We start from the raw sequence: 243793 nt of genomic DNA on the forward strand, positions 1-243793 counted from the left end.
TTAAACAGTCAACCACAAGAAGCTTTCCGAAAGAGTCATCATACCTGAATACTAAAGAATTGCGGGAGTGAATGGGCAGGGAAGACAAGCAGAGTCTAACTGAGGCTGGATATTAGACAATTCCAGAAATTGGAACCATATTATCAATCAGGTGGTCTCCACAGGGACTTGCTTAAAACCTGCAACAGATAAAATTTTGGCAACTTTTATTGTGTGGATTTCCATTGATGATCTGCACACATTGTTTTGTTCTTATTCATATTTTAAGAGTTTTATGGTAAGTAATAATATTCCAAGTGTAAAACTCATTAACAGTATATGGAAGAAACCCATCAAATAGGACCTTTTGAATTTACTTGCTAACCTCACCTTCCAAGAGATAATGCTGAATTGTCCTCATTGTATATGTCTGAAGACTGTTTGAATGAACACAAAGAATAAATATTCAAAAGGGAACACCTCCTGCTTGGGCAGTTTGGTGTTTCGTCTTGGACTGTTTTTTGTTGGTGGTGGTTGGTTGGTTGGTTCAGTTTGGTTTGGTTTTAAGAGCAGAGAAAAAAATTGTGAAGGTCATCTAACCTGTTGTAGAGACCTATATCACATCCATGGGACAGGTTTGTCAGGGACTGTCCCATAGCTGAACGTTACCGTGGTCTAATTGCCTGGAGGGATTGGCTAATAGATTGCTGCAGGATGCCACAATTGCCTGGCAAATGCACCTATGAATTCCTATGCACAACAGAGCAGAAGTCATCCAAGTTCATTTCTGAATTTTCTTTTACCAGAACCAAGAGGATAGTGAGAGAAAAATATATATATATGAATAAGGAAGAAAATTTTGCTATTTAGTTTGGTACTTTAGGAAGCACTACTATTGGCATTTACATAAATGTTTCTTTGAAGTAACATTGCTTTTATTATTGCAGTTTACTTCCTCAGTTATTATTTTGTGGGGAAGTTTGAACAATTCTACTGCTCACTACATTTAAATTCTCAAGTTAGTATTTCTCTTTGCAATTGTGAATGGATCTTAAAGGAAATTAACTTATATATGCCGCATTTTAGTATTGGAAAAGCAGGTTATTCTCTTCCAGTCTGAATCACTGGGAGAAGGAGACAACTTAATGTCACAAATTAATTAAACTCAGACAGCCAGGAACTTCATTAGTGGTACCTGTAATTCTCTCTGTTGATTCAAAGCCAGGTCTTGAGATCCTTCTGTGGCTCTCATTAAGACAAAAATTCACTCAGGTAACTAGGAATTTTCTTTGTTCAGGACCTATAGTCTTTAAATTTGCCTTATTGTGGTTTCAGTCCTTCAGCCAAACCCATAGAGTCTGAAAAGGCAATGAATCTTGAGACCATCCTGTTATTTCCAGACTAGTCTGATTTGAAAAGAGAGGTGGTATGAAATCTGAACTAAAACATAAAGAGCAATGTATAATATATAGTGGCTGAGAAATCTCTTTGTTCATACATATTCCACCACAAAGATATTTTAAATTCTTTATCCTTCTGGAATCAAAGTGTTCAGTAAACTAAGAGTAGCTTACTCATGGAAAATGTTAAATGAACAACTATAAACAACTATGACCCAACAGAGAAAAAAAAATAGAGAAACGGATGATGGCTATTAACTCTGGTAAGCCTGTCTTAAGCTAATATGAAAAGACACAGCCATTAACTTCAGTTATACAGTCTTGGAATCTTGTTGGATGCTTCAGGGGACTCAGTGGCTGAAACAAGCCAGATATTCACTGCCAGGTAAGATAGAGAAGTAAATGACCCAAGACCCAGTCTCACCATCTTGGGTTTCTTTGCATCCCATAAACTACTGTGTCCCTTGTTTGTCTTTTCTCAGCGGCCCAGCCCTACAGTAGATAACTGAAAAGGAGAGATAACATTTATCTCTCCTTTTCATTTTACAGAATATCTACCTCTACTACTCAGCAGTTACCACTTAAAGGGGGGGAGAAAGGGGAGGAGGGGTGGCAGGATTAGGGACACAATTTGAAGGACTAAAAAAGAATCACATAGATTTTTAACATCTGTATCATCCTAAAATACATTGTCTATTCTTTTGCTCCTAGATTCCCTTGGGAGCTCTAGTTCCACTCAACCTTTATAAAATGAATCAGATTAACAGTTGTATAAGTGAACTTTTAAAGTGCATTGTACACTATAATTTATACTTACAGTTAAGCAACAGCCCTTGTTTCGTTGACCTCTAACCATTTGCAATTTAATATTATATGACTGCAGTGCACTGTGATTAGAAAAATATGCATATAGTATGCACACACACAGCAGACTCATCATAAGTAACCATGAGAAAAAAAGTATTGCAACATGCTGTCTCATCCAAAATTTTTAGAAACTCAGAGTAACTGTATTTTTTTTTCCTTTTTTGCTTTGTTTTCAACTACTATTTTCTGCTGGCTTAAAAAAAAAAAAAAAAAAAAAAAAAACTTTCTGAAAACCAATTCTCTTCTCTGCATATACCTGGTTGTTTAGGTATCAGATCAGATCATCTCCACAATGTAATTAACTTTATAAGATTTAAGTATAAGTATTTGTTGTTTTAAAAAGTCACAGTCACCGTGCTCCTGTGTTATTTAAAATGCTTTCATGTAAATTTGACAGCTTTTTTACCCTCCAATTTAATGGATATGTTTGGTTTTTGTTTTTGTTTTTTCATATTTAAAATACTGAGCTTCTACCAGTCTGTATTCTTAACTTTGAATTTTAATGTACTTCTGTTGTTTTCAAAATTGCTTTCAAAGTACAGTGAAGATGTCAAAGAAAATACAACCCTAAGCATACATTAAAAAACAAGTATCTGCCAAAGTTACACAACTCTGAGTCAAATTTTGTTTCTATCAAGCCCAAGAGATGATGCTTTACAAACAGGTGAGGTGGAGATCAGATGCAGAGAGCTTAGAGAATGTTGAAAAAATAAGATGTTGAGGCTTTAGAACATGAGCACCACTGTAGGATTTTTTCTGCAGCCCATCTATGTTGAAGTACTTGTAAGTGAGAAAAAGAATAATGGACTATATAGGAAAGAAAGGTTATGATAAATTGAAAGTGAGGAAGGGAATGAAGATAAGAACAGTGGGTTAAGAGCATTACATTAAAGCTGTAAATTAGGACCTCATAACTTATCTAGAGAAAGAGAAGAGAAAACTGGAATGGCTTTGCAGAATAATTTCATGAGAACAGGAACCCCAATGGAAGAGCTCCAGAAGGTGGACCCCTCTACCAGGGCTGGCTGCAATCCCAAGTGCTCAGCCAGCTTTAACCCCCTGTACCGTGGGGATTTTGTGTTTAACCCCCTGTACAGTGGGGATCCTGTGCCTCCCACAAGTTTCTTCTATGGCCATATCTTGTTTGGCATGCTGGTCATAAAGATAGTATCTTTGTTTAAACTGACAGGGGTCATGATGGTGTAGTTTGCACAGTGGCAGGTACAACACAGATGTAAGGAAGAAGTCATTGGAGCATGGGGAATGGTACCATGTGCCTTGAGAACTAGCTTCAGTGGAGAGTGACGAAAACCCATTTACTCTCATGTATGTATATGTCATATATAAATATGACACATACATATGTGATCACACATATATTATATATATATATCAATATATAGATGCGTAAAATTATTACTAGCAAAAAAACACTCAGGAAGAAAATGTTGCTTGAAGTGGCTACTTCATGCTCTTCTATGATTCCTCTTTGCCTGATAATAAATCCTTTCTAGAGCTAATGTCCCTAAGTAAGGCTCAAAGCTGATTGCTAATTAGCTATCTTTACACAGCCTTTGCCTTCAAATTTCAACATATCTCTTACAGACTCTATTGATAATGAGTCAGTTGTGAATTATGCTCTATACAGGAACTGCCAATATCCAAATGTACTGCTTTCACTTCAAGAAGTGTGGTCTGTGCAGTCTCCTCAACAAAACGCTTTTCCATACTGACTGCCTTTATTCCTACAATAAAGTAAATAAATAAAGGGAAAAATAAATTTTCCTTTATTTCAACCATTAAAAGAGTTAAAAATAATGGGCCTAAATATGGAGGTGAAGGACATTTTGCTTCAGGAGTGCCAACTCACTGAATCAATTTGAATGAGCTCCAAGGCCCTGACTCAGTTGCCATCACTTAGTTAGTCTGGTGCAATATCAGATGCAATGATGTATCCCACTTGGCTTCCATCTGCCTCTCCAGAAGGCTGCAGCCCTCCTTGTGTGTTGTATCTACCACCTACAGCAGATGTCTTAGACACTTTAGGGTCTAAATACCCATGTTTACACAAAATACTCAATCTCTAAATGTTTGATTGCATTCACCTAACAGAGCAATCCAGCTCCAAGACAGAAAATACACACAGTTAATTTTGTGCTATGGCTATGCAGAAACCTCAGTGTCCAAAATCTCATTAGAGTCAATGACAGTATACTCAGTATAGAAGGTTAAACACACTCTCTAATCTAGGCACCTAGATAAGGTCTGCTGTAGAACAGCAACTGCAGGAACATAAATTTAGATATTTTAATCTCAATACTAATACCATGTTGCATATCCAAAGAAAAAGATAATAGAAGCTAATGTACAGGAACCCTAGTCAAGAAACATGTTTCTAAACACTAAACTTAGTTCTAAAAAACACTAAACTTTGTTCTAAAACTAAGAATTCAGAGCACAGAATAGAAATAGAGCATGTCCAAAAGCAGTTGAATCAGAATGCATAACCTGATATGGATCAAGTTCTCACCATATTTCTCAACCTTTTCCAGCCTGTAATCTTCAATAGTTTTGCACCTGTAAGCCTACAATCTGCTTTGGTGTGCCTATAGATTGATTCATAGAGTAACTATACAGGATATGTAACAATATCATTTCCTAATCATGGCACAACATGAACCATTTTGTTAACAAGGATTAATCTGACTACCAAATAATGCTCACACCTATTTAGACAGAAACCTAAAACCTTAATGAGGTGGAATACTTTAAGCATTAAAAATGCAGATCTAAAGGGCTGTGAAGATTTTAAATTAGCAAGTGAGCATCACAGTGGTGTAGGCAACACAATGAATCATTGTGAATCACTTGGCAGAAACTGCAACTCAACTTCAAAGCAAAAATTAGTGGCTTGGACCTCTGGGTGGAGGGAGCCATAAAATACTAGCATCAGCTTTTATATGTAGCAAGCTTACTATGCAAAGCTAACCCTACCCAGTATCTTCTTTATTAATCTAGGGACTCTTCTTGCAACTCATCTTCTTTTCCTATGTTCTCTTTCAATGTAAATGTCAATATAAATACAATAGATAATACCACTAAAGTATGTGAACAGAGTTCCTCTCTCTGCAACAGTTGTTACCCTGTTCCCCTTTGCAGCAACTTCCTGAAAATTCCTATTTTCAAGCGTACCACTGCCAGAGCAGGTTCCTAAATGCATTCTCAGATAATTTGGCCAACCTTTTGTAGGATGTTTCTCTCCACCTTGCTCTGTTCAGTCTTCCCACCACCCTGTCAGCCTTTTAGCAGAAATCAGAAACTGTTCTCTTTACTTTAAATTGTGAGCCACTGGACTGAGTTTAGTACATTCCCTGAGTTTCTTCTCACACATGAGAAGTGGTTATTTGATAGAAAGCTGCAGGATCTGTCCACCCTTCCTGCAACCTGCTCTTCTATTCACTCTGTAAAACAAGATTTTTTTTCTCCTATGTCTTTTTGGAGACCTAGTACTGAAACCAGGATGGAAATACAACAAGCCACCCAGAAGCAACACAAATGATTTCAAAATTATTCTTCAAGTATCAGAGAACCAAAATTTTGTCTATGACCAGACTTTTTCCAGAACTCTGGCATGTGAAGGGTGAATGCTAAGAATGGTTTTAAACACTTTATGTTGTCAGAGCAATGTTTTCAAGCCTTTACTATAGATGAGAATCAGACTATGGTGCCTGAGTCTTATACAACTCAGCTGTAGGTATGTCTCCTTTTACTAAGACTTAAACAAAAGTGAAATTGGGCTGAGAAGATGGCTCCCTACTTAAAAAGAACTAATTAAAAAATGGAATTCAAAATAAATCAGCTAACTCATCTTAAAAGGCAGAGAAGCACAGCCCACGCAGGAGGAGAAGCCAAACTGCTGCCATCCTCCCTCCAGGGGATAAAAGAGGACATCTGTGAAAAGTCCTCCCTTCAGTTTCTTCAGAGTAGCAAGCACAGGAGTTGAGAAGACATTAATCACATTCCACCCTTTGTATCTGAGGAAAGAAACTCTGCAGGAGGAATATGACTGAGAAAAAAACACCTACCTTTGGGATCTGATTTTGTGATGAAATATAACCACCTCTTTGTTGGAAAAGGGTTCTGAATCCCTACATCTGTGCAAGTGGGAAGTTAGCTGTGTGTATCTATTTCACAGAGGGAAAGATCCCCATCAAACCTCTCTGTTTCAGGATACCTTCCAGCAATGGAGGGTAAAATACATAAAGACTTCTTGCAGCTTGTGTATACTGTTAAGCTCTTCTTTCAGACACCAAGTAAATTCATAGCTTTGATGGTCAGCCCTGGTGCCACCACACAATTAGTGTCTGTGTTATTAGGACTCTCAGATGCGTGGGTGTTTTGTAATAATTTCATTTGAATATGATTAATGTTCTTTACATTCTAGTTCAAGCTGTTTTCTTGTGTTGCTTCACACAGTCAAAAAGTCGACAACCCAGTGGCAGCTAACTTCACATGTAGGTGAAATGATTCATGTATATATATTATGTCTCTAAAAACACTTTGGGTTCCAACAGGATAAAAGACACATTTAGAAATGCAAGTCATCATTATCATCAGTAAATTGGATGTTGGAAACACAAAAGCCCAATTCAGAAGCATGAACGTTTTTTGAGTTTCATTTGTATCTAAAAATATGGGAGATAGACACCAAAGTGCTCAAGAAATTCTTCAAGCTGATTTTAATAATAGTCATTATGTTAAAAAATGAAACTTCTCCTTGTGTCAGAGATGAACTGGGAAGAAATAAAGAAAGAGAAGAAACTCCTGCAGCACCTCTGTGCCCTTCTAGAATTGCTGTTCATCATTCTTTCTTTCAGCAGTTCACTTGCTCCTTTTGTGCAAAAGGTACCACCATCTAATGAAACAATTAAGGCCTGACAGTTTAAATACGCTATTCTGTTCTTTTCAAGCATAAGTGCCAGCCATCAAGACAAACTATACCCACTGCTTCACTATCAGCAGAGTCATTGTTATCCCAGATAGAGTGCCCTAAAAATAAAAGCCATTCTGTATGTGCAGCTTCATCAAGTCAGGTCATGTCAGCCCCGCAGGGTAGACTGCACTGTACTAATTTTATTATTCTATTTTTAAGCATGGCCTCCTTAGATCTTTTAGTGTGTCCTACATAACAATGCAGAATTGACATATTGTATGCAAGTTCCTACTCCCAACCACCCCCAGTTTCTGAATATCCCACCCAGTCAATATGTTTGCTGTCCAAAATAATGATAAGTGGTCATATTTGCCTTAATGTCACCTGTTGTGCATTGCTTAGCAGTTTAGGGGTCATGAGATCAAATCAAAATTAGTGTCCACAAGATTGAGCAGTGTTAACAATTCAGTGCCCTGAGCACCATATTTCATATAGGGCACCACCTCCAAAAGCTGAACTGAATATTTTAAACCCAGGAACATATTTGCGGTGGGAGGGTTTAATCCTGAATTACTTCAGATATACTAAGGCAAGAAGTCACCCTGAGTATGATCATCTTTCAGAGAGAATAAAAATTATTGTGTCATTTTGGTACATGTGAGGAATTTAGTCCTTAACTGCTGCCCTCCCATAGCACTAAGGTCACCCAAGCTATTTAAGAGTTATAATGCCAGTACAAAACTAGAAAAAATTGCCTATATTTTTCAAGGCAGATTGAGGGAACTCCATTGGCACACAGATTTACACCAGGATGTGGCTCATGGATTACCTTTCATATTTGAATTTTTTACACTAGTCAGCACTAGAAAGGTACATACATTTTAGGGTGATTTTGAAAACTATCAGCTGAACAAGAAAGTCCTTTTCTGTAATTGCACCTACTCCTTACAACAACAACAAAAATAAATAAATAAATAAATAAATAAATAAATAAATAAATAAATAAATAAATAGAGAAATAAATAAATAAATAAATAAATAAATGCAAAAGCTGATTTCAAAAAGAGATCTCCTGGAAGGATGGGGCCTGGAACATCTTCCATATGAAAAAAGGCTGAGAGACCTGGGTCTGTTCAGCCTTGAGAAAAGAAGATTCAGAGGGGATCTTATCAATGTTTACAAATATCTGCAGTGTGGGAGACAGAGGTATTTGGCCAACCTCTTTTCAGTGGTTGGGGACAGGACAAGGGGCTGTGGCCACAAAATGGATCACAGGAAGTTCTGCACCAACATGCAAAAGAACTTCTTCATGATAAGGGTGATGGAGAACTGAAACAGGCTGCCCAGGGAGGTTGTGGAGTCTCCTTCTCTGGAGATATTCAAGGCCTGTCTGGACACCTACCTGGTCAACCTGCTCTAGGGAACCTGTTTTGGCAGGGGGGTTAGACCCAATGATCTCTTGAGCTCCCTTCCAACCCCTACAATTCGGACATTTTGTGATGCACCAAACCCCAAGCTGCTAAAAATCCAACCTTTACCCACAGTTTGAAAATTAGCACCTAGGCCAGTTTTAACTAGAAACCGGAACCAATGTCAAACCAAAGGACAGCTATTGTGCTTAGTAACACGGTGGTGGTTTTAGAGCATAATAAGAATCCATTCAGTGTTTAGTATGTGCACAATAAAAAATTACACCATAATATGCAAGAGGAAGGGAAAGTAGAGAAGCAAGGTTGTTTTTAGCAGTTTGGCTGAGTATGTTCCTTAGATGTTCAAATTGTCCTTTTTGTCATATGTAATGTCATATTCCCAGTGATCAGACAGGAGGGTGTCTTAGGAGCTTTAGGCTGAATCTGTGGACAACAAACAGCTCTCAAGACCTTATGTCCTGAAGTAAGCACCATACATTTCCATTGCAATATTAACTACTAATAATCACAGAATCACAGAATTTCTAGGTTGGAAGAGGCCTCAAGACCATCAAGTCCAACCTCTGACCTAACACTAACAGTCCCCAAATCATCATCCTGATGAAGTTTTTTGCAAGAGGTTGAGATCAGCAGGGACACCAAGTTCTTAGAAATGTCTGGTGCCTGTTGCACTGGTTAATCCCCGGCTGAGCTTCTTCAGATTGACAGGGTGCTTCATAGTTTTTTTGTTGTTGTTGCTGGTTTGTTTTGGTGTTTTTGTTTGTTTGTTTTTGACCAATAATTTGTTGGTATGGAAGGGTCTGTAGCTTCTTTTGTTCTGTTTATGCTATTTGTTTGGGTTTCAGCCAAGAAGGAAGGAAGAACATTGGCACAATATTTGAATTGCACATTGAAAATATTAGTTAATGTCTCTCCCCACATACCTCATTAGCTAAGGAAACAGAACTGAAACAGGTCTTGGAGATGGGTATCATCTCCTCCTCTGCTTGACTACTTCCACAAAAATGTACATACCTTAGTATATGTAAATGATCGCCTCACACAGTAGAATGATGACCTGCAGGCAACTTTGTTCATCTGGTTTCCACGGACTTTTCTCCAAGAAAAAAAAAAAAAAAAAAATTAACTGAATTCCAAGAGCAGTGAACTGCAAGGAACAAAGAGCATGCCTTCACAGGAATACAGTAAAATGCATAAATGTCCAAAGAAACAGAGACCAGGACAGTCTTAGATACTAGTATTAGCACAGCAGCCTCTCTGACTTGGCTCCTGAGACACCCAGAAAGTTTGCTCAGGTGAATTTTTTAGCTACCCTAGTGTAGCTATGCCCTTGTCATAATCCCAGTCAGCCAGATGGCACAAAGCCCAGTATCATACCACATAAATATATTCAAAGGACCAGTGTTAATTGGTTAGATACTGAAATTCAGACCTGACAAAATATTATCATCCTATTTATCTTAGTTTGTTTTTCTGCCTGCTTTTACGTCATATTGTATTTCTGCATCTTGAGTGAACAGTGGCTGAAGGAGTCAAGGTCTGTGTTTATCAGATACAGTCTGAAAGACTCACCTCTTCCTGAATGTTTCTTTCTGTTGAAAGCAACCCTGATGCATACACTTGCCATTGGGCAGATCAACCTTCCAGCTTGTGTCATTAACGTTTTCTCAACTTCACCAGAAAATATGAAGAAAGGATATACCAAGTATTTCTTGAAAATTTTTGAACAGCTTCTTCTGTTGACCTTCTCTAATGAACACATTATACAGGCAGAAGAATGTTGAATAACTGCTGAAAAACTGCAAGCCACGAGGATACTAGTAAATACGTTTGTCTGAAACGCGTATGAAAAGCTAGGCTTATGCTGATCACACAGAAAAGTGAAAGTTTCACTCAAATCAAACCAATCATTTTTTTTTTTAATCTGTCTCATCAAAACATGCTTATGCTTCATGTCCTGACAGGCTGAGATGTCTCCCTGATACAGCTTTTGGAGCCGGAAACCTCCACACACAGCCTCTGAGAATTTTCTGGCAAATCCTGTCCAGCAATCTTTGCTGATATGAGCTTCAAAACTGTTGCTAAGTGGCAATTCTACTGGAAAGCAAAGACGTATCTTTGCTGTTAAGCTTAAATCCCCCTAAATACAACATGCAATTAAATGACCTTTTCTTCTGTTTGTTCTATTGCAGCAGTGTGTTTGTGTAGTTATTTTCAGGCCCTGTAGCTGACTATTTCTGCAGGACATTGGCATTCAGTGCCTTCTTTGTTTCTTGATGAATATGTAAAAACAAAAGTGTCATGTTGTTTGAACAGATTTCTGGCCAGTCTTAATTTAGAACTGGAGTGTGTGCACATAGTTGGCTATTTCAAACTATCAGCCACTGCAAAAGGTTTACTTTGCTTAGTTAAGAAGCAAAAAAACAGAGTTGGAGGCTAATTCTTGGAGGCTGGAATTATCATATCAAACAGCACTCTAAACTTGTGACAACCCAATGCCTCTTCATCTGGCTTGTGCTTTTGGAACAAACAGTGCATGACTTTCACTCAGTTTTCATACACTTCATAAACCCCAGCCAAAGGGAAAAATAAAAAGAAAACACTAGATTGTTATAACATGGCTATAAATACAGACAGTGTATTATAACAGTAAAATATGTTATGCAAATTACAGCTAATTTTAAAATAGCCTAATCTGACTGCCTACAGTGTGAGTGAAGAATTATATTGCGTTGTTCGAACTCCTAGCTCATTTTTTACCCCTTCAAACCATTCCTATTACTCCAAGTTTTCAGTTTTAACAGCCATTGAAAAAGGATTTATATTGACACATAAAAAATAGCAGTGGGCAGATCTGTAAAACACTCTGAGTTACAGAATTTTTCTAATTAGCATTTCTTATTTGTTTCAGATGGGTAGCTAGTGATTGCTTCTCCTTGTGCACACAGAGCTTCTGGTTTCTGCTCCTTTTCTATGACGTTAGAGAGATTTATAAAGATGCCATTTGGCAGAATATTTTAGAGATTTGTTTTAAGATGAGTGTTTCTTGAGTGTGAGGCATCACAAGTGGTTTTAGCCTCCCAGCTGTGTTTCTCAGCAGATGGGCCTGGCAAAAGCTGCATGTGATGTGACAGCACAGAATTAAGTTTGAAACAACACTTAAGGAAAAGGTTTGAAGAAGAAAACAAGGTCTCTATCCATCTGATGGAAATCACACTGGGTAAACATATTTAGTGAGAGGTCAATGAATTCTAGTTAAGAAAAAAAAAAAAAAAAAACACAACAACAACAACAACAACAAAATCTTTGGGCTGGCAAGAGAGTAGAAGCTATTTAAAAGAGATCACACTACTTGTCACTGACCTTTTCTAGCTGTGTCTGTCCTCTACTCTGTGTAACATGTGTCTTACAAAAAGAGCTTCCTGGCTTCCTAGATTGGGAATACCCACTTGTCCAATAAAGGGCTTCATCCCTGCCGTTCATCCTCACGAAAGTCTGGTCAAGGCAGAGTTAATTACTGTATTAGAATTTCAAAGAGGCAGGGCTGGGTGTCTGAGAGAAAAGAGCAGGAAAAAAAAAAAAAAAGTATATTTAAAAACTTACTGGGAAGCAGCCAGGGAGCAATGCCAACCCAATATTAAAGCTAAAATATGTTTGTTTTAGGGGGCTTTCCTATCTCCATCTTTCAGTGTGGAGGCCCAGATGAGGTTCGTAGGGGAAAATCTCAGGAAGGGATGACCAGGAAACTTCGCAGCCCCTGAAGTGCCTTCTGCCTTTATCTTCACCCTGCTAGGGACCCATGGTCCGTGAGAGTTTAGGCTTTGGGGAAAAACGGAGCTCCATTCCCTATGTTTGTTAGCCAGGCTCAGCACAGTCCGACAATCTGTTTATGGTATTCCTTAGCACCCAGGGCACTCTTACCCATGAATATGTAGTTTGTCATAGTCATGGTCACATTTCTCTCATTAAAAAGAACGTATCATATGAGCTTTTGCCAGTGCAGAAGCTTTTCAACCATATAGGTGTTTCCACACCTAGTACTCTGCCCAAACAAGTTTGTTACAGTGTTTCTCCTGGCCACCTATCCTATCTACAGTGCTTGGCAATGAAGGGAATGCTTTCAAGTTTTATTGCTAAAAATGACAGCGTGCTGGGTTTGGGCAAAAGGGAGAGCACACTGGCTCACAATGAAGGCCAATGTATTTCCTTGATACTACAGTAGTTTTGTATTCATTCTTGCTCCCAGTTCATTCAACAGCCATGTTTCAAAAGATTTATCTTCTGCCCCTAGGTTTTCATTTTAATTCCTAAAGGCAGTGTAAATGATTCCCTGAGCATACATAGACACAGCTGAATACATGCAGCACAGTAGTGTGTGAGAGTATTTTCTTGGTGGTTGGAGTAGAAGGCTTGTCTACAGGACACACTGTGTGATAAGGCAGTGTTTAAATTCTGCTCTTTCTGCCCTGCCAGACAGTATAACTATTAGATATCCTGCCTTCTCTTCTAATTTAGTTGGAGACAGATCAGAAATTAAAAACCAGGGATCACAGCACAGCACCAGGTGCCCAGTTCATAAAGTTCCTCTGTTTATTGCTAGATTTCAAGGACTCACATTGTTTCTCCTTTGTCCATTCTAACTCATACTCTGAGCTTAGACAAGACAAGATGGTTTCCAGGCGTAATATCACTCACTCTGTATGTGCAATAAGCAGTGCACTGTGTTGATGTAAACAGCTCCTGAATCTGGTGTGCTAATATTTCTTGCCTAATTTTTCCAAATGGAAACTGCTTGCCCAGTGAGTCACTGTGTGTTTTCTCTCTCCTTAAGAAAATTCTCCTCAGGAGTCTCCACACCCTGCTGCTCTACCACAAGAATGGCTTTCCTTTTTTCATTTCTCCATAGGGTGCCCAATTAGAATATTCTTATGCTTTGTTTTTCTCAATAAAATAAAATAAAAAATCTGTGCAAGACTGCATGTATTTTCTTTTTTCCATTTCTGAGTATATGATCTTTTCCATTTCCTCAAGCCCTGTTTTAGTGTTGGGGCTACATATTCTGAGAACTGAGCCCAGATTACATCTATTAATGCTTCTGCACTTGCTACAGGCACTACACATGGCATAGGTGTGTGTGTGCTCTTTGTGGTGTCTTCAGCAGCAACTTCTTCAGACTTCCTGATTTACTCAGCAGAAAAAGAGGGAAATGCAGGGTTCCTGTCACCAGCCTCCTAAAGCCCAGGCAGCCAGCACACTGCATTACATCACAAAAGAGTGTTACTACTCTGCAGTGTATTAAACCAGACATTTAAAACATTTATCTGTTGCCAGAGAGAGATGAAACTAGGGCAGTGGAAGTGTCCTTTAATTTCCTTCTTTGTGATTTTTTTTTTTTTTGAAACAATGTAAGTAGATTTCATGGTGGCTTCTGGGACAAGTACTCACTGAAAGCATACAAACGGAGCAAATATTTGAAAATAGCTGTGACAAGACACCCAGATAATACCATCAGAGATAAGTTACTTCATGATGATTGTTGTAGTGTTTTGTGTGCCAACACAAACAGGGAAGGATCTACTTGTTTCATAGTGAGTTTGTTTGCCCATTAATGAAAGTTTAAAAACTAGCTTAAATAGTTGTTTAAGCTCTGAAAGGATTTTTCTTCTCTTCTCTTTAACAGGGTTAGATATAACACTAAATAACCTTCCATATGGAGAAGATGGCAAGAAAGTAATGTAAGATCTATGTTGATTTATTTTAGTCTGCACTGAAGATCAAAAGTCTTTCTTCTTTTATTTCCCTGGCTGACCATAAATGCAAATAAAATAAATCTTTTTAAAAGTGCTCAGCTGTGACTTCTTTCAAAACACTATTTTATTTTAAACCTTTTCTTTTTCTTTTTCTCTTTCTTTTTCTCTTTCTCTTTCTCTTTCTTTTTCTTTTTCTTTTTCTTTTTCTTTTTCTTTTTCTTTTTCTTTTTCTTTTTCTTTTTCTTTTTCTTTTTCTTTTTCTTTTTCTTTTTCTTTTTCTTTTTCTTTTTCTGTTCTTCTTCCTTCCTTCCTTCCTTCCTTCCTTCCTTCCTTCCTTCCTTCCTTCCTTCCTTCCTTCCTTCCTTCCTTCCTTCCTTCCTTCCTTCCTTCCTTCCTTCCTTCCTTCCTTCCTTCCTTCCTTTCTCTCTTCCTTTCTCTCTTTCTCTCTTCCTTTCTCTCTTTCTCTCTCTCTTTCTCTCTTTATTTCTCCCTTTATCTTTCTCTCTTTCTCTCTCTCTCTTTCTTTCTTTCTCTGTTTCTCTCTTTCTTTCTCTTTCTCTCTTTTTTTTTTCTTTCTCTCTTTCTCTCTCTCTCTCTCTCTCTCTCTCCTTCTCTCTCTCTCTTTCTTCCTTTCAAGAAAAACAACTTTATTATAATAAATCCTTCCAATGTCCTCTACTGTGTGACATAGACACAAGCACCCAACTAGGCAGCTTTTCCAGCTCAACTCTTACCTGAAGCATCTTCTAGCTGCTGCTTTGAGAGCAAGTGGATCAGTTTGAGGCCTGATCTGCACCACACAGGTACTGGACTGTGACAGGCAGTGGGGCACAGCCCTGATTATTTGCCTGGGAGGAAGTTTGACCAAAGGTTAAAATACAGGCAAACGTTTTTTGATATCTCCAGGTGGAAAAATTATGGAACGGATGGCAGTTATACACAAGATCCAAATAAAGCATTGAATTGAGGGGTTTTAGTAGAAGAGTGGCAGCAGGGATGGCAGTGAAGCAGTCTGACTCTAACAACAGGATAGGGCAGGGAGGAGCTGGCAAAGATAGAAAGTGCAAACAAACAGGTCTTTTAAATGGGTATTGGTTGGTTGACATCACTTATCTACCTGCACATTGCCTGACACCTGCTCCCACAGGTCCAGCACTCCCAGGTACAGTAAACATATAATAAACCCTTGCTATAAAATGTATAAGAAGGTAAAATGTTCATTTTTATTTTCAAGCATGCCATTACCACAGCCTTACAGACCTCAGTTTGACCGTAAAGAGGTCAGGCTTTAGCACCTGTGACTACAGCCAAGTGCTGGGAGGGCTGCAGTCCCCAGGACTTTGCAGTCTTCCCTGTACTTCAATGAAGACATGGCCTAACAGTGATTTCCCTTCAGTGCCATCTGGCTGAAGCGGGGAGGAAAGATCACCCTTCCCTGCCTCAGACCATGTTGCTTTGATTTAGGGATCCCAATCCTCGTGGGGTTCATAAGTCTCTTGTAAACACTTGTTGATTAGTTGCTCCTAAAGAGTCAAAGCAAAGTGGCAGTTTCAGACTCAGATGCAAACTGCTGGAGAGAATCTGAAATAAAGTATTATGTTCAAAATTTGAAGGTCCATTTTTATTCAAAAATCTTGAGCTTCTTCAAACTAAGCATGTAGGAGGTGGCTATGGCAAAAAGCATACATAAAATGCCTGCTTTCTGCAAACCTATCTGGGAGATCTGCATGTCCCACCAGACTAATTTTGGTGCTAGAGAAAGAGCAAGGGGAAAGGGGAGGGAGGTACATACTGCCTGCTGTTGTCAATGGAGTCCCTGCACCAAGAGGTTGCTGTATTAACCACTCCACTGTTTTGTACAATCTCGTTATCTGTTCTTGTTAAAATCTTTATTATTCATGGATGCAAAAATCCCATCATTAAAACATCATAAATATTCATACTGTGTGCATTTCATTTAGCCACTTGGCAAAACTTCTCTGGAGTACAAGAGTTTTGAGGAAATCTGGCTAATGAGACCAGAGCACAGGAAGCGTGTGCAGTTTTTTTTTTTCTTTCTTTTACCTGCAAATAAATGTAGAATAATTAAATAAGCAACAACAAAAGGGGCACTTATTCACCAGCAAAGATGATATGCGCACTTGTTTTGGCTTCTGTGTCAAGGGGAACACAAGGCCTTTTGTAATGCAAGTATGTGCAAGAGCCAGGATATTGTAAAAGCAATGTAGAAAGCCTGATAAGCATCACTACAAGGGTTCATTGGGCTTTGCTTTACATTTGATGTCTAACTATTAACATCATGCATGATCCATGTTTTTGTTCTTTCATTATTAAGGACAAAGAGCCTTCCTTCTCTTTGCAGTGTTCCTAAATCAAACTGTGGCTGTATCCTGTCTCCTGAAAGTCATTTTATACTCTGCAGCCCAGATTCAGCTTCAGGATCTTTTTGACAGAAAAGATAAAACTAAGAAAAAACTACTCCCCAAACCAAGTTTTAAAATGTCCATTAAAGCATTCACCACACAGCATGCTCAGTAGCTGGGGAAGACCTCACACAAGGGTATGGTACTTCAAAATCCAGAGCTGCCAGCTGCTCCAGATGTACCAGCTCGAGGTGCAGCCAAGAGGAGCCTTGGAGAATGCAAGACTTCAAGCCTTTCCTGTTTAGGAATGGTTAGGTGAACTCAATGTTTTTAAATGTTAGTGGCTTTTCAAAATCAATTGGCCCAATTGAGAGGTAAATCTTTCCCCAAAAACAGTGCTTGACCAGAGGACTGCTTCTAGAGAACACAGCCTGGTACCTCGCAAGCTTTCTGTTTAATGTTTTTATTAATTCAACAAACAAGTATGACTTTTACTCATGAACAGTTTACACCACTAGCCATTTTCTTCAGCTTAAAGTCTGCTGTCTACTTTCTGCAGTGGACGGTGCATAGCTCTCTGAGACTGGATGAGCTCTGTCTTTCTTCCCCACCTACCTGTTCTCCATGCCTGTCACAGCAAAGAGAAGCAATGGGGTACGCACACCTAGCCAAGGGCCTGATTCTTCTGACCCTCCTCAGACAATGACTGGCATTGCAGGACACAGCTAGCTACATCCAGTAAATAGCCCTCCATTTAGGGAATGGGCTAAAGTTGCAGGGGTGGTTTAGGTTGGATTAGGAAGAACTTCATGACTGAAAGGGTTGTTAGGCATTGTCTGCCCAGGGATGTGGTTGAGTCAACATCCCTGGAGGTCCTTAAAAGACATTTAGATGTAGAGCTTAGTGATATGGTTTAGTGGAGGACTTGTTAGTGTTAGATCAGAGGTTGGACTAGGTAATCCTGGAGGTTTCTTCCAACCCAGATGATTCTGTGATTCTGTCGTTCCCACTATCCAAAAAGGAGCAGAACATAAATATTGCATCAGAGATGCTTCTTTAGGAAGATGCTTTGCTTTTGATGCATTCAGTTTCTAGACTTCTTAATCATTTTGGTAAAGGTTAAAAAAAAATAATTAAAAATAATAATAATAATTAAATAAATCCCTCCTAAACTTCTTGGGCTGGGTAGTCAGTGTTTAGGTGAACCTTTAGTGAAGATACAGAAAGTTATAATCCGGGAGAACATAAGATAAAATTGGTTCTCGGCAGTAGAAGGAACAGAGGGATACTTATATCTACAGTACCCTATTGATTTACTTGACCTCTCCTTTTACAAATACCATCCAAACAAAAACTTCAATTTTGCCAACAGCATTTTTATCTGTGGATAAAAAAAAATGTTTAAATGTTAAAATTAGTACCAGAAAATAAATACAGCTAAGTGGGCAACTGTGTCCCACAAAATAGCACTTAGAGCATGCTTTGAACATGAGAACTGCAGGGTAACTGGAAGAAGAATGCACTTAAGAATGTATATACAGGAGAACCCTTCCATCCCTCACTTCAGAGCTGTATTACAAGGTGAATAAGCCTACAGAAATCACTCTGTAAGCCTGATCTCAAATACAGTGTACACTTGGTTAAAGTTCTAGGCAAAAGAGAAAATGCTTCTTTTCCTCAAAGTAGATATCTAGCTTGCCTCCCTGCAATTTTTTCTTGTATTTATAATCATCCTTGTGTAAGCAGATGACAGGAGAATTTGCTTGAAGAACCATCACAGGAAAAATGAGTGTTTGAAGATGTGTGGGTGGCTGCAGGAGTTACTCTGTTTTGAATTCTTCTGTATTAAATATGACTGACATCACTCACCTAACAGTTTTATCTGAGGGGGACAAAAGCAAAAGCTGCTTAGGTTTTCTACATTTCTGCAACTGCTATCACACTTCTACTTTGATTTTTCTTTAAAGGATATTTTTGCATCTAAGAAATCTAAGAAATCTAATAAAAAGAAAAAAAAAAAAAAAGCTTTAAAATTCTTCTATCTGGTCTAGGATAAATTTTCAAGTAAAAAAATAAATAACTTGGCACAACTTCAGCTTGCATTCACCTGTAGCATCAAATGAAAGTGATGCTAAAAACAAACATGAATAACTGGCTTATACAAGAGTAGTCTGTATCACAGCCTTTACAATGAATGAGTCTTGATCTGGGCTGTTAGGCACACACCTGTAATACAAAGTGTTTTAAACTAAACTTTCTTCTAAGGGGAAATACTAAAAGGACACACTTTTCAATCTTTCACTTTTAAAGCTCGTAAAATTTTAACCATCCCAGTTGGTTATCACATCTCTAGCCTATATAAATCAGAGCATTGTTTTCAGTGAGTAAAAACACCTTGGCACACAACCGTATTGTAGTGGTATGATGCATGCCGAAATATTCCTAAGAATGTCCTTAGAGGTACTCTGTGACCAGAATTATTCTGTAGAAGGAAAGATGAGGGAGCACAAAGGCCCATTGTGCACACTAATGCAGAAAAATGAAATCATATACCATTCTCAGCAAAAGCAGAGTGTCTTCTGAGCGAAGGCTATTAAGCGTGTCAGGCTGCAGGATATTTTCTGGACATGGCTATTATGTTAAGACATACTGAACACATGTCACTTATAACCCTGCCCTGGTTGTAACATCACAGCTCCAGAGGAAAAAGTCTGGTGCATCAATTCTTTGTATCAAATACTTACACACACTTCTACTCTCACCAAGCTGTCACTTCTCATTTGTAAAGAAGGCTAGAGTAAGTTATAATTAGTACTTACTGCCCTGTCAACTAATTAAATGTAATAAAAAGCTTTCAGTGAGTTTAATGCTAACGTGGTAATTACAGACGAGTTCTGAATGCAGGGTACATGTATTATAGGTTTCGGTATGTGTCCCCGCCTTCCATGACCTAAATTCTCCTGCTACACCACTGTACCTATTATGTGATTAGACAACAAGCACTGCCAAATACACCTTACATACAAGTCATGCCTGATCCAGTCCTCTGCATTTTTTGAGGCACTGCATCAGCCACAGGGGGCACAGATGCAGAAGAAAGAGTTGGCACAGTTGCTTGCTTCCATTCCTCTTCTTCCTTGCAGGAGGTACCATTGCTCATATTCTCCCATCCATGAAACTCCCACCACCCTCAGCCCTTTTCCACACTTTTGTGACTAAAATGACGGCTGAGATTTCAAACCACTTCCAACCCCATCTCTTTGTCAGTCAGAGGAGCACCCGGGGTAGATGGGTGTGCAGCTGCCCTGCTCGCATACCTGTGGGGCTGTCTCTATTCCTCAGAGAGCAAGAGCAATGCCACACAAATATGTGCTACCCAGAGGAGTAAGGAATACTGCTCTGGAGGCCCAGAGCAGGTCAAAAGAGATGATGGAAACCATGTAATGCTCCAGCACTTTTTTGGCATAGTTCCTTCTTCTCCTAAGTATTTGGAAGAACTATGAACACATAAATAATAATAATAATAATAAATAATAATAATTTTAAACAAAAAGAAAAAAGTGAAGAGCAGAGCAGCCAGAGTTTAGATCAGCCAGGATGTAGGTCATTACAGCTCTAGGTAGTCAGTCATTGTGCCCACTGCATTCTTCACACTTTCCCACTCATACTCCACATGGCTTTACATTGCCCACAAATATGGAAGGTAGGTACAAATAGCCCCTAAAATAAAGACGTAATTAAATGAACAAAAATATAGCCTAAGAGAACCAATTAAAATGATGAAAATCTTTAATTTTATTTAAGTATAATTGTACGGACACGTGTATATACAAATACAGATCTTATGGGGCAGGGGGTTTTTTTGTTCATTTGTTTTTTGTTGTTGTGTTTTTTTTTGTTTGTTTTTTTTACATTTTCTTTTAAGTTCATATAATGTAAGCATTTCAAAAACAGCACTCAATGAATAAGTGCAAAGAAACTGCAAAGCAGGGCAGTACAAGCACAGGACCACACTGAGCTGGACTTTCATACCCAGATGCATACACAATGAGTGGCTTCAATGGGGGTGTCAAGAGTAAGCATGGAAAGCGGATTTCGCAGACTCATGGGTAACCTCCAACATGCCAGCATCTATTAAACTGTACAGACAATGGCAGCAAGCCTATTGTAGGGAGATTTGTCTCACATCCGAGAAGCTCGAGGGCGAATGCATGGGAAAAACTCAGTGATGCCAGGCCAGAAACAGATCTGCCCTTTCACAGCTCCAAATTAAAAAAAGGACAGGGGTGGGAGAGGAGGAAGGGCAGGAAAAGGGGAGAGAAGTGTGGAGGGTTGTACAGTAAAACTGGTGATTACAAAATCCAAGTGTAATGAAAGGAGGGGAAGAGTTAACACACTTTTCTAAGTCTCTGAAAGTGACTGAACCATTGCTCTCACTAGGCAATGGATTAAGTTCAGTTTTGACAACTAGGGGTGGGAATCAACAGGTACAAATACAACCATTTTCCTTCCACAATTATATAGGAAAGGAAACAATCTACTCGTCTACTCTCTATACCTCCCAAATTTGTTTCTAGTTGTTTTGGAACCAAGTACATACGTATAGCGCACATGACACTGGCAAGATCCTTTCTGGAAAAAAAATAAAAAAAATAAAAAAATAAAAGACTATTAATGGAAACAAAATCAGAGGGAAAACAAGAGGAAAAAAAAAAAGACTTAGAAAAAAAAAGAAAAAAAAAAGAGAAAAAGAGTTGTTATATCCCCAAAGTGTTTTTAGAAACAAACATGATACAAAAGAACAAAAACTAACACAGAAACCACAGGGCTCCAATATCAGACCTTTAAACACTGAAGACAAAACATTGATCATCAAAAGTCATGTTGTTCCAGGTCTTGACAATGTGAAGTCTTGCAATAGATGAACAATTTCCAAAGATGAGTCCTGTATGCTGCAGTGTCATGGCCACTTGTCTCTCAGTTCTCAGCCATGATCACACTTGATGCTTCAAAGCTCTGTCTTGTAATCAACGTGTGATTTTAATATCCTGAAATTCTATTGTTCTCACTTACAAAAGACATAAGAATCAAATTAATACTTTATTATCAAACACTATATACAACAGAGGTTGCTAATAATACAGAATTTAAAGAACATAGCTTTAAGATTTACTTGTCTTTCCTTCGCCATCCAAGTAAGTACAGTACAAAACAATATTCTAAACTAACACGAAATGTTACCTTGTCTATTAAAGGATACACGGTATCCACTAAACCCACTGATCCCTATTTTCCCTGCTTTGCATTGCAGTGGCCTTGGCAGCCAGGAGTGCAAGCCATGGGGGTAAGCAAGCCACCGAGGCTGAGGGAGAATCAGTTCCTCAAGCCTGAGAAGGGGCAGGCAGAGTGGAGGGGAGCAGAAATCTCCTTGTAGTTGGTGTCAACATCTGCACTCAGAGCATCAGAGATTTGCTTTGCAACACAAAACCCATCAGTACTTCTATGACTGGGATTGCCTGATGCCATCAAGTACTGAAATGGCAGTGTCTTGTAGTCTTCTGGCCACCCCGGGCAGCACAGAGACCTGCCTTGCAGCTGCACCACTCGTGTTGTCCCTCACCTACCCATCAAGGCTCTGTAATAAACTGAAGGGCTGAACTGTACCTGAAGCAACACCGCTGAAAAGTGTCTGCTGTGGATAAGTGTACATCCCAAACTCTGACGTCACTTAGAGACAAAGGATGGAAAATGAAGCCACCACTTCCACATGAAATTGACACTGCTGGTACAACTGTTTGTAATTGTTATGAATCATTTAATAGGGTTACCTATCATGCAATATTATCAGTTAATAATCCATTTGTTGAGGTTCATTTTGACTAAACTCACTTCATCCACAGCTCTTTAATTCCTACTTGAATGAAGTATTAGCATGTGTACCAAGCACATTCATGCTAAAGAGTGGGAAGTACCAGCTAGATTGTAATGGGATGCTGGCTGACTTCCCTCACTGTTTAGACTACATATCTTTTTTGTGTGCACTTCACACTAGAGGAAATTTCCTACATTCCTGCTGTAAGCACAGGCCCTGCAACAAGAACCTTGTTGTATGGTATCAGGCAAGCTCAGATTGTGGTTTAGCATGCATAAAGCCTCCCTGTATATCTTAAATTGATTTCCCCTTTTCCTCCTTTATTGAATAGTGAGCTGCTTACAACTTTAGGAAAGCTTTTCCTCTTTAAAAAGAAAAAAAGAAAAGAAAAAAACAACAACAACAACAAAAAAAACAGCCAACCAAGTGCTGTCTGCTGTTGGTATCACTCAATTTTGTTATGCCAGAGTTTTTCTTCAGAAGTAATATAGAAAACCCTTGTTTTGTTTGAATGCGCTCCATGTTTTGTTTCGCATTTAACAATTATCACAGTTTTTGTTTAGAAAAGCTTTGTTTCAGTCTTGGTTTGATATTTCCCTGATTACGCTTAGCAGTTCGAATTTCATGGCAGCCTAGACGAAAAATACCCCAAGGCTTGCACTTCCTGGCAAATGACTTTTTCAAGCTCTACCATAGCCAAGGCTCAGATTCCCTAAACAGGGTCACTCCCAATTCCATCAAACAAGACAGTCCCATTTCCTACTTGCATCAAGGCGTACCACTTTTCTCACATGTTTAAATAGGACAAGCATATATACTCACTCTCAGCATAAAGTATATCTAAATAATGTATTTTCTATTCTAGTGGATTTTTAAAAAAATATTTTGTTAAGTCTTTGGGAGCCCATCTAGTTTATCTCTGGCTGATAAACACGTTTCCTCTACTCTTCAAGCTGTGCTGGAAGGGGAAAAGATAAAAAAATCAACACTTGAATTCATATTCCACACTTCTTTTCTTTCCCCCCACCAAACAATGCTACTAAACTGTTCTGGCTTCTTTTACTTGTGGTTTATTCCCATGACTGAGGAACTTGCAGGAGAGACAAATCGAGCACACTGGAGATCCTGTGTCCCAAACATGATTCCTCTGGCCACTGATGTCCTCTCATAGCATGTATTAACACCCAGAGCAGCATCCAAGGCTATCAGCTACTAAGTCAGCGCTGGGGAAGGTCACTTTATTCTGAAAGGTGCCTCTGCATTTCAAGAAAAAAATTGTAGCACCACGGTGATTTCTTTTAAAATAAAATAATCCGGTGTGCATTATCCCCTTAAAACGAAATAACAGAGGCACTCACACCCCCAGTGAAGTTTCCTAAATCTGACCTTGCCTGCTGTGTGCTAACATTTTTAAATACTAACCCCTTTCTCTCACCAAAGACAGCGTTTCTACTTGTGAGCATGAATTTTACTGTCAAAGATGTTTCAGGACAGTTTGTAAGAAACAATATCTTCCCCTTTCAGAAGCCTGTTCATTTAGAAACTCCTGGAGGAAATGGTGTTATATTATATCTGTTCTTAATATTTCCCCTCCAGTCCTGACATCGTGACACGATGCCTTGCATGATCATCTTACAGTGCTGAACTAGAAGGCATAAATATTGTATTGGAGAGAAAACTCTCCCAGGCTTTCACTCAGTTTCTTTATCCTTCACTGACTGCATCTGCCACTACTCTTCCTTGTCTACACACGGATGACACAGTGAACTAACAGAGGTGACTTCTTAAAGGAGAATGCAGAGGAAAATAAGAATCACTAGTGTCACTATTATAGTTTGGCATTTTCATTTGGAGTCCTTTTATTTGTATGGAGGGGTTAAGAAAGTCACAGGGTAGGTAGGGACAGGTGCTGAAGCTAGTTATCCCCTTCAAATTTTTGCTGAGTTCAGGCTAAAAGGGAGAAGAACAGGGAAAAGGGAAAAATAACAATTTGACATCTGCAAAAACAATAAAGTCCCTTTCTTGGGATGAGCAGTTAGGTGGATCTTTGATGTTCCAAGACCCTGATATTTTCTGCGACAGGTTGCTGGAGCATACTGTGCTATAATATCAAAAGCATTGCCAGGAGGAACAATAGAGTTGCCAAAAGCCGGCTGGGTATCCTCGGTGTCTGTGCCGCATTCTCACCACGGGATGGCTCGGCTGACTCATGTACGGTATCATCTGTTCAAACAGAAAGCATACATTCCAATGAGATTTTGCATCCTTAATAAACTCTCACTGAGCTGACAACTGCAAGTAGATTTCAGTGCCTTTATGAAATAGGGCAATGAACCTTGTGCTGTCATTGACTTTCACAACCATGTAATACCTCATTATGTAGCCAACTTGGGGCCAAGTCCTGCATTTCTTACTGGCAAAACTCCCACTGAAGACCAGAGGAGCAGAAAGTTAAGTCTGACTGCAGCAGACTAAGGAATGAAAGATTCCTACTCTAAGAAAATACTGTAGCTCCAGATTTGGATGGTTTATTAGAAAGCAATGTCAATAGTGAGGCAGCTAAATAAAAACACCTGATTTTCAAAAGGGCTTGAGGAAGAGTTTCATGTGCTTAGAATTAATTTCAAAGTTAATCCCATTCCTGAGTTACAGATTTTGGCTCCTGAATTACAAAGAATAGCCCATAAGTGCAAGCATTTATTCCACTTCTACACACCGAATTTCCACTAAAGTACACTTCATTTTGGGATGTGCAGGGGATATAAGACTAGTCTTCCTTTCTCAAAACAGAATTTTGAAGGCTAAGACAGTCTCTGATTGTATACAATACAGGCACAATCCCAAAATCTCATACATAGCAGACTACTTTTTATGGTACACAAAATACAGATTTACATATGTACTGATAAAACTAATGAAAAAATAACTACCTGGGTTGTGAAAACATGCTTATGTATAGGCACCAGAGGAGAATACAGTCAAAAACACTCTGATAATTTTATTACACTGAATAAAGATCTGTTTATTTATTTTTTTTTTTTAAATTAAAAATCAGCCTTAGAGCTAAAACTTGTAAAAAAAAAAAATATATATATATATATAGGTAAATTCAGATTCAACTTTAGTGTTGTTATAAGTATGGTGTTTTTCTTTGCAAAATCCCCTATATCCACAGCTATCTAGTTTAACTAATTTAAGAGCAATCTGAGGCTTGCCATAAAAAGTCAGCTCTGTGTTTGAATTTTCTTAGTATTAAACGAACAAAATGAGCTAAACCTTTTAAGGAAGTGTGAAGTGGCCTCAGAATGAATTCATAAGCTATTTTAGGATGCCTAAGTTTCCAGGAAAATTAACAGTATCTCACAACTTAGTGTAATAAGCTTCCCCATTTTAATAGAGTTGTTTAAATACCTGTGATATATTTGTTTCAGAGCTCCCATCTCAACAAATTGCGCTTCCAGGATTACAGTGGATGAGAACTGTGTGATCACAATTAAAGACACTATGGGAAGTGGAAGGTACAGCACCAGGATCACCAGGCAACACTGGTGTGGAGCCTTCCACATTACTTAGCTTCAGTTAGATCAAAAGATCCCCTTCACACCCTTGACACCTAGCACAGAAGCAGGTAGAGCACTTAGCATTATTTGGGTTAACAGGTTCTTTGACTCCAGTCCAGTTTCACTGGGAGATGCACAGTAAACTGGATTAGCAACGTCACATTTTGTTCAGCACTGATGCTGCAGTTGTGTCAGGTCTATCAGCATGTCCTTGGTGCTATTCAAAGCAAAAGTGTGAAAACCAAGCACTGATCAGTTGTGAACATGTTCACATTTGCAAGAAAGGGACAATTAAAGGGCTGGAAAGGGCTATTTAAAGCTGCTAGTTCTGATGGTTTTCAGAACCAAGAGCTGTTCCGTATTTCACTTGTAAGTTACTTACACTATTGTGCTTCAGTGACACTGCAATGAGAATACAGTACTTCACAGGAGCAACTTCCCCATTAAATCATACCCTAGGAAGGTGTGGGGAAAAGATATCCCTGTCCTACCTGTCAGCTCTATCTCCTTTGATATACATAGAGTTGGCTCTGCCCAATTTGGAGACGTACTCACCACTGATGAACTAAAAGTACAGGGGAGAATGATGTGAACTATCATCATTCCTCTTGCATCAACAGAATTGCAAGTAAGTCCTAATTTGCAGACTGAATGTTAACATTTTTTACTAATTATATCCATGAGTCAGGACTAAAACACAATAGGGCAGAACTAGTGTGAAGCAGCAATAAATCCTAATTCTCTATGACTCTCAGCTCTCACGACTGGAACACTGAGTACTGCTAACAAATCTCAACCAAAAAGGTCCTAAACTAAAAAGATTAATTCTTAAATTAAAAACGTGGAAATCTTCTATGATGCCATAAAAAAAAAAAAAAAAAAAATAAAACTCTTCACAGGGGAATTCATTTAAGGGTCTCCTTACAAGAAATCATCAGAGCTTTCTGTCAATGCAGTCCCAAGGTGTCTGTGCTCATATATTACAGCACACATTTCATCTGCAGTTCTCAAAATCACTTTACAAATACGATTTTCCTTAGAGGTGCAGGGTTATAAAATCTTTAATGCTTAGGCTGAAGGTTTGAGTTTGTTTTAGACAATGAAGGCAAGTGACAAATATGACAAAATTCATTAATAAGATCTGGAAGGTCACTGCTAAGGACTGGGAATACTAGCGGTAATTAGAAAAAATTATTTTGACAACCATGAATTTTCCAGATCACATAGCTTTACATTATATGCATCAGGTGTAATTATTCCACAGATGCAATTTTTGTTTTAGGGACAGAAGGGGTGGACAAGAATAGGGATGATTACTTCAATAAATTCTGAAAGAAGAGTGATCTCTACAAATCAGTTTCCTGCAACTTTCTGAGCAAAACAAGTGAAATCATAAAGCTTCAAAAATCACTTTTTTTTTTTTTTTTTTTCAGAAGAGCGGTCACAGTAAGTAATCTGCTGAATGTGATCTTCCTGCCTCCTCGTTCTCCTGTGTACTGCAGGAGAAGATGGTGGCAGGCATGGGAGAGCACACAAGCAGAATATGAGCGCAAGAGGCAGGTAGGTGAGTACATATTACAGATTACATACAAGATCCACTGGGGCAGCAGCAAGCCTAACAACCTCATAACGGGAAAGCATGATAGCAGTTAGTAGATCTCAGAATGACTGATTATCTGATGGTGACTGGTCCAAATAATGATGCAAATAAACACTGATCTTGGGAGTGTCAACATTTTGATACCTGAAAGGTTCAGAATGAAAACCTTCTCTTTAAGGGTATTATCTCCCCCTGGTAACAAAAACAGCATTTCATCTCAGACTGCAGGATACTCTTTGTATGATTTGGGTTCTCTGTTTCACCTGCTGCTTTCTAACAACATGCTTTTGTGACGGTGCTAGCTAGGTATAGCCATTCAATGGGAAGCGAGCAGTACTGCTGAAAAGAATATACAGTGAGGTCACTACTATCAAATGCTTATTACTCACGTGATCTTTTTTTGCAAATGAGTACCAGGAGGAATACACTTCAATTAGCCCATGCACCAATTCAAAAAGTGTAAAAGAGTGCACTGAGTTTCTAGATTCATAGGTTACCTAGAGATGGGAAATGATCATCCTAATGCCTCCTGGAGAAGGTGAATAATATTAATGAAAGTGCAAATGCATCTCTGCTGTAAATGCACTCATCTTGCATATATATTTGCTTAGAGAACATCCCTGATTCTCAAAATCAAAATTTTTAGGTGAGTTCTGAAAACCCTCTCAAAGAAAAATATAAAATTATACTGTGTATTTATCGGTAGATCATTCAAACTGTGGAAATCTTATTAATACTTCTGCCTAAATAATGGCTTTTAGTTAAAGAATCAGAAAATAACAAAACAATAAATAAATAAGTAAATAAATAAATAAAAGGCAACAATAAACAAAACCAAGGGAACAGTCTCTTTCAAATAACATAATAACATAAGACAAAAAAAAAAAAAAGATCTTGGTAATCTGTTCTTCAGGGTAAATACTAAATTTTAAACACTTGTAATGTTTATGGTATCATTTGTTTATTTAACTGTGCTTTTTAATTATTGAGGTTTGAACATAGCAATGTGTGAACAGCGTGTTACAAATAAAACAAACAGATAAATACTATTGCTCATACTTGCCCTACATACCCACCTAATTTTAATGTCATGAGACATCCCATTGAGGTGGATGGGATTACTCACACCCCTAGAGTTAAACATGCTCCTATCTGTCATAGACCTGAGTCATACAAACATACACATGCGCTTCCCACACAGACCCACACAGCTTGATGGTGGAGGATAATACAACTTTTCCCTGTGTAGATAAGGATTTCTTTCTTGTATAAAAGAAAGTATTATTCTTATTTTTAAAGGCAGCATTTTGGGGAACAAATGAAAAAATGACAAACCAAACTATTAAAATAAATTTAAAAAAAAAAAAAAAAGTTAAACCAAACAAAAAAAGTCAACCACGGATTAAAAATATATATATATATATCTTAAGTTTTCTAGAACAGGATATAAATTCACATTTATCGGTGTGTGTGTTTCTTTGCACATGTAAAAACAATACTTTGTCTAACAAAATATGCATATATGTATGTTATTCTAAAGGACTAATTTCTTACTTAAACACTAACTCTATCAGCTGCATGCCTGTGTCATGCGCTAGCATTAAACAAGCAGTGGTTCTATTTCTTTCAAAGTCTTTTGACATCACAAAACACATGAAGTGTGCCCATTGACTTACTTTCTAAGACTTCGGTCCCAGTCAAAAACTAGAATGGTCTGTAAACATGCTGAATGTTTGGCTTGGATGGACCAGCAAGTTCATGACACCAATCAAATTTTATGCTGGCACACACCATATTTTATTAAACTGCATAAATGAAAAAGCAACGTTTTTCCTCCCCTGCATTAAGTAAGGAGACAGGAAATATATCACAAGTGATATTAGCACTGCTAGAAACGAGCAAAAGCAGAGCAGTTATACCATGCAAAGCATGCAGAGAGAAGAGGAAAAAAGTACTCAAGCACCAGAGGGATACACGCATTTTTTAAAAGAGATTCTCTAAGCATACTAACCTGCTGGTTCTAATGAATTTTCTACTTTGTCGTTAACATCGAAAACACGATCATGAACACCTATAGTTTTCATACAGCTGTCTATAACAAAAATAGAGATAACAGCCAAATATGTTAGTGAGACACCCTTAAACTCCCCACTTTCTGTTTTCTTTTTCTCTCTTTTTTTCTCTCTATTGACTGTATATAATTAAGCATATTTATATTTTAAAGTCTGTGGCACATATCCATACGCCAGTGTAGTCTTCCATTGGTACAACAGTTTAAGAAACAACAAGTTAGCAATTGCCATGTAATTAAAATAAAGCCTTATGAAAAATGATAAGAAAATATGATGAAAACCATAACACAAATGTTGCTGTACAGAACAGATACACAAGATTTAACAGTAAAAAAAGAATTGAAAAAAAAAAATTACTGCTGTTAACTAGACCACACAGTAAAGCATGCGCTACAAAGCCACCCTCAAAAGCTTAATCTAAAGAACTTACTTGCTGGTCGCACAAAGACTTTAAGCTTTAGACAGGATCTCCTTCCATTATCTGGAATCGCAGAAGCTGTAAATGGAGAAGAATAAGAGAGAAGTGAAAGAGTAAGAGAGAGAAAATGCATATGATCCTTTGTCCTAAAATCAAACACCCTTTATCTTCCCTTCATCTGAAAGGTTGGACACATTTCAGCCTCTGCATCTAAGGACTTCAAGTGTGCAAAGTGGGTTGATAATGCAAAAGCAGGGAAGCAACTGCAGATTTTACTATAATCTCTTTTTTGATTTTTTTTTTCATAGGAGAAGTGAAGCACATGATATTCATAATGTTTCATTATCTCCTCTCACCTTTCCACATGTTTTTCTCAAGGGAGAGCTTAATAAGGTTTCTGCTGTAGTGCATGTGTCTACCTTGAAAAATTACACTTTATAATAATTAAGATTATTTATAGGAAAGCTTGTCTTGAAATGGTAGGCCATAGGCTTCAGTGACCCATAAAGGAATGAAAAAAAAAAAAAAAAGACAAAATGACACTGAAGGTGACAATGCTAAAAATATAAATACACACTTACCTCCATGAAAGTAAAAATACACCCTGTTAAATACATGCACTACATTCTACTGCAAAATCAGCCTCTGTATTCTCTGCTTTGTTGAGAAAATTCTTATTTAGCTTTAGTCAAAATATGATTCCCTATGTTACATAACAAACAACCAGCTTATTCCTTCTTTCTGCCCTCCTCCATCATTTGCCATTCAAACTATTTCTTTGGAAGAGTATGAGGAGACAAAAAAGAGTAAACGATGTCTGGCACTGTACAAAAGATCATACATATAAGTCTAGCATCAGCATGTACTTATTTCTGAAAAACAACTGCTGCTTTGAAAACTTCCTTTTGGGAACTATGCTTGTCTCAAAATACACGATCACAGGCAAACATGCCAAGCTACCTGACTTGGGCATGCAAATATTCACGTGTGGAAGACCATTTGCACACACATTTTTTTTGCCCTTGTAAAAACCCTCAAATGCCTGAAATACTGCCTGAAGCACCTAAAATCATTTTTATTTCATTGCATAGCCTTCTCTGTCATCCAAAAAGCTATGCACTAGGGCAGAACAAGTTGACTTTTGCAGAAAACTATTGAAAACTGTCTGGATTTACAAAAGATGATTGGACTGGCAATCCAAAAATTAATTTGTCCTGATTACCACAGTTTCATCCATGTTTTTCCATTATGTTCCTGTTCATGACAAATAGCTAAAAATATTTACATACATATGTATGTTACAGACGTATCAACACACACTCTTTGTCTATGTGCCAAGCTCACACTTGAAGAGCTCCTCAGCTAACTTGAAATTAATTCTGGTAGCCTTTGATGATACATTTCCAAAGCACGCATCAGCTTTTTCCTACAAGGAAGAACTAGCAGATTTAGTAGGAACACAAAAAAGAAGCAAAGTGAAAGTCAAACAGAACTAAAGCTGTGGTTCTGCACCTGTTGGGAAGTGCTTGAAAAATCATTTCCCTCTTTTAATCACAAAACAAAAGTGTGTAGAAATGATGCTCCCCCCTTCACACTGACAAGCAGTTAAGAAGTGCTAACAGCTGGCTTTGCTGTAGGCTCTTACTAAATCAAAGTCAGAAAAACTCCCTCTACCGACATTTACAGTAACTGGTGTGTTATTTAGGGCACAATATTTGCACTCTGTGGTTATATTCAGGAAATTGTGTCCTTTCTGTGGCCCTCTCTGAGTATATGCAAACAGCTTTGCTCAGACTAAACAGGCAGTTGTGGATTTCTCAAAAGATAAGAATTCTATTATTACCGTATTGCTAACATAAAGGTGGAAATGACATTTCCAATATTATCCAAAATAGAGAACATACAGTAGTTATATCACCAACAGATTTTTTCCTGCTCAGAAATTATTTCAGAAGTACATCATGATACACATTTATTCAAAGGCACATTTTATCTTTGACATTTACATGCTGCTGTTTATGTCCACAAAACAAGCATGTTTGGGCTCATTGGTGTTTATTAGCACACCCTTTTAGCACTAGCACTGACTAACTACAATAGCTAGGATCAAATAATATTCCATCTGGAAAATCAGAAAATGAATGTTCTGTACATATAAAGTTTATATGTGCATATAATATTTGCACACTCTTAAGAGCAAACAACAGCTAGTGATTAGCAATGTTCTCTGGGAGAAAATTTTGAAATCTGCCCTCTGCTTAAATCTTCTTCTGTCACCATTCCTTACATAGGGTTGCATATAATGTGCTGTATCATGAGCTGCAGTCCTTTTGCAATCATAGCGGTTACATTTAATTCATCATCCTTGAAACTAATACGGTTTTAGCGATAAGTATGAAAAAGTGCTTTTTCCTTCTCCAAGGAAATTATGTACCCTCAATGCTTGCAGTAGAACTAGGAAGACTCCTTTTTAACCACAGTGTTTTACTCCTTCAGAGGGAATAATAATAATTAGGAAAAAATAATCAAGTGACATTTTGTTCTGCTCTCACATGTGTCTCAATGACTAAGAACAAGGTGACGAAGTGATACAGTGCAACCTCTTTGGCCTTCCTGAGAAATTAAGAGCTGTTTGTCAAGCTGGGTGGCTGCAATCTATTTTCCTCCCTTCTTCTCCTTTTCATCTTAAAACAAAAACATTGACAATTTGTAGTATTTCCCGTATGTCCAGATGTATCACTCACAGGGCAGAGTCAGGTTGGCTAATGTCATCCATCCTGCTCTCATACATTATTGCAGTTTGTCAGTATTGTTCTGTTCCCTTCTATTCCCTGTCTTCTTTATTCTGCAATATTTTCAGCACTATATTATGAAAACCCTGACTCTTGGATTATGATGCCAACAGCTAGGAATTATTTTTACTTTTTCAGCAACAAGCTCAGGATCTTTTATCGCTAAATTTTAGGCACATCATACTTGTTGTCCACTAAGGAAAGCCAGGGGTGTTCAATATTTTTTTTTTTCTTAAGTTAATACCTTGAAGCTTTAACTCAAGTTGAAGTCTGAAGTCCTATTCTTCCACATGAAAGTAGCTTTAATGACAAACTTTTGCTAAAGAACACAGAACTCCCAACCATGGTGACCTACCAGCCAATGTTTTGAGTAACAACTACAAAGGAACACCAAATGACCAAAACAAAACAAAGGACAGGATAAGCTGCACATATTAGCATATTACTAAGAATAGATGCTAAATACCCTAAATACTTTTTCTTTTTTTTTTTTTTTTTTCTTTTTCTGAAGCAGAAGTGGCTAGGATTTATCCTGTGGCTAGGATTTAACAAAATCTGATGCTTAAATGAAAAATTCTGGGATCAGTTCAAACTAAGCATTTCCTACCAAACTGACTGCAACTAGTGTCTTGACTTCAGGATCTAAGGTTAGGAAAGGACACTGGTTTCAAGGTGTTTTACTTTCCAAGAAAGGTGGGTTTCCAATGCAGTAGTTTTTCTTACAGATTCCCTGAGACTCCTGCATGCTTGCAAGAGAGCAACACTGCTGAACTCTGGAAAGGAGAAAAAGAACTGCTCTCTGCCAGCTGGGGTCTGTTAAATTTCCCTTCCCAGCTAAACTTATTTCTGCTGTTGTTATATTCTACCGGCATTAGCTATACTATAAGAAAAGATGTCCTTTCTTGGCCTGTACAAAGAGAAATTTCATTCTCCTGTCTGCACAAAACCACGTTAGCCTCTAAGGCTTTGGTATAAGGCTTTTCTATTTGCCCCCTTTAAAGGTGATATTAGCTACAAAATAGAGGCCAGTTCTGAGAGCAGGAAGACTCTGAAGCTAATGGAAACTGTCCCATGCAACAGTTTCCATTTCAAATGCTGAAATTCCCAAGGAAAAAAAAAAAAAAAAAAAAAAAAAGCAATTGAAACTTAGCTGCACAACAAAAAGAAAGATTCCTTATAAGGAACAGAAGAGGTTATATCCTCTTTTTTTCCATGAATGATATTAGAATAGAAAATGTCTGACTGGTTTAGTTTGTGTCACAAAGAATGACAAAGAAACACAGAATGAGAAATCTGCAGTGTTGCTAGTTCCTATGATTTCATTATAATTCCTGTGATATTTTGTTCTACCCACTCTGCCCCTACCAGCAACTTCACAAGAATCTCCTGGGTCTGTCTTTTGAAGATCACATTTTATACTTTACAATTACTCAAAGTCTTGAGATTAGGAGCAAACATGCATTAAAATCTCTCTGAAATTACCAGATATATTAAAACACCTTAATGATCATAAAAAAAATAACTGTTTCACTCTTTTTTCTTTTTTTTTTTTAAAAAAAGGAAAATTTCATAATTCAAAAGAAATTTAAGTCATAATCTCTGTATTCTTCAGGTGAAAATTCTGTATCCATCAGATGAAAAAAAAAAAAAACAAACATACAGTGAACTACTGCTCATAGGACTAGAGCCAAGCTGGATCCAAAAATGGCACTAAAGATAGATTAGAATAGAAAATTTCTTAACTCTGAACCACTTCTGGCTACCATTTTTATACCCTGTAAGGAAAGTGAGTGAAGAAAATTATTTTCTCCTCATCTAGAGCCAAACCATAAATATTTCAGTATTTGCTAGCTATATTTAAATATGGAAATTATATATACATATCCATCTCCCTTCAGCCTATGCCAAAGCAGTTTTCTGCTAGAAAACACATGGTATATTATTAATATATTAGATATAAATAACAGGTACATCCTTTCTCAACCTGATAAGAATTAGCAGAGTTATTCAGTAACTACTGGAGAGCCACAATCAGAGAACAAAAAGTGGCATACACAGAAAACAGTGGTGTTTTTTTTCTCACAACAGATTTTCAGTTAAATTATAAATTGCAAAAATCTCCTTAAAAGAGTCATCCAGATATGGCTCAATCAAGCTAAAAAGTGGGTTAACTAAAAAGTAAATGTAAAAAAAGACAAGATATGAAAATTTCAATAATAATGTGGTTATCAGTACCTGCTAGTCATGTGACAAAAGCCACAAATAAGCATTTTATTTCCTGAGACAGGCAGTAGTTTGGCTGGCACCTATTTGAGCCTCAGTTTCTAACTGAAGAGAAAATTATTTGGATGTTGCATATAAAGAGTGTCTCAACCATCCATCCTATTTACTGATACTCACATGTAATCAATGCTTTTCTCTGCTTGTCTCCTCATTCATTCTTAGCTTTCTAATTATAACATTGCACTTTTTACTGAAATGTAAGTCCTGATATAAAAAATTAATTCATGAATGCAATTCAAATCCTCATTTAGCATTACAAATATACTTAATATTCAAGCCACAATCCGCTATGGGCCCTATTAGACAGCAAAACTGGAACCATTCAGTGTACAAATAATGCTTCATTTATCTAAGTCACTCAGATGGCACCTTCATTTTAGAACTGGGGGTACACTGGCAAAGGAATATAATTTCTCTTATTATTTTGTTTTTCACATTTCAATTACCAGTTCACTTGTAATATTCTTTGAAGGATTATAAACCACTGTGTGAAAAAAATGTGGAGATAAACCTGTTCATTTCGCTCTGTATTTTTGAGAGCTCTGATTTCTCTCAGTTGCCCTTTAAGTTAATGTTTTCTTCTGCTCTCTCTTCAGATGGCTAATAAACAGGGTTTCCTTGTAGAGAAGATCCAAGAGATCTCACCAAGATCTCTCCAGTTCCTTGCAGATGGACTACTACCCACATCCTCTGTGTGCTATTCAAATTCCTGGCACTGATAAGTGCTTCCAAACCACAAGCACTGAACAGGCGTATTTGTCCAAGCTGGGAAGCCAACAGAGTATTAATTTGAATTTCTCCCCAGCACACCAAATTGAGATGCCAGGTTGCCTGCAACTGGACCGAACACTCAACACTGAGAGCCCTGTCAGAAGGACTGCACTTGGAACTTTTGTAATCACCTGGGGAAACACCACAAAGAAAACCCACAGAGCAACCCCATACACAGGATGCTGTCTTTGTCAAGCAGGTACTCGTGTTTACTCAGGCCTTCCACATGTTTTGTGCTGTAGGCTACAGACAGTCTCCTCAGGAGAAAACATTTACAGCTGTGACTTGCCTCCAGCCCTTTTCAGGCACAATACCACTCCCATTAGTCAAATCCAATATCCAGGTAACCTTATATAACCTGCAAATCATAATTCCACCAACTAGAAGTGTTTTAGCATTCAATATCCTGTGTCAGCTATGGAGCTTTAGAAAGTTTTATTTTGAAGAACAGTCATCTGCTGTTTTTTGTAAGGAACTGAGTATGTGTGAGCGCATTAAAAATGCAGTTTTCCATTATGTTTGCCACAGGCAATATTTCTCAATTTGTGCAAGTGAAAAGAAAAAGTAGCCTATTAGTTGTTAGAAGAGCTGAGCCTTTCCCCTGTAGGTTTTCATGTGATTTACCATACAACACAAATGTATGCAAATTAGCCAGGTAAATGCAGAATTAGTTATTAATATTCTTCTCACAGTGTAGATTGAAAAAAAAAAGTTACAAATTTGCATAAACGGTACAACTGAAAAAGTCAGCTAGAATTTAATGAATCAATAAAAATCTCCTTTGTGTGCATATATAAAGTAAGACCCATACCTAAGGACAGTGAAGGGGTCTTTAAACTTATTAATTAAAAGAGAGGCTACCCGAAAGGATTTACAGATGACTTTCTCCATGTGAGTGTTAAAATCTAAAATTAAAAACAGATAAATAGTGGTCCCAAGGAAATCCCTGCCTTCACCAACCTTTGAGTTTGACTTAAGAAAAGGGTCTTTGCCTGTCTGTTCTTTCATTCCTAGTACTAACAAGAGTTTTGTTCTGACTGTATAAACATGACTTCAGCCTGGGCAAATTTAAATATTGAACATCCATGACTTACTCATTTTTCAGATCTAGTGATCAGACACATATCCTGAGTAAATTGTGACTAAATTTGTTTGTGCCTTTACTATTGCCAACGATCTTGTCTACCACTAATACTTTGTCTATATTTAGTCATCTCTAGGATGAGGTTGCAAACAAAAATTAGAGCATGTTAAATATTCAGAAATCTCAAGCTACCAGACAGAGAGAGAATCTCACCTGGAAATAAACCTCATCTAGTATTGCCAACAACCCTTGAAAACTAAGAAAAATCACCTACTGAGGAAAATAAATAAGTAAATAAATACATAAACAGATACAAGGTCACAGCTAATACTGCCTATGGCTTAATATATGCAAAAGTACTATGGATATTAGTCTTTACAAATTAAGTTTTGAAATATTACAAGTTTCAAAGTATTACAAGGGTACATAATACAAATGCACATTTTGCTTTATTCCTGCATGCTCAAGTACATCTGTACGAAGTAAAGCTAAAAGCAATCATGAAATGTTTCTGTGTATCCATGTATGCATACACAGAGGGATATATTTATAAATCACAGAGTACACAGCAATGGAGAAAAAGACCTGTTAAAAGCTGTGTGCACAACAAACATCATGAAATATTACCTTTATTTTCTCATGTAGTATAATTAATTTGTCCTATCTTTGCACTAGTGCAAAAATGGTGGATTATTACGGATTATGTCATAAGTGACTGTATCTTTCAGTTGCCCTGAAAATAACCAGATAAATGACTTGTCATACCAATGCTATTTTAGTGAGTTGTTGGAAGAAAGTAATATGTAGTCAGTGTTTCTGCACTTAATGCTGAATCAACCGTCCCACTGTAGCTGGCTGGCCAAGAAGAATATATAAGCTTTTCTTGAAGTTCATAATCCACTTCAGTTTATATATCTTGTTGTAGGCTACACAGAATGAAAGTAGATTTCATATCAAAGACATAGAAGAGAATCCTATTCTAGCATTAAGAGAGGTATAAACCATGGATTTCCAGTTTAACGAAGCCAGTATTAACATTCTAGTATAAATTGGCCCATTTGACCGGTATTTCCTCTTTTAGTGGACATAACTTGTTTAACCCTTTATGTGCCTCAAGAAGGACCCTAGACAAGACATCCCTGTCACTGGCCTGGCTAGTGCCAGATATTTTTAGTGCAAAACTTCAAAACACCCCAAAGCTCAGCCCTTCATGGTACTGGGCACCTGCAGAGGTGAGCAGAAGCTCAGATGAGGCAGAGAACACCACTTTGGATTCAGTCCAAAGTCACGATATATTATGTGTCCTACCAGGTTGCCAAGTCCAGATGAGTTCAGGAAAATGCAAAATCACCTCAATGCCTGTATCCTTTAAAATCAGAAGAAAAACAGACATTTCAGATGGGAGAAAAAAAAAAAAAAAAAAAAAAAAAAAAAAAAAAAGCACCTATCTGAGCTGTTCCTCTGAACCAAACCCTGAAAAAACACAAGACCCTAGCTCAGTTGTGCTTTGCAAAGACTTTTATTTATTTATTTATTTATTTTTGTCATGAAAGTAAGAGCAGTTACATTTGTTTATGAAGTGGGGCAAAGCTGTCATCTAACTGCAGCCTGAGCTTCCCAGAGAACCTGTCTTGCCACTGAGGTGTTTCTTCTCATTAAAAAACAAACAAAGCTCAGCTGGAGATAAATGAAAGGCGTATCCTATTTTGAATGGACTTTAGTTGCACATAGCTTCTGTGAAATATAAGGAGCTATAGATGAAGAATAGATCATATAGTTAGTCCCACATTAAATATTTTCAGGTCTTTCTCTCATATAAGAAAGTTTCCCTTTTATAAATGCAAACTCTATTACATACCATAAAATAAGGGCTAAAATTTCCACACTAGCACAATATAAATGACTGATGTCATACATTTCTATTGCAACAAACCAACACTATTATTAACTAGAATGAAATAAAAACTTAAGATCTCATTACCGTTTTCAATGGCATTAACAAAAACAAATACAGTTATTGTACAACATTAAGACTATATTAGAGTAAATTGCTAATAAAACAAGTTAATACTATCAAATAGAGCACTTAGAGAAAAGTATATCCTCCTCATACTTTTCATAAGCACTTTTGCACTTTGATTTTCCCTTGGTATCACTAGAAATAAAATGTTTTTCTTCAAGCAGGCTATCCATTTTGCTAATTTCCATCTCTAAGAACTAGACATGAGTAAATCCTTTGAAGAGACATTATAGTCTTGTTAGTAATGACCTTCTCTTTTTGATCTTTAAAGCAACATGTTCACTCACATGGAATTTGTGGGTAGTGTATCATGTTTCTAAACCTCATATACTTTAATGGTCTTCATATTACCCCTGTCTAGCTTTACCACTGCTGACACTGTAATTAAAGCTGAGAGGAGCATTCCATTCTACTCCATTTTCATGGGCTTCCCACTATCTTAAAAAAAATAGAAACCTTCTAGCTTCCCATGCTGTGCTTGTAAATTCTGTCAGTTCATAAAAATAAAGAAATAATTATGGATGTTGTATTGCACTAGGAGTATGACAAGTACACAGACATGAGAAGTAACTTCTGCTGACTCACCTAACCAAAGCAAAAAAATTCTATGTTTATGTCCTTTTTGTGAAGGGAGAGGCAGAGGGAGATGTAAAGGCGGGAAGACATCTGCAACAAGCTGCTTTAGGCCCAAGAGAAATGTGGAAAAAAAACATAGACTGTGGGCCGTACTTTATTGTTATTTAAAATGAAGGCAAACAGTGAGAATAATGCAGGTTTGAACATGTTTGAACGTACATGCATGTCCGAAAGTATGCAAATACACTACTTAGTGAGAATACCATTGTTCAACATATTTCTGAAGGTCCTTTCCCACTGGTAAAAGTTTTACATCAGCTTAGCTCAGCTTTTACAAAAAAATGTCTTTATGCACACAGTTAGGTTTTACACAGACAAATCCAAATTTGAGCTGGATGAAAAACAGGCATGAAGCAGAAAAGGTGAAATTTGTAAAATACATAATAATCCACTGCAACTCAAGCCTGTTTCTGGCAAATTCTTAGGGCAGAGATCTTCTGATTCATCATGCCTACTGTGACAGGGTCCCAGGTTTTGACTTAGTAGAGTACATATAAAATAACAGAAGCCAGCACTGTTTTAATAACAGTATATCTTTATCAGGTGAATTCCAAGTTTGCTCAAGTCCTGCAGAGGGACTATTGGACCTTCAATCACTCTGCCATATGTGCCAGAAATTTTTCTCCCAGTCTTTAGAAAGATTTCTTTAGCCCTTCAACACGTCACCTTTACCATGAAAAATTTTGGAACACTTTAAACTGAAGTTTTATCATTAACTGAAATTTGGCCAGTGTGTCAGGCTATGGCAGTTATATTTGAGCTTCTAGCTTTCTGCTTGTTTCTTTCACCTGCCCAGTTTGTGTTTATTGCCACAGGTCACACTCATACTTTTAAATCCATATTTGAAAAAGGCCAACCTACATAAGCATTGCTGCAGCCTCACCAGGAAGTTGACATGTCTCACCTATGCCACAAAAGAACCGTAGACTGTCATAACTATGACTGTGGGAAAGTTTGAAACACCCATGGGACAGTTAACCTTTTATTTCTCTGACACAAATTATTTCCTTCTGTGCTTTTTTTTTTTTTAATTAATGTATACCACAGGATGTTTAGCCCTATTCCCAGTGATCATTCCCAGCTGAACTCAAAATTAGATATATATGTGTACATTCTTTCATAACTGGGACTCAAAAGCCCAGACGGTTTGGAAACCAGTTTCTGAATGCAGTGAGTACTTCATCAGACTGTTGAGCCATACAGGTACCTCCTTGAGATTTTACTTTCCCAAATGCTGTAACAAGTGCTCTCTCAGAACAGTAGTGTTTCTCTGTCGCTCTTTTGGAAAAGTCCCCATTTGACACCAATAATTTTCCCAGGAATGCTTTCATCTCTATTTTTCACCAAATACTTTCTGATCACAGCAAGCATCTCCCCACCGCAAGCTTGTTCCTATGTTCTGTGCCTGTTAACCAGCCATGAACTTGCATATCAAGTTGTGAGCAGCTTCTAATTGTGCCTCCCATGTGTATCTAAGATCAGACATACAGAAAAGTATGGGATAACACAAGACCACTTACTTTACACCTCCTTGCTGACACATACTTCACTTCAAAAGATGGACAAAACCTCCACCTAATTAACTTCTTTCAGCCACACAGTATCCATCACTGCTCCATTTCAATGCCTCTAACCTAATGTTGTGTTTCCACATCTCTGCTGGGAAATACCTCAAACCTGGTCACACCAGAGCAATCCTGTCAGTGAAGTACACATCCTCCATCCCGCTTTCGGTAACCAGGAGGATCTGCTTACATTTGTATCCCAGCCCATGGCTAATCCATACCAGAAACATATGCACTGGATCTAGTTCTGGTACCTGTGCAGAGCTGCGTGCCACTGTGCGTCAGATGCATCCTTTCCTCATGTTCAAAAGCGTACTGAGTTTCTCTGCAGAAGCCTGCATACAGTCCCATTGGAAAAGAGCCACTGAAAATGCATATATTTTCTCCTTGAGTTAGAGTAGCAAAACATGCAGAGTTCAGACGAACTCCCAGCCAAACTTAGGAAAAGGACAACAAAAAAAAGTCTGAGTCCAAATACCTCACTCAGGGGTGTGGGGAACCACCAAATCTGCAGTGTGTGTCTATCCATCTTTCCCCAGTCTCTGAGCTGCCTCAGGCACCATCCTCCCAGAGCAGGGGGCACATCACCGGGTCCTGCACACCCCTGCAGGATTTCCAGCCAGGACAACACAAAACCTGCATCCGTTCGTTCCATGCTCTCTGGCTGAGGCTGTGCAGCAAGAGCCACTGACACAGAAGGATCCTTCCTGTTCCATGTTCCTAGTTAACATTCAACTTCCTGTTCAACTTCTAGGGGTCACTGGTTAATCTGTTCTTCAGCCAAGTAAGAGTGTTTGTGGTACACTTCTGCATTTTTCTGTTCTCCCTGTATGAATATCCTGCAGAGACAAGATTTTTTTTTTTTGGATCAAGCTGGATATTTTTTTTGAAAGCTGGCACTGGAGCATCCTAATTATGAAACCCAGCAAGGAACTTCAGCACACATTTTGTGGGCTTCAGGTTTCCCATTCACAGACCTGTCTTGCTAGGAAAGATGGAACCCCCAAAAAAAAAAAAAAAAAAACAGGAAACAGAACTCAGAATGGCTTTAAATAATTTTTCACTTCGGCCTTTTAATAACAAGATAAAAATAAGTAAATAAATAAATAAAGATAAATTGACTCTATTTGTAACATGTCACTCCATTATTGTTTGAGACAACATCCCCAACTTCTCAGGAGGACGACAAACACGGGGAGCAGGGGAGGGAGATCAAGGTTTACATTTTTGTTTCGCTTTATTCAGAAAAACATGCATCTTGAAACAGAGCTGCAGACAAATATCAGGTCTGAAGCACTATCGGTGCTGGCTGCTTTCTGCTGAGCTGAAGTGACCATTTTCAGATCCTTTCAATCTGTGGTGAAAAGATCATTACCATGCTACTCCCGGGAAGTCAGTCCTCCTGCAAGTGAGCTCCTTTGTTATGAATATGGAACAGATGGAACCAAATCTATCTGCTCTGTAGGAACAAAAACACTTACAACCTAGCTCTCTCTATTAAAGACTCTACTTAGCTCCTTTATACCACTGGCTTTCTGTGCACTGCTGTGAGGTTTTGACTTTATAGAAAAAGGCACTTCATAAAAGCAATAGTTCTTACTCTTAAACAAAAAGAGGCCTAAGAACTACAGAAGATGAATGCAGAGTTTAACCCGCATGGCTCCTTGGAGATATGCAAATATTCAATTACTTTTTTTTTTTTTTTTTTTTTTTTTTAAGCTGGAGAAAGGATTTTTTTGGAGGAGGAGGAAAAATAGCCATATGTTGCAAAGACTGTGCATCAATGGCAGTGAAGCACGTAGATGATAATATGCTGCTCACTCTAATGAAGGTTGAAGCTGACTATGTTATTGCAAGAAGGAACATAGATTTGTTTTCAAATTATGGCTGCATGGATCAAGATGACACTTCTATAAAAAGTCTGTATCAGTCTTTCAAAAATTGACTTTTGGCAGGAGACAAAAAAAAAAGAAAGAAAGAAATTAGGTCCTCCCCAGGAATACAAAGAAGATGTAATGCATTAATTTATTCACAAATATTGCATCTTGCAGGGCCTATTTCCTAGGACTTTAACACAAGCTGCATCAATATTACACCAATTAACTTTGCAAATTAAAAATATGCATAAACTGTAGTTGAAACCAATAGATGTACTTATTGACTCTGCTCATTTGCAGCAGAGAGAAGCAGGAACATGTAGAGTATCTGTCACATCTCTTACTATCAGAATAATAGTGAATGTTTATTCCTAGCCACGCATGCACACATATACACAGACATTGTTTATATCAACTTCTCACAAAAACCCATACAGCAGAAGTCATCAGACTCCTTTACTTACTATTTAATATGTTAATACATTTACCGTCTGGCTGCCTTTTTAGAAGTAATTGAAAAAAGGATTTCTGTGGCAGGATGCTTTGATTCTGACTAAATCAAGTCTTCAGGCAAATCTCCCCCTGCCAGCAAAGGCACAGCTTGCCTGAAGTCGTAACCTTTGTTGGCGGAAGGGAACTGGCCTTGAAACAGATCATGAAGCAGATGTTTTATGCCAAATCAGAGTCTAGGGATACACAGGCTACTGCAAATAAAACTCTTCTCCTGTCTGTTCAATCATTTCAATTCCCTGCAGCGTGAAATATGAACTTCCCAACAAATGGCCGGTGCGCTGTGCAGCACAGCAGGGAGAACAAGTGCCACAGCTGCACCAAGGGCTGGAAAGCTCCTTCATTAGGTCTGCCTTTCAGCCCAAGACTGAACAGTGACATGTGGGAGCCACTGCCAATGAAAGGTGATGGTGTTTGTAAAGACAAGTCTCCACCAGCTCAAATTACAGGAATTCTGTGCATTCGCCTGGGAGAAAAGGAGGTTCATAGGGCTGTACCCACAGGTCACATTCATTAGCAGCTCACAATGAAGATGTTTTTTTAATGATTTTTCTTTAAAATTTTCACACCTCAAACATGACTGCTGATAAAGTACCAAACCATGAGTTCACAAAAAATGTAAAATAAAACAAAACAAAACCCTGTAGGTCAGCTTAATGTGAGGGGTCTGCTGCATAACATATGACAAAAGCCTGACAGGAAAGCCCACCGTTGAGCACCTTGGTACCAAGGGAGGGCAGCCCACAGGCCCTGCTCCCACCACCTCTGAGGGCATGGCATGACTGGTGGCACCTGACCAGAGGGTAAGCCAACCCAGTGCTCCAGTTGCCCCTGTTATTCGTCTCCCCATCTAGGCTGCTTCCATCCGATTAAAGCATTACATGTCTATAGAGACACACTCTTGCTCTTGAGACATAGCTGTTTAAAACACCAGTTAAATGTAAAAGAAACCTGGTACTTTCAAGTCAGTTTCCATCGACATCAACACTACAATCACTCTTTTATGTGTTTCTAAGCTAACAGTTGCACTTTTTGTTAAAAGGAAGGAACAGCTAACAATACCAGACAATCTTTGCTTGTGATTACGGGTGAGCAGAAAGTTCCTGAGTTCACAAGAATTGTGTATTTGCATTTTTTTTTAAAAAAAAAGGTAAAACACAAACATTACATGCAGAAGAACTTACTGACAGTATTTCAAGATGTTTACAATGTGCAACAGAGATCACATATTCAGAAGAACTCAGTGCTTCGTGTGCAAAGCATTTTAGAAATCTAGCCAACTATTTGGATACCTAAGTGACAGCTAAGTACTTCTAAAATTATGACTCTAATTGGGAATGCTAAGCACTTCTGACATATGGCCTGTAATACTCAACCTGTTTATTTTACCTCCTTTTGGACTGGGATCAAGCCAGAACAGGACTGAAGAAGCACATGTGCAATTTTCATACAGTAACTTGTGCATGTTGTATTTACCCTGTTTTTAGGTGTTTTGTTTTTCATTTTTGAAAATGTGTATGGTCAGGTATATTTCAGATCAGTCCCATAAAGCATAAATAATGACTCCATTCAAATGCAGCTACACTGGAAACAAGTTTTTTTGTTTGTTTCTCAGAAGTCCAGTTAAAGTGACTCAGATAAATCATTTTTAGCATTCAATGTACATAGTCTCAATTTACATTTCAAATCTGAAACAAAACTATCAGTGGGTTATTTATGCCTGTAAATTAAAAACAAAACCATTTTGGTATGAAATGGCGCAAGAAAATAAGTTACTTTTACAATCTTTTTTCATTCCTCACAGAAAGCTACCATTTCAGGGTCTTCCTTCTTCAGCCTGATGTACAGTTACTGAAGAGTTAGGGCAATTTCATAGGACTTTCTGTTAGCTGTTTTATTTATGCATGGTTTTCAGTGCTGACTTCACTGAACGCATGTGTTTGTAATTTCAACTCGTGTTTATAAGGGTGTAGTATAGATTAGCACATAGATTTTGCACTTGGAATACCATATGCTGTTCACAAGCACTTCATAGAATGGCGTGCCTCCTTGTGAAAATCCAGCCATACTCGCACAGGTACCAAAAACATAATTTTAATTCACATTTCTAAAGCACATTGGTCCTCATCCTCAGAGTTGATACAATTTCCAAAGTTTTCTCTTCCTTTTCTGCCTGCCATGTAAGTCTGAGATCAAATTCCCCAGAACCTTATTTTTATTTTTCACTCAAGATATTCTCTACCTTACTAAAATACGAAAGGTCTAGGCAGAAATATCTCTTCTCAGATAGACTATGATATTAAAAATATTATCCCCAGATAGCCATTTATAAGGCCTTTTCCCAAACTAACTCTTGATGTACATCCATTAGACCTGTGCAAAACATAGAAGACATTCAGTAATTTGGATTATGAGTATTGAGTATTGAGTAATTATGAGTATTCAGTAATGAGTATTTTTTTCTGATGAAATGCAGCAGCTGATGTGGCTGGGCAGAGAGCAGTTCAAGGGTCTGTGAGTGCACAGGACCCTCAGATCACCCCTTACCGCAAATGTCATCCATTCCACAGAATTAGGTGCCAGATAACTGCAAGACTAACTGAAAGGGAACTATCCTCCCTCTGTTAAGGAGGCAGCAATAATATGGAATATTATATAATTTGGGAAAGTCCAGTAAAAATGAATACATTATATTTTGCATTCAGAGAATTTTGGTTGCAAACCAAAATGTTTCTTTTCTAAAAAGCTCACATATTTCCTTATGGAAATGTGTTGGAGCACATTTGTAGAGAATGGCTCCTTCTGCTCCTTCAATAGCAAAGATTTCAGTGGGAATGTGTCTCCTCTAATGCACATCCATTTGCCAGGAAGAAGAGGAAGGGAACTATGCACAGCAGGGAAGGAAAGCTAAAGGGACAATAGTTGCATGTCTATCCTGAGCAGCATGGCAAGCAGTCCCATCTCTCAGCTAAGACTGAATTTATCTTCAACAACATTCTCATTTAGTAAAGAGTCAGCGACATGTAGTGTTAGTACTGTGGTTACGCTGTACCGAGGACAAGAAAAAACAATTGGGCAGTTCAGCTCAGGGAGGAGAGTGATAATCTACTGAGAGAACAATTAAATGCTCAGGAGGTACTTATACTACAACCATTTGATTTTTTCAATGGACTCAAAATTATTTATGTTTTTAATTTGACAAAGTTAGCTTTTATATATATATATATATATATATATATATAACCACAATAGCTAAAGCCTTTAATGCAAAGAGATTATTTTTAATCAAAAGTTTAAACAGTATGTGACTTTTTCACATTACTGTTATATATATAATCTATACACATATGCATATATAAGACCATACAATCTGTATACACATGGTTGCTAAAAAAATATATGAAAAACACAAGAAGAGAGGTCAGTAAGTGGAGAATTAAGCACTGCTGCAAACATTTTGTTTTTCTTGAAAGAACAGTACTTCTGAACAAACACGTGCCCTTAGGAAAAGAAAATTAGCAATAGATCCTTCACTGAATAGATTCACTGCAAGTTTCACAAATGCTTATAGCAAGCCATGGATCCAATCAAGTCTTCAGACCCTGCTGAATACATCAGTTGCCCCATACTAATTTTTGGGGGAAGGAGGGAACAAATTAAGCACTGTGTCACAGGAGTTCCAAAACTTCAGTGAGACAGAATCACCCCTGCTGAAATCAGTTTAAGTCTGATGCTCAACAGAGTATTCTTAATTCTTTAGTTCTTTATTACTGTTTGAATATTAGACATAGTAAGTTTCTCAGGGGAATAAAACTACCTCTACTGATTTTATCATGCCCTTTTCTTGTGAAATATTTCACTGAAAATAATTGGAAGCTAATGATGCTTCAGAGGACTTTCTATGCAAGTGGAAAAATAATAGGAAGAAATGTTATGTTTGAGACTATACTTTTTTTTTTTTTTTTCCACAGGATCCTTAGACATCCAATGGGAGCTGTCAGAGCCACCAATCAATTAATTTTCTAATCTCTCTGTAATGAGCTTTTTTCTCCTTCAACCCTTGTTTGTCTCCTTTGTAGCAAACTTGTGTTTTGATTTGCTTCATTTTCTAACATCTTAAAATGCAAAAGTGGAAGAAAAAAAAGGAACTAGCTATAACAGAATAAAATATAGCATTTCTGTTCTTTAATTTGTTGGAACATGATAAGCTCAAAAGGTAGTATACTAGGAAACGGATTTTGTCTGTACAAAACACGTGAAAGTGTGAAGGTCATACTGGCAGTTTGCTCTGCATTTCTTTTAAAACCTCCAATATTCATTTTGACCTCTTTCTTATCATTCTAGTCATTTCTTCACACCCTGCACTGAGTTCATGGACAGCTCCCACAGTATTCCAGAGGACTACTTGCAGATGCACAGAATATTAAATGGTCACTTAGACTGTTTTTTCCAGGAGAAGTAAACAGGGCACATTAAACCATCTTGAGGAAATTAAAGGCATGGTGGTGTGGAGAAGAAAAGAAGCAAAAACAGATTCAAAATGAAATAAAAAGTACTAGAATGGTTGTACTCTTAATTATTTTATTGGATATTTGGACTTGCCCAAAAATTATGAAACGTGGGTCTGGTTAGGATTTTAATCTCATTCAGCTTTGTTGATTAACCTGTTTCTATTCTTAAAATGAATTACACCATTTTGTGTCTCCACTGTATAATTTTATCAAGTAGGTGACAAATCATGCTGGCAGTGACAGTCTGCGCTGAAGTGGAATGTATAGTAAAATACGTTTTTCCTCAAATGAATTGTTGAAACCGTTAATCTTTATCTAAATGCCCATAATAACTGTTTTGTTCTGCATGGCAGTTGGGAGAAAAAAATGTCTTCCAGAGAGCACTTTGGCAGCCAATCTGCTTGTTAATAAAACCTGGAGAAACATTTGTGATTAATATAAATTACTAATTCCACTTTTAATGCCTAAACGTGACAGTGACTAATTTACACAGTTTCGCTTGAGCTGCCACTGAGTATTTCAAGTGGGACTGTGAACAGAATGCTGTTGGATTGGTGTATGTTTCTCAGCACAGCTACCACAGGTGCAGCACTGCAGATGAGGAACCTTATTTCTGGCAATCATTTCCAACCATGCTGGCTGATAGCTCTGCTTGGGCTGGGGGAAAAGGGTCACGAGTGAAAGCTACCTAACACCTTCTCATTATAAGTTGGAAGTGGCACGATTTGTACAGATATGGGAGCTGGCTACAGTAAACTTCATGGCTACGAGGCAGCTGTTGCTTCTGCTACCTAGTTGTCAGCTATTTTTTAATGGTGCAACAGGAAGTATCTAAAATGCTTCCAATTTAAGTTTGAAACTCAGTACTGTGGCAGAGTGCAGGTTGGAAGGTGGGCACTTATGTGATTGTCACACAGATGCTTGGTTCCTAAAAGGAAATCTTGTGATTGCACGGATTTCTCCAGTGAGACCCTGACATGACTACAGCACCAGCAATGGCGCTGCAATATCCATATCAAATAATATCCATATTTAGAGGCTTCAGACAACTAGTCTTAATATCTTTTTCTTGTAAATGTATTTTAGACATGTTCTTACATGATCGTTCATTTGAAACTCCAGTAACACTATAATTTGCCCACTTATATTCAAATGCTAACATAACAATTTCACACAGAATCACACAGAATTTTCTAGGTTGGAAGAGACCTCAAGATCATCGAGTCCAATTTAAGAGGTCTTGCAAAATACAAGAAAATATAAGAAAAGATATTGTTAAACAATAACCTACTCCACTCACATTTGAACTAAATAACATTGTCATGACCCTCACTGGAACATATATTTACTCCTGAATAAGCATATGCTTTGTTTCTGCATTTCTCTCTGAGAAACAAATGTATTTTCTACCCTGCTGAGGCAACGATGGAGCTTGTACTGTGTTACTGCCCCCTTCACCCTCTTGATGATGCTGCTTGCAGAAAGGACCTAATCAGATCCCACCTCCATGAAGCACCAGTAAGAACTGTATACATAACTCCATGAACCTTATATCTCAGAGACATCTGAGGAAAAACGAGCTCATGACTTCTCTGCGCATCACCAGCCAGAAGCTGAGAGATGTTAATTCTAAGCCCTCTTCAACAGAAGAGGCTGCGTTCTTTTACAGTCCCCAGGATGCCAGAGAAAGACACAATGTCTTTTTCAGCCTGAGGCTACTGTATTTCTGCTCAAGTTTTCTCCAGCTGAAATACATGCACATTTGTACAGACAAGCCCTGCTGCAGCTCCTGCTAGGGATCCTGACTTAGTCCCTGTTCAGGGCTGTATGTTATAGAATACCATAGCTGCATAGCTCATGGTTGAATGTCTTCTGCATAATGCTAAAATATTTGAGAGGAGTAGTCCACATGCAGTTTTAAATGCTACAGACATCACAATACAGGAAGAACACCCAGTATTACTGAAGACAGATATGTCAAAAAACAGGTAAGAAGAAATCCAAGCCTGTATCTTCACAGTATTTCCACCTACAACTTTTAAAACGTAGTAAGTTAAGCCATTCTGGTGTATTTTTCCCTGAACACGGTTTGAATACCACTAGGACTGAATTCTCAGGGCTCTTTAAATTGATTAATATACTGCCATTCTGATTACCCTTCAAATAATTAAGATCATTTCACCCCCAGAAGATCAGTGACAGTAACGCTATTCCACATACCCATTATCAGGAGCCTGGTTACTTTTGTGCACAGAGGCATGGCACAAGTGAGATTCTGATACACCTTCAAGCCATTCTTAATTCCCCAAAGCAGTGCTGTATCTAGCTGGCTATACCACTTGATTCTTTAAATATTAAATATCCATGATGTAAAGGGGAAGCCAGGGAGATTTCAGAGGCAGTAAAAATCTCATTTGGCCAATTATGTAGATCTCAGGATGACCTACTATTGTCCTGAGGGAAAGTGAAAACATTTGGAAGTCTGAAAAGATTTTTCTGATTTTTTTTTTCTCTTAGAATAAAGCAATTCTATGCACTTCATAACACTCAGTAAAAAAAAAAAAAAAAAAAAAAAAAGAACAAAAAACCACTAAGATACCTAATTCTGTGATGCTATGTATTTTATATGTATTTTATATTGACTTGCTAAGAATCTTGGGACATAATAGTATCAACTGCATGTGGCCACCATTTTGAGCCTAGGGGCTCACTCATCCACCTTGTTTGAAAAGTTTTTATTTCTTTTTAATAAAAAGAAAAAAAATGTGAATTACAAAATATTCTCCTGTTTTACAGCTTCCTCTAATATCAGAGAAATAGCTAGTTTAGAAAAAAATTTACTTCTCTTCAATATGAATAATTATAAAAACATGGAGTTCAATGCTGAGTATCACCTTATGAAACAAAGACGATCAGCAATTGTTCAGAATGTTCCAAGCATTTGTTCACTGAGGGAGCTTGGCTTTGGTCTATCAGTAGCAGGCAGGCATGTACTCAATTTGTATCATGACACACAGACAGTGTGAGCAGAGGAAGTGCTGCCTTGGTGAGTTAGTCTGAGGAACAGGAAGACTAACATGCTGATGACATGGAGGCAATGAAGTACAACACTGTTATTCCAAATGTCACTGGTACGTTATTTCCATTTCTGTTGGCATCTGCTCCATGTTACAAAACGCATACTTCCAATACAACAGCTCATTAAACAGGTTTCAGTTTGCTCAGAAATCAAATTAGAACAGTTACAGAGTTATAAGTCCTCAGATAATTATTAATAATACTCTCCACTTCTATGAGTTCTTTCATCCAAGGAATCTACATGCTTCACCTTATTAATCTCATAACATCACAGTGAAGTACCACTGAAAAAGAGCCTTACCCACCACTGAAGTGCAGCCACCTCTGAGATGTGAAGTTGTAGCTGTTGAACATCAAAACTGATTTAAAGCAAGGAATGATGAATGGTCCATCTGCACAAAGGATTGAAAGGGCTGCATTCAATTCATTCAATTGTACTTCCAGCAGAATACTGGATTTGCATACTGAGAGGAAGTTGCAATGGGATTTTTACAAGATCTGCAAATGTTAAAAATTACTGTAATCCATAGACACCAGTATGGAACATGTAGTAACCACTCCTCTAAGGCAAGGAGGTCACACACAGCCTTACCAAATTCCTAATCCTTCTTGGTGGTCTTTTACCAAAGGTCTAATCAATCTACCTTCTTAACCTTTGTGATTAAATAATCACATAACAATGCTCAATATCTGCTTTATTTTCCTACAGAATTAACTGGTTTTCTTCCAGCACATTAGATGAGAAGGAAACAAGGGTGGATGAAAAAAAAAAAAAGCTGTCCCTCAACCCTTCTATCTGTGGGCAGTCTCTCATTCTCCTGTTGTCCAATACCAGCATTTCTGTAGAAAGCAACACAAGCCACTGGTCTTCCTACAAGAGTTAAGATACAATACACTCATGAGACAGCTTTCAAAGCTACAAATGTATGGTATATCCTCCCCTCTTTTACATTTGTGCTGTTATCAGAATCTTAATGGCACTTGAATTTTTGAAGCACACGGATACAAATCGTATTCTTTCAACTTGTTATCTGAAAGACATTCATTCCCTTTGAAAAACTGAAACAATAGAGACCAGCACCTCCATGGGTTCTCTCTTCATTTTCTTATATGTATTTCTCCTGAGTCCCAAATTATTCAACAGCTTTTAACGCTCCCTTTGAGGATTTTAACAACACTACCAACGTCAAAATCTATTAGACTCCAGTGACTGTTTCTGCTTTCTTTTTAGCAGGACCAGCACTTAATTCTTCTGATGCTTTCTAACAGAAACTAGTCCTTTAATCTACACACTAGGATAAGCATGAATTCCCTTTTAAAGGTCACCTTCCTTGTCTGTCTAATGTTATCACACAGAAATATTTTTTAAAGTACACATTTATCAAACCCTTTCAATTGCTTTGATTTCATTCAGAACATCTCGAGTGATTCTGGTAAACCAGCTATCAAAGCAGGATTCATAGAAGAGTGGCATGTCTAAGCCACTGCTGTCAAAGTAGCATCACTGTTTATGCTGATCAGATCTTGATTGAAAGGTTAATGTGGGACCTTACAATAAACAACATTTCCCCCAAATAAAAGTGCAATTAACACATTAAAAATATTTGTGAATCCTTCAGCATCCCTTAATAGTGTTCTTTAGTTAACCTTCATTTTTTTTTAGCTTTTGGTATAAACTGGGATGTTTGGAGAGAGAGTGCCAAATGGGAACTTCTGACCTCATGTCTTCAAAAAGAAATGAAAAAATGCAAACACCAGCAGTACCTGCATTAACTAATACGTGTGGAAATGAAGACAGACAGCCTTTTTTTAATGCACTGAAAGACAAGTCTTCACGTTGAAAGCAAAATATTTGCTACTTAAGTCAACCATTGTCATCAGTAGAAATAATTTTTAATAAAAGTTTAGCCTAAGGAGTAACTACAGTGACTCTGCTGCCTCTAATATATGCTGAGTACAGTATGCCAAGGCTTTCTAAAGCTAAAGCCCAAACTTTGTCCCAAGACAAATCTTAGACTTTGAGTCCCAGGACTGGCAGAGTCAAGGGGTAAAAAATATCCCAAACCAGGCTTCTTACAGCCTATATTTTATTGATGTGAGGAAATACAACAACAATAAAAAATACAAAGACAAAACAAACAAAAACAACAAGAACAAAACAACCCACCCACACACAAAAATTATGGTCTTTTTATTACAATTAGGGGCTACTTTTCATACAATTCCAGACTGCACTCAGTTGAAGATGAAAAATAATCTGTTTTCATGTATGCATAGCCTAGTTTTGTCCATGCATATTAGTCAAGAACCCAAATAAAGATTTAGCCAGGTACTTTGTAAGACAACTAGCACTGGAAATCTACAAATGACTACCCGCCCTAACAATCATATACATAAGTTAAACAAATGGGTATTTGCAAGAGATGTACAACATTTATCATAACTACAAGCAGAAGAACAGAAAACCCCAGTAAGAAAGTATTGCTAATAAAATGGAAACTATTTTCTCGCCCACAACTGAAAAGATTCTCTGAAGAACAATCAGTACTAGCTGCATCAATGAACATGAAGGAGCAATAGCTTCTTTACATAAAAGCAGCTTTAAAGCCAGGCTGACAGTGTCTTCACATTTATGTTGGTAAATGCACAGATATAAGATCTTTCTTTGAATTTCCGAACTGGTATAGATTGCCATTTAAGACAAGGTCAATTGGTTGGTTAAGAGATTTGACTTTACTGGATAGCTTACAATGAAATCATATATTCTAAGTGCTGGATGCAAAAAGGAAAAAAAAAAAGTGTTTAAAGAACATTATTAGTTTATTATTGCTGTACTACCCCTGCTGGGATACAGTAATGAAAGTAGATGTTGACTTCCTCAAAAAAAAAAGTATCTTAACCATCATGCCTAGTCACCTATGGCATCTGTTAGATTGTTTCTAATATTCTCCAGACTGCAACACTGGTTTCTTTACATTATCTCATTTTTCCAGAAGGAACTTCCTCACATAAATCAGACTCAAAAATTGAGAAAAACTACACTTACACTCTCAGACAGCATATCCTATCAGCAGACATACAGCCAGCAGTATAAGCCAGTTCTGAAAAAAGCAGTATTTCCTGGTGTATATCAAGATGAAAAAAAAAAATGAGGGAAGTGTTTGGGGGAGGAAGAGGAAGTTAGGGAGAAGACAACTTACATTTGTCTTTTCTGATAGGACAGTATTATGGGTTACAGTCCTTCTGCTTTGTGTTCCTATTACACCAATTCCATCCCATCTTACCTCTGGTGGAGTATGTGGACATCCCATAAATTAAATAATCACTTTGCAGTGAGTTGTGACTGTTTGTGCAGAACACTGACATCCACTAATGCTACGCTAGTGCTTGAGGAAGAGCAGTTAGCTCTATGAACCTGTTTAATATCACTCTTTGAGCACATGAAAAATATCAAAAAAGCCTGTTAGCATATGAGAGTTTACAGATTTCTCTGTAGTGTTCTCCCAGACAGCATTACAGGCAATTCAACCTTGTCTCTACAAAATCTCTAAATTCTTGCTATACTCAAACTAATCCTAAAAAAAAAAAAAAAAAAAGTACAGCCAAGCTGGCAATCTGAGAAGCTCTTCCAAGTTCTTAGCCACAGAAAGTCTTTCTAAAGTCTGTGTTAACTTTCATAAGTGGCCACTGCCTTTCCTATGCCAACTCCTGATTGTCATAGTGATATGTATAGTTCCTTGCTTTGATTTCTAAACTTTGACTATAATTCTTCATTACTAACCAAAAACCCTATCACAACCACCACTACCACCAAACAGCGATTGTTCATGTCCTCCTCCATCTCCAGTAATTCAGAGGTGAGGACACCTAGAAAAGTGTTTCAGTACAGATTCTGCCAGAAACATCTCAGGAGAGAGAACCACTTAACATATATTCAGTATAAGTTAAAGGTAAACCTGTAAACAGATAGTAAAATCCTTCAAGATCTTGCAGGGAACTGAACAATAGCAAGATTGTGAAGACCAAAAAACCCATCTGGGTTTCTGTAGGAAAAGGGTATAGGTATATACAAGTAACAGTAGTCAGTGATCAAATGACTAAATAAATAACATATGTAAAATCTTGCAGGATAAGATGATAAAAATAGCATGGATTTGTTAAGAATAAATCATGTCAAATGCTGAATTATTTGATGGAATAACTAGACTGATGGCAAAGAGGAAAGCAAATGCTACAGCTTAATATTAGTACAACTTCTGACACTATGTCTATAATACGTTACTCTCAAGAAAAGAGCAATGTGGACTAGCTTAAATCAGGAGAGGAGCTTGGTTTGGAAATTGCTGTCAGAATTCTTCATTAATCAGTACTAGTCTAGTTCTAACTGTGTCTTCATCTTTTGATTTCATCAGCTCTGCGTTTTGCCAAACCATTACTGATACTTTATTCCATATGTACTACATTAATAAAAATAAAACATCCATAATTAAGTTAAAGTAATGAAAATGATACCCTCATTTTGAATTTGATGACATTATATATTTCATGACCTTTTTTCATGACCTTCCTTGCTTTTGGGTTCATCTTCCATTCCACAGTACCTCCTCCATCTTAACCTGCAAACCCAAAGTTCTTTTACCTTCCAAATGGCATTAAAATCACAGTTATACCACTAAGTGGTTAACTTCTGCTTTCACTAACTTACTTTCAGTTACTGCTGTTTCAGAAAAAAATACCATTTTGTCTGATATCAGATTAATATACAATAACTTTAGATGACCGTCTGCTAAGAACTATGTAGAAACTGAGACTTCGTGTCATGATTTATTATTTACTTTCCTGACTATGCACTCCCTAACTGAAAATTAATTTCTCTCTAAATATCTAATAACATTTTTTTCATTTAAAAGGAAGCTCAAACAGTACTTGTTGATCACATCTGCAATGATGAATTCTGTTCTTTCATATGAATTTGACATCAGCAAGCTAGATTTTTTTTCTTCCATTGTATTTTTCTGGCATGACTATGCGAAGAAGGGAGGTCTAAGTTCATCTGAGCAATATACAAAGGCATTGCATAATAAAAAAAAAGTGGCATTTTCAGAAATCAACAGTTCAGAAAAAAGATAGTGATTGTTTTCAAATTACTGCACTTCCTGGAAATAATAGAAGCAAGAGATACAAGTCACCTTCTTAAAAGGTAAAGGGAGAAGACATTCCAAAACCACTAAAACAAAAAAAAAAACAAAACAAAACAAAACAAAAACAAAAACACATACACACAATAATTAAGTTAAATACCTAACCAACCACTTAATCTTTTTGTCTTCCAGACGTCTACAATACATGACATATTTTGTGTCCTTATATATCCTTAATACAACAGGCTACATTGTCAGCCTCCTCTGTCATGCAGAGGGGGCAAAGGTTTAAGATCTGATGAGGAAAGACAACCTTCCCTGCCAGAGCACTGATTTCCTCACCATGTAGCATGTCTGCTACAGAGAGGTAGCAGAGGCAGTCTCCTTAGCCTGCACTAGAGCCTGCTAACAATTTTGATGAGGAAATAAGGAACACTGTTTCACCATCTCATCTCTTCAGCACAGCCCACTAGAAAAACATACCAGGATGGACAACACTCCCCAGAGAAGCTTTTTGCCTTTAATTGTTGCTGTGATGCCTGTAACTGCAGTATTACTGACCTTGTTACTGTCCCCAGCAGACCAAAGGCTAAAAGGGGAAAATACTTACAATAGAGAAAAGGAGGAAAAATGCCTTTGTGTCTCTGAAACATGGCTAAAAAATTAATTTCAGTGAATACCAGGCCAATAAGCTACAAGTAAATGAACACCTCTTTACTGCTAATTTTTTGCTATTTTACCTTTCATTAAAAAAATAATTCCATCTAAACTCAGTTGAATATCATAAAGCTCTTCATATTTTAAAGCACTTTGGAGCAATTATTTTGAAGGGAGCCCTTGACAGTTAAATGAGTCAGTTAAATGAATGTTATAGAAGATACATAATGATTTTTAGCGAAATATTGAATTTAACCAGAAACGAGGAAAACCAGGCATAAGCACCCTGGTGTATTTGAATAATAATGTCTTGCTTGAGAGTTCAATGGATTTTGTATATTCTAACAATGAAGCTGTTAGCTAGATAGACCAAGCTGAGATTTCTCTCTCTTTTCTTTTTTTCTTTTCTTTACCTTCTTGTTTGATTTTAACCTTTATAAAACATTTCTGCATCCTTTTTTTTTTTATTTTAGAAAATCAATATGGATTTCTTTTTTTTTTTATGCTTGCAGGTACTGCTGTCACAACTCTTCTACATTTTATTGCAAACACATGATGGTAAAGAGATTTCATTCCTTATATTGAGTATGTCTGCTTGTTTTAATGATAATAATGAGAAACTGATTTAAAAATAAAACAAGCAAACACACAAAACCACAAAATCCAGTGTTTACATGAGGTCCAATATTAGAATTTTGAACAATACAAAACCCCTGTTTAAGTTAAGAGGAAGTTATGTGAGTAAGAATAGGCACACACAGTATAGATTTATTTATCCTAGAACATTATCTCCATAATCCTAATTTCTTAGTTAGCTGCAAAATCTGAAATGGCATCAAGACTTTACATGACTTCATATCATCATATTACAAAACATCACCATATTTAAAATTGTAAGCAGTATTACTGTCAGCCATTTATTTTTATTATTATTATTATTATTATGCTTCAGCACAAGAACAAGGCACTGTTCTTCTGCCACTCAAATGCCACCCATTAAAAGATTTTATTTGCGGGAAGAAAAAGGAACGAATTAAAAACAGTCCACTAGGAACGCATTTCCCTGTAGATTTAGAAAGTAAAAGGAAAAACCTCAATGCTGAACAAATGAGGCTGAAAAGCAGGGATCATACATACTGAGTTTCTCTGGTGAAATGAGGTGGAAGGTCTGTTTCACAGCAAAAAGGCCAACCACACATATAAAGGCAATATTTATTGGGACCTACAGTCTGCCTAAAGCTTTCAGCTCTCTAGCTGAACACTAAAAACTACCAAAAAAAAATGCTACTGAAACCGTCACAACCTGTTAGGAAGCAGAAGATTCAGGTCCAAAACAAAATGATGAGATGAGATCTGTGTTGGGGGATCAACCAAACAAAGCAAAACCCCAGCGGGCTCTGAGCTCCCCCAGGTGCAGGTGCAGGCGCAGGCTGGCAGTGCAAGGCACTGCCGCAGTACAGCACAGGGCGAGGGGCATCGGCGTCATCCCCCCCTGTCCCACGGCACCCCACATGCTCCACGCTGCCTGAAACCGCTGCTACGAGAATACGGCAGAATGAGAAGGAAGGAAGCAAAAGGCAACATGTGGCTTGATACTAGGAGTGCTTGCCACGAGGAGTTACGGTTTTGAATACTGCTGGACATGGGCAGGTATACTGCTCAGAAATCAGAGACCTGACTTTCCCTGGATGATAAACAAAGACAAGAATACTTAGAGTGAGCAATTAAGAAAAACAGAGATAAGAATACTGAAACTGGGCAAATAAAAATATCCTGGAATTTCACACACAAGCTATTTTTCCCCATATCTGGGGAGAGCTTCCACCCTTCCTTTCTCGCCTCCTCCACTTCAGTGTGTTGCAATAAACGTAGCAGTCCGTTTTGCTTTAAAAGTCAGCCACGGTTCAGCGAACAGGCTGACATGCTATTTCATGTGAGAAAAGAAGCTGTGATTTAATCTCATTTCCACTAGCTAGATTCCTAGCTAATGTATCTGGGGATAGTTAAGCCTATGTTCACTGTAAAACATCTGCATTGGCCCTATGCATTTCCACAGAGCATAGGTGAAAAATTAGCTAGGTTTCTTGCACTTGCTAGGCAACAACGGTAAATCTCCATATACTCACAGATGTAGAAATACTCCCGGCCTGGCCTGAACTCAAATCCTAGTGAGAAGGGCGTGAAGAGCTGGAATTTTTCTGAGAACTTCAGCGGTCCATTCGGGGAGTGTGGCCGATTACACTCCCACCTCTTGAACCCTTTGGAGGTGTGATCACAGGAGCTGTAGCCGTCAAAGTTCACCATGTACAGAACATAGCGTTCGGTCTTATCTTCTGGCACTGAATCTTCATAGTGAGGGCAGAACACATCCAGGTAGTCATTGATGCACACGTCGATGTGGTAGTCACCCTGCTGGAATCTGAAATCAAAGAAAGAGTTGAGACATAAGCACAGTTAATGCAGGATGACCTTGTTGCAGGATAATGTTCTCGTAAAGGGGGCATCAGTAATGTCATTTCATTTCACTCTAGCCATGCACATTCACTCTCGAAACTAACCCTTAATATTCACCAGAGCTATCAGAGACTGCTTGTGCAGGACTACAGTTATGTGACTTTCTGGATAAAGGTTTGTTCTTTTTTTCTGACAAAATGAGTTGTCTCTTGCTAACTCACACCAAGTCATAGACTATCTCTCCCTATGTCTTTATTGAATAAACAAAGTCTCTGCTTTTTGTTTATTTATTTATATTTATTAAATTGGAGGGAGAAGAAAGAAGAAACAAAGAAGCCAAAACTGTATTAGCCTCCCCATACCAGTGCCTATATAAACATCTACATGTGCAGAAAAATAAGCAACCCAGGCATGCTCTTTTCTGTAAATCAGGCAGTAGTCACCCCTGTATTAAAAGCCGACTTGACTATAAGAACTTACAGTTACTGCAAGAGCACAAACAGGTTTACTTTCTTCATGATTAGCAGCAGTTTGTCAAGACGCAAAGAAAACCCTGTATCGCTTTTTAAAGATATTTGAAAAGCACTACAACTCCTTTGCCAGAAGTACATACTGGAGACATTGCTCTGCTCAGATAAAAGGATTCTGGGATACGAATTATCAGCTCTCAGCCTAAGGTGACAGGTCTGAATAAATGCCAGCTGAGAAATGCAGCACAAGGCCCCAGCCCAGATGCACTTTATTATTATTACTATTACTGAGGAGTCCTCAGAGGCGTGGGATTTTTGTTTTGTTGGGGATGTGTATGTGTTCTTTTTCCCTCCCTCCATGTTTCCCATACGTTACTCTTCTAATGCCTGACGTAGAATCTGGAAGAAACTATGGGAACAAATTCACTGCTTCCATGGGAGCTTATACTGTGATGGATTTAATGATTCCATAAAGCAGGTCTGTACGTCTATCAAACTCCCTGGGGCTGCCAAAGAAACCAACCACTGACCTGCTCCACATCAGGCAACTGGGCTACTTGTAGTTCCTCTCTTTCGCGGCTGCAGTTGTCAAGTGTACCACACAGCAATAAAAAGGCCATGACAGATTTAACTATAATACTTCTTTTTAGCTGAGGGGCATATTTTAAACACCTGATGGGCTTGAAATCTGCCATCTGGAGCCTTCTATCTAATTTCAGAGAAAAAGCAATGATCTGCTGGCCCTCCAAGGATAAATTCAGAGCATACTATACCTTTTCATATCCCTACAATAATTTAGCTTCAATAAAATAGCTTTTTAACAGAAAAAAATTGAACACGCATCAAGGCATGATATATCTGTATAATTTCAGCCAGTGCACAGACTCAAGAGTTCCATTCTGAAACAAGAAGTCTTTCTTTTCTTAAACACATTTTTTTCAGGAAAATTCACATTTATCTAAATCATTAGTTAAAAATGTATTTTGTACTCCACTGCTTTCAAAACCTGTCACACAAACAGATACTGTCTTAACACACTTGCAAAAATGTACTGTTTTGAAACTGGTGCCTGTTCTCTGTATCAGTTAACAGTACACCATTTCTTACTAGTAACAAAAACAAATATCTATTTTAAAAACTAGAAGGCTTTATTCTAGCAATGATAACTGTTTTTGTTTTGGTTGCATTTTTTTAATTACATTTTTAATTTGATTTTGTAACTAGTAACTAAACTGGTAATTAATAAATATGTGCATATGTACATTTATTTTAAATTTGCAGGTTTCTTATTCTCAATCCCACCTCTCAGACCAGCTTCTGCCTTCACAATAATGCTTAATCATGTTTTTTGACAGAAACCACAAGCGTTCCGAACTAAGACTAAGAACTAGATGTAAGTAACTGTAGACATTCAGAATCAGACTGGTTTCCTTAACACTGGAGTTTAACAATAAAAATAACCTCATGCAAATTGCTTTTCCAGACTCCCTTTAAGTCAATGGAGAGAATAGGGACTTCGAGTCCAATTCATCTGACCTATTTCGGCCCAGCTTGCACTGGGGTGAGACAGATCTCACTCCAGGAGCAGCTATTCCTCTCCTTTAACTACGAGACTACAGGCAGACGGACTCTATACTGTGAATGGCTGAGTTTGAAAGGGTGAATCTGACCACGCAATTGGATATTATAAACACACAGAGACTGAATTTGTGATCTCACCTTAAATCCAAGTTTGCAAGGAAATCAAACCTGAAATCTGCAACAGTGACCTGTGCTCCAAGCACTGCACACAAGGAGCTCACCTGACACCCTTTGGGCAAGGTCCCCTCTTGTATTCCTGTTCAACAAACAAAACCACAACACAACCATCCCCTTTGGCCACAGGTTCATTCTGATTTCTGCTTACCCAAGTGCTGAACCAGCTGAGCGTCCCAGGATGCCCTTGGCCAGCCAAGCACAGATGGACACAGGAGCAAGAAGCAAGCATTGGCTGCAGAGCCAGCCTGAGGCCCAAGTACTCAGCTACATACCTTTCATCCTGCTACCCTTCCCTCCCTCATCACTCTCTCTCCCCTGTTCTGCCACTACTTTCAACCCACAGACATCAGAGGCAGCCTGCATGTATTTGTATTCATGCCTCTAAAAACAGAGGAAGACTGTGTGTATTTTAAGTGATCTGAACTGGCTGATCTTAGCTGATATTGCTGGCACAGCAGTGAATGTGCTCCAGGGAAAACATGTACCAAGGTATTTTATTAAGCGTCTCTGAGCAAAGTCTCTTCACTCTGTAGAGCAACAGCAATACTGAGAAGAGGTTATTAGCCAACCAAGAAGCAGAAAGCAGGTATTTATTTATTTATTCTCTTGTAATGTCTTAAAGAACTCAGTAATCAAAGACTCAGCATGAGTACTTAACAGATGTAGAACAAATTTTGTTTTTCCTAAAGAGGCTACAAAATCTGCATTGTGCGTGTTGGAGTGAACACTGAGAGAGTTCCTGCTTCTACAATTACAAAGCGTTATCTTCCTGAAGAGAAACCAAAAAGGCTTCTGACATGAGCAGGAAGGCACAAGGGTGGCCATGGGTAACTCACACTAGAATTCATAAGCTCATACTCCTCAAAGCCCTTAAAGGGAAAACATTCCAGAAACACTTTTGCAAGAATTTTAAACCAAATCCAGAAGGAAAACACTTACTGTTTATAATGGAACGCATCTTAGTAGTAGTGTAAAGTCAGGTATGGGAGTGAAACCAAAGTTCCACTTCAAATGAAAGTATTTATCAGTGTTTAGCCACGCACATGTATCAAAGAGCACAACACGTAAAGGGAAGGTGGGATCTGTTTACAGATATATTTGGAGAGATGACAGGAACAAGACTTCCTACTGACTGTATATAATAATAATGAATTCCTTCCTTTTTTCAAATCTCTTTCAACATACAATGCAAAGCTTATTTTTCAACATGTCTCTAGCAATACTACTGACTTTCCTTTTCTTTTCCTCAGTTAGGTTTTCATCATGTCCTAGGAGATTCATTCTGGACCCCTGTGCACTTCCGGAACAAAGTGAACTATAGTAAAGTTCACTACAAAGTGAACTTTATAGCTTCTACTATGAATAATAATAATATTATTAAAAAAAAAAAAAATCTTATCTAGATTTTGCATAACAAAATACAATGGTGTGGTGGAAACCAACCAAAAAAGCTTCCCCAAAACTCAGGGTCTGCAGATCTTCTCACAAATACTGCCATTTGTCTCCCTGGACTCTGCCTTACACACAGAAAAACACAGTTATTCTTCAAACATAATTAACCTTTGTTTTGTGCCAGGTGGCATTCAAACAGTGTCTTGGAAACTTGCATAGTACAAGGCTATCTATTAAGCAGTAGGGCTATGAAAGCTATTTTCAAGACAGAGACAGATAGTTAAGTAGTTTATAAACCTAAACATTACCATAACCAACAAACCATCAGCTTGCTATGCAAAACTTGCACACAACTTCTAGCAAAGACCGTCCCTGTGAATGTTTCTGGGCTCAAATGCCACTGCACAACTACCCAGGTATTCACAATGCAAAGAAAGAAATTCACAGTAATTTTAATTGGAGAACTGTAAGACTAGCAAAACATTTTCAAAGTAATTTTATCTTCTATATTCTGTTTATCCATTAATGGAAGTGAATACACAATCTGTATGCACACTTCTCTTCATAATTTGAAGTTCTGAAGCATATGTGACTCATTTTGAATTTAATAGCTTTGCTGGTCACTGAAACAAGTGACGATTTATTTAAATAGATATTTAGAATGCAACAACAGTTTTGTTTGTTGGGTTTTGTTCCTTTCTTCCTTTCTTTTTTGCAATAAACACTATAAAAAATCCAGTTTAAAAACAGCACAAATAACACTAATTGCCCATTATCATTTAGATAGATAAAAAATTGCAATAGCTCCTGCTTTTTGCTTCCCATAAAAATCTTATTAGTTATATTCTATCATCCTTCCTGTAAAATCGACATGCCAGATGCTCTACTTCAAGATAAGTGTACTGGAAAATTTTCTTTTTACTTTATCAACCTTTCTTTATTTTGAGCCTGTTCTATCAAATGCATGCAGTAAGGCTTCATTGTGAAACTGAAATAAAATAAAATAAAATACTGCTTTAACTATGAATTATGAAATTCTGGTCTTCGAGTCTGGCATCAGAAATGATCAGATACAAATGGCCCAGATTCTGCTGCCTGGAACACCAACAAACAAAGGACACTGCTACAGCTGAATGTCTTATACCAGTTGCCCTGCTCTCAAATGATGATCTAAAATGCAAAGCAACATCAACAAAATTCAATAAATAGAATTATTCTTTGCAAACCATAATTAGCCATAGTTTTCAGAACACAGCAAAAAGATACTTGTTCTTTTCCAAAGGAAAGAAGGCTTCTCTGAGCAGCACACATGCACACCCCTGCAACTGCTGGTCACTTAGATCCTTATTTTTATTTTTTTGGCCACTCAGCAAATTTTAAATAAATTTAAGCAGACAGTTCTCAGAGAAAAGTATATTCCTATATGTATCATGCAAAAAGAAGCGAGGAGATATCCTGTAAGTGTCCCAAAAAAGGCTGAACTGCCATTAAATGCTACATGACAGAAACATTTTCCACAAGTGCTACTATAACCACAGAAAAAGCTTCAACCAGAAAAATATTGAAATAGGTTGAAAATTCAGTTTATTTTTGTTAGCTAGTTATGAAACCACTTGGATAATTTATTAGTATTGGAGTTGGGAGTATAAAGTAGGTATCATGTATATACAATGCAGAGACTAGTACAAAGTAGGTATTTGTATATGCAATAATACACAAAACACAAACATTTTCTGCAAAACTTTAATGTCATTTAAAACAACATTTTATTGCTCTTGGAATTTGGTAATGTCACCTATTTACTATCTACACATTTCACTCACATTTTTTGAGTCTGTTTAGGTGGCACGCATAGTGCATTACTCCATCGCAAACTCTACTCACGTGCTGTGACTGTAACACAGCAGGGTAACTTGTGCCTTGTTATTCTTTCTTCTTTTAGACAGCCCAAGCCCTCTCATTTCAACTAAGTTAAAGCTGCTGTGTGTGATGGGGAAAATCTTGTGGCTGTTAATTATCTGAGGGGTTGTGGGATTAAGTGCACCATTTTACTGCAGATAATTTTAAAGATGCTATTTCTGTGGTATGCAAAAATAACCTCTTTAATGCTCTTCTGTTCTTTTCACTGGCTTTGTCACAACATTTAATAAACTCTGTTCCCATAGCTCTGCTGACATCAACAATGATTCTGATGCACAAACAATGAAGTAATCAAAGAGTGATTTTAATTTCAGCTCTATTCTAACCAAAAGAAAATTCAACATCTCCCAGATGCTAAGAGAAATGGGTTTACTAACCAGTGACATTTTAGATCTCTAGCAGGATATTACCACCCTGAGCAAGCAAACAGGAAAAAAAAAAAAAAAAAAGAAAAGAAAAAAACAACAACAACAACAACAAAAAAAAACCAACAGCTATTGCGAAGGAGCTGTCTGTGACCTTTTGGTCCTTAGGTTACAGTTTCACAAGTTAAGACAAGCTCAAAATACCATGAAAAGAGCCTCTGTAGGAAGTGAAACACTGACAAAATGACAGAGAAATAACTAATCAAGACTGTTCAAAAAAAAAAAACAGCATTCAAAAATTATGCCTAGACAAGACTGCAAGTTAAGTACACAATGTAGAAAGAAACTTATTCTCTTGTCATTAAGTTCTCTATTCAATTACCATTTATTGGAGTAATTAAACACTGGGAAAGGATGCCAGGCTAATTGTTAGATTATGATAATTACCCAGCTTTGCTGTGCTACAGCTGATCAAAATAAGATGTGGTCACACGCACTCAGCTAAAGCTTCTCTGCAATCATTGGGCTTCCATGGGAAACTTATTACTATAATAAGGCCACTTATTACTAGTTCATTATCAATCAGGCAGAGAAACTTATTATTTGCAACCTTCGTTTTACTTTCCCACCCACTGTGCCGGAACAAGTCTCCCAAAAGGTTGCACCCAGGTCTCTGCCTTTGGCTGGCTCCCTTCCATCACAATTACACAGCTGAGCAGAATCAGGCTCCTGCACTTGACAGACTTCATCAGACTCCCAATTACTGTCTCACAGACAGTTGCAAGAGCCTATCACATTTCTCAAAAGAGCTGAGTGATTGCTATGAGATTCACCCCATAACTATCTGTTGGAGATCTAACTTCCCCTTTTGTTCCTGCTATGTCCATTCCCTGCCTGGCAGATTTTCACACTGCTTGGATTGAACCGAAAACCAAATATCCTAAACAAACGCAAATTAGAAAGAGCAGAATAGTGTTAAGCTGGGCTTCATGAGAAAAGCACCGTCATCACATGACTTGCTTCCCCACGGGATCTCATGCCCTTGTCCCTTCTTATCAGCCAGTGGTACAAGAGAGACATTGTGTTTTCTTATTGAGAGGGATGGTTTTCCTTCTTGCTGAATAACAGGATTCTGATCAGTTGCCATCCTATCTGGTAATTTCTACTGCCTTTTTAAATGAGACACGTTACTTCCCCTGTAGGGAACAGACATGGGAAGAAATATGAAACAAATCATCTTCAACTGGCATTGAGGCTTTTAAAGAAAAGAACTTGTTAAGCACCACACAGCTATGAAGGATACAAAAATGTTTGGCCAAACCAGAAAAAAAAAAAATCACCAAAAAATACCAACCTCATGGCAATTATTTTTATTCTGTGCTGATGCAAAGACTAGACCTTTTGAAATGTCAGAAGCACCAGCCCCTTCATAGCCAATTGATCTGGAAATTCTCCTTGGATATGATAGGCCAAAGTTTATAACATTGGTACGGTAAGGTGAGTGCTGGAGCTTCACTGTCTGGAACTTCATTTCCCCTGTGGAAGGCTAGCCTGTAGCTGACCATTTAGAACCTTTCAATCCTATTAACTTCCAGAACTAAGAAATCTCATCAAAACCAGTCTACTAAAAGTCTTTAACTTTCTGGAAAAAGTTTATATATACATACATATCCATATATTATTATACATATATAATATATACTATTATATAATATACCATCTCCACTTTCTTAAAAAAATAAAACCTGACTGTTGAAACTAACATGACTTGACTAAAATAGAAGAAAAAAGGCAAAAAGAAGAAGGTCTGCATCTGAAAGGAGGAGGTTTCTATAAACAGAATCGTGGCAAAAAGACTGTAAAACGCAGGAGGAAAGGAGGAGGTTTGAATGGGAAATGGATATATTTTATTTTAAATGTAAGAGTTTTCTCAGTGACATATATTGTGTTAATTCTATTAACATGAAACACTTGAAATACCTTGTTTTCAAATTTCAGTTGTGTCCTAAGTTACCAATGGCATCAAATGTATAAGTACAGACCCACTTTTATTTATTTTTATTCTTTAAAAGCTCTTTAAGGAATAAATTGTTCAAAAATGTGTTTACTTCACTTACTGTTAATAATTTCCTCCTTACACTCATAACTGTGTTTATTTGTACAGCTGGGTCCTATATTGACTTTTTATAGCTGGCACTGCAGAAAGATATATGTTCAGTGATAATGCAAACATTAAAAAATAGAAACTAATTGCTCTTCCCTGAGTGGATATGAAGGAGGGGGGAAATAAACAAATCAACATTTATTTCCCACCTATAAATCTGAGAGTACTCCAGAGATTCTCAACTACTGCAACACCCTCACCCACTTAACTTCCCATCATTCTGAACCAACTAATCGATAAGCTGGACATTTTTCATTCCATTTATTAAAACTTTCCTCAGACTCTGCATTTGTAAAAGGACTTTGGTTCAAAGCTTGCATACACAACCTTTGCCTGATCCCTCAGAATTTCTGTTTTTCTGTAACTTCTGAAGAGAAGCCTGGAGGCTTCAGTGGCACAGTCGTGCCATGGATGATAAGGGTGGCAAGGGGTACAGCATGTCACAGCATTGATCCCAAGGAGGTCAGGCTCTCATTCTCAGCTGTCCCAGCTTTGATAGCTTTAATCCCCATGACTACAGACTGTACCTGGCTATTGATTTTCCATTGCTGAGGGCATTTAACTTGCTGAGATGGATGAAGAGAGAAGGAGGGAGAGGTGGGTAAAGGAAGAGTTATTACTCTGTCAAAGGCATCACTTAGACTCACAGGATAAGCTTCAGTGTTGAAGCCCCAAGTAACATAATCTGAAGGGTACCACACCCAAGCACCTGAAGTCAGCCTGAATGTGTGGAGCCTCTGTCCACAATGAATAAAAGTCTCCTTCTGTTTAATTATGGGCACAAGCTCATTATTTGGGTTCACATTATTTCTACCCAGTAATACTATTCTGGAGTCCAACAGAAACATTTATCCAACTTTATCTGAGGTGCACTGAGGAGATCTGGTAACTACTACCCACATATTCTTTAGATGTAGTCATCAATACCATCCACACATGACCCTACGTTTGTCTACTTCAGACACTAACAACTTCCAAGGTATCAGCTTCATCTTTTATGCCATATTCATGCTTGAAAATACAAAACCCATCTCAACTATCTCTGTCCAATGCCAGAAAAACTGTAGGTTGCTAATTTGTTAGGAAATCCACCTTTTTAAAATAAGCAAGAAAATCTTCCATTATGTCTGAGGCACTAACACCCACTTTTTGCGCAGCCAGATTTGTGAGAAAATAACCTTTTCATAGTTTAAATTATTAAAAAAAAAAAAAATAGGTATGTGTACAACTAAAGAGTCCAGACTGGAGCTTTCTAACATATGTTGACCATGTGTCTCGCCCAGAAGACACAGACTATCAGCCTTGATGGAATGTGATTCTGTGACTGGTATTCACTAACCCTGCCTGAGGCATATGCTGACATCTATTAATGGGTATGGAGAACAATGCTCTATCTGCAGAAAGGTCTTGCTTCTCACACTCACAAAATGAAAGAAAAGAACACTTGCACAACATGCACGTTGACCAACACACTAAATGATAGAAAGTAACTGCTGTCTGTTTCTATGAGGAAAGGTGCGTAACACAACTCAGCCTTGCAGATTTATTTTCCTACTAATACATTAAAAGCAGATCGCAGAGTGATGGCTAACTCATATAAAATTACCTCTCCACCTCTTCAGTATTCCAAGGGAAAAAAAAAAAAAAAAAAAAAAAAAAGCTCTATCCATTTGCACTAGTAAATAAATGGGTGGTATTTGAGAACACATATTTTCATAAAAGTGCATATCCATTGCATATACACCTACAGTTGCTTTTGTATTAGAAGTGCTTTCCTCCAATGTTAAGATATACCTGTTTATTATTAGTCTCTCAATACCTCAACAAAGTTAATTTCAAATGTTGTGTGATCAGCTTAGAATTTGAAGTCTCAAGACACCCTAATAACTTGTAACTGCTAACATTTAACCCTTCATTCCACCGTATCTTGGTATATGAGAAGAAACTTAAACCCCAAATGTTTCACAGTATTCGTATGTTTAATACACTCTGTATGTGTTAATATACTATGGTCATAATTCCACATCCTACAGAAAGAAGGAATGGATCCAGATGAAATATAAAATAGCCTGAGCAAAATGTGAAGAAAATCACATAACAGAACAAACAGATCCAGAAACAGAACAAGAAATTCCGGTATTAAAGCACAACTTGCCACAAACACGAATAACCTAGATGAATAACATCTAGGTGATTAACCTAGATACCTAGATAACCTAGATGAATAACCATGAATGACATTCAAAAAGAACAACAACAAAACATTAGAATGGCTAACAAGTACATAAACACATTTGCAAACAATTTGCTATCAGGAAAGTGGGCTTCAGTCCATTAATTTATTTCTTGCTACACAATTGCCTTGTGTTTATTTAACAGATCCAGTGGCGAAATATTTTCTTTACAGAAAGTTTTATGGAGAAATCTAATAATTTAGCCTTCTTCCTGTTACTGTTGCGCATTAGTCTCTCTCTTACACTATACAAACTGTACTTTAAAAGAAGAATAAACATCTGGAGTTTTAGATTACAGATTGCATCAGCACCCAGTAGCAGTTATTACTGTTAGGGTTTTTTTCTTTTCAATCCTGTAATTTTTTCTAAAGACTTACCGCACATAGACTACCAAATTTCCATTGGGTTTAATCTTGTTATACACAGTCTATGAGCAAAAGGACTTAAAAATGTCCTCCCTAGCACCCCCCACACTTCCCCAGACAAATTTATCTTAAGCTATCTATGTCGTATGAACAAGATAGTTCCTGATCCAAATGGGTTTCTATGTTTACAAATACAATTCAAAAAGCTTTGAACTATAAACTGGCAATTAGTCTGTAAAGCATCTAACACATTACAAAGATTACAATCTTATGGGGAACAATTATATTTTTTTAACTTAATGAGATTAATGAAAACAGGGATCAATACAGTCTTTTTTTTTTTTTTTTCTATTATGGAGCTCTCATTACAGCATTCAAGAATTCTTATTTCTTCAAGATTAATTTTCAATATGTATACATACATCTCAATTAGATAAAAGGTGCAAAATCTGTTCATTTACTTTTATATTCATGGGTTAAATATTCATATAAGAGAAAAATAGGGAGGGAGAATAAAATGTATTGCTCTCAGATAAATCAAAAAAATCTGAGAGGTAAAACTTAAGCTATTCTCTTAATTTCCCTATTGCATTTTTCTAAAAGTGATTCCAAATTAATCTTAAACTAATTCCAATCTTCCACCTGTAGTGAAATTGCTTCATTCACAACTGACTGATGACCTTGTCTGCATAAAACATAGTACTATTTTAGAGGTACAGACACTAAAGCTTAAGATAAGAAGCAGAGTGTATCACAGACAAACTTAACCAAAGGTTTATTTCCTTGCCCTCTCTTGTTATTCCTACTTATTATACAGACACCACAAAGCACGTGTGATGAAGAGACTGCACAGGTCTGACAAGAGCTATTATTTTCTATTGGAAAGCATTAGCATTGTTCCAGAGGTGTTAAAATGAGTTATTGAACATATGAACTAATTCTTCGTGTCAAAATTATGCTGAAGTATTAGCTCAGGAATAAAGAAACAAAGTACATTACAATAAAGTAAAACAAATGAATATAAAATTGTTTACAAAATAGGCATGGCCTATCTGAAGTATTTCCTTCCATTGCCATATGCCTGTTTTCTACTCTGTTCTTCTGGTACATACAGATATACCAGATGTACATGTATGCAAGCCCAAACCAATTTAATCCTCAACTCTTCTGGCTTTGTCCCAGTGGGCACCGTGCTGCCCTCCCACGCAGTATTTCATCCTTCCACTTGCACCTGATCTAGGTGCATGTCTTTAGGCATGTATACATGTCTTTAGGCATGTATCACAGCTAACTCTCACACTGTACTCTGCTGCCCGCTTTGGCCCCCCGCAATGTGACGGCAATGACAGGAGTCATTGCTGTCCCTGAGCAAAAGGCCCACTAAATCCAACAAACAGATCTCAGCACTGGCCAGTGGAGGATGCCAGAAATCGTCATGCCTTCCCAGCACATCCTTACAACTGCCCCGGATCCTCTGCATAATCAGAGGTTCAGGCTCTGCACACTCAACAGAGAATGATACATTTTTCTTCTTCAGTCTGAGCATCTTTCAAACCTGTGGGAACTCTGGGAATTCTCCATAATACACTCTGCAGCACTAAGTTGTACAGCTTAGTACTTGCTCCTCTTCTTTTTGGAGCCTGACACCTGGCAGTCTCTGCCAGAGATATAATTTACACCTTGAATTTCATACGTAGGAAAGGATTTATGATCTGTGATGTTGAATTGTTTAGAATAAGAGTTACAAGAACTGATACAGCTGATTAAAAATGTGTCTAACCAAGCACAGTAGTGCTTAAATGTTAAACAACTGACTATTTTCTTCTTTGCTACCTGTTGCAGTCAGGAAAGGGTACACCCTGTCAGCGTCTCAGTGACAAGACTTTTTTTAGAGACAAATTAACACCTCAAAAAAAATATATTTTGATTTCTGTAATACCAGTTTGTGATTTTAATCAAAACACTTCTGTAAATTAATATATTAAAAATTGGATTTAAATGGACATCACCAGTTCTGCAAAAAGGCTGACACATACGACTAGATAAATGAAGGCTTCCCAATTGATTAAAACAGAATACAGACCTCAAGATTTGTCCTTTCATTTTGTATGCTTTGACTCCAAACAAAAATTACGCACCTGAAAAGACTTTTATTGCACTTCAAAGATAGCTTAGAGTTTTATATTGTTCATCTTGTCTTGCAGTCTTAGGGACACATACTTCATAATCAGCTGGTCATTTCTTTAGGAATGCTCTTCTAATGCTCAAACCAGTTCTCTACAGTTCTTGAGAGGTTATCATGCCCTGAAAGTATTTTGCAAGAATTCTTACAGTGAAGCAAACATAATCTAATTTGTTTTAAACCTGCTTTTCCTATCACATGGCAAGAAACCTCCGTAGAGCCCTCCATTTCCTTCCTTCAAACAAAAAATCTCCTAAATTATGCCGTCCGAGGTCCCAGGAGCAAAATTAAATTAAGGCTATGGTCTTCACCAAACTTGGAAAAAACATGCTGAATGTCTGGAGGTCATTTTTTTTTGTTGTTTTTGTAACTTTTCCCTTTATCAAATAAGTGAAAAAAAAATGTTAATTATTATGCACATGAAATATGTTCACCAGAAGATGAATTATATTCTTTAAACATATTAGCAGTAAAGTTAGGATTTATTAAGACAGTAGTGTAAATATAGCGGTCTTTACTTTAGCTTTTACACTGAAGAAACAAAGGTTTTTCCTTTAAAAAAGGTTAACAATGCCTTGGGTTACAGTAAGACTGCAAAAAAGCACAAAATTATTGCCTCTAGCTAAGCTATCAGATTGCTTTTCATGAGTTGCTGAATCAAGCCATTCTACTGTTTTGTTTTGTTGTGTTTTTTTTTTTTTTTTTTTTTTTTTTATCAGTTGTTTTGCTTTTCTTTATGAACTAGTTCTGTCAAGCATTTTCTAGATCAAGCATCTTCTGCTTTCAGTGTGTATTACCCCCTACCCATAACCTGCACGTATGGTGACTCAGATTATTTGAATACATTAAATATATGTTAAGAGGTCTTCTGTTATATTCAAGAATGGTCTGGGTAACAGCACATGAGTATTAATTCTCTATTTAAATCATAGTTATAACTTGTAAAAAATACATTCTGACATCTAAAGTTCCAAAAAGGTTACAGATATGTGACTATTAAGGTTCTCTGTTCTAATCAACAACTCTGTTCAAGGCAACAGTTAAGCAGATTCTTTATCATTAAGCACAGACTAAGCCAAAGGATTCAGGTAAACAGTTAAATGTTTTCCTGAATTGGGGCCTAACTGTGCAGAAAAGCATTCAACAAAGCAGTGAATCTGCATGGATTATATACATAGTGGTCTAAAATTATTCATTATTGTGCTGAAGTAAGAGGAACACTACCTCAGCCAAAGAAGAATGTGTGAACACAGCATTTTATGATATGAACCACGATAACGAATAAATTTATACTGAGAATCATTCATTATCAATATTATTACAGTAATTCCTCTTATGACTTTCATTTAATTATTCTATCTCCGGGAAACTGAACTACAGATATCTTAACGCTCAATACTTGACTCTTAATCCACAAGGAGAAAGGGTTAAAAAGCTTTTACTTTAATGAGTGAGCACCTTTTATAGCACAAAAGAAAAAAAGTCTTAAAAGATTAACATTTTAAATATGGTTCTTTGGTCCATTAGAAGGTCATGACATCACCGCTACTATCCCCTCACTAAGTGAGATAAAAAATGACCTGAGACTTTATCGATACACTACCATTGATCTTACCAGTAATCTGAACGTAGATGGCAGCACGTTAATTCCTATGTGTTCAAACATTAAAGCTTAATTCCCTTCACCCATGTAATTTTCTCACTTTTATGTGCTGAGATGATGCTCTTGATTAACTACCCAGACAGCAAGGGACTAAATCGGCTCCACTGGTTAGTATCAGTTATGTATGTGTGTTGCATAGAAATGTACAGTCTGCTCAAGCGTGCATACTCGGAACACATGGGGTATGCACACGGGGTATGGAATATCTGTTCACTTTAGCACACTGTAAATGACAAAACTTACATTAAGGCTAATTGAAATCTGTTCTTCCTTTCATGAAATCAGTTATTTTAAACTTTTCAACCTGAAATTTGGAGATGATTTCCAGTGCAGCACAACAGAGAAGATGACTTCTTATTATGTTGAGGTTGATTGGGTAAACATTATTTCACTTATTTTTATATCCTTAAAATTAGATTTTGTGTCTGCTGAACTGAATACTGACATTATTATTTAAATTCTTCAAAGCAGGTAAAATCCAAAAATTCCTATTCAATTAAGACAAATAAAAAAAATAAAAAATAAAATAAAAACAAAAAACAAACTCTTAACTGCATACCAACTTTTATGCTGGAGAAATACTATGAACTTTATACAAGTAGTACTAGCGTGCTTCAATGATGGTTTGCGGGACTCGCTCTCTCAATCACCTGTGCTCTACGTTTTCTTTGCCTGTAGTAGGTTTAAGCTAAATGTGCCTTTTCTATTTTATGTACATTGGGCTTGTTTCATTTTTTATTATAAGTAAACCACACACTGTACAAAAGGAGACTAGAAACTGAAGAAAGAAAAACATTATTGAGTCACTAAGGGTTCTTAAGAACACCGTAGAGAAGGGTTATGTGACAGCTTGGAAGTTACTTGTGTTATACATGATCTGTAGACAAAAACGTTCACCCATCCCCCACCCTCCCAAGACCTACTGGATTAAGTTTCCCCTTCTGTTGAACTAGTGCAAATGAGGGAGCAACTCCCTGGTTTCAGCACATAAATACATGGGATGAATACGACAAACTCAGGCCTACAAATGATAATATTTAGTTCATTCAGATATCAAGTATACCACTCGGGTAGATAAACTCCAGCTAAGCAGAACAGCATCGTCTGTGTGCAAGAATTACGGGAAAAACAGAATTAATGACTGGAGCAGACTGCAGGGAGAAGGAGCATGTTACCATTTACAAACACAAAGGTTCACCACATGACATGCCCAAGCTGAATATCTGATTACATATCTGACTGTTTAAGTATATTTGCTTTATATATGAAAATAAATATTATTGATAAAAATACAGAAATAGATACACTCTCAGAAACATGGTGCACATGGTGTATAAAAATATCTATTATTTTATACTACACGCTAGAAGCTTAAACTCTTTCTTTATCATCTAGCCTAGAAAGTTTTATGTTTTGAAGGATAGCTAATGTCTTCTTATGACAGTGTAATTTAAATAAGCATGCACACTACCAAGCACTTCAATAGAAGAAAAGAGGTCTTAATGACAACAGGTGGAGCAAAACAGGTATTACTCAAATACTTGTTGATGGGATTCAAGAGTGCTCAAGGCCATCTGATGCTTAGGGCCACAAGAGAAATCAGCAGAGACCTAACCTAGCTAATTGCCTCCCCTGATTGTGATGGTTCTGATTAGAAGAATAATCAGCTCTCAGCAGCCTTTAGGCAAAAATGCCAAACGAGGGCTTTTTGTTGTTGTTTATTTGATGAAGATGCACAGCAGACTGAAAGCCAGATCATATCATTAACCCACTCTTCCTAATATTAAAGGGGTTCCTATATGAACAAAGTGAATAATTCCCTTCATAATTAGCTTAAACATTCTACTTCTGTCATTTTGAGATTGCTTTCATATATAGACTAAAAAAAATAAATAAATGCTGATCTACAGCATTCTATTTTCTTGGAAATGGAGAACCAATTTATCACACACACAAAAAAAATAGCAGTCCCCAGATGAACAAAAGGTTATCTAATGCTAAATTAAATTATCAAGAACTGCTTCATATGACACCAGTTGCTTTGAAATCTTTTGAAGCAGTATTTTGACTGATTTTTATTTAAATACAGCCTTTCACAATAAAACTTCCTTTTTCTTTTATGTAACTGACTACCATCTCTCCCATTTTTTTCAGAATAGGATTTATATACTCAATCATCAGGAAACTTCAAGACATATTCAAAACAGGTTTCATACTATGTTTTCTAGGTACTGTTCTGTACTCTGAGACTTTTCATTTCCTGAATACAGTAATGTCATCCTTCCATTAGTTGCTTACTGCTGTAAAATAAATAAATAAATAAATAAATAAATTGAGTATTCCTTTGAATGCAGAGTAATATGTATTGACAATTACATTCCCAGGCTAGTAATTTTAAGAAGCACATCTTGTCAACGTTTTTGCACCATGGTACATTAGCTGATTTAACATCTTCCAAAACTGCTAAGCATATCACGCACAAAAAACTTAAAAGCAAAGGAACAAAGGAGCTCAAAACAGTTATGCTTTTCCTAACGATCCAGCTATCCACATGCATAAGAAGAGGAAAGGCTTAAGAGCAGTTTTCAGTGCTTAAGCCATGCAAGAAGATCTATGAATCCTTCCACGTGGCTGATTGAAAAAAGCAGACCAAAAGCATGTCTCCAAAAGAATTATCTACAATGTGAAATCAGCTATTTCATAAGGGAAAGCAAAGTCTGAAACAACTGATCTTCTATGTCCTCCCTTTAAGAATGTCCACGTTAATAAAATTAAATGCTACACAACAACGTATAAATGTCTGAACAGAAAAATAAAATAAAATAAAATAAAATAAAATAAAATAAAATAAAATAAAATAAAATAAAATAAAATAAAATAAAATAAAATAAAATAAAATAAAATAAAATAAAATAAAATAAAATAAAATAAAATAAAATAAAATCAGCAGTCACTATGTACACTTGACACCTGAAGGTAATTACATGTACAGGAATCCTGACGAGAGCAATTTCTCTTTTGTCCAGTTTGAGCTATTTGTCTTCCAGAAAGTTCACTGAAAGAATGTGTCAAACTGTCTATTAAAGGGACAAGCAAAATATGCAACAAGCACATCCATATTTTAGCCTCTGACCCTTGAAAGCTGGCACATTTTTTAAATTCCTCCTGTCAGGATAAGCAAGAATCAGCTCGCTGTGCATATCTGTGCCCAGACCCGCTCATGCTGCTAATGGGTCTCGTCCAGGGAGAGATCTGCAGGACCCGTACATTCACAGCTGTCAAGTGCTTTGCCGGAAATCATTTAACCAAAGACGGAATGAGTAAATGTGTGAAAGCGCTTACTGCAGACCTATTTTATAGATCCTCTACATGTCAGGAGACCACACGTCTTTCCCAAATAGAAATTTTCTTGAAACAATAACTGTCTCTTTCCCTCAGAATGCTGTGCAAGTACTTAAAGAAAAAATTCCTTTTTCAACCCCAACTGCCTTTATTCAGACAAATGTGGACTGAAAACAGAAATCATCTGTCTCCCCTCAGCTTCATAGTTGGAGCTCAGAGTATTTTAGAAACAGAAACTTTTTTAGATGGCGCAGCATGAGCTGCTCGTTTCACCAACACTGCTAATGAACTGTAAAACCAACATTTTGGTTCACATAACATCAGCATCCCAACTCCCATAACAGATGACCATACTGACTTACTGAAGCAGAACCTCTGATTTTAAGACTTCAACATGTAAATTTCACCTGCATCATTTTGTTTGTTTGCAGGATTTCTAATCCATTTTTTTATGCATATATATATACATGCAGCTCCTATGCCAACCTTGGTAAACATATATACTGTACCACCTGCTCTTTTGATATGAAAGCCAGTATGGCACTCAACAAGCTGTAATTAGAACAAATAACTAATTAAATCAATTTTTGATTGCACTGCTTTTTCCACTTATGAACTTTGTCAACCAGCCTGCTGTTTGACATTGGTGTGATTGACAGAAGTAGTCAAAGACACTGTGTCCCTTCCGACAAAGCCCAGCCACAGACAGAATCTGAGTCAGCTCCAGATATGTGTTTCTGTCTATCACCTGGTTCCTAGCCTCCACAGAGGTACTGGTAGACTGCTCCCACACAAGTTTTTGTACACCTCTTATCAAACCCCAAAATCTGTCCTCAGGCAAAAGGCTCCCCCTGCATCCCAAATGCAGAGTACAGTAGTAGGGGGAAATTCTTTACTCAGAGGGTAGTGAGGCACTGGAACAGATTGCCCAGAGGAGTTGTGGATGTCCCATCCCTGGAGGTGTTTAAGGCCAGGTTGGATGAGGCCCTGAGCAACCTGATCTAGTGGGTGACATCCCTGTCTATGGGGAAGGGAGGGGAGAAGGGGGTGAAAGTAGGATCTTTAGGGTCACTTCCACCCCAAGCCATTCTTTGATTCTACAAAGTACACAGCAATACTACAACCAGCTGATCTCTGAAATGCCAAGTTTCCAAGAAAGGCTTGCCTGAACACACAGAAAATGAAGTTGTGCCACTTTCAAGGTTCATAACAGAAGCAGTATGCAATCAGTGTCTGCTTTAGTTAAAAGACATGTACCAGACCTTTCAGTACCCATCAAGACTGCAGAAAATTTAAACATCCTCTTAGAACAAATAATAAAAATCTCAGTGTAAACAAATATTCATGTGAGCTTAACCAAACCACTGATGACCCAAAAGCAGTTTCACACAAGGGTCAGTGGAGAAGAGCTGCTTTCATCACTGACTTATTATGACTTCAGGAAATAACTTTAGGTTTTTACTCTGTAAATCCCCTTTGTCAGTAACCTTGGGATTTACATCACTGACAAATGTTCCGCAGAGATGGTTTGGATTGGGCAGGTAGGGTTACATTCAACATCTACAAAACTTCTCACATTATTGTTTCCAGCCTACTCCAATGGATTTTACAGGTCAGCATCAAACATCGTTGTTGACACTCAATCAGCAGAATACCTACACTTTTGCTGTTTGCAGATGGGGCTGTGAAATGCTGTGTCTTAACCTTTGGATGGAGACAATAGTTCTACACTCTCCTCTGTTTTGGTCTCAGGCTTTGATAACTCAAGTCTGTGTTATTTTTCATCCAGCTGGCATTTTCCAGAGCAGAGATCATTTGACTTAAACAAAACTCCTGTCAGGACAAATGACAGAAGAAAGCTTTAAAGGCTCAGCCCCTCTAACTTACCATCTCACCAGGGCAAGGAAGACTTTCTATACATCTACAGACTTTTTATCAGGAGCCTGAAATGCACTGAGGACTGCATCTCTCAGCCACTTGCATCTGACTACACATTATGGTGAGATCCATCAGCCAATGATCACTATGATGAGATTATTACTGCAGGATTACCCCGTTACCCTGTTTTCTTGTCTCCACAAAGAAGAAAATTTCTTCACAATGTTAATACACAGAAGGAGAAGCTCATCAAGGCATTTTGAGACACTGGAACAGTTGGATGCATAAATGCATGAAGTTAGACCCCCCTGTGACTATCCCATTATTTCCTTCATATTAGTGGTTCTTATCTGTTCTGGCCTGCAGTGAAGTGGTGACTAAATAGCTTCCATGCAACAGAACAAGGCACTAAGCAGTAGGATCAGAACCTCAGCAAGGTGGTCCGTTGTTGGCCTAATAACTGAATTCCTGTATGCTGCCCTGCCTCGTTTTTTTTTTTTTTCTATTTTCCATGGCAAAAACAGCACTATTTCACCAATGTAGAAAAATAACCACTGATGACTGAGTCACTTGGAAGACACATAAATATCTAATTAGGAAGATGAGATGAGCAGTACAGCCAACTTTCATATTTATCTGCTACTCCTGCTATTCCAACACCCAGTTTTGTTTTCGGCAGTGAACCCTGAGCAGCTGCTCAGACAAGAGACCTGCCAAAGCAAGGAGTAGCTTCTGCCACCTGAATTTCACCCAAATCCCTTCATAGGCAGAAGATACAACGGTTTACACAAGTCTGTTTCCTTGCTGAAGCAGTGACTGCAGGAATTAGCTGGAAGGAACTAGCTGCAGTGTTCAGAATGAATAACCATGTAAGCATTAGTGCTGTGCATGTAAGTTTTGATTTGGGGACAGGGGAAAGCTTAACTCTTCTTACAACACAGTTAGCAATTTGTTTAATTAAACTTTCTTTTTAATTGCTGAAATGATTGCTTCATCTTTTGCAACTGTTTTCCATTAAACTGCTCCATGAACTAAATGTGAATTTACAAATAGCTTTATTCCACCTGAATCTGCATTTTTAACTATTATTTTCATGCAAAGAAAAAGAAACAGCTGAAAAACAGAACTTAATGAAACACACAATTTGTTTTTCTTCCTTCTCTCAAAAAAAAATCCAATGCTTCAGGCACCTAACATAACAGAAGTCAGCTCCTTTCAGAACAGGCAGAACTCCCCTCATCCTGGGAATGCAGGAGAGAATTTAATACCAGAATAAAAAAATATTCAGGTTAGTGGATGAGTGTACCCCATAAAAGAAGCAGTGAGAAGCTGGGCAATGAGATACAATTATTTTCATACAACTTACTGTGGCAGAGATCAGAGTTTCAGCTGGGCAAGGGCTCAGTGGTCACAAGGAGTCCGAAGCGACCTCTCCCTCTTCCTCCAGGCCTTCTCCTGCACTGCCTTCTACCCTACAGCACTGCCTGGGGCTAATCCCTGCTTCGGCTTCCTCCTGCTCCTCCATGGGGCCTCCTTCTCCACAGCCCCCTTCCCATGGCCCAGCCTAGCACAGCGTGGGGCGAATCCCTGTGGCCTACCTACCACTGCCCTGGGCTCCAGGCTCACAAGGGACACACAGCTCTTGGCAGCTCTGCTGAGGCCATCAGCTCACCTCCTTTTTAACCTGTTCTGTTGTGGTTTTTGTTTGTCTCTTAATTATTATTATGATTACTTATAATAGCATAATGTTTTGCTTAGGCACTTTGCAGCCTTGCTGCAGCACTGCAAGGTCTAATGTGAACACCATGATGAAACGCCTCTGGGAGTTAGTTTGAGGAGTGTGAGGTGACATCGGCTTTGTAATTTAACTCCCAGTGCATCTGAGCCAAGAATAATAAAATAAAACTAAGCTTCAGAGAGCAAGTTTCATCAGGCAGTGAGGGAAGAAATGAAAAAACTTTTTGTCTGTTTAATAAGGGTCAGTGAAACCCACTCCAAAGGAAGAATGCATTAGCTCCAAGCACCAGAGGGAAGGAGAGAGGCAGGTGACAACTGGCAGTGCAGGACTATCCTGGAATTTGCACTTAGCAGACACATTTATAGCATCAGCTGCCCAAGGTCGATGAGAGTGAGCCAGTGTACTTTACAATGAAAGGAACCAAGAGACAAGCCAGAGAGGAACAGTAATTGCACTGCACTAACTGCACTCATATAACTGCAGAAGCCCTACCAACTTCCTTTTCTGATCGATTTCACATCCTGTCCTTTCAAGTTGCCATCTGACTTTCAATTCATGAAAAATATTTCTGAGATAAATCAGGCCATTATCACTGTGCAAGCATTCCTTGATTCCCAAATGTGTACAACACATCAACATGTAACACCTTCTAAGTTTCATTTTTTCCTTATTTACTAAGTTCACGTGTTGCTCCATCATTCATATTATGAATCACATCTCAGCAACATAAGAAATACCCTGTACTTTGGTTTAAACTAGCCTAGCGCTGGCAAGGCTGGGCTGCCAAGTCAATGTCTTTGAACAGAATTACATCCAATAAGCAATTACAGCCAGGCACGGCCCTTTTCTGCCAGTCAGACAAGATAGAGACCTTTCCCTACCCTCATTTAACTTTCTGCCTGTTAGAATGTAAAAGGATTGATTTGTAAAGAGCTAAGAGCGTATCTGCTTTTTGACTTAACATCTGCTTTGTACATATTGATGAGGCAAGGAAAAAAAATGAAAGTGGATGAAAGAAGGAGCTGCTGCCACAAAGAAAAAGGTTGTGGACTCCATCCATTTTCTGCTCTGTCTTCTGCTATGCCAACTAACCATTTCTGCTCTTACAGGACTGTGAACTACCCACAAGTGCAAAACAGATACAGCACAAATTGATTTGGTAACATTGCGCAGACACGTTGTACAAATAATAAGGTTCAGTTGCAGCCTGTCACACAGAAAGAGTATCAGTGTAACTGATGTTTTGAAAAGTTGACTGAGTAACACATATTTATCAAAGAAGAAATAAAAAACAGCATCAACTCTTGATATAACCTTCCTTTGCATTTAAAGCTACCCTGGGTTATATTCCACTTATAATTAACCCTTGTAATGAAAAACTAGGACCATCTTGTCCAGGTAATCTTCGTTGCTTGCTCACTTCAAATTCTTCTGAAAGAGCTTGTTCATTGGTGTGAAATACTCCAGAAGAAGCAGTAATTCCATCTAAAAGTCTTCAGTCTTTGATTTCCAGTTAACTAGATGTTTCACTCTTTCTAAACACAGACAAGGTCATCACTCAAAACCAAGAATGGTTTTGCTTCCAAGAATGGAAGTAACTTTATCTCCTTCTGACCAATTCATAGACTATGCACACTGGACACCAATTCATTCTCAGGGTGAAGTGCTTTTACATACACTCAGGGACAGTCTTTTCCTCCAACTAACCGTTCTAGCTATTTGGTATAACTGGGTAAACTCTGCAATCATCTGGGAATTACTTAAGGTAAAAGGAAAGTGAAAAAATGGGTAACATACCACAGGATATTCACTTGAGTTCGTGAAGTTCTACCAGCTATGCATTAGCTCAGCTTAGTCAACTCTACGCGGGGGCCAGAGACACTCAGCAGACGTTTTATCTATCTCTGAGATCTTCAACACGTTAGATAGACTTGAGTGCAGGACAAGTGTCTTTATGCTAAGGTTTCTGACACCAGAAATAGCACTCCCTTCATAGTTTGTATTTGGAAGTACTGCCTAGCCTCTCCCCGGCCCTACTCCTGAAGGAAATCCCCATTCTGGTGGCACAACACTGCCCCACAGTAGCAGAGATCCTGATCAACTTCCCCAGAGTGCAGCCCAGCACAGCTTGGCACAGCCTACATTACTGCACCGGATAAGGAAGAAGAAACTTTCTGCTCCAGGCTATACCAGTTCCATTGTGTCCTACATAGTGTAACCTCTTGATCAATTATTTCCTGCAACTTTTCAAAATGTACAGTAATTGTACTTCGTGCTGAAGACCTTAACTGCATACAGTTATTTGAGAGACTAAGACACAAGCATTTTAGATGTGTGTAATAAGCTTTTGGCTAAAGCACCATGGCTTGCGTTGAAGAATGTAGGAAATAAACAGAAAATAAAACATCTGTTCCACTGCTGAGTTGGTGTTAGTACTTTAAATTCAATTGCAAACTTTGTTCCAAATAAGCCACCCACAATGCTGAATAAGAAATTACAATTTAATGCAGAAGGTCCCATTAATGTCACTGGGAATTCTACAACTATCTTAAATAAGATTCCACAAAATTCCTCTGTGTTTTGGCTGTGGATGAAAAAACAAACAAACAAAAAGAAATAAAATCAGCACCTGGGTGGTTAGAATTCTGCTTGTGTTTTCCTGATGAGTCTCACATGTGCCTTATAGCTTTCTTGCACGTTCAGAGTAGCCTCTGGTCACTTTGCAAAATGGAAAAAGTTTTCTTGTTCTTCTAAGGCAGCTTGAACAAAAAGAAAACAGAAAACCAACAAAACCCAACAAGATCATTCAAAACAGCTGGACATTAACACTAGGACTACAAAAAGAAAAAAGAAAAAAAAAGTGTTGTTTTGTTTTTAAACAAATATAAGGAAGTATTCACGTTGTATTGCTTCCCTTAAGAAGTGATCCTCTTTCCGTATCTCTAAGACTGTGCCTTTAACCTTTCTTTGAATAACCCCAAAAACCTCTTCCTGGACAAAAATTAGATAAATGGATTGAATAGCTTTTAAGTAACTATGAACAAGGAAACAGATTGAGCTAAAAACACATCCTCTAAAAAATCATTCAGTAATAAAATCATTTGGTCTTAACATGGCAGACATTGCAAGAATAAAATACTGATACAAAATTGACCTGTAACCAATGGAAAGTGTAGATCTAGAGTACATGGTTGAGAAAACTCTTGCCAAAATCTATGAACAATATAGCTGGATATGTTTCCCCACACAACAGCTGAAAATTATGTTTTATATGTTTTAAATAAATCCACAAACCTCTCCATATCCTATTTCCTCTTTTCTTTTGAGGCAGGGGGAGGGAAGGAACATGAAGAGGAGAGAGAGTGACAGATCTAAATATCTATCTAAATAGATATCTAAAATAGCTATAATTGTACATGACTCATTGTCTTCTTTAAAGGTATAAGGCTGCAGTTATTGAGCTATATTTTTGGGAATTACGTGTTTAACTGGTAAACTTCTACGCTCAGCACTATTTTTTATACAGGGTCCACTTTCAGTAACACTGGAAGTAGAAGGGGTTTTAAGTGTGAAGGAAAGTTATTCAAAGCAATACATAAAATTTAAAGAGCGTTGAAGAACTTAGTATGAAAAGCTTTTAAGATGCAGTAAAAGCAATTACTTGCTGATACAGCATCAGTAGGAAATTTATTACAGGCAATTTCACTGAGAGACAAGTAAGAGCCACTCTTCCACTGGAGCAAGTTACTGCAGAGTATTTTGGCCCTTGATTGAACCCCTAAAGTGTTCCAGCTTTCCATTCCACGCCTGGCACATAATGCATTTTCTTGACTGAGACATTAGATCAAGACAACACAACGCAGGCTTCCACCACAAACTCAGGTGTGTTGGAGAGAAAGCTGCTGCAGATAGCGTCTTCTGATCCAAACTGAAAAAAACTTCAGCTGAAATAAACTTCTTTTTTCAGTTACTCAACTATTAGCCATTACTGCACAAGTTGGGATTAAATCAAATATTGAGTATGGCAGGTAATTATCTCACACACAAAAGAAGGAATGTAAACCCAAGTGATAAACATCTGGAGAACAGTTTACTGCTTCTCATTCCGAGCTCTTTTGTTTAACAGGTGGTATGGCATTTCATGGTGGCCTGTGCCCCCCTGACTGAGGGGTGGTATCTGTTGAGAATGCAAAACTTTTGTTTTGTCCTTGTTGTCATTCATGGAGCTGTGGGTTCAGCAGCACCTAGAGGTTTGTACCTGTGGCCCAAACAAAAGCATCCTGTGCTTTCTTCAGTGACCTTTTATAATAATACATGTTTTTGATTTCTGCCAGGATGGCATTTTCACAAGACAAGGTGGTGACCACATGTGTCCTGAAATATAGGAATATTGCAAAGTCTTCTGTTTTTCAAAAACACAGCTCCTTCTTCTATTTACTGTGTTGCTTCTACAGGCTCACAAAGTTTTTCCAGAACTTAAGTATTATGAACGAACTTAAGTATTATGATGAACTCTCTATCCTTCTCCCCATTCCCTGGAAAACATCTACAGCTTCTTTCTCCTCTTTGAAAAGAGAGAGAGAAATTGCAACATATTTAAGGTTCTCTTATGATATACATTTAAATTGAAAATAAAATCTCTGGTAAAGGAGAATTACTGATACATTCTTTTTGCAAACACAGCTTAACACTTTGGGCAAGCCAAACTGTTAACTGTCATGTCATATACCAACTATAAAAAGAATTCAGACCACTCCAGTTGAAAGCACATAAAGTAGATAGTCAAAATACTTACGAAGCTTTACTGCTAAGTAAATTAATCATAGGTTGCAGAAAAAAATAAAATAAAATAATAATAATCACTGAACACTTAATCATGTAGAGTTCCCATCAATTTCTATTCCCAGTTTTCTAAGGAGATTTTCACTTAACAAAATGAGTTTGTCCAAATAGATCAGCCTCACAGCTTGGGGACAGCAAGGAATGTGGAGGAAAACCAGACTAAGGTCACAGCAGAACAGTCCTCCCAGATTCCCAGGGTGGGAATGCATAGCAGGGCTCTTTACAGCCCTTGCCTCCTACACCATCCGCAGGAGAAAGTCACACACATTGCACCGTGTGCCTCCTGGCTGTAATAACACTTGTGAAACTGCATCTGGGACCAAGAAAAAGGTGGTGAGACTGCATGAATGTTTGTATGCATGTACACATGTATGCTACAGCTGGAAATCTCAGGTTGGAATGTAGCTGTTCATACACATCTTGTCAGTGGCTGTTAACAAACCAAGCACAGACAAAGATAAAAAATCAACATCTCATTTAGATCTGCTAATTCAAATGTGGAAAGCCACAACATGCACATGTTGATCTTTACTTCTGAATATTTCTTAGTGGGGATTACTTCTCTTTTATGTCAGTTAAGATATACTGCATATGCATAGACTAACAGCATATTCATCTAGCACTTGCTGTGAAATCATCTGCACAATTGTGAAGCCAGCACAAATCATAATTTGCATGGATTTTAGAAGGGAGTGTTCAGAAGATACAACAGTATAGCACAAATCATTGAGAATTGGGAGGAAAAGAAATAAACACTTGTATAGTAACAGATTTTTTTATTTTTTTTGAGACTGCATGTACTGGAGTAGAAAATCACCTATTACTAGAGAATTGTATCTGGAAAAATCTACAGTGCTGGTTAGTTAAATTCTCATTTCATATCTCACATGCTTAACATTTACTACTTAGCTTCTTTTACACTTATTTTGGAAGAAATAATTTTGCTGGGTTGTTGTTTTGGGATTATTTCCCTTGCTTGTCTTTTTTGATGAGAGGGATGCATTTCACTATTTCTCTTTTGGTCTCTGCAGAATTCCAGTTGTGTTTAGCTTGAAACAGAAAACTAATACGCACATCAAGTGCACAGCTAGTACAAACTAGATAGAACAAATATATCTACATAATATCTGTCTTGAATGATACTTAAAGAAACTTTAAATCATAGATGCTTATTTATTTAAGCAGGAAAACTCTTGAGATCATTTTTTCTCCCAAAGTCTTAAAGTTGAAAACAAGTTTATCTCCAAATGAAAATGGGATTACATTACAGATTTAAACAGGCAAGACCCATACCACCATAAATAAATAAATAAATAAATAAATAAATAAATAAATTTAAGCAGTCTTCCTTAGGCAAAGAAGACAGAATTTGCTTTTAATGACAATATTTTGAGCAAATACTCTCATGAAAAGGTATGTTGGCGGTGTAGAAGGTGTTTAACAAATTAATGATTTTATGATTATGAGAGCAGAAGAAAATGAATTTTATAGCTTCTAACTTGTCAGAAAACAACTTGAGAAGGAATCAGCTTATGCTAGAAGCAATCTTTTCACAGACATTCCTGAATCATAATTGTGCCAATCAATGTTATTCAGAGGAGTGGGCTCACTTTCTAAAGGTGTTTTTGAAATACTCCAGTATTCAGCTATCACACTCCTACAATACAGAGAGTTCCCTGGGGTCCTACAATAAAACCTCTCCTCCTCCTCCCTTTTACACACACACATATTTTGTTTTTAGGAACCAACTTTGAATCAGCAGCTCTGACAAATCTAAGACCTCAAATTTAATGTTAAAACCAACATGACTGAAGATTAACCATTTGTACTCCAACAAAAGAGCACCACTGTAATGTGCTTTGGTGAAAACAGATCTAAAGGGAATTGTTGAAATACAGTTGAATGCTACTATGCATATCATTGGCTCTAGACATCTGGTGGACAATTTATTTTTTTTTTTATATGAATCAGTATACTCATAATGAAATGTCTGCTAATCTCTGGTTGACAAAGGGAGGAAGTGAATAGAAGCAAGAATAGCTTAAGATAAAGAATAGTTTCTCTCTTTCTTTCTCCATTCTTCTCTGTCCTGCAAAGCTCTGATCCATTTGCAGTTTTCTCACCTTGGGCAGCTATAGGAGAATCTCCCCTTAAAAGGAGCCTGACGAAGTTGCACGAAAGAATGGTACCCCCACCAGGGAACTGTGCCAGCCAGAAGGCATGGCAACTAGGAGGGGTATGAAGGAGTGTTTCCAGTCAAGAAACATCCTATCAATCTTTCCTTCCACTTACCTTTCCAGACTCCTATGGCCCTCTGTCATGCTAGAGGGAAAGATCTAAACTTTATTTTCGACAGATTTTCCTTTTAAACATTTCATAGGAGACGGAACACCTGGTAAGCTGTCACCTGTTTGTACTGGGTGCTGATAGTTCAACACAAATCTTCCAGCCTAGTTGGTCCAAATGACAACAATGTACTGAAACCTACAGACTGACCAAAAAGAAAAAAAGGAATATGCTTCTCCACTTCCATCTTTATTCTCTGTATGTAGAAAGTGCACTATGTTGAATGTGCATTGCTTTGTTTCACACTTTCTTAACATTTACACACTTTTACACTTAAAAAAACTTTGTCTCACCAGGCACTCAAACTATGTGGCTATGGCTCAGGTCGATGAAACCGTTTTACTATTTTTAACTGCTTTAATGACTGAAGATAGCAAGCCTTCAATACTTTCCAGGCAAATATCTGGTTGTTTTGATAAAGTGAAAAGTCATTGTGATTATCCCTTGTTTCTACAGTACACCTGAATGCATAAACATTCTGCTGAGTGGACAGTCAAATCCACGCCTAAAGGGTTGTTTTCATAATGACCGTGAGTTTGACACAAAGGAATGAGCTGCAGTCACCTGGAAGGGGAAAACTGCAGACCACCACTGTCAGCCTGACCTTGCCACAGTGTTATCTTTCTACCCTTACTGACATGTCTTCCAATATACAACACAGAACGTGCAAACGAGATAGAGAAAGCCACAGCCCTTCTCTGCAAATGCCCACCACTGTAATCTTTCTACCCCATTCATGAGCAGGAAGTTCAACTGACCAACAATTCTGTCACTGCAATTTAGCCTCTAAAAGAAGTTAGACTTTCCAAAAGACAACAGAAACAAATTTAAAGAGAATAAAGATATATACACAAATTACACCTTCCTATCTAAAGATATCTCTCTCATATGTAGTCTTCCCTTATTCAGTGGTTTTAAATGCTCTTCAATGTAAGAATGTTCTCTGGTGATGAAATATGAAGAGGTGATGATTTCCTCAAATTAGGAGGACATTAACAATTAAGTGTTAATGTGAACACTGTTACAGTAAGGCAATTATAACTGTATTCCATGAAGAGCAATAGGAAATAATTACTCTTATTCTCAAGTGATAGTTCTAAGAGAATGAGATTCCCAATCTTAAATTCATTAGATGGGCAGCTCTGGTGTCCTAGTCTATGAAAGAATCAGTTTTTCTTTATTGGTACAGTATCTCCTATCTTTCATTACTGAGGTGTGCAACCCCCTTCACTTCTGTCTGATAATATCAAGCAGTGAGCTAAAGACAGCATTTTGAAGATTTTAATCTATCTTGAGGTGTAGGTGCAATATCCTCCTCATAAACACTGTTCACATCTTCCAGAGGCCTCTAAATGCAAAGTTCATCCAGAACCAAGGTACACCTGAAGAGATTCTTCAGGTGTAATGAGAAAGCTCTCCAATTGCTGGGTCTCTGACCCAGACTGAGAAAAAAATGGGATACCTGTAGCAACACATAGTATAAACAACACTGAAAATCTGCAATACAAAGAAGATGGCCCACAGCAACTTGCATGTCAATGCTTAGCTGACACTGATCTTTGCAATCTAAATCATTCAAGAAAGTATGAATATTACAGTCCTCCATGTGGTTTACTAAGCTTTGGTGAATTACAACAATTATTTCTGTTACAACAAAACAGATAGTGAAATCCTTCGGCCCTTCGAAGACTGCATTCTTTGTTGACTTCTAAAAGCTATCACTCCACACTTTCCATATTAAACACAGAGGTACTGGTTGGCTGTAATAATTAAGAAAGCTTGCCAAAAAGATGTTAGCACAAGGAATGCATCAGGTGACAGAACAGTGCCTCCAAGGACTCTGGGACCTGTCAACCTCTGTAACTATATCCTCCTGGCCTGTCACAGTAGAGTTAATTAGAAACATCTGTAGCATAGAGATCAAGCAGAGGCAGTAGCAGCAGCTTATTTGCACAAGAAAGGTACAACTCATGTGGGAGGTAAAGAAGGTAGAATCACAAACAGATACAGATCAGTTACATGAACCTGATCAGTTATCTGAGCTATATGCACTTCTGAAATAAAACTACCTGTGTAACGCAAATGCAAGGCTGATGAAAAACTTTAACTGTAACACTGGCAAACTGACTTACTGAAGTCTTTACTGCAACAAGTCTTGAACAATGTACAAAAATGCCATTCATCTGTTCAGACATTATGGTTTAGGCTTTCCACAAATGCCCCTGAAAATCAAACTACGTTGCCTTCACCTTATCAGTAAAATAATAATAACAACAATCTTAGCACAAACTAAAAATGCTAATTTGTTTAATCACAGTTCACATTGCTGCATTTTGCAGAAAGCAAATCCTTTCAATGTGAATCCGCAACACTACCTCCTTCCCAAAACCATATATATTTTGTGGAAAAACCTGTTACAGGTGGAAATAGAATTTCTTTTCTTCCATTCCTGGGGCACAGATCTTTCAATTTACTCAAGACAGTGTGCTACAATTTGGGACTGCATATTGAATACTATACAAACAAAACATATGAAATTCAAAAGGTAAAGTAAGTTCATGGTTGGAAAAGAACTTGGTAGAGGAGTGCACGTGCACAAATACAACACTGAACTATTCAGAGAACTTTGCACTCCTACCACTCTGTCCTCCTACACCCTCACAAGAAACCATGAACTTTCAATAAATTCATACATGATAGCTGCAGACCTTTAGGCTGATCCCTCCTCAAAAAACAACCATATGGAGTGCTTCTATGTCTGGGCACATCAAAACTCATCAGAGAAAAGAAACAAAATGAAAAAAAAATAATACTTTTTTTTGGTCTAATCTGTAAAATACACGATTAAAGAAGTACAGGATGCAGAGTCCCCTAAGTGAGCATGCAGAATTGCATAAGCAAATCTCACAATCAACACGTAAATCTGTAACCAATTTGTGGCAAGCATTTTCCAAAGCCTTCATTCTCTACTTAATTTTAATTCGATGCATTGCTAACCTCTGGGCCCCTCGCACATATCCCCCAAGCAAACAGACACAGCTGTTTACGTGCCTGTTGCACAGCACGCCACAGCCCCCAGAGGCTGCCTGCTACCCTGTGAGCAGTGGCATGGTATGCCTGCAGGGGAACACCTGCCCCTGCAATGGGAGGCCCACGCTTCTGCCCCTAATCTTAGTGCCACAGACTTCACGGGCTGCCTAATGAGGTACAGCAGAGGCCCAGATCACAGGTACACATCCCCTTTTGCCATCTCCACTCTCCACCTTGCTGTGGGCATGAAGGCCTCAAGTCATCAAACCTATATTTGCTGCAGGTTCTCTGATAGAAATATTAATTTCCGTGAGGATTTTCAGGAGATTACTCCCAATCATTGGGGGGAACACCCATTTACTGACTGTGGTCCTCCTTCTTCCCTATGAAGTCCCAGGAGTCCCACTCCAAAAAGTCTGGTCTTTCAAAGCTCAGGGAAGTTCATCACATCACATCATCTTTAGTCCATTAGTGCTTACTACTCATGCTGCTCTTATTTTATTTTTTTCCCCTTTCATTTCCAATGTTTTCTGCTCAAACACTTGGAAATTTAGAAGGTTTGTATTACTACATTGTCAAGGAACAATTTATAGTCATGGTACTTAACTAATTACCAGACTTTGACATACAGATAGATAGATAGATAGACAGACAGACAGATAGATAGACACACTTACTAAAATAGATTTCTTAAATTTTATTTTTTTAAATGAAAGAAAAACTCTTAGCATTTAACAGCAATATAACAAACTGCATGAAATAGTGGCTGGAAGTAACCACTTTTGTGCTTGGTAAACCTGGGGAGTTAATAACTCAAGACTGCTAAGATTTACCCACTTTGGGTACTGATAACTTTAACTGTGAATGTTACTGAATTTTGCAGCACAGCCTGCAGCAACACAAAACTGCAGAGCGGTTGAGCAGAATGCAAAGATTATGAGTTGCAATGTTTCATTTTCATCTAAAAAATGCCATCAGCAGTTTCGTATGGAAAAAAATCTGGTCAGTTCATGCAAATTTGGAGTGTGTGGCCCTAAAATTCCTGGCAGGAAGTCAAGAATAATCTTGGTATTTGGGCACTCCTTTAATATTCTGTTACGTATAAGCTATGTCCTGGAAGAAATCCAATAACCTGTGCTGAAATGGAATAACACTTTCTTTTTTCAGATTACTTTTGCTGATCTGAAATGTCTGCATCATACAGCACTGCAGAAATACTTACACCACCAAGGATGTTGGTGCATGACTTAATAAGGTAACACACTTGCTAACACACAAACTTCTTAAAGCAAAGATATGAAAAAGTAGGAACAGATTTTTCAGCTTTTTCTTTTTTTTTGGTACCTCATATGGGAAAAACAAACAACCAAAAAGTGTTCCCTACAAAATGAAAATCTCTTTTCTTTCACACCACCACAGACTGCTGGCTGTTTCAACTGCTTTCAAAACCAAGTCTCTGTGCAATTACCAAACAAACAAAACAAAACAAAAACAAAACAACAACAACAACAAAACCACCACTGTTGCTGGTGTTGTTCTTCTTTAGCAGTCATTAGAAAAGATGCATGTATAACATTCGCACACAGGTACAGAATGCTTTCCTGATCAAACGAAGAATTAAAAATGTATCAAGAATTCAATTACATAGATTTCTACTAAAAAATAAAAAATATCTACATGTAGCTGTGCTGCCACAAACTTTTCCAAAACCATACTCTTTGTGACAAGTTATGGCTGTGTCCACACTGTGTAGGCTGAGCAGCTGAGCTCCCCATGGCTTCTTAACTCAGTTTAACAAGCCCATCAATTAAAGGCAGATATTTAGAGGAAACAAAATTGATTGGTTGCAGAGGGATTTCTGGACATTTTAACTGATACTCACTGAAAATACATGAGAAGTATTTCAAGCTTAAAAAAAAAAAAAAAAAAAAAGGCCTGACAAAAGCTCTGACAGATATATAATGCCATGATAGAAATACTACACATTATGCCTTATCTAATAGCCAACTTGTGCCATATCACACAGCTGTTTTAGTTATACTGCAGTGCCAGATACAGTCCCCCCTCTCTTTCCTGCTTGCTTACTCCATATTAAGAAAGAACAAAATTAAACTAGCACCTTTGTGGACACCAGCTCTACGCAGAACACAAGATTTACCCTAAACAGAAGTCACAAAGATGAGGCAAGTAATCTCCTTGAGAAGGAATGAAATTTTTAGTTGCTTTCCCAAACTCATTAAGAAAAGGCCTGATTCCCACAGGTTTACCCAGAATAATTAGCAGCAACAAACATTGGTAGGATTTCAGTGTGTAGGTCAGCCTATGGGATTAGAGACAAAGGTTTTGTAAATTTCAGAAGATATCTACACAGATGTCTGAAAATAAAATAAAATAAAATAAAATAAATAAAATAAAATAAAATAAAATAAAATAAAATAAAATAAAATAAAATAAAATAAAATAAAATAAAATAAAATAAAATAAAATAAAATAAAATAAAATAAAATAAAAATAAAGGCTATATAACAAATACAGCCAGAATCATTAAGTAGTTTAGAATTTGTAAGACTCCCGCAACCAATAAATTTTATGGAAAAAGTCATGAAAGTCAGATGGTTAAAAAATAATATATAGCACAAAAGTTGAAAACTTCTAGGCAGCTTGTAAAAAAGTGGCAATGCAAGAGGGAAATAGTAAACACACTAACAAGAGTTCATCAGTCTTAATAAATAGGACAGGGTCACGCGGGTTTACTTCTGGAACCCATAAAGGTCCCTAAGTATCTAATTATTTCTGAAAAAAGTCTGAGGTTTTATTCCCTTCTATTCCTCAACAGATTAGCTCATTCTTCATCAGACACCACTTTAAACTGAAACACACTCTTTTTAAGAAGCTAAAGTTTGTTTCTTATTGACATGATAGAATACTATGCACCATATGTTATTCCAAGGGAGTATTGCTAAGCGGTATTAAGCACTACATCCTAATGGAAGTAACACGAAGCTTGTTTCTTCAGAGAAGTATATAACAAAGATCAGTCATGGCATTGGACCATATAGTAGCTCTGGATTTTGAAGAAAATGTCGGATTAAAATCAACAGCTCTTACTTCTAAATTTCTACTTTACTGCAAACTACAAAAATGTCTTTTCTATCACTTTGCCAGGGGAAGAAGGGGTTATACTGTCACCTTTACAAGGAGGCAATCATCCTCCTCACTAGGCAGATTTTTAGTTCATTGGGCCTGACATAAAATTGACAAGTGCTGCTTGTTCATGTCTGTGTGAACAATGATTTTATAGGACTGCTCAAGTTGGTAACTTCAAAAATCGTAAGTAACAAATGTTACCTTTATGACCAACAAGAAGAAATAACAAATAACACATCTGAAACTGCAGGGTACGTATGTAAGCAAATGCATTGTAATGGGTAATAAAAATAGCACTTTGTTCTGACTGTGGTGCTAATTAGAATCTGATTTGCCTACTTAAAAGCCGTAATTGAGCAGATTTTGAGGCTGGATTCACTTTTTAGGAACTAGTGCGCTGACCTCGATAGCAGAAAGAAAGAAAGATGGGAAGGAAGGAGGGAATGAGCAAGCAAGTGGGAGTAAGAGGTCTATAAATGAACCCCTGATCTCTGTTACTTTGGTCAAGCAGTGATTTGCGCGCAGGGAAGGTGCTTTGATGCTGAGGGTGCTACTGCAGAATGCTAGGTGGGTACCACTGCTGGCTAACAGGACACCACCAGAGAGCTTTAGAAAGCAGGACATGACACAGTAATCGATTTTTGAGCACGTCTTCTCCTGCTTTCCTTTCCCTGGTTCCTTTTTACCCTTTCCAAATCCATTGCTATTTTTTTTTTATATTTTTTTTTAGCTATCTATATTCCATAGTCTCACACTTAAGAAATTCAAACTGAAATAGTGCAGATGATTACCACCTAAGACATAACATTTGTGAAAGATTTATATTCATTAAAAACATAACAAAACAAAATAAACTAAACAGACATCTTTTCATAAGCAGTAATGTAAATATCAGCAACTCCCAAGTTCTACGCTGGATACATAAACCAGAATGTCATGTGTGTCCCAAAGAAAGCAAGAATCATTAGGAAACCCAGAGGAAAAATCAAATCTCCTCTCACCTCCAGGAAGCAACTGATGAAGCCTCAGCTAAATGATGTATCTACTATGTCCTTATTATGTTATCTCAACTATATATTCAGCGCCCCTCAGATATTACTTAAAACCCCTTGGGCTATTGTCTAAATTGAAATGTTCACTATCCACAGTATTTCAACACTATTAAAAATACAACCTGAAGTCATAATGGGATTTTTCCTTCCTCATTTTCTCTAAGCAAAACTATTCTTATACTTGTAGAGGCACCCCCCCAAGCACTACTCTCTGAACTTCTTATATTATTTCAAAGTATATGTAGGATTCCATATAGTCATATCCCACATACTGCTACCTGCATTTGAAAAAAAAAAATAACCAAAAAAGAGGAGTCTATATTGCCATGTTTATATACAGTGGTAAAATCCTGATTATTTTGTCCAATATCATGAGACAGGAATACCACCTTACACATATGACAATACTGGACACATATGATCAAGTGTTTAGGTATGTCACAGGACAAAAATAACTTATCAAACTAAATATAATTTATCACATTCATCAAATCATAAAGACTTATCAAAGGTACTGGCTTCCTACAGGAAAGTGCCTCCGGTACATGAACAACTGATCACTCTGTGTAGTACCTTGAATGCTTGCATGATCTGGCACGTCACCCAATTTGTTTGCCGACCCACAGAAAAAGACAAAAACCCGAAGATGCTGAAACACTTGCCCTGCCTAACACCTGCCACTGCCGTTCCCCCAATTAGCACCCGATGCCCCCATCTGGCCACCCACACCAGCACCCCGGTGCCGGGCGAGTTAATTAGCGAGATGTCAGCTCGCTTGTGCACAGCTTTGCGTGCGACTGGGTGCACAGCAGCAGCAGCCGCAGGAATCCCTTTGGGCCCTGTCATGACATCGTTTGGGCAGTGCAGCCTGTGATAGCAGAAAATGAAGCTGGTATTTAGACATGGGTATTAGAAGAGGGCCCTCCTGTACCATGCTTAAGATGACAAAAATGTCAGCTTCAATCACCTGACAGGCTTTGGTCTCCCTCTGTAACCTCTTTCTTTTTGGCTGCTCTTTTTTTATACACACATATGACACTAACAGAAAAATAAATTGAAAAGAGCACTGAGGCAGAGTGTATTTCACGCACTGGTGCCAATGTTTCATATCTCATGAACCTCGGGAAAACAATTCGTCGAACTAATTAGTTTACAGTGTTTAAGCAGCTTGTTTCCCCTCTTTAATCTTCTTTATGTAATACTGCAAACAAAGCCATGTTATCTTCTATTTTTTTTCTTATACAGTTTAACAAATATAATCATTTTTTTCCTGGAGATTACTTCATTTAGACATCAAACTACACTACCCCCTTATTTTTTCTTCTCAGGGAGAACAATATAAACAACACAGATTCATTTGCTTTTCAAAGATTTTTCAAGCTTAAGCTATATATTTTTTTCTTCTTCTTATGTTGTTTTTCATTCAATACCTTAACCCAATCATTTAATTTCTCAGTTGTAACTACCCCTAATGAAGCAACTGTGTTTGCCTTCCTCCAAAAACGAAACATCTGCTCTTCTCCCTCACAGGTCCTAAAAATCAAAGGACATCCCTAAGCTTACAAGTGTTGTCCAACTTGTTTAAAAGTGTAGCAGAAAAGCCATGATAACTCATTAAAAGTAAACCAAACAAATCTTTCAGTCTGGTATAGGCTCATCTTCTTACTTTCATCAGCAATGATTGGCTTGAATGAGAAGCAATTATATAAACAAACAAACCAGACAACCCCTGTGCAGAAGCCTGGATGTTGTGTTGATTTTTTAATTCCCTTAGAAGTGACTTTAGTGATGGCTCAGGACTGTAAGCATGTCTGGAACTGGCTCAGCCACAGCAGCAGAGTGCTCGTTGTTTTTCTTGTTTCACAGGGGGAACCAAAAACAGTATCAGAAGTCTTGATTCAACAGGTACTCAGTTCAAAACCTGTGGGGAACCAAGACATGACCGTCCTCACCTGGTCATTCTGCCTTTCGTTATCACCACTGATGGCCAAAATCAGCAAGAGAGTCACATACTGAGTTGGGTCCATGTCAAAGCAGCCAGGCTAACTTCAACCAACACTGAAGGTAGGTTAAGTAAACCTGTATTGAAGGTTTGCCCAGACAGATAGGTTTTCAAGTCAAAACGTGCTCAAGTGTATTAATGGACAGCTGGGGGCAGCAGCATTTTAAGGGACTCCACCTAGGGTCACTGTAAGACTTTTATAACCAATGCATACAGACAAGGTTGGACTTTTTGCCCAGCACAGTCACAGCCACTTTCTTGAGTATGGAAGGGGAAATTGTAGTACATAGCTTTTAAACAGAACTCTAGTGGTATACTCTAACACAGCAGTACATATATTACCAATATAATCCCTTCCTTCTGTATTATTTCTGGTTTTATACAAAGGCTGTTTGACATAAAATGCACGAACAATGCTGGAGATAGGAAACTAGTATTCCAGCCACAAGGTGATACTGACAAGAAAGTAAATTCTCTTGAACTTTCCCATGACTGTTATCCCTAAGAAAGATGTCACATTTCTGAGTGTTTAACTGGTAAGTACTTAAACCATTTCCTCGATAATCGCTGTCTTGTGAGGAGGTGTCAGCTGCGAACAGTGACCAGGTACTCTACTCAGACATTTATTTCATGCAGACTGTTGAAGTCCACACTGTCAACATTATTTTCCTCTCTGATCCTTTGCTTGCTTTAGTTTGCTGTCTCCCCATGCTTATCTACATAAAAGTTCATGCTGTCCTTAGTTGTCAGATCCACAGCAACTGTTAATTAGTACAGAAGAGGTGACACTGCTGCAGCTTCACAGTAGCAGAACACCATCGAGAGCTCTGTCCTGCAGAGCTCAGGGGACTTCTCTGTTCTCCCCCAAGGTTAATGCCTGTAACTCCTCTGGGAGCTAGCAGCTATGTAGGCTGCTTTACTGAAGATACCTCAAATCTCCCAGCTACTCAGGGATTTAGTAGTGACTGCAGAAAGCTTACATTGTTTCTGAAAAGTTACAAGAACAAGCTTTGTAAATGAGTGAAAAGTGGAAAAAAAAAAAAAAAAGTTTTCATTAACCTTCAATTAACCTTCAGTTTACATTGGACTAAAGCTTTATAAATTGAAGTTTTGATGAAAACAAACAACAAAAAAAATTGCTCTTAAAGAATACTTGCAGTCCCAGACTGTCTGATGTTAAACATATGCATGCTTTTCTATTCAACCCAGACTTACACCAGTAAGCAGGCTGGGAGAAATGGAAGACAAGAAATGAGAAACCCACATACATGTAAATCTTTAACCCTTTATTCATGGGAAAAAAATTGCAAGCCTTTCAATTTCTCTCCTCATTTTGTGGTTTAGTATTAGTCTAATGAAGTTTGGAGGAGGATGAAGGACGTCTGTTCCCATTTCCTTTCTCTCGTTTACAGCACAAGGGATATATTTTTCCAACTTAATTCTAATAGTTAGCAATATATGAAGCAGAACTATTATTATTCTTACTATAATCCATCAATGTATCCCAACATGCTAAGGAAAGTTGTAATTGCTAGTCCTCAAGGAAAGAGAAGAGTGTTTTTTTCCTAGAAACAACAGTGTTTGTGACCCATGGGAGCTCATGAAACACACAAATTTTTGACGTTTGCAATACTTCTTAAGAGAATTAACTGCATCAGCTAACACTGGATAAGACTAGTTTGCCAAGAGTTTTTTTCTGGTCAGCATGAGAATTCATTCTACAGCAGAAAAGTCAGGTCTCCATAGGCTCATCGTCACAGATGACTCTTTTAACTTCTTTTTTCCCTGAACCTATTAGTGTGATTGACAAAATTTTATGAAGTGCCACATCAAATGCATGCAAGTGGATGAAATTTTCTTATGCAATATTTCATGTTTTGTTTTATTTCTCATCTTCATCCTGTCACAGTCCTGGTAAAATTTTCTTTATTATTATTCAGAAGTAAATCACTATGTGATTTACAATGGCTAGAAAACTCTCATGTTCTTCCTTCTCTTCAGTCGAAGTCTACGAGAAAGAATTCTCACTGAATTGCCATGTGACTGAAATCCATTAAACACTGTTCATTCTAAATGCAATCCCTCAACCTACTTACTTTGTGATTATCCAAAAATACCACTCAATCAATATCTGGCTCACTTGAATGATTTTTTGTTTGTTTGTTTGTTTAAATCACTAGCCAAAACCTGGCTAGATTCCACTGGTGTGATGTCCCCACTAGCTTCTTGTCTTGATTTTTTTTCTGCCTTCTGTTTTTTTCCAAAGTACAAATTGTAGACACAATGACTGCTTACTACTGAATGTGCTATCATGCTTTATAAAGTATAGTGAATGCATGTCACCTGGAATTCTCCCAGGCAGCATCTTTTTGAGAAAGCAGACACTGCTAACACCTCCTCACTTGTTGGACAGTGGTCTGCCTCATGACTATGACTCCAGCAAGGATTGCCAAGAGAGACATAATAATACAGAATAAGCTCAGAAATTTTGTTTCAAAGAGATGAGTTATTTATACAAGATATTTCCCGCTGCAGCTGTTGTATCCACTCTCATACAGCACACAAAGTTGGAAATACAACATAAATTAAATGATTTCAGCCTTGTTTACACTTGAAAAACAAAACAAAGCAAAACAGTTTCTCCCTAAAATATCTTTTCACAACTCCATGTTACAGATGATGTGTTATAGCTGTTCTTTCCCAAAGGAATTCTCACCTTCTTGTCACACACACAGGCATTCACACACCTCTGCCTCAAAGGGCAAGTGAAACAAGCTCTGCCTGCCCTTGGCTGGGGAAGATCTCCACCTGATACTGCAGGATCACTGCACTGCACACAGAAGCAGAAGAGGCTCCCGCCACCCATTTCAGCTCTGACTGATTTCCTACACAACCCTGGTTTTATGCGCACATCAGTAAATCCCTAGTCACTAGTTGCATAGGCAACTAAACCTGCTTCCTCAGGTACATCATTAAATAGGTAGGTAGGTAGAGATATTTGAGAAATAATTGAGAAAGACTGCAAGGAACTGTTACTTGTCCTCTCCTGCTACAGTTTTATCACTAAAGAACACCACTTGGTGTTTGCACTCTGTGTTTATAGGCATCAGATTGTTAATTACTAATCGAGCTGGTTCACAACAAGTATTAGTCAGAGTTGCTTGTTGAACACTAATATGAATCTCACACACATAATTGTCTTTGGCTTATTGCATTTTACCTGTGGGGGAAAAAATAAAATAATAAATAAATAAATAAATAAATAAAAGAAAAAAAGAGTTGCAATACACTTTCTCCAAATTACTATGTAAATAAAAAGCATCACAAGATTTTTAAATGAACTTAATTTGAATGCTCAGCTCAAACCTCCTGTCCAGTGTTTTTTTCATCTACCTGTACAGTCTCATTTCAGCTTTCCACTTCATATTTGAAAATTATTTGCTTTTTACCAATAGCAGAACAACAATAAGACCTGCTTCTTCAAAGATGTATTTTCATCTTTAAAAACATTACCAAATCCATACCACCTGCATTGTCATTACTTCTCTTTTCCAGAAAGTCCCTTTGTTGAAAACCATTACCGTAAAGAAAAAGTGTAGGATTTTATACAGAGGTGTAAGTTTCCTCCAAAGCTGAGAGACAAAGAGATAATAAATTAGACTGAAGTTGCTGCTGGGAAATGTATTTCTGTCTGAGTAGACGCTCTGAGATTTTCAAACTACTCCAAATAAGTGATGGCTGATACTCTTCCTATCCCAGTAAAACAAAATATGGTAGGTCACAACCTCTGTGTTGGCTAATGTAAGATTTAATGCATGACTGTGATCACTTTTACCAGCATATGTAGGAATTACTGTAGCTACAATGATATTATGGCTCTCAGTAAAAAAAAAAAAAAAAAAAAAAAAAAAAAAAGAACCTAAGCAAGAAACATTAAGACACACAAAGAAGGCTTAACTAAAACAAAACCACTAGGAACCACTAGGCAATTACATGTCAAAAAATATAATCCCTGAGTAAGTACAGTTAAGATATTAAAATCCATATGAATGGAATTAGAGAATAAATAGGCATTTTCTTTAACTGAAATGCCCATGAGCATAAATTTGATAAATAATACTGAAAGATAATTCCTTATTATGCTACTGTATAAGTCACAAGAGCACCTATATGCCTATTAACAGTTATCTATGGCTTTGGTCAATGATACCAATGATCAAAAATAGTATTTCTACCTTAATAAGCAATGAGGGAAAAGTTATAATAATCCAACCTGTATTTAGGTATGTATTTATACACATGTAGTATTTTCTTTTACTAAAACCTCTTTTTTTCTCATATTAAAAAAAAAGGCAGATGTATTTTGTAAATTGGGCTAGGATATGGTGAACTGGCATATAACAGCAGGCATCCCATGAGTTGCCAATTCAGTGTAGAAGTATTTGATCAGAACATTTCTGAAAGAATAATTGGGCAAAATTATTTTGTAATATGCAATATCAAAAGTAGACTTTTCTCTAGTTTTTCCCCTTCAAATTTAAGCACAAATGAAATAGAAGGAAAAAAAAAAAAAAAAAAGCATCTTGGTACAAACCTGCTCCTTCCTTGTTATTACTGATCTTTTTGATTTTGTAGGATACTCTAATCTTTCACCTTCTCTACGTCACAACACGAACTGGAGGGATTTGGCTTAATTCCAATATTCTGACTCTCTCTCTTGGCATTTCACATGGCTGAATCTGAACTGCATCTCATACATATGATTGAAAGACGACAAAGAAAGTCATCTTTTGAAAGTACCTAATAAGCATATTCTAAAAGTCAGAACACTCAACCCAATTTCTTTTCCAGTTACCTTTCTTACTATCTGGACCATCTCCCTCAGAGACATGCTAATGATATGGAAAAAAAATATTTGGGCTTAGCGTGTTAGTCAGCTTTATGATAGCTTTGAAAAAAAATCCAATTTTTGTATTTTTTGTGTTTTACAATGTCTTTCAGAGAAAATCTGAGCAGCTTGTGTAATGAAAAGGTATTTCTTCTCCAAACCCAGTCCTGTATTTAGAAGGGAAAGAGTGATTCTGATATCTCTGCCATCATCAGCAGCAAGAAATAGCTTGGCAAATGAAAATTTAGCCATAGAAACACTGGTGCATTTTTACTGTCAACACACAGGTGCACTGCACAGAAAAAAACACCATCAAAAACAACAACAAACAACTGCCTGTGAAATAAAAGCAAAAACTTTGCTGTCTCTGATAAATGACAGATAAATTCAGCTCTTCCCTGGTCTTGGGTGGTGCTCACAAAACTAAAGGCTGGAAGAGCTGATAAACTTAAGTGAACTGCAATAGCACCAAAGATGTGCTTTTCTTTCTAACTGCAGCTGCACTTCTTAAATAAGCACAACTTATACAACTATGCAAAGAGGCAACAAAATGGTAAAGAAGCAACCACCACATGCAAAACAGTGGGTGAAAAGGGCCAGCTGGCTGGGATACTCTTACGAATCTGTAGTGCATTTCCAGAACCTACCTAAAACAGCCTCACAAAAGAAAAAGTATCTCAACTCTCCAACAGAAGTACAGAGTTCTCTATGTGGTAAATTAATAAATTACCTAACTGCTTGTTAATTACATCCTTCCACCACTCATCATCCCAAGTACCCCTATACTATCACAAGCATCATCTCATCGTGTGAAAAAGGAAGATTACATGATCACTATAATCATTATTTTCCAACAACAGTAACAAAAAAGCTAGGTAAGTACTCTTATTTGAAGCCATCAGTGTGCAGAGAATCATAATTAATCTCCACGTAGCTCTGCAATTTCTCCTCAACTACTTAAGTATCATCATAATCGCAGGTCCAAAACAGGAACCTCTTGGCCTTGTTTAATGATTCTCTCATATGCTCTTCTCCTAAGACAAGGCTCTGATCTGAGAGGAGAGTTGGGAACAAAATGAGGCGAATACAAATGAGAGCAAGAGCAGGGCAGGTCCTAGTGTCCCCAAGCAAAAAAAAAAAATAAGGGGAGGTTAACCTTAAGTAGCTGTTCATTGGACTGCTAAAAATGAAGAAAACCATGGGGACAAGGAGCAAAGAAAGGCTGTGGGCAGAGACCATAGAAAGGCAAACACACTTTGGTCAGTTATTTGACCTCACTTGCAACTGTTACTACCATTCTTTTTATTATTATTATTATGGACAGAATACTGTATATTCTTATCTTTTACAGTAAAAGTGTTCTTTAGAATAAAGTGATAAAGGCCAACAAAAAATAAATCAGTTTCCTTCCTCTCTCGTCTCCTTGAAGATCTACTTTATCTGCAGAGTTGTTAAGTGACTGACAAGAACAATTAAAGGGCTCAGCAGCAGAATGTGTTGGGCAATTGGACCCCATTTCCCACACCTCTTTGTCTCTCTAGTAAACCTCTTTTTTGTCTGTCTACTAAACCAATCCACTCTGAGGATCTATCACAGTTGAAGTTGGAAACCATGCTTAAGACGATAATAATAACAATAATAATAGGGAAAACAAACAAACAAACAAAATAAACAAACAAACAAAAAAACATTTGCAAGGGTCTAATTTCAAAACTGATTTCAAACACTGGTTCTTTCTTTTGTAGTTTTATTAAAATAGAAATTTCTATAGAAATTGACAGAATTTAGAATATAGACAGAATTTAATATAGAAATTCTGTCAATTTCTATAGAAATTTCTATTTTATATTTTTATATAAAAATACATATATTTATATATATATTTATATTTATATTTTATTTCTGTGTTATAGAAATTTCTCTAAAAGACCAAATTTTCCATGCACAAAATTAGAGGTAAGCATCTAATGAGAACTTCTAAATGAGCATCTTTCTGGAAAGACAGCATACTGCTATGAAAGACTATGACACTCAGCTTTATCAATTTGAGGAAATTAAATGATAATAGTACTCCAGCATAATCACAGTACTATGACTGTATCAATTCCTATACAAAAAGTTTCAGAATAGAAGTGCATTAGTATTTTGGGGGTTGTATTTCTGATATGTCTTATACTGGATTCAAAACATAAACTAAAAGAGCAGTGAAATTCATGTATTTTGTAGTAAGCGTGCACACTGGTGATCCTAGACACTACAGTCACTCTCACAGCTGAGCCAAGAGACTAGAAAGTATGAGGCCTCCTCCTGCAAAGTCAGCTAAGTTTTCTTGAATGGTCTAAATCTGGAGGGGGACGGGAATATCAGTAACATTTCTCACACTTTAGCAATGTAACTTGCTCTTTTTATAAATCCTGTATGTCAAACTGATGTTTACAATAAAAAAGAGGGGCTTATCTCACTAATACTCAGAATTCTCCACAAGATTTCTTTTGTTAGAACTCTGTATCAGATGCCTAAGAGCCTATAAAAAAATGCAAAATTGACCAACTACAACTGTTCTCGTTTAGCAGGTTACTGATTTTAGATATAAAGGTTTTAAGCAATTCAAAATAACTTTCCACAACATTTCTCTACCAATACAAATCAGAACTCCTGAAACCCAATTCATAATCTGTAGATAAATTCTCCCTGAATTTCGCTATAGAAGAACTGAAGAACTGAGTACAACTTACCTATCCCAGCTTGTTCAATGAAGGAGATATCTAGGGGGAAAAAGGACCCCCCCCCCCCCCGGCTCATAGAAAGCTCTGTTCCAGATGATTATATTTAGAGCTTATGAGTTCTTCTCTTGTCTGCCCCAGATCAATACTTGAAAAATGTTTGTCCTGCATGAAAAATCCATGCAATCAACAAAATATCTTTCTAATCGCATGGGTAACCTGAGCAGCTGCTTCTGTCTCCTTGGGTCTTGCCTACATAGAAAAATTATTCACAAATATGAGACAGTCTATAAATTTGAAGTGCTATAGCTGTTCCAAAATAGCCACCTATAGGACATAGTTATCGCAGTCTAAGAGCATTCAAGTGGGGGAGCTTTTTGGAAAAAAAAAAAAAAAAAAAGTTGCATTCAAAAAGACTTTATGCTGCAAGGATAATTCATGTCCATTTCTGAGGGCTCCCAGTGAGAAGCTTTCTCAAGATAAGGAGTGTTAAAATGTTTCTTCTCTGAAGTCCACAGCTACTCAGCTAGACTGCCGTAATCAAGTGTACTGTTAAGTAGCCCTTGTAACAGAAGTTACTTCCACATTTATGCCATAAGACAGCATGGGTACTAAAATACCATTTCTAGCTTCACTGTCACAGAGCAGGCTAAGAAACACTGACAATTACGATAGAAATATGGCAATTTTCTAATGGCTTATTGTTTGCCCCTGTTCTTCAGTGTACTCTGTTTGGACAACTAGGGAAGAGAGTGTTTTTTTTTTCGTTTTTGTTTTTTTTTTTTTTTTTTTTTTCTTTTCTTCCCTTCTGCCAGCATATTTAAATTATGCTACCACTGTAAAAGTCATGCATTACAGACCTTGTAGTCAGGTTTGTCAGTAGCTCCACAGAAAATATGTCAACAAACCTTCCAGTTTTGTAATGTTTTCTCCAGGTCATGACTTAAGCCTGTGAGCTCTAGAACAACAGTTTAATGACTGGATATACTTTAAATGAATAATCATACAGGCTGTACTTTAGAATACATGCTCATCTGAACTAGTATGCAGTCAGTCCTCTAAATCCCAGGACAAAAATCACACGCCATTGATGTTAAAGAGCTTTGTCTCTAAACTGTGAGAGACAATTAATGAGTCAAAGAGGGTGTCATTAGGTATCAACAGTATCCATGTTAATTCATATTTTGAAAAATATACTACATCTGCAATCAGCATCTTAAATTTAGCAAACAAACATAATCTTTTTTTTTTATTTTCTCTCCTATCGATACTCATTTGCACTCCTTTTATTTGGAGGCATTTCTCCACATGTTCATATCACCCTTGCTTTTTTTTTTTTTTTTGTGACATAAAAATCCTGACATATTTTCACCCTAAAGCTGTGATCATCATCTTTTGAAACTAACAGGCACAGACAATGATGAAAAAGCCCATAAACCCCAACACTCGAAGCACATGCCTGGCAAAAGTTTTAACCCAGATGTATGCTAAATATAGAGGTATCAACTGATGACTACACCAGAATAAAATATTTTTTTTCTGTTTTTAATTAAAGCTGTCATAACAGGGAGTTCATTTCTTCCAAACTCCCTCTTTCTCTGTCAGTGTAAGACATTTTATTGTAATGCTTTATTGCAGCCAGCAAGAGAAGATATGAGTGCCCTAAGGTAGAACTATTACCAACACAGATGGATCAATCTTCCAAACACGGAAGGACACACAGATCACAAGGCAGGTAAACCTAACAGTATCAGGACAAAGCCAAATAAACAAAAACAGATCAGTGACTCAGTTCTGTGGTGCTCTACAGCCATTCTGGTAGAGCTAATTTGCCTGGTGAACTCATACTGATCAATAGCTCCAAGGCAGCTGTGACTTGGCTCTGTGACAGTCCATTGACTAGAGCCTTTTTTTCCTTAATCCAAATGTCATACTTTTTCAGCCTGACCCAGGCTGCAGGGTCCCATCAGCAGATGTTGACATTATCTCCTGATTGTAACAGCTCATCATAAACAAGTACTCTGCTTTTTGAGCCCTGTTTTGGTTTGAGTTCTTTGAAAAACAGCCACATAGGGGAATAGACAGGGGAAAGAAAGATTATCATTTATAAGTTTGTACCAAATGCATGTTGGCACTTTTGTCATGTTTTTCCATTATGATGAAAATTGCACGATGTCATTCATCTATATTTTCCTATCTGACCAAGTGCCCTAATGTTCTTTTGTTCCATTTCATTCAACAGATCATCTTAAGAAATACACCAGAACAATGGGCTTGTGCTACAGTTGTTTAGTTACATTTTCAAAAGTGTCTCTCTTTTCTCTTTTCTATCATATTGCCAGGCATAAAAGTTGAATTCAAATCTGCTAGACCTTCACCCCTTCTGAAGGTCAATGATGCATGCATTACTTGTTTAATGTTTTTCACTATGATGAATACTCAAGAATTTGAGAAACAGTCCCATGTTACAGACGTGATCTTTACATATGTCAAGGTAAGGGCCATGTTCTAGCATGCAACCTTGACACTATCATACAGAAATGAAGACCAAATTGTTCCTCATGCATCAGCAAACTAAATGCAGCAGAAGAACAGAGTGCTACTGAAACTCTCATGAACAGTCCAGCTACCATGACCTGAGAAAACAAACAAACAAACAAACAAACAGAATTTCTTTCAATGCTTCAAGCATAGCCTGGTGAACAAATTAATTTAGATGGTTCCATGATTTTGGGTATTGCCTACGAAATTCTTCGAGGAAGATTGTGAGCACCATATCATGAGGATCATTAGCTAGAACTGACCTGAATGCCACATTCAAATTTATGAAGAGTTCAAGCCTAACTCCAATCAACAGATGTTTTTTTCATGTTGACTTCAAAAGAAGCAGAGTATGAACCCCAGTAACATGCACACCTACAAATGCTTTGGTTTGGAGTTAGTGAGCATGTCTACAGCCAAAGTCTAGTATTCAAAATGAGTAAGACAAAAAGCCCAATTAATGAGATTTTGATTATATCTCTATTTGCTTGAGGTATAGCCTGATAGGGAAGACAATAAATAGACAGATAACCAATTTGCAAGATAATCTAGAAAACAGGTCACTAGACTCAGTGTACTGAGTACCGATCTATCTTCAATTCTCCAGTCTGATCAGTAGCATGTAGTATGATCCTGGATAACGTGCTGCTTTGTGCCTCTGTTCCCACCCATGTCTTGAGTGCCTATCCTGCATACCATGCCCTTACTTCCTTACTTCCATGCAAAACACTTGGCACAAATGAATCCAGTGTTGATGTTCTCAATTCCAAAATATATTGTTCATACAAATATTTTCTGTAATTTATTGCAATAGTCCAAATCTGACTTTTGTTTTTGGAATCACTGACTACCATAACTAAACCCAAAATTTGACTTCATTTAGAAAAAATGTAAAGCCATGTAAAGCCTACCAAAGAATCAGCTCCAATCCATATTTAACTTTGACCTCACTTCTCTTGTGCACTCTGTGCTTCTGCACAAAATACACCTTGTACTATGGTGCAGTGTCAGAAATTGCACCCATTTACACAATCACTATAATCATCACTGAAGATTAAACCTGGCATTAGTCAAACTCCAACAACATAAAAAGGACCATCTCAGGCTATTCAGAAACTCCTAGTACTTTCATTTCTTCTTCCCCTTCAAGAAAAGTAAATGCTCAATACTCAACTACTGACAGGTAATACTGAATACAGATCAGCAATCTTAACTTAGCAGCCCATTTCATATTGAACATGCAGTCATAACATTTTGTCATAAAACTAAATCAAATACACATTCATTAAATTGTTAATTCAGGATTCCAGGAACTTCTGGCAGCAGCATAAGATTCAGTAACTCTCACTACTTTCCATTTCCTTGAAGCAGGATATCTGGATTTTGAATGTATGTAGTGGGTATAATACAAGAAGATTTTGATGGATGCATGATTTCATACTTGTACCCCTGCCTTTCCTGATTCACAAAATCTGACAGGTAATGGAAACACCCACATTGTATGAAAACTGAAACTGTAGATCAAGTCAAGCCTCCAAAACAAACCCTGTTATCTGGACTGGTAAATTCTATTTCCACCTGTGCTGACTCAGAAAGGAGATTTAAATGAAGCTGCTAACTCTAATGAGCAGCACACTGCTGGTTGTCTGAAGTGAGCTATATACCACTTACCACCAAACTGTAAACCAGTCATTTCACTTCACTGATTGTGTTCAGGCTTCCCAGAGTTAAACAGACAACTCATTATCCACTCCATCACGTTGTCTGTCTACCTCTTTACACCAACTGTCTTAAGACAGAGCATAAAGCAGCTCATGCTGCCTTTCCAGTCTCCCTGCAAAAGAAAGCTGCTGCTTGCAGTAGGCTGAAGGGGAAAAGATGAACAAACAAGCAAGGAAAAAGAAAAAAAAAAAGTGAAACAAACAACCCTGCCCCCCAGCAGTGGACTCACTCACAGCACCTTTAACAGTACTAAATATCAACAAGCAGTTATAAACTCCAGCATGTCAAGAACAGATTTTCTAAATGTGATGCCCTAAATGTGATGCCCTCAAATGGTATATTTCATCTGGCATCTTTTTTATTGGAAGTAAATTAACTAGCAGAAACCCCAGTAGTGGAAATTGAATTAAAATAACCTAACCCTGACAGTTTGGGGTTTACTCATTTTGTTATGAATAACAGCTGTATCCTGTTATTTGTGATGGCATTCTTTTGACAGCTGCTGCTGGAAAGCACACACATGGTCATGTGCAAGTTGGGCAACAGCACAGAAGAATCAGAGCTTTTCTTCTCTTTGCATACAAAACTGTGCCTTCAGAATTCCTCTCCATCAAGCCCCAGCAGAAATACTTGATGAATGGGCCTTGAGAGAGCACTTCTCCTTGCCTTCGGCTGCAATGGCTTGCAGGCATACGACACTCCATCAATACTGAGAGCTGGCAGCTTGAAAGGCGGGAAGGACGTTCACTGATAGCATGCATCTGCTTACTAATAGCATTGGTGCTCCACTCCTTTTCCCATTCATAGCCTGCAGGAATGACTCTATTGAGAGACTCACCATCAACAGATGGTCGCAGGCTAAGGTGTTATCAGGAGCAGCTTGCTAAATTTACCCAAAACAAATAGAATTACAGGCTTTTCCTGAAAACGAAGCTGAATTGGGAACTTGGGTGGTACAGAGAGTGTTAACACACAGAGTGTATCCCAAAACAATGATCTGAAGTTGTCAGAGAAAATCAACTCTGCCCTGAAGTTGCATATTTATACTCATGCTGCTTATTGTCTTAGCTTATATAATAGATGCTTATTTGGGGTGAATTTTTAGCTGCATCCTAATTAAGTCATTTACCTCCTACAGTCCTCTTTTCCCCTTAGGATATACTCTGCTAAAAATGTTTAAATGCAGTGTTTAAATGGAATCTACACTTCCAACACCTTCAACTCGTATTTTAGTGTGTTGACTTCCTACTCTGTTCAGAAAATAAAATCTACTAGTAAAATTCAAAAAGCCTTTACCAAGACAGAAAACTATGTTATAACATGGGATTGGATGTGTATATGCCTTGAAAGCATCATTACCTTCAAGTTATTTGCTGTTTTGTTGAATGCAACATTTAAGTTTGGAATCATGCCCTGTTACAATTTACTTATAGCAATTCCAAGTAGAAGCAAAAGGGGGAAAAAAAGATTAATTTCAAATGCAAGTTCTGTAGCGAGATTTAATATTTGAATTTACATTCACTGTGCAGAAAACAAATGTTTTCTTTTTAAACAAGATTAAAATGAATTTATACAACATCACCTTATTAGACAACCTATCTTCGTGCTAGAGATGTTAAGACCTATCTGCTGACTCTAATGACAAGATTTTAAATATGCCAACTTCTTGTAGTCTCACTGCATATAAAAGGTTGTGTTTTTGTTGTTGTTGTTGTTTTGTTTAAAAACAAGAACAGCCTCATGTGCCAACAGAGAATCCTCAGGTAAATTTTACCAACAGAAAATAAGACCCCTTCTGGCACACACATATTAGAGAATATATTAACAGAATCATAGAATGGCTTGGGTTGGAAGGAACCTTAAAAAACACCTAGTTCCAATCCGCCTGCCATAGGCAGGGATGCCACCCCATAGATCAGGTTGCCCAAGGCCCCATTTGGCCTGGCCTTGAACACCTCCAGGGATGGGGCATCCACAGCTTCTCTGGGCAACCTGTTCAGCGAAGAATTTCTTCCAAATGTCTAATCTAGATCAACCCACTTTTAGTTTAAGACCATCCCCCTTTGTCATATCATTATTTACCCAAGTAAAGAGTCCTTCTCCATCCTTTTTATCAACCTATTTAAGTACTGAAATGTTCCAGTGAAGTATTCCCTCAAGCATACTCTTCTCCAGGCTGAACATCCCCAGCTCTCTCAGCCCTACTTCATAGGAGAGGTGCTCCAGCCCTCTGATCATCTTTGTGGACCTCCTCTGGACCTTCTCTTACAGGCCCATGTCCTTCTTGTACTGGGAGCTCCAGACCTGGATGCAGCACTCCAAGTAAGACCTCACAAGGGCAGAGCAGAGGGGGACAATCACCACCCTCCCCTGCTGGCCACCCCTCTGTTGATACAGACAAGGATGTAGTTGGCCTTCTGGGCTGCAAGCACACACTGCTGGCTTATGTTGAGCCTTTTGTCCACCCAAGTTTCTCTTTTTTGTCCCCCAAGTTTCTCTCTGCAGAGCTGTTCTCAATGAGTTTTCCCAGTCTGGTTTCATGTCTGGGATTGCCCCAGTATAGCAAACAAGTAGGTAGTACCAGTCTAACTGTGGATCTAAACTGGCCAATGGATTTTAGAACAGAACAAAATAGGTTTACTTTAGTCCAGTTGGGAGGAACCTTCAGAGTCCAATTGCCTCACCACTTGAGGGCTAACCAAAAGTTAATGCATATCAAAGAGGGCATTGTCCTAATGCCTTTTGAACACTGACAGGCATGGGGCATCAACCACCTCTCTAGGAAACCTGCTCCAGTGTTTGACCACACTCATGGTAAAATAAATTTTACCTATGTCCAATCTGAACCTCCCCTGGTGCAGCTTTGTGCCATTCCTGTGTGTCCTCCATTGGTGACCAGGGAGCAGAGACTGGCACCTCCATCTCCCCATCCCCTCCTCATGGAGTTGCAGAGCCATTAGGTTGCCTCTTGGCCTCCAGATCAGACAACCCACGTGTACTCGTCTTCTCCTTACGGGACATGCCTTCCTGCCTTTGTACCAGCTTTGTTGCCCTCCTTTGGATGCTTTCAAGTACCTTAACACCCTTTTTATTTGTGGAACCTGGATCTGCACACAATATACTAGATGAGGCTGCACCAACACTAAAAATAGTGGGAGCATCATCTCTCTTGACCAGATGGTGATGCTGTGTTTAATGAACCCCAAACTATAGTTTGTTGCATGCAAAATAATATGCATTTTGTGCGTCTCTGACCGGATAAATTTCATGCACAAAAAAGGCAAAACGGAACACCTTGTTATGTATAAGTTTAGAATAAAAAATATGGTAACAATATGGAATACCAAAGTCATGAGTGTCATTGCTGCTCTGTTATTAAGAAATACACATATGAAATATAGCATTGTTCCATTACATGCTATCCTACTGCCTTCAAATGGCAAAGCCTGACTTAACAGTAAAAACATAGTAAAAGCTAATTTCTTCAAACCAGCTTTGAAATGACTAAGTATCTTTATTTACCTTTCAAAATTTAAGGAACTTACACAATTTATGAAAACAATCTCCAGAGGTTGCAGATCTTCAACAACACAAGGTTTCCAGCGCTGTTGTCAACTAAAGGAATTCCTAAACTTCTGTTTCAGGGCAGCGTACTGCCCCACAAAGTGTATGAAACACTGCATCTGGGGCCATCAGGCGGACACAGATAAGTGAAGTGATCTGGTTGAAATAACAATAGATGGCCAACAGCAGAGTTATTTTTTTGTCTTGATCAATTCCTTGATAAATTTGATAGCGTGCAAGCCGTCAGCACAACTGAGAATAACAAACAACAGGGAGATCTCAGCAGTCAGCTAAGGACTAAGAAACTAGACCTAAAACCATCTGATCTGCCAAAACCCTTCACACCATGGAGCTGCAGCTTAGAAAAGAACTTTCAGGGTAGTGGTATATCACAGCATCACCCTTTAACACTGAATGCTTCAAGAGCTCCTTCACTGTTACCATTTCTATCATGTAAAACTTCACACTTACTACTACTCTTCTTCAAAGTACAATCTGCAGACAATAATTGACTACATTCAGTTGGTACACATATATACACATTTTGATTCTGTGTTGCAAATGGTTACAACTATGGATTTAGAAAAAAAAAAATCAACTTACAAGATGATTTTTAGCTTTTGCTAATATCAGAGCTACATTATTCTTCAATCTATCCATATTGCAAATACTGGCTTTGATCTAAATATTTGTCAATATTCAGAAATAATCTAAAAATCAAATCAAAAGAGATACGTAGTGTGAGACTACTTTTTCTTTCATAAGTTCTTACTTTTAAATGTAGCAAGAGATATTTATCCTTTAAATAAAAGTTAAGATCTAAGCACTAAGATTATAAATATTTATCAGTTTATAATATGAAGTCTGGCAAATTCTGAAATATTGTGACAGAAAAGGTGAGCTGCATGGCAAGTCCCTCACATAGTCCATGGTCCTCTATGAATACTACAGGCACACCTTGTACCTCCTAGTAAGCTATGGAAAAGGACATGCTTCCAGTAGCTCTCAGATGCACAGCGACTACTATCTCCAGTCACCACATAGCTTCCTCAAGAGTTAAAGCTGGGTAATGAGATGTTACTCTGCAATGGAAGCCACACTTGAACTATGCAAGAGCTGCAAACCAGTCAACCACTACATAGAACACATGGCCAAATTCAGTTGCAGCTTGAAGTAATATATGCCTCTGCATAAAAGCAAGGTTTCTACACATGCAAAAAAAAGTAAAACGGCAAAGCAATGTCTTCAAGCTTGCATATATCAGCCTGAGATGTATTGTATGTAAATCGCAGATCATGTGCAAAATCCACCTAAGGAATGTGTAATTTGTAAATGCAAAACCTACCATCCATCTATCTGATTACAAATTCTAGATGATAAAGCTATTTTATAACTGAGTCCATGGTGGATTTTTCTGTAACTTGTGCAGTTTTTCTGTTCCTTGCTTAAAAAGGGAAATTAAAGTGTCCTTGGGTATTTACTAAATTTAGCTTTGAATAATTTCCTCTCTTTTAACTTCATAAATCTGTAAGGTTAGCAAGCCTGTATAAGTATTAACAAGTTTTGAATATTTGACAAAAATGTATGCCAATATATAGAAACCAAAAAAAAAAAAAAAAAAGAAAAAGAAAAAAAAAAGAGAGAGAAAGAAATTACACAAAGTATTCAAAAGCCTTCTATTGGAGAAAGTTATTAAAGAGGCACGCTTCTTGTCTGGGAAGTACAGCTTGGCTTAGTAAGTGTTGAATATGGAGACTCCTCAGCTCGAGATGCTTCCGCTACAGGCTCTTCACTGCTGATCACAGAAAATCTCCCCATCTTAAGTAAAGAAGAATTATCACCAGTGTTATTATATTGCTGATAGGTAGATCTGCCAGCAACATATACAGCCTCTGGCAAGTTCAAAAGGACAATTCCTGCATTAACTTTGCAGAGGTTTTCTTCTGCCCATTCTTAAGTCCCCTGTAGCTGGCATTTAAGAAGATAAGGGGCTCCCTAATGAGACTCCTATCTTCATTTCCTTAGCTGTGGGATCAGTCAAAAATTTTCTCATGATGCTGACTTATACTTGCTTGTAGTCCCAGAGGTCTCACACCATAACTGGATCCACAAAAAGGCATGCAGGAGCACAGTGGAGGTGTTTCTTTCTATCACTCTATATCTTGCCCCAGTCCCCTAGCTCCCCAAAGCTCCTAGCTCCCCAAAGCTCCTTTCTTTGACGTATCACAAAACCAGGCCATTTCTAAAAAACGCAGTATGTGAGGCACTATTGTGGGGCTGTAGAGGCCATGCCAGCTGTGCTTTGCAGAGGTAGCAAAAGGAAGGCTGCCAGGTGGGAGGAGACGTGGCAAGGTAAGAAGGAGCCAGTGGGAGCTCCCCACCACGGCCACCTCACTCCTGAGGAGGTTTCCAAGCCTGCCAGCTGCGGCAGCCATCTTGCTTCAGCATGCTTCCAGCATCATGCAGCAAACCACGAGTGGAGGCTTTTCTTTTTGTTCTTTATTATCCCCATGTTAATTTAAAGTAAAGGTAATTTAGACTCAGGTAATAAGCAATATAAAAACAGGAGGAGGAAGCTGGCAGCAGCAGTCTGACTTCAGGCTTCAGAGTCTCTGAGAGCCTGCCAAAACTGTCTTAGCTGAAAGCATTAACACATCTGAGACCCCATGGATGCCTAAAAACAAAGCGAAAACAAACCAAAAATGCTCTCTAGCAATGCTACTGCCTCCATCTCCTGGCGGGGGGAGAAGCAGAGCCTATGCACGGGTTTTGGCTGTGAATCTAAGAGAGACCAGTACCAACTTCCCCAGATGAAACTATGTATGACGAGTTCAGCCTGCAGCAAATTTGTACAGCCAAGTTATAAATCCCTCAAACAGGGTCTCATAATGAAAATGTGAGCACTGCCTTAATAGATGGCACCTTGACCTGACAGAAATTTGGCCTCCATTCCTCTGCCACAGCAGCCTTGAGACAGAAAAATGAGCAGTCCCTCCCCCAGTGAGGACCTGTGGGAGGGAGGAGGGGGTTGACGGATGGTTTTGTGGACAAAAGGGAGAAGGATGAGGAATAAACTGCAAATTGATCTGTGCAGCAGAATAAAAGCAGGATGTGGCAAGGTAGACCTAGGTCAGTGTCACACAGGTGCAAGCCTTGGAATTAGTTTCCTGAACATCTGCAGCAAATATAAAAAAAAACAACTGCCAGTACCAAGGAGGGAGAAAAAATAACACATCTCACATTGCATGGAGTGAACCAACCAACAAAACAACACAAAAGCCAAAAAAAGCTTTTTCTGTGACTATTGCATTCACTGGCCGTTCTGTTCCTAATTTCCTGCTTTAAGCTGCGTGTTTTGCCACATCATTAAAGAAAATAATAATCCTTCTGCTTTCCCTGAAACTGTTTGGAAACATCCCCCTGTTGAGACCTTAACTGAGCCAGTCTTCTAGGCCTAAACAAAAGAGGACCATTGCACAGAGCTTCTGGCATGTTCCCCCACACCACCCCCCCTCCTGCCAAGTACTTCAGACTAAATACAAATTGGAGTCTCCTCCTAGGAATCCACAAAGATCCATCTTAACAAAATGTCTAAGTACACGATAGGCAAGGAGTCATTTGTGTGTTTTTCTTTGCCTATGAGAACGTCTGGGAGAAGAAGAAAAGGTTACTGTTTTGCCCATAATTATTTCTCCTCCCCCTTTCATCCTTCCTATTCCCAGGGTAAGCAGACAAAACAGCATACCAGCACCCCAAACTGAATTCATTTACAAAGCTTTAATTTTTCACTTAGCTGCATACAAAGCAAAGGTACTGTGGAATTACCGCTCACATGTGAAGGACTAAATTCATTTGCCCAAGAGCATGAGTGCCCTCAGCACTCATAGAAACAACCCAAACAAGAGAGATTCTCTTACCTTGACAGGAAAACACAATCCTTGCCTTTAAAACAACAACAACAACAAAAAACATAAAAGAGCCTTCTTAATAAACCTGGTGTTTTCCAAGTGACTGACTGCTGTTTAATGGTCAGAACATTTGTTTAAGCTATTTGGGTTTAAAAAATTGACTTTTTATTACTCTTCCTCTCACTGCCTTACTTAACTGTCTGTTGTAAATGAAAAGATTTACTTTATCCCGTAACATCACAAAATCCATGAATAAATATTTATCAAAATTATATTAAGAAAAAAAAAACTACCCAGAGGCTCAAGTCTGACAAAATAAAAGGATTCCCACATAATCAAGTTTTCAAAACACAAATCTGACTTAGCTTTACAACAGAAACTGTTAGACAAATGTGTAACACTATCACACAAAAAATGGTTGAGAAAAAACTATTAGGAATTAACTATATTGCAGGAGGAAAGTGAGGGAAAATCATTCAAATTGGCCAGCAGTTTGGTGAGCATGTGTCTTTACCCCCGTAAGTCAAAATCCTGGTCTCTGGAGTTATGATAAACAACTTGGGATAGCTCACAGCTGTCCCTGAACACGAGTTCCCTTATAAAGAGCACAGAAAGCACTAGGTAAAGAGCACAAACCAAACCAAACCAAAAATTAATTAATTAATTAATTAATCTCTTGATGGATGACTTCAAGGATGCAGCAGAAGCTACTGTTCACAGGCACATCTCCACAATCCGTTTCATACCACAATGAAGGGCCCCTCTCCACAGCAAGCTTCCACCCCTGCACGCCAGAATCCTGCAGCTACAACACCCTGCAGGTGGGAAGTTCTTCAAACAGCTCACCTCTTCCTGTGGCAGCTGCAAATGTGTGCACACCTGCTGGTGGGTAGTGCAGGTAACACGCTAGCTAATTTAATGGGCACCACAGTATATTTGGCCAATTTTAAGAAGGACCCAAGTGTCCATTCCCATTTTCTTTCCATCTTTCTTTTCCAAGCCAACTGAAACTTAAACAAGAAGGCAAACCAGGTGCTCCTGGTGCAGCCAGAAGCCCACCATCGCTAACACACTGTGGAGAAACCTGTGCCAGCTCAAGCAGTGCCATATGTGCACACCAGTTCAGGTGGATGGGTATCTCTTCACCTCTACCGCCAGAGCTGATTTAAAAATCCTTCATTACACCTTACAACCGAACAGAGAAAAGAGGGTAGGTCACTTCAGAAAGAGAGGCAAGAGAAACTTCACTTCTTTACATGAGCCTTATCCTGTGGTGTCTTCTGCTTCCCAGTTCTATCCCTTCCAGCATCTTGTTTTAAAAGCATAAAAGACTTATTTAATAGCAGCAACAGAGCTGTGGAGGAAATCTTTTAGGCTGGAGTAAGGGAGACTGGAGATGGTGGGGGTCTTTTGCATCCCACCTCTTACTAAAGGAGACAGTCAATACTTTGTGCTGAATTCAAGGCTCGGGAAGAATCATCTGTGGCTAGGATTTGTCTTCAGTAGTTTTGCTTTGTTTCAGGAGAAGGGTAATAGATGGTATTTTTATTTAATAGAATGTAACTAACCAGAATGCAAAAAATGTGTACAGTCTGGATAAAGGAGTTTTTAATGAAGGCACTGTACATGACATTTTCTCTCTACTTTAGAATGCTGCAAATAGCAAATTAGCATACCTCAGAGTGGAATTTCTCCGACAGGAGAGATGAAAGGTTAACTGTCTAAAGAGTAAAGAATATGTTTGACATCTATTTAGAAAAGAAAGAATCTCCTAATAAAAGCAGAGGCCCCACTTGATGCTCCTAATTCTCCTTCAGTGTTTGCATACACTTTCAAATAGTTAGAGAAGCCCACTCTGAAAAGCCTGAGTGAATAATAATAATAACAAAAAATAAATAAAAATAAATAAATTAAAAAAAAAAAAAAAAAACACTGCAGATCTCAATGCCTTGTTTGCTGGGCTTGCTCAGGGGCTCCAGAGGTCACAGTGACTGACAAGCCTTTGGTGGCTGTAGGAGGGCCAATAATGCATATGCACCGCTTCAGAGGCAAGCTCCAAGTACTGACCATGCCTAATAAGCAAAGGGCAGCCAGTAGGCTGAACAATGCAGCAAGCAAACCGTCATGAACTAGAGGTGGCTTAAAGATTGCAAATTAGATTCTTCATCAATTAGCACCAATTAGAAAGCAGGAGAGTATGCTATACCATGCAAATGGTGATCTCCCCCACTCCACGGCATTTTCATAAAGCTACTTCTGTTACCACTTCCCAGCACGCACCTTACTGCTGCATGCTCTTGCCCAGGTTCCCATGAGACCATTTGCTGTATGTGTTACTAGAGCCGTAAAGTTGTTTAAAAAAGCAATTTGAGTGAGGGAAGACAGTCTCACAGGCTCAAGTTTCTACAACCTGCCATAACCTACGTGCTAAGACACAGTTTCATAAGGTGTGACAGAGGCAGGAAACCACGGCTTGAGACAGGTGAAGCTCTCCCCAGCCCTCCCACCACACTGCCCAGCCCTTCTCTGTGGCTTCCCCTTCAGCTTGTAGAAGAGGAGGAATATCCAGGGAAGCAGATGATGATTCTCCCTTCTTCAGCCTGTCTGTAAGCCAGGTCTTGTTGGAGTTCATATGTTATTCCATGTATGCTTGAAGACAGCAAGCTGATTCCACAGGTGTGCTCATAAACGTAGTTTATGAAGCAACTCCATGGAGGGATCTGTCCTCCCAGGCATGTGCTGCTCAACTTCTGCATCTGTTTTTACTTTGCCTTGTTTCAAAGGCATGGTGTAACTCATTAGGTTATACCTCAAGTTGCATCCAACTTCAGCTAGCTCTTTGAAGGCAGCTGTATCTGTTCAGCAAAGGAAAACCAGCCCTATTCAGTGTTTAAATGTATACCTTCAATGAACAGAACTACTGACTGGCAATACTGGTTATGCTTTTCAAGCTTTACTGAGTCTCTGCATTGGCTATACGAATAATATAAATGTGATTAAGTTTTCAATAACGGCAGGTGGCAAGGAAAAGAGAATCAGTATCATTTTATTTTACTGAAATCACCTTAGGCACCACACTTGCAGAAGGAATAATACTTTGAACTGAGCACTTTTGACTAGAGAAATTCAATGGTGTTTTACAAAGGAAGTTTTTTGCCACTTGCATATGGGGTACCATTACTGAACAAAGAACTGCTGTTCATTTATTTTCTCATGCATCTTTTTTGTGCCCTATTCTGACAATTTCAATAGAAAAAAAATCATGGAGCCTTGTCACACTATCTTCCAGAGGCCTGCTGGGCCCTCCTCTTTTTCCCGTTCACCGACAGCTGGCCTTTACCTTTTTCTGTCCCAGCAGGGTTTGGGGCTTGGTCCAGTATTGGAGACAATGGGAGCACTGCTGTTGTGCAGTGTGAGTCAGCCTGGGCTCTGCATCTATTTAATTTCACCTGCTATTGTGGGAATCTAGTACTCAAGTGTACTATGGAAATAAGTCAAAGGTAAGTGCAGCAACAAAGTTCCAGGGGGAGAATAAGTCACTCTACATTTCAAGAAAATTGATGCCAAAGTGCCAGCAAAGACTATTCTCTCTCCCTCTCTCTCTCTCTCTTTTTTTTTTTTTTCCTTTTAAAAATATTGTTAGAAAGCTTGGCTGGGTAATTATTTTTGGCAAAACTTGCACATTCCTAGAAAAGTGCGTAACAAAAGAATAAAATATGGGTGAACCTCCTAAAAGTGAAATTAAGACATTAAATAGGCTTAAGACCTTAAGCTTCACTGACTTGCTAAAAATGGTTGGGGTTAAAAAACAATAGTCTTGCTTAAACAGCTTCATTTGGATACACAAACAAGCAAAACAGACAACAACAAAATCCCATGCCCACATTTGAGAGGCATTTTAGTATTTCAGCAGCTCTAGAACTGAAACTAAACAATCCCAGAGTAAGGACTGGTTTTCTGTTTGGAACTAACTGTAAGTACTGCTCAGTTGGTGTCAGGTGTGATAAAATGAGTGTAACTGTGACAAAGTACAGTGACTCATTTTCCCATTCCCTCCCAGTTCCTCATTCATGACTTGGCTCTTCCCACTTAGAAAACAAGAGAGGCCTCCCATTCATTTCCAATGGGGCCACAGAAGTATTTCAGAACGCAGAGGGAGAGGGTGACACCAGCACAACACAAGTAAGTACGAAGACAGATGCAAAGAACAGACTTCTCCAGAGGCACCTCTGTCGGATGTACCATAAATCACAATGTCACTGTATTACAATAACTGCTCTCTTGCAACATACTCCAGGCTATCCTTCTCTGCGTGGGTTTGCTGATACAGTTTGCAAATGCCACAGCTGGCTTGGCACTGAACAATATAAACCAAGAGATTGTTCCTCAGCTCTTTGAAGCTTTATTCTTTGTTTACAGACAGCTTTCATAGACCAGACCAGACTACCACGTTCAAGATAAAATCTTGACAGAAGTAAGTCTTCCTCATGAAAAGACCTCAAGGAGGATACAAAGGCTGGTTGTGTCCACAGCCCCAGCACCATCACAACTGTCCTGGACCTGATCTGCTGTGCTCCAACCAATGCCAGAGTGAAAGTCTGTGTGTTTCTAAGTGTTTTAAAGTGATTTATGTACACCTAATTTTATCTAATCTACTCTAGCTTGACAGTGATAAAGGGATGGGTGGGGTCTTCGTGATATTTCTTGTGAAAATTCACTTTTATTCCAGCTCCACAGCATGAGTAACCACCAACTAACACAGTCTGTTTATACTGTCACACACAATGCTTTAAGGCTTGGGAGTGGGGCCATGGTTTCCCCTCCTCCAAACTCCCTGGCTCTCAGCATAGCATGCAATTAAAACTATTAATGGTAAACCTGTAAGAAGATGGCAGTCTGGAAGGAAAATTTACCTCAACATATACTGAGGGAGCACAAAGAAGAAACAAAGGTAATAAAAATAAATAAATAAATTCAAAAATAATTCCTACATTACAGCAACAAATGATACAGCTACCCTGGGGCAAGTATTTGAAAAGACAGAACGTTAACAACTTCTGGAAATAGCATCTTCAAGTCTATTTTTTCTCTCTACCATGTTTCTACTGTTTCCAAGTCTTGGTTGTTTATTTATTCACATGCACACATGGATGGTGTCCATGCGGTGAATTGGATTCATCATTCACTTCTTGAATACTTCTTTTTTGGCTTGCCAATGAATCCCAGTCATTATGTCTTTCCCTAAATTTCTTTGAGTAGCTTCAAACTGCCAGAGAAATTCTTTCATTTCCAAATATGATAAAAAATCCATTCCACATTACTCTAGTGTTGAGCCCAACATAATTTGGTCCTGGACAAGTGACAGATTTAAAGGTCTGATTTCTTGTAACCCTTCACAGCTAGAAATTTCTGTGGCATGGGAAAAAATATCACTTTCTAGTCCCTGAACATTGTAAAGATACGGGCTTTTTATTTTATTATTTTTTTATTTTTTTATTTTATTTTATTTTATTTTATTTTATTTTATTTTATTTTATTTTATTTTATTTTATTTTATTTTATTTTATTTTATTTTATTTTATTTTATTTTTTATTTTTTCCTATGTGGAGAACCTGGTTTAGATAAAAATGTATGGATTTTCAGTTATCAAAAATTCAATTATGGTAAACTCTTGAGAAACCACAAAAACCCCTACAATTATGTAAAATTTCTTTTATGTAACTAAAAGCTCCATGACTTTGTTCTTTACGTGAAGTTCCCCCACGGATACAACATTATTTAATTCTGGTAGCAGTGGGGCTGGCAGATATGACAAAAATATTTACAGAAAACACATAGAGTTAAGCATATCACTTTAAAATGAAACAAGGAAAGATATATTAAAGGTCAAATGAGGTGGTCAAAGTCAATTAGGTATTATTGCTCTGCATTCTTCTGATGGTACCAACCTCCTCTTGCCAAATGTGCAGGCATATTCCTACATACACATGCTTGTATTTTATCAGGTATATAAAGCAGGTGGGCCAGCTGAAGTAACATACTTATCTATGAAGATGACTTATCACTGCTTTTCTGAAAATTAAGGACTGCAAAGTCATACAATCCGCTATGGTAATCTGCTCATATCACTTAACAGATGTTGGTCTGAGAACCTAAAAATAACAGCAACCAACAAACAGCTTGTCATCATCCTCAGACTGAAGGCATAGTCTTAACACAACAGCATATATATACAAATATTTTTAGGGAACATGGTAAATGTTTAAATTAACTTTGAAATAGCTCTAAACTGGCATGATGCACTTCAGTTGAACATCTTTCTGTAAAACCCTGAGTCTTGCCTTTTCTTAGCCCCTTTAACTATGTACCCACACACAATATCAGCTCCTAAACTGCTGTGACCCAAGCACATCCCCTCAGAAGATGCCATCCATTCATGCATTTTGCATATGCAAAAGTCAGTCAGAGCCATATCACACTTTCAGAAATGTGGCATTGCTTGTTTTGTTTTTTTCCTTTCACAGTCTCAAAGAAACAATTACCCTCTGTGCTGAGGGCTAAGAAAGGAAAGAAAGCTTTATATTTTAATTTTTTTTTTTCTTGGAGCCTGGAACTGAAAATTTTGGAGCTACGCTCATCCTACCACAACCAAGTGAGTGACAGGGAAAGGATCTTGGCACAGGCCAATTGCAGCATGTCTGGATTTGGCAAGGCAGAGGAAGTGAATTATGTCAGCTCAGCTACTGCATTTCTGAGAGTAAGACAGAGTCAAAAGGCAGCTGCTTGACTATGCCTTTTTTTTTGTAAGGATCAAGCCATTGGATGTTTTGATCAGTCACTTAAATCTGCCTGCCCTGTACAGAACTCTGCCATGAAGAAATCTCCAAGTCCCAAGCTGAGACGTGATCTGGAAAATGCGGAAGTGCTTAAATATGTATGTGTGAATGTAAAGCATGCACACTGTTGATTATGTCACAGGGAACAGCATGTCCTTGTTGTCAAAGGTAAGCAGGAGGAAATCTCAGCAGCACACCTGCAGACCAGGCTTTCTGCAAGGATCGATGCTTCCAGAGAAGCATGAAAAGAGACCACAGGCCAGGCCACGCTGTATTTTCTCAGCAAGGCTCTATCGCTAACAAAGAAGGCAAAGCTTATCATGCTCGGTGCCCATATTCTACAAGCTTGCTGTAATGCTCAAAGGGCTTAAGTGCCCTTATCTGCCAACCCCCTGCTTCATTTCTTCATTGAAATAAATCCTTTTGTAATAACAAATGAGAGTTCCTACTTAGCCTGTATGCAGATGAGGAAGGACAGAGCTGCTTTTACATATGGCTGGCAAAAGACAATCCATACAGGTAGCGTGAACTACTTAGGGATTACAGACAAAATTAACTGAATGGATCTCCCTGCTTCCTCCCTTCCCCCACTTCCTTTAACCCTTCTCATTACAACAAAGTAATTCTAGTTCTCTGTAATTTACAGCTGCAGCTTTCTACATCATTTTGGTGACTGTAGCTTTATTTAAATTATTTTGAGAACACATTCCTGGACCCAGAGTGGGAAGGAACAAGGGAAGACAGGAGTAGTTTCAGATTATTTACACAGCGCCAAGTTCTGCAGTCCTGGCTTTCAAAAGGCCTAAATCAGCTAGAGAGTTCAGGATAGCCTACAGTTCACCAGCTTAGGAATGCTTTTAAAAATTGGCTGTGAATAGGAATACAGATGTTCATTGTAGTTATTACAAATAAAAGTGGGAAGATGGGGGAGGAAGGGGGGAGGGCAAAAGCTGATTATAGAAAAGTGATTTCCCGAATGTATTTACATATTCTTTGGATGGCAATTTACAAATGATGTATTTGTCAGTGTACATAGAAATTAGAAAGTTACAAAAATACTGCCAGAACCACTTTAAGGTATTTTTAAAGCTTTTAAAGCCTGAGGTTTCATTCTGCAAGGGCACAGAGGTCCCGACTGTATCTGTGATTTCTATCAAGTGGGGCTTGAAGACAATGAGGACATTCACATGAGTAAAGATGACAAAGGATTACTTCCAAAATGCTGAATTGTCCATTATAGAACAAATTGCACAAGTTTCCTCTGCAATTTAAAAGCCCTAATGTTTTACACAGCAACAACTCAAAATTAGTAAGTCACTCGGCATACAGTGTATGCATGCTCAGAATTAAGTAACCTCAAAAGCACAGTAACTAAGAAGAAAATAAACAATCTGAATAGCAGAACATGGCTTTAACTTCCTTCTCTCATGCATTTAATAAGTATTTATATAAAGACTTCATATTTCAGACATAAATCCTTACACAGAAATCATAAAACGTATGATAAAGACCTTAAGTGGAAAGTACCTTTGGAATTCTCTAAAAATAGAAACAAAGAACCCACCCATATGTTGACTCTAACACCCTAATGTTATTCGTATGATATACTTTGCTTACATAATTTAAAAATAAATCAGGTGTTTATGCAGATTCTCAGCACAAGTTTCGGTTTTGGAACTTCTTTACATTTTTTTCTTTTCCTATAACATAATTCTTATTTTTAACATATTTATGTGAAATAAAAACTTAAAATTTTTAGCTTATCCTCCACAAACTAGAGTTTAGTTGTCTAGTTTAGCAGACTTCCTAATCTGTCCTTCAGTGCAGCTGCCAGTGGAACAAAGGAGATATCAGTTTTATTTTTTCTTTTAAAGTTGTTTTTTCTAATTCTGAAAGAAGATAGGAAGGAATTTAACCTTCTACGTAATTTCAGGTTTTTAATTCTACTTGCAAGGCTGCTGATTAATCAGAGTTGTGAATGCAGAGACTGAAGCAAACACTTTGCAATCAAGTGCTGTCCAGTCTTTGGGGAACAGAAATGGACCAGTGGAAATGCGGGACACAGGACTAATTTCTGTGGCAAACTACAGTTCCTCTTAACACGCATACACCTTATCACTGAAACCTGCACCCAACTATCCATAGAAGTTAAGCAGTGTAACTAAACTTCAGGATCCTCATTCATTTATTCTACCATAGCATGGAAATGATTTAAGTTTAATTCTTAAATCAACCTAATATTGTTTTTATTTGGTAAAGTGCAATGTAATCAAGTTGGGTTTTGGGTAGCCTAATGGGGATACTCTTAAACAAAAGATGGATTCTGGTTCAATAATAGTCTACAATGTCTGTACATTTTCTCTCAGTTTAAGTACCATATAAAGTCTTATGAACACAATTTACAAACCTAACCATCACAAAGAGACGCATTAACAACAAGAATGACACCATATATCCCTTTATATTTACCTGGCCATCTATAACACTGTTGAGGCAGTTTTAGGGACTCTCCAGTGAAGAACGATTAAAGTGATTGCAAATTTAGAAGTTCCCAAATTGTGCTCTAAACAGTGCTCTAAAGTCATAATTTTTCTGCATGTGATGCACTACCAACAAGTTATATAAAAACATTTACTTCTCTCTCTAAATATCGAAGCTTTGAGAAACACTAGAAGCCTTCCTCAATTTTATTCAAGGAAAACAGAACATATACAAGCAGAAGAATTAGAAATGTGTCACTGAATCACCAGAGATTTCTACACATTTCATCATATCTATGTATCTTATTTAAAGGGTTCACAGTAAGAAGTACTGTGACAGCCAGTTAATTTCCATACTGCCTGTACAGGACCTATCTCATGTGATGAAATCAAAGGTTCATAACTATTTGCATAATTTTGTTGTGATGAACAGACTATGTGAATGATCAGAAGCATAAACTGAGCCAAACGAAGACAGTAATTCAGGGAGTCCCGACTCCCAGCTTTCTTCTGTGGAGACCTTCTCCTCCTGTTCTCTAGCATAATCCAGTGTCTAGCCAGCTGTTTATTGCAGTATCATCTGGGGTAGTTTGTATTGTCCCATTTTTGTAAACATCAGAAACTTTGTAGCATTTTAAAAAACACATTGACAGAACTGGGCTGGAATATAGCCCCACATTCTGTAATGTCAGCAGCACAAATAAGTACCTTTTAACAACAATCAGCTGCAGTTAGAACAGCACATCCAACCTATCTCCCATATACACTATCTATAGTTTAATGCATTAATATATTTCTTTCTGTACACCTGTGATTCCTGAAAAAGTTCCAGTCAAATCACATTTTGAATTCTCTGTTTTGAGGTTTATGCTTACAGACACAACTGGACTGCTTTAATACTGAACATCTAGAAAGGGTTTAGAGAACTACATTTGAGATCATTTCTCCCTGTGATCAACATAAATTATGATTTGATGAAAATACTCCTGTGCATAATTATCTAATACATAGCACAGCATAAATACTTTTGAAAGAATTATAACATTTTCCCTAGCTCACAGATCATAATTGGAAAGAAATTCCAGGGTCTAGATGTTAGTCATATTCTGACATCATCCCAAGATGTTGAGTGTGCAAGTAATGCACAATTGCCCTTAATATCAACATTTTGATACATGCATTCTACATATGCCCCTTTCATTTTTCAAGAAACATAAAGTAACATTCTCTCTAGAACTAAATGGTTGATATATGCACAATAGCTGCAAAAATATTCTTAACTGTCTTCAACAGAACTACTAGTCCATATCAAAAACATTTATCTCCCAAAAATAAACTGAACACTGTAGGCTGAAATAAAGTTAATCTGCTTCAGGAATTAATTTTAGTACTATTACTCAAATCAGCAATTGAGGCTTTGCATTTTTTCCCTAACTTTTTTTTTTTTTTAAATAAAACCATTTACCTGTTCAGTACTCACAGTATGAAGGGTGATATCTATCTATGAAAGGCACATTACTGTGAATTGTCTCAATTACAGTATTCTAATGGACAGATCCAGTAATATGTCTGAGAATTGGACTCATTGTCTTCAATCAAACTCAGACTGTTCCTGTTGTTTATATCGAATCATATGTTTATATAACAGGTGAATTAGGCCTATAGCCATAAGTCTACAAATAACAGAGATATCATCTTTTATGCTAATTAGTGCATTTTAAAAAGCTATTATATGATTCTAGTCTGGAAAGATCTCATCAGATAGTGATGTTATTTCACAGACTGTTTGGGATTGTCCCAGAATTTTAGTTTTTAAGAGCTCTGACATGAGAATCAAGCTTGTGTTGCTATATAATACATTTTCACTGTGAATATGAGAAGACTGAGCTGTGGCACAAATTGCTTGCCTGTACCTTAAAACTGAACTCTAATAAAGATTCTCAGTAGAGCAAAGTTTCTGGTGGGTGGGTGGATGTGACTGAAGCTATACAGCCAGCACAGCTTGGACTCCCTGCCTCACAGCAGAGGTGGTGGAAGGGCACAGGGGTGCTTTTGCCTCCCAGTGAATAAAGGAACTCCTCCTGCCCCCCCCTTAATATCACCAGCATCCTTCTCCTCCTGAAAGCAGCCGATGCAGTGTTTGGGAGCCTCTTTCTCATCTTAAAAGGCAAAGGTTCGTAGTGCATATCACAGTCTGGAGAAAAAATCTTTTGAATCGACAGGCTTGCCTCTCTCAGAGCGCCTTCTTTTCCCTTTGCACAGCAGGTCTTACAATTTAATTGTATCATCACTGAGATGAATGGGTCAGTTCACAGCTCTCAACTAGAGACTTTAGCAAACATCACTGCATTGAGACTAATACTCAGGCAAACCTTTATTCGCAATCATGAGGAACAAATGTAAACACAGAATGCTAGAAGCTGAGACCTTCAGAATAGATCTGCTATGCTTATGCCTTAAATCCAGTCTAAAATAAACCTCATGAAGTTAAGAAGAAGATATTAGCAGATATATTAAAAATAAATAAATAAATAAATAAATAAAAAGGCTGAAAATTCTACCAACTCAGTAAGTACTGGCAAAATCAATATTTAATCCACTCTTGATGCTGTGGGCACAGGTGGCAATGGCCAGATTCTGTTTTCACAGACTTGCAGACATCTAAAAGTTTCAGACCCATTTTTACTCAGTTTATGATCCTATGCCATACAAACAGCAAATCTGAAATTCTTTGGACATTTTTCTTTTTTCCTGTAGATGCTCTCAGAGCATCGGAGCTTTTTTCACCTCCTTTTTTGCAGCACTGCCTTCAGCCATAGCGCACTTACTGTTAAAGATTTCCTATTGTTTTTGTTTTTCAGTATAAGTATCACCACAACAGCAAAAATATTTTACTCCAGCAAGTGAATGCTCATGATACCAGAACAGCCTAGGCTTCATAGTTACAGGTCCAGCTGAGTTCCCCAAAATCTAACTGATGCTGAAACTGATGCACCCTTCAGAATATTTCTTGGGTTATATTTCACAGACTTGTCTTACTGATTCTCTATCAAAATTCGATCCCCACTAAACAGCACATTATACTAAATATGTCTGAATTGTCCTTTACAACCGGTTTCTTTTAAGACTAAAAACCACAAATAAAATACCAGAGAAGGTAAACAGAAGAACATGATTTCTCAGGGGAACAACAATGCATGGGAAAGGCATAAACAGAATAAAAATTTTGGAATCAAAATGGGATTTCTTAAGTCAAATGGGATGTTAGTCTGTGAAAGATGAACATTTTCAGGGATCATGATCAGCGCTACTACTTTATTCTATTTTGGAAAATATTCTTACAATCAAACAAAGCTTGCTAACCCCAACTACTGCTATCACACAATATAATGTCACATCACCACTATAGGGTGACTGCTTTGAACAAGGATAACACACGTGGTCCCTCACAGGACAGTCCTGAATTGAAAGTAGAGTCTCTCCTTGCTATGGGAAGCTAGAGATAAACAGAAAAATTGATAACTGCAGCATTCCATAAATTACAGAAAGTATTGAGCACTGTGGTAAGGCAAAAATACTGACATGTCATAATTTTCGTACTATATGCTGCATGGAGCAAGTGTGCTCTGCAAGGTAAACAAAAAACTTTTTTTTTTTTTTCATTTTGCACTGCAGTCATCATTAAGTGAATTTATCTGTAGCCTGTTCTAAGTGCAGTTGGAGAAGATCATCACACAAATGCTAGGAAAGCTTGTCTCCAAAATGCTTAGCTGTAATAAAACTATAATAATGGTTTTATTTTGCAGTTGAGCTAAGGAAAGCTGGAATGCAGGCATATAAATATAAATTGAATTTTTAAATGCTTATATTTAGGATTCCTTTGGAAATTCACAATAAAAACTTATGTCTGAATTCCCAATATGGAGAATTTATGTTTTTATTAGTCATATTTTTATTTCCTCCTTTGCCATAAATTTGTTTTTAGCTATATAAATGGATGCTAATAACACAAGTGGGGTAGAATTTATTTATTTATTTATTTTAAATAAAATATGTAAAATATACAGGGATCAGTAATGGTTCCCATGATAATTTCAAACAAGTAAGATGGTTTAAGATTTTCCATAAGTATTATTAGTGTAAGAAACACCTTTCCTCTAAGCTTAAAATAGCACTCAAGACACAGTATTACACAAAGTAAGTTAAACATATGTATATACTGACGACATATAAAATTCTGGTTATATACTTGGATTTAATATTTGTATGCTTTCTTATTTTCCAGATAATGTCTGTGCATGTTGATCTCCTTTTTTAATGTACAAATTCTGTCAGACATATTTATAAGTGCAGTATTGCAGAAGTAGGTATGTATTAACAGGGAAACAGTAATGCACTCAGCTGAAAAATATACTGTAGTTCAGCTGAAAAATAAGCCAAATCCACATACACAAATACCTTATTTGTATTACTCTTTATTTTCCACTGAGTCCACATGCTTAACTGTAAGGGCAGACAGTTTTTACTGGATATCTTGCTTTTAATGAGGAATCTCAATATAAGTATTCTAGTGTGTCTTCAGCACTATCCTTTTCTTTATAAAATCATGGCAAGGGCTCTAATTCCAAGGCAAATTTAGGCTATAACTTATTCTCTCAATTCATTTATTTATTTTTTAATATGAAGAAGTCTTTTGATTTTACTAGCCAGGTCTCTGAGATCCGTTCTTTTGGTGGTGGTGTTTTTTTTTTTTTCCTTCCTTCCTTCCTTCCTTCCTTCCTTCCTTCCTTCCTTCCTTCCTTCCTTCCTTCCTTCCTTCCTTCCTTCCTTCCTTCCTTCCTTCCTTCCTTCCTTCCTTCCTTCCTTCCTTCCTTCCTTCCTTCCTTCCTTCCTTCCTTCCTCCCTTCCTTCCTTCCTCCCTTCCTCCCTTCCTTCCAGTATTTTGAAAAGACTGCAGTCTTTTCAAAATCTCAGTATTAGGATCATCAGTATTAGGATCATCTAAGTATACAGACAGCTCCAGTGTCATTTTTAATCTTCAATTACCATACACAGCTATAGGCTGTCACACACTATTGGTGGAGGAGAGAAACAAAGTGAATTCACATCTATTTTACTAGATAGAAAAGTGAGGAACAGGAAACAAATGACTTATCTAAGGTTACGCAACTGCTGCAGATTGTAAAGCAAAATGAATGATTTTTAGCAGTGTTCTAGCCATGGGAGACACAACGCCATCCGTCTGTTCTCTTCGGAGTATAAACAGTTTTTAAAATTGAAGTGTAATATGCACCAACCACATCGAGTGTACAAAACTGCATGCAGCAGCAGAAGGGACAGAAAATATGGTCAGCAAGAGAAACTCACAAGAAGGTTGTCTTTTCAGAGTATACTCTGTTGTGATCCCCGGAACTTAAGGGCATACCAAAGTAAAGATCTCCCAGAGTTTTTGTAAGGTCTCAACAATCCAGACGTAACTTTGCATTTGTTATGCTAGAAAACCTACTTACCCGCTTTGTTCCTTTTTAAAAAAAAAATAATTTCCTGTAATGCCAGACATAAATAAATGTCAACAATATGAGCAAAAAAAATAGCACACTCGTATAACGTGAGTAACAAGGGGGAGTGACGCTCCTCAAACTAAGGGACAGCTAAGAAATATTCTGATGGCAAACAGGTAGTCCTTAGACAAAACAAGTATGTATATCAATTAGGCTCAGGACATGGAGGTTAATGGAGTATGCGGACAGCTTTATTTTATGGGCCCAGCGGAAGATGAATGATAGTAGAGAGGAGGATAAGGAAGTCTCTACTATTTCGAAGGTAAGCTTAAAAGACGAAGCAATGGAGTGTGAACATTACATGGGACAATTACTGGTGAGGACCCCTGGCTGAAAGTGAGCAGCCTGCTGGGATATGTGGGACATTTGATAGGTAAAATCACTCTTGCCATTTGGGTCATGACCTCATTAACAGACAAACAGCACTGCTGAAAATTAATGACCTGCATCTGACTGCCCAGTGAAAGTCTACACTTCACAACAATGTTTACATTTAAGAATGGATTTAGCAGGTAGCAGTTATTGTAAACTACTTGAGGATAAATAATTTTAACTAGAAAGCATTAAAGCAGAAGGAATAAAAATTACATTCTGTGTACTCCAGAATTTGTAAGGCAAGAAGATGTAAGCATTTGGATGGAGATGAAAGTGTAAAGCTCGTGAAAGCTGTCAGACAGGACTCCTCAGTGTAGAACACACAAAAAAAAACTACACATATAACATTCAACATCTTGTACATGTACAAGTGATGTACACCAGTTTAAACAACAATATGTAGGACTTTGCAGCTTTGCGTGGAACACACAAAAAACTGTATGCTTTACATTAAAATGTTTCAGAAAGCACCAGAGAAATTAGAAAAATATCTTCCATTAAACACAAAACTACTGACCACATCCTTTCCTGTGCTGACACTAAACAATTTAACCTGATGAAGGTTCAAGGATATTTATTAAGCTCTTTGTTAAACTACAACTAGACATTGTAATGTAATGACAAAGTTAATTACTTCTGATAAAGTGCAATTCCAAGATACACAATACTGTAGAATTATTTTCCACTAAACATACTGCGTGTACTCAGCCTACTAACTTGCCTTTGCTTCACCTGATCCCTCTAACCTGAATTTTCAAGCAATTCAACAGTAGAAATATCCTCAAATAAAAATTTTCTATTGAATCAGTTGATGCAGAAAGATTAAAGGAAGGGAAAATATGATAGTGGTGTATACATATATATATATATATATATATAAATAATCTAATATTTCAACTGTTATCTCAAACTAAAACTTTATCCCATCGAATTCAATCAGGGATATAGGTTGGCCTCTAGCTTCAAAAAAGGATTAGGAAAATACCAGTCCTTTTCCTTGATACTTTCCCCTCCCATTTTTCCTAATTTGTACCATCATTTTTGCGATGTTGCGAGTGTGTCATCCCTGCCTCTGGGGTCACGAACACAGTCTGACACTAACAGTGCCTATGTAAGACAAAGAGGGGTGATAACAGTGAAGGATGAAAGATGAAAAGAAATAGGAAATAAAGGAGAAGTGAGGAAAGGAGAAGAAGGGACAACAAAGGTTCTAGCTAAAATGCAGTTTTGTTTCTTCACTGCTACACAGCCCTTTTTTTTTTGACCTCTCCATTTATCATCTGAGGATTTAACATCATCCTAAACTTAAGGGGTATCCCAGTAGCTAAGTGAGAACTTCTTAATAAAGCCATATAGTTTTGGCCTTGAAACTTATTTCAGTGAAAGATTCGAACTTGAGAGAATAATCAGCCAGGAAAACATTTACCAATCCCAAGAAGAAGCCTCTCAAAAATGGTATGATAGCATGTGGTAACACCCAGATTAATTCCCATTGAAATAAACATTAAAATTATTTCATTTTCAAATATAGGTATGTTTAAACTATTACCTACATAGAGCCATAGAATTATCTAGGTTGGAAAAGATCTTTAAGATCATCAAATCCAACCATCTACCTGACCTACTACATCCCATCACTAAACTATGTTCCTAAGCATTACACTCACACATCTCTTAAATACCTCCAGGGTAAGCGCATTTGCTTTTGGGTTATCTGAAAACGTTACGTTATTTTTTTCCTTCTTATATAGACCCTTTTGGACTGCTGTAGATTTGCCGTCAAATTTAGAAAAAAAAAAAAAAAAAAAGCCACACCCAGGCATCCTAGTTTCCAAAGGGGGAGAACTGGGAGGGAATTCTTCTACTTGCTCTTCTTAAGAAGATCTGGAAAGAAGAATCTTTCTGGGTCTTGCCTTTCCTGTCATTGGAGAGTAATTATAGAAAAGCCATTGATGAAATACATTGACCTAAGAAATGACTGATTGCAGAAGAGAGAAGCAGGAACATGTCAAATGGAAACAGAGGACAGGACCAGGGACCAAAAGAAGTATTGCACCATGGAGGGCTAAAGGGAAATGGATGGCCAGAGAGGTTCTGCTAAGCAAAAGAGATCCTACTAGCTTGAAGAAGTAAAGGAATATGTGAAAGACTAATAAGCAACTAAAAAGGAGCAGACTATAAGATGCTCCCATGATAATGAAGTCCAAAACAGTGATTCAGAACTGAGTGACACAGAGATGTTGTCTCACCTCAGAAGCCATCAGTTGTTTGTCAGGGAAATCCTTCTCCTTAAGGACTTGACCTACCCATACTGGAACATGTACTTTTAGAACATCTCAATAGATGGGAAGCATCAGGCCAGAACTGTGTCATTCAGCCTTCTACCTGGAGCTTGCACAGTTCAAAAGGGCCGTGGCAAATGAAGTTCCAGAAAACCTGACATCTGATGGACAGAGAAGGATTAATGTGATGATCATCAGAAAAGATTCATTCTAGAGCAAGTCTCAATGTCATTGGATTACATATTTCACAAAGGTGACAGTGATAGCCCAAATGGCAAAACTTGTAAGGAATGTAGCCATCTTAAGACACAACAGGGTCCCTGAATGATTGCTAGAATCTGCTGTACAATTTATTCACATCTGCTATGAGAGGATAAAAGTATTTATCAGTCTTCTCAAAGAAAACTATTACTTTTCTCCAGCTACAGGGGAATTAAAGACATATTGCTTCTATTAAATAAAACAAGCACGATGATCTTAATAACATGTATGCTAATACATCTTCTCTTTCAAGAAAAGAAGTGTTGTCTCCAAGTAAAGGATGGTTCAAAATAAAATAAATAAATAAAAACTAATAAATTCAGCAAATGAGTGCTTCTAGCATCTCAAAGACAGAACTCCTGAGATTTTCCTCTATATATTAGGGGTGTAGAGTAATGGGTCTCGTATTGGATGGCTTATGGTTTGTGGATCTATGGGGACCCATCTCAACTGAATTCTTTAACAGCTGATATGACAGACATGTCCATTACACAAATGGACAGCACTCTCTATTGATCAGTGCTCCACTTAGCAGTCTCATTTGTCATCCTTTTGTCTTTGCCCTCATCTGAACTAAATAAAAAGAAGGAAATTAATCAGGTGCCACAATAGTTGACACACACCCCATAAGGCACAATGAGCAATTAAAACACCTAAGGCACAGAATATCTACCTTTGCATATCTACCGCAAAATAGGACCTACTGAATTTATTTGTATCTTTCCTTATGATATGCAGAGAGAAATGAGAAACAACCTCAGAATCATAAAGGAGCCAAAAAGATGCTACAGTCATTGCAAACTCTAGTTACATCAACGGTCACGCTATCTTTGCAGCTCCTATACGAAATGTTCTTGTTTCTCTCAACATATAGTAGGGAAAAAAGAGCCAAAACTCCAACAAAACAACAAAAAGATTACTTAACAAGTAGATCACCTGGGGAGATGCAACTAAATTAATTAGATTTATGCAGTTAGACCACAGTATACAGTATTCCCTTACATATAGTATGCTTTTACATTGTTCTGATAAGAAAGATTAAATTAGACACAAGAAAAGCAATACTGAAACATTTAACGTTCTCCTTCATAGTACACATAAGCAGCTGTGTCATGGAGACAGAGGTTTTTTTATTCCTTCATTGAACGCAATAACAGAAATAATTAAACATCTTTCAGACCTGAACTGTGTAGTCATTAGCCAACAGTCAATGACTTGAACTGCCACTAGAGCTTGAACTGTACTTTGTCCAGGCTTTTCTACCCATTTCCATTCCGAAAGACTTCCATATCCAGATTTCCCCTGAGAAATGCTTTATGATGTTATAAAGACTGTCAACCAGAGACAGGAGCTCCCCAGCACCTGAGCCACAGACAGAACTATCAAATAACACTTAATTGCTGGATGACACTGTGTGGCTGGGCTTGAATTCTGATCTCCAAATATTATCCACGCAACTGTCTGCAGAGATAAGACTGTTATGATAGCAGCAGATAAACCCAATTAAAACAGAGAGCGCTGAGCATATCAAGACCCTGACTTTCACCATAAATACAGTTTAACACACATAAGTGGGAAGATATAATACACTCTCTGTTATGTCAAGAATACCATCTAGGACCTAGCTCTTTTCTGTCACTGGAAGAAGGCATACGCATTGCTAAGGGAACAGCACAGTGTGAGTGAAGGAAAATACCTCATATTAAGGACTGAACACAGCAGCTGTTAATGACTTTTCTAAACACTGTGGGATTGCAAATGCTGATACTAACAGCAGAGATAGGATCTTTTTAAATTTAGGAAGATGTTTACAGCTTCAACCACCAGCACAAATATTCCAACAGAACTGCAGTGCACATATTTTTGTTTTGCATCACATCTGAGCAACTTCTGTTTTCCAGTTTATGCAGTTCCACTAGTATCTCTGCTTGGTATTGTTCGTACCCTAATCTATTTCATGATTTATCTCTTAGTGTTGCTGCCAAAACCCTCGGATGAAGCTGCAAGCTTTAAATTTTTACACACTCAACAACTAAAGAATACAGTGAAGTTGCACATAAAGAAGACAGTGAATAAGAATTTCTTAGTATGCAAATAAATTTTTGTTCATTTGACAGGAAAAGGCAGGGACATAGGGAGAGAGCAAAATGGGAGGGTTGAGAACAACTCTAACTAATGGATCCCACAGGGAAAAACCATAATTGACTGCTGGGAACTTGTGTTAATAAGAAGAATCTGGTTAAATGAATTGTGGACATAGGAAATAAAATTTCAACTTGAACCAAAAAAATGCTAAATAAAACTGCACCACTCAACATAGAGCTGCTTAAAACACCTTCTCTTCCATGCTAGTTTCTCTCAAAATTCAGTTTGTCATTTATAATTGAGAAATCATTAAAAAAGCAGTTAATATGAGTTGAACATTTAAAAAAAAAAAAAATTTCTTTTTAGTGCTAGTAATATCTATTTAACCTGTGAGAGCTTTATATAAAAAATAAATTAACAATACCAGCATTAAAAGTGTAACAGATTCTTGACTCCATTTCCTTTTCTTTCTGGTTCTTCCCCATTCTCTTTCTTTATACTGCATTGCTGTGATGTTATTTAAGCATTAATGTTATTTAAACCTCACAAAGTGAATACAGGAAGTGATTTTATGGAGACATTCTTTTACATACTGTTTAAGTCAATCTCAGATGAAGTTTACTCACAGTAGAAAGTAGGAAGTTATGCACTTTTTCTCCCCACTTTTGCAAATACTTGGTCTAAACATCTAAAAAAAAAGAACAAAACTACTACGGAAAAAAAAAAAAAGCAACAACAATAAACAACAGAAAAATCCTTATCTCTTTTATATAGCTGAAGATTTTGTTTGTTCAAGCCAAATCACATGGACATCTGCTGTACCCTTCATATTCTGCTTCCCTTTCTTTTGTCCTGTAAGCACAACTCACTCAGACAACAGAAAGAGGAGGAGAAGTGATTGAACATTTTATAGCTGGCCTTAAAAATGCAAATGAGAATATTTTTTAAAGCTGATGATACTGCTCAAAGATCATTCACAAAGTCCTAGTCATCTCCTCTTGCAACTTTCTTTCAACCTTAGAGGAGCACAATGACTTAACTTTCATTATTTATGCTGTCACTGGTTACACAAAAACCAAAACATACATGAAAAACGAACAAAAACTTACCGTAACTACAACTTCATTATTTGCAAATGTATGTCATATATGAGTTACAATTTTACAATTTACTATAGTTGATTTACAATGTTTTCAGGTATTTTAAGTCAATTTCTAAAAATAAGCTTTTTGTTAAGCATCTACTTTTATTCCAATCCAAACAATAGAATTATTTTTGTCTTTAGTGGTATAATTTCTCCATTACCATGCTTTGCTCTTTCAGTGTGTTTTCACTCTCTGGTCTGCTTCATTTGAATCAGTGAAATAACTCTCAGATCACTACCTTATCCCAAAAAATATGGCCAGCAGAAAGGCTGAGTGGCCTATTCCAGCTACCCATGTTATGATTCCTGTTTTGCTCATCCTTTTTAGCTACAAAAATCTTCCTGGTACCAGGCATATGAAGTGCAAACCTAAGAGCAACATGCTTTTTCACACACGCACACAAACACAGATATATATATAGCATCTATTCAGCATTCAAACCATTGCACTGCATCTCTTATTGAGATCAATGGCTTGCTCTTCTTCACCTCTTCAGAGAGAATTAAATACTCCCTTCAGAGCAAAACGCGTCTCAGAAATGGAGGTAGTTTGGCTTCTAATGCTTCCATGTGATTCTCTTATCGAAAGGGACAGCATGGTAGGGGCAGCAAAACTCGGTTTGTCTATACAGAATTGTACTCCTCTATAACGTAATTGCAGTTTTTGCACCTTTTCTGTTTACATTCATTTTGAAGTATTCTCCCTTCTGGTTTCTCCCCTCTCCACCCTCTTTTCACTTGTTTTGATATGGCTTGCACATTTCCTGCTGTTACAATTAACAATGTACGAACAGGAACAATAGCCACTGTCACAACATTCACAGCTTCAAAGCTCGCTCCAACTTGCAAGACATAATACACAGAGAGGACACTAATGAAAAGGCTGAATTTAAAATCCCATTTATCCTGAAAAGGTCATGCCACATTGAGATGTCCTTGGGAGATTGCTGGGAGACACTGGGCTCTTTGAATGTTGTTGTGATCATTTTCTCAGCAAGATAACTGTGCTTTACATGTCTGGACTGTTTAAGGGCGCAACACGTGCTAATTTAATTTATGTTTTTAGGGGAGATGAAGCTTAAACTGAGAAAATGCAAAGGGCTCTAGTTTGCACTGCATACACAAGGGATTACACCAGTCTTTTAAGAGCTAATGGCAGAGCCAGAAGAGACAGCAATGAACATTGGTTCAGTTTCCTGGGAGTGTTCTTAATTCAGGATCAGTGTCTTGCAAAGAAATTACTCCCATACAGAAAAGGGATTTAAGAAAACTCCTGGGTTTTACAAAGATACTGGAAAAGATTTGGACCGTTTACGCTCTAAATAATTAGACAAACCTGTACCATGTACAGATAGATACATTACCACAGGCAAAGGCTAAGCTACTGCTGTTTTTCCATCTGAACAGCTTCATGCCATGAGTGCTCAAAATAACCTCTAAAAAAAAAAATTAGCCTGTAGCTCAGTCGCTTACCACACTTAGAGCAGGTACCAGCCACAGCTATTACATAGCATTTCACACTTAAAAACTCATTAGCTATCTTATGGCCATGTCTATTTGTTCCAGCCTATTTTAAGAAGGCTGGGAAATTCTGTGCAGTGAGACAGATGGCCTGGCAGACTGAGATCAAACAGCAGAAAAGAGGGAATTTCAAAGAATGAAAAAAATCTAGCCACTCCTTACAGAATGAAGTGTAACCTATTCTGAAATACAGTTCTTATGCATGTGAACAAAAGCAGAGCTACGATCACATACTATCAATGAACTGCTCCTTTCGATTACAACACCTGAATTCATGGACGTTGTAAGCATATGAAGATAATTAATCCTTTAAAGCCACATCTTTAAACAGAAGAAAGATTGAGGGTCTTCTTGAAGTTTCATTCATTTACTTCTATTATCTTTTTAAGTCTGAAGAAAACAATGTTGTATGTCCCAGTTTGAGTCTGAGCGATACTCTCTTTTAGGTATTCATTATATAAATCTTAGTACAAGATCAGGCATGTGAAGACTGCCATAAATAATGTCTGAAAGTCAGGACTGAGTTAATTTTACTTTACCATACACACATTAAACTTTCCACTTTTGTTAACAGTCCTCCTTGTCCCATACCATTTTGTCTGTATCTTCACAGGATACAAGCCTCAACTGGCTATTAGTTCAAAGCTCTGGACTATAAATCATAAGTGACTGGAGGAGCAAAAAACACGGTAGGGAAGTGTATTCAAAATCTTAATTCTTCTTAATTTTCTTAACAGTTTATTTCTAAAATCACAGTTTCATCTATATTTTTGGGTTATGCCTTGAAAAGGCTTGTTGGAAACAAAGACAAAAGGTTTTGAGTAATAACTGAAAAATACTTTGACACAGCGGTAACATGACACTGACAAAGACAACATAGGAAATAATAAATATTCCTTTTCATGTAGTCCTTTAGGCACATCAAGAGGCCACTGTGCAAAGGTCTGGAAATCTCCATGTCCAGAGGATGAAAACAGGGAGGGTGCAGATCCCAGTATGTGGTTGAGGAAAGACAAGAATGATAAACTCAAATGTATGTAAAAGAGAGAAGAAAAGTAGGGAATGAGGGTGTGGGAGGAGAAAAGGAGAGAAAGAGAGAATGAAGAAAAGGAGAGAAAGAGAGAATGAAGAAAAGGAGAGAAAGAGAGAATGAAGAAAAGGAGAGAAGGAAGGAAGGAAGGAAGGAAGGAAGGAAGGAAGGAAGGAAGGAAGGAAGGAAGGAAGGAAGGAAGGAAGGAAGGAAGGAAGGAAGGAAGGAAGGAAGGAAGGAAGGGAGGGAGGGAGGGAGGGAGGGAGGGAGGGAGGGAGGGAGAGAGGGAGGGAGGGAGGGAGGGAGGGAGGAAGGGAGGAAGGGAGGAAGGAAGGAAGGGAGGAAGGGAGGAAGGGAGGAAGGGAGGAAGGGAGGAAGGGAGGGAGGAAGGAAGGAAGGAAGGAAGGAAGGAAGGAAGGAAGGAAGGAAGGAAGGAAGGAAGGAAGGAAGGAAGGAAGGAAGGAAGGAAGGAAGGAAGGAAGGAAGGAAGGGAGGGAGGGAGGGAGGGAGGGAGGGAGGGAGGGAGGGAGAGAGGGAGGGAGGGAGGGAGGGAGGGAGAGAGGGAGGGAGGGAGGGAGAGAGGGAGGAAGGGAGGGAGAGAGGAAGGGAGGGAGAGAGGAAGGGAGGAAGGGAGGAAGGGAGGAAGGGAGGAAGGGAGGAAGGGAGGAAGGGAGGAAGGGACGAAGGGAGGAAGGGACGAAGGAAGGAAGGAAGGAAGGAAGGAAGGAAGGAAGGAAGGAAGGAAGGAAGGAAGGAAGGAAGGAAGGAAGGAAGGAAGGAAGGAAGGAAGGAAGGAAGGAAGGAAGGAAGGAAGGAAGGAAGGAAGGAAGGAAGGAAGGAAGGAAGGAAGGAAGGAAGGAAGGAAGGAAGGAAGGAAGGAAGGGAGGAAGGAAGGAAGGGAGGAAGGAAGGGAGGAAGGAAGGGAGGGAGGGAGGGAGGGAGGGAGGGAGGGAGGAAATGCAAGTAAAAAACAAGTTGACAGCTGGCAGTTTCTTCTCTAGAGAGGTCCAGGATGAAAATAGCTGCAGCTCTGAAGAATAGAATGTGTGTGCACTGGCAAAGGTGTCTCTTCAACACAGGTGTTTGCTGTCTCTCACTTTCATGAATACAAAGCTACCTGGCACATATAAAATTAGAAGACAGAAAAAAATGCTGCTACTCTTGAAGCTCTTGCAAATAGTACTAGCAACTTTGTAGTTTTAATTTGTGATCGTTTTCTATTAAATATATAGTTCTATTCTGCACCACATCTTTGCATCTAAATATAGAGAAGGGTGGGGGAAGAGTGAGTTTTTAAACAGCTGTGTTAAGGATTTTGTTTTGAAAAGGTGTATGTTCTTCAGATTAATTGATATGGATCCTTTTTCTTTTTCCTCTTAGATTTAGGACCATGTATAGTCTTCTCAGCAATTCAGGCCTATAGCTAAATCTCGTAGGTAATACATCTGCTTCCATAAAGGCAAGTCAGCTACTATTCTGGTGATGGGAGCATGACTTCTGGGATTTCCATCCATTTTCTTATTCATTTGTATTACTACGATCCTGTTACCAGGACTGAAGAATGAAACACAGAACCAACTGCAATCAGGACCTGTATCAGATCTTTCAGCAAAGACTTTTACATTGAATATAACACTTTGGCAACATCCATAAAAATTGTCCAGTATTTTCCATTTATAAAACCTAGTTTTCCATTTCCTTCTCATTTTGTCCAACTTCACATAATTGGAATATTTCTACAGGGTATTTAAAACAGGAAAAGAAGACTGAGATAGGACAGTACAGATGAGAAGGCAGAAGGAATGATAGCAGAAGTCGTGCCCATTAGAAAATGCTTCCCTACAGAGCCTGGCAAGGAAATTCCCAAATCCCACCACTGCCCTGCTGTTAGAGGATATCAAAGCCCATCAGCAAATCCCTCCCTGCACAGTGCTACTCAGCAAAAGATGACAACCTGCTGCTGTTACTATTTATTCACTTAGGTCAAATAGCAGAGAACTATGGAGTGGATTACAGATTCCAGCATTACCCATGTTCCCCCCCAGTTAGAGTTGTTGTCTAAAAAAAAAAAAAAAAAAGGCACTTGCACCCTCACAAAAATGTTAAAAACATTTGTCAGATTGCAAAGTTGGGCTTTTTGAAGTTAGGAAATGCTTGAAAAACTGGCATTTTACCTTGGTCCCACTTTGCATCTATTACAATACAGTCCCATTCAGTCAGAGTGAGAAGTGTCTATTCAAGGGATAGTTAATTCTTTTCAATAGAAAACACTTGAATTAACTGAGGTTTTCTTTATTATTCTTGTTGTTGTTGTTGTTGTTGTTATTTTGATTTAAAAAACAGTCTTGCAACAGAAACATAAGAAGTTTCTTATTGCCACCTGTTCCACTATTTACTTAGGTTGGAAATACTGATGCAACTTTCATTTTAAAACTTCTGTCAGCTGAAATATATTATTAACTGTACTGTACAGAGATGGAATTGAGGCAGAAAAAGGTTAATGTCAAGAGTAACCAACAATTTGGGGTCCACAATTGGCAATGGTTCAGGGTGCTTAGCACTTTGTCATTCTATGTTCAAAGCATAGTTCCCACTGACTACACTTGCACCTGTGAGAGTTCAGCACTTTTGCAGATCCGATCCCATAATTTCATCTCAGTCACCCAGAAAATGAGGAACATGCAGTTAGTAATCACCTGTGAAAAGTTTAGGTTAAGCCATTTGCTTTAACTGCACAGAAACTCTTTTTAAAAAGTTTACTTCAACTAAATAAATCATATTCTTCCTGTGCCCAGTTGATTCCAAACACTAGACAAGAATTAGGCCCCAGGGATAACATAGGTTATTACCATATAATAAACTGTACTACTTTCTGTCCAAGAAGATGCCACAGCAACTAATTCTACTTCAAAAAGAAAATCAATAAAATAATAAACCAATCAACATCAAAATTTCTAACCAAATCAGCATTTTTCCTATGAAAGAGAAGGACCTAGATATTCTTCAGATACCCCAAGCACTTGGCTGTGACTATTAATCTTGTATGAAAACATCTTTTATAGTAGTAAGGTAATAAAGATTAGTAAAAAAGCCTTACGACAGGTTATACGTACAAGGAAAAATGCACAGAGAGATTTGGTTGGATGACTGATTTCTTTTTCTTTAACCATGTCAAACTAACTAATGAAACGTTGGAGAAGAAAGAAGAGAAAAGAAAAGAAGAGAAAAGAAAAGAAGAGAAAAGAAAAGAAGAGAAAATAAGAGAAAAGAAAAGAAGAGAAAAGAAAAGAAAATGGCAACAGCAAGAACTCATATCAGCATTTATATGGCTCTTCACAAGTGCAAACTACTTTTAAAAATTAACTAATTAATCCTCACAACCCCATATTCCCATCTGATGAAGTCAAGTATTATAAACCTGCATTTTCCGAGAAGAAACTAGGACAGAGAAATTAAAAGCTGTATTTCCAAAGTGTCCATTAATTCCGTGCATCATTCTGGAGTGCTCAACTCAAGACACTGAAAAAGAGTCCATAAGATATTCTGAGTACCGTTAGCTTCTAAGAAAGACAGTATCAGTCATAAAAAAGATGTTTGAGAAAAATATGTGAAATTTGGCACTGAGATAGAAACATAAAAATATTGCAATTTACAAAGTTTTTTGGAGACGTTGACACAAGCTCCAACTCTGACATGAGTCAAAACACAGATCTGCAGATGCAAGACCTTAGATTTAATATTTGTTCATTTGAGGAGAGACAGCTAGCTCAGAAACCTTGGAATGAGCCTCTGTACTAGAAAACTATAACAATTTGGGAAACAGAGGAACAGGTCTACAGACAACACAGAGCAGTAAGTCACTGTCAGCCAGTTCAGGCAGTGTAAGATTGAATCTGGTGTTTGTTTGAGTTAGAAAGGCAAGCAAGGGAGAAAAGAAACCACAGTGCTTGTACATAGAAGAGGCCCTCCTATCTCTGAGGAGCACAGCAATAAGCAGTACACAGCTCCTGAAATTTGGCATCCGTGGCAGCCTCCCAGAGCCCCAGCTGCTGGTCTGAACACAGATGAGCTTCTTCCTCTGCAACCTGCGTGGGTACCAAACCACATCCACCTCTCTCTCTACAGGAAAAAGATGCTCCTCAGAGACTCCTGCAATTGCTTGCAAAACTTCAGGTTTTAAACTAAGGACAAGAAGTGCTTGAAAGAAAGCAAATATTGGATTTTTGTGAACTTCAGAAGTGATTCTTTTTAATCTCCTCTGTCCTGGTTTCAGTTAAACCACAACATTCGCAAAATCAGACCATGGACCAAGACAGCATATATAAAGCTTTTTGAGGACCCATTCTCTCCTGCAGGCAGACATAGTGCTTGAAAGTCAAACCTAAACAGTGATAATCTTTTCTTAATCTTTAAACTGTGGCTTCACGCAAGCCAACCTATTCTATTTACTATTTGCAACATGTGCACTTCAATACAATGGTAACAAATGTGGCTGACAACCTGCAGCAACCCTGAGCCAAATGAAAGGCTGGGAACTCGCATCCTTCCCTGTCTTCTGAAGCCTTTCTTTGCTCCCCACCAAAGGAGGAAATCATAACTATGTGCTGAACCTCTCATGTTTCTTAAGGCATCAAAGCCACATCTTTCACAAACTCTACCCATCCGTCAAGACATCAGGCCATAGTATGACAGCAGTGTATGCTGTCTCTGATCTTAGCTGCTAGCCATATACATTTACTCCATCAGCTGCCATACCAAAAGCCTTATATTTGTACATCTTCAGTGAAACGCGAACCATTACTGGTATCAAAGGAGTAAGCAGTTTGTTCTCCTTTTTATGGCATAAATGAAGCAAGCCATTTTGAAATAAAACCCTGCACTGCAGAAAACATTCAACCTGTGTATAACGCAACACTGTGTATAGGGTTTCCAGTTTCTGATGTAAAAAATTCAACTTTTCTAAGCATGTTTCTTTCATCAGTCTTGTTTGTAGAGCACTGAACACAATGTGTTGCCTCATGCATCATTCTGAGCAGGATGTTTCACAAGAACCCCTCTCCCCTTTTCCTGATATATTTACAGAGAACTACATTTTTGCCCTCAACTCTAAATAGAAAAGAATGTCTGCTTCCAAACCTTTCTGTTTTTTTTTTAAGAAGGACAGGTATTTATTTTCAGCAATTGTTACTGTGCACTGCATCATTCCAGAGACTGTTGCTAATTACTTAAGGCTGGGGTCAGAAACCTGTGGTTTGAAAGGCACATGTAGCTCTTCAAGCAGCATGTGTTTAGCTCTTCAATCCTCTGGCATCAGACCACAATTTTCAACAGTACACAAATGCAAAAAAAGTTTTTGTTTTTGTTGTTGTTAAAGAAAGGCCCTTAATGGCTGTGTAATCAACCCAGCTCCAGCAGTTTTTTTCTGTATCTGCTAAGAGCAAATCAAACTTTTAAAAGTCGATTTTGACACATAACTTCATCTCTCACTTCCCATCAACTTCTCTGAAGCATTGATATGCGTGTGAGACAAACAACAATTAAAGTAAATCATCATAGCAACAGCTTGAAAAACTACAAAGCAGTACTTTCTAGAGGATTCTAATTTTGCATTTCCTGTTCTAGTTTTTTGTTTGTTTGTTTGTTTTCAAAAAATGACCATCAATACTGTATGTTGCTTTCACCAATGGCATTATAGCCTGGTTTGCACCTGAGACGGTTCAGTGCAGACTCGGTCTCTGTTCTTTTTCTCCTATACTGCAGAGTTTTTCTCCAAATGAAGGCAAACATGAACGCACAGAGTGGATAGATTTTCCTTTCCTCCTGTAATTTCCTGGAGGACCGTTAATGGCAAACAACTATGACTGAAAATCAGAGCAGGACGGAGGGGCCAGAACAGGAGAGAGATACAGTTTGTAAAGGCTGCCCTCCAACACTGATACGGCTGTTCGGTTCATCCTTGTGATCAATTTGGTTGTCTCCAGAACATCTGCTCACAAGCTGACAAATGATGAATCCCATCTCAGAATCCATAAGCAGAAAAACAGCGGTCTGATAAACAGCTAACAGAGGAAAATATATGCACCTTTCATAAGGAAGACAAATCACTCATTCTCACCAAATGCTTCCAACAGGAACACTAATTCTGTATTTATTTGCAGAGCATATGTACTGTGTCCAAAGCAGTGCATTAAAAAAGATCTCCAGCAGCCAACTGGTTTGCTTACGTTATTCTTCCCCCATGTAACAACAGCTCTGAAACAATAATAATAAAAGAGCCTCTACAGAAAGAAACATGCTGTGGACTTTTTTGTTTGTTTGTTTTCTTGTTTTTGGAAGTTGTGGTGTTTGTATTTTGGATGTTTTTCTCCAAGAAATATCCATGAAATATCAAGGTCACACAGCAAAGGCTTTCATGCACTTTCCCTTCAAGACACGTTATTAATTTTTATTAATAACTACACGAATATATTGCAAGAGTCCCTTTGTTTTAGATCCGGTCATGTGATTTTTCTGACACCAGGGAACACTGGGTAAATTGTAATGCTCTACCAAGCCAAAGAATGGTCTTTTTTAAAGCTAGGATGTTGATGAATTGTTATTTGCCAAGGCCTAAGCAAGCACAGAACACTATATCTATTCCTCCTTCTGTGTTCTCAGGAATGATGGATGGAAAAACGAGGCAGGAAAAGAGCTGGAGACAAGACTGAGCTGACAATGTAGCAGATCTAAGTAAGATTGTTTTAATCAAACTGCAAGAAAAAGTAGCTCTTTGTGTTATTCCTCTAGTCTTGCTCTCTTACTGCAAACACAGAGCATGGGAAATACTGAGCGACATTTCTGTCTGAAAATTGTAACACATTGAAAATACAAATGGTCACCCCCCACATGCTGAGATACAAAAAAGACTCTTTGAATAAAGGCAGCTTCACATAAACCCTGACTTGTGAATTGCGACCTGCTTGTAATGCCAGCAAAAGGCTTGGGTACACATGGTTTCAGCAGTTTGTAAGTGCAAAGTAGTATTTACCTTTCCTAGAGTAGCTGAATGTCTTATATCCTACCACCTAATGCTGATGCCACACATATTCCACACCATAGTAATATTTAGTCACAGGCAGTAGATAACAGAAAGCAGTTTTCAGATATGCGCATTTTCAGGAATTTAACATGAATATCTAATAAGATCCAATTAGGCATTCCCCAGGAGATGGGCCACACTGTCCACTAAACACACTACCTCTATAACCAAGCTTAGAGATGGGACAGAGGAGAGACCACTACTAAGCCACCCATGGCAATACCATGATTGCCACTGCCAGCATCAGTAGCATTTCCTGAGGGAGGAGGGAGGTCCTGGAGGAGGGCTCAGAGCCACCCAGGAATTTCTGTGATTATCTGATGACTGCCTTCAGCTCCTGCATTCACTGATACTTGCAGTCAGCCCAGTCCAAACATATCTAGCCAAAATTTTCTTTTGACAGAGACATAAATCCACCCTATTCCTGAGAAGAGGTGGAAGGTATGGAGTGAGAACTAATGGGGCAGGAGGGCCCAGGGATGGAATCTCCTCCAGGCACCCAGCCTCAGTGCAGTCCTGGTTGCTCTTAACCAAATGAAATATGGCTAGAAACACAGGGTACTGAATTATACAAAATTCACCCCCTGGTTTCAGTATCATTCCCACCAGCAGGAATCTGAACTTGTGGTATGGAAAGAAACTAGCCAAGCAATGGGGCTGACTGGTCTACGTGCAAGCCAGTTTTGACAGGTGATGGAAAACAGAATGAACTTCCCTCGCTGGCTGAGCAACTCGTGCTCCCTGCACTCTGTGCTGCACTGAGGGCCTGGGAGAGAGTCCTACAGCAGCAACACCAGGATGTGGACAGGAGCAAGAGGCCTGTGCAGGGAGCCACCGCCGATATGAGCCAGGCATCATCTCTGGAGCTGCATTACACTTGTCTGCTGCATGCACATGTAAATGTACACAAAAGAGATGAAGTAAATTAAATGAATGAGCTTTTCTTCCGGAGGTTCTTCTTGGGCAAAGGAAGCAATAGCAGTAATGCCTGAGAATGGTAAAATACGTTCTTCCTAAATAAATTTTTCTTGGCCTTAATATTTCTTGAAACTTGTAAGTGCTCAGAAGCCACACAAAATTACTTCAAGACTTACCTTAAGCAGCATACACAAGATCTCCTATCAGCTGACAAGCATTTAGAAACTAAAGGAAATAAATTGGTGGTCTTCATCCATACAGGAAGGTGTCCATGCATGGAAGCTACCAATACATTTGAAATAGTCCTTAGCATTGCTAATAGTCTTCTGCAAAGTCAAGACATGAATAAACTGATATCCCACCTCTGTCATTAAAATAAGTGCTTTAAAAGCCAGGCAGGAAAGCTGTGCAGTGATCTGAACATTTTGTTTCAGTATTTGAAATGAATGTAGTCTGTGGATAAAAGGTAGAATCTCTTGCAGTTTCATCTAAAAACTATCAGCATACTTCAGATGGACTTCCAGAAACAGAATCATAGAATCAAAGAATCATAGCATATCCCGAGTTGGAAGGGACCCATAAGCATCATTAAGTCCAACTCCTGGCACTGCATGGGTCTACCCAAAATTTTGGACCATGTGACTAAGTGCACAGTCCAATTGCTTCTTAAATTCAGACTGGCTTGGTGCAGTACTTCACTGGGGAGCCTGTGCAACCACCCTCTTGGTGAAGAACTTCTTCCTGATGTCCAGCCTAAACTTCCCCTGCCTCAGCTTAATCCTGCGGGTCCTATCACTGGTGTTTATGGAGAATAGGTCACCTTCCTCTCCACTCTCCCTTGTGAGGAAGTTGTAGACCACGATGAGGTCTCCACTCAGCCTCCTTTTCTCCAGGCTGAACAGGCCAAGTGACCTCAGCCACTCCTCATATGTCTTTCCCTCTAGGCCCTTCACCATCTTCATCGCCCACTTCTGGACACTCTCCAACAGTTTAATGTCCTTTTTGTACTGTGGTGCCCAGAACTGCACACAGTACTCGAGGTACTACCGTAGGGTAGAGTGGGGCAATCACTTCCCTTGACCAACTAGCAGTGCCGTGCTTGATGCATCCCAGGATACAGTTGGCCCTCCTGGCCGCCAGGGCACACTGCTGGCTCATATTCAGCTTGCTATCAACCAAAAACCCCAGATTCCTCTCCGTGGGGCTGCTCTCCAGATGGAGACATGCCACCTCTTAACGTTTAACTAACTTGGTCATGTACACAACCTACACAGACATGCAAATAGCAAACCAGTTTTTCCTATAATGATCTGACAGAAGACATGGATGCAAGTTGGGCATACAATTTTATATATTAGAGTTCCCAAATCCTAGCTGAGAAATGGGGTTTAGATGGCAGAGCAATTAGATGCATTTAATAGGATAGCTTAGCACACAAGGAAACCATGAAATTCTTAACAGTCTGCCTGTGTATTTCAGCATTGATCAATGCCAGCAACACTGCTCAGTGTTCTTCCACAGCAATTTTAACATGAGTTACTGAAGTAAGTGAATTCAAACTTATTAAAACAGATGTGTGTACTGCTGCACAGTTACAGATATCTCTCAAATTACAAATAGAATTTCCATTACACAGGTGATGCGTTGCTAAATGGGATTTTTACTTTGTTTTTCTTCCCATCTGAACCTCATGCCTATTCTTAGTTCTCAAATAAGACATTTTCAGTTTTGTTTTGTTTTTCCTTTGCATAAGGTTAATATGATTTTTTTTTTCAGAGAATTTCTTCCATTTAAATAGATTTATCAACATTTAGAAAAAAATACTGTGGAGAGAAAACAGGACTTTTACTGAACAACACAATAATAAAAAGGTTTGAGAATCCCTGGTTGATATTATGCTGCTTTTCTTCCTTTTCTAAAACAAGAAAGTTCAAGATTTTGTCTGTTCTTTGTTGTTGTTTTGGTTTGTTTTTTTCAAAATCAGATTTAAGAAACCATTTTTCTTTTTAGTGAAGAACAACAAAAGAGCAGAGAAGTTATTTGGACTTTGTCTGTGCATGGAATACAAACAAAAAGTAAAGCAGACATTATCCTGCCTTCCTCCTACTTCACTATGTTTGTTACCCTGTTTCACTATGGTGGGATTCTGTTCCTGTGATCACTGTGCCACAAAGGTGCCTGAAGTCATTACTCACTCTGTTAATCACTAATATGGATGGGGAAGAAGGGCCAGAACCTTTTAACATTACAGCCCCATATTGCCTGGGGGGGTGGGGGCTGGAATAAATGATCTAAGTGTTGAAAGGTGATGAAATATAAAATGCTCTCCTTGTAAACTTAAAGATAAAGCTGCCACTTGTTTTTATGCCTTGGCTACCCTTGTAGGCTATGTTTTCCATGGTCCATTATACATCCACAGCACTTGTTACTAATTATTTCCATTGTTTTCCAATGCCCGTAGGTAAGAGAAAGTACTTAAATACAATCCTAAGTTTCAAATTTAAGCACAATGGTTTCCCTGTGTTTAGCTTCATTGCTCATGCAAGTCAGAAGAGTAAAACCTGACCTTAAGAAACCAATGAAGTTAGAATTACAGAATGGATTTATTTTCCACATGCTGCAGCAATGCAAAGAGCTTTACCTTCCAAACAAACAAGCTACAGGAAAACATTGAAATGGCAAAATCACAGAGGTAAAAACACCTGCACCTCAGGTCCACACACTTAACAATGCAGTCCTTGCCAGCTATGCAACCCAGGATGTCTGGATTCATCTCTTCTCCCAGGCAATGTTAAAATCATTGTGCAGCTCAAAAATTTTGCCTGTTTCACTGGCAAAATTTTCACAGCAGACCCCTGAGGCAAGAAACTGACATTCCTTCTGCAATTAAGAAAACTAATATATTGCATCAATTCCTTTCCGTAAGAGCTGAAAAAAAAAGATCCCCATGTTCTTGCAAAGCAAGACTGAGACCCATGCCCATTGCCTCTCACAACAAACATGCCAAACTGAGCCATACAACTGCAGCTTGAGCCATGCTGTTCACACACGCAGAGCCCAGGGTTTCTGCCAGACAGTATTACTGTCACTTTTCACTGTAACTAACAGGAGCCCACACTGCTACTAGAAATGTTTTCCTCTTTGTATTGTGTAGCCATAAGTTGCTCCTTCGGTACAAATTAATAGCACACTTGGGGCAGGAAGGCCTTAGGAGCCCATTTGGATTACAGGACGTCGACACCATTTGGTTCATCACTGCGTGTCACGCCTCTCTGACAAAAGGCTGGGGCAGCAGGCTGTGCAGAGTGCCTGTGAGACAACAATGCTGGATATTTTGTTTGTATATCCAGGCTGAGCAAACTCTTACCTTTACTGGCTTTAAAAAGGTCAATGTTTGATTGAATAAATTCCCTGCCAAGAAAGCAGGCTCCGTTCTCAAAGGTTTAACATTAGCACTCGCTGGGTGGCTGGGCGTCTTGGAACACTGCTAGGGAGCTACAAAGACTTTAACATCTGTGGACTTCCCCTGTTTAAGTCCAGCCCAATTCAGCTCTTTCTATACTTAGCACCCTTTCCAAATACATGAGAGATAGTTTGGCAAGCCTCTGTTCCAGTTCTGCATTACAAGCTCATCACAATACCCTGTAAATTCAGAGGTTAGAAAACTATCTACGGGGAAATGCACATTTTAAATTAAAGTTAATACACCTGTCTTCCCTGTCTCTGTAAAGCATACCACAGTCCTGCTGCCTAAGTAAGTTATGCATGCCCAAACCTTTGCTCATGCAAGTAGTCCTACTGACTTCAGTGAAACCACTCATACGAGTTCAGTCATACATGTGCTTAGACATTTGCATGATTAGGCTAAAATAAGCAAATTTGAAGCAGACTGTGAAAATAACAATTTAAAATTAAAGTGCAGAAACACTTCATTCAACCGAATATAAAGTAAAAATGGTCATAGAGTCTCATTTTTTCAAACTTTTCTGGGCAGATAAATCAATGGAGGTTCTGTTTTCTTAATCCTGTGTTCAAACTATGCACAGGTACCACTGGTTTGTTCCTGTCCTTCCAAGTCTTGACACTGAATAAATATGCATGTGTTATGTTTGTGGCGTTCAATTCAGTCAGATCCACCCAAAGACAAAAACAACATTAAATAAAACCAATGCACTCTTTTTTCTACTTCCATTAATGTTTTTTCAAGTGTTATTTTTTCAGTAATATTTTGCATCCTTATGATGACTCATACAAAAAGAAAACAATATAAAAAAATAGATTTTACCTATGAAAAACGACATCATGTGCTCAAATATCACTGCATTGATGCAATATTGGAACACTGCTCTCAGTGCCACATCTGTACTGAGAGCTGGCTGCTCGTTGTCCTTCCAGACAGGCTATCACCAGCATGCAAGACTGGAAACATGACAGAATTTGTGCTCCCTCTGTTGGCTACCTTGTTCTTTGGTAGGAAAGCATCAGCCATTTCACAGAACAAGAAAAAAAGTCTTACTGGGAAGAAGTGCTATTTTAATTTTTTTGATAGAACACAGAAAATTAATTCCTAAGCAACAGAGAATGAATTTACAAAGAGAGCTGGCACACAAGCAATTAATGTCTGAACTCCAACTGGGACTCGACCAGGCCTTAAATTTTGCAAGCATAAATAAATGCTCTCACAGTTTTCAGTCTGTAACGAATCAGTGACACATACTGCTAACATCATCAGGCTTCAGCATGCAAACAAGTACTTATATGTCACAGTACTGGCATATCAAAGCACAAAAACACTATCAAAAACTGTGCAGCAGCTTGTAAATGCAAAACTTTAGCCACAAAAGCAGATACAATTTGGAAAAATATTGGACTATGCATGCATATTCATAGTATGTCATACCAAGAAGCCCAAATCAAAGTTTCAGATTCAGCCAGAAAGAAATCTCTGTTTAAAAGGCTGTAACAGAACTCCTACTTGATAGAAATCAACAGCAATTTGGTTCAGTGACACAAATCAAGCAATTATATTGCCTTAGTAATTATAAAGTCTCAAAGTGGTGATACTGGTCATAATATTGCTTCCACTCTCTCTATAGGTAATTAACTTGTGCGGTGCCAACAGCTCAGACCTCCTAATGCAGTAGCACTGCCAAACACCAGCAGTGTTTTGTACACCAGAAACACGAGGGCATCTCCTGCAGAGAGCCATCGCACTGCTAGCTGCTGAACCAAGCAGAGTCTGGAGCAGGAGGAAAAAATACAGCAGGGAGAGAGGCAACAACGTAAATGGAGCTCTCCTGCACGGCCTCAGGTTGTGGACAGAAAACATATGAGGTAATGACAAGGCTTAGTGAGCCACTGACTTATTAGTCAGCAGACGGGCTCGAAGTCTCGATTCAGCCTGTCTGCCAGGCAGGCAGCTCCACCATCACCCACAGGACTGCCAGGCAGCCTTCCTCACTGCCAGGCAGCCTTCCTCACTGCTGCTGCGCTGCAGCTCCAGCTGCAGCGAGCTCAGGTCTATCCTCTCCTAGCTGCCTCACTGCTTTTGTTGTGACTTACTCTTTGTCTCTCCCACCCACAATAAACTCAACTTCAGCCAGGGCAGCTTTCAGGCATTACAGGTTGACATCCCTGCCACAAAGACGAGGTTGCTGCTGGCAGCACTATTCTGACATTATATTTAGAACGAGTGCCAACAGCTTAACGGCTCTCTCCCTCGTCATACCAGGATCAGTTGTCTTAACATATTTTGGCTGCTAACTCTTGTATAAATGGTAAGGAAAACTGGCCGTCTTATTTGCCAGCTGAAGACTGGATGTGAAATGCAAACGCATACAGATATTGCACTTTTTTTGTTTGTTTGTTTGTTTTTGTTTTGTTTTGTTTTGTTTTGTTTTGTTTTGTTTTGTTTTTGTTTTTTCTCCTTACAAATATTACATGTATGGGGTTTTTTATTGTTGTTTGTTTGTTTGCTTTTGACAGATGAGAAATGAAGACACCCAGGTCTTTATATTGCAGACAACATGCTACTAGATCCCAGCTAAGACTAATGGTCATTCTGTAACCTGCAGAGATGAAGATCATGCCCTTGACATTAATCAAGTTAACATATTCCCTCGCATTCTTTCTTTTTTTTTTTTTTTTAACACCAAAATATGTTATATACCGATTACTCCTATATGAACATTCCTCTGCCTCCAGCAGGAATCACAACAGAATAGCTTTGTCATTTTTGCTCTGTGGGGTACATGCTTTGAATTGCTGAAGTAAAATCATCACATCCATTTTTCACTTACCAAAAGGGATGTGGCCTAAAGCAGACATTGCAGTATGCGTTACTGTGGCAGAGGATACACCATGAGAGCACCAAAAAGGCTCTGCACAGCTTCATGTGCACATGGCAGTGAGGAACCTTACAAGAGGGTTACCTGTTACTTACTGCCCTCAGTCTGGGCTGAGGACAGTAAGCAGACAGCCAAGTAACACAGAAAGATGTGGGGGAGTGATGGCAGGAGAATAGAAACTCCCACAGACTCTGGGGCTAGAATGACAAACACCTTTTATTTCTACTGATCTTCAGCTCCGAGTTTTGCATTTACATGTTTCTTGAAGAAACACAGCATTAATATTAATATTAATATTAATACTGAGCATTTTAGACAACAGCTACAGAGAGAAACCTCAAAGCCACCTAGCTCTCCACCCCGTGCTCTGTGCCAAAAAAAAAGGGTTAGGTCTTATCTGCTGAGATAAACAAGGCCTCCAAGAGCTGGCAAACTAACACTTAATCCATCAAATATGCACATACCTCGCATACAAATACCATGTATGAGAAATAATTTTGAATCTGGGAAGCCATAATACATATGCTCTAGCTAGTGATTACCTCCCCCACCCCAACACCTCCCTTTTTTATTAAGGAAATTAAATAACACAATAAGATTGTTTTCAAATGGGGAAAAGGTGAGGGGGTGAGATGGCAGGATGTAGAGGATATGAGAAAGTCAAATGTAGCGACGTGGGGGTTCTGCTCCACAGAGTATTAATAAAGAGAATCAATGTGCCTCTTTTCACAGATTTATGAAATCAAATATGACTAAGTACTTATTTACTTATGAAACAATTGCTTTAAGGATATTTAAAAACAAAGGTAGAAACACAGTTCCAGTACCATCTGTCCTTTTCAGAAAACACATATACAGTGAATTCTTCAACTCCTTAGTGCAGAACCTAATAATAATCTGTGGCGCTGCTGATCCATCTGAGACTAAATGCAGAGTGACTGTCTCTCAAGGATTCCATCAGCATGTACATTGAGTTAAATAACATAAAGAGCAGAAAGAATATTTTCTCTCAAAGCTGGGGAAATAAATTATTGAAAAGAAGTTTTTAAAACAACTCTCTGCCTTGCAGAAGAGGAAGGCTTCCATAGTGATCTCTGCAGTATAATGAGTGGAATTACTGAGAGAGAATGTCAGTCGCATTATAACTCAAACATAAACAGCACAGATAGTTGCTGATACATCTGGAAAGCCCATTATCCTTTAGAAAAGAAACTTATTTGGATTTTCAACTTCGAAATAGAAAAATCCAGAATGCGTTAGACTGGAATGCACATATACATATGGCTTAGCTCAATATACATTTTGAAACTGACAAGATAAATAGACTGGCTTTTGATATAATGTGTTCAGTTTTGTTCTAGCCACTAACCAATTATTGTGAAGTACTTTGGAATAATAATAATAAAAACCTGAAAGATGTTATATGAAATTTACTTTAAATTCCTTAGATTCCTACCACTGAGGTTTACGTTCCTTGCACTTCACATTTTTTAACAGATTTTTTTTTAACATTATGAAACGAATTACAGTACAAATCTATCTATTCATAGTACAGCACTGACATAAGAAATATTTGCATAATGGGCAACAGGAGAGAATCTGGTAGTCAGCTCACATACTGTGTAAGTCCCCATAACACAGGCCTGCTTTAATATAGCACCACGGTAAAGTCTTACTGCTGAACAGCATTCTGCTGAGCTTGAGAATCCACCTGTGAAGATCTGTACCACCACACAATCTAGGTAATCTACAAGATGTAAATACACATTTATAAGGGCTAGAATTATTGACAGTTAACCAAAATATAAGTAAATATAACCAAACAAATGCTGGTAGTCGTAAAAAGGCACTTCTGTTTTAACTATATATTTAAAAACAAGCAAACCACACAAAATATTAAATCACCCCTCAGGCTATAAAAATGTCCTCTGACAGCTGTGCAGTGGTTAAATATCCAATACCAAAAAATACCAAATACCAAAAAATCCAAGAAAAAAAGCCTAAACAAATCTTTCACAGTAGGTGAACCAAACTCTGAAGTTTAGCCATGGGAGTTTTGACAAAATAAACATTCTTTTTCTCCTGCCTTTGAGACCATGCTGCACAGTTTCAGTAGCTATTTACACCTTTACTGCAGAGACATCTTGACTTAAGATAGGTTCACAACCCCTTTGAACTGGCATAGGTCCACACTGCTGCAAACAGATGTTTCTGCTGACACAGAGGAAGAGGCACTGACAAAGGAGAATGGAAAAGATTTGGGAAGACCAGATAGCCTGTTGCAGTAATTGCCACATTTTAGTGAATGCTACACTACAAAACTAATCCACCACTCATTAAAAATCTTGATGAGATTCTGCATGAACTATTTATTAAGTGAAATCCTTCCAGATTTTTTTTTCTTCAGAATTCATCCAAAAAGTCCAGATACTAGATACTTCTCTCATATGTTGAAAATATTTTGACTTGTCAATGTTTCTTGTCTGTTCCTTCAAATTGCAGCAAATGGAATCAGTACCAGTTTCCAGATTTGTTTGTTACTCTACTTAGGAGATAGGAATTACAGTTTGTAAGTGATCAAGATATTATTTCATGCCTTTAGAGCGCCATCAACGTTTCCACATGGTTTTCTGAATACTAGGATTTCTCAGCAAGAAGTGATAAGGTGACTAATAAGAGCTTGTGATAATATGAGTGGTCCAAAATCATTTATGGATAGAAAGTAAGCATCAGCTGTCAACAGCCCTGAAGATGCATGCAGTGCAGAGCTTGTTCTGGTGACAGCAGTATCTAATAGTAGTTGTAATCATACTGCTAACTCCATCTCAGTCAGTGACAAAATCAGCCTTTCCCTTCTTTAACTCGTATTTTCCTCCTTAAAATGACATTGTATTTGAATTTGGGGGGGAAGTTCTGTACCTACACATGCAACATTTCAGGGCTGACCTGACTACAGAAATCTGCGTCTTTCAGTCAGTTCTAGAATACCCACAAGGCAAGCTTTTCTAGCATTTTCAGCATTACTCCTATTTCAGACAACAGTGCCACTCACTTTGTTATGCAGGAGTTCCCACAAGCAGTTTTCAGTCAGAGATGACAAAAGGATACACAATTTTCTAAATAACACCTATGAGTAACAAACCACAGCATCTCTGCAATTGTTCTGTTTCCTCCTTATTCACAACTTCCTAAAGGGTCCATCTTGTGTATCAAGATATGAATACGGTAGGGAGAGCAAGTAATGTGAGCCAGCCACTGGTTTAACAGAGCTAACCCCAAGCCACCAGTGCTTGCACAAGCTGCTAAGCTCTGTTATTACACCAGAACTTCCCAGAGGCCAAGTGCAGAAGGGTCATCTCTTTGAGAAACTGTATACCCTTTACTTCGTGTTTTACTCTCTGGGGTTAGCTGTAACGTGACCCTCGGCATGACTTGAGGCTTGAGGCTGGAAAAGTACAGATGCTGCAGCAGATCTGGAGGGCAGCTGTGGTCTGAGCATGGCTCCAAGGCAGAGCCACAAAGACAGCCCATGATGGGGCTAGCTGATGCTGCACAGGAGGTGTGTGCTGTCCCCGGCAGTCCTCTGCAAGCTCTGTGTGCTTTTGGCACACAGAAAAGGAAAGAAGGAAGAAAAGTCAATATCATGCTGAAAACAAGGCTTATGAATATTTAAGAAAGAAAATAGAGCAAAGCCTGCAGCTCAAGAACTAAGGCTGCACACTAGAAACAGCTTTCAATTTAGCTAGGATGTTCAGGAGGTGATCAAAAAAAAAAACCAAAAAAAAAACAACAAACAAAACAAATAAAAAACATACAATGCTTTGTCTTTATTACAATCTTTATGTAAATGCCATGGTATCTTTTATTTTCTTTGCTAATCTGCTCTCTGGCCATCCACAGTGAAGTTTGTGTTTGTCAAAAGTGCACTTTCTCTGTTAGACAAGATTTTTCAGCATCTCAGGGTAAATGTTTAAACAAAAGACTAAGGAAAACAGCATTCAATTGCAGTTTTTTTCATGAGGAAAACACCGTGCTTTTAATGCACCATTTAAAAAGTCCTTTGGCTACAGTTTCAGTTCATGTTCAGCCTTGTTATCATAAACTATAAATATAATAATTACGTGTATGTTCTGACAGTGGCTGGTATGTGTCTGCTTTCATGCATGCACCTAAATAGAAATTGTTTCTGTTCCAGAGAATTTGTACTCCAAGAATGCCATGAAACAAAGGAGCTCAGAAGTTCTCCATCGATCATCCCTTTATGTCCAAGAGACTTGAGCAGAAGGGAGGGAAAGGACAGCAATAATACCTTTCTCTTCTGGCTCAGCATTACAAGTCTGTTCCAAAGAAATACAGTAATTACTCTTGCCTGTACTTCTGACTTGGGTGGTTTTTTTTTTATTATTTTTTATTATTTTGCCCCCCACCTCCCAAATCACATGCCCTCCTCCCGCCCCCCCCCCCCCCCCCTTCCCCCCCGCTAAATTGCAAGAACATAATGATTCAAAATCACCTCCGTTTTTCGGTTTTTAGATTTTCTGATAGGAAACACACAAGAGAAATATTTGAATGTGTAAAGAAGGCCATTCACAGATACCCTTTTAGGAACTGTTATGCACAAATGGGTATGGAGAAAAAAGGTTAATTATAAATGACACTGTATAATTCCTACCTAAGAATCCTAAGGTTTGCAAAAGGAAAGGTTAGTCCGAAGTCTAATAAAACATTATGCCTGAGTGTCCCTTTCTCACACGCAGAAGGGTTCTGCTATTGTTCCTAAGCACAGCAGACAGCTGGCACTGCGCTCTGAGCGCCAACCCGGCCACAGCCAGCAGCTCATTTACGACCCCAGCATCAGTCAGTGAAAGCCGATCATTTAGCAGAAAACCTCCCAGGCTGGTCCTCTTCCCATTCCTCACTTCCCCCACATGGTAGCAGGCAGGTCCGGTCAGGCTGCACAATTCCCTGGCCTTCAAAAGCCCAACATTTTTCATGTTCGTTTGAGAGGTTCTTTCCCTCACTCAAAGCTGCTTTCACAGACGTGTTAGTGGGTGAGAGCTTTCTATTCTCACGCTAGATGTGATTAATTTGTGGCATTCACGTGTCTCGTTCTGCACAGACAATGGGAATGGACTGGCTCACACCCCATCTACAAGCAATTTATGCCAAAGAAGTTCAGACTTAAAGAAAAAAAGCTTTGACAGTAGCAAGCTTGCTGCGGATGGCGGTGAGTGAACTGCAATCAAATATTTCTGTGAAAAGATAGTGCTATTACTGTTAGCACCAATTATTATTAAACTAGACCTTATGGAGACAGAAGGACATTTTTTTTCATAGCAGCACAGATCACAACAAAACACATTAAAATAAGCAAAAACTGATTCCTACATTTTCTTTCATTCATCCAGCAATCAGCATGCAGTAAGGAAATGGCGATATGAAACCCTAACAGAAATACCTGCTTTAACTCAGACCTCTCTTCCACTTACAATTACAGTTGCAGAAGTACGAAGTTAGTAGCAAAAGGGATATTTATTGAATTCTCTTCTCTCGGTACATTATTCTGGCTAAAGCTCTGAATGACAATCCTATCCAATTCTGTAATCAATCTGAGCTTATCTTTGATGGACTAAGAAAGTAAAAATTCAAAAGGATCTGCAATCATCTCACTTAGAGAACACTCAAACTTTCTTTATTCCAAACTTTCTTTATTCTTTATTTCCCTTCTGTACAGGCAAGTGTGGATGACCATCTCTTAGCCCTCCTAAATAAGCTCACTTGTACCATACATTGAGAAAGACATGCTGACTCAAATTTATACATAGATATGAGAGTGTGCTAGACTGAGATTTTATCTTCTATATATACACATTTGCTGGCCAAACAAAACAGTAAACTGCATTATCAGATGCATATGGTAAACATGCATACATTCTAATCTGCATCAAAAAAGGAGCCCTCAGAGTTATTCACAAAACAGGTTTTTGCAATTCTTCTGAACATCTAACAGAAGCTAATGACATTCTACACAGCAGTCTGAGAGCATGCTGCCTGTCATTATTTGAAGTATTTCATTGTTTGCTGCCTCTGTGGTAGGGCTTAAGAGAAAATTAAAAAGTACAGAGCAGGAAACCAAAAAAATAGGCAAAATGTAATGGATGCCTACTTAGCCATATACTGGCACGTGTTTAAAACGAACTAGACCAAATTGCAGAGAAGCAGCCAGCGTGGTGAGCTGATGTTCTGAAACATAGTGTCAGTAAATGGAAGGTCCTCTTAATTTCTATCAATTAACCCAGTACCTTAAAGTCAGTAATTACATACAGAAGCATGCCCTGCACTGGCCTTGAATTTATTTCATAGCCAATGCGTATAATTAGTCCTGATTAATATCCCACATTGCACATCAACAGTATCAGCAAACCCAAATGATCTACAGTGCTGCTGCCACAGGAAGTCTTAGCGGTCTGGTTGGTGCCTTTATCAAAGCACTCTGCCCAAATGGGATCCAGGGCTGATTTGGCACCCACACACTGACTGATTTATTAAGAGAGAAACTGCACTGCCTTCCACATAATCATCTTAATCCCTTGCATCAACTAATTAAAACACAGGGAAAGCTTTTACTTATGTGTGAGCAATTACAACAAGTTCCTGGTTGGTGTCCAAATGGATTCATGACATTAATTTGTGAACAATAAAACCTCATGTAGTAGGGAATTTCAACAGGTGACTTTACATAGAGTACACACATTTTCATTAATTGTGAGCACATCAGGGAGCAATAGGTGTGAACCTTACCCGGACTTAATACTGTTCACAAGACTATTTCCTGAAGGGAAACAAATAAAATCAAACAAAATTAAATTTGCAACAACAAAATCCACAAAAATTGCTGAAGAAAGAAAGAGAAAAGAAAGAAAGAGAGAGAGAGAGAAAGAGAGAGAGAGAGAGAAAAAGAAAGAAGGAAAGAAAGAAGGAAAGAAAGAAAGAAGGAAAGAAAGAAGGAAAGAAAGAAGGAAAGAAAGAAGGAAAGAAAGGGAAAAAAAAGAAAGAAAGGAAAAAAAAAAAGAAATAAAAAAAGAAAAAAAAAAAAAGAAAAAAAAAAAGAAAGAAAAAAAAAGAAAAAGAAAAAAAGGAAAAAAATCCACTGCAGGAGAAACTAATAGTCTGCAGCAGTAATTTCAACTGCTCCACCAGCACATACATTTTGTTAACATTACCTTTTTGGATTACATTTGTCTGTAAGTGAAACTGAGTGACTAATAGTAACTGGTAGCAGCTGTTATTGGGGATCATTCCCGGTTAAGAGAAAGTGGTCTGTGCACAAAGCTTCATCGAAAGCTGTGCAACCTGCTGTGTGGCTTCTGTTCTTCTGGTTTGCCTCAGCCAGAATGGGAAGCGCTCCAGCATCAGGGATGCGCATAATCCGACATGGGGCATAGTGCATGGGAACCCACTGGGTCAGCCATTCAAGCCAAAGCACTCAGCGATAGAGCAGCACATTGTGGTTACAAGCTCAAAGCATACAGCCAGTGAACTTTTCACTGTGCAGATGGCTTGCTGTCTGGGTGCAGCCTAACGCACCTAGAGCCAGTAAATTTCTTTTCTTTTCTTCTCTTTTTTTTTTCTTTTTTAGTGTTATGTTTTGGGGGAATGTCACTCACCTTATGAACTGCAATGAAAGAAATCTACGCCTGTCAATTAAAGTGTAACAGAAAACAAACCTACATCAACACCTCTCTTTCTGCATAAAATAGTACCACAACTAATAGCCCACATTCCCCTCCAGGCCACGAGAAGCATTCAGCAGGATATTCACCTGCTAGAATTTCTAGCACGTTTCAAATCCAAGGGCAGAGAGTGGTTCTCATACTGACAAGGGAGTGTACATACACCCTTGTATGTGGAGGAATACACAGCAGAGGAACAAGTTCTCCTTGCTCCAGAGAGATGAAAGGCTTGACATATTTTAGCAACTACATACCGTAACTTGGGAATATTACTGTCTGAAAAGTAACGGTTGTTCTCTAAAGATGATGTTTATTATTCACACTCAGCAATTTCCCTGCAGCCCAGTAAAATCTCGGTGAGAGCAGTACGATAGAGAACTTGCCTCCCGAAATGCATTTTGAAGAGACACAGGGTATTAAGTATTATAAAGAATGCACAGTTCCCTGGCTTCTGTCAGAGGCAAAACAGTATCGCTCTATCTTTTTTTGGTCTGGTGGGTGGATGGGGGGTGGGGTGGGGGGAAATATAGGGAAGGAACTGAAAATGCTTCAGTGCTGACTACTCCGGTAAAAAGTGAAAAATTTAAATGGACTGTGTGAGCTTCTTCTCTCCCTGCTGATCCGGTACCCTGCCCACATCTGTCTAATCGTCCAGGGCACCTCCTGCTGCCTTCCTCCACATGGGCATGCTGCCTTGCCAGGGAGATCCTTAACCTGGTCAGCTACATCCCGACCACCCATGCCTCTGTGAGATCTCACCCAGGCACCACAGAGAAGCAGATAGCTCAGCAGAATAACACACCTTAAGCAACAATACTTGCCCAGACCCAGTTCCCTTCCACAGCCAGTACGACCCAAACAGGCACCGGCGGGTGGCTGGCAAACCCTGGGATCTGCTCCTGGCATGCTGATGCACACACGGTACTTCGCTGAGGACCACGGAGTAAGCAAATGCTAAAGTTTCACAACAAAGAATTTATGTGGCATGGTGATAAAATAATTTTACATCCTGCTATCAACACTAGGGTGCATTATTTGAAGTTACTGTAACACAAACCAAGACCTCTGATAGCAACTAAACATAAGAGCTTTGTATTTCTTCCTTGCTCCCTTCCATCCTGCTCCTATTCTTCATCCCACGATCGTGCTTAACCCAACCCTCCCTTTGCACATCGTTTTTTAACTGGGGTTTGACAGAAGCACAAAGATATTTTGTAGCCACGGTTTTCTGCACCACTGGAATGGGTCCCCTTTTATCAATGCCCCTGTAGTACCTCAGGGTTTTGACAGGAAATCCCGTGTAACACAGGCAGTGCACTTGTCAGCGAGCACATTCCCACCGTCATCAATTGGAAACGCTTACTTAAGAGCATCTGCCGACGTGTTCCGCTCTGACCGCCCCGACAGCAGCACCACTGACAGAAACCAGCAGCAGGCTGCCCACCACCGGCAGCCCCCATAGTGGGGCCAAAGCTAGGCAAGGCTGGGCTGGCTGCCCCACACACCTCTAACTGCCCTGGCCTTGTCCTAGTGGGTGCCAGGTGCTGCGTTGATGGGAAATGGGAATGGGAGGATGGATGTGCTGACCGCAACAAGGACAAATGGATGCGGGGATGCTGTCCTCACCCCGACATGGCTCGCCTTCTGGCAAAGCATTGAGGGTATGGGGCAAAGCGTTATGGCCTCCTTCCGCTAGCCACAGTTCTCAGCGTGCAACGTTGAAGCCTTTTTTCTGCAGTAACAACCCTCCAAGGGTTCCACAGGAGCAGTGTTTTAGCCTATCAAAAGGTCTAAAGCAGAGCTCATGGTTTCTCTCTTGTTTGGGGATGGAAGGAAAGCCATGAAAAATTACAGGAAAAAAAAAAATCAATACATATCAACTTTGGTAGCAGCAGCTGTTGGCAAATGTTCCTCCTTTGAATAAAGCTGTCAATATAGCTAAGAGCTTAAGGGCCAATTTCCAGAGAGAGTTACCTTCTAGACTAACAAAATAATGATTATAAACGTTCTCTCTTTGTTTCTGCCCCATCCCACAGTCTTTGTTTTTCCCTGGTAATCAACGGAGGTGAGCCATCGCTGTGATGTGCGTGTTGTGAGCACAAAGATGGAGAGAGCGATGTGACTGCAGATCTGCTCCCAGTCTGCCACCTCCTAAACAAACGGCCAAACTAGCAAACAAAACGCAACAACCACCACCATGCTAAATCCTCCAGGGGAGATGAAAAAACACCTTAATTTGATTGACTTTGCTCAGGGCTGTGGCGAGTCATCCACAGATAACTACCATACAGGATGCTGGCAGACACCCAGAAATTTGATGCGCTAGAATTATATATGGTGGCATGTGTCAGGCCATCTCACTGCACCTAACAGTTGTCTCCAGCTTCATTTCAAGCTAATTAGCTGCAAAAGTCACTTGAGAAAATTCTCCCCTTCATGGGGATTTCACATAAAGGCCTCTAAAAAACATTATCACCCATTCGAGAACTGAGGAATTGGGAAAGACCAGAAAATTCTGTACTAAAACAGGACAACCAACATTTATCAAAAATCAGTCAGCGCTATCAAGTACTAATATAAGAGAATCAAAATAAAAAAAAAAAATCAATAAATTAGCTCTCAACAAATCTCATGGGTTTAACTTGATATGCCATTAATATGAAAAGAATTTGACAGTTTACATAAGGGATGTGACCTAGTGCCAACAACCTCTGGCTTCTACATTTTCCAGATGGCAAGAGATTAGGCTAAAGTCTTTATTCTCATAAGAAGATTTTTTTTCCCTCCATGAAAAAGCTATAAAGGACAATTCTGTTTCAAACTTCAAGTCTCCTTCACAAATGTCTACTCAATTCCAGGCCTTACCTAATGTCTATTAAAAGAAGCCTTTGGGCCTGAAGCTGTGAAGAAAAGAAAATAAAAAAAAAAAAAGGAAAAGAAAAGAAAAAAAAAAAAGAAAAGAAAAGAAAGACTAAAGCAAACCTAAGTTTAATACTTGCCTTTAAAAGATATATTGACAAAAGCAGTGGGGAGTGTTTGGACCATCATTAACTTAAAGGAAAAGGTTGGCAAGTTTCAATTGTGAATGTGAACGCCTGCTTGAGTTTGATCTTGATGGGCTTAAGACTGGGAAAAAGTTAAGCCTACTTACATATTAAAAAATGCAGTAATGTTATATTCAGTATGTACCGTTTTTCTCACTTTGATTTATACCCATCATTGACAAAGACTTTGAAGGACATTCCTGTTTAATATGGTAAAGAGCCACAGCACAGGGCACTGTCTCTGCTTTGCAAACGTTAATATGAAAAATCGTCCCTTGACAAAGCATGACACTATTTCCCATTAATCCCTGAAATACAGCAAAGAGGAAAACTGGAGTCTTTCATTGCTTCTCATCCAGGGGAAGACATGGATGATTAATCAAAGTGGACCATAAGGTGAAAATATACCGTGTGAAACCTAACTCTTGCAGACAGAAATTTGTAACCGATTAATCAGATTAAACATGAAAAAAAAAAATCAAAACATATACTTTAGTGCCCAAGGTATCCAAAAAGTCATCTGCAAGAGTTGTTCATTTCTCTCTCCAGCCATCACAAAGTATTACCTCATTTCTTGCTTTACTGGCATCACCATAGAAACCTTTCCCGAGCAAGAAATATTCCCCAGGGTCCACCACCCCCTCCAGCACATGCCTTCAACACCTCATATGGAGTGCCGTAAAAATTGACTTGTCTCTGAAGACTTGCAGTAAATTCAAGCGTTCAATGAACACCGGACCTCAGCCATTAAAGGATCATCTTCAGACGTAAGCTTACCAAGTGCTCCACACACAACAGATTTTAAAGTGATCAACGTTTTGGCTCAGTCCAACATGTGGAGAAACAGAGCAACTATTACCATGATATTGTTTTCTTAACTAGTCCCCTCTCTCCCTCCTGCTGCCTTTAGTAAGTTGTTTTACACGTGATTGTTTTTCATTTTCAAACATATAAACTGGTAAAGATAAGTTTTTAGTAGTTTCCACAAAATAATTGTGTCACTCAGACACACACACTAGAGCAATTCTGCAATCATATAACTTTGAAATGTTATTTAAGGAAGTGAGCTAAGAGCATTAGATCATAGTATGATGTTTTCTTTGACTGCCAAAAAAAAAAAAAAAAAGAAAAAGAAAAGAGAAAGAAAAATAGAAAGAGAAAGGAAAAAATAGCAATAATAGACAAAGAAATTATTTTATAGAGTTATACTTTGGAAGGAGTAAAACCTACAGTTTTGTTTGCAAAATAATTTGGGGAATGGTCAAATATTAGAAGTAGTACTAGGAATTTGGGATGTGAAAACATTTGCCATGGTCTCTTATAAAAGACAGGAGCTTTTTCCCTGGGTGTTATAGCATTTTGCACCAATTCTGGAGTGTCCTTCCATAATTATTAAATTAGAAAATGAGAGGAGTTTAACACAGTCCTACAAGGTATTTATTTTCAGTCCCATTCTTAGCTAGTTCCAGGCTAAACAGATCACATCCAGAAGGTGGGGACAGTAAATTCTCCCACACTCCTTGCCCAATCCTTCTCTCCACCACCCCATGTGCAGAGGAGCACTATGAAGTTTCTGATGTTCAATAAACACTCAGAGAGGATTTGATTTCTTCAATAAATACAGAAAATACAGCAGAAGGTTCATTTTGTACATTGGAGGATGGAAGAAAACCGTATGCATCTAACCGGCTTTTAATGTTCACCTTACATCTGCAGCTTCTTTTTCTGCTTTCAACAATCAAAGGTGCATCACCTGCACCTTTTTCCTGAGTGCCCTTTGACAAGATACATTTCTCTTGAACCTGCCAAAGATGGTTCCACCTCTGTGCTTTAAGCTCTTCTTCTTTCCTTCTTCATATTTCCCTCAGCTTCTACGCATCCAGCTCAGTTTTCCCTTTAGTTAGGAATGTGCTGCATTCCTACCTCACTATCTGATTTTCCTTCATAATTTTCATGATTTCTCATGCTTTCCAGGCATACTCAGTAGAGAAGTACAAAAACAGAAGAGAAGGAGAGTAAATTCCTCTGTAAGAAATCTTCTAGGGAGAAAAGATCCAGCATTTGACTGCTACTGAGGGTGCAGGAGGAAAATGCCTTGGACATATTTTGCTTTTCAGTTCCAAAAATACACTCTCTTTTAGTATTAAATTAGAAGGTCCTTTTCTCAACTGGAAGAGCTATGGACTTATTTACCAAAATAAATAAATAAAATAGAAAAATAAATAAAAGAACCTGAAGTTCTTCAAAAAACAATGGTAGTATGGTACAGTCTAGCAATAAATCAGTTTGTCTGGTTAAATAATACAGGCTTTTCTGTAAACGTTAAATACTATTCCTGCGCAATTTAGACAGCAGTGCACACACTATCAATAACTGATAACTAAAAATAAGTGATATTAACAGTAGCAAACCCCAATGCTTCTTTACGAGCTTGTGACACTCCTATTAAAAACAGTTTTCCACATATCTAAAACAAATTTCAGTTGTTGTTGCAGGGTGTGTGGGGAAGAGTCACCTTTAAAGCCCCGGTAATAGATTGTAATAGGGGTAGGATGAAATATATCCTTGTAATCTAGTATTCAGTGGCTGGCATAGCTGTACATTTTACCTTGCAGATGTACAACTCTAGTCCTTTAATCAAAATGAGACTGAACAGATTCAAGAGCAACAGAAATTAAAGTGCATTTGGATGCTGTTCTTGGTTTGTCTACTTCTACTCTGTGCCAGTAGAAGACATTTTCCCCAGATGGTATGCTAAATTGTGTTCACAGATCAAAAAAGACCACAGGCCAATCAAACAGGTTTCCACCTTTCATTGCCAGCACTTCTTTTCAGGTCACAAAACCTAAGCCAAAATCCTCACTTTCAAAGCACCAAACAGCATTCTTGTTTCTTGTGTCCTTCAGAGTTCATCTGAAGCCATCATTCATGCTCGGTTATTGTCCTCTTGAACAAATGAATTTCAAAGATATGTGCACTACACCTCTGGGATTCTGGCAAAGGGTTTGTTTGTTTATTTTAACATACATGCTGCTTATACAGCAGTGCTTCCAATACAGGGGAAAAAGCACATCTGCCTTTGTCTCAAGGATGGTGACCCCTATCTGTTAAACTCCCAAAGAGATAATGTTGACAGAAGCAGAGTTGCAATTTGTCTAGTAGCACTTGGAAATTAGAGCAGCTCTTCGCAACAGTGGGATGTTTCTACAATGCACCTAACATTCCAGATGGACTGCATCCAAAATCCACTTGTCCAACACAGAACAAGAAAGAATATCATTATGAAATATAAAGAGAGATCAGGTTGGCCTCTCCCTGTTTAGAAGAAATCTGGGCACAGTGTTTTGCCAAGTTTTGGAGCGGCAAAGATGATTTTATTTTAAATTGCCGAGCTCCATAAAAAGCTGCTTTTGTAGAGACTGAAAAAGAAAGATTAGGTGGGTGAACTTTAAATGTAAAATGTGTCCCTCAGTAGCTTTAGCCACAGAGCTCATCTCTCCTTTCTGAACAAAGCCACACACCCTGCCAAAAGTTAAATTATATTATAGACAGAAATCACAGATTTTGCTTATGATCCAAACACTGTGAAAAACCTCAGCACTCTGGAGCTTAAAGCAAGCTCAGGACCCCTTTTCAAACCCATGGGCTATGCCTGTCAATTGGGATTTGGCTGGACTGGAAGGTGGGGACACTGCAGATTTTAGGTACATCTTTTATTGGAAAAGCGCTTTTCTCTTTATACATACAAACACATATATACATATTTTTTAAAGGAAAAGGGGGGCTACACTACTCCATCCAGCTTATCAGAAATTTGTGCTAAACATTTTGTAAAACTTTGGTCAGGCAAAAGACAATCTTCAAATTGAGAAGGGGAAAGGAATCTGATTTTGCACTAGCAAGCACAAACCTGTACACACACACTAGAGCAAAGTGCTTAGTGCCCTAGCTTCACAGCTAATCCAAGGGGAAGCTACGGTTCTCACTTCAATGGGCGAGCTGTCTGGCAGAAAGTAACAGGCAGCCCTCCTACCTTCACCGATAACCAAAGCAAAATGTTTTGTTCAAGGTCAGCTCATTTTCAAGCTTTCTCTGGGCTCAAATGGCTCAGCTGCTCCCATGCATATCTTTGAAAGATCCCTGCAGTGAGCAGCAAAAGTCCTTCAAATCCTCACCAGACTAAAACTGGAAACTCAGGATGAGGGGAAATTGAAAAGGAGCAACAGCAAGCCCCAGGAGGCTACTTGAGCACCAGCTGCACTCTACCTATCTGTTTTAAAAGATGTACTCTGTGATCTCTTACATTGCATCTAAGACTGAATTAAGCAGTAATTCTGTTGCTGCTTTGTTCAATAATTTTATGTGATGGTTGTTTTCACCCTTCCCTGCTTACACGAACTGTAACTTGTGAGGAAGAGAATGCCTCACCAATTAAGAAACACTCCCTCTTAAAGTCCTTGTCCTTTAAACTTGTGAAAGATTTATTAGCATCACTGGCTATATGGAACATAAAAACTGATCTTACGTGCTCCGGACAAGGTGAACAGCAATATCTCAGTCCCACCATAAAGACAAACGTGTTAGTCAGCTGCCTAATCACAGCCCTGAAGCTGCACGAAAGCGCCTTTAGCAGATCAGATGTCCCTACAACTTCTGACAGTCACAGAGCAGCCAGAGTCTTGCTTACTGCTGGAGGTCCACAGATTTAATTAAAAATAAATAATAACAACAACAAACAAACAAACAAAAAAGATAAAAATTACCCACAGAAAGATATCAGCTTTCGAGAGTATTCATCTCTGGGTCAAGATTGTACAAAAACCCTATTGCCTGGCTGTTTTAGTTTCACAATGACATAAAAATGTTTTAAATCTTTAATCTGCTTCTACTACTTCTTCTCTAATTTTCCAATCCTGTGAGGATCTTCAGCTTCAGAACTTTTTCAGCTTCATAAATTTTACTGTCAACCAAATAGCAGAATCTTTTTACCAATAGGCTTTAGCGCCATGGTATTTGGTCACATTCACTAATGTGAAGCAGTGCATCATTTTTCAGCAAGATCAAAAGATGCTTTGGCAAGGTGAACAACAATTCCTATTCCCTACCCTAAAGAAATTGGGGTATGTATTTCTATACAGAAAATTATGTACAGACATGCTAAAGCACATATGAACACAAATAGTTTTTTCTTTTTCTTTTTTTCTTTTTTTCTTTCTCTTTTTCTCTTTTTCTTTTTCCTCTTTTTCTTTTCCTTTTTCTTTTTTTTTTCTCTTTTCTCTTTCTTTTTCTCTTTCTTTCTTTTTCTTAGCTTTTTGCAACCTACTCGCAACTAAGAGACAAAAAGGTTTTGTGCAATTCTGAGCCTTCAGAAATATTTATAGGAGTATCATTCACTATTCAAACACAGAAAAGAAAGCAGGTGTCTGTTCAAAACTACAATTAGTTAAAAAATTTTCTCATTTATTTTTTGCCATTTTTTATACCAGTATTTTAACTGAATCTCCATTTCATATGAGACTTTTTTTTCCTTATTCTAAGGCATAGGATGCCAAAAAATAAAAACAAACAACAAGCTAATGCACCTAGGAAAGATATTGATTTATATTTGCAACACTTTTGTAAACTTTCTTAGAAGCTTTCAGAATTGGTTACTACCAAAATTGTTAACCTGATTCTGTGCAAGACAAAATTTTTGTATGATTCAACACTACTGCTCATATCATACAGACTAATCTATGAACACCTAAAGTTAACAAAAAAAAAAAAAAAAAAAAAGGAAAAAAAAGGGAAAAAAGAAAGAAGAGAAAAAAAAAAAGAAGAAAAAAATAATTGATTCTCTGTGAAAGCATCGACAGCGTTTCTTCCATAGTTACAAACAGATGCTTAATGACTCCTTCCCTGCAAGTTTATAAAACTTACAAAGCAATTGCAGTACTGCCAGGTGCATAAGTACAGACCAAAATTAGCAACAGAAGAAACAAGCTGTTGTTACCAATTTTGCATAACACTGGAATAGCTAAAACAGAACTAGGCTCCTCTGAGCTCCTTTCAGAGACCTCAGTGATATCAGGCAACTTGAAAATAACCCTTCCAGCACAATGTTTTCCTACCTCTACCAACAGTCTTGCTCAGGACTTAAATTAGACAGGTTGCTCCCCAGATCAGTTCAAAGAGACTGTTTACCACTGAATTGGAAATTTTATTGCTTATGGTGCATGCACTTGATTCTAAAACGACAACAAGCTTAACTGCTCAAGAGATTCTGCTCTGAAAAAAATAATTCCTGCAAAATCACTGCTTCTTTGCTTCCATATTACAACAGAGAATTACTTTACAGTCACAGTTTGCTGTATTAAAAAAGTATGAGAGACATAAACAAAAAAACAAACTCACAAACAGCCATCCTGGCATTTTAAAACGACAGGGAGAATTTTTGGCTTTTTGGACAAACCACTTAAACAACTATAACCAGGATTTCTTGAACGGTTTGAAAGAAGAAGGGTCCCCAGGCTATACCTACACCACCGTAAGAAAGCAGTCGGGTACTTCCTGAGGTGCGGAGTAATTACTTCATGTTTTATATACCCCTACATATTTCAGCGGAGGAAAGGAGATGCAGAAAAGAATTTATCATGCTCTTTTCACAGCTTTCCATTATTTGGGTAAACATATCACATCTTTAGAAAATAAAATGGAAACAACAGCTGAACCACAACTTTTCAGCTTGCCAAGATCTGCAATGTGTGACAGAAGATTAAAATAAAATAGGGTTAGTAAAGCTGGAAGCTTTTTCAAAATACTACAGTAGAAAGGCCTCTTTTCTTGCTTGGAATACATTCTCATAGAAGGATAAAAATAAAAAATAAAAATAAAAATAAAAAAAGGAAAGGAAAGAAAAAAAAAAACAACTTTGGGGTACAATCTACATTCAAGATGAGGGGCAAAATGAAAGTTGAGGGCTGAAGGCAACTGTTAAAAACAATTGATCTTCCACATAAATCCATACAGATTGAAATATGTGGGTGACGTTGGCTGAACCTGCTTAGAAAACATTGCCAATCAACATGCAGCTCCCCAGCAAAAAGAAGCCTTTTTCCAGAAATGTTTCATCCCAAGAGAAACTCCCTGCACAGTACAGCCCTGGAGAACTATGCACTAACAATCGGTAGGAAATGGAATCTGGAAACACACCACTCTGGATAGGAAGGATGACATTAGTCAGGTAATAAATCAACATAAGATCCCACTTAATACGAAACACATTTATGCTATCCTAAATTACATACTTTAGGAGCAAGCTGATCCAGCAATATATTTTACGCTTTTCAATGAGCTGCTGCAAAGTTGGGACAACCACATCATTACTTCAGAACTCCTGACAAAAAGCTTTGCCTCTTGTTAATCTTTTGTTCCTAAAGGCAAAACCTCAGCTATCACTCCCAACATGGAAATCACAATGAAATTTCTGTGGGTTTCTTTTCCTTCATCATTTCAGATGTGCAAGCCCTCATCTTTTTATAGCTTCATGCTCAGACAATTTTAGCAGGCCGTTTAAAAAAAAATTCACATCTGAGAAGTACTAAGAATGAGTAAGCTGTTTGTAAACCCCATAAAAGAAGACTTCCAAGGTAAATTGCACTTTTTACTGTTTTCATGGATCAAAGTAATTTGAAGGAGAATACTCAGATGTACTAGTTACTTGACAAAAAAAAAAAAAAAGGAAAAAAAAAAAAAGGCTGTGTTAAGGCATCAAGCCCACACCACAAAGCTGCACAACCACACAGCATCCAGGACTATCGTAACGTTGTACAAAGGCAGGAAGGCAGGACCAAAGTTCTGGCAGAGCACCTAATCACCAAGAGCAACAACAGGAGCTGTGGGCGCACCACTAGGCTCTCAGGGGTAACTTTGCCATGTATATACATTTGTACCTAAGCCCCTGCTGCGCGGAGCAGTGCAGCAGTTCCCAGGGGCTGATAAGGTGCACCTCCTGCAGCCCAGAGAAAGCATTCTCAGCAGGAGTGCACTCACAGGATGGGCTGCTAAGAAAACAAGGTCCATGCAGGTGTCCAGGCAGCCCCAGGCTCTCCACAGGCACAGCTGGTACAAATCTTCTCAAAATACGTTACCATACAAAACCTTTCTTCACAGCATTTCCTCCTCAGCCTGGACATCAACACACTTACAGCAAAAGAGCAGGCTGGACAAAACAGTTCAGGAGTCAGAAGCAGCATCAGAAAGAAAAACCTGCTGACATGGACTCACAACACTGCAGCCAGGCTGAGAGAGCCAGGCTGCCACCTCTCCCTGCAGCCATGTGTCCCCGTCCCTAATGCACAGAGGGCTGTGAGATGGATCTGGAGATGGGAAAACTGAGGAAGGGAAGCAATCCCATGCAGATTTTTCTTTTTCCACAAGTGGCTTTCAGATTCTCCCCATATTCATACTTCCTTTATCCTGTTTTCACTGAAATGACACTAATCCGCCTTGAAATTGGCTGATTCTGCTCAAGCCATGTTTACACAGAAGCAAGTTTCATCTGGTTGTCCTCATTCAGAGACCAGTTTCTGCTCTGTGGCAGGAGAGATTATTAAAAACTGTATATTACAAGCACATGCTTTAAAGTAACTCAGCTTGGAAAGATAACTGTATTATATCAGCCTTCCACTCCCTAGGTCGCAGAGAGGGAGAGGTAGCAGTTAAAAATCTCAAATGGAAATTGCTTCCTAAATATATTATCCTCCATAAAAGCCATTTAGCAACCGTTAGTACCCACAAGACAAAGGAAAAGATAAAAAGTAACAGTGACAGGACAGAGTCAGGAGGGCTACGGAGGGCTCATTTACATTATCACACTGAACATTAACCACAAGAAGGAAAAAACAAATGCTCCCCGTTTTGTACAAACATCAATTACATCTCGTAATTTCACTGATCCCTCTTGCGGAGCAGGTGCTTTGGCTCCACTGCAAAGCACAAATGCATACACCATTCGGGCTTTTATGGCACTGGTAGCATTTCATTGACCTGCTCTGCATCACGGTTCCCCTTCGTTTGGGGGAAAGGAGGAAGAATTTTCTTCTACAATCAGCAGTCTCAGGTGAAGCCTTAAGCCATAAACAACACCTAAACCTGCTAGCGTATTTTATGGCAGAGAACATATGGATAATTTTATATAAACACACTTCAGTGCAATGCAAACACACTTTTTCACCTAGGCTTTGGGTACCACCTTCCCATTTTACAAGAACTCCAACAGAAGGAAGGAGGGGTGCTTCTTTCATTTTTGGGGCAAAGAGAGCAAATGTCATTTGCTACCATTTCCATATCAGTGGTCTCAAATGTTCAAAAATGACCAGCCTTTAACTCCTTGTTTACTCATCATCCCAGCTACTGCTGTTAATCCTAAAACCAAATTTTGTTCTGAATGCCACCAGTCACATTTGTTTTGGGTCACCCCCACCACAACTTCTCCAATAAGTATGCAAAAATGATGCTAGTCTTTCTCAGTTGTTAATTCATAATTTTAGATTTATGAGCCATGCCAGGGAAGAAAAAAAAAAAAAAAAAAAAAAAAAAAGTATAATGGTTTGCTTCTTGTCCATTACGCAATAACAGAAAGATATACATGTAAGCCACACGAGGAAGTGTTAATCAAGGCAAATTATATTTTACATAAAATCTAAATTGCTTACATTTTCAATTCCAAATAAAAAGTACCCAAATTAAAAATATATTAATTCCTTTATGTGTTCAACAGCTTTTCAGACTCCTCAGCTATGGAGCTGATAATTCTATGTAAAAATTCAAAACATTTGTAGTTGCTATAACAGCATTTTACATTCTAAAAGAAACACAAGGCCATCAGCTGCCTACATGCACATGCAGTTAACAAGCATGCTAGGTCAGTGCAGTAAGATGGGCTAAGCTAAAGCACCTCCTCATCAAATTATGGAATAACAACCACAAGCAAGAAGTGTAAGACATGGCAAAATACAAATCCTGAGAAGAGTAACTGCATCTGAGGTGGCACGGGGAGGCGGAGGTACCTCTCATTTTCTCCACTCACAATATGAGATATCTCCCAAAATTATCTAGACCTCTTAAGAGGTCCTTAAAGACAGTAAGAGAAAACAGAGACAGGGATGAATGCAACAACCTGACAAGAGGTCAGCAATAGACATTTGACTAATCTGTAAACAGGACCCAAATATGCTCTGTCCCCTGAGGACAGGAGGGGCAGATATTAGCCTCCCACAAAAGGCCTTAGGGGGAAAAATGTATATGGCAATAACTGCATATTTCACCAACTTTTAAAAATTAATCAGATACAAACTGGAAAACATTACCAATCCCAAAATACACCTGACCTTCACAAATACGAACAGAATTTCACCTTTCTCCTGGGATGCATTTCTCCTCCTAAATCCTAAGCTCTAAGGGCAGCACTGAGAAGGATGGGATTCTTAAGCATTTAAAAATACACTCAAATGCCTGTTAGGTAAAGAAAATTTATAGACCAGTGTCAAACATCCATGTCCAAGGGCTTTCTTTGCAAGTGTGAGTACAATTTATGCTACACAAACACACCTAATGAGGAGAGATGCCCACAGCTCCTTTACCATTAGCAACAGACTCAAAAGAACTATCACCAAAAGCAGAAATTGAATGTGGTCTCATTTTTAGCTCCCATAACATATTGCTGCTTTCTGAAATAGATGTCAGTATGCAAATTGCACAGTTGCTCACCCTTTTCCAGCTACATCAAGAGTTAATTAAATGGCAACTCAGCTAAGATTATTTCTCCAGTACCTTAATACTTGAATGGACTGTCACTTCTAGTGCACAGACTGACTCAGTCTGTATATTATGTGCAGACAGTTCATACTGGTTTTCAGTCCACAGACAGCAATGATGAGTATATTGCTGCCTGTCTCTGTCAAGAACATGGCAGGCACCATGGTAGGGAACCAGCTGAGATGTAAGGTAGAGAGAAATCAAGTGTGCATTATTTTCAACTGCAAAAAGAGTATTAACGGTTATTAACAAACATTTAACCCTCTTCACTACAGAGCTCCCCAGCCATGCTGAAAGAACAAACAATAGCAAGCACAAAACCTCTGACGCAGAGCCAAACAAGAACGCTAGCGGGGGCAGAGCACTGTAATTCACCACTGCAGGCAGGCAAAAAATTACCACCTTTGCAACAAAGGACTGAGGGCACTGACAGATGTCTCTGGCAAACCATGCTGGGACGCTTAACACCAGCTGCTTGCCTGCCCCTCCATCACTCAGCCGTCTTCATCCATGGCCTTCCAGGCTCTCCTCAGCAGCTCTGACTAATGCACTGACCTGTGAACAGGCTGTCTGAGATACAGGCACATGTTTCCTTTTACCACTTAGGTACAAGGCTGGTAACCTCTGGCAGAGGGTTGAGAGAGTACATCACATTGGACAAGCAGTAATTTTGACGAGAGGGGTGAAGCAGGTTGCTGTGGGAAGTAAGTTATTAAAATCAACCAGCGAATTGCTAGGTCTCAACTCTCAGACACCCAAATCTCCGATCTGCAGGAATTGTCTGATACTCATGCCAAAGGTCATCGGTCACCTTGCATGTTCATTCAGCTCGATGTAGGAACACAGTGCTGCAGGCTGTGAGGAGAACAAGAAGCCAGAGCAGAAGCAAAGACAACCGCCCAACAGATGCGGTAAGGAGTCACCCACATGGTAAGATGAGGAATCAGTTTCTAAAAGCTGATTTCATTCAGCAACCACACAATTTAAGCTATCAGTGGAACAATCAGGTGTTCCTTAAAGAAAGAGATTATGTCAAGCAAGCAATCCAGAGATGTCTTTATTTTCTTTCTTCTTGTAAACACACTGTCATTTTAAAAGATAACCAACGTAAACCTAGACCAGAAAGAATGGATGACTGGGAAGCAGATGAAAGCAAGCCGTACCTTCAGGTACTCTCTAAGGACTAAGTGGGAACACAGGGGGGGGAAACAGAGAACAGCAGGAAAAGGTGTGTACACGTAAGGTGAGAGAGAAGGAAAATTCAAGCTTGTGCCAAATGCTGCACTGTGATTATTATCTTGTAGCTGCAGCTCTAATACCTGAAATGACACGCACGCCAAGACCAGATCCCCAGTGCTCTGCCCACCCTCCCCTTGCAGACAAACACACATCGCCAGCCTTCACATTGTGATCATCTTGATCTATCAGGATTTTATTCAGATCTCTTGAAACAGAAGGACAAGGCTGCCTTTTCATGCCAAATCCATTCTCACTGAAGAGCCTGTATGTTTTCTTAGGCACTCCATTTATAACAACATACTGTCACTACAAGCAAGCAAGAAACTGAGTGCTACAGATTTAGGGGAAGCCAGAATATTAAGGAGATTTTAATCCAAGAACTATGGGTAGTTAGGCACTTCTTATTTGGATACTCTAGTTTAGATACTATGAGTTTATTGAAATACAGATATATTTCTCTTGGCAGAGTGGCATGTTTCTGCTTAAAGATAGAAAAGAATTTGCAGCACTTGCCCCACATGATCAGCTTCCCTATCACTGACTGCAAAATGTACTCTGAATGAGACATAATAGAGGAACTTGGCTTTAAAATTGTTGTTAAAGTTCTCTTACACGGTTGGGTGATTTTATGAATATGGTAATAACTATAACCTTTAGAATTCAAGACAGGAACAGCAGATGGAACCTAATTAAGAGAGAAAAATTATTAATTCATCTTCATAAGGAGTGGGAAAGGCAACAACTCTTTGCAAAGGGAGGCCCTCTGTGTCATTTAATAAATGCAGAAACAACTAACTAGACCAGGGACTCATTAAGAAATAGATACACCTCACACAAGAGACCAGGATCAGTTACTTGTGGCTTAGGACACTGAGCAGACAAGAGGTAAGAGTAACAGGGACTGGTAGTGGTTTCTTTCACAATACATTAGTGCTGCCGCCTGACTGCATTCTCAGTTTTAGTGTAGACAAAATGACCATGCAATTGTACTTTTCAATCTGTTTGAGTTGCCTTCACTTGAACTTCATCAAAGTCCCTGAAGAACTCACTTTGCTGTGGTCCATCCAACAAATACCATGAGGCAGCAGACACATAGCTTCATCTTTTGACTGGCTTCCCCTCATGCTGCTTAGGGTACAAGCCAGAGGGAGGAGGAGAGGGAGGAAGAGACTTTTAAAGACCTCGGGCATGGGGGCACATCTGTCCTTCCTTCCTGAGGGAAGGACTGGGGATGATGGGGGTGGGGTGGGTAGGCATAAATACTATCTTAAAAAAATCTAATGAGCAAATCCAAAGCAAAGATCTCAACAAATACTATTTTCTTCATAAGCTTCTGCCATGTCAAGAATGGACCCAGACTATGTGTTATTTGTCAAAATGTTAAGACAGTTCAAGGGAAAAAAATAAATCATGAACAAAAGATCTCATTCCCAATGAGGTCTCTCACATTCCTCTTTTCCAAAATCAGCCAGCAGTCCACATACATGATTCTCTTCTCCCACACATCAGCACAGAAATCAGCAAATATGCAGAGATGTAACTGATTTATTCCTCTTATTCCAGCGGTATTGGGTTTACCTCTAAAGCAACTCAAGGGAAGGTAATGATGCAGCTGAAGTAAAAGCATGTAAAAACAGGTGAGAGATAACAGCCACACAAGGCCCGTCATCCATTCCATCGACACTCTTCTAATTGCTGTTTCACCAAGTAAGAGAGAGAGAGAGAGTGACTGAAAACAGTGGAGCTAAATACAGACACACACACACACCATGCAGCTTATGCTTCTGTTTACGCAGTTCTTATCCAGGCCCATTAACCAGCATTAGCTGGAGATGAAAGGAATGTTTTTCAGGAGACAAGCATGTGTTACTATATCCAGTTGGGCAACAACTGGTGCCAGCGATAAAATCCTATAAACTGTGCATCATTGATACTTATTTCATCAACACCTACCCCTGTCACAGTGGCAAAAATATACACCACCCCTTCATGTTAGCATAAAGATACACAATTGTGTACTTGCAATTTGTGTTCATGTGGTACATGCACTTCTTTCCCTCTGGAACAAGTCTTCATACACGGTTGCCTTTTTATTTCCTCTTCAGCTCCCAAATACTGTAAAAGACACCTCTCATCCTTCCTAGTCCCCTCTCCACTTCTGCCCTGCTCCCTCTCACTGGCATTTCCTTTAGCTCTTTACCAAAAAGTACAGCCAGGGAAAATAATGTATAGTTCGGAAAATAACCTCTTAAATTGGACATAAGCCTCCAGTGGAAATACACCATCAGCAATCTGATTACTGAACTTTTTTTTTAATTCTGGTTTGCTGTGTTGTTTTTTGTTGTTGTTGTTTGATTATTGTTGTTTTTACAGAACTGACTTTTACTTTTTACTTGGCGTATGTTTTGATACACTTACTGAAACAATATGCCATATCCTCTCTTCAAAGCACAAACCTGAATCAGAGCATACGCAGATACTCCGTTTTGACAACACAATGGCAAAAAGGAGAAACAGACCGCACTTACATTAAATAAAAGTGATAAAACAGAAACAAAACCTTAAGGAGAGCAACTCTGGCCCTAAAGCTCCCTTGTTGCTTGTCCAAGAGATGCACGTCAGGAATAATAAGATTCATTTCAACAAATGTTAAATGAAAGATTTTCAATAGGATAAGGAGAAACATAGATATTCTATTTTTACAACTGCTAAAGGGACAGAAAACTAGAGATTCCTGTGTTTCTGACACAGTGCGGACAGAGTTTATGCCTGACCAGAATCTTAAAAATAAGAATCAGAATATTAGTGTTCCTCAGTATGAAAATGCACAAGGGCTGTGTTTTCAATTATGTAATTTCTGAAGGAAGAAAAAAATAAGGAACCCTAACCACTGTTGTATTTCAACAAAACAAGCACAAAATGGTTGCAAAATATAAGGAGGGCAGGGAGAAATTTGGAGTATTGTTACCTAGAGAAAAGCATACACACATACATGTCACAAACGTGTGGTAGGGGAAATACTCACAGAAAATGCTATGAAAGGCATTAGCTCTATCAGTCAGTCCAAAGAGAAAAAGCCCCAAATCCTTATTAGGAAAAAAAAAAAAAAATAAAAAAGAGTAAAATAAAAACTTTGCACCGCTAACAGTGAGCCACCTACAGGCAAAACACCCACTGTCCCCAGACTGCCCCTCTTCATAGGACTACAGCTTCACAGGACTAAAGGACCTCAGCTGCCCCCATACCATCTGACACCCATTACCATGGCACTGGCACAAATGTTCTTCTGATGTTTCACTAGGCAGCCCTGCAATTTTATGAAAAACCACAGATGAGACACCTTATGCCACCTACAGGCTCTGTTGCTTTCTTTCTCTGAAACTCAGTGTGCATTTCAGCTTGCCCCCATGTATCTGCTCACTACTCGGCTGCTGCAGCCCAGCACCACCTCTCCCTGTAGAATTCCTGGAGGTCTTCTAGGCCAGGACCCCTCCAGCAGGCCTTACAACACCTCCCTCCTCAATTCGAGCAGAGCCCACTTTTTCCAACAAGCACTCCTCAGCTCCATCTAATTCCCTCCAGGGTGCTCTCCTAAAGCAAGGACCAGAGCTTGTTTTAACCCATTGTGAGCTTGAGTCTCTGTTGGATCTCATTTCTGATAGTGTTGACCATTGGACTCTGCTTGAGAAAGCATTAGGTGTTCAAAGCCAACTGCATTAGTTTTTATCATTAGAGAATGACTTGGATATTAACCTCCTATGTGTTTTTTCATGAAGTCGTAGGGCTGCCTACTGAAATGCCAGAAAAAAAAAAAAAAAACACATCAATGCTGGTGATGTGGTGATGGGTGCTGTTACGGAGGCAGCTGAGGTTCTATAGACCTGTGAAGAGGGGCAACCTGGGGAAAGTGTATGTGTTCTGCCTGTAGGCTACTCACTGTTGACAGTATATTGTTAACATTCTGGAAATAGATGAAAGCAAAATTAAGAAAGACAGCTAACGTTCTTCTAAAGGACTGCTCTTTTTCAGAAATGGGAGAACCTGTAGAACTAAGCCCTGAAAACTGCGTTGCACAACTCAACACAAGCTATAGCATTAGAGCAGGAACCACATTTCTGAAAATCCTTCTCATAAAAACTGTAGCCAAGACATAAGAAATCTTAACTAGTCCTCCTTCCCCTACCCACTGCCCCACCTTAACCTCCCTGCTCCAAGAAAAGAGGCCACTGGAGCTGGGAAATGACAGGAAGACAGTCTGTGCAGAAATTCCTCTGAATTTCAGTGGAAGCAGAGCTTTAATAATACACTGATAGTTTTTTTCAGAGAGACCTCAACAGCTGGCAAGATACGTTTTACTCTAATATTGTAAGGTAATAAAGGCCAATAATGACCTGCAGGTTAGAAGCTGCAATGCTGTTTATTTGGAGACCTCAATATGAAGTACATTATTTTGGCATCAATTCATCAATCCTTTTCCTTTCTTTTTTTTTTTTTTTTTTGAGGAAACGCCACAAGGATCATTTAGCTCCTTCTTAAATATAGACTAGAGAAGTCTTCAAGTGACATGATGAATGGCTTTGTAGGGTTTTAAAGGTTTAATATGCAATTTGTACTTAGAAGAGATTAACCTAACTGGACAGGCTGGAGAAAACTTCTCTGTACATGTCTAAGAGAAGGGTGGGTTATCCCCCCTGATCCTAGACACTCCTTTACCCAAAAAGGCAAGATACATTCAGACTTTGCATGAAACCTCATTTTAAAAAACAGCAGACAAATGCAGCATCACCATATTTGGCAGCTACAATGTTTGCAGTCTGTCAGATCCCCTTGAAAAGGATATTGAGATCTCATGAATTACTAGTAAGGTGCTGTGATTTTTTTTCCCTGTTACACATGGAAACATTTGAATAAGGAACCCTATATATTTTTAATCTAAAAGGTTTTTACATCAAAATATTTACACATGTATTAACAAAAGAAAACCAGCAGTCCTAAAATATATCTCCTGGACAAACTGTGGCCACACTGTCTTAAGTAGTCTTGACCTGGAAATACTCTTCTGTTCCACACAGGCATCAAGTTTAGATTCCATTTTCCCTTCTTACTTTCAAAATAATATGTCCTCTTCTTCCTGTCCGAGACACCTGAAAGCTGATGGTCCATTCACAGCTGGTTGAATTGGTTTATTCTTTGTTAACTGTTTGCTTTGGATCAAATGAAAGCAAAAAGGAAACGGAAAACAGCCCCATCGGGAGAAGACTCATGTGGGACAAATTAGGAGCCACTGTCAGATTTAAAAGCCGGGGGAAAAACAGGACTAACTGGAGGCAGCTGTCAGGATGTGGTTTTTCTGTTTATATTCCTCTCCTTCCCTCCCTTAAGCCCCTTATGGATATTATAAGAGAAAGTAAGCATGAGTATATGCATGTGCACAAGAGAGAGCAAGTGTGTAACACTGAGACCTCTCTTCCATATAGAAGGCATGAGAATATAATGTAATCCATACAACAGAGACAGTCTGGTCATAAAAAGAAAAACAACTGGTAGAACCACTTATTTAAGAAAAGAAAGAAAAAAAAAAGGAAAAAAAAAAAAAAAAACACTTCTTTTTCTTATCTACGTATCACAACACACTGTAAAATTACAATTTTAAAACATCAGATGTAATTATTAGGTGAGCTGCAGTCTGGAACTTGGAAGTTCCACTTTGTTGTTGCTGGATCAAACATTCCTGTACTCTCTCATCCACTGCCCTCTCTAGACACCAAAACACCACTGTTAATAAGATGCATTGCTATGCACAATAGAAGTGTTATTTATAAAAAAAAAAATAAGAAGAAGAAGAAGAAAAATGAATAAGCTCAGTATTTTGAGTTTTGACTTTAACATAGAGTAAGTATGTTAAATACTTATAATATGCACAGTACCAAAGATTAAGAGAATTCCTGCCCCTGAAGGAATTTTCACCTTTCATATCTTCTCATGCACTCTGTACTTTAATATTCCACACAATACTCTCAAGGAGGACAACAACAATAGCAATTGTTAACTAATCGCCAAATCAGTACTTCTCAAAATCAGTACTTCTTGGGATATCAGACCCCCAGTCCCCGTCACAGCCTTCATCTTTGTGTAGTATCACCTCAGGTCATTTTAAGGTGGGAAGAACACCAAAATCACAAGTAATAGAAAAGGAGAGGGAATGAAAAAAACAGTGAAGGGGTGGCAGCACAAACTGCTTGTTCCAAACCACTGAGCATCTGACAACTGCCAATTCCTCCAAAGCTAGTTCTGTCCCTTCTCATTGTATTATTTCCTTTGCCTCATGTTCTTCCCTTCACTCTTATTCCTCCTCTGCAAGCATAAATGAAATGGCAGATATCTGGGTTTTAAATGTCCAGGCAAATACAAATTGCACTGAAACCAAATCACAGAAGAGCCAAAGAAGTTGCCCTTCACTGTCTGGACTTCTTGAAAGAAACACAGAGAAGGCATGAAAAGCTGATTCTGACTCCATGGGTGATCAACATATTTTGAGGCAAAGGAGCCTAAGTTTTAAGTGCAATCACAGAAAAACAAAATACAATTGCCTGTCCAAAGCTGACAGATGCAATCAAGAATGATTTTCCTTTAATCGTTCAAATGGGTTGACTTTCCCTGCTGGGTGAATGAATCAGAGATAGCTTAGTAGCAGGCATGTGCCTTTTACAGTCCATTTTTTCTGTGTAATTATTTGGTTTAGTCCTAGTTCGTAAGTGTTTTATTGCATTAAGTGTGTCAACAGGTGATGCTAATAAAGACAATGCTGTAACAAAATGCCTACCTGCATTCTAGCAGTCACCTAACAGTAGGCTCCCAATTTGCTGTAAGTGTCCACAAATCATAAAATCAAAAAAGATGAGTTTTTTTCCTTTAGTAACACTGGCAAAACATCCTAAATCTGGTAACCTCAATAGCAAGCTACCTGCAACTCCATAGTCTGAGGCTGTTCCTATTTTTACTAATCATTTCTTGTAAACCAAATGATTGTTCCTTCAGTTCAGTCTCAGAATTTTTTTTTTTTAAGTTGAAAGCAGGAAGCAAAATGCATCTAGTTTATGGAGGTTGAAAAAGAAAGATTAGAAGCTTTTTTCTGAATGCTTTACTTTCATATCCTTTGCTAATACACCAGAAACCATACCCAAAGTTAATAACTACATTTTATTCACCTAGCTTCTGATTTCTTGAGAAAGTTAACTAACCCACAAGTCCACCATAACACCCTTAATGACTTTAGGCAGGAAAGGTATTTCTCCTTGCTAAGAACACATTAACAGAAGAGACTGTTTTCCATACCAAATTATGGGTTCCTTCTTGCAGTAACTACCACTCCTATTGTTATTTTTTAGAAGATCTAAAAGATCTAAAATAATTTTTTTGAATTCCAATCTAAGGTCATGCCTAATAACCTCTAGGAAAAGGGAACAGCATCTTCCACACATTCAAACAGGAAAACCCTATGCCTCCTCAATCTTTTCACTGCGTGTACTTACATGAACCCATTCACCATTATAGGGTGCAGTGCACAACAAGCACTCTACCACACATTTAATTAAGACATGATGGACAGAGTGTAAAAAAGGATGAGAACTACCCCACCCAGACCACCTCAAGGAAAAAGAAAATCAACAACAAAAAAATATTGTCTTAGCATTTCTGTCACCTATTTTTATTTGCCCAAATGCTGAGGCTGTAGTGGCTGAAACCTGAAAAGAACGAGTCTTGTGATAAAGGAAATTTTAATTTTTCTAGACAGCTGTGCCTATTTTTTGTTACATCAAAGGTATCAATTATTCCTTGTCTGCATGAGATTAATCGAAAGGAAAAACAGACAGTGTCACTAAAAGTTGTTGCAAGGGAGTGAGAGAAAAAAATATTTCTTATGCATATGAATTGCTTTCAAATGGGAGTAATCTATACAGCAGGCTTGATCTACCAAGCATCTCCTGCATTACTTCCCCTCCTGAAAATGACTGGAGCAGAGTGGCTGAGGGAGCTGGCTGCTGCAGCGACCCTTACCCCTGTACTCCTCGGACTCTCAGCTGCTTGGAAGGGAAGGCAGAAATGGAAGAATGGGAAATAATAGGCAGACAGGAATACGATAGTAATGTTTAAATAGGTAATTCCCAAAAATGGAGCAGGAAAGAACAGAAGATCTGACAGAGCAGATGTTTGCAGCACCTCTCTCCTCTGAACAAAGTATCCAGCCTGTTTGCTGCTGCTGTAGGCAAACACTGCTCATTGTCTGATGAGTCACATCTACGGTGTGTTTTACAGGCACGGAGCAGTGAACCAGACGCTTAAAATTAAACGGCAAACACTCCGCTTTTTATTACCTAAGTGTCATTCAGCAAATCTGCCCGGCTGCTTACCAAAAGCTAATTTGGCAAGAGCCCAAGACTCGAGAACAAACCGGCTCACTACATGTAGATGGTGTCCGAGCGCGTTACCTCCCTTCTGAAAACACTGCTTTTGGCGGCAGAGGCGTCCCACCAGCACAACTGAGGAGTGCTGGGCTCTCCTCCTGCACACAGCCCCTGCCTCTAAAACGTGGCTCTTGAAGCCACACTTATCCAGATGGGGCTCCTGAATCTACTTGGTTAATTTGGAAACAGATTATTTAATTCAAAATAGATTTCTTTCCACAGTGATTTTATTCATCAATCAGTGGTGCAGTACAGGAGATGAATAGCACATGAGTCTCTACCCAGACAAAAAACATAAGGATGTGTCTACTGGCTGCATATTGTGAGTGGGGGAAAAAAATAAATAAATAAATAAAAAATCCAGCCTTGCTTATGAGTGAAATAAAGCTGCAATGTTTTGCTTTACTGCCATGCTGTGGAAAACACTGCACAGCATCCAAGCCAGGCTTCTTTTTCCACAGCGTGGCAGTAAAGAGAAGCAGCATAACTGCAGCCCACCTTGGGACACTGAATGACTGAAGAAGGGTGACGACTAAAAAACTGAAACTAGAGTTTTACCACTACCCAAGTAAGGAAGACACGGTTTAAAGAGTGAAATGATCATGCCACTTTCTGGGGAGGAGGGAAGACAAGGCCTGCTAACCTCGCATCTACTTAAAGGCAAGGACGCCCGTCTTCTCCCGAAGGATGCAGTTCTTCCTCTTTACCATCCACATCTTTCTGTTTGGCTTAGGCCAAAACATTTGCCCCACTGATAATGTAGACCACAAACTTATGCACAGTAACAGCTGGGACAAAGCATTGCAAAACCAAGTACTTTTCTTTAGTGTGGGGAGCAGGGCTGTTAATCTAAAACAGTTACTAAAACTCAAAGAGGGGCAGGGAAAAAACACTGTCACAGTGTTATTGATAATTTTTGTGCAATGGTTTTAGCTTCTGTGGCCTCATCCCTGTGACGAGGGCTCCTGGTGTTCAGCACGACATCTACCAGCCTCCCTCCTCCTGCTCGCTGGGTCGGGTGCCAGCAGCCTTGCTCATGCTGTTTTCAGGCTGGAGATGTGACTCCAAGTCTGCAGACAAGCAACTATTATTTTCAAACCATAATAATTTATCTTTGAGAATACTTATTAATTCACACAATAACTAAAGTTTTCCATTACTAAAGCTTTCCTATAAATTAAAGAAATAATAATCCTAGCAATTAATACTAATTGTGTTTTGTGCCGATGAGGACTGCCCTATTTCCCACTTCCCGAGGCTCTGACTCCTTTGATCTGTCCATCCTTGTTATAAACATGAGCTGCAGGAGTGGCAGGTTCAAGGAGGAATGAAGCAAATAATTCCTGAGTGGAATGAAGCCAAAACTGGCAAGCAGCCGAGATGACAACCTGAACTGTTCAGAAAAAATAACAGTAATAATAATGACAATTTTTTTAGTCATTCTCCAAATAATCTTAACAAAAAGTGTGTCTAGGAGATTCATCATCATGCTGAATCATGGGCAAAACAGTCTTCTGTCAGCACACAGGCAAACAGTGCTAGTCTTGAACAATCACAAGAAACATACTTTAAAAAGTAATTTTAAAAAAGTATTCTGATTTATTCCTTTTGCAACTTTGTAACTTTGTTCCAGACAATATAATACTTGTGTGTGAAACTAGCCCATATTCTTTTCCCTCATTTCCACACCCAACAGCTAATTAAAAAAAAGATTACCACATCGAACACAGAAGATTACATTAGCAAACCCAATTTATTATTTCCAAATCAAAAAAAAAAAAAAAAAGAAAGAAACATAAATAAGAGAAAAACAAACAAACAAAAAATAGGGGGACCAGTAAGAACAGTGAGAGAAAAGGATAGATAATGTCCAAAAGGATGTCAATACAAAGCAAAAAAAAAACAAACTTCTGCTTAAAATACAGTCCTAAAGTATATTCTAGCTTTTATTTCAAGGCTTAAATAGATAGATTGATAAGGGTAGGAAACACCACACAGCACTGTAATTTTTTACGGAGGGAAACAACATGCTTAGGCAATTTTTACTTGGAAAAAAAAAAAAAAATATATATATATATATATAGCACATTGTGCCAGCTATGGAGATTTCCAGAGCTTTTTTTGTTTCATTACAATCCTGTTATTAGATTCTCCTGTTTCTAAGCATACAAAGACAATATAATATACAGTGAATTTCTGCTGAGCATGATAGTTTTAGGAAGTATGACCTGCTTTTTTCTTTTAGGTTCAGAAGTTACAGTACCCATTTCAGACGGGCTAGTAAATGCTGCATCATTGGCATTCTCGTATTTTCCAATAAATGAGGTTCTGAAAGCATAGCATAAAAAGTATATAAACCAACTTAGATAATCAAAAAATAGATATTCTTTGTAATGAAGTCACACTAACAAATCTAGGTTTAAAACAAAACAATCCTTTAAATGGCTGAGTTATTATCTTTTCCATCTTATCACCAAAACAAAACAATACAAAACAAAGACCACCACGCAAAATGCTGAACTGCTCCCCTTCCTCCGTCCTTTCCTTCACGGGTGCATCTTCCCCATTTTTTTAGGTTTTGCTTAGCTGGGATTGAGCATGCATGGCTGCCGGAGAGCTGTGCTCCTAGCGAGAATGTCACAAAAAAAGCCAGCTGCCATTTTCAGGGCAGCACGCAGGTTTCGGGCATCAACCCTATGACCATTAAAAACCGACTATAATAAAACACAACAACATGACTGGCCGCTGCCGTTGCCCGCACTTCATCACCATGGCACGTTTACGGTGACCCCCATGCTGCAACCTCGGGGTGCCTCCCCTCCCCAGCAGGGCAGACTTGGCTTAGGAGAGAAATTTCTGGAAGGTCGGATTTGGGCTGCCTCCACCTCACTCCCTGGAGCATCGCGTGCCACGAGCAGCAGAAGAGTGATGTAGCAGTGCCCGGTGCCCGCTCCCCACTCTGTCTGCAATCATTTCCATACCCACAGAAGCATGAAAGAGGGGCAGTGACAGACACGAAACCTCACATGAAACACTGCGGAGGAGCTCCTGTCTGGTATTCACTGGAAATTAACTCCTTACTGACGTATGTAGTGCTCAGACAAAGCAAGATGGAGGAAAGGGGGGCGGGGGGATGGTGATGGGGCACGAGCTGTAAATCAGACCTGTAACCCAGCATGGGGCGAAGCAGCAAACATCCATATTGACCTGTGCCCGAAAAAGGTGGGGGGAAACCTGTCTTCTTCAATTGTACACATAGATGAAAACAGCCCTACTCGATGGCTCGTTCATCCCAACCCAAGCCTTTGTTCAGGATACCGCCTCCCTACCAGTGAGACAAAGACAAAAACCAAAACATCTGCGCATTCAAGAAGTGCCATTCTCCCTCTTCTGCACAAAATGTTCTCTCTGGATTTTGGTACAATGAAAAGTGGAGGAAAATCAAAATAAGGGGCATTAAACAGAGTGTGGCTTAGCTCTCCCACTTCCTCCCTCTGAAATGCTGCCATATAAGCATTAAAAATTAATCATCATATTTGGTATTTTTATACACAAATGACATTTATTTAAATTCAATGTCATTGCCACATTATAAAAAGCCATTTCTTTGTTTTTTTGTTTTTTTTTTGAATGAACAAATACACACATAGCAAAAGACATCCATGCACATGCACAGACAGATGAATATATATATATATATTTACATGTACAATGTACAGATCATAAAGGTATGGAGTTAACCATGAGGTCCTGGAGGTCAATAAAATAGATGTACATTTCTTTAAAAAAAAAAAATAATAATAATAAAACGATTTCAAAAACTACTCAAATATTTTGTTTCATATCATATTTTAGATTATTTAAACTCCCCTATGCTATTCTGTATGTATTTTTGCTCTGCTCACATTCCTGTTTTCTTCTCATCTAATATTTACTGTGATTTAAGTGTCACATAGGTAATGAATGTGTCACATAATGAATGCAAATTACAGAATAACTAAAAAATGGGAGAAAAATTCACCCAGTATAATGCAAAATATCCTTTCATAAAATAAAAGGACTATATATCTTCAGTATCACACTAGCTACTACGGAACAATCCTTGGATGATCTTTCCAAGTTATTTGGTCTATTCCCAGGATTTTTTCTATTTTTTTTAGGAGATTTCTTGTTAAGAAAGTGCATATTACAGGGTAATGACCTAAACAAGCATAAGAAAGGTACCCAGTTATGTAAAAAATACAACTTTTTCAACTTTTGCTAGATAAATGTTCAATGTACGCTTTGTCACTTTGTCACATACGCAATGTACACAAAGTCACGCTTCAGTATCTCTAACTGATATAAGACCTTTCCTTTCAATGTATTTCAACTCTGTACAACTCTTCTTGAGAAAAAAGGGGGGGGTGGGAGGTGGGGGGGGGAGGAGGGGAACAACAAACAACCATGACCTCAAAAACAATGTAGAGGAAAAGAAGATAGGGGCAGAGAAGCAATGATTAAGGGAATAAAAAGCTAAAAAATTCTGCAGCTGCACCAGGGAAAAACTGCCAATGACATGGCAAAGCAAAAACTCACTGCTGTAGAGAACTGGTGGACAAGGCACCTTAGGTGGAAGCACAGTCCCTGTGATAGTGCAGTGAAGCAACTGCTACAGGGAAGGAGCCCCTGTGAAAGTTTGTGTTTACTACCCTCCAAAGCTTATCCTGTGCTGCCAGCACCCTCGTAGAGGAATAGCTGCTTGAAGAAATGAACCTGCTAGCATACAGGCACCATCAGGCACAAGACAATGAGGAAGCAAAGAATCACCCGGATGAAGCCACTAAAAAGACGCATTTTCCTTGTTCACAAGCTGCAAAACAAGCCTCATTTTCCTCAACAAGTCATAAAAGAACATAAAACGGGTAAAGAAAATTTCCGTGATGCCTAAGACTATATAGCCCTAACAATTTTCTCCTGCAATAAAAAAAATTAAATAGTAATAATGGAAAACCTTGAGAAATGCAGAGATTTTATTAGTTTTATTAACTCAACAATATAAACTTGAATTATCTCAGTTTGTTTATTTGCTAGTTACTCATTTCAAAGTGCCTCTCAGTGCTAATGAAAATAAAATCTCAAGTGCTTTATAAAAGCAATGGGGTTGGCTGAAATGACTAGAGATTTTTATTTTATTTATGTTAAGATGTTTTCTCCTCATTTAGTAACTAAATTGTTAATTTAGGAAGCAGTAGTTACATTTTTATATCTCCTGTATTAGTAATGCTATCAGAATAATCAAAGCCAAGCAAACAAACAAAATGAGTATTAAAGTAAATATTATTTGGGCTATTACATTTTATTTATTATCACTAGATATTTACTAATACCAGGATGCAGGAAAGGGGTATATTTAACCTTTTTTCCCCCACCTCTAAATTCTTTAACAGTATGGCATAGTGTGACTATTTATGCTTAATCTTTTTTTCCCTCCTCCATCTACTTGTTTTCCTGCCAGTTTGTGCTCCCAGCCTGAACTAAATTAAAAAACTATTTTCAACCGATTCAGAGCTATTTAAACTTATTACTCCTTCAAGGATATTTTTACTAGAAGCACTTCAGGAGTTAAATTGCTAAGTTAAAATCAAAGTAATGACCCCAAGCAGAGATTACTGAGTTGCAGAGTAAATTCATATAAATAAAATTGGACTGAAAGGCATTTCCCGCTGAATGATAGTGTCTCGATTAAATCTTGTACTGGCACTAAGCATGCCTTGTGGTTGTAACAGCCCATCACTTGCATTAAGACTATCACAAAGAGAATGAATACCAAACAAACCCGATCAGAACTTTGCCCTCAAAGCTGTGAAAGCCTCCAGTTTCCTAATATTTCCAGACCACTTGAGTGACTGCCTCACAACACATAAGGATAATTAAACTGACAAGAAACAACTGCCCTGTTTAAATCCTAGGGGCAGTTTGTCTAACCTTCTGATCCCAGGGGAACCTGCAACCACTCAAGCACCTGTCTGTGGTCACTATCTGACAAACTTCACCAAAATATTCTTGGTAGCATACGGGACCATCTACTGTTTGCACTAACATGATCCATATTTTACTCTCATTTATGACATCCAGCAAATGCAAATCTTACTCTCATCTGCAGATGTAAAACAATTTCATTATAGTTGAATATTCTGTAAGCATCCTCTAAGGGTATGAAAACCAAATATTCTGACCAGGTTGAAAGACCTGTTGTCTCTTTATAATTCAGCTCAATTTTTAATTTTTAAAATTCACGGGAACAGTAATTGACAATGCAAAAATGGAGCATCTGTGACTTGCCTTTCAAAACAAAATAAAATAAAATGAAAGACAAGAAATCATGCCTGGAATTATTAGATATTAAATCAGGTTTTGTTTACAGAAAGATCATCATCCTGAATTAACTTAAAGCAACAGCAATTTTTTTTCACTGACTTCAGTGAGATCATGAGTTGGACATAAAAATTGCAAAATATCACATTATTTATTATCCGCACTTGCTGCCAATTTTTTCCCTTAAAAATAAAACAAACAACCTTTTTTATTGTCAGGCCTTGTAAATGATTCACTTTGCCAATTCTGTTCTTAATGGTGGTTATGAATTTCAAGTATGTTCAAATGTTTTGTAAAAGACAATTTCCTTCTGTCATCTTAAATACTCTCACAGGTTTGCAGTGGCAAAAAGATTTTGTTCCTTATCATATTATAAAATAATAGAACAACAAACTACAGAATTTAGAAGGAGCTTCATCAGTATCTTTAAAACCTCACTGTCCATCAGCATGATGTGACAAAACAGGAACTTCAAAGTCAAAGGTCTGAAGGAGAGATAAAAACAAAAAGCAGCAATACCTGTAAAAAGAGAATCTGCAAAAAGCATCACTTTTCCTTTAAAAACAAAACAAAACAAGACAAACAAACAAAACCTTCTTCATGCTTTCCCTGAAAATAATTTACATCTTGACTATTCCAGTATCATGATCTCTAACACCTTTCAGTGTACAACCAACTGAAAAGCTCCTCCTCAGGAGTTTCTCTCATTGTGAAAAATGAGACCGCTCATCTGTCTAAGATCGTTTCGTCTCTGAAACAATTTGGCAAGACTGAAGTGTGTATCTTCCAAACACTGGCAGCATTTGCATATGGTCCCATTTCATTCTAAAATGCATTTCTTTTGTTAGCTCATTTATATATGTAGGTATCTCTATAAAGCTTTGGAATGACTTGGTAGTCCCAGCAAGGATTCCAAAGGGTCACTTCATTTTTAACTCTTGTAGTACAGTTAGTACATATTAACCGTACTTAGCGTATTGCCATCAAGGGGCTCAGGTTTATTGTTTCCATGTAACCTCCAGGGTTTCCATTTTCATTCTTAGAGCTCAATCACAGTTTTTCACACTCTTCTTCTATCTATCTTCTTCTATCGCCAAGGATAGAGCGGTGCTTACCTTTTTTTCTTTTTTTTTTAAGCTGTGTATTCATATGAATGTCAAGTGCTGATTGAGAACACATTCCATGATGATCCCTATTTTCAGTTAAAATACATACTTACAGTTTTAGATTTAACTCCCTGCGTTTTCAGTCAGAGTCATTTAGCTGGAATCAATCAAGCGTGTGATTAGAAATAATAACTCACAAGCAATGAATTCAGAAAGATTAGATCTTTGCCAAACTGCAAGTGTGGTAAACTGCTATCTCCTCTCATACTTCTAAAGAAGGCACTAAAAAATACCTCAATAACCACAATTCTTGGACTTTAAACACTGCATTTGTGACTTACAACACCCAACATTTAAATTCTGTCTTTCATAAGGTGCAATCAATACAGGTGTGGCTTTTCCTTGGATGGATCTATCCTACTGACAGCAGCAGCTTGCTGTTGTTGAATTAGCTAGGACCAGAAACTAAAACTATGGAGAGGCCTTCAGATTTTTGAAAAGTGAAATACTTAAATGCCGTGAGACAGAAAATCTTTTTTTTTCAAGTAAAACCTACCAGTCAAGATCTATAAATTAAAGCTGTGCATTAACAACATTTATGATATCATAATTAATGTTCAATTACCCCCTTTTAGAAATGACTGATCATTGTAAAGTATAGGTATCAAAAATAAAAGAGTAGAGCTACAGAAAAAAGACATCTTTAAGAAGTAAAAAATGAAGTTAGCCTTTTTCTCAGGTTCTCTCCCTCCAAAATCAAAGGCCAAAAAAGGTTTTGTTTTGTTTTGTTTTTTAATGCTTTATTTAACTAAGTGAAGGACCAAATATCTGGTATGCAGATTTCAGAACATTCAGCTATGCTCCACCTTGTTTATTTTAATAGCCTACTAAGAATTACTGATCTTCGGAGTATCCTACCAGGCTTAGACTAGCCTTAACGGGTGTCTGGCTTACTATCTCCTTACCATCTCTCTCCTACTTTTGCTGATAACAGAACACAAATACAGGATTTTAAAATCATTATTTAGTACCAGCTCTCAAGAAGGGTATAAAGCCCTACCTATATTGTCTATTTTTACTGATGGGGTTCCTGACAGAATGAAGTTCAAGTGACTTGCATTAGTTTACTCAGCAAGCTAATCATCAGAACATCTGGAGATGCTCACTGTCTAACAGCCTTACTAGCTTGTTAGCAATCCTCATATGTGAACCTACCAATAAATATTTCTGAGTTTTCGTATGGTACATATTAAGGGTCTTATACAGTTCCCAGGGAAAGACAGGTTTCTCAGGACATGCCACATGGTCCTGCTCCCTGTCAAATGCCCAAGCAATCAGAAGAAAAGAAGCAAATCTCATCTTGAGCAAACTTCTAAATATATCTTTATGTCATTTTTTGAAAAAAGAACATTGGATACAAGAAGGTTTCCCTATTACCTATCACCTAATTAAAAACAGTACTTAAAGAGAAGACTCCAGCATTTTGCTGCATTTCCCGCATAAAGTGAAAAAACAGCCACACAACTGCTCTGAAAAATTTCCTATCATCTTTCCAGAACAGTTTCTTAAATTGTAAACAGCACTGAAAAAATCTAGTTGAAGTGAAGGAGGAAGAAGCACATATGGATTACCTTTCAAATCGGCATATTTTTAGTGAGTCATTTTTTTTTTTAATTTGTTTTTCTTAGTATCTCCTCAAGACAGGAAACATGATTTTCTCCCCCCAAAAAATAATAAGGGAGCCTATGCTCTTGTTTAGTTTATAATATAAAATGGCTTTAAAACATTTAATTATGATTTTGAATACACGTAAAGATAGCTAGCACACATTAATAACCTAATTGCTGTGCAAGACCACACATAATCTGTGTTCAGTGAAACATTTATCTCACAGTAGTTTACATTCTGTCTGTAACTTTTATTGTCTTCACAGGAGGTATAGCTAGGACTGTAAATTTAACTTTTATCCTGATGCAAGCACCACAATTAAAATATTCAGCCAATCAAAACCAATTTATTTTGGGGACTGTTAGTGTTAGGTCAGAGGTTGGACTCGATGATCTTGAGGTCTCTTCCAACCTAGAAATTCTGTGAAATTCTGTGATTCTGTGATTTTAGTAGCTCTCCTGCTCTCACGCTTTGTAACATATAACGTATTCCCACAAATTCCTACTATTGTACAAAAGGGACAGTTAGCAATAATTTTAAAAGGTCCTCACACGTGCATTGGGCTATCCCCAAAAGCACTTAACCACAACTATCTTCCCTCTCCACAAAATCTCCATCACATAAATCTACAGAGCTTCCAGAGGTTTTTAGATTTACGTTTATAGAAAAATAATAACCAAAATAAGTATTGAAAAATTATATTGAATTACTGTTAGAAAAGCACATTTATTACCCCTTAAGTGAGCTGGTCACACACAGTTATCAATCAGTACCATTTTTAATAGTAATCTATTACCCACAACTTTTACATTTATTAAAACAAGTGCAACAGAAGATTATTTTTAGGGGATGAAGGGAGGACAACATGACATGTCCAAGATAAAAAGTAAGCAAAGCAGCCAGATTTCTTTATCTAAAACTCAACTGAAACCCAAGACTGTAAGAACAATTCATTCTAGAGGTCGACCGCTATTTTATACAAATTTGGAAATTAATGAGAATAAAAGAAATGGAATTGTTTCATCTGCTGCCCAAGTTGTCCCTTTCACAGACAAAAGAGAGAAATAAATCTGTTCCAAACAGGTACAAATTACATTTTCCCTTCAATTATAAACACAAAGCAAATGATTCTGGGGTCTAAATCTAAAATCTCTAAACTAGTAAAAACAATCCTTTTTCACTTTGAAAAGTGTCAGTGAAGCCAAAGAAATATGACCACTTGATTACAGAGATATTTTTCTGGACTAAGCCCCTAATTAGGTTTGGTTAGTATATGCTATTTTTAGAGGAACATTCAGTAGTAGTTAAAAATTTAAAAGTATTACTGGACCTCATTTTTTGGGTGAAAAGATATTCCTATCTAATCGTATGATTATGCTACGTTATTAATTACAAAAATTAGCACATATGTCTTTGTTGTCCATGGGTAAATAAACATTCATATACCTTTCTCCTTTTCCTCATTACAAAAAGAAACAGAAAAAAAATTAAAACACCAAAAAGTAGTTAACCCTTAACTTACAAGTAAGAAACATCACAGATCGTGGGCATATTCTGTCCCACCATATGTGGGCATCAAGTTTAGGAAAAAAAATAAAAATAGACTGTGTCACTAAGTTTATCATGTAAAATATACAACAACATACTCTTTCTACTGATCTTTATTGGTAATTTATAGCTATCGAACATTTGTAAATTTAACAGCCTATCAAAGCATTTGAGAGGACAGTCCTAAGTACTCATTAAGTGAAATTAAACATAACTTTCCATAAAGTACTATGCAGCTTGAATGGGTGGGCAAGCTTGTGAGCAGCTACCACTATAATAATTTATAGTTTGTAATCCTGCCTTATTACTTCCAAAAACATAAAAAAGAACACTTGGCAGCTACAAAAAATACTTAGTCCATGCTATAAATTACTCTGGCAGAAAAATCTTTTATGTCCCTGAAGGATGCACTAATTCTTCCCTCTCCAGTGGAAAAAAGATAAGCTAAATACAGAAATACACCACCTCCCTTTATCTGCAGGATAGTATTCCCTGCATATTTTTCTCTCCAGCTGTTTATATTCCTCTCCAGCAGCACAAGTCATAAATAAGGCCAGCAAGAATTCAGGTAAGTGCCATGGAGCTACACAGACCGTCCAGATATGCAATTCCCTAGAAACAGTCTATTCACTTTATTAAATATGTCCTTCCTCTTAAGACACCTCTCTCTCACAGAAACTCAAGCACAGAATGATGTTGTTGGACCCCAAAATAAAAAAACATACAAGGACGAAGAGACCAGAAAACTATATGCAAAAGACGGTAACTATCCAAATGTATGTCTTAGATTCAAGTTCCTGAGATATCTAGTATAATTTTAAAAGTAGCCAAGAGGGCAACTGGAAGTTTTTGTAATTCAGCCTGCCCCTAAAAATATGTCTTAGATTTAATTATTGTGACCTGTGAAGCACACCAAAAATCAAAACAAATAAACAACAACAACAACAACAAAACCTACATAAACGGAACAACTTTTGATATCTAGATGTTTTGACATTTACAGCCAATAAAAGATTTCACAGAAGAGTATGGGAGGTCTTATGTGAAAAATTCATAAAAGAGACCTGGGGCAACCTGAAGAATTAAAATAAATAATTGTGCGTTGCACAACTAGTGAATAGAGAGTAGAGCATTATTTAGGGGCCTTCACCTCCTGCACCGTGAGCTGACTTGACCAACTGGGAGACAGGCAATACTGGGTTAACTCCTGTCTCAAGTGCCAGCAGTGCACTCCCTGCAGTGATAGCGTGCAGAGGGTGAGCCCTGTGCTCACGGAAAGATTTGATGCTTGAGTGAGCTGAGCCATCAAAACGGCTGTCAGGAGATGGAGACACCATTTTAGAGGACACCCTCAGACCCTCCTCATTCAGAGCAGCAGACGGGTGGCTTCAGCACCCTGTGCAGGCCTCTCTGGCTACAGAGCCACAAGGCCTTGTATTTTGTGCACTGTTTTGTACATTATGTGTAATTTTCTTGTGTGTTATCACTCCAGATAGACTGGAGTGAGTTGAGATGGAGGCCACATCATGACTGAAGCACAGGGCTTGCAAAGAGAGGCTGAGGGAGTAGGACTTGCACCCTGGGAGCTGAGACAGGTTTGGGGGTGCCCAGCAACCATCCTGAGAGCAGGGGGGAGTTTAAGTCTTTAATGAGGTGCATAGAAGGAGCTGGGATGATGGTGATGAATTGGAACAGGAGAGGTTCTGACAGGACACAAGGAGATGATTTTACCCACAATGACAGCCTGTCAGTGGCAGGGGTTGGGCAGAGAGGCTTTGGAGTCCCTCTCCATCCTTGGAGGGCTTTAAGCCCTGACTAGACAAAGGTCTCAACCTGGTCTGAGCTCAGAGCTAACCCTGCTGCAAGCAAGTGTTGCGCTAGAGTCCTGAGGTCCCTTCTGGCCTGAATGTTCCTGTGATCTGTGATTTGACTGCCATACACTTGACGGAAACCTCATTAGCCATCTACCACCATCTCCTCAGCTGGACCATCACCAGACACTCTACAGCACACATCTCCAGCCATGCCAAGAGCTGCAGATTTCACCACATTCCCAAGTATTAACACACATGTAAATATTGGCTACTATTTACCAAGTAGTAAACATGATTAACAGCTTAATTTTGGATCAATAAGAAATGTAATTCTGCAAGACAGATTCACTGTAATGTGATGCTTATTAACAGTTACAATGAAGTATTGAAGGATCAGAGCCATCTCCTTACAATGTAATGAGAAACACAGACAGACAAACTTGAGAAAACAGAGCTCTACTCCCAGCTCTTGAGAATTAGAAAGGAGACTCTTTTATTTCAAATCCTTACGTATTTACAACTCTTGAATATCCTATTAAAAATGTCCAAGAAATAGAAGGCAATTCAAAAACAATAACCTTGGAGTGCTGAAGTCCTGTAATGTAAATAAACAATGTGCTTAGAAAACCATACATACTAGTAGCCCATAGCTGAAGATGTTTCATAGATTGGTGTGGCCTATTTTAAGAATATCTAATGGAATACCTAACTTCTTTAATCACAAAATTGCTGAATCACTAACATGTATAATACACAACAGATGGTAACTGCACCTTAAGTTATCAAAGCAGGCTACACATCTGTATTTTCAAAATGCTGCACATGAGAACTTCCCTGACACTACCTTTAAAATTCAGCCTGCCTTATCACACATTGCTTTCCACTGTTGTTGCACCTCTGCAGCTGGGATATGAATTACTGTCAATGCTAAATCCTTCACTCATTCACTCACCTGTAGTACTGCTGTTCTTTTTATTTCACATGCATGTTTTGAGTAACAAATTAAAAGACAGAAAGCAAAGAAGAATAGATCCTGATTCATTCTACAAACGTTTTTCTTCCTCCTTTTCTTCCAGTGCCAAAGGAAGAGTGGAGTCTAATTTAGGCGCCAATATTCGTGTACTTAGGGTACAGGGAGTGTCCACAAAAATCTGAGTTTTTGTAGCAATTACATGTATAGAAACACACAACCACCTATCTATACAGATAGCTATAAGCATACATACTGTATGCATCTTTCTGAAAACTGATTTTCTCATTCTCCAACACAGGATCACAGGAGACATCAAGAAAAGTTTAAAATGTGCAAATTTGACAAAATCAAGTTGTTCGAAATGTTTTCTAATTGAAAAAATGTGCTTCTTACTATCATAGTCTTACAGGTCTTGTTTAATACAGCATCAAGCAAAAAGGTTGCTTGAGGATTTTCTTCGTCAGTCTCTAATTAGTTTTCTCTCTGTTTTTTCTTCTTTAATGTTGTGGCACAGGACTTTGCTACAGTCATTATTTTCAGCAGCACATAGGATCCTTTCTTTATAGCTTATTAGGGTATTTTATAGCGCTATCATCAAAGAAGCTGTAAGGATTTGTGTTGCTTCATTAAACGTTATAAGGCTGCCTTTTCTATATGAAATATCATTTTGTACTTTTTTGTCATTTTTATTGTCCTAATAATCTTCATAAGATTTCCTTTCTTTATTTTTTGTTTCTCACTGTTTTTTTGTTTGTTTGGCTTTTTTTAGAAGAACTAATATAGGAAATATTAATAAGACAAGGTTATTAAAGAATAGGGATGAAATGATTTGGGATCTCTGCACCATTCTTAACAATGAATGGGGATGAAACATTCATTTTCTCAGCTTAGAAATAATAATAAAAGTTATTAGCCACTTTATCACCTGAAGAATTGTCACAGAGGGAGTGTTTAGCATGCAAATGCCAGCATTAGCACTACCTCTGTGTATGAAGGTAATATAAGCAGAGGTTTAGTTAAACACTGTGTGGTCATTTACAACATGCACACACACAAAAAAAAAAAAAAAAAGTGTGTTACTTAGTATGAAAACCCATTATTTGTTCAAGTGCATTAAAACACCACATTTGTGTCATGGTCTCCAGACATGAATATATTTCTGTTGAAATAAAAATGTGGTTCACGAGTGTTTTGTTACTCCAGCCATGTACCCCACATATCCCAACATATCCCATGTTACAATATGTCTTTTGCAGTTACACCAGCAGTGTTTATACAAGCTGCGGCCCTTGTTTTCATGAGTGGAGAAAGTCTTGCTCATTAGCACTACTCATTGCCAGTTACACAAGAGGTCTACTTGCAAGTACATCACATCTGAACACTGGTTTGCCTCAAAGACAAATAATGCTCCAAAAATTCCAATGCATCTAGAGACCAATAATACAAATCAAAATAACTTCCTGAGCAAGCTTTAGTTTGTTATTCTGACCTTCTCCCTGGTTTCTGTAGTGAAATAGGAAAGAAAAAAAAAAAAAAGGAAAAAGAAAAAAAAAGAAAAAAGGAAGAGAAGAGAGGAGAGGAGAGGAGAGGGGAGGAGAGGAGAGGAGAGGGGAGGGGAGGGGAGGGGAGGGGAGGGGAGGGGAGGGGAGGGGAGGGGAGGGGAGGGGAGGGGAGGGGAGGGGAGGGGAGGGGAGGGGAGGCGAGGCGAGGAAAGAAAAGAAAAGAAAAGAAAAGAAAAGAAAAGAAAAGAAAAGAAAAGAAAAGAAAAGAAAAGAAAAGAAAAGAAAAGAAAAGAAAAGAAAAGAAAAGAAAAGAAAAGAAAAGAAAAGAAAAGAAAAGAAAAGAAAAGAAAAAGAAAAGAAAAGAAAAGAAAAGAAAAGAAAAGAAAAGAAAAGAGAAGAGAAGAGAAGAGAAGAGAAGAGAAGAGAAGAGAAGAGAAGAGAAGAGAAGAGAAGAGAAGAGAAGAGAAGAGAAGAGAAGAGAAGAGAAGAGAAGAGAAGAGAAGAGAAGAGAAGAGAAGAGAAGAGAAGAGAAGAGAAGAGAAGAGAGAGAAGAGAAGAGAGAAGAGAAGAGAAGAGAAGAGAAGAGAAGAGAAGAGAAAGAGAGAGAAGAGAAGAGAAGAGAAGAGAAGAGAAGAGAAGAGAAGAGAAGAGAAAAGAAAAGAAAAGAAAAGAAAAGAAAAGAAAAGAAAAGAAAAGAAAAGAAAAGAAAAGAAAAGAAAAGAAAAGAAAAGAAAAGAAAAGAAAAGAAAAGAAAAGAAAAGAGAAGAGAAGAGAAAAGAAAAGAAAAGAAAAGAAAAGAAAAGAAAAGAAAAGAAAAGAAAAGAAAAGAAAAGAAAAGAAAAGAAAAGAAAAGAAAAGAAAAGAAAAGAAAAGAAAAGAAAAGAAAAGAAAAGAAAAGAAAAGAAAAGAAAAGAAAAGAAAAGAAAAGAAGAAACATTTCCACTCTTTATCCTGATAGTAACCACCACAAAATGCTGGATATTTTGGTGATTAGGACATTCATCTAGAAGAACTAGCAACAAAGGAATTGCTGCTGCTCCAAAATAATTTAGTACTAAACTTTTACAGACTTTATTAGATACACACCAAAGCCCAAAACAACAATCATTATTGTTTAATGAAAATATTATTTCTTTTACTATTGGAGAGGCAATCACTCCTACTCTGTCATATCATGGTGTGCAGTGCATTACTGTACAAGACATATATATAGTATGTGGAAAGAGAAAAACAAAACTGCTGGCTTAAAACCAAAACAAAACACCAGCAAACAAACAAACAGGAAAACACCAACAGCAATGGGAGGGAAGGACAGCACTGAATTTTTGTAATGAGCTCATATGCGTAAGTCACATTAATTTCTTTAGAGTAAATGTCAATATTTATATCAGAAATGAGATATTAAATTGCTTTATATATTATCAGAAGCTTCTGGAATTATTGTTATATTTTTAAATAATTGGTTGTATTCTGTATCATACTAATTCCCATCCAAGATGGTCAGAATATTACAAAAGTTCAGTCCAAAAAATGTCAGACTTCGAGTTATTTTTTTCTGGGGAGATGCCTGTGTATGGTGAAATGGTGAGAATTCCTGGAGCTCCGTATCCCAAACTACCTATCACTGGTTAAGAAACTCTCTGTACCAGAATTACTGCTAGGGCACTACAACCTTTTGCCACTCACTGATACTAGCCATCCAAAACCATGCAGAATTTGCACTATCCACCCTTTTTCCGGGAATACCAACACCTAACTCTTCTGAAAGGTTTGTGAAAGTGTTCTGTGGCAAACTACACAAGCCTTCCAGTGCTTGTTAGCCCTGTGGCTGGGCTGGAGGACCCTTTCCCCCCAACTGCTGGGTCTCGACCTGCTCCCCTGCCTGCTCCTGGGCGGCACAGCACAACCCGGGCCGGCTGCGCCAGCTGGGGCTGCCTCGCTCGACTTTCGCATCGCATTACTTCCGCTTTTCTAACTTTTCCACTACTGAGCACCATCAATTATGCACTAGAATAACAGAGGCCTGGCTCAGCAATGTAACATAAAGGCCGATTATGAGTGTAAATAATTTAAACACCTGTGTGCCATGTTTCTTTTAGCAGTGATACATGGCTGGCAGATGCAGTGCACTCACAGGGAAGGCTGGGCTTTTTAATGTACCGACAACTCCCCTGTTTGGATGGTAGAGAGGGCACGCCAAAATGCTGCTGTCGGCATAGCACTGGAGAGGGTTAAAAAGAGTTACTTAACTGGAAAAAGGAAACACTGCAAGCCACACATGCAAAAAGATGCAAGTTTCAAAGTCTGTTGGTATCTTGGGTGCACAGACTCTCACCTCTAACTCTTTTAAAGGAAAGGGTAAAGATGGGTTTTCAGGTAGGGAATGCAATGCTGAAGTTATAAACGGCTATGAAACAACCTTAGGCTACCTAAGCATGGAAGAGACACTTGCCTATTTAAGGGACAGCACTCAGAAAAATCAATTTTGTACTATTAACTACAGAAAGTGCATTTTCCTCTACTATGCCATTCAGTACATTTGTGCTGCCGCTTAGACACTGATATGTGATTTTCTAGCTTCTGTTCCATAGAGCTTCACTATTTTCCTAGATGCAACTCAGAACAACCTCACAAGCAGGTGAAGATCAAGGACTTGATACCTCCTCCAAAATGCATAGGTAAAGCTCAAACCTGGCCCTTGCTCAGACTAAGGAACAAATCTGAAATATTTGGATTAGCTTAAGTATGCTCCACTTTCTCTATAATATAATTTGTGTGATTCAGCATTTCTGTCATCAGTCTTCACAGTAATAAGATGTGGGACAGCTCTAACACATGCTATTTTAAAACAACCAGGGGACCTTTAAAATAACCTGCAGTTGAGAGCGATGGCTTTAAATTACATTTTTTGTTTGCTTTGAAAATCCACTAGTAATTTGACATTGTAATACTGAATACATGGAATGTTTCCACTTGAAAAACATAGTCCACACTCCAGTTAAATGAGTTTTGAACAAAAAGCACGCATACAATAATACAGTTCATAGTTTCACGTCTGAGATGGGGGTCACGCTACACAGAAGTACTCCAAAATACAAAGTGTGGGGATGGCTAAGGGGACAGAATTAAGAAATAAGAAACCAGTACATGTATAACTGAAATACACAATCTTTCAAACTGAGGTTTCAAAGCTGTATTGGGATTTGACCATGTCAATTGAAAGAAAAGGGTGAAGGGGGGCACTGGGTGTTGTTGCTTAAAACAGCAAACCTTAATAGCATCCATATGATTTAGCAAATCAATGCGGCCAAAGTCAATAAATAATCATGCAGTTATTTTCTGAAACAATTTCATTACTTGCTTTGAGCTAACCATTGGTAATTGAGGAAAAGTGTTTTCATATTTCCTCCTGTTAGATGCATCTTTGCTAAGTTGCCTTCAAATAACGAAGAGAATTTGCACCTTTATTGTTGTATGAATATTTCAAAGCAACTTCTTTGGAAGGTTACTAGGTTCTTACAGCATATTTTTTTCCAGTATTGATCGACTGTGAATAGCCTTGCTTAACTCCTTGTGCATCGTTTTCTCTGAGAGCCAGAACATTTATTTATAACAGACTGCAAGGGAGCACCAGACTGCAAGAGCGCCACTGAGTTCCTCTGTGGCAAAGACTGCATGCATGAAATTGTTGCTGCACCACAGTCAGACAACTTGGAAATCTCCTTCATCAAAAAAATGTGCAAATGAAACCAAGTATAATGCCTATTTATTTATTTTTTACCCAAGAGTTTTATTTTATGCTGACTGGTACACAGCAAACAGTCCTCACACAGCAGTGCTTTGCAGCCAAGCATTTTATGTGCCATAATGAGGGGCATTTTAGAGACACGGTAATTACCATGGATTTTAGGGTTTAGATAGCTGACAGCCTCATAGTGAGAGACTTCCCTACATTTAAAACAAAGTTTCTCATTAAGTAATATAGATACATTTCAGTTCAGTTCCACACAGTCAGACTGACAGATAAGGCCAAACTTGTAAAACCAGCCATCCATGCAATGAAAAGTCTCAGCAGTGAGCCAAAGTGTAAGGTAATTTTAATCAAGAAGGATTGCCACAGACAGCATCTCTCCATAGGACAATTACCATTTGCGTAGTACTATACACTATTAAGAACATTAGTCAACACTATGGAAATCCTTCTCAGACCATCTCTCTGTGTATGCAATGACAGTATGCTATTATGTAAGCAAAGTATACTTATTTAAAAGGAAAGAAAATTTAGAAAAAAAAAAAAAAAGAAAAAAAAAAAAAAAGAGAGAATTAAAGATGGATGAAACTCTTGACCCTTCAAATTTTAACCACCTCCCCTGGTATCCCAAACTATTTTGTTTTCCCAAGTGGATTCCGCCATTTATTGCCCTTTTTTCCAACTGCAATTATGATGTACTATTGATGAAAATGAAAGTGCTACAGCCACACCCTCTCATTAACGGGAGCGTGTCTTGCAGGCTTCAGAGTTTCAGGAATGCTAGATTGAAAGAGTTCATTATAATTAGTGATGTTTACTGTGTCTATGAAACAGTTTAAGTTGCCACAGTCAATGGAAGATTAACAAATATATTTGGTCCAGAGATGCTAACAAAAAACATTAAAAATTGTCATTCAAAGCCATGTGGCTGGAGTGTCTTTGTATATAGGAGGGAAACACTACTAGCAACCATGAACAAATCTCCAAAATTCAAGAAGCTATGGATGCCTCAGCCTCAATCCACCCCCCCCCCCTTCCATGTGCGTGCGAAAGTTTGCATGCCCTACTCATCTGTGAGATCGCAAACAGCCTTTAATATTTCATTCAGCCCAAAGCACAGAGCGTGCTCAAATTCAATACAAGGAAATGCTTTATCTCTTCCTTCACAGACTAATAATCCGACAAAACCAGAAGCACCAGGGAGTCATGGCAAGTTGTGAGGAAATGACGTGCAGACACTTCTGAACACTTTTATTCCTGTTTACTGTTTGGGACACTTGGAGTGAATAAACACCAATTAAGAGCCTTTTCTTCACCAGTGCATAAAACCATGCCCAATGTTCATTCAGGGCCCAGACAAATTATCAGAGAACTTTAATGAATTCTTTGAAAAATTTCCCCCCTCTAGCTTCATACAGGTCATTACTTTTTTTATTTTTTCCCATGAGGAAATGGATTTAATTCATAAAATGGGAGAAACATTGCTAATCTAACAAATCTACCTCAACCTCCAAATGGAGCACTATATCCATACAACACTTTGCAAAAGACCGTTGCTTTAACTTCTGAATTTTACTAAATTTTCAGAATTGCCTTAATTTTCTCACACACTGAGATTAACACTATCATCTTGTTTCACTAAAGGTCATGTGGTCCTGAAAGTATCAGTCATTTGCTGTGTACCAGATTATGTTGTGGTATAGCACTTTGAACAGCATGGTCTGGAGGTGCTCACACAGACATTTAGATAGCAACACCCTTCTACACTAACAGAAGCATAAAAACACAGACTTTAAAGACCTTGGGTAGAAGGTGAGAATTTTAGAAATTCCAAAGTAAAATTCTGCAGTATTTTATTACCTACAAAATGTGAGTGAACAGTTCAAGGAAATATATGTTAAAAACAAACAAACAAACAAACAAACAAAAACATTACCTACTTCCACTAGGAGATTCAAAACTGCTGTTTAAATTTATAAATACAGATTACAGTAATGGCCTATCAAACACTTTCTATCTGTCTTTATTTTATCTAGCTGATGTAATCATGTCAGAATTATTTTCACAGTGACTTCTGCAACTATTCAAAAGTACAAAACACATGGAGGGATAGTCAGCATTATTTTTAAATGCAAGGAAAACTGTTTTGTTGTTGTTGTTTGTTTGTTCGTTTATTTATCTGCCTTTATGATATCTGGATCCAACAATTATTTTATGGCATATATTACTAACCAGGACAAAATGCATAAATCTTAATTAAGGGTTGTACCTCTTTTAAAACAAAAACTAGGGAGAATCCATCCAGGCTACAGGAACCCTTAGCTAAATGCCCATGACATTTAGAATGACAAGCACTATAATGCTGTTCCGTGACTCCATCAGGCTTCTAGACCTGGCAGCACTAGACACTGTCAGGTAAATTAGCGCACATACACTGTCTGCTGACACTAGAATGAAAAAATGTGAAAAGACTAAAATCAGACACGTCATGCTAGAAGATGGAGGAAAGGAGTAAGAATATTCCAGCTTTATATGTTTGTATATGTTACAAACAGGTCTTCAAATATGTCATCTGTTTTTCAAGTCCTGTCTTTGTATATATCTCTAGCATTCTTTGCTATCAACAAAGAATCCTGATAAAAGACAATAAAGGAGAAATTTGTTTCCTAATGGTAGTTGTCCTATATTAGCATTGGGGGGAAAAAAAAGGCTAAAAAAATGGCAAAACACTGAACATCGAGAAAGATTTTAGATGTCAAACAGGGTCTGAGGTACGACACAGGTATTTCCCATACAAATAAATAAATAAATAAAGATTGGTTTTGATCAATATTTGGACACTGTAGGAATGCTCACAGATGAAGAAATGAACATAGCACTAACTTACAGACCAGAAATGGTTCTGAAAATGCACCATTCCTGACATGTCACACTAATCAGAAACCAGACATACCTTGAAATGATACAACATGATAAGCAAAACCAAGAGCTCATCATGCAATTTTAATGTTACATTTACCAATACAAACACCGTTACATGTACTCTGAATATTTTTTGTATATCCTATCCAAAGTTTTAGTCTGATTTGTTGTGACACTGCTAATCCAGTCTTAAATTCACCCAGTTCTGGGACAATCAGTGAGTCACTGATTGTCACTGGTGCACCTGAAAAGCACAATTTCTATTATGTCACTTTTCTATTACATCATTTTGCATATATCTATTATCAAAATAAAAGCCATATTTCAGCATGAAACTACACATAATGCACCCCACAGCTGAAATGTAGCAATATGTATGCTGGATGTCCTTAAAAGTGTCATACCAAACAACTGACTGTCTGAAGCACTGTTTATATACACAAAGTAATCAGCAGCTGAAGTTTTTCAGTCTTATCAGCCCAAATTGAACAGGAAACACAAGCTTCAATGTTAAATATTTTTTTCTCCTTTATGGTGCTGTATCTTGTAGAAACTGAATTTGAGGACTCAAAAGATAATACGTAATATAATATTGTTCCTTAAAACTGGGCAAATTTCCCTCACCTTACAACTTCAATCATTATTCCAATCATTTCAATGAGTTTGTTTCAATACCTGATACACTTTGAAGGTGCTGCAAGGTTTGCCCTGTTTGGCTCACCTGGCCATTGATATCAGAGTTGTTAACATGGTAGCAATCTGCATCCATACTAAAGTTTTATGATTTATGAAAGTTTTATTTACTTGTTCATAATTTTGTTACCCTAGTAACATCTATGTGCGGGGAGGGGAGAGGGGAGAGGAAGGGGGAGAATACTCTGATGGGACTGCCAAGGAGAAATAAAGCTGACCATTCCGTTTCATAATGGGAATATTATATCTCAGGTACTTTAGAAAACTAACTACAGACATGACAAGTCCGACTATTCAGAGTAAAGAGAAACAGCTCAGTAATGTTTAAACAAGTAGGAGGACCTACTTTCATGCCCTAGCCATCTTCAGACCTTCAAGAGTAAGAAATTATCATCTTGTTTTCCTTTGGTGTAATTCTTTGAAATCTACCATTTCAGAAGCAGAGCTGTTTACATTTGCGTTACATCAGCATGCAAAATTCTACCATTAACTCATTATTATTTTTTTTCTGTGAGAGCAATCAAGTAATTTTTTTTCTCCTAACTTTGGACTTTTAGCCATTCCACAAATTAACTTGCTATAGCTTGCAGGCTATGGGAGAAGAAACCTTGCGATCAATAACGAGAGAATTAGTCCCATTCATCCGAACTATTCAGCCATAAGACAGTCCAGATGTATGCTTTTTATTTAAGGCAATTTCTCTCTTTTATGACATGATGCATTTTATTTTCTTATTAAATATGATTTAAAAGAATGAACTATTCATTGCTGAAGTCAAAAGCAAATGGACAGCAACTGAGCTCTGTATCACAAATATTAACTTTAATCTGAAGAGGCACAAATGGGTTTTTCTGCCATCAGGGGGTCCAAGGATTAAAAAATTAATGTCTGTCCATCCAGACAGAGAACAGCTGTTCGGCTAATAAGCCACATTTCCCACTCTTTGTACAGGACTGCAAGACCAAAAAGCTCTGGCTCCAGTGAAACGAGCTCTGCAAGTGCTTAAGTCACTAAGGAGTGCTTCCTTCAGAAACAACTCCAAACTTTATCCCCTAAACCCAACACTTTTTATTTCAGTGTCTAAAACGTCATCTATGGAAGAAGTCTTTTCTGAAGTCCATCACTTTATTTCCATATGCTTCATTTAGAAACCATGCTGTACTGCAGGTAAAAGCAGACCTAAATGCACAATTCCTCCTGGCTAAACGTTTTCCCAGCATTAATCAGCTGTATTTTCCAGATTTCCCAGGCATTCACAGCTACCAATCAGTTCTGACTGCAATTTTAGTCCTCTGCTCCCAGTACTAAAGTAAGAGGCCTCGTTCTAGCCCTTTACAGGTTATTTCTTCCTGTGGGGGCTGCTAAGAAATACTCCTCATAATCAGGGGTATTGTGTTTTTAAATTACGAAGTGCAGCTGCCTTACAGCAGAGAGGGATATGTAACCTCAAATTGCTGTTCTTAAGAGGTCACAGTTTAAATCCAGTTATGTATAGGAGGATGAGCAAACTTAGCTTTGATTAGCTGCAAAGTGGCAGAACACCCTTATTCCCTTCCTTTTCTCCCTCTCCCCACTCCTCATCCTAACCAAAGACAAGGGGGAAAAAAAAAAGCAACTCTCTTTGCTTCAGTGATCTGTTGTTGGGGGAATGCTATCTGCCCGTGTGCAGCCCCTTGGCCATCTGGGCCATGAAGGGCCCTCAATCCCAGCCCTGAATGGTAATTGTCTCAGAGAGCAACCTCACAGGCATTTCAGGCAGTGGGGCTTATTAAAATCCTGAAGGGCAGTAATCCCTGAATGCCACTAAAAAGATCTCCAGCTGCTACCGTTTATGAAGTGGGCTTGACAAGGGAGAGAAAAGGAGAAGGAGCTGGGGGGAGGGAAGGGAAAAGAAGAATTTAGAAGAGGCAAGTTATCCAAACAGGGCCCCCATCTGAAGAGTCATGTTTTAACAGCCTAGTCTTTCTTGCCTCGGTTCCCAAAGGTGTCTCCATCCCAGCCCCATCTCATCTCTTCCTTTTACTTCTTTCTGAAGGGCTGGGGCAGGGTGGGCACACCTCATGAACATTCATTTACAGAATGTCTAAAATTAAGTGGGAAGGCAAAAGGAGGACAGCAGCTGAGGGAACCAGAGACAGAACAGAGGTCTGCCTGATCCCAACTGGTATGAAGAAAATGCTGAAATGTGAAAGCATTCAAAACCAGTTTTCTCTGTAAACGCATGTCTCTCCCCCTGTAATTCTGAAAAGGTCTTTTCATCTCATTAGGTTAAGCTGATTAATAAAAATTCAGCAGTTTGCCCATTGCTTCTTCAGAAGTGGTGAAGCAAGTTGAAAGATGCAGAGGGAAGGTTTTTGTGTTGGAGACAATAAATGAGATGACTTCTTAAATCCTTCGTTGTCCTCCATTAGAGATAAATAGACACCTTTGCTCAAATTCTTCATACAAACACTACATTGCTACACTTCTTTATTTTCTATTAACCTTCATGAAAAGCTTTAACCCTTCCAAAGTGCAGGGATTTGTGTGTGTGTGTTTTATAATTCACCAAGTAAGTGAAAGCTTTCTCTCATTTTGGCAATTATTTAGACAAGCTGTTGAAAAGGCATTATTGAACACCTATGTGAAAAAGGAGGCTGTGAAAAATGAAGCATATAAGCTGGTCAATTGCTGAATCTTTGTAGAAAAACACACTCAAAACTGAAGTTGAATGTGCAATTTGTGTACCTTCAGAAACTGCAAAAACTTACAAACTTTTCAATTGGTTTTCAAAACATTATAGAGGCAACAATTTAAAAATTCTGCATTAATAAATTCAAAAGCCATTATTTTTTTTTAATACTGTGAATCACTTGTTTTGCATTTTCAGGAACTGCATTTACAAAACCCGTTTCTTAAATAACTATGTATTTTTATTTATTTTTTTTTCAATATGCCAGAAGTTGACTGTTCAACTAAAAGACCAGGTTGAAAAATCAGAACACTTCTGTTTCCTGACAATTTGTTACAGAACCTGCTATAAGTTTTTAAAGCTATTTTAAGCACAAACATCACAATACCTTAATTCTTACCAGCCCTCCACCATCTCACACTTTTCTAAAACACTACAATGTCTCTGTACTTCAGAAAAGTGCCTGAGCGGACAGGCACTTACATGACATGTTCAAAGTATTTTTCCAAATATTAGTCTAGAATTTCAGGACTTTATTTTATTTTTTTATTATTATTTTTTTCCCCAGAAAATGTGACCAATAGCAGCAACTCTCATGCACAAATATAAACAATTGAGTCTGTATAATTTTTCTTATTCTCCGTTAAGGCAGAATGCTAGACTGGATATCATGAATTTTATCTGCTGAAACTTGCAGTTTACCATCAGACGTGCCAATTTTGATACTCAACAAGACAGAATTATTACTGCTTTTAGGACGGATCCTTGTGTCAAACCAGTGATTATTCTACTCTGAGAGTTTGCTTTTTAAGCATGATTTGGACTCATGTAACATCCACACAGATTTAATGAGTATTTTCATATTCTGTTTACAAAAACGACAGAACACTATGTTGCTCTGAACTTTTAGCTCAGATAAGAGACTATAGACTATAATAGATCTTCAAAGCTGGGTTCATACTTTGTTATGTCCTGTTCAGTACAGTAATAGTATCTACTGACATAACTATGATAAAGATAACATTAATGCATGCATGTGGACTTGATATTATAAAGATGCAAATTTTAATCCATTAAGAAGGCATCCTGAATTTTCCCGACTGTAAAATATCAGTTATAATATTTAAATAGATATGTCAGATGAGCAATGAGGAAGTGAGGCATACACACAAGTGATAAAATATGGAAAAATAGGAGAAAAGTGGTATAGACAGAATACTCTTGTAAAAACTGCTTTTATTTCATTGCTTTAAATCACAACTCTTTTTTTTTAATAGAAATATAAAATACACATACAGGATACATATGTATGTCTTCAGTGTATGTAAAAGCTGCAGTTTCAGTAACCTTTCCACGAATAATTTAAGCATACCATGGTAAGTCCATATACGTGTATATCGTCCTGAATTTCATGTCCTAACCTACTCTCTCTTTATAATTAAAATATAGCAATAAAAACCAATATCAGGTTGTCAAAAAAATGAAATTATGTTTTCCAATTACTGTACCATTGTTTTTGCATACGCTCCTGACTAATCAAGCCAAGTTGATTTAGTTCTGCTAAACCTCTGCTTTTATGTTTCTCTTAAGCTACAAATGGAAAAAAAATAAAAAAATAAAGTAAGTCAGTGCAGAATCTGGTTAACAGGCAAACATAAAATAACTTAAAATTCAACTCCTTTCTGAATTCAAAACACAAAAGCAAACCCACGTGAACAGTGTTCGTAAAAGGTTGGGTATGTCCCTGATTAATTCAACTAAAGCATCAGACTGGCTGGGCGTAAACCCTGGGCTCTGGAACAGCTCTTTACCATGTTTTGTGATTTGAGTTAATTTGTCAAAAGGCCACACTGCCACAGAAAATGGGCTGTACCAATCAAACCAGGAAACTGATTACAGTGAACCTGAGCTGAAAATCAGTACCTGCACACATGATGAGGGGTTTTCTTCCCTTTGTTCTCAAGCAGGTCTCTTTCAAAGTAAATGGTTAGCAGTGCACTAGGCAACGTAACTCTATGTTGGTGCCTGCCTCTGCATACATTACTTCAGTCTTCATGGAGACATGCCTAGCAGGTCTTTGAATGCTTTTATTTTGTTCTTTGTGGACTCCTACTGAAAAATAAAACTATTCTTGGAGAAATCCAACTCCTCCCAGCCAATATATTGTTTTAATTCTTTATGATCTTTTAAGAAAAGAGTGCTAGAAATAGATTTTAAACAAATAAATAAATCACATGACTGGAATAAGCCCATTTGATTTGGTGACAATATCTGCTCATCGTAAGATTCTGTTATTAATAAAACAGGAAAGATAAATGTAGAACTTCTAAGACACTTGGGTACGGAGGAGAGTGTATTGCAATAATATGGTAGTAATCATACTAGTCTGAAATTCTGATAAACATTCACCCAACAAGAGAGTCAGAAAAGTTTGAAGAAACAGATGTGATTTAGAGCACAGTGGTAAGTACCACCAACTACCTGTTTTCCGAACTGGCTTCTGCTAAAACAGGAAAACAGCTGATTGGCATGTTACTGTACAAAATAAAGCTACATTATTGAGCTGTCTTGCAAACATAGCATTATCAACAGAGACAAAATATAAAAGGCCGTATTTCTACCATGACTGATAAGCTTTCTAAAAACCTCATGGTTACAGCTAGAGTATCAGCTACATTAGGAAAGGAATAAAATTTCTGGTTCTTTAGTATGGGACTGAAGAAAAAGCATACAAATGCATTACAATTTTGATTGGCCATTCTTTCTAATAAAGGCCAGTCAATTCACAAATGAATGTCATTCAGAACAGTTAATTTGGTATATACAAAGAAACAACTCCTTAAGTAGACTTTAAGTAGAGGAGGGATAAAGTATAACAATGACATAATTTGTGTGACCATATGTTGCTTTCCAATCTGAACAATAACCCCAAAGCGCAGGGATTTTAAGTTATCACATATACACATGAGTTAAGATTAACATAAAAATCTTAGGTTTATGCCATATAGGAGTGTTCCAATTGTTGCAGAAGCTGTAACTCTGAATTTTCCTGTTTGTAAAATATCAATCATATTATTAGAATTGCTGTGTTAGGTGAGGAAGGCAGAAAAAAAGCATACACAGAAATGAGAAGGTCATAAAAAAAAAAAAAAAAGAAAACTGGACTATACAAGAGCCTGGTTACTTCTTTCCTTATCCTGACTTCATTGGAAATCCTTTTGCATTTGAGCCACACACAAAAATATTTCTAATGATTTTTTATTTTTGCGGGTTGTTGTCTATAATGCAGTGGCTTTCAGTGAAATATATTTTGTAATGGGTAAAATTAGACAACTAGCAATATGTAAACTACCAGTTCAAAGGAAAATACATTTACTGCAGAAAAAAAGAGTCACGAACCTTCTTCTGTATAAGAATTACCATGCCTCAACTACACACTTCTATCTTCAGAATACATAAAGGAATTTGAATAGGATCTGGTGATCAACACACAATATTTACATGGAGTATTCTTCTTACATTGAAAAAAAAAAATATATGGGAAAGAAATTCCTACCTAAATCTAATATATTTTATATTCCTGTGTATTCTGCATACCAAATAGGCTGATCTCTAGTGAAATGACAACCTTAGTTAATTAAAATAAAACTGAATCACATTCCTCCACAGCAATTTATATGTTACCTACTTACTTATCAAAAGCCTATTTTTCTGGATTTGATATAGTACTGCTCTCTATAAGCTCAGAAAACAATGCTTTTGCCAGCTGTAAGGCACTGTACTTGAAGTTTCTTATCATCTTAGCATCTTCTTAGCATATTAATATTTTGAGCAATTCCCATCTATGTTTTAACTTCTCCGACTTCATCCTTGAAGATGGGTTTTCTTCCTGCTGTAGTGCTGCTGGAGGGTACAAGCAAAGCACAGTGCAATCTCATTCTTAAACACAGTGTCAAGCACTTCTCCTACCTAGATAAAGGGCTAGAGCTGCAACAAGACAATCCTATTCCCATCTGAGGTGAGTAAACAGAATTTGCTTTTATACAGCTCCTTTCATATTCAAAATATCACAATATGCTCTACAATAATGAGATACATGTAGATATACTGTCATTTTCCTAATCTTAAACACAGAGGGCAAAGCTTTGTCTTGTGAGTAGGAAGAAAAGGAGGTCATGGGTCCTTTCAAGTTTCCTTACATCATCTAGACTGAAGGACAGGAGGGAATGGAGAAGTAACTGATACAAAACAGACAGGGATGAGGACAGCTGACCATTGTGAAATATGTGAGATATCTCTTTCATCACATTCAAGAAACACCTATCTAGAAGCAAAAATGAATCAGCAGGAAATACATACATATATATATATATATATATATATATATATATATTTAAGGCTGGCAGCAGGTACAATGTTAATAATATATTGCTTTGAAGGTTTTTCTTGGGCAGGAAAGTGGGGGGAGGGTGGAACTAGGAAGCCTGGTGAGATGAATTTCACTTTCATCACAGCAAGTCAGAGAGATTCAGTTCAGGTGAATGCAATGTAGTAGGCTGTATTACCAAGCTAGTCAACAAAACTACTCATGTTATACCGAAGTGAAATATCCAGGCAAATGAAAATGTGAAAGAAATGTATGAAACAGTACTCCTAAGCAAAACAGAAAGGTGAGAGGAGAATACGATCAGACAGCTCCCCAGCCTTTCACCAGGGGTCCATCATCCACCCAGTGCAGAAGCTTCTCCAACAAGGATGGACTTCCAAGGGAAGTACAGCAATTCTCAGTATATGCTTTACTGCCCAACTATGCTCCCAAATGAATGAATAAACAGTGGTTGCCTGATTAAACTGTATGCTCTGCATCTTGCCTTTCTTCTGCACACTCAAGACAATAGCTAGACAGAAAACAATAGCAGCTGTTAAACTCTCCAAAAAACTTTACCCATCACTGCTCTGATCAGAGCCTAGAACAGCAGGGAAGAGAGACCTGCCCAAGACTCCACCTTCATCACGTAACTGTTCATAAAGTATTGCAGAGTCTTTACCAAGAACCATCCCCATAAGGAAAACACTGGTACTCCTTCCCACAGACTTTCCCACATCCTACCTAAATAACGCCAAAGCTATCAGCTACGTGCATCTAGCACCCCTTACAGACAAAGGGTTGATGCTGTGAGTCACTCCTCTTCAGCAAAGTTTTCTGCAACCCGTAGCAAGTTCTTGCCCCTTTTTTGTTGGAGGTTTCCCTCTCCTCTGCAAGGAGCAGTTAAGAGTTCAGTTGTGTTCACTGTTTAATTTCCCCCACTGCCTTTCTTCTCCTAACACATGCATACTTTAGCCTTGGCTATGGAGTGCTGACTGAGGAGGAACAATAGCAGTCTTTCAAGTGTTCAGAGCAAGGCTCAGCTCAGAGACCCAGTCAATATTTGCTGCAGTTTGGAGCCACTGTTTTACAGGTCCTTCCAAGCAAAGCTCACTAGTCAGGAACCCTAAGGCATTACCCAATCTATTCTAACAAGGAAAAATTAAGGAGGTGAGCAGATGACAATCAAAACCACTTTTTCATGGAAATAATTGTTGTAACAAAACAGAAAATAAAACAAAAACAAAAAACAAAAACAGAAAAGGGGACAGAAGAGGTATAGAGCACACTGAACAATACCACAACCTAGGTTTGAAGAATAATTAGCCATTAATAATTAGGAAAGTCATTTTTCTTTTAAAGCTGATTAGCAAAGTTTGAAAACTACATGTCAGACAGCTATATGCAAATCTACTTAAGGTAACCCAAGCAAACTAAGTATGCAAGGACACTCATGAACTATCGAAAGATCCTGTTCTCTTTGCAACACCTAGGTCACAGCATGACCACACACAGACTGTAGCAATGCACCTTTTTGCGCAGATGGATGCAACTTGCTGATGTTTAAAGACAACAGGTAAAAAACATACTCTCCGCTTACCAAGAAAGAGAAAAAAAGGACAAGAATTGACATTTTTCATATAGGACCTAAGTCACAAGCAAGATGTAATTACCAGCCCAGAAAAGGGGTAACTTAACACATAGTGGAAGTACAATTAAATGTTTCTAAACAAGTGTTTCTAAATACAATCTCAGGATTTCTTTATTTGGAGGGGAGTGAGGGCTCGCCTCTTAATGTCTCTTCTGTCAATATATTCACCTTCTTCCAGAAGCTTGCAGAACTGCAGCGAAAACAACAAAAACAAATGTCCTGGTGGAAAACAAGTTGTCATTAGTACAATCTCACCCCTTCTTCTGCTTCTTCCCCCAGCATCATCCACATTAAATACACAAGCACACACACACAAGATGTTTCTAAGAGCGAAGAACAGATTGACAATCACCATTTACCTGTTCAAGCTGAAAGGCAGCCATATGATTTTTCCTTTAGAACGGCTGCAGTCTCGCCTGAACATACTTTCTCACGTTAGACTCCACGCAAAGTTTTGAGTCAGTCTGACAATCCACTACTTCAACAGGAAAAATTACACCTTCAGCTTCAGTGGCTTCTGAAAAGCAGTTTATGTCAGCCCTTGGGGTCATGCAACAGCAGAACAGATGCATCTTTCTACCTCCCATCTTCCTTTTTTCAATGCATGGAGGTTTGATTGTTCGAGTTTCTTTATTTGATAATGTTGCATTATTGTCATGGCATTTGTTTGATTTTTGGCATTTGGTAACAACAGACGGGGTTCCCAACTGCGTTCCAATCCACCTTTTCATTTTAAGAGAATGCAGGAACGCTTATAACTATGAACAAGTAGGTAGAAAGAACCAATACAATTAAGGGAAGATGCAAACACATCTGCAGCAGAGGTTAGACTCCTAAGCAACTTCAAAATGCTTGTTTCCAAAATAGAGTTCAAAAGAATACAGGCTTCCCTGTCCTAGGGAAATGAGTACATGCTCCCTTTATACCAAAATCAGTCTGCAGCAAACTTCTCTTAACCACCCTACATACTATATTCTCCTAACCTTATTTGAGGGGTGAGAATTTTAACCAATACATTGATAAACAAACTCTAATATATACAAAATAAATGAAACTATGCCTGAAATGGTAGCTAAGACGGAACAAAAGTTCTGAAGAGGAAAAAAACATTGAGTAACTTACTAAGGAAGTAAAAACTAAAATGGACATTGCAGAAGTGGTAAATGTAAATAAATGAAACATCTCTAGATAGAGATTTAACTACATTTCATTTTTAAAAATTGTTTAACATTACTAATAATGTTTTTAAAATTTAGAGAGGAATGAAAAAGAACAAGGAACATACTATCCACTTAACTTTACTTTGATACTTACTTTGTTCTCTTTTATTGCTGCCTAGACCTCAGAAATAAAAATTATGACATCCCCAATGATTCAGTAAACTCAATGGAAACTCCACGCAAATATACCACAGCATCTGGTCACAATATGTTAACAGACTAAATAAATACTACAGAATACTACTTACAGCCTATTTCCAAGCACATACTATGGAATACTGCAGAAAAAGGTAGTAAGTAACCCTGCTTTATCACTAATCAGAATATTCTGTATTGCTGAGGTATTTTCTCAACTGACAGGTCATATTTGTGTAAACATTATTATTGCTTCTGATATATTATTTAAATAGCAGTATTCTTGAAGTGATATGGACCAATATCCATAGTAGTAGTAGTATTGAAGGAAAGATATGCTCTCAAATATTGAATTTATCTTTAAAATAAATAAATATTTTTAAAATTTCTTTTTCTTCTCTAAGGTAGAAATACTTCTCAGACCACAACTATCCCCAGCAGCAATCACAGGAAACAGCACTGATCTCTAGCACATTTAACTGAAAGCAACAGAATTTTTTCACCCAGGTACCTCACTGCACTCTGGGGACTATGACACTAATATGAATTATTTTGTGTGTAACATTTTGGTTACAGTCTAGAAAACAGAAGACATATTGTCTTAACAGTAGAGCTTTTCCAATGTGAAAGAAAACAACATAAAATGATTGGGTTAAACCTACATAATATTATCTTCTAAAAATCAGGTCTTGTAGGCATTCACATAGTTTTATAAAAAAATAATAAAACAAAACAAAACACACAAACTAGATGTAGTATTTCCTCTTTCAGACATAACAAGACAAACAAACAATTCCTAACTGGACACTGAAATGGTCAGGTTTACTCAGAGAAGTTACGAAGGCAAAACTGGTTTCATCAGTAATAACATATTAGATCCAAACTCTACACCTACCCAAATACCCATGAAACTGTTCCAAATGCTTTGTTCTGAAGAAGGCCATTATACCAGCACTAAATCAAGACAGCTAATATGAAAAATGGAAAACGGAGATTTCTTTTTACAGTAAGCTATAAAATATAGTTCAGTCAGAGACAGGGTCTGAAAAAGTAATATTAAAGCTATGCTGTAAATCACAAAAAAAAGTTGTTTTTTTTTTTTTTTTTTTTTTTTTTTGTTTAAAGCAAACTATCATGCTTTGTACTAGAAACAGTGAATATGGAGATTCTCTTCATAATGTGTTCCTGGCAAGTAAGTTTTATATGATTGAGATATAGAGTAAAGGTTTGCTTAGAATTTGAATGCAGTGAATAGCCAGGGTATAATGAGAAACAAGTATGATCTACCTCTCTAATTAATTTTCCCCCTTCACCTACGTTGTCACTTGTTATGATAATGTGAATCTTAACCTTAATGAGAAATTTCATACCACCTTGATTAAAGATACTGCAAATAACAACACTCTTTATATTTTATTTTTATTTTAATGAATCTCTATACTCTCAAAACCCTCAACAAATGTACGGAACTTCTGCTAGTGAAGAAAATAACATATCTGCATCCAACTTTTGTGCCGAGTGTTAAAAGACAGATTTATATTTCATGTTTTTAAATGAGAATTATGCTATTAAGCATGTTAGAAAATGATCATGTTCTCTGCAGGAAGTGTTCCTAGTATTTTTTGTAAATGTAGTTTGTCTGGGGACTGTTTAACACTTAGGTTCCTCAAAAAGGATGGTGAAATTAACATATTTAGTAAACTTTCACACTATTTCAAAAAGATTTTTTTTTTTAAATCAACCTTACAGAAAATTTTCAAAGATTTCTAGGACCGTAAAGACAACTCATTACAAATACTTACAAGTAACATTAAATTGGGTCCACTGTCCTATAACAGAAATTATAAAACATGATGAAATTTCATATATATGTATGATGGATTCAGTTTAAGAATTAGGACTTGATTTTTTTTTTTAAATGAGAGTCATTTTTAAGAAAAGGAGGTGTATTTGATTAATGCATGTCTTTTCAAATTAAATGTGTCACATTTCCTGAAAGATGCTTCTTCGTCTCATTACGTTGTATCTCATAGCCACTAGACATCAGCAAGTCCACTGGAAATCAAGAAAAACATAGTATTTGATATTGCTTTAAATGAAATTGCTTCAAGAAAAATTGCTTTCCTTTTCTTCCAGCAGCCTCCAAATACAATAGGAAAACAAAACAAAACAAAACAAACCACAACAACAACAAACCACAACAACAACAACAAAAAACAACAACACAACACTACAAAAAGCTGTCTGCGTCTTGGTAAACAGGTAACAAAATACATTGTTATTGTATTAAAAAGGGGAAGTAAGATCCTCTGGCAAAACAGTAACTTTTATTTTGTAGAAGATTATTGTTCTATTTTGTAGAAAATAGAGAATTATTTCCTGAATACAGTGTTTCAATTATTTCATTAAGGAATGAACTCTATCATATTTGGACACTCACAAAATCCATCTAGTCTTTAACAAGTATCTTATCCAAGAAAAAACATGTATCACATAGTGCTTCAGAAAACACATAACCTGTATCCTAATTTTGCACTACTTATTTTAGTTTTGATCTTAATCATTCTTTAGCACATCCCAAATTGTCCCTGACTACGTAAGGTGCCCAGCACAGCAGTGCCTCACTGTCTGCTCACCACCTATGGCTAGCCAGCCCACACTGCTGACGCCGCTGGCGGCATGATGACTGTTCATCTATTGGGTTCATCTCTATCTCCTCAGCTCCCCAAAGCTGCGGGTCTCAACCCTGCAAAAAGTTTAAGAGGCTTCCATCTAGATATTATTCTGATCTATTGAGACAAATATCCACATATGTGGCTTGGTCTCAGCAGGTTTGCCTTGTGTGGTTTGTGAGGCCTTGTGGAAGAAGGCAAGCCTAATGTCTGAAAGTCCCGCTCACAAGCAATACCACACCATTGTGACCACAGGACCAACTTTAGATCCTTAGTATCCATTGAGCATATAATGCAAATAGACTATGATGCCTCCTTATACACATCAGATCCTACAGACTTCACCTATTTAATATATATACACACACACATATATATATTTATTATATATTTACACTGTTTTCCTTAAGCAGCTTTAGGGATCATTTTCTGATGGGCATTTAAGTACCTAAAGGTATAAGAAGGCAGAAATAAAATCTAAGGCAGCTAGGCACCAAGCAGTCTCAAAAATCCCACACAGCTCTTCTCTGCAACTCTAGGTACCTAAATATATTCAAAATCCTAGCTCCAAGGATCTATTCTTTTTAAAAACTGTGGGCTAAAAAAAAAAAAAAAAAAAAAAAAAAAAAAAAAAAAGCTTAAATTATTCATTTTACAGGCTACAGAAGAAAAACATCAGTAAATATTAGTGCGACAGCATGACTTTACTCCTTCAATGTCTTTAAGTACAGCATTCTACAGATAATTCACTCTCCGGTTATGCCCTCATGCTTACATTGGGAAATATCTGTGCACTGACAAACAGAACTGGCACATACTTCACAAGAGCCACTGCTGCAGCACTCCAAAATCTTAACCTCCTGATTTCACTGAGGATGACCTGCAGGCCGTGGACTGAAAACAGAAAAAAAGGTGAACAAGGAAACTTATCTGAAAGCACTAGATTCTTTCTTTCAGCATTTATTATCGAGTTTACTATCCAGGACACAAGTAAAAGAATACAAAGGATAAGATGATTTGCACCCACTTAATAAATGCAGGCAAATACCAGCTTTGATCCGAGCAATTTTATTGGAAAGTTCAGTTCACCAGAAAGTGTGCAAGAGAGAAAGGAATAGAGAAAGGCAAAAGTGACTGAATGTAAAGGGAAAAGTGCGTGCAACTTAGCCATGAGTGAAGGGAAAAATGCAACCCTAGAATTAAGGTCTTTTGAATACAGGAATAATAAACTTCCAAGTAAATGTCACTTCGCTATGACTGAGTTTCCCCAATTGGGTATTGTATATATATAATTTTATATATATAATTATTAGGCACACACTTTCCATGTTCTTTACCCCCAAAAGCAGAGCTGACAATGGTGACAGCAGAGTGTGTAATTAGTTTTTATTGTTCCCCTGACAGCCATAGCTCTGGAAGGACCCCTTGCCTTTTCCATTGTAAATGTTATGGAAAAATACACTAATGACAGGCATTTAATTATGGGCACAGCAACCATGATGGGAGCTGTGCCAAAAGTGATTGGCAGATTTGGATACCAGATATTCACAGCAATTTTTTCCCCATACCTTGTAACCCAGATTGCTTAAGATGTGTTTTTTTTTTTTAATGTATCTTTTCTGAAGCTTCACTTATTGGTTATAGATACTATCATCAACCACCAACTTAAAAACAGACAGGAAAAATGAATAGACAAAATTATAATTTTTTTGCTCAAAAGCAGCAAGAGGTTTTCTGAAAGAGCTCTACCAGTGACAATGCCATCAACACAAAAGAAATCCCCAACAGCTCTGGCACATAGATGACATTTTTATTTGCCTTTTTTTTTTTTTAATATACGTACAAACAAGAAGATATTATGTCCCCTTAACACATCTTTATTAAATATTTACAACAAACTGTCCCACATTCAATTGTAGTTGCTGAGGTGCTTTTTCGCCTGATTAATTAGCAATTGGGAGACACGCTTTTTGGCAGCTTTTGTATCCCTATTATTTCTTCTGTTTTGGCACAAAACCTCCCTTTTGGGAGCACCAGTATTTGTACTGTACCCCGCTTAGTGATGGATCACTAATTTTTAATAAACTAAGCCCCAAGAGAACTATAAAAAGATGTATAAGTGTACCGGAGCAATAACTGTAAACAAATACAAAAAAAAAAGGGGGGGGGGGCAGGGGAGAGAAGAGCAGTTGCAGTAAGTAAAGTATGAGGTCTTTTCCAGATCACGCATGGAGAGCCTATCCAGGAGATCACATGTATTCTGAAGACAGGGGTCTGAATTGGCTTTTAAATACTTGATCCAAATCTCTGCCTTCATCTTTAAAAAGCTTTAAGAAAGGGACTAGCTAATGTGGATGTGCATTTTCCTTGAAGAATGCTATATCTGAATGTCCCCTCACTGTTTCTCATCCCTCCCCCATCACCAGATGAATGAAATTACTCTGTGAAGCAGATCTCTATGAAGAATGACCACACAATTCTGGACCAAACGGTACTAAGTCTATGTAGCAGTCACAAATCCCTGGCTAAACCGAACAAAGCAACATTATTCCTAAGTGGTAAGTTTGGGAATATAAAAGTGAAGCTGTCTGGCTCTAAAGTGGAAACTTGCAAATAGCTGTAGAGTCAATGTTGGCTCTCCATCCCCCATCCAGCTGGCTCTCATATCAGTAACTTCAAAAATGCAGTTTGCCATTATGGTGGCTTAAGGCACTTTATGTGCCAGTGCAATGACCATGCTGTGTGTGCATGTCAGAAGGTCAATACTTTCAAATTCCAGAGTCCCTCTTTATTTCCTTCTTTTCTGGAAACAATAGGAAAGAGAACAGGATTGATAGATCCTACTTTGTTAACTTCTGCTTACCAAATGCCCTGCCTGTATGAATACACAACTATTTTTAAAATTTGATTAGACATCAACTAAAGCAGGAAAAACACGCACACACACACACACACAAAAAAAAAAAAAAAAAAAAAAAAAAGCTCTTTTTCCTGCTTATTAGCAACATCAATTAGCAAATTTCTTTGAAGCAACTTTTAACAATTCCATGGAAGACAACATTATTAAAGCTGTTAGCAGTCCTTACCTAACACTGATTAACCAGCATAGCAAACTGATAGCTGTACTACAAAGATCATCATCAAATCTACAAGTAGGTGAAATACTTTTTTTCTGCCTCCTCATAAAAAAAAAAAAAAGGAAAAAAGAAAAAATTCAACACTTGATTTACATAGCACTACAAAAACAGCAAAGCCTTAGCCACAGATGACAATTTATTTGTTTAGTTTTGATGAAAAAATTAGAATGTATTTAGCTCCTACTTCAAAGGCATAGACCGTACAAAAGGTACTCAAATTTATTTACAAAATTCAAACAGATGTAAAGAAAAAATCAAAATTAAAAACCCTGTGTTGGGTACAAATACTGCAATAAAAAATAAAATATATTTCTTAGCAATTCCATGTGATTAGATAATGGGATTACGGAATGTGTGTAGAGAGAATGGAAAAAAAATCTTCTGAATCATAATATTAACACAAAAAATACTACTTTTAAGTTAACAAAAAGGTAGCTTCACTGCTACCCACAAGGGAAAGGCCACACTGATGAGCAGATGAGCAAACCACATAATATGCATATGCCTGCCACTGTCCAGCATCCACCCGCAAGCAAAAAACAAAACAAAACAAAAAGAAAATTAGGGGAGGAAAAAATGTTATTTTAACTAACAAACAACAACCATGCTACTCTGTAAATACTAATTATGATACAAAATACATTATCACAAAATACATAATCAAAATACAAAAAATACATAATCAAAATACACCTTTCTTAACTGTTATGAGGCTGAATTTTATCCGTGAAAATGGTACAAAAAGATATTTCAGCATACAGTGATCAAAGCAAACTTATCTACAGATTTTCACTTCATCAGATGATTCACAAGCAAATTACTCCTTCTCTGCACTCCAGCACCACTTTATTACTGACATAAGAAAAATAAAATGGGGTCTTTCAAAAAAAAAGAGTCCGATATAAAATAAATAAATAAATTGAAAGTTAGTCAATGAGGAAAGTGTATTTTTTTTTAATTGCAGGTATGACTATTGAACAGTTCTTTATCAGATTAATACACTGATTTAATGACGGAAAGTAAAATACAAGAAGGAAAACATAACTAATACTATACTTATAGGTTTTGTCAGTCTACGATCCCTTTTTTTCCACACTATATACCAGCCTGGATAGGTAAAGGTGTCTACCAGATTATACTGCAAGTGACAGAATAGGAATCATAATCTTTAAGACTTTTCCAGTAAAAATCGCCAAACCTGAAGAATTAACTATAAGAAGTTGCTGTTAGCAATTCAAGCAGATCTTGCTAATTAACAGGGCTCTTGTGTATCTTCTTGTTAGTTGATTTCTCTTTTGACAGCATTTTTACTGGTCATGCATTTAAACAGAAAAATGGGCATAAAACTCCTATCATACCAGATAACAGAAAATGGGCATCAAACTCTTTCTCTACATTTTGCAGCAGTCAAAAATAAACAAACTCATTTTTTCATAAAACTAGGATCTAACGATGGATTTTCATCAACCTGTCAACAGTAAAATATGATGGACATTTCCCCAGATGAAAAACATATAGGGGGTTTACTTTTCTGTTATTTGAAATCATGGTGCTCTATAGAAGCAAGATAAAATCTCAGTCTTCACAGGCTAGCATCATTTTTATTATTATTTTAATTTTCAAATACTTGATTTTAACACAAACAATTTTTAAAAATGTGTGGGAATAGGAATTTGTGGTTTTGTAATGTCACAACCTATGCTCAGTTTCTTAGAAAAGGATTTCAGATATCTGTCCATGTTCGCATACTTCAAAATAATACCCACCATTTTAAATGAGCTCAACTATAATCTAGCTTGTAGAAACTACAATGAATAGAGAGAATGCAAAAATGGAAGGAAGACTTCCAATGGATGAAGGATTCTATTCTTCCATCCAGCAATGCTGAAGTGCATTACAGTAGGGTTTACTCACAATAACTGTAATATCACCAGAAAGCAGTTTCAATAACGTGTCTGTTTATTTTAAACCAAATGTTTCCACTTCGTTATATTGGCGTGCTGCTGACTGACTACTTCTTAAGCAGCAGTGCAAAGAAAACTTAAACAAAACAGGACCCTTTATTATCAACAGTGAATTACACCATTCAGAAATACTGGAAGATTAGATTAATTGTGAGAATAAAGACATATTAAATATAAATAAATAAATAAATTCAAAACAGGATAGCTGAAGAAGAAGAATGCAGTTCCAAAATACTTCTCTTTGCCTTAAAAAAAAATCTGAAAAACTAACAGTGAGCCAGAAGAGCAAGACAGGTGCATCTCACAGCTATGGAAGAACTACTGACTACTCATGCTTTCCCTAGGAAAGGTTGTGTCTTTGTTAGCATTTTCTCTAAGGAGATCAAAATGACCAGCCTTCTTTACGCGCTTTGTTGAAGCCTAATATTTTTACAATGCAGTACACTGCCCAGTGACACCGGCTGTTTCAGGAAGAAGCAGTAACAAGGTACTCTAATAAGCACTGAGAGTTCTCAAAGCACATGTCTGTAATCTTCTCCGTTTCATTTTACATCTGTGTGCCTGTGTGCTTGGGCATCCACCCACCTGCCTACCTACTGGCCTGGGGGCTGCCAGCATGCAAATGAAGAGCACAATGGGAAGACTGCCAAGAACCACAACACAGATCCCACTTCTTTTAAATAAATATATATTTTTTATTTTACTACTACTATTATTTTAAGCCAAAAAGATCTGTGCTGGAAGACGAGAGCTGGGAATGAGTTTGTAACAAACTATTCATTTTCTCAATGTTTAAGTTCGCTGATTAAAAAATTGTGAGATTTTCTTCCCATACAACAATCATGATTTACTCTACACCACACCTCCTTCTAATTTCAATGCATACATACATATATACTTGCACACATACATATGCACATATACAACCACTGAAAGCCACACATATTCATGCATATACATACTATATACCTCTCACCTTAATACTGCAAAGACCGTGACTCCGGAAGGACTAATTGCATTCATTTTCTCACCCCAGCATGAAGCTGGTAGATTGCTGGGATCACAGCAAGAGGGGAGGGAGAGGATGGCTCATCTTTATCTGTCCCTCCCCGTAAGGAAACAGGGCTGGCAGAACGAATGCAGTGAGGTGTCCTCACTATGTGCATTTGCAAAAGATTTAATAAGGAGTATTTCGTGAAAATCATTTACCACTGAATAAGGTGCCTTTCACACAAAGGTGGAAGCCAATGAAACTACCATTCTTTGTGTCATTTCTTCCACAGAATGTTTCAAACTACCTCAAAAATGCACTTTTAAAATAAACACCAATATTCTTTTGGAGACATAAGGTGTTGGCAAAACTACTAAGAGCAAAGAAAGTAGGTGTTAAAGAATCAAAGACTCTGCTACTGATCTTTTAATTACAAGAAATCAGTCAGAGATTCTTTCAGCTCTTGGAGCAAGCTGCTGGATAAAATGCTCTCAAAACATAAGCCATACTGTTTGTACAGCCCACTTACTTACGGGGTATTATGCCTCTCTTGATATAAAATGACATGGAATACCAAAACCAAAGCAATTGTTTTGATTTTGTCCCTTTTCATACCCAACTTCTTAGTTGTTCTTACCAAACACAATTGCCTCCTTCCTATTCCAACTGCACAGTTTCCCTAATCTCTGTATTTAAGCAGAACTATTTCAAGGTGGAAAAGAAAGAAGAAAAAAAAAAAAGTTGAATGACCTCAGCATATAACATCAATATGCTATGGTGAAATCTTCAAATGCGTATCAGCATATGGAGGATGCTTGTCCATCTGTTTGTCCAGCCAGCCAGCCAGCCAGCCAGCATATTCCCAAGAACTGCCAGGCGTGCATGGGCATCCATGGCCAGAGCTTCTCAGCGCTGGGTCTGTGTGTTGGGTGGGTTCGGGGAAGCACTTAAGTACACATCTATTCACCCACCAGCTGCAACAGAACTTAAGTATTGCAGTATGCAGTTCAGTGGGGCCAGATGCTTTTCTGAATCAGTGCTTGAACACTCAGTTGCAAAATGCTCCACATTTTAAGCATCCGGGTAGCAAGATTCTGGTCTATTCACAGAATTTGCAGAAGCATCCACTCATTTTCCTGTTCTCTGATACCCAAGTATCTCACTTAACAAGAACTCTAGCACTGCTAATCAAAATATGGTACCCAGGTTAATACTGGGAACTAATCAGTTGAACATGACATGATTTTGAGCTATTAAATTCTCTAATTAACAGCTGATTTCTTGATTTTATTATCCACCTAAACACACACAAAAAGAAAATATGTCATCATCCTACATCTTTATGATTCTCCCGTGAATGCAATTTTATACACAATTTTCTTCTGTAAGAGATAACCAAATCCAGTAAGACTCCTAATAAAAAATACTCACTTTCCTGAGACTACAAGGTTTGGCCTATATGTGACCAGAAACTAGACTTGAATGGTAAGTCTTTTTAACTACCTTGAAACCAGTAACAATTTATGAAGCTACAAAACCTGCCACTGAAATAACTTACAGGAAAATACCTAAATACCAACCACAATGTTGAAGCACAGTCCTGTAAGCAGAAAAATGTAATAATAATTACTACAAATAGTTCATGTTGAACCCTGACAAAATTAAAAGCAGTAGCAAGTGCTAAGCAAGTCGACCGCTTCAATATTTGGCTCAGTTACATGACATTTTGGCTGGATTTTCATTACAAGGACACCAGCTATAAGGATTAAATGTATATGCTCTATTACCAAAGAAACTTCCAAAAGTATTTTAACCATTGGATTCAGAGGAATATTCTGTGACAAGATCATTTTCCTCTCTTCTATAAGAAAACATATGCAGACAGTACTGAAAGACATTAAAGGGGTAATCAGAATTTACAGGCACTTAATTCTAAGCCCATGAATAACAAAAATATTAGACACATTTGCAGGCATATTCCATGAATAACTTTCAATCCACACACACACACACACAAATAAAAATAGATGAAACAACCTTATTTTATTATACTTCAAAAGTCTGAAACTTAAACTTTAACATAATCCCATCTAGAACCTGGTTTGGCAGGGGGGTTGGATCCAATGATCTTTCGAGATTCCTTCCAACCCCTTCAACTCTGTGATTCTGTGATTCTGGACTACACCAGTTACAGTACTTCATGTATGCTGATAATTAAATATGAAACAGAAAAAAAAGGAATGGGAATGCTTAAAATATTTCTAAGAAAAGACTTACGCTCTGTAACAATATTCAACTTTCTGTTACTTGTACATAGTAACAATAATGATTCTAGAACACTTTTTAATTATTCTAGCAGAACTTTGGCAACCATTCAAGAAATGTAATATAAACTTGTTAATAGACTCACAGAGTCTTTTTAGTTACCAAAATATTGTTCACACAAGGAGCACTTATCAAATTGGGCCACTCATCAACTTACTATTGTATCTTTTAGTAAGGATGAGATCTTTCTGTATATTTCATTTGCTGGAGTTTAATACTACAAAACTAAGCATCGTGGTTTCCGAGATAAATTGAATTGTTATTAAATTCTTCAGATGGGGTCTTCAGGAAACCTTACTTTATCTTGCCTTTAATCACTATCAGAATGATGAAGATTTAATTTCCAAACTGATCTAATTAGTTCTACACTGGTTTGTTAATTTTTTTGAGTAAGTACAACAAGAAAGTAAGCTAAAGAACTGCGGCCGCACTGGTGGCTGAAGAATGGCAGCATATTTTGCCTTCTAATTTCAAATCGTTATCTCACAGTAAGCATTCCCACTTCTGTGGGTATAAAAACCTGACTGTCCATCTCCTGAATCTCTCTCTAGAAGCAGATAAATCACTGTGGAGTTATTCCTATAGCACTTCTAACTGACCTGAAAATATTGGTAACCAAATAGAATTTTGCCTTCACCTTCCATCCTGACAAAATGACTTCAAACCAGAAGTGTTTTCTTTTCTTTGGGTCTCCCCAGTCTAACCAATGAGGTGTTTGCCTGTTTCTCTGTAACGATCATGCAACTTGAAATGCACAGAGAATAAAACAAAGGAGAAATATAGCTTTACACTGCTCTTCCTCACAGTTTTAACTCACGGACAAACACCACATGTCCACATAGATACTTTCTTTGTGAGAGGGGGCAGTGAATAGTTTAAGAGAGAAACAAACATTTGTTTTTCAAGGGGAAGGTTTGGAAGTATCTTGCAATTAAGTATTCCTCTGGTGTTTGGAAGAATAACAGAACTAAGTTTTCTCTGCAGTCTGCTGATTTTTAATGTTGGACTAAGGGAAGATTTCATTAACAACAGTAAAATACCATTAAACTCATTAAAATTCTCACAAATCCACTCATCCACTCTAGTCAGTGCATAATGCCCACTGACTAGATGAGCGCTGATCGCATCTTCAACTACCTCTACCCATGTGCAGTTGTTGTGTGAGCTCATTACACATAAGACTGCAGAAGTTAAAAATCCTGAATGTGAGGTTATTTTTGAAGTATTTTATGTTTAACTGCTACACCAGCAACATGTGTAGATCATTTAGGCAAACCTATTTCTTTCAACAATCCCTCTTCTGCCCAGTGGGATTTGTGAATATATTTTTTTTCCAAGAGTAACATTTCATTTTGCCTAACAACAGCAGAAAAAAAAAAAAAAAAGCTGTTTTTGAGAGAGAGGCAATTTTTTTCAGACTTGTGGTGTACGATACAACTTTTTATCTCATTTACAATGAGCAATTTTTTTCAAGCAACGCATGTCAAGAGAGGAAAATGTAGAGACGGGCACTTAAAATTATAGATACTTATCATTCCCAGGCATGACTGCTACTTTGGATAAATACTTTTTTGTCCTAAGCTTTTTGTGCCAGCCACGTAACGCTGAGGCATGAGGCATTGTTAGCAGGAACCAAGCATTCAAGTGCGGGACAGAGCAGCTACCTCTCCGCACTTGGAAATTCTGCCCGTAACTTCTGCATCACCTATTCTGAAGCCACTCCAGAATACCGAGTAGGGGAGTTTTCTGCAGGCAACACAGACCTATTAAAAAACATGACCTGTGACAAAAATCAATGTGCTAATCTGAAACCAAACAGCAGTATCAGAAGCATAAAAAGAAGAGATAACCTAAGATAAAATAGCCCCAAATGTACTTAGACAGACAGACAGACAGACAGAAAGAAAGAAAGAAAGAAAAGAAGGAAAAGAAAGAAAGAGAGAAAGAAAAGTCTGCTCACACGTACTTTAACAAGGAAAAAAAAAAAAAAAAGTAATACCCGGGTGACTTTTCCCCCGAACACACGGATACCATTTGGAGCGGCGCTGAAATTTCCCGATTCTTAACATGAGGGGGAAACTCCAGGAAAATCACGGGAGCTTCCCTTCCCAGAGCTCGCTCGCTCTGCCGCCTTGCAGACGCGGCTGTCAAGAGCGGGGACGCCGTCCAGGCACTCCTGCCCCCGACGGCCCCGGCCCGGTACCTACCTCGCCTCCTCACGGCCAGCCCTGGACCCCCGACGGGCGGCAGCGGGGAGCCGCGATGCTCCGGACCGATAAGGGAGAGAGACCCCCGGCGGGGCACCAGCTTCCCCCTCACCTCATCCCTTCCTCCCCAAAATATCTAATTTTTTAAAAAGTTTTCCGCCCCATCCCGCAGACAGGGCATCTCCCGCAGGCTCCGGGCTGCAGCAGCCGCCGCCGGCGCTCACCACTCTCCCCGCCCGGCGCCCCCCGACCCCCGTCCGCGTCTTTTCCGAGTCCCCCCGCGGCCGCCCCGCGTACCTGGGGTTGGTGCTGTTCCAGTAGACGGCGTAGCGGTCGGCCACCGCCTTGGCGCCGGGCTCCTGCCCGCGCACGCACACCCACAGCGCCGCGGCCGCCAGCAGCAGCATCTCCACGTGCGGCATCGCGCCCGGCGGAAAAAAAAATTAGGGGAAGGGGGGTGGAAGGCAGGGGAACGTGGGGAGGATGGTGAAAGAAAAAAAAAAAAGGGGAGGGTGGGAAGTGTAGTAATAAAAAATAAAACGAAGGGGGCAGAGATGGGGGAGGCTGGTGGGTGGGAGGGAGGAGGGAGAAGCGATGGGCTCCGCTCGGCAGCCGGCGGGGATGCGCGACCCGCGGGGACCCTCAGGCAGCCTCACCCCGGCAGGGGGAGGTGGGGGCCGAGGCGGGCGGCGGCGGCAGGCGGCGGGCGGTGCTCATTCACCGGGAGGCCGGGGCACGACATACACCGGGCCCCCGGCGCCGCGCCCCACCGCCCCCTGCGAGCGGCCCCGCGGCTCGGGGGCGGCCGCGGAGCGAGGGGACGGGGAGAGGGGGGCGCGGGGAGGGGAGAGCGGGCGGGGGGCGCCGGGCTCCGCTCGCTGGGGGAGCCCGCGAGGGGTCCCGGCGGCGGATTAAAGGCCGCCGGCTGGGAGAGGGGCGAGGGGCGCCGGAGGAGCTCGGAGCGGAAAGTTTGTGTCTTTCTTCCCGGCCCTCCGCGAATGAAAAAGCAACGAGGAAATTAAAAAAATAATAATAATAAAATAAAAAAAAATAAATTAAAAAAAATAATAAAATAAAAGGATTTGTGGTGGTGGTGGTGGTGGAGGGGCAGCAAGAGCCCTGAGGAGTTTGTTTGCTGCGCTGATGGAGTTGGGGAGCCTGTTCTGCAGCGCAGAGTGTCTTGAAGGAGACTTTGTGGAGTGGTTTTCTCGTCCTTCCTGTTCCTGGGCGGTGGATGCACCAAGGACTGAGCAACAGCAAAGGCAAAAGGAAAAAAAAAAAAAAAAAAAAAAAAAAAGGAAAAAAAAAAAAGGAGGGGAACAGAAAAAAAAAAAAAAAAAAAAGAACGGCCAATCCAAGAAATATTGCGGCGTGGAAACCAAGGAGATGGAAATAAAAATTGTTTTATGGGAGGGCGTGGAGAAAAGCAAAACCTCGGAGAAGTGGAAAATCAAGCCTGCAAACTCCTCTGGTGATGCCGGTCCTGGTTGGCCTCCCCAGCCCGGGGGAGGGACGGAGCGGTGCGGCGAGGTGCGGAAATCTCCTGCTTCAGCCTCCCGGAGCGCCTCTGTGATAAAGCAGGGTCCAGTCCCGGGAGCATCAACTTCTGCGGAAGGACAAAACAGTTTGAACGAGCAGGGAGGGGGTGGGAGGAAAAGAATCCACCCCTCAGATGACTACATAAGGAGATCGGGAAAAAAAAAAAATTAAATAATAAAAAAAAAAACAACACAACACCACCCCGGTTTTTCTCGGTCCTGCCCGACAGCTGCTCCCCTTTTCCCTCTGAAGCAGCAGCAGGAGCAGCAAGGAAAGACGTACCACGCCAGCAGGCAAATAAATAAACTTGAATGCAGCGGCAGGCAGGGAGGGATCGTAAAGAGCGACGAGGATTGGAGGGGCAAAAGTCAGTTTTGCGAAAAAAAAAAAAAAATTGCTTTATGGGAGGAAAGGAGAGGGAAGAGAAAAAAAAAAAAAAAAAACCTTTAAACAGTCACGCCCCCTTCGTGCAATGACCGGTCCCTTCGCTGCGTGCCGATCCGGCACCAGCCGCCTGCGGGAGCGGGCACCCGGCGCTGCCGCTGCGAGACGGAGCCGGAGCCGGAGCCGGAGGCAGCCGCAGGGCGCGGGGGGCGCGGAGGTGCGCACGCAGGCAGCAGACGCTCAGAGCACACACACACACACACCCGCACCCGCACACGTACATACATGCACACGCGTGGGTCCGAGGCGGGATGTGGCGGCGGGCGCCGGGGATGAAGGCGAGGAAGAGGAGGAGGATGAGGAGGAGGAGGAGGCGCAGGCGGGCAGCTCGCGGCGCGATCATGTGGGGCTTCTGCATGCGGCGTGCCGGGGAAGGGGGGCACCCGCCGCCGCAGCCACTCACCGAGCAGCCTGCTGTTTGCTTACGGACCGATCTTTTTTTTTTTTTTTTTCGCTTTTTTTTTTTTAATTTTTTTTTTTTTTTTTTTTACACCTCGACCCGATTGGCTTGCCGCACGGGAGAGAGAGGAGAAGGAGGAGGAGCGGGAGAGCAGGAGGAGGAGGAGGAAGGGGGGGGGGGGGGGGGAGAGGAGGCGTCGCAGGCTTCTCCTCCCTCCTCCGTGCCAAAAAAAAAAAAAAATAATAATAAAAAAAAATTAAATAAATAAAATAAATAAATAAATAAAAGAAACCCAAGCCGCCCGGCCCCACCCTCCCGAAACCTGACTAATTGAATTACGGGCACGCCGGGGCGGCTCCTGCGCAATCCCGGGTAACCATTTCGGCGCCGGCTGCCCCCCCCCCAACCCCCAGCACCCCCAAAACCCCCAGACCCCGTCCCCAAACTCCGCGCCCCCCCTCCCGCCTCCTTCCCTTCACCCCCCCCCTTTCCGCGCCCGCGGGGGCTCCGCAGGTGAGCGGCCCCCGGGGGGCGGGGCCTCGCCAGGGGGCGGGGCCTCGCGGCGCGGAGGGGGCGTGGTCTCCTGGCGGGGGGGCGTGGCCTCCGGCGTTGCCGCGGTGACGGCGGCGTAGCGCGGCGCCGTTCGGAAGCGCCCTGACGCCCCCCAGCGGCGGGAGGCGGCGCCTCACGGCGGGGCGGGGGGCGGGCTGCGCGCCCTCCCCTCCCCTCCCTTCCCCTCCCCTCCCTCCCGCCTCTTTTTTTTTTTTTGGTTTTCCTTCATCTGTTTTTAACTTTTTTTTTTTTTTTTTTTTTTTTTTTTCCCTTGGAGGGATTTGTGCTCTTCGCTCCCCCCTCAAGAAGTAACCGGGGCGAAAGAGCACACGGTAAAGTTGGGAGGAAATACTGGGGTCCCTCGTTGCACACTTATGTATTTAGCTTTATTCCTTCGGCCGAGGGTACCAGCAGTTTTCACATCTCTGTTACCAAAGGCCTAACGATTTGTGTAGGTTTTGCCTCCCTCTGGTTTCCTCCAGCTTCGTTTTCAACACAAGTCCTCGTATAAACATACATATATATATAAAGTATATCCACAAGTACATGTACCAGCTGAGTGACCTGGGTTCAGCAGACAGAAACCCACCAACTTCTTGCTCACTTTTCCATTAAAACCCAAACCAGCCCTTCTACATGTCTGTGAACTGAGCTCTCCAAACAGCGACGGGCAAACACAGCATTTCCTTGGCCTTATTTCTCTGGTACAGGCAGACATGCAGAAATCACTTCCATTGCAGGAAAAAAAAAATAAAATAACACAAACTTTTTTCAGAAAAATATATTCTCAGCTACATTCGTTAAAGGTTAATGATTTTCTTCTCTTTGTCTGTGGCTTGTGAGAAATGTCACAGTGAAGGAGTGAGGGATTGGTTTGTTTGACTTAAAGCTCCTTTTAATAGCAGAGCCAGAGCTTATTCCAGTATACAAAATACCCTCCAGGACTGTACTACTTGGGTTTTTGTTTAACACCTACAAAGGTGTGAAAACCTATCAATAACTTGACAAAAAAAAAAAAAAAAAAGACTTTAGCAGGAAGATATCTCTTTTTTCCTGCTTTACTTAGCAAGCAAGCTGTAGGTGGCTGTATCTTGTTAGTTTAGGGACAATACAAACACATAAATCCTTTGGACCAGAATAAGAAATAAATTAATTCTGCATACAGGAAGATAATACTTTAATGAACAGAAAGTGACCTTTTTGTTACATTATAACCGATTCATAGGGACACATCAAACACCCAGAGCTCAAAAGCATGCCAACTTCTAGTCCACTCTTCATTTTTGAGATTACATGATCAAACGATTACTGATATCTCCATAGTTATGAACTGCCTATGTATGCCAATAGACTCCGCCTTAGCCTTCATTTCATAGAAACATAAAGACTGTTGACAAGTGATTTGACATCAAACTATTTTGAATGCAGTATTTAGAAAAACTAGTGCATACACACAGAGTCTGCAGCTGCCTCTGACAAGCTTCTGTAGTTGCTTCCAGATCTCTAGCTTTACAGTGTTAATCAGTATTTAACATACACTTTACAGCATGTACTTTCTTGATAGTTGCTTAGGCTTTCAGTGTATTGGATATACAGTGCAGCAGCCACTACGCTGATTGATCACGTACCTCAAAATAATTAAACCAAGCACAGCTTAAGGCATTGTCTCAGGGAGAAGCGATAAATCTGTAGATTTTCTTTCTCTACTGATTTCCTTGAAAAAAAGAAAAAAAAAAAAAAAGGAAAAAAAAAAAAAAAAAAGGAAAAGGAAAGAAAAAAAAAAAAAAACACACAACATAGTATTTCTATCATTATTCAGCAATACTTTCTGTCTTAAACAGATACAAATGACTCCGGAGGCGAAGCTCATCTTCATTACTCATGTAAGTAGTATTGTTAAAGTAATTTGTTTTGCTTATTGCACAAGAGCCATTCAGAGATACTTCAGCACCTGTGAAACAGAAAATAGTGTAGATATATCTACATTTCCCCCATAGATTTATTTTTTATAAATTTAAGTAGAGCTTCAGAAGTAAAAGTAATAGAGCCCAGTCCTACTTTCTCTGAATTTAATTCCACTGACTTTAAGGTAAACAAGTAAATCCTACATTGTTTGCTTATGTTAAAAAAAATAGACAAAAAGGAAAAAAACTTTCTGAAGAAATGGATGCATACTACAAATCAACGAAGAGTGTAGTTTCATTTCAAATTTTTGTCTATATTTGTCAAATTTTTGTCAAATATTTGTCTATATTACAGATGTAATTTTAAATTGTGTATTTCTGTTTCAGTATAATTTGATAAAAGTTTGCGGAACACAAAATATATAGCTCTATGGTTTGTCTGTATTTAATGATCATCTTGATGTTTTGTATTAAAAGGACTAAACAAAACTATATATTTTTTGTTGTTACTGTTTATCTGTGATATGTGTTTTTCAGGAACTGAAAACATCAGGCTTCCTTATATTTTTAATTGCCTTCTGATCCCATAAATCATTCCCTGAAGCAATCTCAGCTTCAAGTTTTACAAATTAATAACTGAAGAGAATGGTTAATCGTTATAAATTCTCTCATCTTTTACTGTAATTCCTGATACTGTAAGCTGTCAAAAAGTAATATAGAACAAAATCTCAGACTAATTTCCATATGAGAGGACTAGGTTTCAAAGGCATAAATGATACTGTTAAAGAGAATCACTAATTCTTTGCAGAGAACTGTATTAATCATATGATTGCTGTGGACAAATATACTTAAGTCAGATATGAGGTTTTTGGTTATGTGATCTCTCTGACTTAAAAGTATTTGTTCCTTCTCAGATTTATTTACCTATAACAGACAGTGTGTGTATTGTGTACAGTTTATTATTATTATTTATTTATTTATTTATTTATTTATTTATTCATCCATTTTTTGAGAGGAATAAATCATCTAGTGGAAGAGAACAGAATGAAATGACTGCAGATAAACCTGACTCAGTATTTACTTGTGTGTGTCAGTATTTTCTTCTGTGATTAAATGAAGATTCCTGATTTTCTTAAATTGTCTAGCAACACACTCACTTCATTAATATGCTTTTTCCATTCTATCAACCAGAGATAACATACATTTTGCTTTACTGTGATGTAGTGACGGTTTATGACTTAATGTTTTCGGATGGGGTAACATGATGTTTTTCAGAGGGGTAACATGAAGATCTTTGTCTATTAAAAACAAACAAACAAAAACCAACCACTTAACATAAAATACAACAATAAATTATAGGCAACTTTGGGGGGGGATATGGTCCAGAGGCATTTTCAAGCTTGTTATTTCATCCAGAAACCATATGTATTTCTTTTAGCAGATGGTTCTTAAAAAATTATTATTGCTTTTAAAGAAACTATCCACAGTTACCAGCCTTCCTTCCATTCTAAGTTGTCAGTTAAAATCTGCATGTCTGCCCAAACAGTCTTTTTTTATGAGCTACAGCTCACAAATTAGGAAGGACCTATTCAGCATACATCAATTTGAATGTTAATCTGAACACTTTAAAAGTTCAATATACTGAGGGAAACTTTGGGAAAAAAGCAGAATGTTTCCTGGTGTCATATTGGCATTTTATGATTTTTTTTTTTTTAAGTATGGAATAAGAAGAATTTTGAGGGAAGACATTTTCAAAAATATGAATGGAAGCAGGGACACTAGAAAAATAGAGATGATAGAAAAATCTACTTTGAAGTTCAAATCTAATGTTCCCTCCATATACATAGCTAATAACTTAGTTACAATGTGTTACCATTCAAGTTTGTGTTTGTCTGTACAAATCCTTTTTTCATGTTTGCTGCATATATAATTGCAAGGAACTTGGTTGCTGACATACTTTTAAGAACTCTAAATTCATGTCTATATGAAGTTAAAATATTTTGAACACTGTCATTTTAAAAGTCCACATGATGGCATTTGTTTCTTATCAGTTGAGATCTTCTGTACATTTTTGGGCTTTACAAAAAATTACAGCCCGTTACAGTGATTCATCATTAGTCTCAAGTCAATAACAATAACTGAAATATCCCAGGGATAATGCCAAAGCAAGATAATCCATGGGTCTAGAAAAAAATGCATAGCTTCCCTTTTTGCCATTCACTCAAGCTCTTCCACACTCTCCAAATTAAAGATAATAACCAAGAGATCTTTTAAAAAGACTTTTGGAAGTTATTGCACAATCTCAAATTATTACATAGCCAGTACCTTACAAAAACTTCAATTGTGGTATTACCGCCGTAGAATCAAGTACTTAAACCAACGTGCAAGAAAGACTGTGTAGATTATGTAAAGCTAAAGTATGAGACAAGAAAAGCAAACGGACTCAGCAGACGGTATGAATATAGTTATCCCCGAGATTCCTGTCCACTCCTGCAAAAAGCTGTATATTGAACACTATAGTCATTATGCAGATTGTGTTACAAGAGCAGGCTCTCATTTCAGCATCTGTGCATCTCCTGTGATGACATGGCAGGACTGAAACCAGCTAAGGTAAATAATAACCCTTTTTGACCTTGTGATATTTTTATGTGGTATTTTGTGATACTTGCTGTTCAAACACCCATGCCAAGGCTTCATTTTTCCAGAATCCACATGATGGAAGTTAGCGGACACTTTCTGTACACTGAGTAACTGCAGCTGTTGTAGCCTAGAACACCAGTGTTTGCTTAGGAACCCTGCTTTTAAGCAGCCTTTTCAAAACAGACAAAAGGAGGTTTAAGAACAAATCAAACCAAACAACAACAACAAAGACAACCAGAAAAACGAGACAAACACCTGCAGGTAAAACTGAAATATTGAATTCAAAATAATATATGACAAGAAATAGGTGTTTTCAGTATATGTGGTTCTTCTTGCAGTAATAAATTGATCAGTGGTACCTTGCTTAAGGGCATGCTGTCTTTTGTTTGTTGCTTGTTGCATGGGAGGGACAGCTAGCTGTCTCTTTTTCTGTCTATGTTCAGATAAGTGAAGAAAAACAAGTATTAGAAGTTCACAGCAGGGGTGGACTACTGTCATCATTTGGAAACCCTGTACCTGACTGCCTTTGAGCCCTATGCAGTAAACATGATTATTAATTTTGATTATTAATAACATACATTACAAGAGTAAAAAATATATATCCCAAGATACCCTTTAACAGTTTTTAGAATTTAATCAACGTTCAGGATCCAATTTAAGTTTGCGAAACTGCAATGATTATTCTTATTGCTCCTTTCACATATGAATCACAAACCGTCAAATCAAAAAGTTCCTATCTGTAGCAAAACCTGGTTCTTTCTTGTGCATATCTTCCATTGCATAGCAAAGTCTTAGGCTTTGACACCATTCCTCACATAGCACCACCTGTCAACTAACATTACTCACATTAGTGAAAATGAATCAACAGGAAAAAAAAAAAGTAAAAAAAAAAAAAGTGCTGCAAAGTAGGTTATTACAGATTATGCTACAACTCTGCTCTCAACTCTGGAGACGTTTGCCCTGTTATGTAGTGCATGCCATAGCTAGGATTTTATAGTTTAAAGACAGCTCTCAGAAATTTGTGTGCACAGCTGGCTAAATGGCATGAGTTAGTCCTTCCATTTAGGAAATGGAAGAGCTGCTTTGCTAATGCAAGCTTTGTGTGTGGCCATGTGCAGGAGAGCTGCTTTCTTAACAGAGGCAGTAGACCCGACTCTGTGTTGTTATGTGTCACAGATGGCTCATGGTCAATGCAGGTGGTGGTCTTCAAGAGGGCTGTCAGCCTGGCAGGAAGGTTACCTAAGTAGATACTAGCTGTAGCTTCTCACCGGTGCTTGTTTGCTTTGTAGATAAAACAGTTCCACTGGTACTGTAGCAATGGAACAAGGTTCTTTGTGTAGTGGAGAAAACCTTATCTGGTTAAGAGAACAAATAGAAACAGAACTGACATATATTATTATGAAAATATATAAGCAAGGAAATAATATATATAGCAAGCAACTTCTGGAGAAGTCTGTGCGCAGCTATGCAACTGGGTCTTAGCCAGGTGAGAAAAATCTCAGAGGCTTCAGTGGCAAAACCACATGTACACAGACACTTCAGGCTGTATAAAGCCTGTGTTCAGCCACACATTTACTTCAGGCAATGTGAATGACAACTGCAGTATTCAGCTATTTTCTGTGTATTACAAGAGAGTTCTTCATGACAGGCCAATTCTTAGAATCAGGTAACTAAGATAAAATCCACCCTTTCATTTAAAAAATGCATTTCAACACAGCTTACAGAGTAGAGCTTGAAGAGTGAACCCTGAGTACTTTTTAAATAGGGCAAATAAATAAGATGGCACATTCAGGACCAGGTACCTGCATTTGCAGTCCAGTGTTTGTGCCGTTTCCTACATGTAATAGCAAGAGGGGGAGTTATCAGAGACATTTAAAAGACAACTAAGCTACAACTTAGTGGAGAGGGGCAGGAGAGATGGAATGAGGAGAGCATTTTCTTTATTCTTGAATCAGTTATGCCCCCTAGCATAACATTTCTATTGTATATTTCTTAGGCAGCTTTTTCCTTTGCCTACAGCGTACTGAGTTTGGCTGACTCTTGAATTCCAACAGGTTAGACTCAGACAAACAAGAACATAGCAGGATTAGCTGCCCCGCATGATCTATGCCAACAAAACAGTCATCAGCTTGACAAATGCCAGTCTGACAGTGGCCAGATGCAGAAAAAAAATACGGTTTAAATTTTTTAAGGCTGCTTCGCAAGACTTCGACTGTAGTCTCATCATCAGTGAAACTACTGCAGATGTAGTACAGAATGAATTTATGAAAACACTGCAAAAGTTTGAATGACATTGTCTGCTTTGTGCCAGTTCTAAGTGAATATTATTCTCCTTATCATCAGTCATTCCACAGCTTCGCAAAGCATTGCACCAGTAGTGGAGAAATTAACTACAAGAATTTTATTTTCCTAGATCATAATGTCAGAATATATGAGGCCACACAGTTGACTCAGAAAGGGAGAGAGTACTTCTTTTGGCACTCATAATCCTTTGTTTCATTATGATTTTTTTTTAAATGTTCCATCTCAACTTAGCTTTTGCACAGACTTTGCACTGCTTAATGTAAATTGTTCATGAAAATATTACTTTTTGAAATTGAAGTTACAGAAGACTTGTAGAGTTAAGAAATTAATTTCACATCTTTTTGGCAATCATTTGCTTTTACTGTCCTTCATTTTGGACCTTTGCCATATGCACCTCAAAGACATACATCTTGTATTTGACATTGGAAAGGTGTTCTCAGAACTAATTATATCAAACTTCCATTTCAAAGTGAAGAAATCAGAGAAGATACTGGAATCCAGCTAACAGATGACTAAAGAACAGTTCTGAAATGTAAGACTATCTTATAATTGTAAAGGGGAAATGCCAAAGTCAAGAACTGAGTACTAACTAATAAATCATAAAAGGGTAGAAAAATGATCATGAAAGGTATTAACAAGCAGATTTTTTAATGAGAAGGGATTATCAGTATCTTATAAAATCCACTGTGCGTTCTTTGTCTTAGAGCATTCATCATTTTTGTATAAACAAAAGAAAACAAACTGTAATTGTTCAATATTTCTGAAATCTTTTGTTGACAGGCATATGGAAGAAACAGAGAGGAAAATCATGTTGCTTTAAAGGCTGATGATGAAATCAACAAACTTGCTATCACTTACCACAGTAAAAAGGTTTTCATTTTGAGTGACAATTGATGTTATCTGCTGTGCAAACATTGCTGCATCTTCTCTGAGCAAAGAAATAGGAATGACAATTAGTTTTGTATAACTGTTAAACCTCACTTCAGAGCAAAAAGAAAAAAGGAAAAGGAAAATAACTGACAAATAGATCCAGAATGCAATACTGGACTTCTGCAGTCAACAATCATATAGGGGTTTCTTTTGTTAGCCATGCTTGACCAGTGTGCCATTCTTTTTACATACATTAGAATATGACTTCTAACAGAATTGTATCAGAAGAAAATCAGTATGCAATTTATTACTGTATCTTCCCATTCAACAAATCCTTGAGGTTAAACTCTGCATTTGGCTACATGGCCTTAATAAACAGCAGAATAGATGTTGTTTATTAAAACACAGTGCGTAAGTAGCATTGCAACTGCTATACAGCAGTGCACAGTTAAACTTCCTGCTCCTGGACAGCACTGAGTGAGACTGCCATATGTTGAGCATACTCATTTCTCATTAACCTTCAGAGCAGTTAAGTTTTACCGGACCAAATTCAGTGGGATTAGGCCTACCACACCTAACTTCCATGAGTTACAGTAAAGGAAAATGAATGTATAATCATTAGAAAGCATCACTGATTGAGGCCAGAATCCATACAAATCATAAGAAGAGGATTGCAAGTCACTTATGAGACAAGCTGCAAAAACACACTTAGCACAGTCCTGCCAGTATCGTGCAGACCTGCCACAGCTGGGTTTCTTGTGCATGGCTTGTACCTGTAAGATCGTGCTGTGCCACATACACATTAGAACTTGAGGAATTCTTGTACCTGTATGTAAATTTAAATATGAGATGGAAAAGAAGTCATGATTAATAAAATCTATTATAAATTGTCATTGATAATTGGAAAGGTTATTTGAGATATCAAATAATATTCAATTGACTTAAAGTTTTACCTGCATACTTATGCTTGCCAACAAAAATATTGTGGGTTGTATGTAATGTACTACATGGTTGTTTGATGTACAAAACAACCTGAGCAAAACAGCAAAGGATATCATTATGGTACAGTAAATAACCCTGTGGTATATAGCCTGATATGACTGTTTGTAGTGGTAGGCTAAATATGAAACTACAAAGCCTTTTAGTAATAAAGTTCCCTTTTTATACATACATATATGGAAGAAAGAGTGTTTTTTTTTTATTATTATTTTTTTTTCTCCTGAAAATCTTGAAAGGTTATAATCGTGGTTTGAAATAAGTAACTCTCAATTTTTCCTTTGTGGTCATCAATTCCACTTCTCCAAAGAACCTCATAAACACAATGGGCCCAATGCCAAAACAAAAATTAAATGCTTGTGTGATCCCCAAGGGAAGACATACTTTAACTATGAAGTATTCTCACAAGAAACCT

At 38.2% G+C, this 243793-nt stretch overlaps 1 protein-coding gene across 5 annotated transcripts; it reads right to left on the bottom strand.

Annotated features, from left to right (window-relative positions):
- Window positions 1-20493: 20493 nt before the first annotated feature.
- On the bottom strand, window positions 20494-234173 carry EFNA5 (ephrin A5). Of its 5 annotated transcripts, none has more exons than XM_068666701.1 (6): window positions 234116-234173; window positions 232027-233335; window positions 59296-59588; window positions 30257-30322; window positions 29766-29846; window positions 20494-24817 (listed from the first exon to the last, which is right to left on the bottom strand). In XM_068666701.1, the coding sequence occupies exons 2-6, from the start codon at window positions 232149-232151 to the stop codon at window positions 24696-24698; spliced, it is 687 nt and encodes a 228-aa protein (XP_068522802.1). In that variant the 5' UTR covers window positions 232152-233335; window positions 234116-234173; the 3' UTR covers window positions 20494-24695. The 5 variants fall into 5 exon arrangements, with proteins under 5 accessions (XP_068522802.1, XP_068522799.1, XP_068522801.1 ...); XM_068666698.1 differs by lacking the exon at window positions 234116-234173 and adding an exon at window positions 233938-234078; XM_068666700.1 differs by lacking the exon at window positions 234116-234173 and adding an exon at window positions 233713-233907.
- Window positions 234174-243793: the final 9620 nt, after the last annotated feature.

Source organism: Anas acuta, chromosome Z (genome assembly GCF_963932015.1).
Source record: "Anas acuta chromosome Z, bAnaAcu1.1, whole genome shotgun sequence".
In the NCBI taxonomy this organism is placed as follows: domain Eukaryota; kingdom Metazoa; phylum Chordata; class Aves; order Anseriformes; family Anatidae; genus Anas; species Anas acuta.

Bases quoted from the DNA above. Each gene is read 5' to 3' on its own strand.
- EFNA5 (XM_068666701.1), bottom strand. From the start codon at position 232,151: ATGCCGCACGTGGAGATGCTGCTGCTGGCGGCCGCGGCGCTGTGGGTG. The intron at 30,323-59,295 runs GTGAGTATATGG...CTCCATTTACAG, and splicing joins CCGGGAGTATTTCTACATCT to CTTCTGCGATTCCAGATAAT. The intron at 24,818-29,765 runs GTTAGTATGCTT...CTGTTTGAACAG, and splicing joins AAATTCATTAGAACCAGCAG to ATGATACCGTACATGAGTCA.